A 250,138-nucleotide genomic window follows, 5' to 3' on the forward strand; every position below is an offset into this window, starting at 1 on the left:
GCATTGATTTCTGCTCTAATCTTTATTATTTCCTGTGTTCTGCTGGTTTTGGGTTTTATTTGCTGTTCTTTTTCCAGCTCCTTAAGGGGTAAGGTTAGGTTGTGTATCTGAGATCTTTCTTCCTTCTTTAGGAAGGCCTGGATTGCTATATCTTTCCTCTTATGACTGCCTTTGCTGCATCTCAGAGGTTTGGGGCTGTGATGTTATCATTTGCATTCGCTTCCGTGTACTTTTTAATTACCTTTCTAATTTCTTGGTTACCCATTCATTTTTTAGTAGGATATTCTTTAGTTTCCAAGTATTTGTTATGTTTCTAAATTTTTTCTTGTGGTTGATTTTGAGTTTCATAGCATTGTGGTCTGAAAATATGCACGGTATGATCTCAATTTTTTTGTACCTGTTGAGGGCTGATTTGTGTCCCAGAACGTGGTCTATTCTGGAGAATGTTCCATGTGCACTGGAAAAGAATGTATATTCCACTGCTTTAGGATAAAATGTTCTGAATATATCTGTTAAGTCCATCTGGTCCAGTGGACCAGTCCATTCAAAGCCATTGTTTCCTTGTTGATTTTCTGTTTAGATGATCTGTCCATTGTTGTAAGTTGGGTGTTGAAGTCCCTACTGTTATGGTATTGTTGTCAATGAGTTTCTTTATGTTTGTGATTAACTGATTTATGTATTTGGATGCTCTCACTTTTGAAACATAAATGTTTACAATTGTTAAGTCTTCTTGGTGGATAGACCCCTTAATTATGATATAATGCCCTTCTTCATCTCTTGTTACAGTCTTTATTTTAAAGTCTAGATTGTCTGATATAAGTATGGCTACTCCAGCTTTCTTTTGTTGACCATTAGCATGATAGATTGTTCTCCCTCCCCTTACTTTCAGTCTGAAGGTGTCTTTAGGTCTAAAGTGGGTCTCTTGTAAACAGCATATAGATGGACCTTGTTTTCTTATCCATTCTGTTACCCTATGTGTTTTTATTAGAGTGTTTAGTCCATTGACGTTTAGAGTGAATACTGAAAGATATGAATTTATTGCCATTATGTTTCTTGTAGAGTTGGAGTTTCTGGTGGTGTTCTCTTGTCCTTTCTAATATTTGTTGCTTTTGGTCTTTTTTTTTCCTTCATCTTTCCTCCCCTCAGAGAGTCCCCCTTAAAATTTCTTGCAGGGCTGGTTTAGTGGTCATGAACTCCTTTAACTTTTGTTTGTATGGGAAACTTTTAATCTCTCCTTCCATTTTGAATAATAGCCTTGCTGGATAAAGAATTCTTGGCTTCATATTTTTCCAATTCAGCACATTGAATATATCCTGCCACTCCTTTCTGGCCTGTCAAGTTTCTGTGGATAGGTCTGCTGCAAACCTGATCTGTGTTCCCTTGTAGGTTAAGGACTTTTTTTCCCTTGGTGCTCTCATGATTGTTTCCTTGCCTGAGTATTTTGTGAATTTGACTATGATATGCCTTGTTGATGGTTGGTTTTTGTTGCATATTATGGGAGTCCTCTGTGCTTCCAGGATTTTGATTTATGTGTCTTTCCCCAGGTTAGGAAAGTTATCCACTATGGTTTTCTCACATAACCCTTCTACCCCCTTTTCTCTCTCTTCATCTGTGACCCCTATGATTCTGATATTGTTCCTTTTTAATGAGTCACTGATTTCTCTAATTCTTAAATCATGCTCTTTTGCCTTAGTCTCTCCCTCTTTTTTTCTGCTTCATTATTCTCCATAAGTTTGTCCTCTATGTCATTGACTTACTGCTCTGCCTCATCGTCCTTGCTGCCGAGGCATCCATTCGAGATTGCAGTTCAGTTATAACATTTTTTATTTCATCCTGACTATCTTTTACTTCTTTTATCTCTGCAGAGAGGGATTCTAATTTATTTTTGACTCCAGCTAGTATTCTTATTATCGTGATTCTAAATTCTGGTTCAGACATCTTGCTTGTATCTGTGTTGATTAAGTCCCTGGCTGTCATTTCTTCCAGCTCTTTCTTTTGGGGTGAATTCCTTTGTTTTTTTCATTTTGAAGGAAGAAAAGGAATTGATAATGTAAAAAAAAATAAAATTAAAAAATTAAAAACAACACACACACAAATCAAATAAATGATTTTAGATTCTAGGTGTGTTTTGGTCTGGTTATTGAAAGGAGCTTGATAGATTAGAGAAAAAAGGGAAAAAGAAAAAAAGGAAAACATTTGAAATTTTGAGAAAATGAATATAATGAAATAGGATAAAATGAAATGATGAAAGTAAAATAGAATTTGAAAAATTTACAGAAGTAAAAAAATAGTAGAAAAAATATTTTTAACAAAAATTGAAAATAAAAATAAATTTTTTCTCTTTCTGTATTTAAGAAAAAGAAAAGAAACTAAAAAGAAAAAAAAGAAAATTGAATAGATGGGCCAGTGAACAGATTGAAATATGATTGAGATTACTTCGTTTTCCCCTAGAAGGCAAACTTTATAGTCCATAAAGCACTTTATAGTCCGTAAACTAAACAGAGAGATTTGTGGTGTTCCTGAAGAGCGAGGCTGTTCCAGTTGGGCGGGGCTTAGTGTAACGGCTCCGTTATTCACAGGTGGTGCTGCTTAACTTACTGGGGTGGATTGTTGTGGCACTTGTAGGTGTGTATGCTCATGCGTGGGAGGGGTGCAAATGGTGTCACCCAGCTACCCAGTCTCTAGTATTGGAACTCTGTTCTTCCCAATCAGCAATCGTGCACCTGTCCTTTGTCTTCCATCCACTTCCCCATCCACTCCCCACTTTTACACTGTTTGTGACCAAGCTGTCAGGTTGCCAGGTGGCACCTCTCTCCTGAGTTTTATCTCAGATGTAGCTGTGTTTCCCTATCCCTTACTTCAGAGGGACTGTGGCTTTGACCCGTTCAGATCCTCTGCAGGAGAGTCTCACTGAGCAATGGCCAGGTGCCGGCCATGCTCAGGAATATTCGCAGGACTGTGCTGCTGCCGATGCCCAGAGACTGTGGCTGGGTGCCAGCCCCCCCAGAAAAAGTTCACACGATTGTGTAGCAGCAGCATTTCAGGGATTATGGAAAATCACAACACATATTTGGTGCCAGGCTTCACCCTCAACAACCCTGCTCCAGCACCAGAGAACGTGGTTGTTCTTCAGGGTCTGCTGGGACTGGGTGGCCTTACAGCCTCTACTGAATGTCCTTCCAGCGGGGAACTACCTCTGGCATGTGGCCTGAAGATACTCGGACCCAACTCTGCTCCTGGGGGTTCACCCTTCTCACCAGAGCACCGCCAGGTATTGAGCTGTGACATTTCAGACTCTGTGCTCCCCCTGTTTATAGAGTCTTAATGGAATTAAAACCGTCTTCTTTCTCCTTTCTCCCTTTTTAGTTCAGTGCCTGCAGGTGTTTCCACTTTTCCACTTTCTTTCCAGCTGTCTTTGGGAGAGTGCTTTTCCTGAACTCCCCCACCCCCCGGCCCTGGTCTCTGTCCTCTCTTTGCAAGTTAAAACAGCTTCCTGCCCTCTGCAGCTTCTCTCTCCCCCAGTTCATCTCTCCACACCACGTACCTGCTGAGTTCTGTGTTCAGGTTGTGCAGATTGTTGTATTAATCCTCAAATCAGTTTTCTAGGTGTGCAGGATGATTTAGTGTTGATCTGGCTGTATTTCATGGATGTGAGACAAAAAAAACTTCCATGTTGTTCTGCCATCTTGGCTCCTCCTCCTGATTTGCAAATACTTCTTCCCCCATTCTATATGTGCTTTTTTTTTTCATTTGTTAATTGTTTCTTTTGCTAAACAAAAGTGTTTTAGTTTGATGTAGTTCCATTTATTAATATTTGCTTTTGTTGCTTGTGCTTATGGTGTCCTATCCAAAAAACCATTGCTAAGCCCCATGTCAGCGAAATTTACTACTATATTTCTTCTAGGAGTTTTATGGTTTCAGGTCTTAAATCTTAAACCTTTCATTGATTTCGAGTTAATTTTTGTAAATGTTATAAGATATGGATCTAATTTTATTGTTATGCATGTGTTTATCCAGTTTCCCTAACACCATGTATTAAAGAGACTATACTTTCCTCATTGTACATTCTTGGCCTCTTGGTTGTAAATTAATTGATTGTATATCTATGGGTTTATTTCTGAGCTCTCTACTCTGTTCTATTGGTCTATATGTTTGTGTTTATTCCAGCACTGTACTGTTTTGATTACTATAGCTTTGTAGTATAGTTTGAAATCATAAGTGTGATGCTTGCAGCTTTGTTCTACTTTCTCATGATTGCCTTGGCTCTTAGGGGTCTTCTGTGGTACTGCATAAATTTTAGAATTGTTTTTCTTATTTTAGTTAAAAAATGTCATTTGAAGTGGATAGGGATTACATTGAATCTGTAGATCTCCTTGGGTAGTGTGGGCATTTTACAATATTATTCTAATCCATGAGCATGGAATATCTTTCCATTTATTTATATCTTCTTCAATTTCTTTCATTAATGTCTCATGGTTTTTAGTGAATGGATCTTTTCTTTCCTGGTTAAATTTATTCATAGGTCTTTTATTCTTTTGATGCAGTTGTAAAGGGGATTGTTTCTTAATTTCTCTTTCTGATACTTCTTTGCTGGTAGGTGGATTTTTTTTTTCCCGGTTTACTCTTCCGCTGATGGAGGAATGGTCAAATCTTTGGTTTCCTGCTTTATATCTATTTTTGGCCCTGAGACTTTCCCTTCCTTTTCTGTGATTTCTGTTTGTATTTAAGCAAGTAAACTTAAGCAAACATTTGCAAGAAGCATTTCTAATGTGTGTATGCATGTTTAAATTAAGACTTTATTTCAGGATATATGGTCTTTCATGTTGCACAAAATAGCTCTATTACATTTTTTCCATGGATATAGTGTACATAGGAAACCAATGATGTATGTAATTTGATCTTAAATATAGGAACCTAGTTTAGATCTTTTGTTATTTTCAATGATCTTTCAGTGACTTTCTATGTATTATTTAGTGTATAGCATCTCAATATCTGAGAATAATGATTTTTTTCCTCTCTGGCTTTCCAAAATTTATATACTTTCTAATTTTTCTTGTTTTTTTAATTTATTTTTAATTTTTTTTATTAATTTTTTTAATGTTTATTTTTGAGACAGAGAGAGACAGAGCATGAATGGGGGAGGGGCAGAGGGAGAGGGGGACACAGAATCGGAAGCAGGCTCCAGGCTCTGAGCCATCAGCCCAGAGCCTGACGTGGGGCTTGAACTCACGAAACGTGAGATCGTGACCTGAGCCGAAGTCAGACGCTCAACCGACTGAGCCACCCAGGCGCCCCTCTTGTTTTTAAATAGTAAGTGAATTCAAGTTTAATATCTAATATTTGTGGTGAGAGTGGGTATAATTGTCTAGTTATGTATGGTAATGGAAATTATTTTAATGTTTAATCATTAGGTGTAATGTTTGCTCTATGGTTCTAATAGATATTTTTTATCAAGATAATTCACTTTTTTTCATTTTTTAGAGAAAAAGAGAGAGAGTGCGTGAATGAGGGGAGGAGGCAGAGAGAGAGAGAGAGAGAGAGAGAGAGAGAGAATTTACAGCAGACTCCATGCTCAGAGCAGAGCCTGTCATGGGGTACCATCCCATGATCCTGGGATCATGATCTGAGCCGAAATCAAGAGTCAGATGCTCAACCAGCTGAGCAATACAGGCGCCCCAAGATCATACATTTTTGGTTCAGTTCCTGACTTAATAGGTGTTTTGTTCTCCAAGGATGTGGGTTGAATCATATGGAATATTTTCTGCATCACTGAGGTAATCACATTGTTTCTTTTTTATTCTGTTATTACTGTGAATTGCATTAATAGTTGCCTTTGAATTTTTGGAATAAACCTTACTTGATGATAATCTGTCATTGTTTTAATTCATTGGTATGTAATTTGCTAATGTGTTATAAGAACTTAAAATTTTTGTTCCAAGATGTGATTGGTGTGTACACATAGATACATGATAATATTAAATTTATCAGGTGCTATTATCTAGTTTATAGATAGGGTTGTGCTGTCCTTACAGAGTGAGTTAAGATTATTACTGTAATTATTATTTTTATAATATATTATTACATTTATATAATTATTTCTATAATTCATTAAGAAATTGGAATTACTAGCTTTTTGAATACTTATTGAAAATCACTCACAGGGTTCCTGGGCGGCTCAGTCGGTTAAGTGTCTGATTCTTGGTTTCCACTCAGGTCATGATCTCATGGTTTGTGGGGATCTCATGGTTGTGGAGCCTTACACCGGGCTCCATACTGATAGCTTGGAACCTGCTTGGGATTCTCTCTCTCTTCCTGTCTCTCTGCCCTTCTCCTGCTTGTGCTCTCTCAAAATAAATAAACTTTTGAAAAATTTTTAAAAAAATCACTCTCGAAACAATTTGGGCATGGAGCCTTTTCAAAAGGTCTATCTTTAACAACATTTAATTTTTTAAATGTTTATTTTTGAGAGAGAGAGAGAGAGAGCATAAGTGAAGGAGGGACAGAGAGAGAGAGAGAATCCAAAGCAGGCTCTGTGCTGACAGCAGTGAACCTGATGTGGGGCTCGAACTCATGAACCACATGATCATGACCTGAGCCAAAGTCGGATGCTCATCTGACTGAGCCACCCAGGTGCCCTGACAACCTTTTCAATTCATCTATAATTATTGATCTATTAAGATTTTTCCCCCCATTCAGTCAATTTTGGCAACCTATATATTTCCCATGGAAATTATATTCTGTCTTTCATCTTATAAAATTTTAAAACTACATTTCAGTGCACTAAGTCTTTACTTCTTTCCCTTAATAGGACGCAAGTTCATAGATAGCATTTGTTTATATACTCAACCAGAGAATTGTAACTCTCAGATGTGTCTGGGTATTTGGGGAGAAAAAGGGGGGTTCCTATAAGATAAATATCTTTATGGTTTCCAAAATGAGGAATTGTAACAGTAGTATCTTTGGTCCCCTGAAATAAGGAAAATAGCAGTTTCAAATTTTCTTTTTATACCAGAAAATTGATGAACTGTATATAAATAATGTAATGTGTGTTATAGCTGATCAGAATTTAGTCGTTAAAAAATCTATTTTGGGGGTGCCTGGGTGGCTCAGTTGGTTGAGCGTATGACTTTGGCTCAGGTCATGATCTCACAGTTTGTGGGTTCAAGCCCCATGTCGGGCTCTGTGCTGACAGCTCAGAGCCTGAAGCCTGCTTCCCATTCTGTGTCTCCCTCTCTCTCTGCCCTTCTCCCGCTCGTGCTCTGTCTCTCTCTGTCTCTTGAAAATAAATCATGTTAAAAAAATTAAAAAGAAATCTATTTTGTACTAGTGAGTTGATGGCAGTGTTATGTATTCCTAAAACACAGGATTGACCAAATAAAGTATGTTTGCTTTTTATCTGTCTCTCTTTGGAAAAGTGTGTGTGTGTGTGGGTGTGTGTGTGTGTGCCCACGCATGGGCACACACATCAGGAACTGATTACTTACCTCTTTAAATATTGAATTTCTTAAGTTCTAAGGTGAACCTTTCTTTTTAATATTTCTTTATTGCACATTTTAAAAATCAATAATAGAATTCTATTGCATCTAGGTACGATTTCAATGAAAGAATGTGTTCAAGATATTGTGCTACACTTCATACACTCCGTAAAGGAACATATATAATAGATATTTCTCTAAGCGCCAGAACTACTGTGTTATTTCATTTAAAGAATGTACTATACACACCATAGTGAAAGGGACACACTATGTAACGTCACAGGTATAAAAGATGCTTTGAAGAATGACAGAATTACATTGTGGATAGTGTTTTTTCAAGGAACAAATGTTCTCAACTCATGGACAGAATTTAAAATACTCTGTAGTGGCATTAGTGAAAAAAAGATGTTTCTAAGACCACCACTTGTGTATATAAATAAAATCATGTTACTTCATTCAAAGATTGTGCTCATCACACTCTATGGCACTTAAAACAGTCTGTACTCATTTGTTTTTTTTCTTAAATACCATATATGAGTGAAATCACTTGGTATTTGTCTTTCTCTGACTGACTTATTTCACTTTGCATAATACTCTGTAGCTCCACCCATGTTAATGCAAATGGTCTTTCATGGTTTAATGTCCCTGAAATTAAGATGTGTCTTACCATCGATGAGTACATGTAATATGGTAGTGCTTCATTTTTACTGCATAGTTGTTGTTAAAGTGGCATTTTTATAGTGGATGACCTTTTCAATTCAAATACAAAATACTTGGAACTTCATCTCTGTGTCTCTTTTCATAAAGTGTAGAAGCAGTTTGCTGGGTGTCAAATGGTCTCACTGTTAATCAATTACATGGGGAAATTCAGAGGGTGTCAAGTGAGGTCTTGACTTCAGATTCAAATGTTTTATTCCATCTTATACAGAGTCCATAAAGTAGTGACAGCTTGGGATTGGCTCCTCTAGCCCAGTGCACTTTTTGTGTGTGTGTGTGTGTGTGTGTGTGTTTTAGTTTATTTATTTATTTTTGAGAGAGAAAGAGAGAGAGAGGAAGGAAGGGGCGGAGAGAGAGGGAGACACAGAATGAGAAGCAGGCTACAGGCTTTGAGCTGTCAGCACAGAGCCCGACACAGGGCTCGAACCCACGAACCATGAGATCATGACCTGAGCTGAAGTTGGACAGTTAACCAACTGAGCCACCCAGGAGCCCCAAGCCCAGTGCACTTGTACTTGAGATTTGTGCATGGGTGTGGTGCTCATTCCTGGACTCCTTGGAGAAGCACATGACCAGCCTCCCTTGGTTGGTCCCCCTCCCACCCTTGACCCCTTTCCCTTGCATTCATCTTTCTTTAGCTCCTACAGCCTCTTCATCTCCAACAGAAGTATTATCCTTGTATTGGTTTCCTTTTGCTGCTATAACAAAATCACCACACATTTTGTGGCTTAAAACAACATGCATTTATTGTCTTACAATTCTGTAGGTCAGAAATCTGACATGAGTATCAACTGGTCTAAAATCAAGGTGTTGGCAGACTGCATTCCTTTCTGGAGGTTCTAAGGCAGAATCCATTCTCTTGCTTTTTCCAGCTTCTAGAGCCCAGCTACGTTCCTTGGCTTGTGGATCTTTCTACCATTAAAGCTAGCCATGTTAAGTCAAATACTCCTCACATTACATTACTCTGACCTCCTCTTCTGTCTACGTCTTCCACCGTTAAGGACACTTGTGATTACATTGGGCCCTCCCAGATAATCAGGATAATCTTGATTTAGTATATGTGCTGCCGAAGCGAGCACAGGATAATCTTGATTTAAAGGTCAGCTCAGTAGCAACCTTATTGCCATCTGCACTCTTAGTCTGCTTTGCCATAGAAGTAGCACACTCACAGATCCTGGGGTTTGGGACTTGCACACCTTGAGTGGGGGGATTATTCTGCTTATTACGATCCCCTCTTGTTCAGTTTCTGTATTTCATTCTGAAATCTCTGAACTCTGAATGCTGGAAGGTTTTTAGAAAATCATTTGGTAGTAAAATCTCATCTGACCTGAACTAATTTTGTGGCAAAACTTGATCTGAATTAGTGTGAGGCCATGCATAGTTTTTTATTGATTACACTCAGTGAAACTATTTATACATCTTATCACAGAAATATTAAAGTGTTTGGGTATCAGGTGCTCCCCAAGGAGGAAATGATGTAACATACAATACATGCACTGTATTATCTTTCTAAAATCTAAGAAATGCTAAAGTCTAAAACCCATTTCATCCTAATAAATTAAAATAAGGGAATGTGGTCCTATATTATTACTATTACTATTCTTCTTCTTCTTATTATTATTAACCTGTAGTTACATTTCAACGAAACTTCTTAGGCAGTTTTACTAGGTCCCATGCTACAGAGGAGGAGAGAGGAGAGAAGGGGAAATACATCCCGTCCTTCTGTATACAGTTACCAGGCATCCCGAGGGGTTGTCTGGATATCCTCAGAGCACAGGCTTATTGGAACTCTAAATCAATGAATTTGTACTTTCATTTGCCTTGATTGTTGCAAAACATTCATTTGCCCTGAGGTGTTTCTTTGTTGTTTGTTTAAATTTTATTTATTTATTTTGAGAGAGAGAAAGAGGCAGAGAGAGAGAGGGAGAGAAAATCCCAAGCAAACTCTGCAGCATCAGCACAGAGCTTGATGTGGGGCTTGAACCCACAAACTTTGACATCATGACCTGAGCCTAAGTCGGTCACTTAACTGACTGAGCCACCCAGGCACCCCTGCCCTGAGGTGTTTCTCTTCAATTGTGTACACAGTTTTCAATAGACATTTTGGGATCTAACACTTGATTTGGTGATTTTATTATTTTTTTTTAATTTTTTTTTAACGTTTTATTTATTTTTGAGACAGGGAGAGACAGAGCATGAACAGGGGAGGGTCAGAGAAAGGGAGACACAGAATCTGAAACAGGCTCTAGGCTCCAAGCTGTCAGCACAGAGCCTGATGCGGGGCTCAAACTCACGGACTGCAAGATCATGACCTGAGCCGAAGTCGGCCGCTTAACCGACTGAGCCACCCAGGCACCCCTGATTTGGTGATTTTATGAAGACATACCTAGATGCTAAGACCTTGAGTATTAGATCACCGTACACTCTGATTTAGCCATTTCAATTTCCTTTGGCTTCCATGAAGAAGTATATGTTCAGAAAATAAAGTCAGTTTTCAATGTTAAAAACCAAGATTAAGTAGAAATTGGCATCTTACATTCATTCCATTCCATTCCACAGATTCAACCAACACTTACAGCTTTTTACAGGTCAGGCACTATTCCTGACACTGGGAATATAAAGGAGAACCAGCTCTACTAATGTGAAGTTTTGTGGGGTATTTTAACACACTATGGTAAGGGAAATGATAAATGAGGGCACATAGGAAAAATAAAAGTATTTATTGGGTTGGATATAGCTTTTTCTTTTTTCAACCATCAAATTGACTTATGCCTGAGGCTGTGGTATAAACGTTACTGACAAAGCAGAGGTAGAGAAAAATGTTTACAAGTAGTGCTTGGTACACAGTATATGCTTATGAAATAGTTTTAAGGTAACCATGGCTGCACTGGGACCTAGTTACTAGAGCTTGGCTATGTTGAGGTAGGTGTCTCTTGCCTACTGCATGTCTGGACATCACAGTGCTACCCTTCATCCTGTTGCTGGGACACCCAAGACCTTCTATTATATTTCACATTTGTACCTTCCTTGCTGTCAGTTGCTCTTCAAGGACTATGTTCTTCCTGTTTAACTTGGTGTTCCTTCTCAACACCAGTGTTTCAAGTCGCTGATCCTTTGTGTCTGTGCCATCCTGCTATAGTTAATTGTCTACGCATTGCTGAGCCCCAATATGTAACATCTAATATTTTAAGAATATATTTCAATTATATGCTTGTATCTTGATCAACAATCTATAATGAGGTTATCCCCTTTCAGAAAACATAAGTCTTCCCTTCAATCTCTTCATGGCTGACTTCATCTCCTGGTTCCTGAGGGTGTAGATCATGGGGTTCAGGACTGGGATGATGACCGTGAAGGTGATGGAGACAGCTCTGTCCATGGGAAGGGCGGTGAAGGGCCGGGCGTAGACGTAGATGCAGGGCACAAAGTGCAGGGTCACCACAGTGATGTGGGCGGTGCAGGTGGAGATGGCTTTCCTCCTTCCCTCCCCAGCGTGAGACCTCAGCATCATCAAGATGACTGTGTAGGACACAAGGAGAAGAGCAAACCACAAAGTAGTGACTAGACCATTGTTGGAAATCATTAAGACCTCAAGAGCAAAGGTGTTGGTGCAGGCGAGTTTGAGGACCTGGGGGACGTCGCAGTAGAAGCCATCAACAACATTAGGTCCACAGAAGGGGAGGGGCAGCAACAGGGAAATCTGCACGATGGAGTGGACAAAGCCCCCCACCCAGGAGGCCACGATGAGGGCAGTGCATCGCCCCCTGCTCATGATGGTCACGTAGTGCAGGGGCTTGGAGATGGCCATGTAGCGATCGAAGGCCATGACAGAGAGAGAAAAAATGTCTGCCCCCCCGAGGAGGTGGAAGAAGAAGATCTGAGTGATGCAACCATTGAAGGAGATGGTCTTCGTCCTTGACAGAAGGTCTACGAGAACCTTGGGAGCGGTGATGGAGGAGAAGCAGATGTCCAAGACGGAGAGATTGCGGAGCAGGAAGTACATGGGCGTGTGAAGGCGGGACTCGCAGGTCACAGTGACCATGATGGCAACATTTGCTAACACAGTTGTTACATAAACTACAGATAAAAAGAAAAATAAGAGCAAGCTCAGCTCTTGAGACTGGGTAAGTCCACAAAAAATAAATTCAGACACCTTGGTATAATTTCTCAGGGCCATTGGATATTTCTTCCTCCCTGTACAGCTTCGAAAGAGAGAATAATATTACTGAGGCATTGAAATCAAGCAAAGTTTGGGGCGCCTGGGTGGCTTAGTTGGTTAAGCATAGGATTCTGTGTCTCCCTCTCTCTCTGCCCCTCCCCCTCTTGTTCTCTTTCTCTCTCTCTCTCTGTCTCTCAAAAATAAATAAACATTGAAAAAAAAATAAAAAAGGGGCATCTGGATGTTTCAGTTGGTTAAGCATAGGATTCTGTCTCCCTTTCTCTCTGCCCCTCCCCCTCTTGTGCTCTCTCTCGCTCTCTCTCTCTCTCTCTCTCAAAAGTAAATAAATATTTAAAAAAAAAAAAAAAAAGAAAGAGGGCACCTGGATGGCTCAGTCAGTTAAGCATGCGACATCGGCTCAGGTCAGGATCTCACAGTTCCTGGGTTCGAGCACCACATTGGTCTCTGTGCTGACAGCTCAGAGCCTGGATCCGGTTTCAGATTCTGGGTCTCCCTCCCTCTCTGCCCCACCCCCCCCTCACGCTCTGTCTCTGGCTCTTAAAAATAAATTAACATAAGAAAAAAAATCAAGCAAAGGTTTATCTCATCTGTGGAAACTTTGTAATACAGCTTGAAGTCTGGGATTGTGAGGCCTCCTGCTTTGGTTTTCTTTTTCAAGATTGCTCATGCTCTTATTTTTAATCATATTATCTTATTCTTCATGAACTTGTTGTGTCACCTGGGGAAGTCACTCACTTCTCCTTGCTTCAGCTCCCTCATTAGTCTAAAATGTGGTGTGGGCTGGGTCATTCGTTTCCCTACTGTACTCGTTGGGGCCTTTGACATCCGTTAAAATCCACCCCTAGAGGTTGCTGAGGAAGAGAACTGAGGAAGGCTTCGTGGAAGGTGCTCCATGAACCGGAGCATCTCTGATTTTATTCTCATTGCACTTTGTTTCCTTAAGAGCCATTGGAATAAACCAACACTCGTAGGCCTTTCAGTGACAACATAATAGGGATCGATTTGAACAGCATGTTATAATTTTATAAGCTACTGCACGCCTAATAACAATCAATTTTTTTCAAAGTTTATTTTTTACTTATTTTTTAAAAATTTTTAAATGTTTTATTTATTTTTGAGACAGAGAGACACAGAGAATGAGCAGGGGAGGCAGAGAGAGAGCGAGACATGGAATCTGAAGCAGGCTCCAGGCTCTGAGCTGTCGGCACAGAGCCCGACGCGGGGCTTGAACTCATAAACCTCGAGATCATGATCTGAGCTGAAGTCGGACGCTTAACCGACTGAGCTGCCCAGGCGTCCCTCAAAGTTTATTTTTGAGAGAGAGAGAGAGAGAGAGAGAGAGACAGAGTGCGAGAGGGGGAGGGGCAGAGAGAGAGGGAGATGCAGAATCTGAAGCAGGCTCCAGGCTCTGTGCTATCAGCACAGAGGCCGACAGGGCCTTGAACTCATGAACTGCAAGATCATGACCTGAGCCAAAGTAGGACGCTTAACCGACTCAGCCACCCAGGCACCCCTACAATCAATATTTCTAATATCGCTCTGAAGTTAGGGGGAAAAGTGTTAGCATTCCCATGTCAATTAATACTGAAACTGAACTCAATAAACATTAAGCCAATTTTTCACGGTCATATAGAAAATCAGTGGCACAGGAAAAGTAGTAACACAAGTCTCTTCTGTCTCTTGGTTCTAGGATCTTTCTACTCTTCCGTGCTGCCTGCCAGCTTCAGGCTATATAAATCCAAGAATAATTTGCATAAGGGACTCTTTACACAATTTTCTGGTCCTTTCAATGGTGGGTCTCATCAGCCCCTCCATTTCCTCTTTCCGTGTCCAAAGAATTGTAGACCATTGCCCTTCTATTATATTTCAGAAGTGACAAGTCTTCTTTTCATTTATTTATTTTTTAAAAAATTTCATTTCATAGATATGCAGACATTAGGGTTTAACACGAAGAAGAGGACCAGGATAATACTCTAGATGGTTCTGCTCACAAAGACGACAGCACGGTCCGGGCATGCATACATAGAGGGCATGAAGCGCAAGGTTACCACGGGGTTGTAGGCACTACAGGTGAGCCCTTCCTGTACAACCCAGAGCAGTTTCTGATAAGCTTAGGCTTTCCATTGCTGGATGGAGTACGGATCGACAGCCAAGGGGACAATGGTAGTGCCCCCTCTGGGGAGGCCATATGTTCTCTTACTAAAGCATCCTGTTTGGGAAGGGAGTGGCAAATCCAATTTAGAGGATTTTCAATTCATTCTATTTTGCCCTTGGGATTCAGGAGCAAGCAACCTTTTATTGCTTGAGTGTCAATTCTGAAAAAAAAAAAAAGTTCCAGGGAGGCTTAAGAGACACACAGAAGGATGTAGAGAAAGCTAGCAGTGAAGCCAGACTTTGGCTCTCAGCAAAATACATATTCCACCCATGCCATTTTGATAATTTCTGAGAAGTTTCATGATGGTGGCAGTGGTGACAAAATTAACTCAGAGTTAGAGGAAAAAAGCCCTCCTCAGCCTACACATCTGTCTGAGCCATCTGGCACGAACATCTAGGTGGTCCCCAGATCATGCCCACCTGGGAAGCATTGCTCTTAGTCTGCGTAGAAACAAGTTCTGAGAGCCTTAAGAAATCATGTGGCTGAATAAACCCCAAACACACATTGCATCTTATTTGCTCTGGAGAATATCACTACTTGCCTTGTTTCCTGTTTATTCTGTCTCTGTGGGCACAGTCATCTCTGCAGCAGGTACTGGTGGGTAGCACGTTTTATCCAGAAGGCTTATACTGAGCCACTCACATTGCAAGGAACCTGGGCACTGTGTAAAAGTTCTGAGGATTTTACTTTCCTCACCTGTCTCAATTTGCCCCCTTTTCTTGGTCTTCAGTTAACCCCTTGTCATTTCTCCTTAGATGGTTGCAAGTTTCCTAACTGGTGTCCTTTCCTTCAGTGTAGTTTTGTCTAATTCATCCTGTCTTTTCCAGAAATGTAATTATAAGTCACAAATGGCACCATACAGTCCTTTGTTTGAAAATCTTCAATGGTTCCCTATTGCCTACACAATAAAGACTAAACTCCTCTTGATATCTGGTGTCCTGTTTCCTTTGATTCTCTGTTTCGGGTGTTTAAATTGTTTAAAATTTATTCTGTTTATTTTGAGAGAGGTGAAGGGAGAGAGAGAGAATCCCAGGCAGGCTCCACAGTCAGTGTGGAGCCCACCATGGGGCTCGAAATCATGAACCGGGAGGCCTGAGCCAAAGTCAAGAGTCAAACACTTAACCGGGACTGAGCCACCGAGGTGCCCCTCAGGGTGTTTAAATGTTATGCAAATTACTGCTGGCTAACGCCTTTGGATCTGTGTTGGATCTGTGCTCCCATTGTTCCCTCTATCCATCATGCCCTCCCCAACCCCCACTTCCAGAATCTCCTATTTTTCCACTTTCACAAACACTGATCTTTCAATACTCAGGTTCAGAGTCTCGTTTTCTGTGAAAACTTTCCTGACACCCCTTTGTGACTCATCATTCCCTGCATTGACTTCTCTTCTGGCGCTTGTAACAGATTATTCCATCTAATTTCTTACAAATCTGTCTCTCCTTTGTTCACTATAATTTCCCCATTACCCCTCAAGTTCATCCTGCCTGCTCAGGGTTCCATTCATCCTGAGATCATCAAAGCTTTACCTAGTCTGGAGCATATATTAGGTGCCACTAAATGCTTTTTAGATTAATGAACAAATGTAGTTGATAAGTGCACATCATGCCTTATAAGCATTGGCACTGGAGTGTTGGGTGAGTGAGAAAGATCTTGACAAACACAGGCTAAGAAATTCTTTTGTTAATGTCCTTGACTTGACCTCAGGGATGCCAGAGAGAGATGCATTTTCCAGGCTATAAAATAGCTTTGTGACCTTGAAAAAGTCACTCCTCTCTGTGCCTCATATCCTCAGTTGTAAAACAGTCTTATTGGTGTGGAACAATATTAAGGGTTTTGGAGTAGGGCATACCTGGGCTGGAATTCTGCCTCTTGTTTCTTTGTTACTTGGAGCAAGTCCTCTACTTTCCTCCTCTGTAAACTTGGAAGCATAATACTTACTTCATTGGGTAGCATAAGGAGCAACTACGTTCATGTCTGTAAAGTACCCGGCACATAGTAGGCACTCAATTAACTTGATTCCTTTCCTTTCCCCCTGAAAACAGGATCATCCCTGTTTTCCCTGAAGAGTTATTTAAGAAGACTTTTGCAGAATATAAAATGTTATTCAACAGAACAACAGTTTGTCTTTGAAATCACTTGCTTGTTTGTGTTTCGGTGAACTTGTGTGGGTTACCCAAGTGGACTGGAGCGTTCATGTGCTAGGTCATCAGGTTTGGGAATAAAGCTGCCTCTGGATCAAAGGCCAAAGAGACCCAGTGAGTCATGGGCCATGTGTGGATATGGAACTGCCTTTGAAACCTCTACAGCTTTTAAGGGAATTTGAGGCATTTTAAAGTCTTTTTTTGTTTGTTTGTTTTTTGTTTGTTTGTTTTTTTAAGGAAGTACCCATCTTGTGTAAAAACACTCTGCGATCCCCATGGACAGACCCTAAGCTGCAACAAAATCTCTCCAAATGCATCTCAGTTGTTTCACCAAATACAAGCTGCTGACCCCGTGTCGGGGGCCCTTTCTCCCTAGAAAGATATCCCTCCTTTCCCAGCATTTAACATCCACTTCCATTTTCTCTCACTAAACTTTTGATCCTTTTTTACAGTGTCTGGTACACCGGGCACATTTTTCATGCTCATCTTGTTCATGCATAACCCACAGTGTCTCACACTGACTCTTCCATGTCCTTACCTAAACCTTTGGTATCCAACCAGGAATTCACGCCACCTGAGACCCAGTGGGGTGCCAGTGTGTATGATGCCAGGGAACCTTCGTGTTAGAACGTCAAGTCCTTCTCACGATTGGTTACATTAGACTTCAAGGTCTTGTCTTCCACCTTCACATTGGAAAGGGCAGACTCAGGGATCATGTCATCTTGGCTCTTCTGCCTGTCCCAAAGTGTCCCTGCTGTGTATACTGGTCCCTCAGGCCCAAGCCTAACATGAGAATTAGCGAAGGGAATTTATTGGATGTGAGTGTGGAAAGAGAACGGACCCTCTTCGATCATTTTGGAGTTCCAGCGGGAATTATTAAAGTTTCCAAGTCATTATTGCATACAAGTCCACACACACACACACACACACACATGCACGCACATATACAGATGCCCATGTTTCTTTGCTTTCTACATTCTTGTAAGACCCCAGAAGACATAAATCTATCTGTTCTGATTCTCTGGGTTTTAGGGAAACATATTAATAGAAACATCTAATCCCATATGATCATTCATTCTCAATGTGAGCAGCATGCTGAAGGGGACAAAAATTGGTTTTTAAGGACGACAAAAATCTTAGATATTACAATGATGTGTGGCCTTCAAAGAGCCTCAGTACATTAAAGGATACACAGTGTATCTTTGGTATTAAATTTTCTCATGGGAGAACAATTAGGAAAAATATCTGGGACACCTGTGTGGCTTAGGTGGTTAATTGTCTGACTCGACTCTTGATTTCTGTTCAGGTCATGATTTCACGGTCATGAGATTGAGTCCTGCACTGGGCTCTGCGCTGACAGCATGCAGCCTGCTTGGGTTTCTCTCTCTCCCTCTCTCCCTGCCCCTCCCCTGCTTTTACTCTCTCTCTCAAAATAAATAAATAAACTTAAAAAAAGGAAAATATCTAATAAACTTCCTTGGGACATAATGATTTGGAAAAATTTGAGAAGTGCTGCCATATGATTAAAAGTCTTGGCCTACTATCTCTGTTTTGTAGGACTCAGAGAAGATCACAGGTATATACCACCTACCAGGACCTTTTTAGCCAAATAGTAATGCATTATAACAATTTGCAAAAAATTGTCCTGGAGGTTGTCATTTCCTGAGTTTCTTTACTAATTGTCCAATTTTTGAATGACTCCTGTAGGCTGAAGGGTGGCATTTGAGGTGAGCATAGGGGATGAAGGGACATTTATTGTCTTTCTACATATTTATTTCCTGGGAATCCTTTTCTTAGGTCAGAGGTGGAGCACAACACCGACCCAATGGCTGTTCCTAAGTGACCCTGCATGCGATATATTTCCTTCCTCTCCTGGAACACAAAACGGGTCCTGAATGTGTGAAAAGGTATTTCTTAGGTATTTTTGTTGTTGCTGTTCTAAGTGACTTGTCTTGCTTGCCGTGCATACGTAGACAAAACCCGTAGTGTTGCTCCAGCTATAAAATCTCTGAAGGTGAGATGGGGAGAGGAGAGGGAAAAAGAAAGTTTAGGTTAACATAAATTAAATTACCGGGACACCTGGGCGGCTCAATAGGTTGAGTGTCCGACTTTGGTTCAGGTCATGATCTTGCCGTTCATGAGTTTAAACCTCACCTCAGGCTCTCTGCTCATCGCACAGAGTCTGCTTTGGATCCTCTGTCCCCTCTCTCTCTGCCCCAGCCCTGCCTGTGCATTCTCTCTCTCTCTTTCTCTCAAAAACAAACATTATAAATAAATAAATAAATAAATAACCATTGTGGCTTTTGTGCAGATATATTCCCAAACCATACAAGCACTTTTAAGGTTAGTTTCAGTGGGCAAATTAGTAGAATGGACCTGAGAACAGGAGATTCTTGGTCCAAGCGTAGATTTGTCCATGTATATATCTGACTAAACATGACTTAAAATATTTCTTCTCTTTTCACTAGTAGGTAAAATATATTGAAGATTCTGTACTCAAAATATTAAATCAAGGAATGATTTTAGTAATTAACTGGAAATACAGAGCCACCAGAGAGAGCATGCATGAAATAAACACATCCATAATTTCCATATATGCATATTTAAGATTAGAGGGCTAGACAATAGGGAACCTGGATTCTGTGCCTGATTAACGCCATGAGCAGTGCTAATGACCACCCTCTTAGCATTTATTATTCTTCATTCTCATGGTAACCCTGTGAACAGACAGTGTCATTTCCATATTTTAGGTGGTAAAAGTAAGGAAAATATGTTAGCATCGAGAATCACAGGTTATACCAAAATAGCATCAGGTTATTGATTTTCACCTTATATCCCCTAGTTCTCCCAAGGTCACAAGCCCAATAGCTCATGTTCAGCCTCATCTCATCCTTCCTGGAAGAGAGTTGAATGGCTATGAGGATATTCAGAAATGACTGGCAAACGAGCTAGCAGTCTGTTGCCCCAGGACAGCAGTTTGAGGAAAGCAGAGCATAGATTTCCGGTCTCAGTGTGAGTGCTCACCCCAGCTTACTGCTCTCAGAAGGTCCAAGCCTTCTGTGTAGTCTTTTCATGGCAGACTTCATCTCCTGGTTCCTCAGGGTATAAATCATGGGGTTCAGCATGGGTGTAATGACCGTGTTATTGATGGACACAGCTGTGTCCATGGGCAGTGTAGTGAAGGGCCGGCAGTAGATGTAGACACAAGGCACAAAGTGCAGAGTCACCACGAGGATATGGGAGGTGCAGGTGGACAGGGCCTTGTTCCGTCCTGCCCCAGAGTGAGATCTCAGCATCACCAGAATAACAGTGTAGGATCCCAGGAGCAAGAGGAACCATAGCAGGGTCACCAACCCATTGTTAGAGATCATGAGAAGTTCCAGAGCAAAGGTATCGGTGCAAGCCAGCTTAACTACTTGGGGCACATCACAGTAGAAGGCATCCAGGATGTTGGGGCCACAGAAAGAGAGTGGAAGCATCAGAATTATCTGGACAATTGAGTGCAAACCACCGCCCACCCAGGAAGCCACCACCAAGCCCACCCACACCTCTCTCTTCATAATGGTCACATAATGCAGGGGTTTGGCGATTGCAAGGTATCTGTCATAGGCCATCACGGAGAGGAAGAAAATATCTGCCCCACCAGCAAAATGGAAGAAGAAGATCTGTGCCATGCAGCCATTGTAGGAGATGGTTTTCCTCTCTGATAACAGATCCACCAGGAACTTGGGAACAGTGACAGATGAAAAAACAATGTCCAGGACCGATTTGTTCCGCAGCAGAAAGTACATGGGAGTGTGAAGGTGGGACTCACAGGTGATGGTCAGCACAATGACGGCATTGCCCAGCATGGTGGTTACATATACAGCAAGGAAGGCCACAAACAAGAAACATTCCAGCTCCTGGAAGTGAGTGAGTTCTAGGAAGACAAATTCCTTCACATTGGTGTGGTTGCTCTGGCCCATGGTTGGGACCACCCTCCTCCATGTCTATCTTGGGAGAAGGTACATTAGGGTTAGGAGTATGGTGTCATGAAGGGACAGCATCATTTATCCTATATTGTCTTAAGGCTCTCTTGAGCATCCAGATCATGACTACTCAGAAAAACTGGGCTAGGGTCTCCCCTCTTGTGGCCTGGAAATTCTTTATCCTGATGATTCTTCTTTCCTATTGGAAATACCCTGAGCAGACAGCAAGAGCCATCACACTCTGATGCCTTCCCTCTGAAAGAGGGAGATGGCAGGACTATGGTCATTTGACTATGTCTTACCTTCTGTCCTGCAAGAGTATGTATGCAGAACTTTACTCTTTACCAAAGTCTTTCACCTGAAATATCTTGATTTTTATTCTTATGATGTTTGTGTGGGGTCTAGAGAGTGGTGATGATCATCTCCGTGTTATATAAGGGAAGCTGAAGTTTAGAGCAGTTAATGACTTGCCCACATTTGCACAATTATAAAGTTAGTGAGTGGCAAGTCAAGGATTCAGATGCAAGTAGTTTTTCTGACTTGACAAAGACCAATGTTAATTGGGCACCTTGACCTTGGCCTTCTATTCTTTCCTTGCTGAGAATCCTGCTAAATCAGTTTAGCAAGAAGACCCTACCTTTGGTATCTGATCAAATGTCTCATCCCTGATCTTTGATATATAACTCCTTGTAACTAAGTCTTTGGCTTGTCTTTGCAAGAGTCCTGTTAAGCCAGTTTAGTAAGAATCCCTTTGTCTTTGATGTGTCCTTTTAGTAATTTTCCACCTACTGAACCACTTACTCTGCTCCTGGGCTATAAATCCCCACTGTCCTTGTATTTGGAGTTGAACTTAATTTCTCTCCTTTATTGTAATAGTTTTGACCCCTGTTGCAATAGTTTTGAATAAAATCTGTCTTGCCATTTTAAATAGTGTCCAGGGAATAATTTTTGTTTAATAGACTGCAGAGTTTCCCCCTGAAACATTTCTGCCAGATCAGAGATCCTGGAACTTACTTTGGCTTATCAGAATTATAGTGGGGAGATAAGGCTTAAGCAGTTAATTAAATAGCCTGACTACTTAATCCTCACCTCCTCCTTAATTTTTTTTAATTAAAATTTTTTAGCGTTTATTTATTTTTGAGACAGAGACAGAGCATGAACGGGGGAGGGTCAGAGAGAGAGGGAGACACAGAATCCGAAACAGGCTCCAGGCTCTGAGTTGTCAGCACAGAGCACGACACGGAGCTCGAACTCACGGACAGCGAGATCATGACCTGAGCCAAAGTCAGACACTTACCCGACTGAGTCACCCAGGCGCTCCCCTCACCTCCTCCTTTAAAGGAAAAGAAGAATCAGGCCCTCTTAAGTACTATCCCCCTGCACTCGGAGACACTTGGACCTCACCAGGTCCAGGGGCTCTTGATAGCGTGAAGAACTGCAATCATTGTTCAGAGCACATGCAGGTATCACCAACAAACTGATCATTAAAGCTGCAGAGGTGACTTAACCCAAAACTCCTCACTTCAGGGGTGAGCAGAGAAGATTGTTTATTTTTTGAGAATCAGTCTGACTTGGTAAAAGATGGAGACTTTTTTTTTTACATATTCTTTTTTCTTGTTTTTTTGTTGTCATGAAAACACATAAGATCTACCCCTGTTAACACATTTCAAGTATACAATAAAGTATTTTTAAGTCCCATCTTCCCTACCTCCTCCTCCCCCTCCCCCATTACCATCTTTCTATTCTGTTTCTGTGAGTAGAGCATGTTATGCTAAGTGAAATAAGCCAGACACAAAAAGACAAATACTGCATGATCTCACTTACATGTGGATTCTAAAATAGTCAAACTCATAGAAAGATAGAGACTTTTAACCAGGGTTGATGACTCCAATTTCAGGGATTTTCTACTATTTCTGTATGACAGCAAAATAGGTTTATTTGATTTTTTTGTCAAATCAGATATTTGGCCATCTGAGGACAAAATTCTTTTCAATAAGAATATCTGTATGTCCAAGGACTTTCATATCCCACATAAAATTTAAAAATTCAAGTAGTTGGGATGACTGAAATATGGTTCAACAATAGAAAATAGTCTAGGTATTTGCTGCAATGAAATTATATCTGAAGGAAATAGGCTAAGAAAGAAGAGAATACACTAGATGAAAAAAGAACCAAGCACTTTCCTTGAAATAAAAGTATAATAAACATCAAACAACATATTTCTGCAAACAACATATTTCTTGATGTTTCTTTTTCCAATTCTGTTATACTTGGGTGATTTTTATGTTTTAACCTGAATGTTTGGGGCCTATAGAAATCCTCTTAAATAAACTTCTCTGTTGATTTTCCTAGATTCCTTGTATTCCTACTATTAGAACCATTTAATTCCTGTTGAAAAGTGAATTTTTTCTTTAAAGTTTCTTTTAGTATGATCCAATAGGAATACTAAGTATGACAGCATCCAGGAACAACACATTGCCTAGAACTGGCACTCTGTGTTTTTTACTGCCACCTAACAAACAGCAGAATGCTTTTTGAACGGTATTCTGCGTTTGGGATTATGTTATCGCCTGTAACAAGAAATACAAAGTGGGCTACAAAGAAGAGTCCACTTTAGGATTATATTAAGGCCAGGATCTGCTCAGTGTCCCGGATTTGAGACCGCAGGGGAAACCAGGGAAACATTTGTCCTTGATCCAAGGGTAAGGGAGAGCTCCCTGGGAAAGCAGTGAGATTCTTCCTCTTAGATGATGAAGACTAAGTATTGGGCCATTTCCCCCTCCTTTGACTCTCATATACTCAAAAACACATATGTGGTTTGGGGCACCTGGGTGGCTCAGTCGGTTGGGTGTCTGGCTTTGGCTCAGGTCATGAGCTCACAGTTCACAAGTTCAAGCCCCGCATTGGGCTCTGTGCTGTCAGCTCAGAGACTGGAGCCTGCTTTGGATTCTGTGTCTGTCTCTCCCCTACTTGTTCTCTCTCTCTCTCTCTTTTTCTCTCTCTCTTTAAGAAATAAGTAAACATTATTTAAAAAAAACATATGTGGCTTAATTTCCTACTCCATCCTTCTTTCTTTCTTTCTTTCTTTCTTTCTTTCTTTCTCTCGAGAGCATGAGCAGGGGAGGGGCAGACAGAGAGGGAGAGAGAATCCCAAGCAAGGTCTGCACTGTCAGTGCGAGACTCGAACTCACCCATTGCAAGATTATGACCCCTGTCAAAACCAAGATTTTGACACTTAACCAAGATTGAGACACCCAGTCGCCCCTACTCCATACTTTTTCAAGTGTAGTCTCTTAACAGTTACTTACATTTTATTTTATTATGTGTGTTTTGTTGTTGTGTCTGTAAGATCTCCTTAATCCTTTGTAGAATGCAATGGGAAAATACATTGGCTACTAAGGTAGAGAATGGTTTTCATAGGAATATGACAATTGGACAGATCAAGAATAAGCATTGGTCACGTGGGCTAGACTGGAATGGGGGTATGCTAGCCAGGTGAGCATAGCAGTCTGACGAGGCAGGGGTCAGAGAAGGAATATGGAAATTAGGGGTGGGTAGGTAGCACTGGGAGTCAGGCTTGTAGAATATACAGGAGGTGCAGGGTCACAGAAGTCATACATTAACCTCTTCAGTTTGCCTAGTTGGGCCTAATTACTATTTTCAAATAATGCTGCTCTCAACATTTTTTAATTACATTTTCATGTGCATCTGTAAGTCCAGAAGCAAGCTCACTAGATCAAGTGATATGTTAGTTTTCTAGTTTTAACTGATGATTAAGGTTTTGTAAAGAAGCAGCTTAATATTGTGTTCGAATGTTTGATTTGTTTTTAGAAGTAGATGCTATGAACTGAAATAAATGATAATACTTTATGACTTCTCATGGGAAAAGAAGACTGAAGACTTTGTCCTCTTAGTAATATAAATGTCAAAAAATAATTAAAATATTAGAATGAAATTTAACTAAATATTTTTATAATTTTGGGGATAGAGAACTTTGTAAGCATTTTGCCAAGTATGATTAGATTTGATGAAAAATACGAAACTTTTATGTTTTAAAAGCATGAAAAAGAAGTTAACTAAAAATAAATTAAAAACCTGGGGAAATATACATAAAAACATGATATAAAATCGGCTTAATATCTTTGATGTATAAAGAGCGTTTGTCAATCAATAAGAAACATACTTTAAAACAAAAATGGGTCAAATTCACAGAGAAATATAATTGATCAGTCCACATTTTAAAAGATGGTCAACTCCACGTATGGTTGGTAGGAGTGTATATAAGGACAAACTTTCTGGGGTCATTCTGGAAATATGTGTCAAAACCTAAAATATGCAAATCCTTTCATACAGAAATCCTACTTTAGGAATTTGTGCTAAAGAGTTAATAAACCAAGTGCTTAATATCGTAAGTACAAAAAAAGTTGCTAGCAAAAGAAATTAGAAGAAATTAGAATTTTATCTGATAAATAAAATTCTTTTCTTCTTTTTCTTTTTTTAAATATTTATTTATTTTTGAGAGAGAGAGAGACACAGCGTGAGTGGAGAAGGCCAGAAAGAGAGGGAGACACAGAATCCAAAGTAGGCTCCAGGCTCTGAGCCATCCGCATAGAGCCTGATGTGGGGCTCAAACTCACGAACCATGAGATCATGACCTGAGCCAAAGTCGAATGTTCAACCAACTGAGCCACCCAGGTGCCCCATATAAAATTGTTTCAATAAGTTATGATACAATAGGATAATCTAGTATTACAGTCATTCAAATTGATAATGTAGAATTTAATTTATGGACAAGGTAATATTTCTTTTTAGTGACAGATCAAAACAATGAATGTATCATATAATGTTATTTTGGGGGAAAAATCTACATATCTAGAAGAAATCTGGAAAGATATAATAGTAGCAACCATTACCTGAGAGTAATTGGATTTTGGTAATTTTACTTTAAAAATATATTCTATTGTATCCAATTTAAAAAACGACTTTAAATGGCTTCTGATATTAAAAAAAAAACTCACACATATTTACAACTTGAAGTGGAAGGTTTTCCTCATTGATTTGAGCTCTGATATTATGTTTCTTGTATTTTCCTTTTCCTTTTCTGTAAAATTGTCTTAAGAAAGGTGAGTTCTTAAGAAAAGAGAAGTGTAGGGAAGACAGTTCTAATTAGTCTTGGTATTTAATGGTTCCATGAGGCATTGGCTGAAAATGTCTAGCAGAGAGCCTGGGACCAGCCAAGTCAAGTCTCTGGACACTGATGTTGAAGCTACTTACTATTGGCTTTTCTGTTGAATTAATACAATTCCACTGGTTCTTCTGGCTAATCATCTTAGAAGATTCCAAACTATACTTGCAATGTCAGGACAGGATAGAATGGTGACCTTTTTTTTTTTTTTTTTTTTTAAATATATGAAATTTATTGTCAAATTGGTTTCCATTCAACACCCAGTGCTCATCCCAAAAGGTGCCCTTTTCAATACCCATCACCCACCCCCCCCTCCCTCCCACCCCCCATCAGCCCTCAGTTTGTTCTCAGTTTTTAAGAGTCTCTTATGCTTTGGCTCTCTGCCACTCTAACCTTTTTCTTTTTTTTTTTTTCCTTCCCCTCCCCCATGGTCTTATGTTAAGTTTCTCAGGATCCACATAAGAGTGAAAACATATGGTATCTGTGTTTCTCTGTATGGCTTATTTCACTTAGCATCACACTCTCCAGTTCTATCCACGTTGCTACAAAGGGCCATATTTCATTCTTTCTCATTGCCACGTAGTACTCCATTGTGTATATAAACCACAATTTCTTTATCCATTCATCAGTTGATGGACATTTAGCGTCTTTCCACAATTTGGCTATTGTTGAGAGTGCTGCTATAAACATTGGGGTACAAGTGCCCCTACGTGTCAGTACTCCTGTATTCCTTGGGTAAATTCCTAGCAGTGCTACTGCTGGGTCATAGGGTAGGTCTATTTTTAATTTTTTGAGGAAACTCCACACTGTTTTCCAGAGTGGCTGCATCAGTTTGCATTCCCACCACCAGTGCAAGAGGGTTCCTGTCTCTCCACATCCTCTCCAGCATCTATAGTCTCCTGATTTGGGAAGAGATATTTGCAAATGACATATCGGACAAAGGGCTAGTATCCAAAATCTATAAAGAGCTCACCAAACTTCACACCTGAAAAACAAATAATCCAGTGAAGAAATGGGCAGAAAACATGAATAGACACTTCTCTAAAGAATGGTGACCTTTCTATCTTGTAACCTCAGGGCTGCATTATGGAACCCAGAGGCAGTTTGTTCAAAAAAGCACAGCCTTTGAATTCAGGTTCGAGCATTTTAAATGTTGACCGTGTGACTCTGAGAAACTTAACCTTTGTGCACGTCCAAATCCTCAGCTATGGAAGGGGAAGGAAGCATAAGGCTTACTCTGCAGTGGAGTTTACTTGTGAGAACCTAGCACTTTTTATGACCTATCATTATGCATCTATTTGCTTCTGCCTCTTCCTCCAAATATAAATTCCTTGAGGGCAGAGAATTTGTTTCCTTACCTCCTTTGTATCCCTGCTCCTACCTGGCATATATCAGTTATTCAGTGATTCTTTTTGAATAGATGAATGGACAGATAGATGGCCAGTGCCGATAAATAGTAGTTACTCAACAAGTACTTGTTCTTTTTCACTTCATCTCCAGACTCATCCTAAAGGAATGCCCTCCCCATTCACTTTTCTTTCTGCATAAATCCATTAAATGACAATTCATATGAGAGCACATTGTAAACTTCAAAACATTATACAAGCATAAGGTATTAATACCACCATAATGTTAATGGCACTATACAATTGCGTTTCTCTCCCTGTGTCCAGCTAGCTTTTAATCTCTTTTTTTTTTTTTTTTTTATGTTTATTTATTTTTGAGACACAGAGAGACAGAGCATGAACGGGGGAGGGTCAGAGAGAAGGAGACACAGAATCGGAAGCAGGCACCAGGCTCCGAGCTGTCAGCACAGAGCCGGACGCGGGGCTCGAACTCACGGACCGTGAGATCGTGACCTGAGCTGAAGTCGGCCGCCCAACCGACTGAGCCACCCAGGCGCCCCTCAATCTCTTTTTTAGAGAAAGTCTGTGCCAGTTATTTTTCTACATGTTGTAGGTGCTCGCTCGGTGAATATTCAGGGAAGGAGTTTTAGTAAAAAAAAAAAAAAAAAAAAAAAATCAAATTCTAATTTGAATGTGTCTTGAGAAGTCTAGTATTTTACATAAGAGACCGGAGATCTTAATCAGCCTAAGGCTTTTAGCTGAAATGGACAAATACTACAAGAATCGCACGTGGATATTGGTACCTTTCAGGAATCGGAGGCTGAATGGTACTGAAATCCTAAAATCGCCTGTGGGCTATGCTAAATTGCCTGAAATTGTGTCTTCAGGCAGCCTCACCTACCTTTGCATTAGAAAGGGGAGTCTGCCAGTTCCCCATCTTCACTGCTCTCCTCCTCTTTTCCCAGACGCATGCACAGTCCACACTGCTCCCTTAGACACTGTATTGGAAGTCTCATATAATAATCAGCAAAGGGAATAGTGTCAGATATTTGCAGGAAATATAATTTTCAATGGGGAAGCTGGCAGTTGCAGATGCATTGGGAGTTATTAAATTAAAAGTTACCAAGCAACATGTGGATATATTGGAATTCTTCCATCTATCTTTTTGTTCTTGCTTTCCAGTTTAATACCACTGTGGTCTGAGAGTGTACCTTGTATGATCTTTGCAGGTGTGTTTTACAGCCCAGAATGTGGTCTGAGTGAATGTTCCATGTGAGCTGGGAAAATATGTGTATTCTGCTGTTGTTGGATGAAGTATTTTATAAATACCAATTAGATCCAATTGATTAATGGTGCTACTTAAATCAACTGTATCCTGACTGATTTTCTGCCTATTGGACCATAAATTGCTGATAGAGGGGTATTAAAGTTGCAACTACAATGTTGGATTTATCTATTTCTCCTTGTATTTCTATCAGCTTTTGCCTCATCTATTTTGACACTCTGCTGTTAAGGGCATACACATTAATGATCGTTACATACTGGGAGAATTGACCCCTTTATCGTCATCATTATAAAGATCCTCTTTTAATCTCTGATAATTTCCTTTGTTCTGAAGTCTACTTTATCTCAAATTATGTATCTACCCCAGTTTTCTTTTGGTATATTTTTCTCCATTGTATACTACTTTTAATCTGTGTCTTTATATTTAAAGTAGGTTTCTTGTATAAAACATATAGTTGGGTCTTTAAAAAAAATCCACTCTGCAGTCTCTTTTAACTGTGTATTTAGACTGTCTGCATGATCAAGTGGTTTAAAAAAACCTTTTATTGTAAACTATAGCATACTTTCTATAAGGCATAATTATAGAACCAACTCTTTGTAACCATCATCCAGATCAAGAAATGGAACATTGCTAAGCACTTCAGAAGCCCTAGTGTGTTACACCCTGACCACTGCCCCCATCTAACACTGATCACAATCCTGACTTTTATGGTAATCACTTGCATGTGTTTTTTTAAAACTACTTATGCATCCACTAAAAATATAGTTAATTTGGGGGCACCTGGGTGGCTCAGTAGGTTAAGTGTCCAACTTGGGCTCGGGTCATGATTTTGCATTCCGTGAGTTCAAGCCCCACGTTGGGCTCTGTGCTGACAGCTCAGAGCCTGGAGTCTGCTTCAGATTCTGTCTCTCTTTCTCTCTCTGCCCTTCCCCACTCGTGCTCTCTCTCTCTCTCTCTCCCAAAGATAAATAGACATTAAAAAATATATAGTTAATTTTGTCTGTTTTCGAACTTTATGTGCATTAGATCATATTGTAAGTCTTATTTTGTATTTGGCATTTTTGTTTAACAGTATGCCTGTGAGATCAATCCATGTTGTTGCATGTAGCTATAATTTGTTTACACTTATCACGATATGATATTCCAGTGCATTACGTATCCCCTTATTTGTCCACATCTTTATGGATGCTTAGACGGTTTACTATTTGGAGCTTTTATGAACAATGAAGTTCTGTTAATCCAGGCCTTCCAAGAAGCAGACTCCAAGCCAGGACTGAACATGCAAGGGCTTTAGTAAAGGACACTCCTTTACTACAGGAAATGTGAGAGGAAATATAGAGGGAGCCAGGGAAGATTGGGATTGATGTCAGGCCATGATGCAAACCTGATCTTAAGGGACACGGAAAGGGAAGGAAGGCTTGGGTGGAAGCTGAGTGTTGTTTCAGCCCTCTGGGTTGGCAGAAAAGAAGAGTAAGAGAGTAGGGGTTTCCTGTTGGGTGGGTTTTGGAGACTACTATGCTCCCTGTTTCTACTTCTAACTGCCCTTTACCAGTTGTGTAACTTTGGGCTACAAATATGGCAACAGATGTTTTTCCAGTTTTTATTCTTTATTGGAAGTATAGTTGACGCACAATGTTACATTAGTTTCAGGTGTACAACATAGTGATTGGACAAGTCTATGCGATATGCTATGCTCACAAGTGTAGCTACCATCCGATACTACACAATGCCATTACAACACCATTGACTATATTCCCTATGCTGTACCTTTTATGCCCGTGACCTACTCATGCCATAACCGGAAGCCTGTACCTCCACTCCCCTTAACCCATTTTGCCCATCCCCCATCTCCCCTCTCCTCTGGCAACTATCAGACTTTTCCCCGATTTGAGTCTGCTTTTGCTTTTTGTTTGTTCATTTGTTTGTTTGTTTGTATTTTTTTAATGTTTATTTTTGAGAAAGAGAGACAGAACATGAGTTGGGGAGGAGCAGAGAGAGGGGGAGACACAGAATCCGAAGCAGGCTCTGGGCTCTGAGCTGTCAGCACAGAGCTCGACACTGGGCTTGAATTCACGAACTGTGAGATTGTGACCCAAGCTGAAGTCAGATGCTTAACCAACTGAGCCACCCAGGCGCCCCCATTTGTTTTGTTTTTTACACTCCCCATATAAGTGAAATCATATGGTATTTGTCTTAGTCTGACTTATTTCATTTAGCATAATAAGTCTACCCATGTTGTTGCAAATGCCAAGATCTCATCCTTTTTATGGCTGTGTAGTATTTCTGTGTGTGTGTGTATCATATCTTCCTTATCCATTCATCTATTGATGGGCCCTTGGGATGCACCCGTATCTTGGCTATTGTAAATAGTGCTGTGATAAACATAGGGTACATATTTTTGAGCTAGTGTTTTCATTTTCTTTGGGTAAATATCCAGTAGTGAAATTATTGGATCATATGGTATTTCTATTTTTAATTTTTTGAGGAACCTCCATACTGCTTTCCACAGTGATCGCACCAATTTACATTTCTACCAACAGTGCACAAGGCTTCCTTTTCTCCACATCCTTGTCAGCACTTGTTGTTTCTTGTGTTTTTTATTCTAGCCATTCTAACATGTGTGAAGTGATATCTCATTGTGGCTGTCATTTGCATTTCCTACAACAGGTTCTTTTTTGAGACTCAGTTTCTATTGTCCAGTGGGAATGATATTGCTTGTCTCATGGGGCTATTGAGACTCCTGTTTCAGAGGATGTATGTAAAGCTTATAATAAAGTTACAGTCAATGAGCAAGTGCTTCTTTAAAGGTGCATATTCCCAATGGTGGCTCTTGGACATGGAGATGGAATATGTCATGTGACTCCATGTTGACAAGTGCTAAATACTTGAGCTAAACACTTTCAAGTGCTAAACACTTGAAAAAATGAGTCCCTTATGGGAGATATGCAAGTTCAGAGGAAGGTGTTTTAGAGGTGATGTTGGGGATTTAGTCTTCTTGACACTGAAGCATCAAGCAAGGGGCTCTTTTTGATCATTCTTTTATCTTAAAAATTCGGTCTAGAGAGGGGCCCCTGGGTGGCTCAGTCGGTTGAGCGTCCGACTTCGGCTCAGGTCATGATCTCACAGCTCGTGAGTTGGAGCCCTGCATCAGGCTCTGTGCTGACAGCTCGGAGCCTGGAGCCTGCTTCCGATTCTGTGTCTCCCTCTATCTCTGCCCCTAACCCACTCGCATTCTGTCTCTGTCTCTCTCAAAAATAAATAAAAATTTTTAAAAATTTGAAAAAAAATTCGGTCTAGTGAGTACCCTTGAGAAAGAACATTCACAATTTAAGGGTAAGATTTTTGCCACCATAAATTCTATTTTTTATTCAATAAATTGACACCAGAAGGAGAGGAATAGGGATATATTACCCTGAGTATTACTTTACAAACAAATTAGAATGATTTATCATCAGGGATTTTTGATATAATGGGAATTGCTGAACTTTTATTGTAAAGGTATAGAGACTCTCCAAACTTAGAAGAGGACTCTTCTTTCCTTGAGTCAGGAGAGAAGGTCCTTGCCCTCACGATAAAACAGAGAATTCAGTCTGCACTCAGAACCACAGAGAGATGGGGACCAAACACAAATTACACAAATTATGTATAGATATATAATGAATTCCCACACCTATTGTGCCAAGTGGATGTGAAATTAAATATTCGTGAATTTAAAATTAATAGCATTCCCTCGGTAGATTTAGAGAAAGGGGATGTGACAGCACAATGACATCCATAAATTGTCAGTTGGCAACTCGAGGCTCTGGGACTGGAACCTTGATCATCTGAGAAATACCCACCTGACAGGTTATGGCGCTAATTACATAAAACAGTGAGTGTGGTGTCTAACACAATGCTCCCTGAGTCATAGGGAGACATTGATTCCTTTATGTATACTGTGGGGTAATGGTGAGAGGCATCTGGGGAATGATTCTTTTCCAATTAGACAACACCAGAACTAATAAAACAGATACAATTTTATTGGTATGCAAGACCCAGAATGTTTTACACATCTTACCTCGCTGAATTAGCTCTGGCCAGTTTCAAATGTCTTAAAACTTGGCGGCTCGACCATTTGGGTCGACAGTTTTGGTCTGACGGGTGTCTTGACCCGGAAAGTGAAATGGCAAAAGTCGTTATCAATGTAAGTAACCAGACCTGCGTCAGGCTGGGGATCATGCTTTCTGTCTGCGAGTGCGCCCTCTTCTGGTCCGGAATTTGTCCTCTTCCTAACTTCCCAGGTGCTTAGAGCCTTCCCCTTTCTCTCTCAGAGCCTTACTGCACACATGTCTATGAAACTCACAGAGTAAAGTAACCTCTGTTAAAAGGGGAAAGTTTAAAGAGGGGGCGTTGTAAGAGGGGACAAGCCTTCAACTAACAGATGAGTTTCAGATGGTAGAATACCAGGCATCAACATTGCAAATAAGGGGGGAGTTTGGAGTTTGGGGACTTCCCTTGTGCATAGGATATATGTCACTCTTAATTGTTTTTAGGTAGGGATTGAAAGCAAACAACCTCTTTGGGAATTTTTTTTTTAATTTCTTTTCCTTGGAGCAAAGATTCAGACGTGGCTCAGGATGCCCATCAGAGGATGTCATCAGAGGAGCAGAAGAGGAAAAGGAAAGATCTGGGTTGAGTTTATAGAAAAGCATAAAGTCTAGAGTAATGCATGGAGAAGAGATGCTAAAGAAGTTTCTGTTCTCTGGCTGAATCTTATGGTTCGCAGGAGGCTCATAAATAAGACTGCCTGGTACATGCACACACAGCAAATGCCAACTGGCTGTGGGTACCCACTCTCTCCTTCGCCCTCCCACCAATCTGTTCCCTAAGTATTTTATGCTTGGATTGACTCTGCTTTGCATACAGTCTAATCAGGCACATGTAGCTCCTTCCAGTCCTCAGTTCGTCTCTAATGAGGCTACTAGAACTTGAAGCTGCCTTATTCATCCATCCTCCTGGGCCCAGTAAGGTGTGTTTGTGGGCAGACACTAGAAGTGGTAAGACAGAAGGAGATTGGGGAGAAATTGTAAACTTTTAAAGAAACTCTTTTCTAGTGCCTGTTAACACCTGCAACTTTGGACAGTAGAGAAGGGGTTTTCAAAGTCCAAGGTTAGGGGTGTGTTTGGGGAAATGGATCTCTATATTCTTGTAGGTGAATCACTGCATTTACCACTTGGGTGTCTCTGTGAAAGAGGGCTTTGCAGAATTCAAAATCCATGGCTTCATGAATTCATCACTCCCTGAAGTATAGAGGACACATTTCACTTACATTTTCTAAAAGCAGAGTAAATTAATCTCCATCCCATTGGTCAGACTCTCAGATTCCCCAGAGATTATCAATCGTGGGATTCTCCTTTGTGGTCCATGAGGAAAATACACAGGAGGATCTGAAAGACCCAGCACAGGATAAACACCTGATCATAGAAAACCCTGCCCTCCTCACCTCCAAATAACCTGTCAGCACAGAGATTCTCATAAGCATTGAGTTTCTATTGTTTGCCAAGTGCTGGGCATTTTGCATATGTTAACATATTAAATCTTGCAAACCATCCACTCACAGATGATTTGATGGACAGTAACACTCACAAATTAGAAGGACACTTTGCACTAGAGTCCTTACATCATGAGCCCATATTCTCTTCATGGCACACACTGTGACCTTTCCCTCCAGTGACGGAGCACAAAATACACAGACTTTCCATAGAATTTTTTTTTTAATTTTTTTTTTTAGAATATTTTTTTCCCTAGAATATTTTCTGGGTTTTATTAAAAATGTGCAGTATTTAAGGCAGGAGTGAAGAATATCTTTTCTATGGAGGAAGCATATGCCTATAAAAAGCAATAGAAGATGATAGACTCATAAGAAAAGCAACTTACTAGTTAAATATACATTAAAATTTTAATTTAGCAAACCACTTAATTATATTAAATAAATATTTAATTTTAATTTGATACAGATTTTAATTTAACAGAATATGAACATTTTAATTCACTTGCTTCACAAACAGAATATGGAATTGGACATTTTTTAAATAGCTAAAATAAATCGTAAAAAAGGTAGAGAGAAGTTTGTTCTTAATTCATGTTATGGCCAGTTACAGGGAAGAAAGACACCTAGATTAGAAAACAAGGTTTGATTTTCAAGGCCCACAAGGTCATTTCAACTTTTGCCATCATGCAAAACATTGCGATGAAACATCCTTGGATGTGTGTGAGTATCTTAGAATCCATTCCTAGAAGGACAATACTTAGGGCAAAAGCATGTACATTTTAATGATTTTTTTAACACACATTGCCAAACTAATCTTTAGAAAGAAAGTACAATTTATATTTTCACCAACTGTATAGGAGAGGGCCCATTTTCCTGTACCTTTGTTAGCATTTAGTATTATGGTTACTTTTAACCCGTCTTTCTAACAAAAAATTTTCTCATGGTTACATTTTCATTTCCTTTTTTTTTTTTTTAAAGATTATATTTTTAAGTTACTTATGCACCCAACATGGAACTAGGGCTCGAATTCACAACCTCAAGATCCACAGTCCCATGCTCCACAGACTGAGTCAAACAGGCGCACCCACATTTACATTCCTTTGAATATTACTACAGTCGAGTATTTTCTCACCAACTTATTAGCCATTTGTTTCTCCTTTTGTGAATTGCTTGCTCATAACTGTGCCCATTTTTTTCTATTGGTTTATCTTTTTCTAATTTTGTTTGTAAGAGACATTTACCTAAACTATTTTTTAAATGTTTATTTTTGAGAGAAAGATAGAGCACACAAGAGTCGGGGGGCAGAGAGACAGAGGGACAGAGGATCCTAAGCGGGCTCTGCACCGACAGCAGTGAGCCCCACGTGGGGCTCAAAAATCACAAACTGTGAGACCATGACTTGAGTTGAAGTCAGATGCTTAACCGACTGAGCCACCCAGGAGCCCCTATAAAACTATTGTCTACTATAGGTGGCATGCATATTTTCCTTGGCTAAACATACGGTCCTTTAATTTTCTTTATGTTTTGTTTGTCATACAGATTTTATTTTATTTTTTAATTTTTTAATGCTTGTTTATTTTTGAGAGAGAGAGAGTGAGGGAGGGGCAGATAGAGAGAGGGAGACAGAGGATCTGAGGTAGGCTCTGTGCTGAGAGTGGAGAGCCAGATGCAGGGGTTGAATTCAAACCACGAGATCATGACTTGAGCTGAAGTTAGATGCTTAACCAACTGAGCCACCCAGGCACCCCTGTCATACAGAGTTTAACACTATCGTAGTCAAACCCATCCTTTTTTTTTTATTCATGGTTTGCTTTGAGCATTAAGTTTAGAGAGATTTTTCTACTCCAAGCCTTCATAAATATTTATGAAGTTAAATATTTTTAACTTTTAATATTTAAGTATTTAAAAGATAGATACTTTTCTAATTGCCATGTAGCATTTTAACTTTTAAAAAGCATATAACTTCACTTTTTTGCAACTTGCTTTATTATGTGCAGTGAATGCATATTTGAGACTACAAAGAGTTAAAATGTTTTGAATTTTGAAACTAGGATAAAATATTTTGAAACTAGAAAGAGTAAAAATTAAAAAGTGGAGATTTTTATCTCTGCCTCAAAACTTAAAAAAAAATAGGTTATTTAATGTTTAAATATGTTCCACAAAGTGTTTCTGGCAAAATTGGATTTGTAAATATTTTATAAAATCCCTTTGTCCTCTCACCGAGTTAAGTCAGCTTTTCATTTCTAAGGGGAAGGAGCCACATTTCAGAGAGGGAAGATTTCTGCATGAGACGGAGAAAAATGTCCTCCAGAGTGTTTTGTTCTGGAAACAGTAGATTCACCTTGTGATCCAGTCGTCTCTTTTCCCTGTTGTCTATGGTTAGAGAGAAAGGGGGCAGGGGAGGCTGAAGAAGCTTCAGGGTGGGCTCACACTTGCTTTTGGGCACAAACTGGGTTAGATTTCTCAGATTAGGGAAATAGGTGCTTTGATACCTGATTGAAGATGCAAGCCCATTCAAGCCAGGAACATGGTAGCACACCTCTCACTGCAATTAAGCAATCCTGTATGCGCTTAAATAAATGATGCTTAGAGACAGCAAAGATGGAAAGTGATTGAGGATTGATGTATATATAGCGTGTTTTATTTGTGCTGATGCTCTGGTTTTTGCTTTCCTCTTTAACTGTCTCTAGTTGTGTTATACTTACAAAAATTAGTGCTACCAAGTTTTGAATTGTTATGAGTAGCAGTTTAATTAAAAGCTCCCTTGGGGCACCTGGGTGGCTCAGTCAGTTGAGCATCTGACTCTTGATTTCAGTTCAGGTCATGATCTCACAGTATCCTGAGTTCTAGCCCCATGTCCAGCTCTGTGCTGACAACTCGGAGCCTGCTTGAGATTCTCTCTCTCTCTCTGCCTCTCCCCCACTCTCACTCTCTGTCTCTCTCAAAATAAATAAATAAGCTTTTTTTTTTTTTTAAAAAAAAAGCTTTCTTAAAACATTTTTAAAAAGAGTAATAGATGGGAAGAGGGGTCTAATTTTGTTCGATCTCTCTTTCATTGAAATAAATCCATAAGAAACCTTGTTAGCCATACCACAAGGCAATAATATAAGCACTATACTCAGCAAAAGCCAAAATTACTATGAACAGTGAATCGTTCATTTATTAAACAAATATTTATTCCATGCCTACTATATGCCACTGTGTTAGGTTCTGGGAGAACAACAGTGAACAAGGGTCATCCTCTGTCCTCAAGGAAATTATAGTCTAGTGTATAGGACAAGTTACAGATCAAGCAATTGCAAACAGTCATGTTAGTGCAACGACTGAGTAAATGATTATGTTTTGGATTTGGGAAAAGGGTGGGCAAATCTTCATGGAGGAAGTGCTTCCTGAGCAGAGACCTGAAAGATGAGAAGCCATTAGTTAACTGAAAAGGGTATGGAGGAAAGAGAAAATTCATTGTGTAAAGAGCTCAAGGCAGAAGAAGAAGAACCAGCAGAAGAAGATGAATAGGAAGAAGAAGAAGAAGAAGAAGAAGAAGAAGAAGAAGAAGGGAGGAAGGGGAAGAGGAAGAAGAAGGAGAAGAAGTAGTTGAGGAAGAATAGGAGGAAGAGGAGGAAGAGGAAGAAGAGGAAGAGGAGGAGGAAGAAGAAGAAGAAAAGAAGAAGAAGAAGAGGGGGAGGAAGACAAGGAGTTGTTGTCATGTGACAGTGCTGTCCAGATCCCAAAGTGCTAGGGCAGGGGTGAAAAGCTATAGAGGTAAGCAGGACTATATTGAAAAGCAAAAGGGACTTAATAATGCATGTTAAAGACTAACTTTGAGGGCCATGGGGAACTCATGAATGTTTTTGAGAGCTGGCCTCATAAGCTCAAATCAAGTGATAGGTATTAATAGAACTAAATAAGCAGAAGTGTGGCTCCTCAAAGATGCCTACATCTGAATACCAGGAGCCCATAAGTAGATTATCCTTCAGGCAAAAGGGACTTTTCAGATGTGATTGAATTATGGGCCTTGAAACAAGGAGGTTTTCCTGGATTATCCAGGTGGGCAAAATATAATCACAAAAGTCTTTAAAGGCAGAGAACCTCTCATCTATCAATGGACACTTGGGCTGTTTCCATAACTTGGATATTGTAAATAATGCTACAATAAACATAGAGGTGCTTGTATCCCTTTGAATTAGTGTTTTTGTATTTGTTTTTTGTTTTTTGTTTTTTTGGTAAGGACCCAGTAGTACGATTACTGAATCATACAGTAGTTTCATTTTTAACTGTTTGAGGGTAGATTAATAGATAGGGTGTGTGTGTGTGTGTGTGTGTGTGTGTGTGTGTGTGTGTACATACATAATGGGATATTACTCATCAATAAGGAAAGAATGAAATCTTGTTATTTGCAACAGTTTGGATTGAGCTAGAGAGTATAATGCTAAACGAAATAAGCCAGACAGAGAAAGACAAATACCATATTATTTCACTCCTATGAGGAATTTAAGAAACAAAACAAAGGAGCAAAGGGAAAAAGAGGGAGGCAGGGAGATTGATAGAGAGAGAGAGAGAGAGAGAGTACAAGAAACAGACTTTGAACTATAGAGAACAAACATATGGTTATTAGAGGGAAGGTGGGTGGGTGAGGGAATGGGGGAATAGGTGAAGGGGATTAAGAGTACACTTATCATGATGAGCACTGAATAATGTATGCAATTGTTGAATCACTGTATTGTACGCCTGAAACTAATATAACACTGTATGTTAACTGCACTGGAATTAAAATTAAACACATAGTTAAAAAAAAAACAGAGAACCTTTCCCAGCTCAGCATAGATGTGACATCACTGGTTTTGAAGATGGAGGAAGGGAACCACCAGTTAAAGAATGCAGGCGGCCTCTCGAAGCTGGGGAAGGCAAGGAAATGGAGTCTATCCTAGAGCTTCCAGAAAGGAACACAACCTTGCCGATGCCTTGATTTCAACCCAGTGAGACCTTTGTCAAAATTCTAACCTACAGAATGTTGAGATAATTAATGTATGTGGTTTGAAGCCACTTAGTTTGTGGCAATTAGTTTACAGTAGTGATAATAAACTAATACACTCAGATTCCTCAGATCAAACTATGTAGAGGCCACATTTTACATGTACTTATGTGTAAAGCTTACATGTAAAGCTCCTTCATGAGGTCACGTGGAGGTCTATGGTATATGAACTAAGATTGGTTGCAAAATAAGACATAAGGAAAAACAAAGGGGATGTGTGTATGTTTGAACTTAAAGAAGAAGGTAAGATGATCTGATATTGAATAAAGATTTTCTTTAAGTAAACCTTTTCCCATAATTTTCATAAATTGAATCACTTCTTTTAGGAAGAAAGAATAATTATCCTTAATCAAGTTGTATTCATTTGGATTAAAAAAAACCCCAGAATTCAAGCATATCAATGCTAAGCTTCAAAGGAATAATCTATTTTTTGGTCCTGAGGTCTGCTCTTCTTGGCCCCTCCATTGGATCTTACATTTTAAATAATCACAAAGACCTCCTCACATTATCCTCAGCCAGCTGGGGAAGCACAAAACTAGAGCTGTCCAGGGTGTAGCAACCATCAGTAGAAATGATCCCCAGACTTTCCAATACAATGATGTCATATGGGTTCTAATATTCATAAAGGTAACTGATAAAGGAACTTCAGGAAAAGTTACCCATTGGGTAATACCATTGGGTGTTATTTCTATGGGTCATTTTAAGTTTGCTTGACCTTGGGTGGGAATGAATTTAGGAGACTGGAGAAACCAGGAGACCTAACACAGATATCTTTCTTCCCCATGCATTCTTTACACTCTTCCAGATACAAAGGAAATAATTAATCCACTTACATGAACAACAAAATCAAATTAAATCTTTCTGCATATCCACTAGACCTGCACGAATGGAAAGTCAGTGTGTTGGGAAGGGAACAGAGCCACAGACCAATGAGAGAGGGATTTGCCAGGAGAAATGGTTGTGCTGATCAATGCCACTGTAAGTACCTTCCATAAAGGAGGAATGACCTGGAGGTGAGAGCCTGGGGTATACCTTCCTGAGATGATAGCAAATAATACTCACTGTGGGTCTGCAAGGGCTAATCTATACAGGGAAAGAAGCAAGGATCTTATAGGACCAATGGGTTCAAATAGAAGAGAGCAAGAAGAACTCAGAATATGGTGAGAAAAGGAGACCATACTATGAAATGGAGTCAGGTGCTGAACAGGATGACTTGGTAGAAATCTAGAAGATACTGACCAACTAGGTGGTTTCGGTGATTGAGACTGGGAAGAAGAGCACTGATGTGATTCCGTTGAGTTCAGAATTTCTAGGCCCCAATGTAGTGGAGATAGAGAAAAATGGCGGCAAAGGGTATTGTCCTTCAGTGTTAGCAAATTATTGAGTAGCTGTAATGGGAATCCAACAGGGAGGTCTTGGAAGAGTGTTTAATGGAGTAGGTATCTTATTCCTCTCATTCACCTCAACCATACATAGTGTATCTTTTTGGGTTCTGCCATATGCCAGTAACAAGAGTCATACACTTGTACAACTTCAAGGTTGTTTGTTGTTGAATGTGGAAGGTAGCATTTGGGCAGAGCACTGGCTCTGGAGTTCAGAAAACCTGGGTCTGAATGGGTTCAACCTTTTCCTGTATGGTCCTGGGCAAGTCAGTCTTCCTTGCTGGGACTCTGTCTCCTCATTTATAACATGGGGATGGTGCTATGTGTGTCATAATTTAATTAAATAACGTTTGTGCCTGGTACTCATTAAGCACCCAATAAAAGGTGGTTGTTGTAATACCAATTGGGTATCCTGGGGTGATGTTTTTGCTGAAGTAATCTCTTCCTCCTTTTGACTATCCATGGTGGGTCAGTAGGCAGATGGCCATGAGGAATGGTGAGAGAAATCTGGTGGGAGGAGCCTCCATTTTCAAATATGCACACAAGATGTCTCCCTTGTCAATGTCAGAGATGGAGGTAGATGCCAGAGATCATTTGTCTCTGGAGAAATATATTTTCAGTCGTGAACTAGGAAAACAGTTTCTTCTTCTCCAACACCTTCCATAGGGCATCTTTGATCTCTCTGTTCCTCAAACTGTAAATGAGAGGGTTCAGCATGGGGATCACCAGTGAATAGAACACAGACACTACCTTGTCCCTGCCAAGCGAGTAGCTGGAGCTGGGTCTCAGGTACATGAAAAGGGCCGTCCCAAACAACAGAGTCACCACCATCAAGTGTGAGGCACATGTGCTGAAGGCTTTCTTTCGGCCTTCCACTGAACGGATTTTCAAGACAGCAGTTCCTATGTAACTGTAGGAGATGATGAGGATGAGGAACGATGTCCCCCCAATAGTGACTACCACGAGAAAATTCACCACTTGACTAGGAAAGGTGTCAGAGCAAGAAAGTGCCAGTACTGGAGGGAGGTCACAGAAGAAATGATAGATAATGTTGGGTCCGCAGAAGTGAAGCTGAAATATGGAGCTGGCCTGGATCAGGGAGCTCAGGAAGCCACCAACATATGCCCCAAGCACCATGCGTGTGCAGAGGCCCTGGGACATGATGGCTGTGTAGAGCAGGGGATTGGAGATGGCTGCGTATCTGTCGTATGCCATGGCAGTCAGGAGGAAGCACTCAGTGAGACCCATACTGACAAAGAAAAAAAACTGAGCAGCACAGCCCAAGAATGATATGGTCTTTTGCTCCCGGAAGAAATCAGTGAGCATCTTGGGGGCCACTGTAGAAGAGTAACAGATGTCGATGAAAGACAAGTTGCTGAGGAAGAAGTACATGGGTGTGTGCAGACGGGGGTCACCTCTGATCAAAAAGATGAGGGCCAGGTTCCAGGCCAGTGTCACAAGATAGATACCCAGGAAGGTCACAAAGAGAAGGGTCTGGAGTTCTGGATGGTCTGCAAATCCCAGGAAGATGAACATGGTTACTGAAGAGCTATTCCAGGCCTTAGCTGTGGACATGCTTCTCATGGACCACAAGGAGAAGAGTAGACCTGGCACAATAATGATAATCCAAGGGCAACTGTTGGACTTCATCAAGACAAAAAGCTTCTGCACAGTGAAGGAAACAATCAACAAAACTAAAAGGCAGCCTGCGGGATGGGAGAAGATATTTGCAAATGACATATCTGATAAAGGGTTAGTACCAAAATCTAGAAAGAGCTTACCAAACTTAACACCCCAAAACCAAGTAATCTAGTTAAGAAATGGGCAGAAGACATGAATAGACATTTTTCCAAAGAAGACAACCAGATGTCTAGTAGACACACGAAAAGATGCTCAACATCACTCATCCTCAGGAAAATACAAATCAAAACCACAATGAGATACCACCCACACCTGTCAGAATGGCTAAACTTAACAACACAGGAAACAACAGATGTTGGGGAGGATTTGGCAAATTGTTTTTTTGTTGTTGGTGGGAATGCAAACCAGTGTAGCCACTCTGGAACACAGTATGGAGGTTCCTCAAAAAATTAAAAATAGAACTACCCTACCACCCAGCAATTGCACTACTAGGTATTTACCCACAGGATATAAAAATATAGGTTTGAAGGGATATATGCACATCAATGTTTATAGTAGCATTATCAACAATAGCCAAACTATAGAGAGAGCCACATCTTCTTTATCCATTCATCAGTTGCTGGACATTTGGGCTCTCTCTGTAGTTTAGCTATTGTTGATAATGCCACTATAAATATAGTATGTATATATAAATATATACTTACAATATATGTGTATATATAATGTGTATATAAAATGTATAATATGTATGTGTATATATAATGTATATATATGAGTGTATACATAGTATGTATAAATATGGTATGTATATATAAATATATATGTATATATATGATGGAATATTAGTCATCAAAAAGAATGAAATCTTGCCATTTGCAACAATGTGGATGGAGCTAGAGTGTTTTATACTAAGTGAAATAAGTCAGTCAGAGAAAGACAAATACCATATGATTTCATTCATATGTGGAGTTTAGGAGACAAAGCAGATGAACATAGGGGAAGGGAGAAAAAAAGAGAGAGGGGAGCAAACCATCAGTGAGTAACACCAAACAGCTCTGCTGGAGCACTCACCCATTCACATGAGCTCTGCCCTTAGGTAGACACCTGAGGTCTGCAATGTGATTCAAGGTCTTTTGGGGGGCACCTCTTCAGGTTATCAGGAAAAGGAGGGGAGTAAGGTGGTGGTTATAATTCTGGGCAGGCTTCGGGACAAGCCTGGCTCTCATCCTGACTCTGCCACTTGCCAGCTGTGGGATGTTGCGCAACTCATTTAGGCTTTCTGAGTTTCAGTTTCTCCGTTTGTACAATGGGGATAACAGTGACTTCTTCACAGAGTTGTTGAAGGGTTGCTTAAGATAATGTGTACAAGGCTCATGGGTCTTGAGATAAGACTTTGCTTAATTGGGACTGTGATTGCTATCAGCAGTGAATATTCCTTAAAGAATTCTTTAAGGAACTGGGTCTTATTTGGAAACTCTTCCCCTTATGTGGGGGAAATGTGCTTACCTTACTGAATTGAGGAGTTCACTGATGGGACATGTAGGTTTGTAACAAGTGTTTAGGAGAGGGGTTGAAGAATTTAATGATCTAGGGGTTGATAGGTCAACTGCAAGTCTGTTTGAATGTTGCCATCAGTGGGGAGAACTTCCACATTTAAGAATGAAATTTACCATTCCCAGAAATAGAAAGTGAATCTGGACAAATTGAACAAGAGAAAAAGCATACCCAGAGTTTCACTCTTGCCCATGGATGCCCTGAATCTTACTCTAGAACATTAAACAGAAGGTATTTAAGGGCTCTTGGGAGCACTTTATGCCACTGAACTCTGCTCATGAGGACTTTCTTCTTTTTTTTCACAGAGAAAGAAAATCTTCACTCACAGCAGACTTGCAGGGCTCATTTTGGTCTGAGTCTAGACTCCCTACTATCCTATAAGTATAAACAATAGCAGCTGGAAAAGGAGAGTTTGGGAGGCTCAGTGACCTCACTGCGCTCACAGATGCTGAACTGCATCTTTGTGAATAACACCAGTCTTTGAGGCCATTGTGAAGATATGATAAGCCAGCAAAATCAGGCACCTAGAATAGTACCTTGCACACAGAAGACACTCAGGAATTGATGGGAACTGATAAAGTTGATTTACAACTCAGCTCATCTTTTATCAAATATCTGCAAGACAGTACTAAGTCTGCTTAGTCCGAGCTTAACAGAATAGTTGGTGATGGAATTAAAAAATGGTGTAATGACAAGAGTTTCAGCCAAACTGGGGAGTAGGTGTGGATCATCTGATCTGCCCATTATTCCTGCCCTGGGCTCTGTCCTCCACTTCATGATGCCTCCTCCTCTCACTGCTGCAGGAGCCCAATCCCTCAAGATCTTCTTCCAGGTCTGTCCTACAGATGTACAAATTGTCTTACAATGTACAAATAGTTGATGGAAATGAAAGAGTCCCTCTTGACATAAGGTGAGCATTCAAAAAGCACCAAAGCTTGACTCCAAGAATTAAGATTCAGATGGTAAAATTCAGGCCACCAGTTAGAAAAGAGAGAGAGGGTTTTAGAGGTGAGAGGTCTCTGTGGTGTTTGGAAAATCTGCTATGTAAAGTCTGCCCCAATCACAGCCCTTCCAAATTGATTTTCAAACCACTTATTAATAACTGGATCTCTGTTCGAGGGCATAACAATTCCTTCAAAATTTCATTTCCTCTTAATTTCTCTTTCTAGTTGCAAGGGCTCAAACATAGTCCAGGAAGCCCACCAAAGCAGGGGTAAGGTAAGATTGTGGCTGAATTGGGGAAAAGACAGAATTGAGAGTACATGGAGAAAAACTAAAATCCAAGGAACTTAGTCATCTGTATAGTCTTGTAGATCTAAAGTGCTCTATAAAGCAAGAAGACAAAAAAATAAAAGATGAATGACTGAACTCACCCTCTTCCTCTCGTCTGTCTGTCCTTTAGCTGATACCTGTCTTGAGTTTTGTGTTGAAAGGAGTCTAATCATGCTTCAGTAACTGCTTTCAATCCCCAAAGTGCTAATGAGCTGGGAGAGCAAGCTTGGAGCTGATTTGTTCAGGGGAGATAAAAATATCCACTTGATGCATAGAATGTGTGTTAGTGAGCAGAAAAGTAGGAGAGAAAAATATACAGAGAGAAGAGAGAGATATAATCTTTAAGAAGTTCCTCTGGTATCTGCTAATATCTGCAGTTGGGGTCATGTTGAAAATGTTTCAAAGCTGGGATTGGAAATGAACTTGAGAGAGATTTTTTTCCTCTCTCCTTGGAGATATTTCATTACATTTGCCCTTGAGGGTCTTTTTTGAAAGAGAAAGAAATGTATCACCCAAACCTCAAAGATCTGTAGTTAATTGATCTCTGGGGTGGTATGGAGAACACATACTCAAATAAATGCTCCGAATGCAATGTTATTAAACTCCATCCCAGTGGCCATCTCTTCTGATCCCCCAAGGCTAGTCAAAATCTCTTCTGGTGGTACATGATGAACAAACTCAGGATAGCAGAAGAACACACAGGACAAGATAAACGCCTACTCTGCAGAAGAAAGCAAAGCTGTATATATATGCAGAAAAGCTAAATGAGTTGCTCAAAATTTTATGGCTAGTAAGAGATTGATCCAATATTTGAACCCATGATTATATGACACCAATGAATGGTACATTCATTTACTTTGGAATGCAATTGCACATAAATGTGTTGAAAGGTCAATTGTAATCTTCCCTTCATAAATCCATTCTCTTTCCACAGAAACCTATGTTTCTGTGAGAGAGACATTAGATACACGGCTTTTTCCTCTAAAAATTTTAAAATTTACTCTTATATAGCATGATGTAGTATAAGAATGTAAAAATGTTGATTCTATGGAGGGTCATGTACAAATAAAAAATAATTTAAGGCCAGACACTCCACACAAAGGAAATCACTAATTTTTGTGTTTGGAGAGAGGAAGGGAGAAAAGAAAAAGGTTTGATTCACTTGTTTCTTAAACTGAGAATACTGAATTTTGATGAGAATTGAAAGAGGGACATTTGAGTAAGCTCAACTGAAACTGATAATCTTGTACCTCCAAGTGACCCTGAACCTTTCTAGCCATGAGAATAGTCTCTTACTCTGTCTGAAGAGACTAGCCCCTTTGGGCTTGGACAGAAGGATGATTTTTTTAAATTTTTATTTTTTTAAATTTATATCCAAGTTAGTTAGCATATAGTGCAGCAATGATTTCAGGAGTAGATTCCTTAGTGCCCCTAACCCATTTAGCCCATTCCCCCTCCCACAACCCCTCCAGTAACCCTCAGTTTGCTCTCCATATTTATGAGTCTCTTCTGTTTTGTCCCCCTGTGTTTATATTATTTTTGTTTCCCTTCCCTTATGTTCATCTGTTTTGTCTCTTAAAGTCCTCATATGAGTGAAGTCATATGATTTTTGTCTTTCTCTGACTGACTTATCTCACTTAGCATAATACCCTCCAGTTCTATACACATAGTTGCAAATGTCAAGATTTCATTCTTTTTGATTGCTGAGTAATACTCCATTGTGTGTGTGTGTGTGTGTGTGTGTGTGTGTGTGTGTGTATATATATATACCACATCTTCTTTATCCATTCATCCACCGATGGACATTTGGGCTCTTTCCATACTTTGGCTATTGTTGATAGTGCTCCTATAAACATGGGGGTACATGTGTCCCTTTGAAACAGCACACCTGTATCTCATGGATAAATGCCTAGTAGTGCAATTGCTGGGTTGTAGGGTAGTTCTATTTTTAGTTTTTTGAGGAACCACCTGTCAGAATGGCTAACATTAACAACTCAGGTAACAACAGATGTTGGCGAGGAGAAGGATGATTTAAGTGATAGAAAATGTTTTTTTCCAGATCACCTCTCCTCTCAGGCTGTACCTCTGTCCTGAAACCAGATGAGTACACTTTTATTCTCTTCCTTTGGGATCTTCCCTTTGAGAATTTCTGAGGGAAATGTAGATCTACGGACATTTAGTCAAAACGTGGAAAACTCATGCTTAATAAGATGTTGATTCATAGGTGTCTTCAAATGCCTTGATAAGTAGAAAACACTTAATGGTTTATTTCCATGAAAATTATTTAAAGTTTAAAAATCAGTGTACAGAAATCAGTTGCATTCTTATACACTAATAATGAAGCAACAGAAAGACAAATAAAGAAACTGATCCCATTCACAATTGCACCAAGAAGCATAAAATACCTAGGAATAAATATAACCAAAGATGTAAAAGATCTGTAAGCTGAAAACTATAGAAAGCTTATGAAGAAAATTGAAGAAGATATAAAGAAATGGAAAGACATTCCATGCTCATGGATTGGAAGAATAAGTATTGTTAAAATGTCAATACTACCCAAAGCTATCTACACATTCAATGTAATCCCAATCAAAACCAGCATTCTTCTCAAAGCTAGAACAAGCAATCCTAAAATTTGTATGGAACCACAAAAGGCCCTGACTAGCCAAAGTAATTTTGAAGAAGAAGACCAAAGCAGGAGGCATCACAATTCCAGACTTTAGCTTCTACCACAAAGTTGTAATCATCAAGACAGCATGGTATTGGCACAAAAACAGACACATAGACCAATGGAATAGAATAGAAACCCCAGAACTAGACCCACAAACGTATGGCCAACTAATCTTTGACAAAGCAGGAAAGAATATCCGATGGAAAAAAGACAGTCTCTTTAACAAATGGTGCTGGGAGAACTGGACAGCAACATGCAGAAAGATGAAACTAAACCACTTTCTTACACCATTCACAAAAACAAACTCAAAATGGATAAAGGACCTGAATGTGAGACAGGAAACCATGAAAACCCTAGAGGAGAAAGCAGGAAAAGACCTCTCTGACCTCAGCCGCAGCAATTTCTTACTTGACACATCCCCAAAGGCAAGGGAATTAAAAGCAAAAATGAACTATTGGGACCTCATGAAGATAAAAGGCTTCTGCACAGCAAAGGAAACAACCAACAAAACTAAAAGGCAACCAACAGAATGGGAAAAAATATTTGCAAATGACATATCAGACAAAAGGCTAGTATCCAAAATCTATAAAGAGCTCACCAAACTCCACACCCAAGAAACAAATAATCCAGTGAAGAAATGGGCAGAAGACATGAATAGACACTTCTCTAAAGAAGACATCCAGATGGCCAACAGGCACATGAAAAGATGCTCAACATCACTCCTCATCAGGGAAATACAAATCAAAACCACACTGAGATATCACCTCACGCCAGTCAGTGGCTAAAATGAACACATCAGGAGACTACAGATGCTGGAGAGGATGTGGAGAAATGGGAACCCTCTTGCCCTGTTGGTGGGAATGCAAATTGGTGCAGCCATTCTGGAAAACAGTGTAGAGGTTCCTCAAAAAATTAAAAATAGACCTACTCGATGATCAGCAATAGAACTGCTAGGAATTTACCCAAGGGATACAGGAGTGTTGATGCACAGGGGCACTTGTACCCCAATGTTTATAGCAGCACTTTCAACAATAGCCAAATGATGGAAAGAGCCTAAATGTCCATCAACTGATGAATGGATAAAGAAATTGTGGTTGGGGCGCCTGGGTGGCTCAGTCGGTTAAGCGGCCAACTTGGGCTCAGGTCACGATCTCACAGTCCGTGAGTTCGAGCCCCGCATTGGGCTCTGTGCTGACCGCTCAGGGCCTGGAGCCTGTTTCAGATTCTGTGTCTCCCTCTCTCTCTGACCCTCCCCTGTTCATGCTCTGTCTCTCTCTGTCTCAAAAATAAATAAATGTTAAAAAAAAAATTAAAAAAAAAAAGAAATTGTGGTTTATATACACAATGGAATACTATGTGGCAATGTGAAAGCATGAAATATGGCCTTTTGTAGCAATGTGGATGGAACTGGAGAGTGCTATGCTAAGTGAAGTAAGTCATACAGAAAAAGACAGATACCATATGTTTTCACTCTTATGTGGATCCTGAGAAACTTAACATAAGACCATGGGGGAGGGGAAGGAAAAAAAAAAAAGCGGTTAGAGAGGGAGAGAGCCAAAGCATAAGAGACTCTTAAAAACTGAGAACAACCTGAGGGTTGATAGGGGGTGGGTGATGGGTATTGAGGAGGCCACTTTTGGGATGAGCACTGGGTGTTGTATGGGAACCAATTTGACAATAAATTTCATATTAAAAATAGAAATGAAAATGAAAATAAAAATTAAAATTAAAAAAACTATTTAAAGTTTAAATTTTTTGTTGCAATTTTTACTGTATCAATGGTTAAGGATATTTTTATCTTATTTAGGATTCAACACTTATAATTTCCTAATGATTCATTTTGGGTTTAAGTCTTACTTAGCAATTCCAAGAGGGTCTAATATGTTCATGTATTTTCCAGAAGTATAATGTCACACCACTCACAAATAGTGTTCATAGTAATACTCAGCTCAAAATAATAAAAAATGACAATGATAGTAATAATAGTTTATTAAAAAATTATTGTGCCAAGAATAATTGCTTAACATGAAAGTCTTCTAAAAACTATGTCCAAGATGAGGCTCCCAGGTGGCTTAGTTGGTTAAGCATTGGATTCTTTATTTCAGCTTGGGTCATGATCCCGGGGTCATGGGATTGGGCCCGGTGTCGGGTTCCATGCTGAGCGTGGAGCCTGCTTGGGATTCTCTCCCACCCTCTCTCTCTCTCTCTCTGCCCCTCCTCCCTCTAAAAAAACTATGTCCAACTTAGCTGGCATCTTAATGAAAACATGTACAGCAGTTAGTTGGTATTTAATAAAAACATAGTTAGCTGGGAACAATAGTAATCTAGATTACCATGAATTTCTAATAAACTGGTATCAGAATTCTACAGCTGGAGATGTTTCTTCTGAGCCAAATTGATAATTTAAAAATCATTCCATTTGAATAGTTTTTATATAGTGGTTTTTATATAGGGTGCATTTATGATCCCGACACAATCATACAATGTTGATACACCTGGTTGAATCTCACAGATGAAGAGGTGATGTGAAATCAGGGAGGTGCACAAGACCACTCAGATGAAAACAGGCAGGATTAAGACTCATGCCATGTGTTAACACTACCATTTTTAATTAAAAATTTTTAAAATATTTATTCATTTTTTAGAGAGAGAGTGAGTGAGAGAGAGAGAGAGAGAGAGAGAGAGAGAGAAAGTATGAGCAGGGAAGGGGCTGAGACAGGGAGACACAGAATCTAAAGCAGGCTCCAGGCTGTGAGCTGTCAGCACAGAGCCTGACGCGGGGCTCTAACTCAGGAACCATGAGATCATGACCTGAGCCGAAGTCTGATGCTTAACAGACTGAGCCACCCAGGCGCCCCCCCTTTTTAATATTTTTTAACTCGGGATGGCCATTTTTCTAGACTGTTCTTTCATTATGTTATGATGCTTCTTTTAAAGCACTTAAAAATCTGATTGGTTTAAAATGGTACCTTGAATGTGAACTTGTGACTTGCCTATTCTCAATTACATCACTCTTGTCTAAATATATTTGTCGATTAGTGTTATTTACCATTTTCAATTTGCTTAGCGACTTGCTCCATCTCCTGGTCTGGTTCCTTTCCCAGAATTGAACTGCATGATGGTATTGAGTTAAGGAACTTGAGGGGTATATATAGTACAATGCTTAGAGCATAGTGGGTATATACTGTGTTTGAGGATAATCAATTACTATTGCAATGCTAGGTTCTCATGTGGATTTTAGTCCCCAAAGGTCACCTCTTAAAACTGACCCTACATGGGGCGCCTGGGTGACTCAGTTGGTTAAGTGTCAACTTCGGCTCAGGTCATGCATGATCTTGCCGTTTGTGAGTCTGAGCCCCACCTTGGGCTCTGTGCTGACAGCTCAGATCCTGGAGACTCCCTCTCTCTTTGCCCCTCCTTCAGCTCGCGCTCTGTCTCTCTCTCTCTCTCTCTCTCTCAAAAATTAACATAAAAAAGGTCCCGCCCTCGGCCCCACCGCTGCTCTCCGTTCCTTGTTCCTCATTCCTCGCCGAGCCCGCCGCCCGCCCCCCCCCCCCCCCCCAGCAGAAGATGGCTGTGCCTTCCATGTATGCTGATCTTGGCAAATGTGCCAGGGATGTCTTCACCAAGGGTTATGGATTTGGCTTAATCAAACTCGATTTGGAGACAAAATCTGAGAATGGAATGGAATTTACGAGCTCAGGTTCCGCCAACACTGAGACCACCAAAGTGACGGGCAGTCTGGAAACCAAGTACAGATGGACTGAATATAGTCTGACGTTTACAGAGAAATGAACACTGACGACACACTAGGCACAGAGATTACTGTGGAGGATCAGCTTGCACGTGGACTGAAGCTGACCTTTGATTCATCCTTCTCATCAAACACAGGGGGAAAAAATGCTAAAATCGAGACAGGGTGTAAGCGGGAGCACATCAACCTGGGCTGTGACGTGGATTTCGACATCGCCGGCCCTTCGATCCGGGGCGCTCTGGTGCTGGGCTATGAGGGCTGGCTGGCTGGCTACCAGATGAATTTTGAGACTGCAAAGTCTCGAGTGACCCAGAGCAACTTTGCAGTTGGCTACAAGACTGACGAATTCCAGCTCCACACGAACGTAAACGATGGGACAGAGTTTGGTGGCTCCATTTATCAGAAGGTGAACAAGAAGTTAGAGACCGCCGTTAATCTGGCCCGGACAGCAGGAAATAGTAACACTCGCTTTGGAATAGCGGCCAAGTATCAGATCGATCCTGACGCCTGCTTCTCGGCTAAAGTGAACAACTCCAGCCTGATAGGTTTAGGATACACTCAGACCCTAAAGCCAGGTATCAAACTGACGCTCTCAGCTTTGCTGGATGGCAAGAATGTCAATGCTGGTGGCCACAAGCTTGGTCTAGGACTGGAATTTCAGGCATAAACAAATACTGTACAATCGTTTAATTTTAAACTATTTTGAGCATAGCTACCTTAAGAATTTAGTGTACCTTTTAATGTCGTATGTCTGGGATGTGAGTATTGCTAAATATCACGTTAGACCTCCAGGTTAAAGATGATTCAGCTTTAAGGTGTTACCCTTTCAGAGGTACAGAAGAAACCCAATTCCAAGAAGAGTCCTTTCAGCTGTAGACTTTGGGGGACCTTGGTGGCCCTCTAGAATTGTCAGGTTTCTTTTTTATCTAGAAATGGCTGCAAGTGGAAGCTGAGACTTCGTAGGCACTTTGTAAACTGGTATTGAGTAAATGGATGAAATTATGACTTCCTGAGAATTAACTTTGGTTTCCTACCCTAATGAAGGAGAGACTCACTGGTGGTGTGTACAAAATCATCTGAAAGAGACATTTTTTAGACAGATTTTCATGACCTGTTTCCACCCCAGTGCATCACCTCTTTTACACCAAAAGTAGTCTGCAGGGCGTGGTAGCTGTTTCTTTTGTGCCATTTAGGGTGGAGAAGGTGGATGTGATGAAGCCAATAATTCAGGACTTAATTCCCTCTCATGTTGTGTTTTTTTTGCCCTTGCACCAGAGTATGAAATAGCTTCTAAGAGTCCCAGCTGCAAGCTGGGAAGAGTCTCTGTGACTGTAATCACATGGTGACAACATTCGGAATATAATTGGACTTCTGTTATATTCTCGCCACTCAGTTTATTTTTTAGCAGTTTAATGGGTACATTTTAGAGTCTTCCATTTTGTGTGGAATTAGATCCTCCCCTTCAAATGCTGTAATTAACATCACTTAAAGTAAAACTTGAATAAAATATTGAAACCTCAAAAAAAAAAAAAAAAACCCCCATAAAAAAACCACCGAAAAACCCCACCAAAAAACCTGATCATACAGTTTAGACATACTTCCACTAGGTGGCAGCAACATTCCACAGGAGAGCCTAAACTAGTGGTCCTCCGTGCAGATGATTTGTTAATATAGTTGAAACCGTGTTAATATAGTTAATGTAGTTGTTAATGTCAGTTGTAATCATACTGTTTGGGTTCTTAGAGGTCTTCCACTTTAGTATTTTGTTTTAGAGCAAAAAACTGAGGTCCAGAGAGGTTAAGAACCTAATCTCCCACATCAGAATAGGAATTGGAACTCTGGTTCTGTAACTTACGGTTTAGCACTTTCCTCTTATATATACATTTAAGACCTCTAAAACCTCTAAATTTACTCTTATCTTGTACCTTATCTTTGTTTGAAATATCTTGTGAAAAGATTTTGGATCTATAAAAGGTTGACAGTTTTACTCCTCACCAGTAGTGGAAATACAAACTGAGATAACTTTTCAAACTCCAATTTGAGAACTGAGATTGTGTTTTACTGTCAAAAATACCTCCAGATTTTTCTCTGGGCTTCCTTTGAAACAATTAGAATAACGTCATTAAAGTAGCTGTGCTAAAATGTTAAATAAACATGAAAGCAAATCATATTTTAGGAGAAGCTGTCAGTAAACAAAATCTAAGATGTGTAGAATCCTAGTGAGATAAATTTTGAGTTGACTCTCAAAGAATTGCCTCCTAAAATTTGTAATTCTAAATGAAGTTTATTTTCTTGTATGTGCTATTTGCTTTCATACTTTTTGATGTTCACTTAACCTTCTGCTTTACATTCTTAAATTTAATCATACATGAAGTCCAATATTTTAAAGTAAGGGTAATGAGAGTTTATGGTTATAGCCAAGTGAATTTAATAAAACAAATTTCTTCTTTGTTCTTAAATTGCTTATAGAATAGGTTGGCAAATATGTCGAATGTCCCCACTCTACATTTTCCTATCAAATGCAGACATTGCTAATTTAGAATTTGCTCTTATTGAGTTTCTCAGTCTTACTTTGCCAATAATCATTGTCACTATAATCAGAGTTATCATGACAGATGACATCTATAACTATCTTCTATTATTAACTTTTCTAATCCCAAGAAAATGTATTGATCATAATTAGGGATTTATCCTCTAAATTATCCGGGATCTTAATTCAGTACCAAAACACTTTCATAGTTGAGCTTGACTCTCTTAGCCTCAGGCTCTCTTGGGCCAGTATATCCCCAATCCTAGCCTAAAATGCTTCTCTTAATAAAGGATTTCCTTGGGGCACCTAGGTGGCTCTGTCAGTTGAGTGTCTGACTCTTGGTTTTGGCTCAGGTCATGCTCTCATGGTTCGTGAGTTTAAGTCCTGCATCTAGCTCTGAGCTGACAGTGCAGAACCTGCTTGGGATTCTCTCTCTCTCCCCGTCTCTCTGCCCCCCGCCCCTTGCTCGTTTTCTCTCTTTCTCTCTCTCTCTTAAAATAAATAAGTAAACTTAAAAATTTTTAAATAAAGAACTTCCTTACCTTCTTTCCTTCACTATTTTTGGAGTCGCTTACTTTTTTCTTTCAGTGATCTCAGTTGCTAAATTTGTGCCCCTAAATTCAGCCTATTATCTTGTGTCAAGAATCTCAGTAATTATATTCTTTCACATAGAAGATATTTTTGTCACTTAATTAATTTTTATTCTCAGGCTAAGGTTTGCTGACTTGATATCCATGGAACAGATTAACTCCTTCTTATAAACTTTATTTCTGTACAAAAGTTTCAAAAACCAGGAAATGAGTGTCTCAAAATTTTAGATTTTCAGAGTTTGAGGGGTCCTTGGAAAATGAGCCCAATTTACTCAGGCCCTGAGAGGTGGGGGGAGGGGTTAACTGACCTGCCCACAGCCACATATCTAGGTCATGGCAGTGCTGGGAGTAGCACCCAAAATATTAAAGGGTAAAGAAACTGTTTTCATCACACAAAAAAGTCAAATAAGTAGGAAAGAGCTCTTGGCCACGACCCTGGAGACAGAGTTAATGATGTCGTCACTCAATATTCCTGGAGTGATTTCTATTCATCAGGCACTGTGCTAAGACCTACCTGTTTGCATCTCATTTCATTACCAAACAACCCTTTGAGATTGGTATAATGATTATTACACCAGTGTTACAAGGAAGGAAATGGATATTTCAGAGATTTAAAAAATGTGTACATGTTTATACAGATAAAATGGCAGAGCCAGAATTTGAGCCTAACTCTCCTGTGTGTGGTTTACTTCCAATGAAGGGTCTCAAAGTGGAAGGTTGCCCACCAATGCAAAAGGATGTCTTCCTGCACCCAGATCAGGGAAAGCTCAGAGAAGAATAAGACAGGAGGCTGCAAATAAGACTCTGGCAATGGGTGGTTTTCCCTGTCCCCATCACCCAGGGAACAATTAGTGCTCAGAAATGTTTGGTTCTAATGATTGCTGGGCTTTTACTTTGGACCCAGGAGTGAATGACAGGGCAGCCATGTGGAGGAAAAGTGTGGCTATCCCTGCCCATTAAAATAATGAACTCCCTAAGGCCATTTTGAAGACTTGGTAATAAAGGAGCAGGGATTCCAGAAGCAGATATTACTATTTGCATGAGGCCAAACCACAAAAAATTGACTGAACCAGAAACCAGGCATAGAGCAGTGGGAAATGCAGATGAAGTGAAGTTTAGAAAAAATGTTAGTAGAGCAAAGCAACCAACAATTCTTCTTCCATAGGAAGAGATCTCAGGACACTTCTGCTTGAAGTAATTCAGTAAGTTAAGCTCCTTCCTTCCCAACCTCATTCATCCAAAAAATGACAATTATATTTTACAGCCTATTCCACATTTTATCTGTAAAAGGGGCAGAGTAAGTCCACACTTCCAGGTAGGATTAAATGAGTTAATATAAATCAAGTCCTTTGAACAGTGCCTGGTACTCAATAAGCCTTAATAATGTTTGTGATTAGATTATATATTGCATATTATATTAATTGAGCACTAATTATAAGCTAAACATTCTGTGAAAGCTCTATAGATAAGCAGTGAAGAAAATTCATTCATTCAACAAATATTTACCATGCCAATGTCCCAAACACTGTTCTAGATCTATGATAGGATAAATCAATAAGGAGATTGATAAACAGAGGAGGGCACCTGTTGGGATGAGCACTGGATGTTGTATGGAAACAAATCTGACAATAAATTTCATATTAAAAAAAAATTAGATCAATAAACAGAACTCCTGGCCTGCCTTTAAGTGGCTTACATTCTTTCAGGGAAGATTTTATTAAGATAAGAAACACAGGGACACCTGGGTGACTCAGTCAGTTGAGCATCTTACTCTTGATTTCGGCTCAGGTCATGCTCTTAGGGTTGTGGGATCAAGCCCCGTGTCAGACTCTGTGCTGAGCATGGAGCCTGTTTAAGATTCTTTCTCTCTCTCCCTCTGCCTGCCCCTCTCCTCTGCTTGAGCTCTCTCTCTCTCTCTCTCTAAAATAATAAGATGAGAAACACAAAACTCATGTTATTTTCTCCTTGGGAGGTTCATAGATTAATGTCATGGTGAAGAACAGTCTTGGCTCTTCTTGGTTTTGGCTCCTCAATCAGTTACTGATTGTGGGGAGATTTTAAATTTTAGAAAACACAAAGCTAGTAGTATGTATTTATTTTAACTTAATTGGCACATCTGTTTTTATATATATGTATGTATATGTGAAAAGATCACCACAATCACGCTAAAAAACTTATCTGTCACCTCTACATAGTCACCCTTTGTGTGTGTGTGTGTTTTGAGATTTAAGATCTATCTTCTTAGAAAACTTCAGATATACAATAGAGTAATGTCAACTATTGTCACCAAGCTGTTCATTAAATCTCCAGAACTTATCCTGAATAACTGAAACTTTGCACCTTTGACCAATATTTTCTCATTCCCCCCTCAACCACCCCAGCCTGCAACCATTATTCTGCCCTCTACTTTTAGGAGTTTGACTTTTTAGATTCCACAAATGATATGCAGAATTTATCTTTATGTGTCTGGCTTTTTTCACTTAGCAAAAAGTCCTCCAGTTTCACCTATGTTGCTGCAAATGACAAGATTTCCAACTTTCTTATGGCTGAATAATATTCCACTCTCTCTCTCTCATCTATATATTTATCTACCATCATCATCATCATCATCATCATCATCATCGTCACTACCACCACTACCACCATCATAATCATCTACCTCAAGTTTCTTTACCCATTTACCTATTAATGGACATTTAGGTTCTTTCCATATGTTGACTATTGTGAATAATGCTGCAATAAACACGTAAGTGAACTATCTCTTCAAGATACTGGCTTCATTTTCTTTGGATGTATATCCAGAAGAAGGATTTTTGAATCATACGGTAGTTTTCTTTTTAAAATTTTGAGGAACCTCCATAGTGTTTGTCATTATGACTACATCAATTTACATTCCCACCAACAGTGCACAAGACTTTTCTCTGTATCCTCACCAACACTTATCTTTCATCTTTTTAATAACAGACATCCTGACAGATGTGAGGTGATAACTCATTGTGGTTTGATGTGCATTCCCCTGATGATTAGTGATGTTGACTACCTCTTCATGTAGAACAATTTTTAATATGATGAATGATAAAGAAACACCATCAGATAGTTGCAATTGGCTGCAAACATGCATGGGCGGTCAAATTTCATACAATGATAAAATATCAGTAACTTTAATTTTAGCCTTGAGTCTTCCCCAGGGTACTTCTGCCTTTTTTACACCCATTTATATTTCCTCATTTTGATCTTAGATCAGTGCCGGTTTGTCTTTCTTAATGCAAAACGCAGACGAGCATCCCTCATGCCTTAAAAATGATAATCTGGTCTGGCCTGATGACATCAAAGCTGTTCCATGCTTATCCTTAAATATTGTCCTTGAATATCTAATGAACTCTTTCCAGTTTTTCTTGCTCAGAAAATACTGGTTTCTGCTTGCTCTTGACCACAATGGCTCATCCAATTTCAGTTAGCTTTGATGTTCCATGGAGGCATTGTTCATGGCCCTTCTATCCCATAATGGTGTTGATTGTGTTCATCCAAATTTTGATCATTTTATGCAGTGACCTGTATAAAAACTTATTAGGTAATTAGAAAAAATTTTCTAGTTCTAAGCATGTGTATGTATACTTTTTCTCTTGGTTTTATTACTTAGAAGAATGGATTATTTTTTATTATGGGTTAGATTTGCTGCCTCAAAATGGAGTATGTCAAATATAATAGCCTGTAGTGCTTAGCTGCTTTTCCAGATTCTTACATTAAAGATATACAAAATATAAGAAATTCCTAACTTTATTATTAATCTGAGTTTATATTTTCTAGGTAGAAAGTCTAAAAGGCCATAAAAAACTGAAGTCCAAAGGAACCTTGAGACTCATCTGACTCAACCCTCCCATTTTTCAGTTGAGAAAATGCGGATCTGGAGTGGTGAAGTCACTTTTCCACAGTCCTCAGGGAGTCAGGGATGGCCCAGGAGATCCTGAGGATACAAGAGTCAAGCCCAACTAACTATGAAAGTGTTTTGATACTGAATTAAGATCTGGGATAATTTAGAAGGTAAACCCCTAATTTTTTATCAATACATTTTCTTGGGATTAGAAAAGCTGATAATGTAGGATAGTGATAGATTTAATCTGTGATGACAACTCTGATTATAGTGATAAAAATGTTTAGTCTCCATTAGATGGATTCTCTTCTAATCAGCAAAATATATAGCATACAGATTTTAAATAGTGCCAAGAGATTATCATGGGCAGACTTCCTCCAAGAAGGTTGCTTAGCAGGTGGCTGTGATGTTAAGTTGGTGTTAATGGTTTATATGATCTTCCAAGAAATATCCACTTACATAATAACAAACACAATCTTACTGATCACAGGATTGTTTCTTTCCTTTATTCAGGAAGCAGGTCTATGGTTGTAGGAAGGAATAACACGATTGTGACAAAATTCATCCTCCTGGGATTTTCAGACCATCCTCAAACGAAGATTTTCCTTTTTGTGTTATTTCTGGGGATTTACCTCCTGACCCTAGCCTGGAACCTGAGCCTCATTGCCCTCATCAGGATGGACTCCCACTTGCACACGCCCATGTACTTCTTCCTCAGTAACCTATCCTTCCTAGATATCTGCTATGTGTCCTCCACGACTCCGAAGATGCTCTCTGACATCATCACAGGGCAGAAAACCATTTCTTTTGTTGGCTGTGCCACGCAGTACTTTGTGTTCTGTGGAATGGGGCTGACTGAATGCTTTCTTTTGGCAGCCATGGCATATGACCGCTATGCTGCAATCTGCAACCCATTGCTCTACACAGTCCTCATATCCCATACACTTTGTTTAAAGATGGTGGCTGGAGCCTATGTGGGTGGATTCCTCAGTTCTTTGATTGAAACATACTCTGTCTTTCAGCATGATTTCTGTGGGCCCAACAGGATCGACCACTTCTTCTGTGACCTTCCTCCAGTTCTGGTTCTGTCCTGCTCTGATACCTTTGCCAGCCAGGTGGTGAACTTCATTGTGGGTGTTGTTGTTGGAATGGTTTCTGTCCTTGTGATCCTCATTTCTTATGGTTACATTGTTGTTGCTGCCCTGAAGATCAGCTCAGCTAAAGGTAGGACCAAAACCTTCAGCACCTGTGCCTCTCACCTGACTGCCGTGACTCTCTTCTATGGTTCTGGTCTCTTCATGTACATGCGACCTCGTTCTAGCTACTCCCTAAACCGGGACAAGGTGGTGTCCATATTCTATGCTCTGGTGATCCCTATGGTGAATCCTATCATCTATAGTCTTAGGAATAAGGAGATTAAAAATGCCATGAGGAAAGCTGTGCAAAAGGATCACATGCATTCTCATGGGCCTTTGTTTTTCTCACCCTGAGCTAATGTTTTCAAAGAAGCCATGAGCTGAATTAACTATGCAGATTTTCATGTGGTTTTGGACTAGTTGATTTACACAATGATTTGTGTTGACCAGATTTTTTCCCCTTTCCAATATTCCCCCAACTAGTTTACCTATTGGTTATTGGAAAACAGTTTGGCCATTATTGGTTCCTAGAATGAATAGCATTGCATAAACCAATATTATAAATGCTCAGTTTAGCAGAAAACTTCGCCATGACAAAGACAAAGACATTGTGTCTATAGCAGGAAAGTACTGAACAAAATGTTAGTCCTGCATTCAGGATGGTGATTCTTAAAGTAAGATAGGAATATATAGCATAGTAACCTGAGGAAAGAGATACTATTTCTAAAAACAGTTGCCTTTCTCTCTTACGAGGTTCTAACATGCTTCCTTTATGGCACATGAGCACCACAAGGCAGACACCCTCTCTTCTTTGAGAATCACAGCTATTGTGATCCCCTGTGACTGATGGTGGTATAGTACTGACCCTTTAGATGTGTTAAGGCAGGAAAGAGATCTCTAATCACGGCTTTAATGACTGAACATTTCTTAGGAACCTACAGAAGAGGAGCATACCTTCATTTGGCATGAAAAGTTCTATGTTTTCACCAATTTTGTGATAAGTTCTAGAAGAGAATTTAGCCAAGGAATTGAAGAGAGTGATTTTTCTCCTCCATGTTGTCTCAGAACTTGTTATGTGTCCTTGAACCAGCAGTAAACAACTGGCATACATTTATTCAGCTGTGGCTGCTCTTGGTTGGCCATAAATAAGTAAAGTACCTACCTGTGTGTACTTGGGCTCTGTGTACCTTAGTTCCTTCTGTGTGTAAAATAGGAATAGTAATAGTAAATATATCATAGGTTTATTGTGAAGAATTACATGACTCAGTATATACAAGCACTAGAATAGTACTGGTGGGCAGCAAATACTCAAGGGGTGATTATTATTATTATTATTATTCTATAATAATATTTATTTATCACCATTTGAGCCAAAGAAATAGACGACATTTCCTTAGTTTGGTAGAAAATGTGATATTTGTGATGGCTTTAATGCACTGGAAAGTGGGTCTGCAGATACCGGAGTGAAAGTGGTTAAGAGTATTTGTTAGGCATTCTTAAATCAGTAGACCTGCAATTATTTATCTCATGTTTGCCACTTTGTAGGTAGGTGGCCTTATGCAAGTTATTTACAAGCTCCATTTTTCTCATCTGTAAAATGAGGATAACAATGGTATCTACCTCATGCAATTGATTCAACAATTAAGTGAAGCATATGCATGAAAAGAGCTTAGCTTAGTGCCTGGTTTTATGGTAATACTTAATAAATGTTAGCTCATATTACTAGTCAATTTTGTATAAATCAAGAGAAATTCAGGTTAATGTGCTAAAAAGAAGCAAATTAGGTACTTTGGGGATAGGAACTCAAATTGAGACATAATAGTCTCAGTAAAAAGGCATGCCTGTGCCTCCCATCTCTGCCACTTACTTTGCATAGAGGAAGCAGTCATTAGAAAAATAGAAAGAATTTAAGTTCATAGAAGTGGCTATACATGGAAATGCTACTATTAAGCCAACTCTATCAGTTACCTGGACACCTCGCCTTTCCTTATAGCCATTTTTCCCTCCTCCTTTCCTTATCTGTACCCCACTTCACTGAGCTCTTACCTTTCAATTTACCTTTGGTAGCTAACCTTAAATTCTCCTAATGCCAAAAGTCATTGGAACAAAACAAACAAACAAACAAACAAACAAATAAAGGAAAATATGCCTCACGCTTTGGATTTACATGGAGCTGTCACTGGTCTAATTATCATACATAAATTTTTTTGATGAACACAGATTCTGAATGTAAGATCTTTAGAAAAATAACTCTTGTTTAGCTACACACGTTTGCTGCCAATTGAAATTTTCTCCTTGCATTGATAAGACATAATGTACTTTTGCAGTTTTCCCAACTACCAAACAGAAAGTAATGCTCATTAATAATTGTTAAATACAGTGCATAACATGGGGTTTGGTCATGAGACTTGAATGAAGCAAAAATAACCTGGGGTTTATAGTAAGCCATATGTTAAATGAAACTTCCTAAATCAATGCATTTATTATGGGGCAGATAAATAGACATACATTAAATAATATTTCTGGCAGTGAAAGAATCAGGCATTCCATAGCTCTTCGAAGCAAGACAAGGTAGAGCTGTCCTGGGGAGGCGGGCAGCTAGCTGGCCGGAGGTGAATTCACTTTAGTAAAATTACCAGAATTCAGGGGGTGCTGCTAATCTTCACAACCTCTGAAGACCTCTTCCAGATGGACTGAAGTTACCAAGCTCAGAATAGCTAACTGCATAAGCCAGATGCCATTTTTAGTTTTGGAAGAACCAAATTGCCAAGCTTGTACTTGTGCGAGCAGCACAATCCTGTCCTGCTGAGGAAACCACATGGAAAAACAAGTTATAAGCGAAAGTCTTTTTGGAGAGAAAGTGGGCAATGTGTGTCAGCACTTGGCGTGTCCAACAACAGGGTCCAGACAGGCTGAAGTGCTGGGCCAGGGCACTGACACTTTCTCTCCCCAAGAATTCATCTTCCTCTCTTCTAGGTGACCATTTTCCCTTCTAATCAACATGTCCATAGATTGATTAATAGACAGATCTTCCTTCCTTTGGTGTAAGAAAAATTGTGTCTCTAAATACCTCGGTTATTTATTTATTTAATGCTTATTTGTTCATTTATTTTTAAAAGAATTTTATTATTATTTTTAAATGTTTGTTTATTTTTGAGAGAGAGAGAGAGAGAGAGAGAGAGAGACACCCAAGTAGGTTCCATGCTGGCAGTCCAGAGCCTGATTTGGGTCTCCATCCCACAAACCATGAGATCATGACCTGAGCCAAAATCAAGAGTTGGACACTTAACTGATTGAGTCACCCAGGTGCCCCCATTTTATTTACTATGATCTGATTTTGTGGTTTAATTTTTAGAGTTTTCAGAAACCTGATTATTGTCCACATGTACCACCTATATTCCCCTAATTTTTTGGTAGGTATATATGATTACAGTCCCTCTCTGCCTCCCTCCCTCACATACTCAGGGATTAGTGACTGGTGCATTAAATGGGTTCTGGTGAGATTTTTAACTTTTTCCTAAAGATTAATAGTCTTATGTTTCTAGTCATAAACCTAGAGAAACCTAGAGCTTGCCTATTCTGTGATCACGCACACAAATAAGGAAACACTTGCAATTCACTTCCCTGCGTCCAGATAACTGACTTGGATCCTCCTGACCTACCGTTGATCAGGGAGAACCTACATGTCTTGCATATATGAAGATACACCATGTGTTTCAGCATTCCCCCCATCACCTTGATCTATGACTACCTTCCTTGAATTCTTGATAGGTCTCCTTGTCTGTAACATCTCCTAAATAACAGAAAGAGAAACCAACGGTTTGTATGTGACCTTTGCTGCTTCTATTCCATTCTCACTCTTCCCATGCTTTCCTTTCCCCTTCTAATGCTGGCTAAGACTTCCTATGCTCAATAGTGTTTATGGATCTGGCCAGGGATGAGATTCCCCACCTTCCTACAAGTAAAGAAATAGCCAGCAGGCTCTTGCAATCATGACTTGGAACTTCTATCAAATGGATATAGCGGCGTCTCCCTTCAGTGTTGCCAGACTAGATGGAAGACAGACAAACCACGCATTTTGGTGAAACCACACTCTATAAATGGGAAAACAGCCTTCATTTCGCTTTCAAAACTTTTCTAAAGTAACTCATAATGGACTTAAATGTTGACATAAGTAGAAAAACTGACATGTGTAAAGTATCACATTGATACTGATGGAATATTCTTGTTCTAGTAAAATCTCTTTCTTATGCCAAGGAAGGCTGGGTGGTTTTCATCTTAAGAAATGCTTAAGAAACAAAATTATTGATGCACATGGGCCAGAGGGAGGAAGTCCCTATATGAGACATTCACTGAAACTCACAGTTCATTTTCTAACAAATAACAAAGCTAAGGAAGTAGTCTTGCAGGGATCCTCTCACCCTTCAACTTGACCCTCAGTCTAGGATACAATTGGAAATAAGATCTGGGGCTGAGCAGCAGCAGGGAGTTGTCCATGAGACTTATCAAAAAGAGGTGGGTTCTGAGAAATCCTGCACCTCAGGGCACCTACCTGTCCAATTTTTCCTTTACTCATTCCATGTATCCTGTTACAGATACTCTTTACAATTTGCTGTATTATCTACACTGTCAGATCTAAATGCCACTTTTTTCTTGCAGTCCCTTTTTACCAGAGGCAAACCAGAAGGTTTAACACTTTTGCTCTCTGTGGTTTTCAGATCTCTGAAAGTTCTGGAATTGTTTTTCATACACTTGCCATCTCTGGCAGTTTTTCAACAGAAGACCATGCATGAGATTTTCCTGCGTTAGCCAGTTGAGCACCTTTGATGAAGATGCTAGCTTTCTTTATTCATTTGATTTACTTTTATTTTACAATTACAATTAAGTGTAACTCAGTATTACTTTTTTATCCTTTTGGCACTCAGCTCGTGTCCTTTTAAAAAAATTTTTTTAACGTTTATTCATTTTTTGATAGAGATAGAGTGTGAGTGGAGGAGGGGCAGAGAGAGAGGGAGACACAGAATCCGAAGTAGGCTCCAGGTTCTGAACTGACAGCACAGAGCCTGATGCGAAGCTAGAACTCATGAAGTGTGAGATCATGACCTGAGCTGAAGTCGACGCTTAACCCACTGAGCCACCCAGGTGCCCCAGCACGTGTCCTTTTTAAAATTTAGTTTTAAATTTTTAATTGAAATATACTTGACCTATAACATTAAGGTATACAATATATTGATTTGATGCATTTACATATTGTGATATGGTTGCCATTGTAGCAGAGTTAGCACCTCTATCATATCACATAATTACCATTTCTTATTTTTGGTTGGCATTTAAAAATGTTTATTTATATTTGAGACAGAAAGAGAGACACAGCGCAAGCGGAGGAGGGGCAGAGAGACAGGGAGACACAGAATCTGAAGCAGGCTCCAGGCTCTGAGCTGTCAGCACAGAGCCTGATGCGGGGCTCAAACTCACGAGAGTCTGAATCATGAGATTATGACCTGAGCCAAAGGTGCACGCTCAACCAACTGAGCCATCTAGATGCTTCTGATTGGGATAATTTAAGATCCAGTCTCTTATTAAGTTTGATGAATATAATGCATTATTGTTGCTTACAATCACTATACTTTGCATTAGCTCTCTAAGATTTATTTACTATTAGTTGCAAGTTTGTACCCTTAAAAAACATCTTATTCCCCCCAGCAACCATCTTTTTACTCTCTGTTTATTAGTTTGGCTTTTTTTAGATTCCACCTGTAAAGTGCCATCACATAGTATTTGTCTTTCTGTCTGACTAACGTCACTTAGTATAATGTCCTCAGGGGCCATCCATTTTGTCTCACATGGCAGTTTCCTTCTTACTCATGGCTAAATAATATTCTAGTGTGTGTGTGAGTGTGTGTGTATCACATATATCACATTTTATCTATTCATCCATCGATGGGTATTCAGGTTATTACCGTATCTTGGCTACTGTGAATAATGCCACAATAAACATGAGAGTGCAGGTATCTCTTTGATATCCTGTTTTCATTTCCTTTGGGTGTATACCCAGTAGTGGGATCACTGGATTGTATGGTATTTCTATTTTTAATTTTCTGAGGAACCTCCACACTGTTTTCCACAGTGGCTACACCAATTTATATTCCTACCAAAGGTATAGAAAGGTTCCCTTTTTTCCACATCCTCACCTACACTGGTTATCTCTTGCCTTCTTTTTCAAAAATTTTTTATTAAAATTTTTTTTTAACATTTATTCACTTTTGAGAGTGAGAGAGACAGAGCATGAGTCGGGGGGGATGGGGGGCGGGCAGAGAGAGTGGAAGACACAGAATCCGAAGCAGGCTCCAGGCTCTGAGCTGCCAGCACAGAGGCCGATGAAGGACTCAAATTCACGGACTGTGAGATCATGGCCTGAGCAGAAGTCAGATGCTTAACCGACTAAGCCACCACGCACCCCTCTCTTGCCTTCTTGATTATGGCCATTCTAATAGGTGGGAGATGGTATCTCATTGTGGTATTAATCTGCATTTCCCTGATGATTAGTGATGTTGAGCATCCTTTCATGTAGCTCTTAGCCATTTACATATTTTCAGTATGTGCCCTTAAAAATGAGTTTGACATTTCTCCACCCTCATAGGGTAAACTTTCACTTGTAGGAGTTGTTAGAGGGGTTCATTGTACAGGGAGGGATCTCAATTCAGTCAATCTTTCTGTGACCTTATCTACCTGTTTGGGTTTCAAAGAGGCAGGGGAAGATTGCCCTCCTTCCACACCCTGCGATCTTGGCATCTATCATTTATCTTAAAAGGACCCTCAGTATTCCGGTATGTGAACAATGCCTAGCACATTGTATGCACTTAATATTTGCCTAAAGAATTAACCTTAGTATTTTGTACAAATCTTAATATTTTGGTTCTTTCTTTCCCAGCCCCACTGCATTTCATTGCCTTTGGGAGTCTTATCACATTTTAATTTGGGAGAGGCATTCCTAGACTTCTCAGGGACTTCAAATTTGCCTTACCTCAAAAGGATGGGAGGGGATTTCTACTTAGCTCCTTAAAGTGGCGCCCTCCTATGGTCACAGCTCAGGCTTTGGCTTCTGGCCACTCTTACCCAGTTTTAACTGTGCATTTGCGTTCAGTGCAGACTTTATTCTTAAGGTTAAGCCACATTAATTATTTGCAGCCCACACCTCTGAACTCAAGCTATTGTAGAAGGTGTACCCGGGGAGTGGCCGGCCTCCTCACCTGCCACAGTCCCGGGCTCCAGCGCAGCCAATGATGTGGGGCGCCACGAGGCCAGTCGCGTGCCAGTGCTGATGAGCTCTCCCGCGAGCCGGGCGGGCATGATGGACCTCGACTTCTTGGCCTCCGCCATCACTCCGGAGCCCGCCAAGTCCATGCCGCTCCGCTGCACCACCATGACGTCGCTTCTCCCAGTTCACAAGTCCACCCTGTCCTTCCGAGTCAGCTTCTGCAGGCTCTCGAGGGTGACCCTGGCCCCAGAGGACCTGAACACTGCACGAGGCGTGCGGACGCTCCGGCTGTCGCGGGTCCCAGGGCACCCTCAGCGCTCACTGCGCTGCGTGATGAACCCCACGCAGTCCACAGGGCGTCGAACGGCGTGAAGCGCATGCGCGTCAGGTCTGACATGCGCACTGGCTTCCCGGACATGGGGCAGGAGCGAGGCGCGCGTGTAGGCGTCTCCGGGTCGGTGGCCTTAGCCTCTGGGATTTGCCACGGAATCCAGGCAGCGCTTTGTCCTTGTCTGCGAGGCCGGCACTGGGCTCTTGTCAGGCATCCTCTGGGCCATTCCCCGGGGCAGCCTTGGGCGTGAAGGGTTCCTTCTAGAGGAAGGCCGCACCTGATTCTGGTCTGTGGCTGCGCAGCTCCTCCTGGTCCTCACGTCGAGCCCCCAGCTGCTTCTCGAACGCCTTCCTCGGCCGGGGGGGATCTCCTCCTCTGGAGTGAAGGGTCACCCGGGATTGCCTCACGCTCGTACACGAAGCCGTCAGGGGTGACCATGGGCCATGTGGGCTGCGGAGAGTTGCGGCTGCAGCTGCAGACCTGGAAGGCATCCCGGCTCCTTTCGTACGTTCTGGTCCTATCTATCGCCTGAGGCCGCTGTGCCCTTCTCCTGGCGGGTGTAGACAGCTCAGCCAGTGTAGACCGCCCAGCCGTGCGGTGCGGTTCGTGCCTGGAAGTGTCATCCTCACAGACTGCGCCCTGTTCCTTTGCTGCTTCTTCAGTTGTGCCGGTATTTTGGTTAAGTCCAAGTTACTATTCAGCACTGTAAGTATTTAACAAAAAATAAGAGTTCTTGGTAGAGTGCTTTTGAGGGAAATATGGTTATCACGACTGTTTAATTTTTAGGCTCTCTTACGTTGTAACAACATATATTTACTTTTTTGTTTTAAAGGGAATTGGTCTTTTGTGGTGAAATTAGTAAAAATTGTGGTTCAGTAGGTCTTGTTTTACAGATCAGTTAAAATGTAGTGACATTGTTTATTTTAGATTCTACGTATGGGATTCTACATATGAATTTCTCATTTTTTCAGTCAACTCTGATACGTTGAAATTTAATTTTTTAAGAATTTATTTATTTTGAGAGCTAGCATCAGTGGGGGAGGGCAGGGAGAGAGGGAGAGAGAGAATCCCAAGCAGAGTTAACCAACTGAGCCACCTGAGTGCCCCTTGAAATTTAATTTTTAAAATTATGCCCTAATTATAGTTTTGGAATGAAAGAAAAATGTGATTTTTATCAGATCTTTACACACATATATATGTATATATATTTGTTACTCAGATATAAGTCCTTAGTATTAAAAAGTGTGGTTGTAACAGTAGGCTATAGACATTAATAAAATAATAGTATAAGCTAATTACATTTTTACAAGTAGAGGTGCTGAAGACAAATTAGGATGAAAAGGAATATGGTTAAAATATATAAAAATACAAAGACAAAATTTCATTTCAAAGATAATAAAGGGAAATTAAAACAATTTTTTTTTACCTAATGAAATATCAGTTAAAAAAAATTAAAATAATTTTTTATTTACATTAACTGAATGCTGGCGAAATACAGTAAACAATGGCATATAGTCACTTATTTCTACTGAAGATATAAAATGGCTTAAGCAATTTGAAAATACAGTTGTGATATGTGGCTAAACATAATGAGCTGAATCCATGCGTTTGCCTTTACTCCTTCCTAGAGCCTGCGTAAATGACAATAGGAGGGTTTTTTTTTCCCCCATAAAATCACTAAGATATGGATACCAGGAGAAATGACCACGGAAGTTGGAAGCTGGAAAGCAGATCTATGAGGAGTAACCAACTTAGATTCAAGAAATCAGGAAGCTATGGGTCCTGGGTAGGTGGGGTGGAAAAGCCAAGAAGCAGCAAGTTGATTCCCATTGCACAACCCTCAAAAGGATCAGGAATTGTAGGCACCAAGTACCTGCACAGTGGGTGGGACTTAAAACTGGAGATTTTATTGAAAATCTTTTAAGAGTGTCTAGACTCCTAGACCAACCCATCCTGTTCTCTAGCCCATAGGAAACTGCACCTTCCCCCATCATTCCTCCCTCCCTCTAGTAGAATATTGGAGATTACTTCTCTGGGATATTGAACCAAGAAGTGTGGGCTCACTTATATCTATGGGGGAATGATAAAAATAGAGGGATGAATATAATATGTACATAGCGAAAAGGGAGATTCTTTCTCCACTGCACACCTACTCCATTCACTTGTTCAACTCTCAGAATACTCCTAGCTAGGTTGATATCTCCTGGGCAGGAAACTGGAGAATTCCTGTGTAGAGAAAAACCTGCCCATGATTACAGCAGAGTTTATCAGAGCAATTGAGAAGTGCTCCCCAGAATGCCTTGCAGGAAGCCCAACAAAGGACAGTCTCTGGCCATAAACACCAGACCTCAACTCTTGCTTTTTTAGTGCCTTTCTCTGCAATGTGGAAGGACAGAAAAAAACACCTCAGATGGTAAAAAGGCAATGAATGGAGTGTAAGACTGTGTAAAAAATAAAACTCCAAAATGAGTCCACTCAGATTAAAGTAGTTTCATGTGTTTTAAAGATACTGCATCCTTATACTGCCATATAAGGAGTGAGAATGGGATGGAACCAAAAAATTTTCCATTACAAGTCTATTAAAACTACTTGACTTTAAAAACTGTATATACTTAGTATTTTTTTTTTACATTGAGAATTAAAATTACAAAAATTCGTGATTTATTTATTTACCAACTTATTGCTGTCTAGCATTCATAATCATTCATTCTCTTGGGAGTATCTTTAATGTACAAGAGGAATATATGTAATAACATACATTATATACACATATAATAGTATATTAATATATTTTTATTGGTATATTAATTATGTATAATTAATTATATTAATTATATATTTATATGTAGGTTTAAGCCAATCAGAAAATAATCAATAGCCATTGCAAATAGCTTGGGGTAGAAGTGAGAGATAAAACCTGATCAAAGCTATCTCTGATGCTTTGAAAGATGCAAAGAGATGCTTGTTGGGGCTTTTGGGAGAGAAAACATTTTTATCTTTTGTGGAAGCTGCTAGAAGACACACTGTCTTCTTTTGGATGATATGAAGCGAGACTGGGAGATCTAGAGCTTACACAACTTTTCTATAAAACGGAAATTATCCATAGGATGGAACAATTACAACATTAGACATATTAAACAGAAGAGAAGAAACTGGCCATTTGTAATATTGTTAGAGCCACTGGGTCATCTAATTTTCTCTGACTACTTCAGTTTTATGAGTTAACAGATTCACTTTATTGTTATGCCCAGTTTCAGTTCTTTTTTTCTGTTGCTAAAAATGAAAGATTCCTGGGGTGCCTGGGTGCTTCAGTCGGTTAAATGTCCAACTCTTGATTTCAGCTGAGGTCATGATCTGGGGACTTGTGAGTTTGAGCTCTACATCAGGCTTCATGCTGTTGAGTGGAGCCTGTTTGGGATTCTCTCTCTCCCTCTGCCTCTGCCCCTTCCTTGCTCTCTCTCTCTCTGTCTCTCAAAAGAAATACACTTGAAAAAAATGAAAGATCTTGATTCTGAAATAATTTTATAATGTATATCAAAATCACAAAAATGTGACTTCTTTTCAGTATGAATGGCCTTCATTTATAGGTAATTACTCTTCTTGCACAAGAAATTACTATAAAACCTTGAGACTTCAAACATAAGTAGATATTTATTAGAAAGTTTCCTTGGATCAGGAATTCAGGGGTGATTTGGCTGTGTGTTCTGGCTCAGGGTCTCTCATACGGTTGTACTCCAGTAATTAGTGGGTCAGGGCTGTGGTCGTCTGAAGGTAGATTGAGGCTGGAGGACCCACTTCCCAAATAGGCTGGCAGGTTTGTGCTGGCTGATGGCAGGAGGCTAATATATTCTTGGTTACATGAATTAGCCCTATTAAATATAGGAGTGGTCCTCACAAATCCATGAATAACAGAAGGCTAGGGTCACTGGGGACCATCTTGGAGGCTTCCTATTACAGTCAGATGTTAGAAATGCTTCAGAGTCAATATATTAAAAAATATTCATTGAAAGTTTAGAAGCAGCTTATCCCTGGGACCTTCATGTGAAGTGAATTGTGAAAGAGATGGGAGAAAGAAATGGAAGAAAGAAGGTGCACACTTAAAATCAAGGTGGGGATTTTTCTTTCTTCTTGAGGTAGTCCTGCATTCATATAATATTCCCTCTTAGAATAGCTTTTCCTGCACCCCAAAGATTTTAGACCATTGTGTTTTCATTTTCATTTGTCCCCTGTCTCTTTTGATTTCCTCTTTGATTTCTGGCTGGACCATTCATTATATTGTACACTGGAAACTAATATAACACAGTATGTTAATTATACTTAAAATATAGAATCGAGGGGGACGCCTGGGTGGCTCAGTCGGTTAAGTGTCCGACTCCAGCTCAGGTCATGATCTTGCGGTTCACGAGTTCAAGCCCCGTTTCAGGCTCTGTACTAACAGCTCAGAGCCTGGAGCCTGATTCAGATTCTGTCTCCCTCTCTCTCTGCCCTTCCCCTGCCTGTGTTCTGTCTCTGTCTCTCTCTCACTCAAAAATAAAAAATAAAAAAAAATAGAATCAAGGTTGGGGAGATTTGCACAGGCTATAAAGAAGTCAAAGTCATCAATTTCTGGGTAAAGGCAAGCCTGAAGCATGCTCCATGGTAGCTTCGCAGAGACAGTGCAAGACCTCAGAAATAATGGCTATTGTGGTGTGCCTAAGTCCAAGACATCTGAGCCCCTCAGGGATTCCAGGACAATAAGTTGACCAAGGGGCAGAAAAGCCACCAGACTGGAGTACCATGGAGACTCAGAGTCCAACCAAGAGAATTTAAAGAGAATTTTTTAAAGACATTTTTTCCACACAATTTATGGACTCATTTCATACATATATTACATTAGTATTTATACAGTACTTTACATTTTGCATAGTTACATCACATAGGTTTGACTTGTTTTTCTGTTAACCATATGAAAATGGCAGGTGAGAAATTATATTGCCGATATTACAGATAGAACGCTTGGGCACATAGAGGTCTGCCACATTCGTCCCAGTGTAGCAACAATTTATTAGAATCTCACAAAGTGTGATTTGTGGAACATTTTTGTTCTTACCAGAAACATGGCCTCCATTGCTTGGCCATGATGCCCACATTCTATACTTTTTGGTGTTCTGTCTTTAAAAGGGTTAAGATATTACAGTTCTTATCAGGGGGAATATATAACTACTAAACTATCAGTGAGAGTTAAATAATTAACTCATTGCCCACCCACCCGTTTCTCCCTGCAGGTAAGAATAGCTGAAGTAGATCAAATTAAGGATGGGATCTTGTCTCGAACATCTCTGCATCCCTAGTAACTGGCAGGGTAGATGAATTTCATTTCTAAAAACCCAGAAACAGGGTTAGCTGGATGGTTCAGTTGGTTAAGCGTCCAACTTCGGCTCAGGTCATGGTCTCACAGTTTGTGAGTGTCGGGTTCTGTGCTGACAGCTTAGAGCCTGGAGCCTGCTTTGGATTCTGTGTCTCCCTTTCACTCTCTGCCCCTCCCCCACTCACATTCTGTCTCTCTCTCTCTCTCTCTCTCTCTCTCTGTGTGTCTCAAATAAACATTGAAAAAAAAGTTTTTTTTTAAACCTAGAAACAAACAAGAAAAATGTTTATGGGAATGATCTTAAGTAGATATTTTTAGTGAAGGATTAGTAATGCAGCAGAACACGTTGGAAAGAACTCCAAATCAGAACACACAAATCACACCTACTGTTAATAGAAGTTATGTTTGTACTACACCCCCTGGTAAGTGCTTTGTATGCATTATCTAACTTGATTCTCTCAATGTAGACGTACTCTATGAAGTAGCTACTACTATCAGCCCCATTTTATGATAATCCTGGGGCTTGGAGAGGTTAATTTGTTCAAGATCACACAGTCATCAAGTCATCAAATTGGTTGATACCCATGTCCCAGGTTGTAACCATGATAAGTCGTGACTCTGTCATGAATTAGTTTTGTTGTTTTCCTTATTTTCTCAGTTTCCTCTTTATGCGTAGGGAATAATGGCATGTCTGCCTCACAGGACTGCTGTGAGAGTCTGGTCATTTGAGAAAATGTATGTTTGTAAATATCTAAAATGAAAGTGCTTTGTACAGAGGGAAATGTTCATGTATCTAATTTATTTTAATTAAGATATTTTACCAGTTAGCTTGGTCATCTTGAGCAAATCTTTTAGCTCCTTGGCCTCAGGTTCCTCACCTGGTAATTGAGGTATTGTAGTAGATGGTCCCTAGGTTCTTTCCAACTCAAATGACTCCAAGTTCGTTAAAAGAAAAGCTACAATCATGAGAACATGATTGGACTATGGGGATGCGGGGAATGGATCCAGAAGGGACATGGCAAAGAGAAACATGAAATTAGCAGGGACAAAAACTCCATGACAATCATGACTCCAGAGAGCAGGTTATCTGGGGGTTTTCTCCGTCTAATTGCCTTCTCCTGTTACCTTTGCTCTTAATAACACATTTTATAGGATCTCCAGTTGTGGGCATCTCTCTTGCTCTGAGTGGACAGCCAATTTCATAGCCTAAGGCTCCCATCTTGGAGAGTGATAGGGCCCAGCTGGAAAATTCCTTTGGAAAAGAAATAAGCAGTTTTAACCTTTGGCAAGAGCTCTGTCTTCTTGGGAAATCTGGGTCAAGGTGAGAGGGCAAGATTTAGTGAGAACGGTGGATTTTTTTCTGTCTTAATAGCCATGTGATTCTTCCAGTAGGACCTGCGTGGAGCAAGGTTTATGGTCCTCAGTCTCTCCCATTCTTCACCTCTTCCCTCTCCCTCCCTCACTCCCACACTCTCCACGGTGGGCTCTTCCTTGGGTTCTCTTTCACCTATAGAATGTCTCTGACCTTCCTTGAAAAGATTAATCTCTACTCTAAAATATCAGGGATTATTCTGGGGTGAGGGATGAATGTTGAGTTCCAGTTCTGCAATTTCTTAACGATATGGTCTTAAGCTCTGTTACCTTCTTTTTTTTCACCTGTAAAGTGGGGGATAATGGGATTACTTAGAGCCTAATAAGACAATGTTTATGAAGCCTAGCAAATTTTAGAAGTCAATAATTTCACACTGAGCTAAAATTAACAGTTTATTGACTCTCAGGCAAATACTGGTATGACAGAGTATTCAAGTAGTATTCCATTGGCCTTTTGAAATACTTCATATACCTCTCCATGGTCATCTTTGGAGACCCTGGGGGTCTGGAGGCACTAGTGTTAGGGTAACACAGATATCAGAGATGCTTCACTCCCAAGCATAGGTAGTTGTTTTTGTTCGTTTGTTTGAGAGAGAGCATGTGTGTGTGTGAGAGCTTGGGAGGGACAGAGAGAGAGGGGGAGAGAGAATCCCAAGCAGGCTCCACATTCATCATGGATCCCAATGTGGGGCTCTATCTCACAAACCATGAGATCATTACCTGAACCGATATCAAGAGTTGGATGCTTAACCCACTGAGCCGCCCATGTACCATGGTTATTGTTGGTCTTACTGTCTCTTTTAATTTTTTTTAATTAAAATTTTTCTCAATGTTTATTTATTTTTGAGAGAAAGACAGAGCATGAGTGGGGGAGGGGCAGAGAGAGAGGGAGACAGAATCTGAAGCAGGCTCCAGGCTCCGAGCTGTCAGCAGAGAGCCCAGTGAGGCACCTGAACCCCAAAACTGTGAGATCATGACCTGAGCTGAAGTCGGGCGCTTAATTAGGTGACTGAGCCACCCAGGCGCCCCGACCTTTTTTTTTTAACTTATATTTTTCTTCTTCATTCAGCAACATCTTGGTTTTTACCTGACTTTGTACCCTGAACAGCCTTACAGAGTGGCCATGTCCTTAGTAGATCATATTGGAAAATGTGTTGATTAGCTATAACCCTATCTCCAACCAATATTTATGTCAGTCACCTTTTCTTCAAAGTGTCTGGGATATTCTGAACACATGCAAAAAACTAATTAAAGAGAGTGAATATATTCAGAATTTTTCCCTCTTCCTCTATCTTACCAAATTTTAGCAAGATAAGTTTTCAGGATCAATTTTAACATGAATTAGTAAACAATCCACAGTTCTTCACCTTTATTTGGAGAATGATGAGTTAAATAAAATACTTTTAGCTCTGCCTGCCTCTTGTTACCAGAATGTAATAAGAAAATAAAATTATTGCAAGTGATTAATTAGAAGCTTGACTTAATTTTCACAGAATTGATAGATTGTGTTGGTGTATTGGGGTATGTTTTACACAGGAGTTCATACTTGCAAAATATATTCATTGACTCTGACTCATCTTGGATAAAATAATGGAGAACGTATATTGGCAACACTTTAAGAGTAAACAGAAAGATTTCCAAGTTCCTAAAAACATATTTGAAATGTAATAAGACAATTTTAGATTTACATCCAGAAGTGGGGGAAAGAACCATTTGTTCAACATATATTTATTCAGTTATGCAAACATTAGTATACAAGATGCTTATCACTAAATAGTGGAACATCTCCATTGGACTATGCACTGTGCATAGTGTTGTCAGCTCAAGAGTAGTTGGTGGTGGTAGAACACAAAAAGTGGCATCAGGAGCTTACAGCTGACTGGCAGATAACAGAACAATATGAGATAGAAATAACTATAGTCATTGATTAACAGTATTCTTGAGTCTAGGCACAGAGGCCATCTAATTTAGAAAATAATTATGTGAAGAGCTCCTTGACCTTTCAGTATTCATTCTGCCTTATTTTTCTTTCACAGAGAGGAGTGATAATGGGGATGATACTTGCTAACATTTATTGAGCCTCTACTGTTTGAAGCCCTTTATGTCATTCAGTCCTTGCAGCAATCCTATGAGGTAGTATCATTAGCCCCCTTTATAGATGAGGCAACTGAGGAGGAGGGGCCAAGATGGTAGAATAGCATGGAAGTTTTTTTTGCGTCTCTTGCCCCTGAATTGTGGCCAGAGCAACACGAAAGTATCTTGCACACCTAGAAAACTGATTTGAGGATTAGCACAACAATCTGCACAACCTGAACCACAGAACTCGGCAGGTATGCAGCGCGAAGAGGTGAACTGGGGAAGAGAGAAGCCGCAGAGGGCAGGGAGTGGTTTTTGCTTGCAGAGAGATGATGGGGTGGGGGGGGGGCGTGAGTACGGGAAAAGCACTCCCCCCCCCCCCCCCCCCCCCCCGCAAAGCAGCTGGAGGGAAAAAAGGAAAAAGGAAAAGTGGAAACAGCCTCAAGGGTCTGAACAAAAAAAGAAGGGAGAAAGGAGAAAGGAGAGTGTTTAAATTCCATTAAGACTCTGTAAACAGGGAGAGTGCAGTCTGAGACTCTGTACGATTAAGGATGTATGTATCTTAATAAGTTGTTTCTTATAGGGGTTGTTGAAAATTTATCAAATACAAGGATGTTTAAAAGAGGAATCAAAATCATACCAGTCATTACTTTTGGTATTTGTAATTGGCTCACATGTTGTGTGTGTGTGTGTGTGTGTGTGTGTGTGTGTGTGTGTGTGAGAGAGAGAGAGAGAGACAGAGACAGAGACAGAGAGAGGGAGACAGAGAGACAGAGATGTTATATAAAGCAAAAACGTTTTTCCTCCAGAGAGATAAAATCATTTTGTACCCTTATCAGAGTAAATGTGAATGCCCCATCCCTTGATTTATACCTTTTATGTTAAAGGGATTACTACATTTGTCTTTTTTATGTTTGTGACCATTTTTCCTTCATCAATTGTATTTCTTTTTTTTTAAATTTTTTTTTTAACGTTTATTTATTTTTGAGACAGAGAGAGACAGAGCATGAACGGGGGAGGGTCAGAGAGAGAGGGAGACACAGAATCTGAAACAGGCTCCAGGCTCTGAGCTGTCAGCACAGAGCCCGACGCGGGGCTTGAACTCACGGACCGCGAGATCATGACCTGAGCCGAAGTCGGCCACTTAACCGACTGAGCCACTCAGGCGCCCCTCAACAGTTACTTTGTACAGCATTGTATGCTGGGCCTCCCCATGAATTTTCCTGTAACTCTCCTAGTAATCTTATAGTCCAGGGGCTCTTGATGTTCTCATTTTATTGGGAGCAAATCAGTCTTAGTGTGTAAGCTATGGGGGCGAGTTCATAAAATGAGAAGGTATCAGATAAAACTCCAAAGTCTGAACCTTTAACCACAGTACCATGCTGTTTTCAAGTAGTAAAATACCCTAAGATTGAAAAAATTGTTGGGGTCAGTAATGAGCTATGCTGGCTTCCCTTTGGTGTACTTAGTATGAAGACTTCCCAAGAGACTTCTTCCATAACTTTATTGGGCATTTAAGCTATGCCTTGAGAAAATATTATCAAAGTCAAGTTATGATATAGTTTTCTGGGCCAGTTAGAAGATGATATATCAAAAAATTTACATAAAAGTTTGTAAAATTGTTATAAACATCAAAAATAACTTTTCTTAAGGGTAAAAGAAGAAATTTAAAAAATTTATCTAGATGGCTATCTGGGACTGAAGGGCTATTTCAGTTTTAATCTGCAGTGATGACCCTTATGCTCTTATAAAGCTGCACTTATATAATGAATTTTCAAAGGCTTAAAAAAAACTTTCAATGACTGATCTCTGTAGTAACCACAGAATTTCTGTTAAGTTTTCAGTCAAATTTGAAAATATCTCTTTAATTTGAATGAGATTTCAGCAGTGCATTCTCTTCTCTGTTTTCTGATTCTAGAAGCACCAAGCCAATGACTGGGGGAGGAAATATTACAGAGATCACTTATTTCATCCTTTTGGGATTCTCTGATTTCCCCAGAATCCTAGTAGTGCTCTTTGTTGTATTCCTGCTCATCTACATTATGACTCTGACTTGGAACTTGTGCCTCATCATCTTAATAAGGATGGACTCTCACCTCCACACACCCATGTACTTCTTCCTCAGTAATCTGTCCTTCATGGATATCTGCTATGTGACCTCCACAGCCCCCAAGATGCTCTCCAGCTTTTTCCAAGAGCAGCAAACTATCACGTTTGTGGGTTGCACCGTTCAATACTTTGTTTTTTCAATCATGGGACTGAGTGAGTCTTGTCTCATGACAGCCATGGCTTATGATCGATATGCCGCCATTTGTAATCCTCTTCTCTATTCATCAGTCATGTCACCCACCCTCTGTATTCGGATGGTGCTGGGGTCCTATCTGGCTGGACTCTCTGGTTCTGTATCCCAATTGTGTGCCATACTTCAGCTTCACTTCTGTGGGCCTAATGTCATCAACCACTTCTTCTGTGACATGCCCCAGTTGTTAGTCCTGTCCTGCACTGACACTTTCTTTGTACAGCTATTGCTTGCTATAGTAACAATGATCTTTGGGGTAGTTAATGCTCTCATTATCATGGTATCCTACTGTTATATTGTCATCTCCGTCATGAAGATCACTTCAGCTAAAGGCAGGTCCAAGGCTGTCAACACCTGTGCTTCTCATCTAACAGCAGTTTCCCTCTTTTATATCTCGAGTGTCTTTGTCTATTTGAGTTCCAGCTCTGGCGGTTCCTCCAGCTTTGACAGATTTGCATCAGTATTCTACACTGTGGTTATCCCCATGTTGAATCCTTTGATTTACAGTCTGAGGAACAAGGAAATCAAAGATGCCTTGAGGAGTTTACAGAAGAAGAGATGGTACTGCTGAGGTTCTGTCCAGATTTGTCCTATCAGAAAGCTTAACTCCTAAGAATATGCAAATAAATGGACTATAATATCGCCTTTGTATGAAGAAAGCTTAGTTGGACACAGATTAATATGCCAAATGGACTGACGGTGGCTTGATTCCACACAAACACAATGTCTTTAAGTCCTGAGGAGGTTCATACTTTCATACATGGGGAATGTCATCATCATTTATAAATAATCTGCAAGTATTTGTAAAATGTTAAGGTTTAGAAACTCGTTAGTTCCTTTTGCTTTGGAGATTGAGTCCTGCTCAGTCTCAGACCTCTGATTGTAAAGGACTGATATCTGACAGAGGCCCCAAGAATGTGGAGAACTTGTGTCCCAAATATTTTGATGTGGCGTAATGCAGACATGATGGTGGTTGATGTTTGTTGTGTGTTTCTGCCATAGTGGGAATAAACGGAGAGAGAGGATGTGCCTTTGAACAGAAATAAAGCTATACGATTAGCCTGGTTGTGTCTCCTGGGAAGAGTCTGATATAGCTCTGTTTGTCTAAGGCCTCTTTCAGAGCTAATCATCCCATAAATTTGGTCACATCCCAGTCTCTACCAGCTATAATCTTCTGAAGGAAAAGGTGATTTGAATCCTAAAGAGGATTGGAATGAAGGATGTGGTCCCTTCCTTACCATTTCTTAGGAGTCTGATGGTTTAGTTTCTTGCTTCTAGTTTCAGTGGGGATTTCTGATGGGAGATGATGTTCAAAATCCATGTCATAGCCAATATCAGTTTTTTATATTGTGGGACTCAAGCCTCTTTCTCCTATTAAATGTGGAAAATTTGCCGTTGTGTGACATAGCCAGTGTTTTGCACTCTCAAATCATTTCTGATATTTCAAGCATCTGTTTATGTTTGGTGTGAGGAGACTTGTGTGAAAATTCATTGTAGGAGTAGAGTTACTGAATTATAAATATTGCAGACTAAGAACAAATATGGAAAGCTGATATATATTCTTTTTATTTTCTATGTTGAACATTTTATGTCCTAGAGATTTATGGTGTTGTATGGGGTGATATAATGCGTGGAGTAGATGGTTAGAGTTACTCTAATGCTGATATTTTCTAGGAAGCCTCAAGAGCCAGAGAAGAAATAATAGTGGGAGAGGCAGGGTTTTTAACTTTGGCCAGTTTTCTTTGTGTAAAGTTGAACATAAAGCTTTTGGTTCTTGTGATCTGTTTGAAAAGGGAACAAGATGTGTAACAATACTGGCTGCTGATTTGCCAGATTGCTCAGACTTGAACCAACTGATATAAAGCATATGTCATTACAATGACATATTAACCTTGGAGATTCATTGGGTTCTCATTGCTGTTTGGGGGGTGTCTTAATTCTGATGAGTCACATAATTGTTCTCTTTAATTAAAGATTATAAATGAAGAGGCATTTGAAGCCTTTGCCAAATTTTTCACAAGTTTGCAAATGGATGGGATTGAGAGAAGGGGAAGCATTGAATCTCTGGGAGAGAATGTGAGGTCTTACCCCATACCAAGGAAGTAGGGCAGTGTGAATAAAAGATGTGTGCTCCCCTTCCCCACCGTGCAAGCTTAGGCATGTTCTTTGAAGTATTGTTCTTTAAAAGTGTGTAATGATGTATGAGAAGGCTTCCTAAGGAACCATGAGGGCTTCAGTAGGAGGCGCACCTCATAATCATTATGCTGTGCATGAGATTTCCATATTTATTTATCTTTTAGTTGCAAGGTTGTACCCTTTCAAAAAACATCTCTCCTATTTCTTTGCTCTCCAGGTCCTGGTAACCACCATTGGTTTCTCTCTGTTTCAATGGGTTTGGCTTTTTGATCCTGCATAGTAGTGCTATCATACAGTTTATGTCCTTGTCTGATTTATGTCACTTGGCATAATGCCATCAGGGTCCATTCGTGTTGTCTCAAATGGCAAGGTTTCCTTCACTGTTGTTGTTGAGTAATATTCCACTGTGCTGTGTGTCAACACCATGTCTTCTTTATAATTCTTTATCATTCCATATATTGCCTATTATGAATAATGCTGCAATAAACACGGGAGTGGAGATTATCTTTTTGGTATCCTGTTTTTATTTCTGTTGAGTGTATACCCAGAAGTGGTGTTGCTTGATCCTATGGTAGTTCTTTAATCTTTTGAGGAACATCCATACTGGTTTTTTTTTTTTTTTAATTTTTTTTTTAACGTTTATTTATTTTTGAGACAGAGAGAGACAAAGCATGAATGGGGGAGGGTCAGAGAGAGAGGGAGACACAAAATCTGAAACAGGCTCCAGGCTCTGAGCTGTCAGCACAGAGCCCGACGCGGGGCTCGAACTCACGGACTGCGAGATCATGACCTGAGCCGAAGTCGGACACTTAACCGACTGAGCCACCCAGGCGCCCCCATACTGTTTTTAATAGTGGCTAAACCAAGTTACCTTTCCACAAATAGTGTACAGGTGTTCCCTTTTCTCTAAATCCTCACCACCACTTATGATCTCTTGTTATGATAATAGTCATTTTAACAGGTGTGAGTTGATATTTCATTGTGGTTTGGATATGCATTTCCTTGATGATTAGTGATGTTGGGTATTTTTTAATGTACCTGTTGGCCAATTGGGTGTCTTCTAGGAAAAATATCTATTTGGTTCCTCTACACATTTTTTAATCATATTGTTTTGTTTTTGAGTTATATGAGTTCTTTTTATATATTGGATATTAACCCCTATCTGAGATACGTGGTTGGTAAATACTTTTAAGTATATGGTTTACAGATAAGTTGCCTTTTGATTTTGTTAATTGTTCTCTTGCTGTGCAGAGGCTTTTTAATTTGTGTAGCTGCACTTGTTGACTTTTGCTTTTGTTGATTGTGCTTTTGGTGTGAGATCTAAAAAATCGTTTTCAAGACCAGTGTCAAGGACCTTGTTCCCTATCTTTTCTTCTAGGAGTTTTATGGTTTCAGGTCTTATATTCCTATCTTTAATCCATTTAGGGTTAATTTTTGTGAGTGGTAGAAGGAATTGGTCCAGTTTTATTATTATGCATTTGATAATCCAGGTTTTACAAAACCATTTGTTAAAGAGACTGTTCTTTCCTGACTGAGTATTCTTGGCTCCCTTGTTAAACAGTAGTTGACATGTAGGTGGGAGTTGATTTCTCAATTCTATTTTATTCTACTGACCTATGTGTCTATCTTTTTTAATATTTAAAATGTTTATTTATTATTGAGAGACAGAGCATGAGCATGGGAGGGGCAGAGAGAGGGAGAGACACAGAATCCGAAGCAGGCTGCAGGCTCTGAGCTGTCAGCACAGAGCCAAATATGGGGCTTGAAGTCACAAACTACAAGATCATGACCTGAGCTGAAGGCCAATGCTTAACCGACCGACCCACCCAGGCTCCCCGCTATGTGTCTATTTTAATGACAGACCCATACTTGTGTTTAGTATAGCTTTGTAGTATAGTTTGGAATCAGGAGTGTGATGCCTCCACTTTTGTTCTTTCTCAAGATTCCTTTGGCTTAGGTCTTCTGAAGTGTCACACAAATTTTAGTATTGTTTTTTCTATTTTGGTAAAAAATGTCATTGTAATTTTGATGGAGATTTTCTTCAATCTATTGATGACTTTGGGTAGTATGGACATTTGAAGAATATTAATTTCGGTTCATGAACATGGGATATGTTTCCATTTTTTTGGTGTGTTCTCTAATTTCATCAATGTATTTTAGTTTTAATAGTACAGATCTTTTACTTCCTTGGTTAAATTTATTCTTAAGCATTTTATTGTTTTTAATGTTACTGTGAATGGTATAATATTTTTTACTTCTTTTTCAGGTGTTTCATTGTTAGTGTATAGAAATGCAACTGCTTTCTGTATGTTGATTCTAAGTACTGCAACTTTACTGAATTTCTTGATTACTTCCAATAGATTTTTGGTTGAGTCTTTAGGACTTTCTAGATATAAGAATATATCATCTGCAATAATGACAGTTTTCTTCCTTCCTTTCTGATTTAGATGCCTTTTACCTCTTTATCTTGCCTAATTATTCTAACTAGGGCTTCCAGTACTATGTTGCATAAGCATGGTGAGAATGGACACTCTTGTCTTGCTCTTGATCTTGGAAATGATTTTAACCTTCCATTGTTGAGTGATGTTAAGTGTGGATGTCTCATTTCTGGCTTTATTATGTTTAGGTCAGTTCCTTCTATACCCAAAGTGTTGACTATTTAAAAAAGGATGTTGTATTTTTTCAAACGCTTTTTCTGCATCTTTGAGATGATATGCTTTTTATCTTATATTAATGTGGTGCATCATATTTGTGGCTTTGTGTATGTTGAACTATCCTTGTAGGGACAATATTCATTTAGTCATGGTAGATGATCCCTTAATGATTTTGACTTGCTGATATTTTATTATGATTTTTTGCATCTGTATTCATCAGGGACATTGGTATATAATTTTCATGTAGTGTTCTTATCACTCTTTGGTATCAGCATAATGTTGGGATCATAAAATGAGGTTTAGAGTTAAGTTTATAGGATTATTCCTCTCTTTTTTTCTTTTTTTAAAAAATAATTTCATAGAATTTCTGTAATTTTTTTATGTTTATTTTTTATTTTTGACAGAGAGAGAGAGAGAGACATAGCATGTACGGGGGAGGGGCAGAGAGAGAGGGAGACACCGAATCTGAAACAGGCTCCAGCTCTTAGCTGTCAGCACAGAGCCCTACACGGGGCTTGAACTCAGACCGCGAGATCATGACCTGAGCCGAAGTCACTCAACTGACTTAGCCACCCAGGCACCCCTCCTCTCTCTTTTTTTTTTAGTCTAGGTAAAGATTTGTCACTTTGTTTATTCTTAAAAAACCCCAGCCTTAGTTTCATTGATATTTTTCTATTGCTTTTCTGATCTTTATCCCATTTATTTCTACTCTTTGTTATTTCCTTTATTCTGCTAACACTGGCTATATTTGTACTTCTTTTTCTACTTCCATGAGGTCAAAAGTTAGGTTATTTATTTGAAATCTTTTTAATTCCTTGATATATGCAATTTCACTGTAAACTTCCCTCTTGGAACTGCTTTTGTAGCATCACTTAGGTTTTCCTGTGTTGTGTTGACATTTTCATTTGTTTTTGAGGTATTTTTTGATTGCTATTTTGATTTCCTCTTTGACCCATTAGTTGTTCAGGAATGTGTTTAGTGTTCACACGCTTGTCATTTTTCCAGCTTTCCTCTTGTTGATTTCTAGTTTCATAACAATGCATGTGGGAAAGATACATGGCATGATTACAGTCTTCTTGAATTTGTGAAGACTTGGTTTGTGTCCTATCATATGATTTATTCTGAAGAATTTTCAGTGTGTGGTTAAGAAGAGTGTGTATTCTGGTGCTGTTGGATAGAATGTTCTATAAATGTTTGTTCAAGACATCTGGCTTACTGTTTGGTTTTGTCCAACATTTCCATGTTGATTTTCTGCTTGCATGATCTATCTATTGCTGATAGTGGGGTATTGAAGTCTTTTACTCTTATTGTATTGCTGTCTATGTCTCCCTTCAGATCTGTTCATTTTTGCTTATATATATTGGAACTCTGATATTGGGTGCATATATTCATGTTCTTAATGAATTGACCCCTTTATCATTATATAGGGACCTTCTTTGTCTCTTATTTCCATTTTTGGCGTGTAGTCTACTTTGCCTGATATGAGTATAGCTGCCCTGCTTTCCTTCTTTCTTTCTTTGTTTCTTTGTTTGTTTCTTTATTTTAATATATGAAATTTATTGTCAAATTGGTTTCCATGCAACACCCAGTGCTCATCCCAAAAGATGCCCTCTTCAGTACCCATCACCTGCCCTCCCCCCTCCCCCCTCCCACCCCCCATCAACCCTCAGTTGTTCTCAGTTTTTTTTTAACATTTATTTATTTTTGAGACAGAGAGAGACAGAGCATGAACGGGGGAGGGTCAGAGAGAGAGGGAGACACAGAATCTGAAACAGGCTCCAGGTTCCGAGCTGTCAGCACAGAGCCCGACGCGGGGCTCAAACTCACGGACCACGAGATCATGACCTGAGCCGAGGTTGGCCGCTTAACCGACTGAGCCACCCAGGTGCCCCTGTTCTCAGTTTTTAAGAGTCTCTTATGCTTTGGCTCTCTCCCACTCTAACCTCTTTTTTTTTTTTTTTCCTTTTCTTCCCCCATGGGTTTCTGTTAAGTTTCTCAGGATCCACATAAGAGTGAAACATATGGTATCTGTCCTTCTCTGTATGGCTTATTTCACTTAGCATAACACTCTCCAGTTCCATCCACGTTGCTACAGGGCCATATTTCATTCTTTTTTTTTTAAATTTTTTTTTTTTCCAACGTTTTTTTTTATTTATTTTTGGGACAGAGAGAGACAGAGCATGAACGGGGGAGGGGCAGAGAGAGAGAGGGAGACACAGAATCGGAAACAGGCTCCAGGCTCGGAGCCATCAGCCCAGCGCCTGACGCGGGGCTCAGAGCCTGACGCGGGGCTCGAACTCACGGACCGTGAGATCGTGACCTGGCTGAAGTCGGACGCTTAACCGACTGCGCCACCCAGGCGCCCCTATATTTCATTCTTTCTCATTGCCACATAGTACTGCATTGTGTATATAAACCACAATTTTTTTTATCCATTCATCAGTTGATGGACATTTAGGGTCTTTCCACAATTTGGCTATTGTTGAGAGTGCTGCTGTAAACATTGGGGTACAAGTGCCCTATGCATCAGTACTCCTGTATCCCTTGGGTAAATTCCTAGCAGCGCTACTCATGGGTCATAGGGTTGGTCTATTTTTAATTTTTTGAGGAACCCCCACACTGTTTTCCAGAGTGGCTGCACCAGTTTGCATTCCCACCAACAGTGCAAGAAGGTTCCCATTTCTCCACATCCTCTCCAGCATCTATAGTCTCCTGATTTGTTCATTTTGGCCACTCTGACTGTCGTGAGGTGATATCTGAGTGTGGTTTTGATTTGTATTTCCCTGATAAGGAGCGACTTTGAGCATCTTTTCATGTGCCTGTTGGCCATCTGGATGTCTTCTTTAGAGAAGTGTCTATTCATGTCTTCTGCCCATTTCTTCACTGGGTTATTTGTTTTTCGGGTGTGGAGTTTGGTGAGCTCTTTATAGATTTTGGATACTAGCCTTTTGTCTGATATGTCATTTGCAAATATCTTTTCCCATTCCGTTGGTTGCCTTTTAGTTTTTTTGGTTGTTTCCTTTGCTGTGCAGAAGCTTTTTATCTTCATGAGGTCCCAATAGTTCATTTTTGCTTTTAATTCCCTTGCCTTTGGGGATGTGTCAAGTAAGAAATTGCTGCGGCTGAGGTCAGAGAGGTCTTTTCCGGCTTTCTCCTCTAGGGTTTTGATGGTTTCCTATCTCACATTCAGGTCCTTTATCCATTTTGAGTTTATTTTTGTGAATGGTGTAAGAAAGTGGTCTAGTTTCATTCTTCTGCATGTTGCTGTCTAGTTCTCCCAGCACCATTTGTTAAAGAGACTGTCTTTTTTCATTGGATATTCTTTCCTGCTTTGTCAAAGATGAATTGGCCATACTTTTGTGGGTCTAGTTGTGGGGTTTCTATTCTATTCCATTGGTCTATGTGTCTGTTTTTGTGCCAATACCATGCTGTCTTGATGATGACAGCTTTGTAGTAGAGGCTAAAGTCTGGGATTGTGATGCCTCCTGCTTTTGTCTTCTTCTTCAAAATTACTTTGGCTATTGGGGCCTTTTGTGGTTCCATATGAATTTTAGGATTGGTTGTTCTAGCTTTGAGAAGAATGCTGGTGCAGTTTTGTTTGGGATTGCATTGAATGTGTAGATAGCTTTGGGTAGTATTGACATTTTAACAATATTTATTCTTCCAACCCATGAACACAGAATGTTTTTCCATTTCATTATATCTTCTTCAATTTCCTTCATAAGCTTTCTATAGTTTTCAGCATACAGATCTTTTACATCTTTGGTTAGATTTATTCCTAGGTATTTTATGCTTCTTGGTGCAGTTGTGAATGGGATCAGTTTCTTTGTCTTTCTGTTGCTTCATTATTAGTGTATAAGAATGCAACTGATTTATGTACATTGATTTTGTATCCTGCAACTTTGCTGAATTCATGTATCAGTTCTAGCAGAGTTTTGGTGGAGTCTGTTGGATTTTCCATGTATAAGATCATGTCATCTGCAAAAAGTGAAAGCTTAACTTCATCTTTGCCAATTTTGATACCTTTGATTTCCTTTTGTTATCTGATTGCTGATGCTAGCACTTCTTTTTTTTTTTTTTTTTTTTTAATTTTTTTTTTCAACGTTTTTTATTTATTTTTGGGACAGAGAGAGACAGAGCATGAACGGGGGAGGGGCAGAGAGAGAGGGAGACACAGAATCGGAAACAGGCTCCAGGCTCCAAGCCATCAGCCCAGAGCCCGACGCGGGGCTCGAACTCACGGACCGCGAGATTGTGACCTGGCTGAAGTCGGACGCTTAACCGACTGCGCCACCCAGGCGCCCCAATGCTAGCACTTCTAACACTATGTGAAACAACAGCGGTGAGAGTGGACATCCCTGTTGTGTTCCTGATCTCAGGGGGAAAGCTCTCAGTTTTTCCCCATTGAGGATGATATTAGCTGTGGGCTTTTCATATGTGGCTTTTATGATGTTTAAGTATGTTCCTTCTATCCCGACTTTCTCGAGGGTTTTTATTAAGAAAGGATGCTGAATTTTGTCAAATGCTTTTTCTGCATCAATTGACAGGATCATATGGTTCTTATCTTTTCTTTTATTAATGTGATGTATCACATTGATTGATTTGCGAATGTTGAACCAGCCCTGCATGCCAGGAATGAATCCCCCTTGATCATGGTGAATAATTCTTTTTATAAGCTGTTGAATTCGATTTGCTAGTATCTTATTGAGAATTTTTGCATCCATATTCATCAGGGATATTGGCCTGTAGTTCTCTTTTTTTACTGGGTCTCCATCTGGTTTAGGAATCAAAGTAATACTGGCTTCATAGAATGAGTCTAGAAGTTTTCCCTCCCTTTCTATTTTTTGGAATAGCTTGAGACGGATAGGTATTATCTCTGCTTTAAATGTCTGGTAGAATTCCCCAGGGAAGGCATCTGGTCCTGGACTCTTTTTTGTTGGGAGATTTTTGATAACTGATTCAATTTCTTCGCTGGTTATGAGTGTGTTCAAGCTTTCTATTTCCTCCAGTTTGAGTTTTGGAAGTGTGTGGGTGTTTAGGAATTTGTCCATTTCTTCCAGGTTGTCCAGTTTGTTGGCATATTTTTTCATAGTATTCCCTGATAATTGCTTGTATGTCTGAGGGATTGGTTGTAATAATTCCATTTTCATTCATGATTTTATCTATTTGGGTCATCTCCCTTTTCTTTTTGAGAAGCCTGGCTAGAAGTTTATAAATTTTATTTTTTCAAAAAACCAACTCTTGGTTTCATTGATCTGCTCTACAGTTTTTTTTAGATTCTATATTGGTTATTTCTGCTCTGATCTTTATTATTTCTCTTATTCTGCTGGTTTTGGGGTGTCTTTGCTGCTCTGCTTCTATTTCCTTTAGGTGTGCTGCTAGATTTTGTATTTGGGATTTTTCTCGTTTCTTGAGATAGGCCTGGATTGCAGTGTATTTTCCTCTCAGCACTGCCTTGCTGCATCCCAAAGCGTTTGGATTGTTGTATTTTCATTTTAGTTTCTTTCCATATATTTTTTTCTTCTCTAATTCCCTGGTTGACCCATTCATTCTTTAGTAGGGTGTTCTTTAGCCTCCATGCTTTTGGAGGTTTTCCTGTGGTTGATTTCAAGCTTCATAGTATTGTGGTCCAAAAGTATGCATGGTATGATCTCAATTCTTGTATACTTATGAAGGGCTGTTTTGTGACCCAGTATATGATCTATCTTGGAGAAGGTTCCATGTACACTTGAGAAGAAAATATATTCTTTTGCTTTGGGATGCAGAGTTCTAAATATATTTGTCAAGTCCATCTGATCTAATGTATCATTCAGGGCCCTTGTTTCTTTATTGACCATGTGTCTAGATGATCTATCTATTGTTGTAAGTGGGGTATTAAAGTCCCCTGCAATTACCACATTCTTGTCAATAAGGTTGCTTATGTTTGTAATTGTTTTATATATTTGGGGGCTCCCATATTCGGTGGATAGATACTTATAATTATTAGTTCTTCTTGATGGATAGACCTTGTAATTATTATATAATGCCCTTCTTCATCTCTTGTTACAGCCTTTAATTTAAAGTCTAGTTTGTCTAATATAAGTATGGCTACTCCAGCTTCCTTTTGACTTCCAGTAGCATGATAAATAGTTCTCCATCCCCTCACTTTCAATCTGAAAGTGTCCTCAGGTCTAAAATGAGTCTCTTTTGACAGCAAATAGATGGGTCTTGTTTTTTTTTTTATCCATTATGATACCCTATGTCTTTTGGTTGGAGCATTTAGTCCATTTACATTCAGTGTTATTATGGAAAGATACGGGTTTAGAGTCATCGTGATGTCTGTAGGTTTCATGTTTGTACCAATGTCTCTGGTACTTTGTCTCACAGGATCCCCCTTAGGATCTCTTGTAGGGCTGGTTTTGTGGTGACAAATTCCTTCAGTTTTTGTTTGTTTGGGAAGACCTTTATCTGTCCTTCTTTCTAAATGACAGATTTGCTGGATAGAGGATTCTCGGCTGCATATTTTTTCTGTTCATCACATTGAAGGTTTCCTGCTATTCCTTTCTGGCCTGCCAAGTTTCAGTAGAGAGATCCATCACAGGTCTCCCTTTATATGTTAGAGCACGTTTATCCCTAGCTGCTTTCAGAATTGTCTCTTTATCCTTGTATTTTGCCAGTTTCACTATGATATGTCATGCAGAAGATCGATTCAAGTTATGTCTGCAGGGAGTTCTCTGTGCCTCTTGGATTTCAATGCCTTTTTCCTTCCCCAGATCAGGGAAGTTCTCAGCTATTATTTCTTCAAGTACACCTTCAGCACCTTTCCCTCTCTCTTCCTCCTCTGGAATACCAATTATGCATAGATTATTTCTCTTTAGTGCATCACTTAGTTCTCTAATTTTCCCCTCATACTCCTGGATTTTTTTATCTCTCTTTTTCTCAGCTTCTTTTTCCATAATTTTATCTTCTAGTTCGCCTATTCTCTCCTCTGCCTCTTCAATCTGAGCTGTGGTCATCTCCATTTTATTTTGCAGCTCATTAATAGCATTTAATGGGTGTTGAACAGCCATTGAATGGCTGTTCCTTAGTCCCTTGATCTCTGTCGCAATAGATTCTCTGCTGTCCTTTATACTGTTTTCAAGCCCAGAGATTAATTTTATGACTGTTATTCTAAATTCAGTTTCTGTTATATTGTTTAAATCGTTTTTGATCAGTTCGTTAGCTGTCGTTATTTCCTGGAGGTTTTTTTTGAGGGGAATTCTTCTGTTTGGTCATTTTGGATAGTCCCTGGAGTAGTGCGGAACTGCAGGGGACTTCCCCTGTGCTGTCTTGAATAACTTGCGTTGGTGGGTGGGGCCGCAGTCAGACCTGATGTCTGCCTCAGCCCACCATTGGGGCCACAGTCAGACTGGTGTGTACCTTCTCTTCCCCTGTCCTAGGGGCGGGATTCACTGTGGGGTGGCGTGGCCCGTCTGGGCTACTTGCACATTGCCAGGCTTGTGGTGCTGGTGATCTGGCGTATTAGCTGGGGTGGATCGGCAAGGTGCACGGGGGAGGGAGGGGCAGGCTCAGCTCGCTTTTCCTTTGGTGATCTGCTTCTGGAGGGGCCCTGCAGCACCAGGAGGGAGTCAGACCTGCCACTGGAGGGATGGATCCACAGAAGCACAGCGTTGGGTGCAAGCAAGTTCCCTGACAGGAACTGGTTCCCTTTGGGATTTTGGCTGGGAGATGGTCGAGGGAGATGGCGCTGGCGAGCGCCTTTGGTCCCCGCCAAGCTGCGCTGTGTTGTCTGGGGCTCAACAACTCTCCCTCCTGTTGTTCTCCAGCCATCCCGCTCTCCGGGCAGAGCTGTTAACTTATAACCTTCCAGATGTTAAGTCACTCTTGCTGTCAGAACACACTCCATCCAGCCCCTCCGCTTTTGCAATCCTGACTCGGGGGTTCTGCTTTGCTGGCAGGCTGCCCCTCCGCCCCTGTCTCCCTCCCACCAGTCCGTGTAGTGCGCACTGCCTCTCTGCCCTTCCTACCCTCTTCCGTTGGCCTCTCATGTATGCTTGGCTCTGGAGAATCCATTCTGCTAGTCTTCTGGTGGTTTTCTGGGTTATTTAGGCAGGTGTGGGTGGAATCTAAGTGATCCGCAGGATGCGGTGAGCCCAGCATCCTCCTAAGCCGCCATCTTCCCTTTCTTTCTTTATTTAAAAGGAAATGCATCAACCCTATTTTTTTCCTTTTTTTTTTTTTTTTTTTTTTGAGAGAGAGAGAGAGAGCAAGAACGAGAGAGCAAGCAGGGGAGGGTCAGAGGGAGAGGGAGATAGAGAATACCAAGCTGGCTCCCAGCTCAGTGCAGAGCCTGATGCAAGGCTCTATCTCACTACTGTGAGATCATGACCTGAGCCAAAAATCAAGAGTTGGACGTTGAAACGCCTGAGCCACCCAGATCCAGGAGCCCCTACCCCTGCTTTCTTTTGGTTTCTACTTTTTCCATCTTCTCACTTTTAGCCTCTGTGTCCTTTCAGTTGAAGTAAGTCTCTTGTAGGCAGCGTATAGTTGGGTCTTATTTTGTTGTTGTTGTTTTAATCCATCCTGCCACTCTGTGCCTTTGGTTGGTGAAATCAATGTATTTATGTATAGGGTAATTATTAATATGTTATCTTACTAATAACTGCTAATAACTGCTAATAACAACTAATAACAGCTGTTTTGTTGTTCCGTTTCTTGTTTTTCTTATTTCTTCCTAACTTGTGAGTTGGTTAATTTCCCTGATGGTATGCTTTGATGCCTCTTTCTTTATCTTTTGTGAATCAGATACAGGTTTTTGCTTTGTGGTTACCACATGACTTATATAAAACATAGATTAAAAATCCATTTCAAACTGTTAGCAGCTTAATTTGGTCTCATAGTAGTGTATCCTTTTTCTTCCTCTCCTATGTTTTTGATCTCACAAATTACTTCTTTTTATGGTATGTATTTAACAAACCACAGTAGTTATGCTATAGTTACATGATTAAAACTCTATCCTATTGTAGAAATAGCCTTCTAAATCTGACTTTGTATTTACTTCTACCAGTGTGTAGTCTATTTTCATATGTTTTCATGTTACATCTTTTCAATCAGCTCAAGGATCTCCTTTCATCATTTCTTGCTGGGAAGGTCTAATGGTGATTAATATCCTTAGCTTTTATTTGTTTGGAAAAGTCTTTATTTCTGCTTTCTATCTGAAGGATAACTTTGGCAGATAGAGGTTCTCAGCTGGCATTTTTTCCCCAACACTTTAAATATATCATTTTACTCTCTCCTGGCTTCAAGTTATCTGCTGTAATACTCTTTGATAGCCTAATGGGGGTTCCTTTGTAGTTTACAATCCCTTTTTTCACTTGCTCCCTTTAGGACTCTCTTTGTCTTTAATTTTTGACACTTTCATTATAATATGCGTCAGAGAGGTCGTTTCGCAATGAGATAATGTAGCAGGCTACTAGCTTCTTTAACTTGGATGTCCATGTATCTACTCAGGTTTGGGAAATTCTTAGCTGTTATATCTATAAGTAGACTTTCTGTTTTCTTCTCCTCTCTTTTCTTTTTCTACTCCATTTATTCTAAAATAGTATGTTTCATGGCTCCCATAGGCTTTCTTTGCTCTTTTGTATTCTTTTTTTCTGTTCTTCTCTGATGGCTTATCTCAAAGCTCATGTCCTGTAGCTCACTGATTCTACTTACTGTTTCCATCTACTGTAGATGCTTTCTATTGCATATTTTTCATTATATTCAATGAATTATGCAGCTCCAGATTTTCTGTTTGGTTATTATTATTATTATTTAAGTTTATATTTTTTAGTTAGCATATAGTGCAACAATGATTTCAGGAGTAGATTCCTTAGTGCCCCTTACCCATTTAGCCCATCCCCCCTCCCACAACCCCTCCAGTAACTCTCAGTTTGTTCTCTACTGTTTTGTCCCCCCCCCCCTTTTTATATTCTTTTTGTTGCCCTTCCCTTATGTTCATCTGTTTTGTCTCTTAAAGTCCTCATATGAGTGTAGTCATATGGTTTTTGTCTTTCTCTGACTGACTAATTTCACTTAGCATAATACCCTCCAGTTCCATCCACATAGTTGCAAATGGCAAGATTTCATTCTTTTTGGTTGCCGAGTAATACTCCATTGTATATATATATATACACACATACACACACACCACATCTTCATTATCCATTCATCCACTGATGGACATTTGGGCTCTTTCCATACTTTGGCTATTGTTGATAGTGTTTGGTTGTTTTTAATGATTTCTTTGTCTGTTAAATTTCTCATTTTGTTCATGTATTGTTTTTTATTTCATTGAATTGTTTGTGTTTTTCTATATCTCATTTAGTTTCCTCAGAACATTTAGTCTCCTCAGAATAGCTATTTTGAATTCTTTATTAACTGGATTGCAAAATTCTGTAGCTTTGAACTGATTGATCGAGGATTATTTTCATCTTTTAGGGATGACGTGATTCCTTGAATCTCATGTTCATTTGAGTTTTGTGTTTCTGTTTTTGTGTTTCCTTACCTAGGAAAAGAAACAGACATCCAGATTCTGGAAGTCCAGAGAATTCTAAGTAACATGAATCCAAGAGAACCACACTGAGACTTATTGAAAATAAAATGTCAAAAATTAAAGAGATAATCTTAAAAGCAGCAAGAGAAAAACAGCTTGTTCTGTATGAAAATCTCCATAAAACATTAGTAGATTTCTCAGCAGAAATTTTGTAGGCCTAATGGTGTGGCACAACATATTCAAATTGCTGAAAGAAAAAAATGTGCCAAGTAAGAATAATCTACCTGGATAAGTTGTCTTTCAGAATTGAAAGAGAGGTAAAGAGTTTCCAGTCAAGCACACTTGAAGAGTTCATCACCACTAGGTTGCCTTTAAATAAGTTGTGCTTTATGTATACAATGGAATACTATTTGGTGATGTAAAAAATTGAAATCTTGCTATTTGCAACAATGTGGTTGGAACTAGAGCGTATTAGGCTGAGTGAAATAAGTCAATCAGAGAAAGACGTATCATATGGTTCACTCATATGTGAAATTTGAGAAAACAACAGATGAACATAGGTAAGGGAATGAAAAATAAGATAAAAACAGGGAAGCAAACCATAAGAAATTGTTAAGTACAGAGAACAAATTGAGGGTTGCTGGAGGAGAGATGGGTGGGGCGATGGGTTAAATGGGTGATGAGTGTTAAGGAGGGCACTTTTTGGGATGAGCATGGGATGTCATATGTAAGAGCTGAATCACTAGGTTCCTAAAGCCAAGACTACACTGTATGTTAACTAACTTAAATTAAAAAAGAAAGAAGAGAAAAGAAACAAGAAAAGAAAGAAAAGAAGAGAAAGAAGGAAAGAAATGTAAGGGGACTTCTTTAAGCAGAAATAAATGGTCACTAATTAGTAACAGGAAAACATATGAAAACACAATCTAATTGGAAAGGTAAGTTCAGAACACTGTAATGTGGTGATCATGGTGGTGTATCACTTACAAATCTAGTATGAAGGTTAAAAGGCAAAAGCGAAAATAACTACAATAATTTGTTAGTGGTATACGAGGTAAAAAGTTGTAAATTGTTGCATCAAAAACATAAAATGTAGTAATGTGATTTTAATAAGGATTTGAACTTAAGGTGTTTTATGTAAGCTTAATGATAACCACAGAGCAAATACTTATAGTACATCCACAAAAGATAGAGAGAAAGAATCTAAACATACTACTTGAGAAAATCATCAAATACAAAGGTAGAGAATAAGAGATGAAGAAACAAAGGAATTACAAAACATCCAAAACAATGAACAAAATGGCAACATTAAATCCACACTTAATAATACTTTAAATATGAAAGGGCTAAATTCTCCAACACTTTGAGTGGTTGAATGGATAAAAAACAAAATCCAACTGTATGCTGCCTACCAGAGGCATATTAAAGACACAAGCAGACTAAAAATTAAGGATGGAAAAAGAAATTCTATGTAAATGGAAATCAGAAGAAAGTATGATTAGTTGTATCAGAAAAAAATAGATGTTAAGACAAAGACTTTAGTAAGAGACAAAAGTCATTATGTAACAATAAAGGGATCAACTCAACAAAAGGATATAATATTTGCAAATATTTATGCACTCAACATTGGAACACCTAAATTTATAAGGGAAATATTAACAGACTCAAAGGGAGAAATAGCAATACAATAGCAGTAGGGAGCTTCCACTACCCCATTTTAAACAATGGACAAATCGTCCAGAAAGAATCTTAATATTGAAACATTGGACTAAGACTACATGTTAGAATAGATGGGCTTAACAACGTTTACAGAGTATTCTATCCAAAGGGGCAGAATATACTGTTCTAGAGTGTGAATGAAACATGCTCCAAGAGAGCTCATATGTTAAGCCACAAAGTAAGCCTTATTTAAGGAGATTAAAATCATATTAAGAATCTTTTCCAGGGGTGCCTGGGTGGCTCAGTCGGTTAAGTGTCCGACTTCGGCTCAGGTCATGATCTCATGGTCTGTGAGTTTGAGCCCCGCGTCGGGCTCTGTGCTGACAGCTCAGGGCCTGGAGCCTGTTTCAGATTCTGTGTCTCCCTCTTTCTCTCTCCTCCCCTGCTCATGCTCTCTCTCTCTTCTCAAAAATAAATAAACGTTAAAAAAAATTAAAAAAAAAAATCTTTTCCAGGAGGTGCCTGTGTGGCTCATTTAGTTAAGCATCAGACTCTTGATTTCAGTTCAAGTCATGATCTCAGTTTGTGAGTTTGAGCCCCGCATTTGGCTTTGCAGACAGTGAAGAGTCTGCTTGGAATCCTCTTTCTCAACCCCTCCCCTGCTTGCTTGCTCTCACTCTTTCAAAATAAATAAAATAAGTATTAAAAAAATAAAAAAAGAATCTTTTCCAATGGTATGAAGCTAGAAATCAAGTACAAGGAGGATAGTAGAAAATTCACAAATATGTAGAGAATTAAGCAACATGCTACCAAATACCAATGGATTTATGATGAAATCAGGGCACCTGAGTGGTTCAATTGGTTAAGCATCCAGTTTCAGCTCAGGAAGGTGTAATCTCATGGTTTGTGAGATGAAGCCCTGTGTCAGGCTGTGCACTGACAGTGTGGAGAGTTCTTGTGATTCTCTCTCTCTCTGCCCCTCCCCTGTTCATGCTCCCTCTCTCTCAAAATAAACAAGTAACTATTAAAAAAAGAAAACAAATTTAAAAAGTTTTTGAGACAAATGAAATGGAAATACATTAACGATGGGGCAAAGGCAGTTCTAAGAAGGGAAGTACATAGCAATGAATACTTGCATTAAGAAAAAATAAATGTGAACAATTTTTTAAGTTAAAAATATTTGTAATGTTCATTTTTTTTTTTGAGAGCAAGAGAGAGAGAGCACGAGTTGGGGAGGGGCAGAATGAGGAAGACACAGAATCTGAAGCAGGTTCTAGGCTCTGAGCTGTCAGCATAGAACCTGACATTGGGCTTGAACTAACAAACTGTGAGATCATGTCCTGAGCTGAAGTCAGGCACTTAACTGACTGAACCACCCAGGTGCCCTGAAATGTAATTTAAATAACCTAACTTTACAATTCAAGGAACTAGAAAAAGAAGAATAAACTAAGCCCAAACTTAGTAGAAGGAAGGAAAAACAAAGACCAGAGTGGAAATAAATGAAAAAGAGACTGAAAAGACAATAGAAAAGATGAATGAAACAAAGGGCCATTTTCTAACTCTTAACAAACAAAACAGAAAAATGTTTCAGATAGACTTACCAAGGAAAAAGATAAGAATGAGATAAGTAAAATCGGAAATGAAAGAGGAGCTCTTACAACTGATATCACAGAAATACAATAGATGATAAGAGACTGCTATGAACAATTACAACTTGTACAACCTAGAAGAAATGGACAAATTCCGGTAAACATACAAACTACCAAGACTGAATGATGAAGAAATAGAAAATATGAATAGACCAATTACTAGCAAGGAGATTGAATCAGTAATCAAAAATCCCCCAACAGGTGCACTAAAGGCAGTCCTAAGAGGGAAGTATATAGTAACACAGGCCTACCTCAAGAAGCAAGAAAAAAATCTCAAATATACAACCTAACCTTACACCTAAAGGAGCTAAAAAAGGAAGAGCAGGGACACCTGGGTGGCTCAGTCAGTTGGGCGTCCAACTTCAGCTCAGGTCATGATCTCATGGTTTGTGGGTTTGAGCCCTGCATTGGGCTCTGTGCTGACACAACTCAGAGCCTGGAGCCTGCTTCAGGTTCTGTCTCCCTCTTTCTCTGTCCCTCCCTCACTCGCACTCTCTCTTTCTCTCTCAAAAATAACCATTAAAAAAATAAAAGCAAACGCAAATAAAGCCTAAAGCCAGCAGAAGGGAAATAATAAAGAGTAGAGCAGAAATAAATGACATAAACACACACACACATGCACACACACACACAGAATAGGAGAGATCAATGAAACTAAGAGCTGGTTCTTGAAAGAATTAATGAAACTGATAACCCCCCAGATTTATCAAAAAGAAAAGAGAAAGGACCCCAAATAAATAAAATCATGAATGAAAGAGGAGTGATTACAAGCAACACCACAGAAATAACAATTATAAGAGAATATTATGAAAAAGTATATGCTAAAAAAACTAGGCAATGTAGAAGTAATGGGTAAATTCCTAGAAACAGGCAAACTACCAAAACTGAAACAGGAAGAAATAGAAAATTTAAACAGACCCATAACAAGCAAAGAAATTGAATCAGTAATCAAAAATCTCCCAACAAACAAAAATCCAGGGCCAGATGGCTTCCCAGGGGAATTCTATGAGACATTTAAAGAAGAGTTAATACGTATTCATTTTAAAAATTCCAAATAATAGAAATGGAATGAAAACTTCCAGACTCCTTCTCTGAGGCCAGCATTACCTTGATTCCAAAACCAAAGACCCCACTAAAAAAGAGAATTACAAGCCAACATCTCTGATGAACACCAATGCAAAAATTCTCAACAAGATACTAGCAAATCAAATCCAAAGTACATTAAAGAATTACCCAGTACAATCAAGTAGGATTTGTTCCTGGGCTGCGGGGGTTGTTCAATATTTGCAAATCAATTAACGTGATACACCATATTAATAAAAGACAATGTAAGAACTATATGACCCCATCAATAGATGCAGACAAAGCATTTGACAAAATATAGCACCATTCTTGATAAAAATCCTTATTAAAGTAGGAGTGGAGAGAACATACCTCAATATCATAAAGGTTATAAATGAAAGACACACAGCCAATATCATTCTCAATGGGGAAAAAGTGACAGCTTTTCCTCTACAGTCAGGAACACGACAGGGATGTCCACTCCCATCACTGTTATTTAACAGAGTACTGGAAGTCTAGTCTCTGCAATCAGACAACAAAAAGAATTAAAAGACATCCACATCAGCAAGGAAGAAGTCAGACTTTCATGATTTGCAAATGACATGGTACTCTGTATAGAAAATCTGAAAGACTCCACTAAAAACTTACTAGAACTGATATATGGATTCAGCAAAGTTACAGAATATAAAATCAGTGTACAGAAATCGGTTGTATTTCTATACACCAGTAACGAAGCAGCAGAAAAAGAAATCAAGAATTGATCCTATTTTACAATTGCACCAAAAACCATAAGATACCTAGGAATAAACCTAACCAAAGAGGTAAAAGATCTGAAAACTATAGAACCTTTATGAAAGAAATTAAAGAGGACACACATAAATTGAAAAACATTCCATGCTCATGGATTTGAAGAACAAATGTTAAAATGTCTACACTAACCAAAGCAACCTATATATTTAGTGAAATCTCTATCAAAATACCACCAGCATTTTTCATAGAGCTAGAACAAACAATTCTAAAATTTGTATGGAACCACAAAAGACCCCGAGTAGCCAAAGCAATCTTGAAAAAAGAAAAGCAAAGCTGGAGGCATCACAATTCTTGACTTCAAGCTATATTACAAAGCTGTAATAATCAGGACAATATGGCATGGGCACAAAAACAGACAGAGAGATAAGGGGAACAGATTAGAGAACCCAGAAATGGACACACAACTATATGGCCAACTCATCTTCAACAAAGCAGGAAAGAATATTGAAGAGAAAAAGACAATCTCTTCAACAAATGGTGCTGGGAAACTGGACATCAACATGCAGATGAATGAAATTGGACCACTTTCTTACACCATACAGAAAAATAAATTCAAAATGGATGAAAGACCTAAATGTGAGACAGGAAACTATCAAAATCCTGCAGTAGAACACAAGCAGCAACCTCTTTGACCTTGGCCATAGCAATTTCCTACTAGACATGTTGCCAGAGGCAAGGGAAGCAAAAGCAAAAAGGAACTATTGAGACTTCATCAAGATAAAAAGCTTCTGCACAGTGAAGGAAACAAACTAAAAGACAACCTATGGAATTGGAGAAGATATTTGAAAATAACATATCTGGTAAAGGGTTAGTATCCAGAACCTAGAATGAATTTATCAAACTCAACATCCCCCAAATAAATAATCCAGTTAAGAAATGGGCAGGTGATAGGGGTGCCTGGGTGGCTCCGTCAGCTGAGCATCTGACTTCAGCTCAGGTCATGATCTTGTGGTCTGTGGGTTTGAACCCTGTGTCAGGCTCTGTGCTGATGGCTCAGAGCCTGGAGCCTGCTTCAGATTCTGTGTCTCCCTCTCCCTCTCTGCACCTCCCTGTCCACACTCTGTCTCTCTCAGAAATAAATAAATACTAAAAAAAGGGGGGGGGGTAGGTGACATGAATAGACACTTTTCCAAAGAAGACATACAGATGGCTAACAGACACATGAGCAAAGATGCTCAACATCACTCATCATCAGGGAAATACAAATCAAAACCACAATGAGATACCAACCTTACACCTGTTGGAATGGCTAAAATTAACAACACAGGAAATAACAGATGTTGGGGAGGATGCAGTGAAAGGGAACCCTCTTACACTGTTGGTGGGAATACAAAATGGTGCAGCCACTCTGGAAAACAGTATGGAGTTTCCTCAAAAAGTTAAAACTAGAACTACCCTCCACTATTAGGTATTTACCCAAGGAAGGCAACAATGCCGATTCAAAGGGACACATGCACCCTGATGTTTATAGTAGCATTATAAGTAATAGCCAAACTATGGAGAGAGCCCAAATGTCCATTGACTGATGAATGGATAAAGAAGATGTGGTGTATACGTATTGTATATATACAATGCATTACTCAGCTATCAAAAAGAATGAAATTATTCCCTTTGCAATGACGTGGATGTAATGACGCTAGAGTGTATTATACTAAGTGAAAAGAGTAAGTAAAAGACAAATTCCATATTATTTCACTCAAGTGTAAGTTAAGAAACAAAACTTGTACACAGGGGAAGTGGGAAAAGAGAGGGAAGCAAACCATAAAAGACTCTTAACTGGGGAGAACAAACTGAAGGTTGATAAAGGGAGATGAGTGGGGGATGGGTTAAACGGCTGATATAATGGTATTAAGGAAGGCAGTTGTTTTGTTGTGCACTGGGTGGTATATGTAAGTGATGAATCACTAAATTCTACACCTGAGACCAATTTAATTATATATGTGACCTAACTAGAAATAAAAACTTGAAATCAAATGAAAAAAAAAAATCCAACAAATAAAAGTCCAGAACCAGATGTCTTCACTGGTGAATTTTACCAATTTGTTTGTTTAAATTTTTAAAACGTTTATTTTTGAGAGAGACAGAGCACCAGAGAGGCAAGGACAGAGAGAGAGAGAGTGGGGGAGACACAGAATTCGAAGCAGCCTCCAGATTCTGAGCTGTCAGCACAGAACCCCATGTGGGGTTTGAACCTACGAACCGTGAGATAATGACCTGAGCTGAAGTCAGACGCTTAACCGACTGAGACACTCAGATGACCCTGAATTTTTATCAAATATGTAAAGAAGAATTAACACCAATCATCCTCAAACTCTTCCAAAAAGTAGAAGATGAAGGAACCCTTTTTCCCCCCAAGGGAGGAACTGTCTCTTTACTTTGAAATAATAGGTGGGCCTCGTAGTGGCAGGAATGTGCTTCCACCTGCCAGGGAATGAGGGGGGAGCAGTGTCTGTAGAGCTCAGATGCTTAGGATGTGCTTCAGGAAAGCTTTGTAGTTGATGCAGCCATTGCTGCCCTCATGTCCTGCCAGAACAGTCTCCACCTCCTCTTCAGTCATCATCTCTCTCAAGAGTGGTGAGGACATGTCGAGGTCTGCTCCCATGACTTTGCTGTTCCCCTCTTTGTCTAACACCTGAAGCCCCTCCAGGTAGTCCTTATTTGTGCCCTGGTCCCAGTTTTTGGTTACTGCCTAGAGCATGGGCAGGAAAGTCTAAACTCCTTTTATAAGGGCAGCATTACCCTAGTACCAAAAACAGACAAGGACACCAAAAGAAAAGAAAATTACAGGCCAATATGCCTGATGAACATAGGTGCAAAAATCCTCAAGAAAATATTGCACATTGAATTCAAGAATACATTAAAATAATATGCCATAATCAAATGGGATTTATTTCAGCTATGCAAGGATATTTCAACATCCACGAATCAATGTGATATAACACATTAATAAAATGAAGGGCAAAAGTATCATGCCAATAGATTTAGAAAAAGCTTTTGAGAAAATTCAACATCCAGATATGATTTAAAAAACTGTCAACAAATGGGTATAGATGGAATGTACCTCAACATAATAAGGCCATGTAAGATAATCCCACAGCTAACATACTCTGGTGAAAAGCTCAAACAAAGCTTTTCCTCTAAATCAAGAACAGGTCCTGGATGCCCCCTCTCACCACTTTTATTCTACATAGCCCTGGAAGTTCTAATCAGATTGATTAGACAAGAAAAAGAAATAACATGCATTCAATTAGGAAAAGATGATGTAAAACTGCCTCTCTTTGTAGATAACACGATTATTTACATAGAAGACCCAAAAGACTTTAACAAAACACTGTTAGAACTAAGAACAAATTTAGCAAAGTTACAGGATAAGAATCAATACATAAAAACCTGTGACATTTTAACGTATTTTTTTTTTCATTTTTTTAAACATTTATTTTTGAGAGACCAAGACAGAGCACAAGTAGGGGAGGGGAGAGAGACAGAGGGAGACACAGAATCTGAAGCAGGCTCCAGACTCTGAGCTATCGACACAGAGCCTGATACGCGGCTTGAACTCAAGCTGTGAGATCACGACCTGAGCTGAAGTCGGATGCTTAACTGACTGGGCTGCCCAGGCACCCTTAAAGTATTTTTTTAATGTTTATTTACTTATTTTGAGAGAGAGAGAGAGAGAGAGGAAGAGAGAGAATCCCAAACAGGCTCCACACTGTCAGCACAGAGCCTGGCATGGGGCTTGATACCATGAACCGTGAGATCATGACCTGAGCCAAAATCAAGAGTCAGACAGTTAACTGATGGAGCCACCCAGGTGCCCCCAAGCCTGTGACATTTATATACACAAATAATGAACTAGCAGGAGGAGAAGTTAAGAAAGCAATCTCATTTCCAATTGTATAAAAAATAATAAAATCATAGGAAAGAATTTAACCAAGGAAGTGAAGGAGCTGATAAAACAATGATAAAAGAAATTGAGGAAAACACAAATGAATAGAATGTTATATAATGCTCATGGATTGGAAGAATTAATATTGTTAGAATGACCTTACTTTCCAAAACAATCTACAGATTAAGTGCAGTCCCAGGGTTCCTGGGTGGCTCAGGTGGTTGAGCACCCAACTGTTGATTTTGGCTCTGGTCATGATTCCAGCATCATGGGATCAAGTCCTGCATCAGGCTGAGCATGGATCCTGCTTGATATTCTGTCTCTTTCTTGTCTCTCTCCCTCTCCCCACTCCCATTCTCTCTCTCAAAAATAAAAAACTAAATAATTTTAAAAAACAATTCCTATCAAAATCCCAATATCATTCTTCACAGAAGTAGAACAAACAATCCCAAAACTTGTATGAAAGATCCTGAATGCCCAAAGCAACCTTGAGAAGAAAGAACAGAGCTGGAGGCATTATGTTCCCTGATTTTAAACCATGCTAACAAGCTATAGTAATCAAAACAGTATGATATTGGCACAAAAAAGATGTAAATATCAATGAAATTGGGAATGCAGGAAAAAACTCACACATGTATGGACAACTAATTTACAGTAAAGGAGCCAACAGCATACAATGGAGAAAAAAACAGTCTCTTTAATAAATGGTGCTGGTAAAACTGGACAACCCCTGCAAAAAATTGAAACTAGACCATCTTCTACCATACAAAAAATTAAGTCAAAATGGATTAAAGACTTGAATGTAAGACCTGAAATTATAAAATTCCTAGAAGGAAACATAGGCAGCAAGCTCTGTGACATCAGTCTTAGCTGATGCGTTTGTAGATGTAATGCCAAGGGCAAGGGAAACAAAAGCAAAAACAAATGAATGAGACTACCTCAAACTAAAAGGTTCTACACGGTGAAGGAAACCATCATCAAAATGAGAAAGGCAATGCACTGCATGGCAGAAAATATTTGCAAATTATGTACCTGATAAGGGGTTAATATCCAAAATACATAAAAAGTACTTAATACAACTCAACAACAAAAAACCCAAACAATCCAATACCATACTCTCTTGATGATTACAGCTTTGTAGTACAGGCTAAAGTCCAGGATTGTGATGCCTCCTGCTTTGGTTTCTTTTTCAACATTACTTTGGCTGTTCAGGGTCTTTTGTGGCGCCATACAGGTTTTAGGATTGTTTGTTCTAGCTCCGGGAAGAATGCTAGTGCAATTTTGATTGGAATTGCATTGAATGTGTAGATTGCCTTGGGTAGAATCAACATTTTAACAATATTTTTTCTTCCAATCCATGAGCATGGAATGCTTTTCTATTTCTTTGTGTCTTTTTCAATTACTTTTATAAGTTTTCTATAGTTTTTAAGCATACAAATCTTTTACATCTTTGGTTACGTTTATTCCTAGGTATTTTATGGTTCTTGGTGCGATTGTAAATGGGATCGCTTTCTTGATTTCTCTTTCTGTTGCTTCATTATTGGTGTATAGAAATGCAACCGATTTCTGTGCATTGATTTTATATCCTGCAACTTAACTGATTTTGTATGTCAGTTCTAGCAGCTTCATGGTGGAGTCTTTCAGGTTTTCCATGTAGATCATCATGTCATGTGCAAAAAGTGAGTTTGACGTCTTCTTTGCCAATTCTAATGCCTTTTATTTCATTTTGTTGTCTAATTGCTGAGGCTAGGACTTCCAACACTATGTTAAACAACAGTGGTGAGAGTGGATATCCCTGTTGTGTTCCTGATCTCATGCGAAAAGCTCCCAGTTTTTCCCCATTGAGGATGATATTAGCTGTGGGCCTTTAATATATGGCTTTTATGATGTTAGAATAGAGAGCCCAGGATTGGACCCACAAATGTATGGCCAACTAATCTTTGATAAAGCAGGAGAGAATATCCAATGGTAAAAAGACAGTCTCTTTAGCAAATAGTGCTGGGAGAACTGGACAGCAACAAGCAGAAGAATGAAACTGAACCACTCTCTTATACCATACAGAAAAATAAACTCAAAATGGTTGAAAGACCTAAATGTGACACAGGAAATCATCAGAACCCTAGAGGATAAAACAGGCAACAACCTCTTTGACTTCAGTTGCAGCAACTTCTTACTTGACACATCTCTGAAGCAAGGGAAATAAAAGAAAAAATGAACTATTGGGACCTCATCAAGAGAAAAAGCTTCTGCACAGCAAAGGAAACAACAAAACTAAAAGGCAACTGACAGAATGGGAGAAGATACTTGTAAATGACATATCAGATAAAGGGTTAGTATCCAAAGTCTATAAAGAATTTACCAAACTCAACACCTGAAAAACAAATAATCCAGTGAAGAAATGGGCAGAAGACATGAATAGACACTTTTCTAAAGAAGACATCCAGATGGTCAACAGACATATGAAAAGATGCTCACCATCGCTCATCATGAGGAAATACAAATCAAAACCACATTGAGATACCACCTCACTCCTGTCAGAGTGGCTAAAATTAACAACTCAGGAAACAACAGATGCTAAAGGATGCTAAAGGTAAGGATGTAGAGAAATGGGAACCCTCTTGCACTGTTGGTGGGAATGCAAACTGGTGCAGCCCTTCTGGAAAACAGTGTGGCGGTTCCTCAAAAAATTAAAAATATAATTACTCTATGACCCAGCAATAGCACTACTAGGAATTTATCCAAAGGATACAGGAGTGCTGATTCATAGGGGCACATGCACCCTAAGGTTTATAGCAGCACTATCAACAATAGCCAAATTATGGAAAGAGCCCAAAAGTCCATCAACTGATGAATGGATAAAGAAGATGTGGTTTATACATACAATGGAATACTACTTAGCAATGAGAAAGGATGAAAGCTTGCCATTTGCAACAACGTGGATGGAACTGGAGGGTATTATGCTTAGTGAAATAAGTCAGTCAGAAAAGGACAGATATCATATGTTTTCACTGATATGTGGAATTTGAGAAACTTAATAGAAGACCATGGGGGAAGGGAAGGGGAAAAATAGTTTCAAACAGAGAGGGAGGCAAACCATAGAGACTCTTAAATACAGAGAACAGGATTGATGGGGAGGTGGATGGGAGGGGGAAATGGGTGATGGACATTGAGGAGAGCACTTGTTGGGATGAGCATTGGGTGTTGTTTATAAGTAATGAATCATGGGAATCTACTCCCAAAGCCAAGAGCACATTGTATACACTGTATGTTAGCTAACTTGACAATGATTTATATTTTAAACATTAAGAAAACCCAAACAATCTGATTAAAATGGACAGAGGACCTGAATAGACTCTTTTCCAAAGAAGACATACAGATAGTCATAGACACATGAAAATATGCTTAACATCACTAATCATCAGGGAAATGCAAATCAAAAGCACAAGATACCACCTTACACAAGTGAGAATGGCTAGAATCAAAAAGACAAATAACAACTGTTGGAGAGAATGTGGAGAAAAGGGAACCCTGTGCACTGTTGGTGGGAATGTAATTTGCTTCAGCCACTGTGGAAAACAGTATGGATGTTCCTCAAAAAATTAAGAGTAGATCTACCACATGACCCAGCCATTCTACTTCTGTATATTTATTCAAAGTAGACCAAAAAAAACTAATTCAAAAAGATATATGCACATCTATGTTTATTGCAGCATTATATACAATAGCCAGCCAACCCAAGTGTCCATCAATACATGAATGGATAAAAAGTATGTGATATATCTCTCTATCTCATGTCTATGTCTATGTCTATGTCTATCTCTATATCTGCCTCTATCTCTGTCTCTCTCACATTATATATAGTGGATATGCATCATATATATCTGTGAATACAACTCAGCCATAAAGAAGAATGAAAATTTGCCATCTGTGACAATATGGATAGACCTTGAAGGTATTACGATACATGAAATAAGTCAGATGAAGAGTTATAACGATTTCACTCATATTTGGAATCCAAAGACATAAGATAGACAACATAACAATACAAAAAAACAAACTCATATACAGAACATAGCTGTGGTTACCAGAGAGGAAGGAGGTTGGGAACTGGGTAAGATTGTGAAGAGGGTCAACTGTATGGTGATGACTGATAACCAGACTTGGTGATGATCACTTTGTAGTGTATATACAGACGTTGATTACAATGTACACCTGAAACTGCTATGCTGTCATCAGTTTCCTGGCATAGGCAGTCCTGGAGCATGCTGCTTGGTATCTTCCAGAAACTGTGCAAGACTTCAGAAATGATGGCTATTATGGTGTGTTTAGGGTGCAGGAATTGAGTCTCTGATCTGAGCCCTCTAGGGATTCCAGGACCTTAAGTTGATCAGGAGCAGAAGAGTCCCCAGACTTGGGAGTTCTATGAGTACTCAGAGTCCAAACAAGAGGACTTCAAAAAAGTTTAAAAAGAGATTTTTTTTCCATACAAGAGTTCATGGACTAATTTCATACATACTGCATTTGTATTTATACAATACTTCACATTTCACGTATTTACATCACACAGATTTGATTTGTTTTTCCGTTACCATATGAAATTGAGAGGTGAGAAATTATATTACATATATTACAGATAGAACCTTTGGGCACACAGAGATTTGACACATTCTTTCCAGCACAGCAATAATGTTGAATCTCACAAAGTGTGATTTGTGGAACATATATGGTTCTTACTGACCAGAATCATGGCTTCCATTGCTTCGCCCTGGAGACCACAGCCTATACTTTGGTTTTCTATCTTTAAAGCTATCTTAAGAACCTGTCTAGATTCAAGGGTAAAGTTATTACAGTTCTTATCAGGGGGAATATATAACTATTAACCTATCAGTGAGAGTTAAATAATTAACTCTTTGCCCACCCACCCTTTTCTCCCTGGAGGTAAGAATAGCTGAAGTAGATCAAACCAAGGATGAGACTTTTCTAGAGCATCTCTGCATCCCTAGTAACTGGCAGGATAGAGGAGTTTCACTTGTAAAAACCTAGAAACAAACAAGCAAAAGTGTTTGTGGGAATGATCTTAAGTAGGTATTTTTAGTGAAGGATTAGTAATGCAGCAGAACACGTTGTAAAGAACTCCAGATCAGAACACACAAATTACACCTACTGTTAATAGAAGTTATACTTGTACTACACCCCCTGGTAAGTACTTTACATGCATTATCTAACTTGATTCTATGTAGACGTACTGTATGAAGTAGCTACTACTATCAACCCCATTTTATGATAATCCTGAGGCTTGGAGAGGTTAATTTGTTCAAGGTCACACAGTCATCAAGTCATCAGATTGGTTGATACCCATGTCCCAGGTTGTAACCATGATAAGTCGTGACTCTGCCATGATTTAGTTTGTTGTTTTCCTTACTGTCTCAGTTTCTTCATTATGCATAGGAAATAATGGCACGTGTGACTCACAGTGCTCTGTGATGGTTGAGTCTGGTCAGGTATTTGAGAAAATTTATGTATGTCTATATCTAAAATGAAAGTGTTTCGTACAGAGGGAAATGCTCATGTATTTAATTTATTTTAATTAAGGTATTTGACCAGCTAGCCGTGTCATCTTGAGCAAATCTTTTAGCTCCCTGGCTTCAGGTTCCTCACCTGGTAATTGATGGTATTGGACTAGATGATCTCTAGGTTCTTTCCAGCTCTAATGACTCTTAAGTTTCCAATAGAAAGACTACAATCATGAGAACATTATTGGACTGTGGGGATGTCAGGGATGGATCCAGAAGGGACATGGCAAAGTGGGGCATGAAATTAGCAGGGACAAAAACTCCATGACAACCATGACTCCAGAGAGCGTACCTGAGGGTTTTCTCCTTCTAATTGTCTTTTCTCGTGTTACCTCTGCTCTTAATAACATATTTAAGAGGATCGCAGTTGTGGGCATCTCTCTTGCCCTGAGCGGACAGCCAGTTTCAAAGCCAAAGACTCCCATCTTGGAGCACAATAGGGCCCAACTGGAAAATTCCTTTGGAAAAAAAATAAGCAGTTTTAACCTTTGATAAGAGCTCTGTCTTCTTGGGGAATCTGGGTCAAGGTGAGAGGGCAAGATTTAGTGAGAACAGTGGATTTTGTGCTATCTTAATAGCCATGTGATTCTTCCAGTAGGACCTGTGTGGAGCAAGGTTTTATGGTCCTCAGTCTCTCCCATTCTTTCACCTCTTCCCTCTCCCATCCTCACTCCCACACTCTCCCCGGTGGGCTCTTCCTTGGGTTCTTTTTTACCTATAGAATGTCTCTGACCTTCCTTGAAAAGATTAATCTCTACTCTAAAATATCAGGGATCATTCTGGGGTGAGGGATGAATGTTGAGTTCCAGTTCTGGCAATTTCTTATGGATGTGATCTTAAGCTCTGTTACCTTCTGTTCTTTCACCTGTAAAGAGGGAGATAATGAGATCATTTAGCATCTAATGAGACAATGTTTATAAAGCCTAACAAATTTTAGAAGTCAATAATTGAGCACTGAATTCAAAATAGCAATTTACTGGCTTTCAGGGGAATTTCCTAAGATCACACATTCTTGTCTAGGTTTTCCAACTTTGACCATCCCAAGGACCCTTTTAATTTAATTTTTTTCCTTGAGGATTATGTTTTTGAAAAGATACTAATTTATTTGCTGTTTACATAAATAATTCGGTTCATAATTTCTGAGTAGCAAAAGGCAAGCTGTTCACTAAGTAATGACATGAGAAAGTACTCAAGTACAATTCGATTGGCTTTTTGAAATACATCAAATAGCTCTCCATGGCCTTCTTTGGAGACCCTGGGAGTCAGGAGGCACCAGTGTTGGTAACACAGATATCAGAGATGCCCCACTCCAGGCATAGGTAGTTGTTAGTCTAACTATCTCTTTTAACCTTTTTGTAAAACTTGTTCTTCATTCAGCAACATCTTGGCTTTCCTAACCTTATTTTGTGCCCTGCACAATCTTATAAACTGGCCATGTCTTTAGTTATCAGAATTTGAAAGGTTTTGATTAGATGCACATAGTAAAATGTCTAATTAATATCTACATCAGTCACGTTTTCTTTTAATTGTCTTGGAGATGGTGAACACACGCAAAAACTTAACCAAAGAGAGTTAATATATTCAGAATTTTTCCCTTTTCCTATGACTTACCGAAGTTTCACCAGGTGTATTTTATCATGAGTTAATAAACAGTCTACAATTCCTTATCTTTTTTTGGAGTTATGAGTTACATAAAATACTTTTAGTTCTGGTTACCTCTGTTAACAAAATGTATTAAGAAAGTGAAGAGTTTTACTGCAAAGGATTGAACAGGAGATTGACTTATTTTCACAGAATCAATCAATTATGTTAGTGTATTGGGGGATGTTGTTCACAGAAGTTCATATTTGGAAAATATTTTCATTGACTCTAACTCATCTTGGATAAAATAGTGGAGAACTAATATTGGCAACACTTATTTTAAGAGTAAACAGAAAGATTTCCAAGTTCCTAAAACCATAATTGAAATGAAATAAGATAATTTTAGTTTTATATCCAAAAGTGGGTGAAAGAACCATTTGTTTATCATGTATTTATTCAGTTATGCCAACATTAGCATACAAGATGCTTATCACTCAATAGTGAAACATCTCCACTGTACCATGTACTGTACCTAGTATTGTCACCTCAAGAGTACTTGGTGGTGGTAAAACACAAAAAGTGGCATCAGACGTTCACAGCCAACTGGAGGATAACAAAACACTATGAGATAGAAATAACTATAGTCATTGATTGACAATATTCTTGAGTCTAGCACAGAGACCATCTAATTTAGAAAAGAATTGTGTGAAGTGCTCCTTGACTTTTCAGTATTCATTTTGCCTTATTTTTCTTTCACAGAGAGGAATGATAATGGGGATGATAATTGCTAACATTTATTGAGCCCTTACTGTTTGAAGCCCTTTATGTCATTCAGTCCTTGCAGCAGTCATATGAGGTAGTGTTATTAGCCCTGTTTATAGATGAGGCAACTGAGGCACAGAGAGGTTAATTAATAACTTGTGAAGGTTGACATGGACAGTAGGTAAAATTCAGGAAATTCTGAAAGTCTGTTTTATTTGTCATTCTCACTTTCTCCATCATTTGCCCTTCCATTCTCCCTTTCTTTCCCAATCTGTGCTTACTATTAAGGATTTATATATCTTAATACCTTATTTCTTATTTATAGAAGTTGTGGAAAATTGATCAAAGACAGAAACTTCTAAGGAAGGCAATCAAAATCATACCAGTCATTACTTTTGACGTTTGTAATTGGCTCACATGTTGTGTGGTTTGTGTGTGTGTGTGTGTGTGTGTGTGTGTGTGTGTGTGTGTGTGTGTGTATGTGTGTGTGTGTGTGTGTGTGTGTGTGAGAGAGAGACAGAGAGACAGAGAGAGAGACAGAGAGAAAGAGAAAGAGACAGAGATAGAGATATTGTATAAAACAAATTTTTTTTCCTCCAGGAAGGTGGAAACATCTTCTACCCTCAGTAGTAAATGTGAATTCCCCATCCCTATTTATATTAAGGACATTACTATATTGTCTTTTTTATCTTTTGTAACTATTTTTCCCTCATCAATTGTATTTCAAAAGTATTTTACATAAGTGAATTTTTCTGATGTGACCAAGTTTTTAAGTGTTAGTTCATATTTTTCTCTTGTAGTTTCTGTTTTGGTGTTGTATTTCAGGATTTTTTCTGCATACCGAAATTATATAAATGCATTACAAGAGTTTAACCTTTATCAGTTTAAATACTTACCATTTGTTAACTCTTACCAAATTTAAATTTTTCTAAAATTTCTATATATTTTTTGACCCATCTATTTTTATAAGAATAGTGAGTTATCAGTGTTTATAATACTTTTTATTATTTGAAAGTTCATGTCTTTTTAATTATTTACCTTTTTTCAAAAATTTCTTAACTGTTCTCATTGATTTATTCTTTCATCTCAAGGAAGGACAGATTGTTTATGGAGCATAGGCCATAGCTGCAATCTATTATGAATCTTCAGTAAGCCATAATATGATGACTATATCAATAAAAAATATGAACTATAGCTATATAGTACTTGGTAATTGAAATTATTTACTTTTTCTCTGTATCAAGGCCCATATAACTTGATACTAGTTGCCAATGGACCAAGTATACTCAAACTCAAGCATCCTAAATAGAAAATTAATTATGTGGTTTGTGTCTTCATAGCCCCAGGTGGTTTGATTTGCTTCCACATGAGGTCCAAATCTACATTTGTCTAGAGGTAATAATTCCTGATAGTCTACAAGGCCAGTGATATCTCAGGAAATATCTCAAATTAACCCATACAACTCTAGCACTGTTGACATTTCTATCCATGGAAATAGCTGTCATTCATGGTTATCTGTAAGCAATCCAGGATAATAATAGCCAACACATATAGAACAATTACTGTGTTCACATGTGTGCTCAGCATCCTCATGAGTTTTCTCATAAACCTCCTAGTAACCCTATAGTCCAGGGGCTCTTAATGTTCTCACTTTATTTTGAGCAAGTCAATCTTAGTGTGTTTGAGCTACTTGGACAAGTTCATAAAGTGGGAGGGTATCAGAAAAAACTCTTAAAGTCTGAACCTTTAACCACAGTACCATGCTATTTCTCATGTAGAAAAATACCTTAAAATTGAAAAAAAAATGTTGGGGTCAATAGTGAGCTATCCTAGCCTCCTTTTGGAATACTAAGTATGAAGACTTCCCTAAGAAGATGTGTTCCATAACTTTATTGGGCACATATGCTGTGCCTCAAGAAAATATTATCAGAGTAAAGTTATGATACAGTTTTCCAGGCCAGTTGGGAGATGATATGTCAAATACATTTGCATAAAAATTTGTGAAATTATTACAAATGGGTTAAGTTACTTTTCTTAAGGGTAAAAGAATAAATTTTAAAAATTTATCTAGATCACTATCTGGAACTGAACGGCTATTTCAGTTTTAATCTGGAGGTGATGCCACTTATGCTCTTATAAAGCAGAAGTTCTATAATAAATTACCAAAGGCTTTTTAAAAAACTTTCAATGAATGATGTCTGTAAGAATCACAGCATTTGTTTTTTTAAGTTCTCAAAGTTGAAAATATCTCTGATTTTCATGAGATTTCATGAAATAATTGAGAAACTAAAACACTAAAGTCATTTCTTGATAATTTGAGATGAAAAGCTGGGGTCTTCTCATCAGGACAGTGAGGCATTGTTTGCTTCTTTCCCAGTACTCACTGGAGGAAAGAATGGCACAAGAGAGCAGTGTAATGCTGTCATTTCACCTGAGTCAGCAGAACATTCTCTGTTCTCTGATTTTAGAAGCACCAAGCAAATGGTTGGGGGAGGAAATATTACAGAGGTCACTTATTTCATCCTTTTGGGATTCTCTGATTTCCCCAGAATCCTAGCAGTGCTCTTTGTTGTATTCCTGCTCATCTACATTATGACTCTGACTTGGAACTTGTGCCTCATCATCTTAATAAGGATGGACTCTCACCTCCACACACCCATGTACTTCTTCCTCAGTAATCTGTCCTTCATGGATATCTGCTATGTGACCTCCACAGCCCCCAAGATGCTCTCCAGCTTTTTCCAAGAGCAGCAAACTATCACCTTTGTGGGTTGCGCCATTCAATACTTTGTTTTTTCAATCATGGGACTGAGTGAGTCTTGTCTCATGACAGCCATGGCTTATGACCGATATGCCGCCATTTGTAATCCTCTTCTCTATTCATCAGTCATGTCACCCACCCTTTGTATTCGGATGGTGCTGGGGTCCTATCTGGCTGGACTCTCTGGTTCTGTATCCCAATTGTGTGCCATACTTCAGCTTCACTTCTGTGGGCCTAATGTCATCAACCACTTCTTCTGTGACATGCCCCAGTTGTTAGTCCTGTCTTGCACTGACACTTTCTTTGTGCAACTCTTGACTGCTATATTAACAGTGATCTTTGGGATAACAAATGCCTTCATCATCATGATATCCTATGGCTATATTGTCATCTCTATCATGAAGATCACTTCAGCTAAAGGCAGGTCCAAGGCTTTCAACACCTGTGCTTCTCATCTGACAGCAGTGTCCCTCTTCTATACCTCAGGTATGTTTGTCTATTTGAGTTCCAGCTCTGGTGGCTCCTCCAGTTTTGACAGATTTGCATCGGTTTTTTACACTGTGGTTATCCCCATGTTGAATCCCTTGATTTACAGTCTGAGGAACAAGGAAATCAAAGATGCCTTGAAGAGGATACAAAAGAAGAGATGTTACTGCTGAGGTTCTGTCCAGATTTGTCCTACCAGAAACCTTAACCGTCGATAATATGCACATGAATGGACTACAACAAAATTCATACTACCTTTGGATAAAGAAAGCTTAATTTGACACAGATAATATGCCAAATGGACTGACAAGTGACTTGATTCCACACAAACACAATACGTTTAAGTCCTGGAGATTCATACTTTCACCCTACATGAGGGGTGGCCTCATCATTTATCAGTAACTTTCAAGTATTTGTAAAATGTCAAGGTGTAGAAACTCATTACTTATTTTTGCTTTGGAGATTGAGTCCTGCTGTCTCAGCCCTCTGATCATAAAGGAGCAGTACGTGACAGAGATCCCCAGGAGTGTAGAGATTTTGTCTTCAAATATTTTGATGCAGCGTAATCCAGACATGATGGTGATTGATGTTTGTTCTGTATTGCTGCCTTAGTGGGAATAAACACACACACAGAATGTGCCTTTGAAAACAGATAAAGCTATACAATTAGCTGGTTGAGTTTCCTGGGAAGAGCAGTCTGAGATAGCTACTGTTTGTCTAAGGCCTCTTTCAAGGCTAATCATCCAATAAGTTTGTTCACATCCAGTCTCTACCAGCTGTAATCTTATGAAGGAAAAGTGATTTGAATCATAAGAGGATTGGAATGAAGGATGTAGTCCCTTCAGTACCATTTACTTAGGAGTTTGATGGTTTACTTTCTTGCTTCTAGTGTCGAGTGGGTGTTTCTCATGGAAGATGATGTTCAAAATCCATGTCAGAGCCGATATCAGTTTTTTATATTGTGGGACTCAAGCCTCTTTCTCCCATTAAATGTGGAAAAATTTACCCTTGTCTGACATAGCCAGTGTTTCACACTGTTAAATCATTTCTGTTATTTCAAGCATCTGTTTATGTTTGGTATGAGGAGACTTGCATGAAAATTCATTGTAAGAATAGAGTTACTGCATATTAAATATTGCAGACTAAGAACAAATATGGGAAGTTGGTATATATTCTGTTTATTGTCTGTGTTGAATATTGTATGTCCTAGAGATTTATGGTGTTGTGTGGGGTGATATAATGTGTGGAGTAGATGGTTAGAGTTACTCTAATGCTGATACTTTCTAGGAAGCCTCAAGAGCCAGAGGGGAAATAATAGTGGGAGAGGCAGAGTTTTTAACTTTGGCCAGTTTTCTTTGTGTAAAGTAGAACATAAAGCTTTTGGTTCTTGTGATCTGTTTGAAAAGGGAACAAGTTGTGTAACAGCTGACTGCTGATTTGCCAGATTGCTCAGACTTGAACCAATTGGTATAAAACAGTTGTCATTACAATGACATATTATCCTTGGAGATTCATTGGGTTCTCAAAGCTGTTTTAAGGGGGGGCTTCTAATTCTGATGAATCATGTAATTGTTCTCTTTAATTAAAGATTATAAATGAAGAGGCATTTGAAGCCTTTGCCAGGTTTTTCACAAGTTTACAAATGGATGGAATTGAGAGAAGGGGAATCACTCAATCTCTGGGAGAGAATGTGAGGTCTTAGCCCATACCAAGGAAGTAGTGCGGTGTGAATAAAAGATGTGTGCTCCCCTTCCCCACCGTGTAAGCTTAGGTATGCTCTTTGAAGTATTGTTCTTTAAAAGTGTGTAATGATGTATGAGAAGGCTTCCTAAGGAACCATGAGGGCTTCAGTAGGAGGAGCACCTCATAATCATTATGCTGTGCATGAGATTTCCATATTTATTTATCTTTTAGTTGCAAGGTTATACCCTTTCAAAAAATATCTCTCTAATTTCCTTGCTCTCCAGGTCCTGGTAACCACCATTGGACTCTCTGTTTCTATGGGTTTGGCTTTTTGACTCTGTATGATATTAGTGCTATCATACAGTTTATGTCTTTGTCTGACTTATGTCACTTGGCATAATGCCATCAGGGTCCATTCATGTTGTCTCAAATGGCAAGATTTCCTCCATGTCGTAGTTGGGTAATATTCCACTGTACTATGTGTCAACACCATGTCTTCTTTATAATTCTTTGTCATTCCATATATTGCCTATTATGAATAATGCTGCAATAAACACGGGAGTGGAGATTATCTTTTTGGTATCCTGTTTTTATTTCTGTTGAGTGTATACCCAGAAGTGGGTTGCTGGATCCTATGGTAGTTCTTTAATCTTTTGAGGAACATCCATACTGTTTTTAATAGTGGCTAAACCAAGTTCCCTTTCCACCAGTAGTGTACAGGTGTTCCCTTTTCTCCAAATCCTCACCACCACTTATGACCTCTTGCTGTGATGGTAGTCATTCTAACAGGTGTCAGTTGATATTTCATTGTGCTTTTGTTTTGCATTTCCCTGATGATGAGTGATGTTGGGTATCTTTTTGTGTACCTATTGGCCATTTGGGTGTCTTCTAGGAAAAGTATCCATTCAGTTCCTCTACCCAATTTTAAATCAGATTGCTTTCTTTTTGAGTTTTATGAATTCTTTTTACATGTTGGATAGTAACCCCTTATCTGAGGTGCATGGTTGGCAAATATTTTTCAGTATATGGTTTGCAGAGATTTTCTCCTATTCTGTAGGTTGCCTTTTGATTATGTTAATTGTTCTTTGGCTGTGCAGAGGCTTCTTAATTTGATGTAGCTGCACTTGTTGACTTTTGCTTTTTTTGCTTGTGCTTTTGGTATGAGATCCAAAAAATAATTTTCAAGACCAGTGTCAAGGACCTTGTTCCCTATCTTTTCTTCTAGGAGTTTTATGGTTTCAGGTCTTATATTCCTATCTTTCATCTATTTAGGGTTAATTTTTGTGAGTGATGAAAGGTGTTGACCCAATTTCATTCTTATGCATTTGATGATCCAGTTTTTCCAAAACCATTTATTGAAGACACTGTTCTTTCCTCACTGAGGATTCTTGGCTCCCTTGTTAAATAGCAGTTGACATATAGGTGGGAGTTTATTTCTGGATTCTATTTTATTCTACTGACCTATATGTCTGTTTTTATGCCAGACCCATACTGTTTTGTTTAGTATAGCTTTGTAGTATAGTTTGGAATCAGGAGAGTGATTCCTCCACTTTTGCTCTTTCTCAAGATTCCTTTGGCTTAGGTCTTTTGAAGTTTCACACAAATTTTAGTATTTTTTTTTATATTTTGGTGAAAAATATCATTGAAATTTGATGGAGATTTTCTTCAATCTATAGATGACTTTGGGTAGTATGGAAATTTGGAGAATATTAATTTTGGTTCATGAACATGGGATATCTTCCCATTTTTTGTGTGTGTGTTCTTTAATTTTATCAATTTATTTTAGTTTTAATAGTACAGATCTTTTACTTCCTTGGTTAAATTTATTTTTAAGTATTTTATTGTGTTTAATGTTACTGTGAATGGTATAATATTTTTTTACTTCTTTTTCAGGTGTTTCATTGTTAGTGTATAGAAATGCAACTGGTTTCTGTATGCTGATTCTGTGTACTGCAACTTTACTGAACTTGTTGATTAGTTCCAACAGTTTTTTGGTTGAGTCTTAGGACTTTCTAGATATAAGTGAGTGTGATGTTAGTTGTGGATTCTTATTTCTGGCCTTTATTGTGTTGCAGTCATTTCCTTCTATACCCAATGTGTTGACAGTTTTATTTAAGAAAGGATGTGGTATTTTTTCAAATGCTTTTTCTGCATCTTTTGAGATGATATGCTTTTTATCTTACATTAACGTGGTGCATCACAGTTATGTTTTTGTGTATGTTGAACCATCCTTGTAGGGACAATGTTCATCTAATCATGGTGTATGATCCTTTAATGTGCTGTTGCATTAGGCTTGCCTGTATTTTATTGTGAATTTTTGCATGTATATTCATCAGGGATATGTCTATAATTTTTATGCAGTGTTCTCTGTCCTATTACAGATATAGCCTTCTAAATCTGACTATATACTTACCTCTACCAGTGTGTGGTCTATTTTCATATATTTCCATATTAAATATTTTTAAAATTTTTTTTAAATGTTTATTTATTTTTGAGAGAGAGAGAGAGAGCAGGAAGGGGCAGAGAGAGGGAGGCACAGAATTAGAAGCAGGTTCCAGGCTCTGAGCTGTCAGCATGGAGATCATGATCTGAGTTGAAGTCGGACACTTAACCAACTGAGCCACCCAGGTGCCCCTTTTCTTTTCTTTCTTTTACTTTTAAAAAAAGTTTATTTATTTCAGAGAGAACATGAGTGAGCACAAGCAGTGGAGGGGCAGAGAGAGAGTGAGAGAGAGAGAGAATCCCAATCAGGCTCAGCGCTGCTAGCACAGAGCCCGAAGTGGGTCTCAGACTCAAACTCATGAGATCATGACCTGAGCTGATATCCAGAGTTGGACACTTAATAGACTAGGTCACCCTGATGGCTACACATGTTACATCTTATCTTACCTTATCTTTTCTTTTTTCTTTTCCTTTCCTTCTTTCTTTCTTTCTTTCTTTCTTTCTTTCTTTCTTTCTTTCTATATAATTTATTGTCAAGTTGGCTAATATACAGTGTTTACATTGTGCTCTTGGTTTCAGGTGTAGATTCTCATGAGTCATTGCTTGTGTACAACACCCAGTGTTCATCTCAACAAGTGCCCTCCTCAATGCCCATCATTCATTTCCCCGTCTCCCCCACCCTCCCCTGCATCAACCCTCAGTTTGTTCTCTGTATTTAAGAGTCTCTTATGGTTTGCCTCCCTCTCATCTCCTTTCATCATTTCTTGTTGGAAAGGTCTAATGGTGATTAGTACTCTCAACTTTTATTTGTCTGGAAAAGTCTTTATTTCTCCTTTCTGTCTGGAGGATAACTTTGGCAGATAGAGGTTCTCAGCTGGCATTTTTCTCCAACACTTTGAATATGTCTTTCTACTGTCTCCTGCTTAAGGGTGTCTTTGATATCCATTGATAGCCTAACGGTGTTCCTTTGGAGTTTACAGTCTTTTTTTTACTGGCTGCTTTTAGGATTTTCTCTTTGTCTTTAATTTTTGACACTTTCATTATACTATGCCTCAATGAATAATTTTGCAATGAGATAATGTAGCAGTCTATTAGCTTCATTAACTTGGATGTCCATGTGTGTCACCAGGTTTGAGAAGTTCTTAGCCATTATATCTTTAACTGGACTTTCTGCTTCCTTCTCCAGTTTTCTCTTTTGCAATTCCAATAATTCTAAAATTGTATGTTTCATAGTTCCCATAGGTTTTCTTTGCTCTTTTTTTATTCTTTTTTTTTCTTTCTTCTCTGACTAGATTATCTCAAAGTTCCTGTCCTCCAAGCCACTGATTCTACTTTCTGTTTCCATCTACTGTAGATACTTCTATTACATATTTTTAATTTTATTCATTGAGTTCTGCAGCTCTAGATTTTCTCTCTGGCAATTTTTTAAAGTTTATTTATTGAGAGAGAGAGACAGAGAGAGAGAGAAAGAGAAAGAGAGCGAGCGAGCAGGAACGAGTTGGGTGGTAGGGGGGGAACCAGAGAAAAGAGAATCCCAGGAAGGCTCCACACTGCCAGCATGCCCATGAGATCATGCTCTGGGCTGAAATCAGACGCTTAACCAACTGAGCCACCCAGATGCACCTGTTTGGTTATTTTTAATGATTTCTGTGTCTATTACATTTCTCATTTTGTTAATGTATTGTTTCTTTTATTTCATTCAATTGTCTTTGTGTGTTTTTCTATATCTCATTTAGTTTCTTCAGAATAGCTATTTTGAATTCTTTATTAACTAGATTGTAAAATTCTGTGGCTTTAAATTGATGGATTGAAGATTATTTTCATTTTTTAGGGATGACGTGTCCTTAGGTCTCATGTTCATTTGAGTTTTGTGTTTCTACTTTTTTTAATTCAATTTTTTAAAATTTACATCCAAATTAGTTAGCATATAGTGCAACAATGATTTCAGGAGCAGATTCCTTAATACCCCTTACCCATATAGCCCATCCCCCTCCCACACCCCCTCCAATAACCCTTTGTTTGTTCTACATATATATGAGTCTCTTTTGCTTTGTCCCCCTCCCTGTTTTTGTATTATTTTTGTTCCCTTCCCTTATGTTCATCTGTTTTGTCTCTTAAAATCCTCATATGAGTGAATTCATATATTTGTCTTTCTCTGACTAATGTCACTTAGCATAATACCCTCCAGTTCCATCCACATAGTTGCAAATGACAAGATTTCATTCTTTTTGATTGCTGACTAATACTCCATTGTATATATATACCACATCTTCTTTATCCATTCATCCATCAATGCACATTTGGGCTCTTTCCATACTTTGGCTATTGTTGATAGTGCTGCTATAAACATTGGGGTGCATATGTCCCTTCAAAACAGCACACCTGTATCCCTTGGATAAGTACCTAGTAATGCAATTGCTGGGTTGTAGGGTAGTTCTATTTTTAATTTTTTGAGGAACCGCCATACTGTTTTCCAGAGTGACTGCACCAGCTTGCATTCCCACCAACAATGCAAAAGAGATCCTCTTTCTCCTCATCCTCGCCAACATCTGTTGTTACCTGAGTTGTTAATGTTACCCATTCTGACAGGTGTGAGGTGGTATCTCAAGTGGTTTTGATTTGTATTTCCCTGATGATGAGCAATGTGGGGCATTTTTTCATGTGTTGGTTGGCTATCTGGATGTCTTCCTTGGAGAAGTGTCTATTCATGTCTTTTGCCCATTTCTTCACTGGATGATTTGTTTTTTGGGTGTTGAGTTTGATAAGTTCTTTGTAGATTTTGGATACTAACCCTTTATCTGATGTGTCGTTTGCAAATATCTTCTCCCATTCTGTCGGTTGCCTTTTAGTTTTGCTGATTGTTTCCTTCTCTGTGCAGATGCTTTTTATTTTGATGAGGTCCCAGTAGTTCATGTTTGCTTTTGTTTCCCTTGCCTCCCAAGACGTGTTGAGTAAGAAGTTGCCGTGGCAAAGATCGAAGAGGTTTTTGCCTGCTTTCTCCTTGAGGATTTTGATGGCTTCCTGTCTTACATTGAGGTCTTTCATCCATTTTGAGTTTATTTTTGTGTATGGTGTAAGAAAGTGGTCCAGGTTCATTCTTCTGCATGTCACTGTCCAATTTCCCCAGCACCACTTGCTGAAGAGACTGTCTTTATTCCATTGGCTATTCTTTCCTGCTTTGTCAAAGATTGGTTGCCCATAGGTTTGTGGCTCCATTTCTGGGTTCTCTATTCTGTTCCATTGATCTGAATGTCTGTTCTTGTGCCAGTACCATACTGTTTTGATGATTACAGCTTTGTAGTATAGCTAGAAGTCTGGGATTGTGATGCCTCGCTTTGGTTTTCTTGTTCCAGATTGCTTTGGCTATTTGGGTCTTTTATGGTTCCATACAAAGTTTAGGATTGTCTGTTCTAGCTCTGTGAAGAATGCTGGTGTTATTTAGATAGGGATTGCATTGAATATGTAGATTGCTTTGGGTACAACATTTTAACAATATTTGTTCTTCCTATCCAGGAGGATGGAATCTTTTTCAATTTTTGGGGTCTTCTTCAATTTCTCTCATAAGCTTTCCATAGTTTTCAGTGTATAGATTTTTCAACTCTTTGGCTAGATTTATTCCTAGGTGTCTCATGGCTTTTGGTGCAATTGTAAATGGGATCAATTCCTTGTTTTCTCTTTCTGTTGCTTGGTTGTTGGTGTATAGGAATGTAACTGATTTCTGTGCATTGATTTTTATATCCTGCAACTTTGCTGAATTCATGAATCAATTCTAGCAGTTTTTTGTGGGAATCTTCTGGGTTTTCCATAAAGAGTATCATATCATCTGTGAAAAGTGAAAGTGTGACTTCCTCCTGGCTGACTTAGATGCCTTTTATTTCTTTGTGTTGTGTGACTGCAGAAGGTAGGACTTCCAATACTATGTTGAATAACAGTGGCGAGAGTGGACATCCCTGTCTTGTTCCTGACCTTAGGGGGAAAGCTCTCAGTTTCTCCCCATTGAGGATGATATTAGCATTGGGTCGTTCATATATGGCTTTTATGATCTCGAGGTATGCTCCTTCTACCCCTACTTTCTTGAGGGCTTTTATCAAGAAAGGATGCTGTATTATGTCAAATGCTTTCTCTGCATCTATTGAGAGGATCATGTGGTTCTTGTCCTTTCTTTTATTGATGTGATGAATCACGTTAATAGTTTTGTGGGTATTGAACCAGACCTGCATCCCAGGTATAAATTCCACTAGGTCATGGTGAATAATTTTTTAAATATTGTTCGATCCAGTTGGCTAATATCTTGTTGAGGATTTTTGCATCCATGTTAATCAGGGAAATTGGTCTATAGTTCTCTTTTCTCATGGGGTCTCTTTCTGGTTTTGGAATCAAGGTAATGCTGGCTTCATAGAAAGAGTTTGGAAGTTTTCCTTCCATTTCTATTTTTATGGAACAGCTTCAAGAGAATAAGTGCTAACTCTTCCTTAAATGTTTGGTAGGATTCCCCTGGAAAGCCATCTGGCCCTGGACTCTTGTTTTTTGGCAGATTTTTGATTACTAATTCGATGTCCTTACTGGTTATGTGTCTGTTCAAATTTTCTATTTCTTCCTGTTTCAGTTTTGGTAGTGTATATGTTTCTAGGAATTTGCCCATTTCTTCCAGCTTGCTCATTTTATTGGCATATAATTGCTCATAATATTCTCTCATTATTGTTTTTATTTCTGCTGTGTTGGTTGTGATCTCTCCTCTTTCATTCTTGATTTTATTTATTTGGGTCCACTCCTTTTTCTTTTTGATCAAACTGGCTAGTGGTTTACCAATTTTGTTAATTCTTTCAAAGAACCAGCTTCTGGTTTCATTGATCTGTTCTACTGTTTTTTTGGTTTCGATAACATTAATTTCTGCTCTAATCTTTGTTTTTTCCTGTGTTCTGCTGGTTTTGGGTTTTATTTGCTGGTCTTTTTCCAGCTCCTTAAGGGGTAAGTTTAGGTTGAGTATCTGAGATCTTTCTTCCTTCTTTAGGAAGGCCTGGATTACTATATACTTTCCTCCATGACCACCTTTGCTGCGTCCGAGAGGTTTTGGGTTGTGGTGTTATCATTTGCATGGACTTCCATGTACTTTTTAATTTCCCCTTTAACATCTTGTTTAGCGGATTCATTCTTTAGTAGGATGTTCTTCAGTCTCTAAGTATTTGTTACCTTTCCAATTTTTTCCTTGTGGTTGATTTCGAGTTTCATAGCATTGTGGTCTGAAAATATGCACAGTATGATCTTGATCTTTTTGTACTTGCTGAAGGCTGATTTGTGTCCCAGTGTGTGGTCTATTGTGGAGAACTTTCCATGTGCCCTGGATCAGAATATATATTCCATTGCTTTAGGATGAGATGTTCTGAATATATCTGTTAGGTCCCTCTGGTCCAGTGTGTCATTCAAAGCCATTGTTTCCTTGTTGATTTTTTGATTAGATGATCTGTCCATTGCTGTGAGTGGGGTGTTGAAGTCTCCTACTATTAAGGTATTACTATTGATGAGTTTCTTTATGTTTGTGATTAATGGATTTATATATTTGGGTGCTCTCACATTTGGCGCATAAATGTTTATAACTGTTAGGTCTTGGTGGATAGACCCCTTGATTATGATATAATGCCCTTCTGAACCTCTTGACACAGTCTTTATTTTAAGGTCTAGATTGTCTGATGTAAGTATGGCTACTCCGTCTTTCTTTTGCTGACCATTAGCATGATAGATGGTTCTCCCTCCCCCTACTTTCAATCTGAAGGTGTCTTTAGGTTTAAAGTGGGTCTCTTGTAAACTGCATATAGATGGATGTTGTTTTCTTATCCATTCTGTTACCCTATGTCTTTTGATTGGAGCATTGAGTCCATTGGCGTTTAGGGTGAGTACTGAAAGATATGAATTTATTGCCTTATGTTTCTTGTAGAGTTGGAGTTTCAGGTGGTGTTCTCTGGCCCCTTCTAATATTTGTTGCATTTGGTATTTATATAAATATATATATATTTATATTTTTTCCACCTTTCCCCCCTCAGAGAGTCCCCCTTAAAATTTCTTGCAGGGCTGGTTTAGTGGTCACAAACTCCTTTAATTTTTGTTTGTCTGGGAAACTTTTACTCTCTCCTTCTATTTTGAATGACAGCCTTGCTGGATAAAAAATTCTTGGCCGCATATTTTTCTGATTCAGCACACTGAATATATCCTGCCACTCCTTTCTGGCCTGTCAAGTTACTGTGGATAGGTCTGCTGCAAACCTGATCTGTCTTCCCATGTAGGATAGGGATTTGTTTCCCTTGCTGTTTTTATGATTCTCTCCTTGCCTGAGTATTTTGTGAATTTGACTATCATATGCCTTGTTGATGGTTGGTTTTTGTTGAATCTAATGGGGGTCCTCTGTGCTTCCTGGATTTTGGTGTCTGTGTCCTTCCCCAGGTTAGGAAAGTTTTCTGCTATGATTTGCTCACATAACCCTTCTACCGCTATTTCTCTCTCTTCCTCTGTTGGGACCCCTATGATTCTGATGTTGTTCCTTTTTAATGAGTCACTGATTTCTCTAATTCTTAAATCGTGCTCTTTTGCCTTAATCTCCCTCTTTTTTTCTTCTTCATTAGTCTCCATAAGTTTGTCCTCTATATCATTGATTCTCTCTTCTGCCTCATTCATTCATCCTTGCCACTGTGGCATCCATTCGTGATTGAAGCTCAGTTATAGCATTTTTTATTTCATCCTGACTAGTTTTTACTTCTTTTATCTCTGCAGAAAGGGTTTCTAATCTATTTTTGACTCCAGCTAGTATTCTTCTTATCATGATTCTAAATTCTTGTTCAGACATCTTGCTTATATCTGTGTTGTTTAAGTCCCTGGCTGTAGTTTCTTCCTGCACTTTCTTTTGGGGTGAATTCCTTAGTTTGATAATTTTGAAGGGAGAAAAGGAATTAATGAGGTAGAAAAAATGAAAATTAAAAAAAATTAAAATTAAAAAATTAAAAACACTCACACACACAAAATCGAGTAAATGATGCTAGATCCTAGGTGTGTTTTGGTGTGGGTGTTGAAGATGGTTTGATAGTTTAGAGGAAAAAGGGGAAAGAAGGGAAAAAAAGGAAATTGTTTGAAAATTTGAAAAAATGAATACGCTGAAGTAGACTAAAATGAAATGATGGAAGTAAACTAGAATTTGAAAACAAATTTACAGAAAAGTAAAAAATATAGTAAAAAAATTAAAGAGAAATATTTTTTAATAAAATTGAAAATAAAAATGAATTTTTTCCCTTTTGTATTCAAGAAAAAGAAAAGAAAAATGAAAAAGAGAAACAAGAAAGAAAGAAAATTGAACAGATGGACCTGCTAACAGACTGAATTACAACTGAAATTACTTCGTTTTCCCTAGAAGTCAGACTATGAAGCACTTTATAGTCCATAGATTAAGCAGGTGGTGAGAGTTGTGTTCTTGAAGAGCGAGGTTGGCCCCGTTGGGCGGGGCTTAGTGTAATGACTCAGTTCTCCACTAGATGGCGCTGCTAGCCTACTGGGGTGGAGTGCTGTGGTGCTTGTAGGTGTGAATGCACATGTGCAGGAGTGGTGAAAATGCAATCACTCAGCTACCCAGTCTGTAGTATCAGAACTCTGTTCTCCCCGAACAGCAATTGTGCACCTGTCCTTTGTCTTCAGCTTTTGTCCACTCCCTGCTGTTTCACTGTTCATGACCAAGGCCCAGGTAGTACCTGTCTCCCTTGTTTTGTCTCAGATATGGCTGTTTTCCCTGGCCCCTTGTTTCTGAGGGACTGTGGCTTAGACCCGTTCCACCCCTCTGCAGAGAGTCTCACTGAGCAATGGCCGAATGCTGGCTGCACCCAGGAAAGTTCATGGGACAGTGCTGCTGCCAAAGCCCAGAGACTGCGGCCAGGTGCCAGCCCGCCTCAGACAAAGTTTGCGAGATAGTACAGTAGCAGCATATCAGGGATTATGGAAAATCACAACACAAGTCTGGCACCAGGCTTCACTCTTAACAACCTTGTTCCAGCACCAGCACATGTGGCTGTTTTCTGGGGTCTGCTGGGCACAGGTTTCCTCACAGCCTCTACCAAATGTCCTTTCAGCAATGGAACCACTTCTCCCCGTGTGGCCCAAGAACCTCCCAGACCCCACTCTGCTCCTGGGGATTCGCCCTTCCCACCAGAGCACTGCCAGGTATTGAGCTGTGGAGTTGCAAACTCTCTGCGCTCCCCCTATTTACAGCCTTAATGGAATTTAAACCCTCTCTTTTCTCCTTTCTCCTTTCTCCTTTTTCCTTTCTCCTTTCTCCTTTCTCCTTTCTCCTTTCTCCTTTCTCCTTTCTCTCTTTTTAGTTCAGTCTCTGCAGCTGTTTCCAATTTTCCACTTTCTCTCCAGCTGCTTTTGGGGAGGGGTGCTTTTCCTGTATTCTCCCCACCTTCCCCATCCTCTATCCACATGCAAAAACACCTCCCTGCCCTCCGTGGCTTCTCTCTCCCCATGTTCACCTCTCCGTGTCATGTACCTTCTGAATTCTGTGGTTCAGGTTGTGCAGATTGTTGTGTTAATCCTCAGATCAGTTTTCTAGGTGTGCAAGATGGTTTAATTTCATGGATGGGAGACACAGAGAAAACATCCATGCTGTTCTGCCATCTTGGCTCCCACCTCGCTGAGTTTTGTGTTTCCTCTTTTGCATTTGAAATAGCAGATGCTTCTCAAATCTTTACTAGCTGTCTTCTGGTGGGGGATATTTTTCATAGGTTTCACTTATAGCTGGTATTTTATTCAACTTTGTCTGGATTCACCTGTTCTAGACTTCTTGCTGTGGTTGAATTCTTCATGTTGTATGTATGCACTGCTTCTTAGAACTCACCAGGCTGGCTCCTGGAAAGCTCTGCTTTGTTTCTCAGAAGGTAGTGCTACAGCTCAAGTTTGTGGTTTCTCCCTTGAACAGAAATCATGGCCTGATTTTCTTAGCATATTCACTGTTTACCGGAGTTTGCTCTTGCCCCTGACTTGAGATAGTGCAAAATGAGTGCACAATAAGGGAGAGTGGCAGATTTAGCTCTCACAGTGTTGAGGTGACTGCAGGCCAGGTGGAGGGGGGATCTACTGCATCCCTTTAATGCCCTTTGATATTCTTACCTGCCTCATTCACAAACTCTGTGCCCGTGCCCCCAAACAGCTTCCCAGTAAGTAAGATCCCACCTAAGTACTCAGTACTGCTGGAGAGAAATGGGTTCTGGGTCTCTCCATTACCTACCACACAGCTGTGGTACTCAGGCACTCACTAACCAATTTTTCTTTTCCCCATAGGATAGGTTGCCACTGGTTAGTTCATTCCTCTGCAGTGTATTGCCTTGGGAGAAGGGCGATACTGGTTATGTTCTTCCTTTACCTTTTCCAGTGCATACAAACTTGTATTCATTTTTTGCTCCGGGGGAGAGCTTAAGTCTTTCCTCAGGAAAGTTGGACTTGGATCAAATATCATTTGTCCATGGCTAGCACTCCAGGTTTTCCCTGACTGTGACTGAGAGGTGTTGGGGATGGTTTGCTAGCTTCTATTAGCCCCACAGCACACACTGAGATCTGTTGCCTGTTCCCTACTGCACAAGTGGGCAAAACTCCTCCTTGGCCCTGTCCACGTGGTGCTGGATCTCACAATTCCCACATATGTACTTTTGTTCATGGCTATGTGCTGATTTTCAGTTTTTAAAGCAGGGGCAAAAAAGGGGTTCTAGTTCAAGATGGCAACACAAGAGGCTCTTGAACTTACTTTCTCAGGTGGACACAGCAAATCTACAGCTCCACACAGAGCAGTTGGCTGTGAGAGAAATTCATAAACTAACCAAATGACTTCTACACATTGTACAAACAAGAAAAATTCCACATCGAAACAAATGGGAGAGGTAGAGACACAATCTTGCCAATAATCCCTCCCCTGGCACAGTCACATATATTGGAAGGGAACTCAACAACTTTCAGTTTTTCCCTGAATGGTGTGGGGCTTAGACCCAATATGTAGCACCTTAACTTTTAAGACTTCCTCTTGGGGAGTGGGCCCCCCAAGCCCCCATCTCTGAAAGCCAACTGGGTTTACATCCATGAGACCTACAAGATGATAGTAAACAAAGAAACAGTTCTGAAATATCACCTGGGATTTAGTGCAGAAGCAGCAGTCAGAAACACTGAACTCCCAGTCTTTTCCTGAAACAGGTCCATATGTATATTATAAAAGCTCTATCCTGAGGGTCAGCCTTCTAATTTCACACACACCTATGGGTGGACTGCAGTCTCCCCTGCATCAGGGGAGGCCTGCTGGCACTATCTTTGCACTCTCCCTCTGCCCCACTGCAGGTCACCAGGGTCTCCTAGGAAGGAGATTGTGCACATGTCTGATACCCTGGATTGTGTGGTTTCTGTGTGTATGGGGACACATCCCTTGACAGCCTGGCTCTGTTGGCCAATAGGACTTGCACTCATGGATCCCATAGGACTGTAGCAAACAAAGAAACGGTTCTTAATAGGTTGTCCCCCTCTTCTTGCCCCTGGGTAGGCTTAGTGCAGAGGTCATAGACAGAAACACCTATATCCCTGAAAGAGGCCTACATGCATACTTTAAAAATGCTTTCTGAGTATCTGACTTCCAATCACCCTGCATTTAGGTGTTGACTGAGATCCTCTGTTTTGAGACACTGACAGGTTGTGGCACACCCTCAACTACAGGGAAGCACTAAATATAAGGAAGGCTGTTTGGACAATCACAAAGGTTTGAGAAACAATCATGAGCAGGGTGCATCTAAATAATAAGTTTCATCTCGTACATGAGACTACTGCTTCAAGACCGGGAGAAATGACTATTTATCTAATGCACAAAAACCAACAGAGAGAATCAAGGAAAATGAAGAAGCAAATAAATAGGTTTCAAACAAAAGATTGAGGTAAGACCCCTGAAATAGATCTTAATGAAACAGAGGTGAGTGATTTATCTGATAAAGGGTTCAAATTATGGTCATAAAGATGCTCACCAAGGTCAGAACAATGCATGAACAAAGTGAGAATTTCCACAAAAAGATAGAAAATATAAGAAATTTCCAAGCAGAAATCTCAGAGCTGAAGAGTACATAAAGTGAACTGAAAAACTCAATAGAAGGTGTCAGCAGCACATGAGGTGAAATGGAAGAAAAAAGGATCAGTGAAATCAAAGATAGGACAGTGGAATTCTTCAAATCAGAAGAGCATTAGGATAAATAATGAGAAAGAGTGAAGATGCTTAAGAGAGAATACCATCAGGCAGACCAATATTTGCATTATAAAGGTCCCAGAAAGTGAAGAGAGAAAGAGGCAAAAGCTTATTCAAGAAATAATGGCTGAAAATTCCCTTACCTAGGAAAAGAAATAGACATCTAGATCCAGGAAGTCCAGATTATTCTTAGTAACATGAATCCAAAAAGAACCACACTGATACATATTATAAATAAAATGTCAAATTTAAAGACAAAAGAAGTAAAAAAAATACCACTAGTTATGTACTAGGAAACCTCCATAAAATTATCAGCAGATTTTTCAGCAGAAACTTTGCAGGCCTACGGGTGTGGCACAGTATATTCAAAGTGCTGAAAGAAAGAAACCTGTCAACCAAGAACAGTCTACCCGGACAAATTATCTTTCAGAATTGAAGGAGAGATAAAGAGTTTTCAGACAGATAAATCTGAAGAATTCATCACCACTAGATTGTCTTTACAGAAATTGTACAGGGGACTTCTTCAGGAGAAACAAAAGGTCACTAATTAGTAACAGGAAAACATATGAAAATACAAAAGCAGTTCTAAGAAGGGAAGTACATGGCAATGAATACTTTCATTTAGAAAGAAGAAATGCAATTTAAACAACCTAACTTCACAATTCAAGGACTAGAAAAAGAAGAATAGACTAAGCCCCAAGTTAGTAGAAGGAAGGAAATAACAAAAATCAGAGTGGAAATAAATGAAGAAGAGACTACAAAGGCAATAGAAAAGATTAATGAAATTAAGGGCTGTTTTTAAAAAACTTAATAAACAAAACAGGCAAATCTTTTAGCTAGACTCACTAAGAAAAAAGAGAATGACATAAATAAAATTAGAAATGAAAGAGATGTTACAGTTGCTACCACAGAAATACAATAGGTTATAAGAGACTACCATGAATAATTGCAAGCCAAAAACTTGGGCAACCTAAAAGAAATGGACACATTCCTATAAACATAAAAACTACCAAGACTGAACCATGAAGAAATAGAAAATATGAGTAGACCAATTACTAGTAAGGAGATTGAGTCAGTAATAAAAAATCCCAACTGATGCAGCAAAGGCAGTCATGTGAGGGAAATATATAGCAATACAAGTCTACATCAAAAAGCAAGAAATGTCTCAGGGATGCCTGGGTGGCTCAGTTGGTTATGTTTGACATTGGCTCAGGTCATAATCTCGTGGTGAGTTTGAACCCCACCTGGGGCTCTGTGCTGACAGCTTGGAGCCTGGAGCCTGTTTCAGATTCTGTGTCTCCCTCTCTCTCTGCCCCTCCCCTGCTCATGCTCTCTCTCTGAAAAATAAATAAACATTAAAAAAAATTTTTAAAGAAGAGTCTAAAATACACAATCTAACTTATACTTAAAGGAACTAAAAAAGGAACAGCAAATGAAACCTAAAGCCAGCAGAAGGGAAATAATAAAGAGTAGAGCAGAAATAAATGACATAAACACACACAAACAGAAGAGATCAATGAAACTAAGAGCTCGTTCTTTGAAAGAATTAATAAATTGATACCCCCCAGCCATACTTATCAAAAAGAGAAAGGACCCAAATAAAGAAAATCATGAATGAAAGAGGAGAGATTACAACCAAGATCATAGAAATATAAACAATTGTAAGAGAATATTATGAAAAATTATATGCCAACAAACTATGCAATGTGGAAGAAATGGATAAATTTCTAGAAACATACACTACAAAAGCTGAAACAGGAAGAAATAGAAAATTTTAACAGACCCATAACCAGCAACGAAATCAAATCAGTAAACAAAAATCTCCCAACAATCACAAGTCCAGGACCAGAGGCTTCCCAGGGGAATTCTACAAGACATTTAAAGGAGAGTTAATACCTATTCCCTTTAAGCTGTTCCAAAAAAAAAGAAAAAGAAAAAGAAAAAAGAAAAGGAAACGGAAGAAAGAAACAACGGAAGAAAGAAATAAAGAAAGAAAAGAAATGGAGGGAAAACTTCCAAGCTCTGTCTACCAGGCCACCATTACCTTGATTCCAAAACCAAAGACCACACTAAAAAGGAAAATTACACGTAAGTATCCCTGATAAACATGGATGCCAAAATTTTCAACAAGTTCATAGCAAATTGAATCCAACAATACATTAAAGAATTATTCAGCACGATCAAGTGAGATTTATCCCTGGGCTGTGCAGGGCTTGTACAATACTCTCAAATCAATCAATGTGATACACTACATTAATAAAAGAAAGGATAAGAACCATATGATTCTGTCAATAGATATAGGAAAAGCATTTTACGAAATACAACATCCATTCTTGGTAAAAATCCTCAACAAAGTAGGGATAGAGAGAGAATATATCTCAACATAATAAAGGCTGTAGATGCAAGACCCACAACTAATATCATCTTCAAGGGGGAAAAACTGAGAGGTTTACCTCTACAGTCTAGAACGTGACAGGGATGTCCACTCTCATCATTGTTATTTAACATAGTACTGGAAGTCCTAGCCTCAGCAATCAGACAATAAAAATAATTAAAAGACGTCCACATCAGCAAGGAAGAAGTCAGACCTTCACTATTTGCAGAGGACGTGATAACTTTAGGTAGAAAATGTGAAAGTCTGCAATAAAAAAATTACTAGAACTGATACACAAAGTCAACAAATTCACAGGATATAAAATCAATGTACAGAAATCGGTTGCATTTCTATACACCAGGAATGAAGCAGCAGTAAAAGAAATCAAGGAATTGATCCTATTTTACAATTGCACCAAACCCATAAGATACCTAGGAATAAACCTGACCAACAAGGTAAAAGATCTGTACTCTGAAAACTATAGAAACCTTATGAAAGAAATTGAAGAGGACAGAAATAAATTGAAATACATTCCATGCTCATGGATTTGAAGAACAGATATTGTTAAAATGTCTACACTAACCAAAGCAACCTATGCATTCAGTGAAATTGCTATCAAAATACCACCAGCATTAAAAAAATTTTTTTAAGTTTTTTATTTTGGTTGATAGACCACAAGTGGGGGAGGGTCAGAGAGAAGGAGAGACAATCTCAAGCAGGCTCTGCACTGATGTGGGGATTGAGCTCATGAATCGTGAGATCATGAACTGAGCTGAGATCCAAGAGTTGCACACTTAACCAACTGTGCCACCCAGGTGCCCCAACCACTAGCATTTTCCATAGAGCTAGAACAAACAACTCTAAAATTTGTATGGAACCACAAAAGCCCCTGAATAGCCAAAGCAATCTTGAAAAATAAAAGCAAAGCTGGAGGCATCACAATTCTGGACTTCAAGCTATATTACAAAGCTGTAGTTTTCAGGAAAATATGGCACTGGCACAAAAACGGACACATAGATCAGTGTGACAGAATAGAGAACCCAGAAATAGACCCACAACTATATGGTCAAGTCATCTTCAATGAAACAGGAAAGACTATTGAAGGAAAAAAGACAGTCTCTTCAGCAAATGGTGTTGGGAAAACTGGACAACAACATGCAGAAGAATTAAACTGGGCCACTTTCTTACACCATACAGAGAAATAAATTCAAAATGCATGGAAGACCTAAATGTGAGACAGAAACCATCAAAATCCTAGAGTAGAACACAGGAAGAAATCTCTTTGACCTTGGCCATAGCAATTTCTTACTAGACACATTGCCAGAGGCAAGGGAAACAAAAGCAAAAATGAACTGTTGCGACTTCATGAAGGTAAAAAGCTCCTGCATAGTGGAGAAAACAATCAACAAGACTAAAAGACCACCTATGCAATGGGAGAAGATATTTGCAAATGACGTATCAGATAAAGAGTTAGCATCCAAAATCTATAAAGCACTTATCAGACTCAACACCCCAAACCAATTAATCCAGTTGAGAAATGGACAGGAGACATAAATAGACATTTTTCCAAAGACGACATCCAGATGCCTAACAGACACATGAAAAGATGCTCAACACCACTCATCATCAGGGAAATACAACTCAAAACCATAATGAGATACCATCTCACACCTGTCATAATGGCTAAAATTAACAACACAGGAGACAACAGATGTTGGTAAGTATGCAGAGAAGGGCGAACCCTCTTGCATAGTTAGTGGGAATTCAACCAGTGCAGTCATTCTGGAGAACAGTATGGAGGTTCCTTAAAAAAACTAAAAATACAACTACCCTACGATCCAGCAATTGCACTACTAGGTATTTACCCAAAGTATACAAAAGCACAGATTTGAAGGGGTATATGCATATCAATGTTTTATAGTAGCATTATCAACAGTAGCCAAACTATGGAGAGAGCCCAAATGTCCATTGACTGATGAATGGATAAAGAAGATGTGGTATGTATACAATAGAATATTGTATACAGTAATAGTGCATATATATATAAAATATTGTATATAGTAATAGTATATAGAATATCGTATATATTAATAGAATATTACTCAGTGGTCAAAAACAATGAAATCTTGCCATTTGCAATGATGTGGATGGAGCTAGAGTGTATTATGCTAAGCGAATAAGTCAGTCAAAGACAAATACCATATGATTTCGGTCACATGTGGAATTTAAAAAATAAAACAGATGAACATAGGGGAGAGTTTTGGAAGGGGCATTGGGTGGGGGGGATGGGCTATATGGGTGATGGGCATTAAGAAGTGCAGTGCAGTTGTTGTGGTGAGCACTGGGTGTTATATGTAAGTGCTGAATCACTAAATTCTACACCCAAAACCAATTTTATCATATATGTTACCTAATTGGAATTCAAATAAAAACTTGAAGTCAAATGAAAGAAAAAAAGCAACAACCTCCCAACAAATAAAAGTCCGAGACCAGATGGCTTTCACTGGTGAATTTTACCAAATATTTCAAGAAGAATTAAGTTCCAATATTCTCAAACTCCTCCAAAATGTACAAATTGAAAGAACACTCCTAAACTCATTTTATAAGAGCAGCATTACCCTAATACAAAAACCAGACAAGGACACCAAAAGAAAAGAAAATTATAGCCCAGTTTGCCTGATGAACATAGATGAAAAATCCTCAAGAAAATATTGCACACTGAATTCAAGACTACATTAAAGATCATATGCCATAATCAAATGGGATTTATTTATTTCAGTTATGCAAGGATAGTTCAACATCCACAAATCAATGTCATATAGCATATTAATAAAATGAAGAGTAAAAATATGATCATGCCAATAGATGAAGAAAAAGCATCTGAGAAAGTTCAACACCCAGACATGATTAAAAAAAAACCTGTCAACAAACTGGGTATAGATGTAAGATAATTCCACAGCTAACATTATACTCAGTGGTAAAAATCTCAAAGCTTTTCCTCTAAATCAAGAACATGACAAGGATGCCCCCTCTCACCACTTGTATTCTACATAGTACTAGAGATTCTAGCCAGAGTGATTAGGCAAGAAAAAGAAGTAAAATGCATTCAAGTATGAAAAGATGATGTAAAACTGTCTCTCTTTGTAGATAACATGATTATGTACATAGAAAACCCTGATGACTTTACTAAAACATTGTTAGAACTAATAACAAATTTAGTAGTTATATGAAAAAATCAGTATACTGTGACATTTATTTTTTTAGTATTTATTAGTATTTTTAAATGTTTATCTTTTAAAAAAATTAAAAAATGTTTTATTGAGAGACAGAGACAGAGCATGAACATGGGAGGGGCAGAGAGACGGGGAGACACAGAATCTGAATCAGGCTCCAGGCTCTGAGCTGTCAGCACAGAGCCCGATGTGGGGCTCAAATTGTGAGATCATGACCTGAGCTGAAGTCAGACACTTAACTGACTGAGCCACCCCGGCTCCCTAAATGTTTATTTATCTTTTTTATTTATTTTTGGGACAGAGAGAGACAGAGCATGAACGGGGGAGGGGCAGAGAGAGAGGGGGACACAGAATCGGAAACAGGCTCCAGGCTCTGAGCCATCAGCCCAGAGCCTGACGCGGGGCTCGAACTCACGGACCGCGAGATCGTGACCTGGCTGAAGTCGGACGCTTAACCGACTGCGCCACCCAGGCGCCCCGCTAAATGTTTATTTATCTTGAGAGAGAGAGAGAGAGAGAGAGAGAGAGAGAGAGAGAGAGAGAGGGAGCACATGCATATCGAGAGAGAGAGAGAGAGAGAGAGAGAGAGGGAGCACATGCATATGAGCAGGGGAAGGGGAGAGAGAGAGAGAGGAAGAGATAGAATCCCAAGCAGGTGCCACATTGTCAGTGCAGAACCTGAGGTGGGGTGCGATCCCACAAACCATGAGTTCATGACCTGAGCCAAAATCAAGAGTCAGACACTCAACCAATTGAGTCACCCAGGTGCCCCAAAGCCTGTGAGACTTCTTTTTAAAAAAATTTTTTTAATGTTTGTTTATTTTTGAGAGAGAGAGGGGGTGGGGGAGGGGCAGAGACACAGGGAGACACAGAATCTGAAGCAGGTTCCAGGCCCTGAGCTGTCAGCATACAGCCCAATGTGGGGCTTGAACTCATGAACCATGAGATCATGACCTGAGCTGAAGTCCGATGCTTAATTGACTGTGACCCAGGTGCCTCAAACCTGTGATATTTCTATATACAAATAATCAACTAGCAAGAGGAGAAATTAAGAAAGTAATCTCATTTACAGTGTTTCAAAAACAATAAAATCCTAAGAATGAATTTACCAAGGAATTGAAAGACCTATAGAAGACAGTGATAAGAGAAATGAAGAAGACGCATATAAATGGAAAGTTATATAATTGATACATGTGCTTGTGTGTGTAAAATGGAATACTACTCAGCCACAAAGAAGAGTGAAAATTTGCCATTTGTGGCAATATGGATAGACCTTGAAGGTATTATTAAACTTTTAAATTTAAATTCAAGTTAATTAACATACAGTGTAGTCTTGACTTCAGACATAGAACCCAGTGATTCATCTCTTACATATGACACCAGGTGTCATCCCCAAAAGTGCCCTTCTTAATGCCTATCACACATGTAGCCCACCCAACACCCCTCCAGCAACCCTCAGTTTGTTCTCTGTATTTATTTATTTATTAAAAATTTTAATGATTATTTATTTTTGAGAGAGAGACAGAGGCAGGGACAGAGAGACAGAGTGTGAGTAGGGGAAGGGCAGAGAGAGAGGGAGACACAGAATGTGAAGCAGGCTCCAGGCTCTGAGCTGTCAGCACAGAGCCTGACGTGGGGCTCGAACCATGAGATTATGACCTGAGCCGAAGTCCGAAAGTTAACCAACTGAGCTACCCAGGCACCCCTGTTCTCTGTATTTAAAAGTCTCTTATACATGCCTTACTCTCTGTTTTTATCTTATTTTCCCTCCCTTCCCCTAGATCCATCTGTTGAGTTTCTCAAAGTCCATATAGGATTGAAATTGTATGTTATCTTTCTCTGACCAATTTATTTCACTTAGCATAATGCCCTCTAGTTTCATCCATGCTGTTGCAAATGGCAAGATTTCATTCTTTTTCATTGCCGAGTATATATACCACATCTTTATCCATTCATCAGTTGATGGACGTTTGGGCTGTCTCCATAATTTGGTTATTGTTGACAGTACTGCTATAAGCATTGGGGCACATGTGCCCCTTCAATCCTGTGGATAAATTCCTAGTAGTGCAATTGCTGGGTCAGAGGGTTTATTTTTAATTTTTGAAGAAACTCCATACTGTTTTCCAGAGTGATTGCACCATTTTGCTATCCCACCAACAGTGTAAGACGGTTTCCCTACTCTGCATTTCCGCCAGCATCTGTTGTTGCCCAAGTTGTTCATTTTAGTCATAATGACAGGTGGGAAGTAATATCTCACTGTGGTTTTGATTTGTATTTCCCTGATGATAAGTGATGTTGAGCATCTTTTCATGTGTCTGGATGTCTCCTTTGGAAAAGTATCTATTTGTGTCTTCTGCCCATTTGTTCACTGTATTGTTTTTAGGGTGTTGAGTTTGGTAAGTTCTTTATCTGATATGTCATTTGCAAGTATCTTCTCACATTCTATTAGTTGCATTTTGGTTTCGTTGATTGTTTCCTTCACCACTCAGGAGCTTTTTATCTTGATGAGGCCTCCATAGTTCATTTTTGCTTTTATTTTAACCTTGAAGATATTAAGTTATGTGAAGGAAGTCACATGGAGAAGACAGTTATCATAGGATTTCACTCATTTGGAATCTAAAGACAAAAGAGAAACAAACTTAACCATACAAAAACAAACTCATAGATGCAGAGAACAACTGATGGTTACCAGAGAGGAAGGTGGTTGGGAAGTGGGTAAAATGGTGAAGTGGGTCAACTGTATAGAGATGACTGGTAACCAGTCTTTTGGTGATGATTATTATCTACTGTATAGAGATGTTGATTATAATATACACCTGAAACTTCTATAATGTCATCAATTTCTCGGCATAGTCAGACCTGGAGCATGCAGCTTGGTATTTTCACAGAGACTGTGTAAGACCTCAGAAATGATGGCTATTGTGTGTTTAGGGTGTGGGAACTGAATTCCTGATCTGAGCCCCTTGGGATTCCAGGACCTTAAGTTGATCAGGAGCAGAAGAGCCTCCAGACTTGAGAGTTCCATGAACACTCAGAGTCCAAATAAGAGGACTTCAAAAAAGTTTAAAAAGAGAATTTGTTTTCTATATAAGAGTTTATGGACTAATTTCATACATATTACATTCATATTTATACAATACTTTATATATCGCATTGTTACATCACATAGATTTGACTTGTTTTCTGTTAACCATATGAAGATGGCAGGTGGGAAGTTAGATGATAGATATTACAGATACAACTTCTGGGTACAGAGAGGTCTGCCACATTCTTCCCAGTATAGCAACACTTCATTTGAATCTCACAAAGTGTGATTTGTGGAACATACTTGGTTCTTACTGACCAATAGCATGGTCTTCGTTGTTTGGCCATGGAGCCCACATACTATACTTTTGGTATTATATCTTTAAAAACTGTACTAAAAATCCATTCAGTTTCAAGGTTAAAGTTATTACAGTTCCTATCAGGGGAAATATATAACTGCTAACCTATCAGCAAAGTTGAATAATTAACTCATTGCCCACCCACCCCTTTCTCCCTGGAAGTAAGAATGGCTGAAGTAGATCAAACCAAGGATGGGACCTTGTCTACAACATCTCTGCATCCCTGGTAACTGGCAGGGTAGATGAGTTTCATTTATGAAAACCTAGAAACAAACAAGCAAAAATGTTTGTGGGAATGGTCTTAAGTAGACACTTTTATTGAAGGGTTAGTAATTCAGCATAACATGTTGGAAAGAACTTCAAATCAGAATATATAAATTATACCTTCTATTGTTTTAATATAATTTATTGTCAAGTTAGCTAACATATAGTGTATACAGTGTGCTCTTGGTTTCAGGAATAGATTCCCATGATTCATCGCTTACATACAACACCTAGTGCTCATCCTGAAAGTGCCTTCCTCAGTGCCCATCACGAATCTTCCCCTCCTCAGTTTGTTCTCTGCATTTAAGAGTCTCCTATGGTTTGCCTCCCCCACTGTTTGAAACTGTTTCTTCCCCTTCCCTTCCCCCGTGTCTTCTAAGTTTCTCAAATTCCACATATGAGTGAAAACATATGATATCTGTCTTTCTCTGACTGACTTATTTCACTTATCATAATACCCTCCAGTTCCATCCACGTTGCTGCAATGGCAAGATTTCATTCTTTCTCATTGTCGTGTAGTATTCCATTGTATATATAAACCACATCTTCTTTATCCATCCAAAATTACACCTACTATTAATAGAAGGCATGCTTGTGGTACACCCCTTTGGTAAGTGCTTTAGAAGCATTATCTAATTTTATTCTATGAAGACTTACTCTATGAAGTAGCTACTACTACCAGCCCCATTTTATGATAATCCTGAGGCTTGGAGAGGTTAATTTGCTCTAAGTTACACAGTCATCAAGTGGAAGGGTTGAAATTCAACCCAGATTCATTGATACCCATGTTCCAGTTTGTAACCACAATAAGCCGTGACTCTGTCATGAATTAGTTTTGTTGTTTTCCTTATTGTCTCAGTTTCTTCATTATGCATAGGAAATAATGGCACGTGTGACTCACAGCGCTGCTGTGATGGTTGAGTCTGGTCAGGTATTTGAGAAAATTTATGTATGTCTATATCTAAAATGAAAGTGTTTTGTACAGAGGGAAATGCTCATGTATTTAATTTATTTTAATTAAGGTATTTGACCAGCTAGCCGTGTCATCTTGAGCAAATCTTTTAGCTCCCTGGCTTCAGGTTCCTCACCTGGTAATGGACGGTGTTGGACTAGATGATCTCTAGGTTCTTTCCAGCTCTAGTGACTCTTAAGTTTCCAACAGAAAGACTACAATCATGAGAACATTATTGGACTATGGGGATGGCAGGGATGGATCCAGAAGGGACATGGCAAAGTGGGGCATGAAATTAGCAGGGACAAAAACTCCATGACAACCGTGACTCCAGAGAGCGTCCCTGAGGGTTTTCTCCCTCTAATTGTCTTTTCTCGTGTTACCTCTGCGCTTAATAGCATATTTAAGAGGATCACCAGTTGTGGGCATCTCTCTTGCCCTGAGCGGACAGCCAGTTTCAAAGCCAAAGACTCCCATCTTGGAGAACAATAGGGCCCAGCTGGCAACTTCTTTTGGAAAAGAAATAAGCATTTTTAACCTTTGGCAAGAGCTCTGTCTTCTTGGGGAATCTGGGTCAAGGTGAGAGGGCAAGATTTAGTGAGAACGGTGGATTTTGTGCTGTCTCAATAGCCATGTGATTCTGGAGCAAGGTTTTATGGTCCTCAGTTTCTCCCATTCTTCACCTCCTCTCTCTGCCTCAGTCCCACACCTTCCACTGTGGGCTCTGTTTTGGGTTCTCTTTCTCCTAGCCAATGTCTCTGAACTTCATTAAAAAGATTAATCTCTACTCTTAAATATCAGGGATTATTCTGGGGTGAGGCATGAATGTTGAGTTCCTGTTCTGCAATTTCTTAAGGATGTGATCTTTTTTTTTAAAGTTTTTTAAATGTTTATTTATTTTAGAGACAGAGAGAGAGCACACGTGGAGCAATTGGGGGAGGACAGAAAGAATCTGAAGGACGCTCTGTGCTGACAGCAGAGAGCCAGATGTGGGGCTCAAATTCACAAACCGTGATTTCATGACCTGAGCTGAAGTTGGACCCTAATCTTGAGCTCTGTTACCTTCTGTTTTTTTCACCTGTAAAATAGGGGATAATGAGATCATTTAGAATCTAATGAGGTAATGTTTTTTTTTTAAACTAACAAAATTTAGAAGTCAATAATTGAGCACTGAATTAAAAATAACAATTTACTGGCTTTCAGGGGAATTTCCTCAGATCACACATTCTTGTGTAGGTTTTCCAATTAGGGGGATGTTGCGCACAGAGGTTCATATTTGCAAAATATTTTCATTGAATCTAATTAATGGATTTTCACTGAATCTCTAAAATAATGGAGAACTTTTATTGGCAACACTTTATTTTGAGAGTAAACAGAAAGATTTCCAGGTTCCTAAAACCATAATTGAAATGAAATAAGACAATTTTAGTTTTACATCCAAAAGTGGGTGAAAGAACCATTTGTTCATCATGTATTTATGCAGTTATGCAAACATTAGTATACAAGATGCTTATCACTAAATAATGGAACATCTCCACTGGACCATGCACTGTGCATAGTATCGTCAGCTCAAGAGTATTTGGTGGTGGTAGAACATGAAAAGTGGCATCAGGAGTTTACAGCTGACTGGAAGATAACAGAACACCACAAGATTGAAATAATTATATTTATTGGTTAACAATATTCTTGAGTGTAGGCTCAGAGACCATCTAATGTAGAAAATAATTATGTGAAGAGCTCCTTGACCTTTCAGTATTCGTTTTGCTTTATTTTTCTTTCACAGAGAGGAATGAGAATGGGGATGATAATTGCTAACATTTATTGAGCCTCTACTGTTTGAGACCATTTATGTCATTCAGTCCTTGCAGCAATCCTATGAGATAGTAAGTGTTATTAGCCCTGTTTATAGATGAGGCAACTGAGGCACAGAGAGGTTAATAACTTGCGAAGGGTGACATGGGCAGTAGGTAAAATTCAGGAAATTCTGAAAGTCTGTTTTCTCTGTCATTCTCTCTCTCCATCATTTTCCCTTCCCCTCTCCCTTTCTTTCTCAATCTGTGCATACAATTAAGGCTGTATATATTGTAATAAATTGTTTCTTATAAATACAGGAGTTGTCGAACATTGACCAAGCACAGAGACATTTAAAGAAGGAAATCAAAATCATACCAGTTATTACTTTTGGCATTTGTAATTGATTCGTGTATGTGTTGTGAGACAGAGAGAGAGATTATATAAAGCATTTTTTCCCTCCAAAAAAGGTAGAACTATTTGTGTATACTCATCAGCAGCATATGTGAGTGTCCATCCCTAATTGATTAATATCTTTTATATTACAGACATATCCACATTGTCTTTTTTATATTTTCTGGCTGTTTTTCTAACTTCATCAATTGTGTTTGAAAAGTACCTCATATAATGGGTTTTTCAGTTATAAGAAAGTTTTGAATAATTATATTTTTTCTCAGAGTTTCTGTTTTAGTGTTATATTTTGGAAATTTCTTTCCTATCTCAAGATTATATAAATGCATATCTATTTATTCCTCTAATGCCCTAATGGTCTAACAGACCATTAATGGGAGAGTTTATCATTTCTGTATCAATTAAAATACTAATTTTATCAGCTGTTAAATTCTCACCAATTTTTAAATTTATTCTTTTTTTTATTTACAAAAATTTTTTTTAATGTTTATTTATATTTGAGAGAGAGAGACACACAGACAGAGCACAAGTGGGAAGGGGCATAGAGAGAGGGAGACACAGAATCCAAAGCAGACTCCAGGCTCTGAGCTGTCAGCACAAAGCCCAATGTGGGGCTCGAACCCACAAACCGTGAGATCATGACCTGAGCTGAAGTCAGACGCTCAACCAACTGAGCCACTCAGGCGCCCCTAAATTTATTCTTAAATATGTATTTGTTCTCTGATACATGTCTATGTTTACAAGAATAATGAGTTATCCATGTTTATAATACTTAATATCAGAAAGTTCAAGTCCAGTTATTTTTTATCTAAATTTTTGGCTGTAATTAATATACTGTTTCATCTCAAGGAAGGACAGTTTGGGTATGTAGTACAGCCAATAGGTGGCATCTGTTACAAATGTGTTAGTGAGTCTATCATGTTGACTATATCAACCAAACATATTAAATATAACTTTGTAGTATTTGGTAACTGAAATATATACTTTGACATGTTTTTGACATCAAGGCCCGTCATAGATTGATTCTGGTTGTCAATTGACCCAAGTCTATTTGAAATGGAAAAACATTCTATGTTCAGGGATTGGAGGAACAAATATTGTTAAAACATTTATACTAACCAAAGCAATCTACACGTTCTTGCAATTCCTATCAAAATAACACCAGCATTTTTCATAAAAAATTTTCTAAAATTTGTATGGAACCAGAAAAGTCCCCAAATAGCCAAAATAATGTTGAAAAAGAAAAGCAAAGTGGGAAGCATCACAATTCTGGACTTCAAGCTGTATTACAAAGCTGTAATCATCAAAATATGATGGTACTGGTACAAAAACAGACACATAGATCAATGGAACAGAATAGAGAACCCAGAAATGGACCCACAAATGTATGGTCAACTCATCTTTGACAAAGCAGGAAAAAATATTTAATGGAAAAAAGACAGTCTCTTCAACAAATGGTGTTGAGAAAACTGGACAGCAACATGCAGGAGAATGAAACTGGACTACACTCTTAGACCATTCACAAAAATTCAAAATGGGTGAAAGAACTAAATGTGAGACAGGAAACCATCAAAATCCTGGAGGAGAAAGTAGACAGACACCTCTTTGACCTTGCCCACAGCAACTTCTTACTGAACTCAAGAAAACTAAATAGACAATAATTTACATGGTTTAACTCCAGAAATCTAAATAGTTTACCATGGCCCCAGGTGCTTTGACTGACTTCCACAGAAGGTCTGAATCTGTATTGCCTAGAGGCAAGGAAGCCTGCTGATCTACAGGGCTGATAATGCCTCAGAAACTTCCCCAGATTAACCCATAAAAGGCTAGTATGCCTGGCCTGCTTATCCACAAGCACAGCTGTCCTGCGTGGTTATCTTGAGCAATCAGTGATAGTAATAGCCAACACCTATTGGACAATTAATGTGTACTGGATTGCGTGCTGAGCGTGTGCATGAATTTCCTCAGATAACTCTCCCATTAACCTTACAGTTCAGGGGTTCTTGTCCTCACTTTGTTGGGAGTGAGTCATATCTAGTGTGTTTAAACCGCTGGGACAAGTACATAGAATGAGATGGTATCAGAATGAGAACTCTTTTTTTCATTTTATTGAGATATAATTGACATACAACACTGTATAAATTTGAGGGGTACAACACAATGATTTGATATATGTATACATTACAAAATGATTACCACAGAAGACTAGTTAGCATTCATCACTTTTCATAGTTACAGTTACATCTTCCTTGTGATGTGAACTTTTGAGATCTAATCTCTTAGCAACTTTCAAATACACAGTATAGTATTGTTAACTATAGTCATGATGTTGCACATTGCATTCCCCAAATTTATTTACCTTGTAACTGGAAGTGTGTACCTTTTGACCGCCTTCCCCAATTCCCCCATCTCCTACCCACTGCCTCTGGCAACCGCAAATCAGATATCTCTTTCAGTGAGTTCAGTTTTTTTAAATTTCGCATATAGTGAGATCATATTATATTTGTCTTTTTTGGTCTAACTTATCTCACTTAGCATAGTGTTCTCAAGGACCATGCAGCTTGTCACAAATGCCAGGATTTCCTTCTTTTTCATGCCTGAATAATATTTATATATAATATTGAATGTTAGCATATATTATGTATATAATAGTGTAACATTTTATATATCAATTATGATTTCTTTATCCATTCATTTTTTTAAAGATATTTTTTGTTTGTTTGTTATATATAGAGAGAAAAAGAATTCATGCATACAAGCAGGAAAGAGGCAGAGAGAGAGAGAGAGAGAGGGAGAGAGAGAATCTTAAGCAGGCTCCACACTGGGCACAGAGCCTGTCATGGGGCTTGATCTCACAACCCTTAAATCATGACCTGAGGCCAAAATCAAGAGTTGGACACTTGACTGAGCCACCCAGGCGTCCCTATCCATTTATCTTTTAATGGACATTTAGGTTATTTCAATGTCTTGGTTATGGTAAATAATGCTGCAATGAACATGGGGGGGGGTGCAAATATATCTTCAGAACACTAATTTTATTTCCTGTGAATATATACCCAGAAGTGGAATTGCTGGATCGTATGTAGTTGTATTTTTAATTTTTTTAGGATCTCCATACTGTTTTCGATAATGTCTATACCAATTTACATTTCCACAGCAGTGCACACCCCTATTCTCCACACCTTCACCAGCATTTGTTCTCTCTAACCTATTCTGACAGATGTGAGTTGATATCTCATTACATTCCCCTGGTGATTAGTGATGTAGAAAACACCTTTTCATGTACCTTTTGGTCATTGGGTGTCATCATGGAAGAATATCTATTCAGGTCCTGGGCCCAATTTTTAATTGGACCATTTATTTTCTTGCTATTAAGTTATATGAGTTTGTTTTATATTTTGTATATTAACATCTTATCAGATATGTGGTTTGAAAATATTTTCTCCTGTTCCATAGGTTACCTTGTCATTTTGCTTATCATTTTTTTTTGCTTGTACTTTAGGTGTGATATCCAAAAAATCACGGCCAAGTGATGTCAAGAAGTCTTTCCCCTATGTTTTCTTCTAGGAGTTTTATGGCTACAGATCTTACATTTTGGTCCTTAGTTCATTTTGAGTTAATTTTTTGAGTGTGTAAGATTTGAGTCTAGTTTTCTTCCTTTGCATATGAGATAAGTTTTATTTGTTTGCTTTTTTGGGAGAGAGAGAGTGTGTGTGAGCAGGGGAAGTGGGGGAGAGAGAGACAGAGGGAAATAGAGAGAGAGAGAGAGAGAGAGAGAGAATCTTAAGCAGGCTCTACACACTCATCATGGAGCCCAATGTGGGGTTGTATCCCATGACCCTGAGATCATGACCTGAGCCGAACTCAAGAGTTGGAAGCTCAGCTGACTGAGCCACCCAGGGGTCCCTCTTTTGCATATGAATATCCATTTTTGCCAACAACAGTTATTGAAGAGACTGTCTTTTCTCTATTGAGTATTTTAGGCTTTCTTATCAAATATTAGTTGAGCACATGTGACTGGTTCTGTTTCTGGGCCACACCTAAATGTATAAAGCCACTCCCTGGACTCTCTGCTAGAGTGCTTCTGGGTTTGGCAGCTTCCCAGGAGCCCTGGTCAGCTTCCTGGTTGGATGGTACTAGGAGATATACTCAGCAGTAGGTGGGGCTATGAATTGGCTTTTCTCCCTGGACATGGTGGAGACAGGCTCTAAAGCCAACAAGGCTCATTGTTTGAGGTTCTGAATCAGGCAGAACTGTGTGCTGATTTCCCTGGACAAATGAGGCCACTGTCCTAGCTCTGCAGGTGGGCAGCACTGCTGACTGCTGAACGATGCTCCTTTTTACGTGGTCTGGGCAGGTTTCCTGGTTGGGCTGGGCCTGATGGGTCAGTGGATGAGTTTATGAATTGGTTTCCAGCCTGTACAGAGTGGCAGAACAGGCTCCAATGCCAGAAAGCTTGCCATTTCAGATCCTAGATTAGACAGAACTGCCCACCAAATTACCCGGTGGTCAGATGGGACCACCATCTGGTCTCTGCAATGGGTAAAACCTCTGGTGGGGATTTCTACCTGAGTGTCAATGCAAATAGGAACTCAGTCTGCCAGGATCTGAGCACTGATTGCTGAAAGTCCTGCCTCCTTCTCCCTCACAATCGGATTCCCAGTAATCATACCCCACAGATTCCCCTGCCATCCCCTAGAGGTGAGACCAGATTGGACATCCCACGAAATGACCCACAATTCTGGGGGAGCTGGATAACCACTCACCTTGGGATCTCTCCCTCCCCCTCCTGCCCCAACTGGGGAAACCATAGGTAAAAGGAATCCTGTTGGTGTGGCACTGTGCCAGCATGGGAGAGTGGCAGTACAGTCAAAGTGTGGCTGACCTCTACCCACCTATGCGGTCTCTGTAGTCCAAGGTAGGTGTTTCTGCCTCATTTCCATGTTCTAGGATTTTCAAAATGTTGTCTTGCCTATGAATAGTTATTCTATTGCTAGTTGTCCTGGGGAGGGGGCTGATGTCAGGAATGACCTATAGTGCAATCTTGATGATGTTTTTCAGAACTAAAACAGCAAAGTCTAAACTCTTAACCACAGTACTATGCTGTTTCCTAAGAAACAAAATATTTTAAAATTGAGACGGTAGTTGAGAGCAATAGTGAGTTGTGCTAGCCTCTGTATGGAATAGTTTGTGTGAAGGCTTCCCTAAGAAGACGTATTCCATAACCTAATTGAGCACATCTGCTGTGACCCAAGAGAATGTTTTTAGAATTACATATTATGATGTAACTTACCAGGCCATTTTGGAGATGTTTTATTAGATAAAATTGTTTAAAGTTTGAGAAGTTATTATAAAAAGGATAATTTTTTTAATGGTTGAGATAAGAAATTTAAGAAACCTATCTAGATGATCATCTGGGGGGAAGAGCTATTTCAAATGTATTCTTCAATGATGCCACTTATGCAGCAGTTACATATTTATCAGAGGTCTTTTAAAAACCTATTATTTTAATCAATGATTCTTAGCATTATATATAAGAACCATAGGGTTTCTATTGCTTTTTTTAAAGTGGTCAATTTTTAAATATCTCTTTTAGTTTTCATGAGACGTCATGGAATAACTGAGAACCTGAAGCACTTTTTAAAAGGTAATTCCTGACAATTCAAGGTGAAAAGGTAGCATCTTTTCTTCAGGAAAGTGAAGCATTGCTTCTTTCCCAGTTCTCAGTGGAGGAGAGAATGACATATATGAGCAATGTAATTCTGTCATTTCACCTGAGTCAGCAGTGCATTCTCTTCTCTGTTTTCTGATTCTAGAAGCACCAAGCAAATGGTTGGGGGAGGAAATATTACAGAGGTCACTTATTTCATCCTTTTGGGATTCTCTGATTTCCCCAGAATCCTAGTAGTGCTCTTTGTTGTATTTCTGCTCATCTACATTATGACTCTGACTTGGAACTTGTGCCTCATCATCTTAATAAGGATGGACTCTCACCTCCACACACCCATGTACTTCTTCCTCAGTAATCTGTCCTTCATGGATATCTGCTATGTGACCTCCACAGCCCCCAAGATGCTCTCCAGCTTTTTCCAAGAGCAGCAGACTATCACCTTTGTGGGTTGCGCCATTCAATACTTTGTTTTTTCAATCATGGGACTGAGTGAGTCTTGTCTCATGACAGCCATGGCTTACGATCGATATGCCGCCATTTGTAATCCTCTTCTCTATTCATCAGTCATGTCACCCACCCTCTGTATTCGGATGGTGCTGGGGTCCTATCTGGCTGGACTCTCTGGTTCTGTATCCCAATTGTGTGCCATACTTCAGCTTCACTTCTGTGGGCCTAATGTCATCAACCACTTCTTCTGTGACATGCCCCAGTTGTTAGTCCTGTCCTGCACTGACACTTTCTTTGTGCAACTCTTGACTGCTATATTAACAGTGATCTTTGGGATAACAAATGCCTTCATCATCATGATATCCTATGGCTATATTGTCATCTCCATCATGAAGATCACTTCAGCTAAAGGCAGGTCCAAGGCTTTCAACACCTGTGCTTCTCATCTGACAGCAGTGTTCCTCTTCTATACCTCGAGTATGTTTGTCTATTTGAGTTCCAGCTCTGGTGGCTCCTCCAGTTTTGACAGATTTGCATCAGTATTCTATACTGTGGTTATCCCCATGTTGAATCCCTTGATTTACAGTCTGAGGAACAAGGAAGTCAAAGATGCCTTGAAGAGGTTACAAAAGAAGAGATGTTACTGCTGAGGTCCTGTCCAGATTTGTCCTATCAGAAACCTTAAAATAATATGCACATGAATGAACTATAACAAAATTCATACTGTCTTTGTATAAAGAAAGCTTAATTTGACACAGATAATATGCCAAATGGACTTACAGTGACTGATTTCACACAAACACAGTATATTGAAGTCCTGGAGATTCATACTTTCACCCTACATGAGGGGTGGCCTCATCATTTATCAGTAACTTTCAAGTATTTGTAAAATGTCAAGGTGTAGAAACTCATTACTTATTTTTGCTTTGGAGATTGAGTCCTGCTCTCTCAGACCTCTGATCATGAAGGAGCAGTAGGTGACAGAGACCCCCAGGAGTGTAGAGATTTTGTCTTCAAATATTTTGATGCAGCGTAATCCAGACATGATGGTGATTGATGTTTGTTCTGTATTGCTGCCATAGTGGGAATAAACGCACACACAGAATATGCCTTTGAAAACAAGATAAAGCTATACAATTAGCTGGTTGAGTTTCCTGGGAAGAGCAGTCTGAGATAGCTACTGTTTGTCTAAGGCCTCTTTCAGGGCTAGTCATCCAATAAGTTTGTTCACATCCAGTCTCTACCAGCTGTAATCTTATGAAGGAAAAGTGATTTGAATCATAAGAGGATTGGAATGAAGGATGTAGTCCCTTCAGTACCATTTACTTAGGAGTTTGATGGTTTACTTTCTTGCTTCTAGTGTCGAGTGGGTGTTTCTCATGGAAGATGATGTTCAAAATCCATGTCAGAGCCGATATCAGTTTTTTATATTGTGGGACTCAAGCCTCTTTCTCCCATTAAATGTGGAAAAATTTACCCTTGTCTGACATAGCCAGTGTTTCACACTGTTAAATCATTTCTGTTATTTCAAGCATCTGTTTATGTTTGGTATGAGGAGACTTGCATGAAAATTCATTGTAAGAATAGAGTTACTGCATATTAAATATTGCAGACTAAGAACAAATATGGGAAGTTGGTATATATTCTGTTTATTGTCTGTGTTGAATATTGTATGTCCTAGAGATTTATGGTGTTGTGTGGGGTGATATAATGTGTGGAGTAGATGGTTAGAGTTACTCTAATGCTGATACTTTCTAGGAAGCCTCAAGAGCCAGAGGGGAAATATTAGTGGGAGAGGCAGGGTTTTTAACTTTGGCCAGTTTTCTTTGTGTAAAGTAGAACATAAAGTTTTTGGTTCTTGTGATCTGTTTGAAAAGGGAACAAGTTGTGTAACAGTACTGACTGCTGATTTGCCAGATTGCTCAGACTTGAACCAATTGGTATAAAACAGATGTCATTACAATGACATATTATCCTTGGAGATTCATTGGGTTCTCAATGCTGTTTGGAGGGGGGGGCTCCTAATTCTGATGAATCATGTAATTGTTCTCTTTAATTAAAGATTATAAATGAAGAGGCATTTGAAGCCTTTGCCAAGTTTTTCACAAGTTTACAAATGGATGGAATTGAGAGAAGGGGAATCACTCAATCTCTGGGAGAGAATGTGAGGTCTTACCCCATACCAAGGAAGTAGTGCGGTGTGAATAAAAGATGTGTGCTCCCCTTCCCCACCGTGTAAGCTTAGGTATGCTCTTTGAAGTATTGTTCTTTAAAAATGTGTAGGAATGTATGTGAAGTCTTCCTAAGGAACCATGAGGGCTTCAGTAGGAGGAGCACCTCATAATCATTATGCTGTGCATGAGATTTCCATATTTATTTATCTTTTAGTTGCAAGGTTATACCCTTTCAAAAAATATCTCTCTAATTTCCTTGCTCTCCAGGTCCTGGTAACCACCATTGGACTCTCTGTTTCTATGGGTTTGGCTTTTTGACTCTGTATGATATTAGTGCTATCATACAGTTTATGTCTTTGTCTGACTTATGTCACTTGGCATAATGCCATCAGGGTCCATTCATGTTGTCTCAAATGGCAAGATTTCCTCCATGTCGTAGTTGGGTAATATTCCACTGTACTATGTGTCAACACCATGTCTTCTTTATAACTCTTTGTCATTCCATATATTGCCTATTATGAATAATGCTGCAATAAACACGGGAGTGGAGATTATCTTTTTGGTATCCTGTTTTTATTTCTGTTGAGTGTATACCCAGAAGTGGGGTTGCTGGATCCTATGGTAGTTCTTTAATCTTTTGAGGAACATCCATACTGTTTTTAATAGTGGCTAAACCAAGTTCCCTTTCCACCAGTAGTGTACAGGTGTTCCCTTTTCTCCAAATCCTCACCACCACTTATGACCTCTTGCTGTGATGGTAGTCATTCTAACAGGTGTCAGTTGATATTTCATTGTGCTTTTGTTTTGCATTTCCCTGATGATGAGTGATGTTGGGTATCTTTTTGTGTACCTATTGGCCATTTGGGTGTCTTCTAGGAAAAGTATCCATTCAGTTCCTCTACCCAGTTTGAAATCAGATTGTTTTCTTTTTGAGTTTTATGAATTCTTTTTACATGTTGGATATTAACCCCTTATCTGAGGTACATGGTTGGCAAATATTTTTCAGTATATGGTTTGCAGAGATTTTCTCCTATTCTGTAGGTTGCCTTTTGATTATGTTAAATTGTTCTTTGGCTGTGCAGAGGCTTCTTAATTTGATGTAGGTGCACTTGTTGACTTTTGCTTTTTTTGCTTGTGCTTTTGGTATGAGATCCAAAAAATAATTTTCAAGACCAGTGTCAAGGACCTTGTTCCCTATCTTTTCTTCTAGGAGTTTTATGGTTTCAGGTCTTATATTCCTATCTTTCATCTATTTAGGGTTAATTTTTGTGAGTGATGAAAGGTGTTGACCCAATTTCATTCTTATGCATTTGATGATCCAGTTTTTCCAAAACCATTTATTGAAGACACTGTTCTTTCCTCACTGAGGATTCTTGGCTCCCTTGTTAAATAGCAGTTGACATATAGGTGGGAGTTTATTTCTGGATTCTATTTTATTCTACTGACCTATATGTCTGTTTTTATGCCAGACCCATACTGTTTTGTTTAGTATAGCTTTGTAGTATAGTTTGGAATCAGGAGAGTGATTCCTCCACTCTTGCTCTTTCTCAAGATTCCTTTGGCTTAGGTCTTTTGAAGTTTCACACAAATTTTAGTATTTTTTTTTATTTTGGTGAAAAATATCATTGAAATTTGATGGAGATTTTCTTCAATGTATAGATGACTTTGGGTAGTATGGAAATTTGGAGAATATTAATTTTGGTTCATGAACATGGGATATCTTTCCATTTTTTGTGTGTGTGTTCTTTAATTTTATCAATTTATTTTAGTTTTAATAGTACAGATCTTTTACTTCCTTGGTTAAATTTATTTTTAAGTATTTTATTGTGTTTAATGTTACTGTGAATGGTATAATATTTTTTTACTTCTTTTTCAGGTGTTTCATTGTTAGTGTATAGAAATGCAACTGGTTTCTGTATGCTGATTCTGTGTACTGCAACTTTACTGAACTTGTTGATTAGTTCCAACAGTTTTTTGGTTGAGTCTTAGGACTTTCTAGATATAAGTGAGTGTGATGTTAGTTGTGGATTCTTATTTCTGGCCTTTATTGTGCTGCAGTCACTTCCTTCTATACCCAATCTGTTGACAGTTTTATTTAAGAAAGGATGTGGTATTTTTTCAAATGCTTTTTCTGCATCTTTTGAGATGATATGCTTTTTATCTTACATTAACGTGGTGCATCACAGTTATGTTTTTGTGTATGTTGAACCATCCTTGTAGGGACAATGTTCATCTAATCATGGTGTATGATCCTTTAATGTGCTGTTGCATTAGGCTTGCCTGTATTTTATTGTGAATTTTTGCATGTATATTCATCAGGGATATGTCTATAATTTTTATGCAGTGTTCTCTGTCCTATTACAGATATAGCCTTCTAAATCTGACTATATACTTACCTCTACCAGTGTGTGGTCTATTTTCATATATTTCCATATTAAATATTTAAAAAATTTTTTTAAATGTTTATTTATTTTTGAGAGAGAGAGAGAGAGCAGGAAGGGGCAGAGAGAGGGAGGCACAGAATTAGAAGCAGGTTCCAGGCTCTGAGCTGTCAGCATGGAGATCATGATCTGAGTTGAAGTCGGACACTTAACCAACTGAGCCACCTAGGTGCCCCTTTTCTTTTCTTTCTTTTACTTTTAAAAAAAGTTTATTTATTTCAGAGAGAACATGAGTGAGCACAAGCAGTGGAGGGGCAGAGAGAGAGTGAGAGAGAGAGAGAATCCCAAACAGGCTCAGCGCTGCTAGCACAGAGCCCGAAGTGGGTCTCAGACTCAAACTCATGAGGTCATGACCTGAGCTGATATCCAGAGCTGGACACTTAATAAACTAGGTCACCCTGATGGCTACTCATGTTGCATCTTATCTTACCTTATCTTTTCATTTCCTTTTCTTTTTTCTTTTCTTTTCTTTTTTCTTTTCTTTCTTTCTTTCTTTCTTTCTTTCTTTCTTTCTTTCTATATAATTTATTGTCAAGTTGGCTAATATACAGTGTTTACATTGTGCTCTTGGTTTCAGGTGTAGATTCTCATGAGTCATTGCTTGTGTACAACACCCAGTGTTCATCTCAACAAGTGCCCTCCTCAATGCCCATCATCCATTTCCCCGTCTCCCCCACCCTCCCCTGCATCAACCCTCAGTTTGTTCTCTGTATTTAAGAGTCTCTTATGGTTTGCCTCCCTCTCATCTCCTTTCATCATTTCTTGTTGGAAAGGTCTAATGGTGATTAATACTCTCAACTTTTATTTGTCTGGAAAAGTCTTTATTTCTCCTTTCTGTCTGGAGGATAACTTTGGCAGATAGAGGTTCTCAGCTGGCATTTTTCTCCAACACTTTGAATATGTCTTTCTACTGTCTCATGCTTAAGGGTGTCTTCTGTGATATCCATTGATAGCCTAATGGTGTTCCTTTGGAGTTTACAATCTTTTTTTTACTGGCTGCTTTTAGGATTTTCTCTTTGTCTTTAATTTTTGACACTTTCATTATACTATGCCTCGATGAATAATTTTGCAATGAGATAATGTAGCAGTCTATTAGCTTCATTAACTTGGATGTCCATGTGTGTCACCAGGTTTGAGAAGTTCTTAGCCATTATATCTATAACTAGACTTTCTGCTTCCTTCTCCAGTTTTCTCTTTTCTAATTCCAATTATTCTAAAATTGTATGTTTCATGGTTCCCATAGGTTTTCTTTGCTCTTTTTTTATTCTTTTTTTTTTCTTTCTTCTCTGACTAGGTTATCTCAAAGTTCCTGTCCTCCAAGCCACTGATTCTACTTTCTGTTTCCATCTACTTTAGATACTTCTATTGCATATTTTTAATTTTATTCATTGAGTTCTGCACCTCTAGATTTTGTGTCTGGCAATTTTTTAAAGTTTATTTGTTGAGAGAGAGAGACAGAGAGCGAGAGAAAGAGAAAGAGAAAGCGAGTGAGCAGGAATGAGTTGGGTGGTAGAGGGGGAACCAGAGAAAAGAGAATCCCAGGAAGGCTCCACACTGCCAGCATGCCCATGAGATCATGCTCTGGGCTGAAATCAGACGCTTAACCAACTGAGCCACCCAGATGCACCTGTTTGGTTATTTTTAATGATTTCTGTGTCTATTACATTTCTCATTTTGTTAATGTATTGTTTCTTTTATTTCATTCAATTGTCTTTGTGTGTTTTTCTATATCTCATTTAGTTTCTTCAGAATAGCTATTTTGAATTCTTTATTAACTAGATTGTAAAATTCTGTGGCTTTAAATTGATGGATTGAAGATTATTTTCATTTTTTAGGGATGACGTGTCCTTAGATCTCATGTTCATTTGAGTTTTGTGTTTCTACTTTTTGAATTCAATTTTTTAAAATTTACATCCAAATTAGTTAGCATATAGTGCAACAATGATTTCAGGAGCAGATTCCTTAATACCCCTTACCCATATAGCCCATCCCCCTCCCACACCCTCTCCAATAACCCTTTGTTTGTTCTACATGTATATGAGTCTCTTTTGCTTTGTCCCCCTCCCTGTTTTTGTATTATTTTTGTTCCCTTCCCTTATGTTCATCTGTTTTGTCTCTTAAAATCCTCATATGAGTGAATTCATATATTTGTCTTTCTCTGACTAATGTCACTTAGCATAATACCCTCCAGTTCCATCCACGTAGTTGCAAATGACAAGATTTCATTCTTTTTGATTGCTGACTAATACTCCATTGTATATATATACCACTTCTTCTTTATCCATTCATCCATCAATGCACATTTGGGCTCTTTCCATACTTTGGCTATTGTTGATAGTGTTGCTATAAACATTGGGGTGCATATGTCCCTTCAAAACAGCACACATGTATCCCTTGGATAAGTACCTAGTAATGCAATTGCTGGGTTGTAGAGTAGTTCTATTTTTAATTTTTTGAGGAACCGCCATACTGTTTTCCAGAGTGACTGCACCAGCTTGCATTCCCACCAACAATGCAAAAGAGATCCTCTTTCTCCTCATCCTCGCCAACATCTGTTGTTACCTGAGTTGTTAATGTTACCCATTCTGACAGGTGTGAGGTGGTATCTCATGGTGGTTTTGATTTGTATTTCCCTGATGATGAGTAATATGGAGCATTCTTTCATGTGTCGGTTGGCTATCTGGATGTCTTCCTTGGAGAAGTGTCTATTCATGTCCTTTGCCCATTTCTTCACTGGATGATTTGTTTTTTGGGTGTTGAGTTTGATAAGTTCTTTGTAGATTTTGGATACTAACCCTTTATCTGATATGTCGTTTGCAAATATGTTCTCCCATTCTGTCGGTTGCCTTTTAGTTTTGCTGATTGTTTCCTTCTCTGTGCAGATGCTTTTTATTTTGATGAGGTCCCAGTAGTTCATGTTTGCTTTTGTTTCCCTTGCCTCCCAAGGCGTGTTGAGTAAGAAGTTGCTGTGGCAAAGATCGAAGAGGTTTTTGCCTGCTTTCTCCTTGAGGATTTTGATGGCTTCCTGTCTTACATTGAGGTCTTTCATCCATTTTGAGTTTATTTTTGTGTATGGTGTAAGAAAGTGGTCCAGGTTCATTCTTCTGCATGTCACTGTCCAATTTCCCCAGCACCACTTGCTGAAGAGACTGTCTTTATTCCATTGGCTATTCTTTCCTGCTTTGTCAAAGATTGGTTGCCCATAGGTTTGTGGCTCCATTTCTGGGTTCTCTATTCTGTTCCATTGATCTGAATGTCTGTTCTTGTGCCAGTACCATACTGTTTTGATGATTACAGCTTTGTAGTATAGCTAGAAGTCTGGGATTGTGATGCCTCGCTTTGGTTTTCTTGTTCCAGATTGCTTTGGCTATTTGGGTCTTTTATGGTTCCATACAAAGTTTAGGATTGTCTGTTCTAGCTCTGTGAAGAATGCTGGTGTTATTTAGATAGGGATTGCATTGAATATGTAGATTGCTTTGGGTACAACATTTTAACAATATTTGTTCTTCCTATCCAGGAGGATGGAATCTTTTTCAATTTTTTGGGTCTTCTTCAATTTCTCTCATAAGTTTTCCATAGTTTTCAGTGTATAGATTTTTCAACTCTTTGGCTAGATTTATTCCTAGGTATCTCATGGCTTTTGGTGCAATTGTAAATGGGATCAATTCCTTGTTTTCTCTTTCTGTTGCTTGGTTGTTGGTGTATAGGAATGTAACTGATTTCTGTGCATTGATTTTTATATCCTGCAACTTTGCTGAATTCATGAATCAATTCTAGCAGTTTTTTGGTGGAATCTTTTGGGTTTTCCATATAGAGTATCATATCATCTGTGAAAAGTGAAAGTGTGACTTCCTCCTGGCTGATTTAGATGCCTTTTATTTCTTTGTGTTGTGTGACTGCAGAAGCTAGGACTTCCAATACTATGTTGAATAACAGTGGCGAGAGTGGACATCCCTGTCTTGTTCCTGACCTTAGGGGGAAAGCTCTCAGTTTCTCCCCATTGAGGATGATATTAGCATTGGGTCGTTCATATATGGCTTTTATGATCTCGAGGTATGCTCCTTCTACCCCTACTTTCTTGAGGGCTTTTATCAAGAAAGGATGCTGTATTTTGTCAAATGCTTTCTCTGCATCTATTGAGAGGATCATGTGGTTCTTGGCCTTTCTTTCATTGATGTGATGAATCACGTTAGTTTTGTGGGTATTGAACCAGCCCTGCATCCCAGGTATAAATTCCACTAGGTCATGGTGAATAATTTTTTAAATATTGTTGGATCCGGTTGGCTGATATCTTGTTGAGGATTTTTGAATCCATGTTAATCAGGGAAATTGGTCTATAGTTCTCTTTTCTCATGGGGTCTCTGTCTGGTTTTGGAATCAAGGTAATGCTGGCTTCATAGAAAGAGTTTGGAAGTTTTCCTTCCATTTCTATTTTTATGGAACAGCTTCAAGAGAATAAGTGCTAACTCTTCCTTAAATGTTTGGTAGAATTCCCCTGGAAAGCCATCTGGCCCTGGACTCTTGTTTTTTGGCAGATTTTTGATTACTAATTCGATGTCCTTACTGGTTATGTGTCTGTTCAAATTTTCTATTTCTTCCTGTTTCAGTTTTGGTAGTGTATATGTTTCTAGGAATTTGCCCATTTCTTCCAGCTTGCTCATTTTATTGGCATATAATTGCTCATAATATTCTCTTATTATTGTTTTTATTTCTGCTGTGTTGGTTGTGATCTCTCCTCTTTCATTCTTGATTTTATTTATTTGGGTCCACTCCTTTTTCTTTTTGATCAAACTGGCTAGTGGTTTACCAATTTTGTTAATTCTTTCAAAGAACCAGCTTCTGGGGGCGCCTGGGTGGCGCAGTCGGTTAAGCGTCCGACTTCAGCCAGGTCACGATCTTGCGGTCTGTGAGTTCGAGCCCCGCGTCAGGCTCTGGGCTGATGGCTCGGAGCCTGGAGCCTGTTTCCGATTCTGTGTCTCCCTCTCTCTCTGCCCCTCCCCCGTTCATGCTCTGTCTCTCTCTGTCCCAAAAATAAATAAAAAAATGTTGAAAAAAAAAGAACCAGCTTCTGGTTTCATTGATCTGTTCTACTGTTTTTTTGGTTTCGATACCATTAATTTCCGCTCTAATCTTTGTTTTTTCCTGTGTTCTGCTGGTTTTGGGTTTTATTTGCTGGTCTTTTTCCAGCTCCTTAAGGGGTAAGTTTAGGTTGTGTATCTGAGATCTTTCTTCCTTCTTTAGGAAGGCCTGGATTACTATATACTTTCCTCCTATGACCACCTTTGCTGCGTCCGAGAGGTTTTGGGTTGTGGTGTTATCATTTGCATGGACTTCCATGTACTTTTTAATTTCCCCTTTAACATCTTGTTTAGCGGATTCATTCTTTAGTAGGATGTTCTTCAGTCTCCAAGTATTTGTTACCTTTCCAATTTTTTCCTTGTGGTTGATTTCGAGTTTCATAGCATTGTGGTCTGAAAATATGCACAATATGATCTTGATCTTTTTGTACTTGCTGAGGGCTGATTTGTGTCCCAGTGTGTGGTCTATTGTGGAGAACTTTCCATGTGCCCTGGATAAGAATATATATTCAATTGCTTTAGGATGAGATGTTCTGAATATATCTGTTAAGTCCCTCTGGTCCAGTGTGTCATTCAAAGCCATTGTTTCCTTGTTGATTTTTTGTTTAGATGATCTGTCCGTTGCTGTGAGTGGGGTGTTGAAATCTCCTACTATTAAGGTATTACTATTGATGAGTTTCTTTATGTTTGTGATTAATGGATTTATATATTTGGGTGCTCTCACATTTGGCACATAAATGTTAACAACTGTTAGGTCTTGGTGGATAGACCCCTTGATTATGATATAATGCCCTTCTGAACCTCTTGACACGGTCTTTATTTTAAGGTCTAGATTGTCTGATATAAGTATGGCTACTCCGTCTTTCTTTTGCTGACCATTAGCATGGTAGATGGTTCTCCCTCCCCCTACTTTCAATCTGAAGGTGTCTTTAGGTTTAAAGTGGGTCTCTTGTAAACTGCATATAGATGGATGTTGTTTTCTTATCCATTCTGTTACCCTATGTCTTTTGATTGGAGCATTGTGTCCATTGGCGTTTAGAGTGAGTACTGAAAGATATGAATTTATTGCCTTATGTTTCTTGTAGAGTTGGAGTTTCTGGTGGTGTTCTCTGGCCCCTTCTAAAATTTTTGCATTTGGTATTTATATAAATATATATATATATATTTATATACATATTTTATATAAATATATATATATATTTATATACATATTTTATATAAATATATATATTTATATACATATTTTATATAAATATATATATACATATTTCATATAAATATATATATTTATATGCATATAAATATATATTTTTTTTTTCCACCTTTCTCCCCTCAGAGAGTGCCCCTTAAAATTTCTTGCAGGGCTGGTTTAGTGGTCACAAACTCCTTTAATTTTGGTTTGTCTGGGAAACTTTTACTCTCTCCTTCTATTTTGAATGACAGCCTTGCTGGATAAAAAAATTCTTGGCCGCATATTTTTCTGATTCAGCACACTGAATATATCCTGCCACTCCTTTCTGACCTGTCAAGTTACTGTGGATAGGTCTTCTGCAAACATGGTCTGTCTTCCCTTGTAGGATAGGGATTTTTTTCCCTTGCTGTTTTTATGATTCTGTCCTTGCCTGAGTATTTTGTGAATTTGACTATCATATGCCTTGTTGATGGTTGGTTTTTGTTGAATCTAATGGGGGTCCTCTGTGCTTCCTGGATTTTGGTGTCTGTGTCCTTCCCCAGGTTAGGAAGGTTTTCTGCTATGATTTGCTCACATAACCCTTCTACCCCTATTTCTCTCTCTTCCTCTTTTGGGACCCCTATGATTCTGATGTTGTTTTTTTTAATGAGTCACTGATTTCTCTAATTCTTAAATCGTGCTCTTTTGCCTTAATCTCCCTCTTTTTTTCTTTTCATTATTCTCCATAGGTTTCTCCTCTATATCATTGATTCTCTCTTCTGCCTCATTCATTCATCCTTGCCACTGTGGCATCCATTCGTGATTGAAGCTCAGTTATAGCATTTTTTATTTCATCCTGACTAGTTTTTACTTCTTTTATCTCTGCAGAAAGGGTTTCTAATCTATTTTTGACTCCAGCTAGTATTCTTCTTATCATGATTCTAAATTCTTGTTCAGACATCTTGCTTATATCTGTGTTGTTTAAGTCCCTGGCTGTAGTTTCTTCCTGTACTTTCTTTTGGGGTGAATTCCTTAGTTTGATAATTTTGAAGGGAGAAAAGGAATTAATGAGGTAGAAAAAATTAAAATTAAAAAAAATTAAAATTAAAAAATTAAAAACACTCACACACACAAAATCGAATAAATGATGCTAGATCCTAGGTGTGTTTTGGTGTGGGTGTTGAAAAATGGTTTGATAGTTTAGAGGAAAAAGGGGAAAGAAGAAAAAAAAAGGAAATTGTTTGAAAATTTGAAAAAATGAATACGCTGAAGCAGACTAAAATGAAATGATGAAAGTAAACTAGAATTTGAAAACAAATTTACAGAAAAGTAAAAAATATAGTAAAAAAATTAAAGAGAAATATTTTTTAATAAAATTGAAAATAAAAATGAATTTTTTCCCTTTTGTATTCAAGAAAAAGAAAAGAAAAATGAAAAAGAGAAACAAGAAAGAAAGAAAATTGAACAGATGGACCTGCTAACAGACTGAATTACAACTGAAATTACTTCGTTTTCCCTAGAAGTCAGACTATGAAGCACTTTATAGTCCATAGATTAAGCAGGTGGTGAGAGTTGTGTTCTTGAAGAGCGAGGTTGGCCCCGTTGGGCGGGGCTTAGTGTAATGACTCAGTTCTCCACTAGATGGCGCTGCTAGCCTACTGGGGTGGAGTGCTGTGGTGCTTGTAGGTGTGAATGCGCATGTGCAGGAGTGGTGAAAATGCAATCACTCAGCTACCCAGTCTGTAGTATCAGAACTCTGTTCTCCCCGAACAGCAATTGTGCACCTGTCCTTTGTCTTCAGCTTTTGTGCACTCCCTGCTCTTTCACTGTTCATGACCAAGCCCCAGGTAGTACCTGTCTCCCTTGTTTTGTCTCAGATATGGCTGTTTTCCCTGGCCCCTTGTTTCTGAGGGACTGTGGCTTTGACCCATTCCACCCCTCTGCAGAGAGTCTCACTGAGCAATGGCCGAATGCTGGCTGCACCCAGGAAAGTTCGTGGGACGGTGCTGCTGCCGAAGCCCAGAGACTGTGGCCAGGTGCCAGCCCGCCTCAGAAAAAGTTCGCGAGATAGTACAGTAGCAGCATATCAGGGATTATGGAAAATCACAACACAAGTCTGGCACCAGGCTTCACTCTTAACAGCCTTGTTCCAGCACCAGCAAATGTGGCTGTTTTCTGGGGTCTGCTGGGCACAGGTTTCCTCACAGCCTCTACCAAATGTCCTTTCAGCAATGGAACCACTTCTCCCCGTGTGGCCCAAGAACCTCCCAGACCCCACTCTGCTCCTGGGGATTCACCCTTCCCACCAGAGCACTGCCAGGTATTGAGCTGTGGAGTTGCAAACTCTCTGCGCTCCCCCTATTTACAGCCTTAATGCAATTTAAACCCTCTCCTTTCTCCTTTCTCCTTTCTCCTTTCTCTCTTTTTAGTTCAGTCTCTGCAGCTGTTTCCAATTTTCCACTTTCTCTCCAGCTGCTTTTGGGGAGGGGTGCTTTTCCTGTATTCTCCCCACCTTCTCCATCCTCTATCCACATGCAAAAACACCTCCCTGCCCTCCGTGGCTTCTCTCTCCCCATGTTCACCTCTCCGTGTCATGTACCTTCTGAATTCTGTGGTTCAGGTTGTGCAGATTGTTGTGTTAATCCTCAGATCAGTTTTCTAGGTGTACAAGATGGTTTAATTTCATGGATGGGAGACACAGAGAAAACATCCATGCTGTTCTGCCATCTTGGCTCCCACCTCTCTGAGTTTTGTGTTTCTGCTTTTGCAGTTGAAATAGCAGATGCTTCCTCAAATCTTTACTAGCTGTCTTCTGGTGGGGGATATTTTTCATAGGTTTCACTTATAGCTGGTATTTTATTCAACTTTGTAGGGATTCACCTGTTCTAGATTTCTTCCTGTGGTTGAATTCTTCATGTTATATGTATGCACTGCTTCTTAGAACTCACCAGGCTGGCTCCTGGAAAGCTCTGCTTTGTTTCTCAGAAGGTAGTGCTACAGCTCAAGTTTGTGGTTTCTCCCTTGAACAGAAATCATGGCCTGATTTTCTTAGCATATTCACTGTTTACCAGAGTTCGCTCTTGCCCCTGACTTGAGATAGTGCAAAATGAGTGCAGCATAAGGGAGAGTGGCAGATTTAGCTCTCACAGTGTTGAGGTGACTGCAGGCCAGGTGGAGGGGGGATCTACTGCATCCGTTTAATGCCCTTTGATATTCTTACCTGCCTCATTCACAAACTCTGTGCCCGTGCCCCCAAACAGCTTCCCAGTAAGTAAGATCCCACCTAAGTACTCAGTACTGCTGGAGAGAAATGGGTTCTGGGTCTCTCCATTACGTACCACACAGCTGTGGTACTCAGGCACTCACTAACCAATTTTTCTTTTCCCCATAGGATAGGTTGCCACTGGTTAGTTCATTCCTCTGCAGTGTATTGCCTTGGGAGAAGGGCGATACTGGTTATGTTCTTCCTTTACCTTTTCCAGTGCATACAAACTTGTATTCATTTTTTGCTCCGGGGGAGAGCTGAAGTCTTTCCTCAGGAAAGTTGGACTTGGACAAAATATCATTTGTCCATGGCTAGCACTCCAGGTTTTCCCTGACTGTGACTGAGAGGTGTTGGGGATGGTTTGCTAGCTTCTATTAGCCCCATAGCACACATTGAGATCTGTTGCCTGTTCCCTACTGCACAAGTGGGCAAAACTCCTCCTTGGCCCTGTCCACGTGGTGCTGGATCTCACAATTCCCACATACGTACTTTTGTTCATGGCTATGTGCTGATTTTCAGTTTTTAAAGGAGGGGCAAAAAAGGGGTTCTAGTTCAAGATGGCAACATAGGAGGCTCTTGAACTTACTTTCTCAGATGGACACAGCAAATCTACAGCTCCACACAGAGCAATTGGCTGTGAGAGAAATTCATAAACTAACCAAATGACTTCTACACATTGTGCAAACAAGAAAAATTCCACATCGAAACAAATGGGAGAGGTAGAGACACAATCTTGCCAATAATCCCTCCCCTGGCACAGTCACATATATTGGAAGGGAACTCAACAACTTTCAGCTTTTCCCTTAATGGTGTGGGGCCTAGACCCAATATGTAGCACCTTAACTTTTAAGACTTCCTCTTGGGGAGTGGGCCCCCCAAGCCCCCATCTCTGAAAGCCAACTGGTAGCAGCAGTCAGAAACACTTAACTCCCAGTCTTTTCCTGAAACAGGTCCATATGTATATTATAAAAGCTCTATCCTGAGGGTCAGCCTTCTAATTTCACACACACCTATGGGTGGACTGTAGTCTCCCCTGCAGCAGGGGAAGCCTGCTGGCACTATCTTTGCACTCTCCCTCTGCCCCACTGCAGGTCACCAGGGTCTCCTAGGAAGGAGATTGTGCACATGTCTGATACCCTGGATTGTGTGGTTTCTGTGTGTATGGGGACACATCCCTTGATAGCCTGGCTCTGTTGGCCAATAGGACTTGCACTCATGGATCCCATAGGACTGTAGCAAACAAAGAAACGGTTCTTAATAGGTTGTCCCCCTCTTCTTGCCCCTGGGTAGGCTTAGTGCAGAGGTCATAGACAGAAACACCTATATCCCTGAAAGAGGCCTACATGCATACTTTAAAAATGCTTTCTGAGTATCTGACTTCCAATCACCCTGCATTTAGGTGTTGACTGAGATCCTCTGTTTTGAGACACTGACAGGTTGTGGCACACCCTCAACTACAGGGAAGCACTAAATATAAGGAAGGCTGTTTGGACAATCACAAAGGTTTGAGAAACAATCATGAGCAGGGTGCATCTGAATAATAAGTTTTATCTCATACATGAGACTACTGCTTCAAGACCGGGAGAAATGACTATTTATCTAATGTACAAAAACCAACAGGGAGAATCAAGGAAAATGAAGAAGCAAATAAATAGGTTTCATACAAAAGATTGAGGTAAGACCCCTGAAATAGATCTTAATGAAACAGAGGTGAGTGATTTATCTGATAAAGGGTTCAAATTATGGTCATAAAGATGCTCACCAAGGTCAGAACAATGCATGAACAAAGTGAGAATTTCCACAAAAAGATAGAAAATATAAGAAATTTCCAAGCAGAAATCTCAGAGCTGAAGAGTACATAAAGTGAACTGAAAAACTCAATAGAAGGTGTCAGCAGCACATGAGGTGAAATGGAAGAAAAAAGGATCAGTGAAATCAAAGATAGGACAGTGGAATTCTTCAAATCAGAAGAGCATTAGGATAAATAATGAGAAAGAGTGAAGATGCTTAAGAGAGAATACCATCAGGCAGACCAATATTTGCATTATAAAGGTCCCAGAAAGTGAAGAGAGAAAGAGGCAAAAGCTTATTCAAGAAATAATGGCTGAAAATTCCCTTACCTAGGAAAAGAAATAGACATCTAGATCCAGGAAGTCCAGATTATTCTCAGTAACATGAATCCAAAAAGAACCACACTGATACATATTATAAATAAAATGTCAAATTTAAAGACAAAAGAAGTAAAAAAAATACCACTAGTTATGTACTAGGAAACCTCAATAAAATTATCAGCAGATTTTTCAGCAGAAACTTTGCAGGCCTACGGGTGTGGCACAATATATTCAAAGTGCTGAAAAAGAAACCTGTCAACCAAGAACAGTCTACCTGGACAAATTATCTTTCAGAATTGAAGGAGAGATAATGAGTTTTCAGACAGACAAATCTGAAGAGTTCATCACCACTAGATTGCCTTTACAGGAAATGTACAGGGGACTTCTTCAGGAGAAACAAAAGGTCACTAATTAGTAACAGGAAAACATATGAAAATACAAAAGCAGTTCTAAGAAGGGAAGTACATGGCAATGAATACTTTCATTTAGAAAGAAGAAATGCAATTTAAACAACCTACCTTCACAATTCAAGGAACTAGAAAAAGAAGAATAAACTAAGCCCCAAGTTAGTAGAAGGAAGGAAATAACAAAAATCAGAGTGGAAATAAATGAAGAAGAGACTACAAAGACAATAGAAAAGATTAATGAAATTAAGGGCTGTTTTTAAAAAACTTAATAAACAAAACAGACAAATGTTTTAGCTAGACTCACTAAGAAAAAAGAGAATGACATAAATAAAATTAGAAATGAAAGAGGAGATGTTACAGTTGCTACCACAGAAATACAATAGGTTATAAGAGACTACCATGAATAATTGCAAGCCAAAAACTTGGGCAACCTAAAAGAAATGGACACATTCCTATAAACATAAAAACTACCAAGATTGAACCATGAAGAAATAGAAAATATGAGTAGACCAATCACTAGTAAGGAGATTGAGTCAGTAATAAAAAATCCCAACTGATGCAGCAAAGGCAGTCATGTGAGGGAAATACATAGCAATACAAGTCTACCTCAAAAAGCAAGAAATGTCTCAGGGATGCCTGGGTGGCTCACTCGGTTATGTCTGACTTTGGCTCAGGTCATAATCTCGTGGTGAGTTTGAGCCCCACCTGGGGCTCTGTGCTGACAGGTTGGAGCCTGGAGCCTGTTTCAGATTCTGTGTCTCCCTCTCTCTCTGCCCCTCCCCTGCTCCTGCTCTCTCTCTCAAAAATAAATAAACATTAAAAAAAATTTTTTTAAAGAAAAGTTAAAATACACAATCTAACTTATACTTAAAGGAACTAAAAAAGGAACAGCAAATGAAACCTAAAGCCATCAGAAGGGAAATAATAAAGAGTAGAGCAGAAATAAATGACATAAACACACACAAACAGAAGAGATAAATGAAACTAAGACCTCGTTCTTTGAAAGAATTAATAAAATTGATACCCCCCAGCCATACTTATCAAAAAGAGAAAGGACCCAACTAAATAAAATCATGAATGAAAGAGGAGAGATTACAACCAAGATCATAGAAATATAAACAATTGTAAGAGAATATTATGAAAAATTATATGCCAACAAACTATGCAATGTGGAAGAAATGGATAAATTTCTAGAAACATACACTACAAAAGCTGAAACAGGAAGAAATAGAAAATTTTAACAGACCCATAACCAGCAAAGAAATCAAATCAGTAAACAAAAATCTCCCAACAAACACAAGTCCAGGACTGGAGGCTTCCCAGGGGAATTCTACAAGTCATTTAAAAGAGAGTTAATACCTATTCCCTTTAAACTGTCCCCCCCAAAAAAAAGAAAAAGAAAAAGAAAGAAAGAAAAAGAAACGGAAGAAAGAAATAAAGAAAGAAAAGAAATGGAGGGAAAACTTCCAAGCTCTATGTACCAGGCCACCATTACCTTGATTCCAAAACCAAAGACCACACTAAAAAGGAAAATTACACATAAGTATCCCTGATAAACATGGATGCCAAAATTTTCAAGAAGTTCATAGCAAATTGAATCCAACAATACATTAAAGAATTATTCAGCAGAATCAAGTGAGATTTATTCCTGGGCTGTGCAGGGCTTGTACAATATTCTCAAATCAATCAATGTGATATACTACATTAATGAAAGAAAGGATAAGAACCATATGATTCTGCCAATAGATATAGGAAAAGCATTTTACGAAAATACAACATCCATTCTTGGTAAAAATCCTCAACAAAGTAGGGATAGAGAGAATATATCTCAACATAATAAAGGCTGTAGATGCAAGACCCACAACTAATATCATCTTCAAGGGGGAAAAACCGAGAGGTTTTCCTCTGCAGTCTAGAACGTGACAGGGATGTCCACTCTCATCATTGTTATTTAACATAGTACTGGAAGTCCTAGCCTCAGCAATCAGACAATAAAAATAATTAAAAGACATCCACATCAGCAAGGAAGAAGTCAGACCTTCACTATTTGCAGAGGACATGATAACTTTAGGTAGAAAACCTGAAAGACTGTAATAAAAATTTACTAGAACTGATACACAAAGTCAACAAATTCACAGGATATAAAATCAATGTACAGAAATCGGTTGCATTTCTATACACCAGGAATGAAGCAGCAGTAAAAGAAATCAAGGAATTGATCCTATTTTACAATTGCACCAAACCCATAAGATACCTAGGAATAAACCTGACCAACGAGGTAAAAGATCTGCACTCTGAAAACTATAGTACCTCATGAAAGAAATTGAAGAGGACACAAATAAATTGAAATACATTCCATGCTCATGGATTTGAAGAACAGATATTGTTAAAATGTCTACACTAACCAAAGCAACCTATGCATTCAGTGAAATCCCTATCAAAATACCACCAGCATTAAAAAAATTTTTTTAAGATTTTTATTTCGGTTGATAGACCACAAATGGGGGAGGGTCAGAGAGAAGGAGAGACAATCTCAAGCAGGCTCTGCACTGATGTGGGGATTGAGCTCATGAATCGTGAGATCATGAACTGAGCTGAGATCCAAGATTTGCAGACTTAACCAACTGTGCCACCCAGGTGCCCCAACCACAAGCATTTTCCATAGAGCTAGAACAAACAACTCTAAAATTTGTATGGAACCACAAAAGCCCCTGAATAGCCAAAGCAATCTTGAAAAATAAAAGCAAAGCTGGAGGCATCACAATTCTGGACTTCAAGCTATATTACAAAGCTGTAGTTTTCAGGACAATATGGCACTGGCACAAAAATGGACACATAGATCAGTGTGACAGAATAGAGAACCCAGAAATGGACCCACAACTATATGGTCAAGTCATCTTCAATGAAACAAGAAAGACTATTGAAGGAAAAAAGACAGTCTCTTCAGCAAATGGTGTTGGGAAAACTGGACAACAACATGCAGAAGAATTAAACTGGACCCCTTTCTTACACCATACAGAGAAATAAATTCAAAATGCATGGAAGACCTAAATGTGAGACAGAAACCATCAAAATCCTAGAGTAGAACACAGGAAGAAATCTCTTTGACCTTGGCCATAGCAATTTCTTACTAGACACATTGCTAGAGGCAAGGGAAACAAAAGCAAAAATGAACTGTTGCGACTTCATGAAGGTAAAAAGCTCCTGCATAGTGGAGAAAACAATCAACAAGACTAAAAGACCACCTATGCAATGGGAGAAGATATTTGCAAATGACGTATCAGATAAAGAGTTAGCATCCAAAATCTATAAAGCACTTATCAGACTCAACACCCCAAACCAATTAATCCAGTTGAGAAATGGACAGGAGACATAAATAGACATTTTTCCAAAGACGACATCCAGATGCCTAACAGACACATGAAAAGATGCTCAACACCACTCATCATCAGGGAAATACAACTCAAAACCATAATGAGATACCATCTCACACCTGTCATAATGGCTAAAATTAACACCACAGGAGACAACAGATGTTGGCAAGTATGCAGAGAAGGGGGAACCCTCTTGCATAGTTAGTGGGAATTCAACCAGTGCAGTCATTCTGGAGAACAGTATGGAGGTTCCTTAAAAAAACTAAAAATACAACTACCCTACGATCCAGCAATTGCACTACTAGGTATTTACCCAAAGTATACAAAAGCACAGATTTGAAGGGGTATATGCATATCAATGTTTTATAGTAGCATTATCAATAATAGCCAAACTATGGAGAGAGCCCAAATGTCCATTGACTGAAGAATGGAAAAAGAAGATGTGGTATGTATACAATAGAATATTGTATACAGTAATAGTGCATATATATATAAAATATTGTATATAGTAATAGTGTATAAAATATTGTATATATTAATAGAATATTACTCAGTGGTCAAAAACAATGAAATCTTGCCATTTGCAATGATGTGGATGGAGCTAGAGTGTATTATGCTAAGCGAATAAGTCAGCCAAAACAAATACCATATGATTTCAGTCACATGTGGAATTTAAAAAATAAAACAGATGAACATAGGGGAGAGTTTTGGAAGGGGCATTGGGTGGGGGGGATGGGCTATATGGGTGATGGGCATTAAGAAGTGCAGTGCAGTTGTTGTGGTGAGCACTGGGTGTTATATGTAAGTGCTGAATCACTAAATTCTACACCCAAAACCAATTTTATCATATATGTTACCTAATTGGAATTCAAATAAAAACTTGAAGTCAAATGAAAGAAAAAAGCAACAACCTCCCAACAAATAAAAGTCCGAGACCAGATGGCTTTCACTGGTGAATTTTACCAAATATTTCAAGAAGAATTAAGTTCCAATATTCTCAAACTCCTCCAAAATGTACAAATTGAAAGAACACTCCTAAACTCATTTTATAAGAGCAGCATTACCCTAATACAAAAACCAGACAAGGACACCAAAAGAAAAGAAAATTATAGCCCAGTATGCCCGATGAACATAGATGAAAAATCCTCAAGAAAATATTGCACACTGAATTCCAGACTACATTAAAGATCATATGCCATAACCAAATGGGATTTATTTATTTCAGTTATGCAAGGATAGTTCAACATCCACAAATCAATGTCATATAGCATATTAATAAAATGAAGAGTAAAAATATGATCATGCCAATAGATGAAGAAAAAGCATCTGAGAAAGTTCAACACCCAGACATGATTAAAAAAAAACCTGTCAACAAACTGGGTATAGATGTAAGATAATTCCACAGCTAACATTATACTCAGTGGTAAAAATCTCAAAGCTTTTCCTCTAAATCAAGAACATGACAAGGATGCCCCCTCTCACCACTTGTATTCTACATAGTACTAGAGATTCTAGCCAGAGTGATTAGGCAAGAAAAAGAAGTAAAATGCATTCAAGTATGAAAAGATGATGTAAAACTGTCTCTGTTTGTAGATAACATGATTATGTACATAGAAAACCCTGATGACTTTACAAAAACATTGTTAGAACTAATAACAAATTTAGTAGTTATATGAAAAAATCAGTATACTGTGACATTTATTTTTTTAGTATTTATTAGTATTTTTAAATGTTTATCTTTTAAAAAAATTAAATTAAAAAATGTTTTATTGAGAGACAGAGACAGAGCATGAACATGGGAGGGGCAGAGAGACGGGGAGACACAGAATCTGAATCAGGCTCCAGGCTCTGAGCTGTCAGCACAGAGCCCGATGTGGGGCTCAAATTGTGAGATCATGACCTGAGCTGAAGTCAGACACTTAACTGACTGAGCCACCCCGGCTCCCTAAATGTTTATTTATCTTGAGAGAGAGAGAGAGAGAGAGAGAGAGAGAGAGAGAGAGCGCACATGCATATGAGCAGGGGAAGGGGAGAGAGAGAGAGAGGAAGAGATAGAATCCCAAGCAGGTGCCACATTGTCAGTGCAGAACCTGAGGTGGGGTGCGATCCCACAAACCATGAGATCATGACCTGAGCCAAAATCAAGAGTCAGACACTCAACCAATTGAGTCACCCAGGTGCCCCAAAACCTGTGAGACTTCTTTTTAAAAAAATTTTTTAATGTTTGTTTATTTTTGAGAGAGAGAGGGGGTGGGGGAGGGGCAGAGACACAGGGAGACACAGAATCTGAAGCAGGTTCCAGGCCCTGAGCTGTCAGCATACAGCCCCAATGTGGGGCTTGAACTCATGAACCATGAGATCATGACCTGAGCTGAAGTCCGATGCTTAATTGACTGTGACCCAGGTGCCTCAAACCTGTGATATTTCTATATACAAATAATCAACTAGCAAGAGGAGAAATTAAGAAAGTAATCTCATTTACAGTGTTTCAAAAACAATAAAATCCTAAGAATGAATTTACCAAGGAATTGAAAGACCTATAGAAGACAGTGATAAGAGAAATGAAGAAGACGCATATAAATGGAAAGTTATATAATTGATACATGTGCTTGTGTGTGTAAAATGCAATACTACTCAGCCACAAAGAAGAGTGAAAATTTGCCATTTGTGGCAATATGGATAGACCTTGAAGGTATTATTAAACTTTTAAATTTAAATTCAAGTTAATTAACATACAGTGTAGTCTTGACTTCAGACATAGAACCCAGTGATTCATCTCTTACATATGACACCAGGTGTCATCCCCAAAAGTGCCCTTCTTAATGCCTATCACACATGTAGCCCACCCAACACCCCTCCAGCAACCCTCAGTTTGTTCTCTGTATTTATTTATTTATTAAAAATTTTAATGATTATTTATTTTTGAGAGAGAGACAGAGACAGAGCCAGAGAGACAGAGTGTGAGTAGGGGAAGGGCAGAGAGAGAGGGAGACACAGAATGTGAAGCAGGCTCCAGGCTCTGAGCTGTCAGCACAGAGCCTGATGTGGGGCTCGAACCGTGAGATTATGACCTGAGCCGAAGTCTGAAAGTTAACCAACTGAGCCACCCAGGCACCCCTGTTCTCTGTATTTAAAAGTCTCTTATACATGCCTTACTCTCTGTTTTTATCTTATTTTCCTTCCCTTCCCCTAGATCCATCTGTTGAGTTTCTCAAAGTCCACATAGGATTGAAATTGTATGTTATCTTTCTCTGACCAATTTATTTCACTTAGCATAATGCCCTCTAGTTTCATCCATGCTGTTGCAAATGGCAAGATTTCATTCTTTTTCATTGCCGAGTATATATACCACATCTTTATCCATTCATCAGTTGATGGACATTTGGGCTGTCTCCATAATTTGGTTATTGTTGACAGTACTGCTATAAGCATTGGGGCACATGTGCCCCTTCAAATTAGCATTTTTATATCCTGTGGATAAATTCCTAGTAGTGCAATTGCTGGGTCAGAGGGTTTATTTTTAATTTTTGAAGAAACTCCATACTGTTTTCCAGAGTGATTGCACCATTTTGCTATCCCACCAACAGTGTAAGACGGTTTCCCTACTCTGCATTTCCGCCAGCATCTGTTGTTGCCCAAGTTGTTCATTTTAGTCATAATGACAGGTGGGAAGTAATATCTCACTGTGGTTTTGATTTGTATTTCCCTGATGATAAGTGATGTTGAGCATCTTTTCATGTGTCTGGATGTCTCCTTTGGAAAAGTATCTATTTGTGTCTTCTGCCCATTTGTTCACTGTATTGTTTTTAGGGTGTTGAGTTTGGTAAGTTCTTTATCTGATATGTCATTTGCAAGTATCTTCTCACATTCTATTAGTTGCATTTTGGTTTCGTTGATTGTTTCCTTCACCACTCAGGAGCTTTTTATCTTGATGAGGCCTCCATAGTTCATTTTTGCTTTTATTTTAACCTTGAAGATATTAAGTTATGTGAAGGAAGTCACATGGAGAAGACAGTTATCATAGGATTTCACTCATTTGGAATCTAAAGACAAAAGAGAAACAAACTTAACCATACAAAAACAAACTCATAGATGCAGAGAACAACTGATGGTTACCAGAGAGGAAGGTGGTTGGGAAGTGGGTAAAATGGTGAAGTGGGTCAACTGTATAGAGATGACTGGTAACCAGTCTTTTGGTGATGATTATTATCTACTGTATAGAGATGTTGATTATAATATACACCTGAAACTTCTATAATGTCATCAATTTCTCGGCATAGTCAGACCTGGAGCATGCAGCTTGGTATTTTCACAGAGACTGTGTAAGACCTCAGAAATGATGGCTATTGTGTGTTTAGGGTGTGGGAACTGAATTCCTGATCTGAGCCCCTTGGGATTCCAGGACCTTAAGTTGATCAGGAGCAGAAGAGCCTCCAGACTTGAGAGTTCCATGAACACTCAGAGTCCAAATAAGAGGACTTCAAAAAAGTTTAAAAAGAGAATTTGTTTTCTATATAAGAGTTTATGGACTAATTTCATACATATTACATTCATATTTATACAATACTTTATATATCGCATTGTTACATCACATAGATTTGACTTGTTTTCTGTTAACCATATGAAGATGGCAGGTGGGAAGTTAGATGATAGATATTACAGATACAACTTCTGGGTACAGAGAGGTCTGCCACATTCTTCCCAGTATAGCAACACTTCATTTGAATCTCACAAAGTGTGATTTGTGGAACATACTTGGTTCTTACTGACCAATAGCATGGTCTTCGTTGTTTGGCCATGGAGCCCACATACTATACTTTTGGTATTATATCTTTAAAAACTGTACTAAAAATCCATTCAGTTTCAAGGTTAAAGTTATTACAGTTCCTATCAGGGGAAATATATAACTGCTAACCTATCAGCAAAGTTGAATAATTAACTCATTGCCCACCCACCCCTTTCTCCCTGGAGGTAAGAATGGCTGAAGTAGATCAAACCAAGGATGGGACCTTGTCTACAACATCTCTGCATCCCTGGTAACTGGCAGGGTAGATGAGTTTCATTTATGAAAACCTAGAAACAAACAAGCAAAAATGTTTGTGGGAATGGTCTTAAGTAGACACTTTTATTGAAGGATTAGTAATGCAGCATAACATGTTGGAAAGAACTTTAAATCAGAATATATAAATTATACCTTCTATTGTTTTAATATAATTTATTGTCAAGTTAGCTAACATATAGTGTATACAGTGTGCTCTTGGTTTCAGGAATAGATTCCCATGATTCATCGCTTACATACAACACCAAGTGCTCATCCTGAAAGTGCCTTCCTCAGTGCCCATCACGAATCTTCCCCTCCTCAGTTTGTTCTCTGCATTTAAGAGTCTCCTATGGTTTGCCTCCCCCACTGTTTGAAACTGTTTCTTCCCCTTCCCTTCCCCCGTGTCTTCTAAGTTTCTCAAATTCCACATATGAGTGAAAACATATGATATCTGACTTTCTCTGACTGACTTATTTCACTTATCATAATCCCCTCCAGTTTCATCCACGTTGCTGCAATGGCAAGATTTCATTGTTTCTCATTGTCGTGTAGTATTCCATTGTATATATAAACCACATCTTCTTTATCCATCCAAAATTACACCTACTATTAATAGAAGGCATGCTTGTGGTACACCCCTTTGGTAAGTGCTTTAGAAGCATTATCTAATTTTATTCTATGAAGACTTACTCTATGAAGTAGCTACTACTACCAGCCCCATTTTATGATAATCCTGAGGCTTGGAGAGGTTAATTTGCTCTAAGTTACACAGTCATCAAGTGGAAGGGTTGAAATTCAACCCAGATTCATTGATACCCATGTTCCAGTTTGTAACCACAATAAGCCGTGACTCTGTCATGAATTAGTTTTGTTGTTTTCCTTATTGTCTCAGTTTCTTCATTATGCATAGGAAATAATGGCACGTGTGACTCACAGCGCTGCTGTGATGGTTGAGTCTGGTCAGGTATTTGAGAAAATTTATGTATGTCTATATCTAAAATGAAAGTGTTTTGTACAGAGGGAAATGCTCATGTATTTAATTTATTTTAATTAAGGTATTTGACCAGCTAGCCGTGTCATCTTGAGCAAATCTTTTAGCTCCCTGGCTTCAGGTTCCTCACCTGGTAATGGACGGTGTTGGACTAGATGATCTCTAGGTTCTTTCCAGCTCTAGTGACTCTTAAGTTTCCAACAGAAAGACTACAATCATGAGAACATTATTGGACTATGGGGATGGCAGGGATGGATCCAGAAGGGACATGGCAAAGTGGGGCATGAAATTAGCAGGGACAAAAACTCCATGACAACCGTGACTCCAGAGAGCGTCCCTGAGGGTTTTCTCCCTCTAATTGTCTTTTCTCGTGTTACCTCTGCGCTTAATAGCATATTTAAGAGGATCACCAGTTGTGGGCATCTCTCTTGCCCTGAGCGGACAGCCAGTTTCAAAGCCAAAGACTCCCATCTTGGAGAACAATAGGGCCCAGCTGGCAACTTCTTTTGGAAAAGAAATAAGCATTTTTAACCTTTGGCAAGAGCTCTGTCTTCTTGGGGAATCTGGGTCAAGGTGAGAGGGCAAGATTTAGTGAGAACGGTGGATTTTGTGCTATCTTAATAGCCATGTGATTCTGGAGCAAGGTTTTATGGTCCTCAGTTTCTGCCATTCTTCACCTCCTCTCCCTCAGTCCCACACCTTCCACTGTGGGCTCTGTTTTGGGTTCTCTTTCTCCTAGCCAATGTCTCTGAACTTCAATAAAAAGATTAATCTCTACTCTTAAATATCAGGGATTATTCTGGGGTGAGGCATGAATGTTGAGTTCCTGTTCTGCAATTTCTTAAGGATGTGATCTTTTTTTTTAAGTTTTTTATTTGTTTTTTTTTTTTTCAACGTTTTTTATTTATTTTTTTGGGACAGAGAGAGACATAGCATGAACGGGGGAGGGGCAGAGAGAGAGGGAGACACAGAATCGGAAACAGGCTCCAGGTTCCGAGCCATCAGCCCAGAGCCCGACGCGGGGCTCGAACTCACGGACCGCGAGATCGTGACCTGGCTGAAGTCGGACGCTTAACCGACTGCGCCACCCAGGCGCCCCTTAAGTTTTTTAAATGTTTATTTATTTTAGAGACAGAGAGAGAGCACACGTGGAGCAATTGGGGGAGGACAGAAAGAATCTGAAGGACGCTCTGTGCTGACAGCAGAGAGCCAGATGTGGGGCTCAAATTCACAAACCGTGATTTCATGACCTGAGCTGAAGTTGGACCCTAATCTTGGGCTCTGTTACCTTCTGTTTTTTTCACCTGTAAAATAGGGGATAATGAGATCATTTAGAATCTAATGAGGTAATGTTTTTTTTTTAAACTAACAAAATTTAGAAGTCAATAATTGAGCACTGAATTAAAAATAACAATTTACTGGCTTTCAGGGGAATTTCCTCAGATCACACATTCTTGTGTAGGTTTTCCAATTAGGGGGATGTTGCGCACAGAGGTTCATATTTGCAAAATATTTTCATTGAATCTAATTAATGGATTTTCACTGAATCTCTAAAATAATGGAGAACTTTTATTGGCAACACTTTATTTTGAGAGTAAACAGAAAGATTTCCAGGTTCCTAAAACCATAATTGAAATGAAATAAGACAATTTTAGTTTTACATCCAAAAGTGGGTGAAAGAACCATTTGTTCATCATGTATTTATGCAGTTATGCAAACATTAGTATACAAGATGCTTATCACTAAATAGTGGAACACCTCCACTGGACCATGCACTGTGCATAGTATTGTCAACTCAAGAGTATTTGGTGGTGGTAGAACATGAAAAGTGGCATCAGGAGTTTACAGCTGACTGGAAGATAACAGAACACCACAAGATTGAAATAATTATATTTATTGGTTAACAATATTCTTGAGTGTAGGCTCAGAGACCATCTAATGTAGAAAATAATTATGTGAAGAGCTCCTTGACCTTTCAGTATTCGTTTTGCTTTATTTTTCTTTCACAGAGAGGAATGAGAATGGGGATGATAATTGCTAACATTTATTGAGCCTCTACTGTTTGAGGCCATTTATGTCATTCAGTCCTTGCAGCAATCCTATGAGATAGTAAGTGTTATTAGCCCTGTTTATAGATGAGGCAACTGAGGCACAGAGAGGTTAATAACTTGCGAAGGGTGACATGGGCAGTAGGTAAAATTCAGGAAATTCTGAAAGTCTGTTTTCTCTGTCATTCTCTCTCTCCATCATTTTCCCTTCCCCTCTCCCTTTCTTTCTCAATCTGTGCATACAATTAAGGCTGTATATATTGTAATAAATTGTTTCTTATAAATACAGGAGTTGTCGAACATTGACCAAGCACAGAGACATTTAAAGAAGGAAATCAAAATCATACCAGTTATTACTTTTGGCATTTGTAATTGGCTCGTGTATGTGTTGTGACACAGAGAGAGAGAGATTATAGAAAGCACTTTTTTCCCTCCAAAAAGGGTAGAACTATTTGTACATACTCATCAGCAGCATATGTGAGTGTCCATCCCTAATTGATTAATATCTTTTATATTACAGACATATCCACATTGTCTTTTTTATATTTTCTGGCTGTTTTTCTAACTTCATCAATTGTGTTTGAAAAGTACCTCATATAATGGGTTTTTCAGTTATAAGAAAGTTTTGAATAAGTATATTTTTTTCTCAGGGTTTCTGTTTTAGTGTTATATTTTGGAAATTTCTTTCCTATCTCAAGATTATATAAATGCATATCTATTTATTCCTCTAATGCTCTAATGGTCTAACAGACCATTAATGGGAGAGTTTATCATTTCTGTATCAATTTAAAATACTAATTTTATCAGCTGTTAAATTCTCACCAATTTTTAAATTTTATTCTTTTTTTTTTATTTTTAAAATTTTTTTTAATGTTTATTTATATTTGAGAGGGAGAGACACACAGACAGAACACAAGTGGGAAGGGGCATAGAGAGAGGGAGACACAGAATCCAAAGCAGACTCCAGGCTCTGAGCTGTCAGCACAGAGCCCAATGTGGGGCTCGAACCCACAAACCGTGAGATCATGACCTGAGCTGAAGTCAGACGCTCAACCAACTGAGCCGCTCAGGCGCCCCTAAATTTATTCTTAAATATGTATTTGTTCTCTGATACATGTCTATGTTTACAAGAATAATGAGTTATCCATGTTTATAATACTTAATATCAGAAAGTTCAAGTCCAGTTATTTTTTATCTAAATTTTTGGCTGTAATTAATATACTGTTTCATCTCAAGGAAGGACAGTTTGGGTATGTAGTACAGCCAATAGGTGGCATCTGTTACAAATGTGTTAGTGAGTCTATCATGTTGACTATATCAACCAAACATATTAAATATAACTTTGTAGTATTTGGTAACTGAAATATATACTTTGACATGTTTTTGACATCAAGGCCCGTCATAGATTGATTCTGGTTGTCAATTGACCCAAGTCTATTTGAAATGGAAAAACATTCTATGTTCAGGGATTGGAGGAACAAATATTGTTAAAACATTTATACTAACCAAAGCAATCTACACGTTCTTGCAATTCCTATCAAAATAACACCAGCATTTTTCATAAAAATTTTTTCTAAAATTTGTATGGAACCAGAAAAGTCCCCAAATAGCCAAAATAATGTTGAAAAAGAAAAGCAAAGTGGGAAGCATCACAATTCTGGACTTCAAGCTGTATTACAAAGCTGTAATCATCAAAATATGATGTTACTGGTACAAAAACAGACACATAGATCAATGGAACAGAATAGAGAACCCAGAAATGGACCCACAAATGTATGGTCAACTCATCTTTGACAAAGCAGGAGAAAATATTTAATGGAAAAAAGACAGTCTCTTCAACAAATGGTGTTGAGAAAACTGGACAGCAACTTGCAGGAGAATGAAACTGGACTACACTCTTAGACCATTCACAAAAATTCAAAATGGGTGAAAGAACTAAATGTGAGACAGGAAACCATCAAAATCCTGGAGGAGAAAGTAGACAGACACCTCTTTGACCTTGCCCACAGCAACTTCTTACTGAACTCAAGAAAACTAAATAGACAATAATTTACATGGTTTAACTCCAGAAATCTAAATAGTTTACCATGGCCCCAGGTGCTTTGACTGACTTCCACAGAAGGTCTGAATCTGTATTGCCTAGAGGCAAGGAAGCCTGCTGATCTACAGGGCTGATAATGCCTCAGAAACTTCCCCAAATTAACCCATAAAAGGCTAGTATGCCTGGCCTGCTTATCCACAAGCACAGCTGTCCTGCGTGGTTATCTTGAGCAATCAGTGATAGTAATAGCCAACACCTATTGGACAATTAATGTGTACTGGATTGCGTGCTGAGCGTGTGCATGAATTTCCTCAGATAACTCTCCCATTAACCTTACAGTTCAGGGGTTCTTGTCCTCACTTTGTTGGGAGTGAGTCATATCTAGTGTGTTTAAACCGCTGGGACAAGTGCATAGCATGAGATGGTATCAGAATGAGAACTCTTTTTTCATTTTATTGAGATATAGTTGACATACAACACTGTATAAATTTGAGGGGTACAACACAGTGATTTGATATATGTATACATTACAAAATGATTACCACAGAAGACTAGTTAGCATTCATCACTTTTCATAGTTAAGTTACATCTTTCTTGTGATGTGAATTTTTGAGATCTAATCTCTTAGCAACTTTCAAATGCGCAGTATAGTATTGTTAACTATAGTCATGATGCTGCACTTTACATTCCCCAAATTTATTTACCTTATAACTGGAAGTGTGTACCTTTTGACCACCTTCCCCGATTCCCCCATCTCCTACCCACTGCCTCTGGCAACCGCAAATCAGATATCTCTTTCAGTGAGTTCAGTTTTTTTAGATTTCGCATATAGTGAGATCATATTATATTTGTCTTTTTTGGTCTAACTTATCTCACTTAGCATAGTGTTCTCAAGGACCATGCAGCTTGTCACAAATGCCAGGATTTCCTTCTTTTTCATGCCTGAATAATATTTATATATAATATTGAATGTTAGCATATATTATGTATATAATAGTGTAACATTTTATATATCAATTATGATTTCTTTATCCATTCATTTTTTTAAAGATTTTTTTTTGTTTGTTTTAGAGAGAGAGAAAAAGAATTCATGCATACAAGCAGGAAAGAGGCAGAGAGAGAGAGGGAGAGAGAGAATCTTAAGCAGGCTCCACACTGGCCACAGAGCCTGTCACGGGGCTTGATCTCACAACCCTTAAATCATGACCTGAGGCCGAAATCAAGAGTTGGACACTTGACTGAACCACCCAGGCGTCCCTATCCATTTATCTTTTAATGGACATTTAGGTTATTTCAATGTCTTGGTTATGGTAAATAATGCTGCAATGAACATGGCCGGGGAGTGGTGCAAATATCTCTTCAGAACACTAATTTTATTTCCTGTGAATATATACCCAGAAGTGGAATTGCTGGATCGTATGTAGTTGTATTTTTAATTTTTTTAGGATCTCCATACTGTTTTCCATAGTGTCTATACCAATTTACATTTCCACAGCAGTGCACACCCCTATTCTCCACACCTTCACCAGCATTTGTTCTCTCTAACCTATTCTGACAGATGTGAGTTGATATCTCATTGCATTCCCCTAGTGATTAGTGATGTAGAAAACACCTTTTCATGTACCTTTTGGTCATTGGGTGTCATCATGGAAGAATATCTATTCAGGTCCTGGGCCTAATTTTTAATTGGACCATTTATTTTCTTGCTATTAAGTTATATGAGTTTGTTTTATATTTTGTATATTAACTTCTTATCAGATATGTGGTTTGAAAATATTTTCTCATGTTCCATAGGTTACCTTTTCATTTTGCTTATCATTTCTTTTGTTGTGCAGAAGCTTTTTAGTTTGATATAATCCCACTTGTTTAATTTTTAATTTTTTTTTTGCTTGTACTTTAGGTGTGATATCCAAAAAATCACTGCCAAGTGGTGTCAAGAAGTTTCTCCCCTATGTTTTCTTCTAGGAGTTTTAAGGTTACAGGTCTTACATTTTGGTCCTTAGTTCATTTTGAGTTAATTTTTTGAGTGGTGTAAGATTTGGGTCTAGTTTTCTTCTTTTGCATATGAGACAAGTTTTATTTGTTTGTTTGTTTTGAGAGAGAGAGAGTGTGTGAGCAGGGGAAGTGGGGGGGGGGAGAGAGAGAGAGAGAGAGAGAGAGAGAGAGAGAGAGAGAGAGAGAGAATCTTAACCAGGCTGTACACACTCAGCATGGAGCCCAATGTGGGGTTGTATCCCATGACCCTGAGATCATGACCTGAGCTGAACTCAAGAGTTGGAAGCTCAGCTGACTGAACCACCCAGGGGCCCCTCTTTTGCATATGAATATCCATTTTTGCCAACAACAGTTATTGAAGAGATTATCTTTTCTCTATTGAGTATTTTATGCTCTCTTATCAAATATTAGTTGACCACATTTGCATGGTTCTGTTTCTGGGCCACACCTAAATGTATAAAGCCACTCACTGGACTCTCTGCTAGAGTGCTTCTGGGTTTGGCAGCTTCCCAGGAGCCCTGGTCAGCTTCCTGGTTGGATGGTACTAGGAGATATACTCAGCAGTAGGTGGGGCTATGAATTGGCTTTTCTGCCTGGACATGGTGGAGACAGGCTCTAAAGCCAACAAGGCTCATTGTTTGAGGTTCTGAATCAGGCAGAACTGTGTGCTGATTTCCCTGGACAAATGAGGCCACTGTCCTAGCTCTGCAGGTGGGCAGCACTGCTGACTGCTGAACGATGCTCCTTTTTAGGTGGTCTGGGCAGGTTTCCTGGTTGGGCTGGGCCTGATGGGTCAGTGGATGAGTTTATGAATTGGTTTCCAGCCTGTACAGAGTGGCAGAACAGGCTCCAATGCCAGAAAGCTTGCCATTTCAGATCCTAGATCAGACAGAACTGCCTATCAAATTACCCGGTGGTCAGATGGGACCACCATCTGGTCTCTGCAATGGGTAAAACCTCTGGTGGGGATTTCTACCTGAGTGTCAATGCAAATAGGAACTCAGTCTGCCAGGATCTGAGCACTGATTGCTGAAAGTCCTGCCTCCTTCTCCCTCACAATCGGATTCCCAGTAATCATACCCCACAGATTCCCCTGCCATCCCCTAGAGGTGAGACCAGATTGGACATCCCACGAAATGACCCACAATTCTGGGGGAGCTGGATAACCACTCACCTTGGGATCTCTCCCTCCCCCTCCTGCCCCAACTGGGGAAACCATAGGTAAAAGGAATCCTGTTGGTGTGGCACTGTGCCAGCATGGGAGAGTGGCAGTACAGTCAAAGTGTGGCTGACCTCTACCCACCTATGCGGTCTCTGTAGTCCAAGGTAGGTGTTTCTGCCTCATTTCCATGTTCTAGGATTTTCAAAATGTTGTCTTGCCTATGAATAGTTATTCTATTGCTATTGTCCTGGGGAGGGGGCTGATGTCAGGAATGACCTATAGTGCAATCTTGATGATGTTTTTCAGAACTAAAACAGCAAAGTCTAAACTCTTAACCACAGTACTATGCTGTTTCCTAAGAAACAAAATATTCTAAAATTGAGACGATAGTTGAGGGCAATAGTGAGTTGTGCTAGCCTCTGTATGGAATAGTTTGTGTGAAGGCTTCCCTAAGAAGACGTATTCCATAACCTAATTGAGCACATCTGCTGTGCCCCCAAGAGAATGTTTTCAGAATTACATATTATGATGTAACTTACCAGGCCATTTTGGAGATGTTTTATTAGATAAATTTGTTTAAAAGTTTGAGACGTTATTATAAAAAGGGTAATTTTTCTTATGGTTGAGATAAGAAATTTAAGAAACCTATCTAGATGATCGTTTGGGGGAGAAGAGCTATTTCAAATGTATTCTTCAATGATGCCACTTATGCAGCAGTTACATATTTATCAGAGGTCTTTTAAAAACCTATTATTTTAATCAATGATTCTTAGCATTATATATAAGAACCATAGGGTTTCTATTGCTTTTTTTAAAGTGGTCAATTTTTAAATATCTCTTTTAATTTTCATGAGACGTCATGGAATAACTGAGAACCTGAAGCACTTTTTAAAAGGTAATTCCTGACACTTTAAGATGAAAAGGTGGGGTCTTTTCTTCAGGAAAGTGAAGCATTGCTTCTTTCCCAGTTCTCAGTAGAGGAGAGAATGACATATATGAGCAATGTAATTCTGTCATTTCACCTGAGTCAGCAGTGCATTCTCTTCTCTCTTTTCTGATTCTAGAAGCACCAAGCAAATGGTTGGGGGAGGAAATATTACAGAGATCACTTATTTCATCCTTTTGGGATTCTCTGATTTCCCCAGAATCCTAGTAGTGCTCTTTGTTGTATTCCTGCTCATCTACATTATGACTCTGACTTGGAACTTGTGCCTCATCATCTTAATAAGGATGGACTCTCACCTCCACACACCCATGTACTTCTTCCTCAGTAATCTGTCCTTCATGGATATCTGCTATGTGACCTCCACAGCCCCCAAGATGCTCTCCAGCTTTTTCCAAGAGCAGCAGACTATCACCTTTGTGGGTTGCGCCATTCAATACTTTGTTTTTTCAATCATGGGACTGAGTGAGTCTTGTCTCATGACAGCCATGGCTTATGACCGATATGCCGCCATTTGTAATCCTCTTCTCTATTCATCAGTCATGTCACCCACCCTCTGTATTCGGATGGTGCTGGGGTCCTATCTGGCTGGACTCTCTGGTTCTGTATCCCTGTTGTGTGCCATACTTCAGCTTCACTTCTGTGGGCCTAATGTCATCAACCACTTCTTCTGTGACATGCCCCAGTTGTTAGTCCTGTCCTGCACTGACACTTTCTTTGTGCAACTCTTGACTGCTATATTAACAGTGATCTTTGGGATAACAAATGCCTTCATCATCATGATATCCTATGGCTATATTGTCATCTCCATCGTGAAGATCACTTCAGCTAAAGGCAGGTCCAAGGCTTTCAACACCTGTGCTTCTCATCTGACAGCAGTGTCCCTCTTCTATACCTCGAGTATGTTTGTCTATTTGAGTTCCAGCTCTGGTGGCTCCTCCAGTTTTGACAGATTTGCATCGGTTTTTTACACTGTGGTTATCCCCATGTTGAATCCCTTGATTTACAGTCTGAGGAACAAGGAAATCAAAGATGCCTTGAAGAGGATACAAAAGAAGAGATGTTACTGCTGAGGTCCTGTCCAGATTTGTCCCATCAGAAACCTTAAAACAATATGCACATGAACGAAATATAACAAAATTTATACTATCTTTGTATAAAGAAAGCTTAATTTGACACAGATAATATGCCAAATGGACTGACAAGTGACTTGATTCCATACAAACACAGTACATTTAAGTCCTGGAATTTCATACTTTTGCCCTACATGAATAGTGGCCTCATTTATAAGTAATCTGCAAGTATTTGTAAAATTTTAAGGTTTAGAAACCTGTCACTTTTTGCTTCGGAGATTGAGCCCTGTTCAGTCTCAAACCTCTGATTGTAAAAGAGTGATACCTGACAGATGCCCCCAGGAATGTAGAAACCTGTCTCCCAAATATTTTGATGCAGTGTAATCAAGACATGATGGTGATTGATGTTTATTCTGTGTTTCTGACCATAATGGGAGAGAATAGAGAAAGGGGATGTGCCTTTGAAAAGAAACGAAACTATACAATTAGCCAGTTGTGTCTTCTGGGAAGAGCAGTCTGAGATAGCTAATGTTTGTCTAAGGCCTTTTTCAGGGCTAATCATCTATTAAGATTTGGTCACATTACCAGGTGTAATCTAATGAAGCGGGGGGTGATTTGAATCATAAAGAGTAATGGAATGAAGGATGTGGTCCCTTCAGTAGCATTTATTTATGAGTTTGATGTTTTAATTCTTGAATCTTATGTCCAATGTGGATTTCTGGGGGGAGATGCTGTGCAAAATTCATGTCAACTAATAGCAATTTCTGATACTGTAGGACTCAAACCTCTTTCCCCCATTAAATCTGGAAAATTTGCCCTGTTGACATAGGCAATGGGATCACACTACCAAATTGTTCTGGTATTTTAAGCATCTGTTCAAATTTGGTGTGAGGAGATTTGTGTGAGAATTCATTGTAATAATATAGTTACTGAATGTTCAATGTTTGCAGAGACTAAGAACAAATATAGAAGGTGGTATACACTCTTTGCTATTGTGTGTGTTCAATATTTTATGTCCTAGATTTTTGGTTGTATGGGTGATACAGTGGATGGAGTAGGTGGTCAGAGTTACTCTAATACTTATATTTTCCAGGAGTACTCAAGGGTCAGGAGAGGAAATAGATAGCAATAGGCAGGGTTCTCAACCCTGGCTAGTTTGTGTTGTCTGAAGGAGGAAATAAAACATTTGGTCCTAGAAGCCTGGTTAAAAAGAGGAACAAGATGGGTCCCAACACTGACTGTTGATTTGCCAGATTGCTTAGACATTAACCAAATGATAAAAACTAAATGCCATTACATTTATATATTATTCTTAGAGATTTAATGGGTTCTTTATGAATGCTTTTTCTCAATTTTAATTAGTCACATGAATTATTCTTTTTAACTAAAAACTTTAAGTGAAGAAGTATTTAAAGCTTTTGCCAAATCTTCCATGAGTTTACATTTGGGGAGGATTGAGAGAAGGGGAATCTCTAGGAGAGAGTGTGGGGGCTTATCCCATGCTAAGGAAACTGTAATATGAACAAAGGATGTTTGGCCCCCCAATCCAGGTAGAGGTATATTCTTGAAGCACTGCTCTTTATATATGTGTAAGAATGTATGGGAGGTCTGTTGCTAAGGTTCTGTGAAGCCTTCCTTAAGAGACAAAACTCTGCTAGATGTTAAAGGAAGATATTTCCATAATACTGCACAGATCTCCCTCTTGACCGGTTCAGATGAGCTCAGGGAGGTGATGAATAAGAGCTGCTGATGGTAACTGGAAGTTAACCTTCTGGGAGCTGCTGTGGATGGGTGAGGTTCCCAGGAGCTTCTGTCTTCCAAGAAATGCCTTAATCAGCTATTGTTGAGAAACATTAGCTATGGGTACTGATGGGAAATTCCTTTAAGTATTATTTTAAAGAAAAAACCTGGGGAAAATAAAACATAGTTATCCAGACTTGTCCCTGAAGAACAGTTAGACCAATGGTATATACCCAGATTCTACTCTTAGTAATTAGTAATTGCATAGACATTTAGCCATGTAATATCTCATGGGAACAGTCAATCTGCAAGCCCTCACTAAGCATTTGCTAGATACATACATCAAGGTGGGTGGTAAGGATGAAAAGAGAATTAGAAAAGCTTCCTGTCCTCATATCTAGTTAGGAAACAGACCCATACATAAAATAATAAATTCTACATATTTAGGCATAGTTCAATGCAAGGTGATTAAAATAGACCCACAGACTAAGGGATATGAAAAGAATAAGAATTCATATGGGTTATTAGGGAGTCAGTGGAAAGTTGGGTCAAAAGGAAGAGCTTGACCTCATTTTGCAGGATTTATTTCACAAAAGAGAAGAGAATTCCCTTTAGTCAGAGTAAGTTGCAAAGTAGAGTGTTGAATGTGCAGAAGGGTATCATTGGGAGCCATGGACCATAAAGATGAAAAGCTGAGCATGAATTTTAGCATAAAGACTCAGAATTTCACTTTGTATTTAGTCAAGAGTCAAAGAGCCTAAATAATTGAGATTCTAGGGGTTGATAGTTTCTACTAATTATTATAATTGACCTCTTGGCCCAAATAAAATTCCTTAAATGATCCTAATAATCTTTCTAAGGTACTGAATGTGTTTTTTTCCAAATAATTTCAGTGATGTTCTATTATTAATACTGTATAAAGATCAAACCCATTATTCATTAGAGTTGTTTTAGAAAGACTATTTAGACCAAGAGATCAGTTAATGAGTAGAAGTTTGAGCCCCAAGAAATTATGGTAAGCTGATTTTGAATCTCACATGCTCACATACACTGATAAGATTTAAAGAATAGAGGAGAATCAGAGCCTTGGCAGTGGACAGGACTCATTTGAGACATGCATATGGTTCACTTAATAGATCTCCAGTCTCCAGACTTTTAGATTACTCTGAGGTACATAGCTGAGTCTGTGCACATCAAGATGAAAATTTAGTTTTTAACCCTCTGGGGGATGAATGATTAAAATTGTGCTTCTGGATGCACAATCTAGGAGAACACATTTGGTATTTGAATGACACTAGGTAGGATTAGAGTTAAGAAAATAAAAGTTACATAATATCATTTTATAATTTATTATTGCCAAGACCAATGTCAAAGGGTTTCTTCCTCATGTTTTCTTCTAAGTGTTTTATGACTTCTTCTAAGTCATATGTTTAAGATTCTAATCCCTCTAATTAAAATTCTAATTAATTTTTGTGGGTGGTGTAAGTTAGGAGTCCACTTTTTTTCTGTATGTGGTTATCCAGTTTTCTAGCACCATTTGTCAAACAGACTATCCTTTCTACATTAAGTATTCTTTCCTCCTATGTCAAATATTAGTACGTGGGGGCTCATTTCTTGATATTCTGTTCTGTTCCATTAGTCTATGTATCTATTTTTATGTCCATACTGATTATTATAGCTTTGTAGTATAGTTTGAAATTAGGAAGTGGGATGCCTCAAAGAACAAACTGGCTTTGTTCTTTGTCAGGATTGCTTTGGCTAGTGTGTGTGTGTGTGTGTGTGTGTGTGGTTCCATAAAAATGTTAGGATCTTTTTCTGTTTCTTTGAAAAATGCCATTGGAATTATGATAGGGATTGCACTGAATCTATTGATGGCTTTGGTTAGTGTGGTTATTTTAACAATTTTAATTCTTCTGATTCATGAACATGGGATATTATTCCATTCATTTGTGTTCTTTTCAATTTCTTTCATCAATGTCTTGTAGTTTTCATTGTATAGATCTTTCACTTCCTTGGCTAAATTTATTCCTAAATATTTTATTGATTTTTGATGCAACTGTGAATGGGATAGTTTCCTTTACCTCTTTTCCAGATGTTTTGTTGTCAGTGTATGGAAAAACAAATGATTTCTGTATGTTGATTTTCTATCTGCAACTTTACTGAATTCATTGGTTACTTCTAATAGCGTTTTGGTTGACTCTATGATTTTCTATATATAAGTTCAAATCATTTGCAAATAGAAACAGTTCTACTTCTTCCTTTCCTATTTGTATGCTTTAGACTTCTTTATCTTGCCTGATTGCTCTAGCTAGGGCTCCAGTGCTATGTTGAATAAGAGTGGTGAGAGTGGGCAGTCTTTTCTTGTTCCTGGTCTTAGTGAAAAAGCTCCCAGTCTTTCACCATTGAGTATGATGTCAGTTGTAGGTTTGTCATATATGGCCATTATTATGTTGAGGTATGTTCCTTCTATACCCAATTTGTTGAGTTTTTATCACAAAAGGATGTTGTGTTTTGTCAAACGCACTTTCTTCATCTATTGAGAGGAGCATATGATTTTGTCTTTTGTTTTATTAATGATGTGTCACATTTATTTGTGTTTGTTGAACCATCCTTGCACCCCAGGGATAAAATCCAGTGCTGATCACAGCACATGATTTTTAAAAATATATTGTTGAATTTGGTTTGCTACTATTTTATTGAGAATTTTTGCATCTACATTCATGAGGGTTATTGACCTACATTTTTTTTCTTTTCTTGTAGTGTCTTTATCTGGCATTGGTATCAGGGTAATGCTGGTTTAACAAAAATAGTTTGTAAGTGTTCCCTTCTCTTCGATTTTAGGGAAGATTTTGAGAAAAATTTTTATTCACTTTCTTGAAATATTTGGCAAAATTTACCAGAGAATCGAATTTTCTGTATTGGGAGGTTTTTGATTACTTTCCTTACCCAAGCATAGAGGTCCTGCCTCACTATTCTGGTACTGCAGGAGAGAAATAGGTTAACACAACTAAGCTAGACAGGTACTCACTCACCATTCTTCCTTTGACCCTTTGGAGAAATTATTGCTGGTTAGTTCAATCCCGTGTTATGTTGCCTTTTTGGGGGGATTAACACTGGCCTAGTTCCTCTTACTGTCTCCAGTGGATTCAAATTCAGCTTTTTCCCTCCAATGAGTGCTGAAATATTTCTTTGTGAATGTTGGACTTCCATAAATCCTCTCATCTGTGGGTGTCTGCCCAAGCCAACCAACCACTCATGGTTTTCCCCAACCATGGCCCAGAGGGGTTGGGGCTGGCTTTTTTTTTTTTTTTTTTTTTTTGGTTCTGCAGCCCACACTAAGGTTTGTCTGCCTATTACCTGATGAACAGGTGGGAAAGATTCCTCCCAGGATCCTTGGCAGATGGTGCTGGATCCCACAACTCCCCAAAAAAGTACTTTTGTTCATAGATAGATGCTGATTTTAATTGTTAAAAAAGAGGGAAAAAAGAAACTGTCTTACGTCACAATGAAACTGACATTACTCCCTTAAGTAATTTTGTAATTTTTTTAAAATGGAAAATGGGGGCGCCTGGGTGGCGCAGTCGGTTGAGCGTCCGACTTCAGCCAGGTCACGATCTCGCGGTCCATGAGTTCGAGCCCCGCGTCAGGCTCTGGGCTGATGGCTCGGAGCCTGGAGCCTGTTTCCGATTCTGTGTCTCCCTCTCTCTCTGCCCCTCCCCCGTTCATGCTCTGTCTCTCTCTGTCCCAAAAATAAATAAAAAACGTTGAAAAAAAAATTAAAAAAAAAAAAATGGAAAATGTATTGTATTTTAAAAAATGCAACTATTGGAGGGTTCTAGATAAGAGGGTAGGTTTTACACTGATATCTTGGTCATTCCCAATACATTCCCAACAAAATGACTTGCAAAAGTTGCAAATAATGAATCATCTTTATTACTACTGGAAATTAGAGATAATAAGAGTCCACATGCCAGGAGATTTGAGAAATTTCTAATGTCACTGTACTGATTAAACTAAAGGTGTTGTTTGGAAGTAAGTGAGGGAGAAGCTTTGATAATTCACTGACCTCTTCTACTTGGAATAGTACTAAATGAATTTGAGCTGAGTAATCAGGAGAACTTCAACAACAAAAACAAGCAAAAAGCAAAACAATTGACTAATGACACCCAAACAGAAAAAGACATTTACAAAGATGGGGTGTGTGTGTGTGTGTGTGTGTGTGTGTGTGTGTGAGTTAAACTCACTTCTTAAAGAGGAAAAGACCCCAAAACACTACCTATTAGACAAATAAAAGTTCAGTTGTCTCACTGGGTTAAAAGAATATCCAGCCACCATGATATTCTGTTTATTTAAAGATGCTCCTAAAGGCAAATGACTCAGAATAATTAAATACAAGATGGTGGGGGAACATATAGATAGCATACAGAAACAACAACTAAATGAGTAGCAATATTAGTTTAAGCAAAGTAGAATTTAAGAGAAAGAGTGAACTAATTCAAGTATTGACCAGAAAACCCAATTCATAATGATGTAATAAAACAACTGCATTGACTAACAGACACAAAACATGCAAAGTTAAATGTGAAAAATGCAAAAATAAAGTTATGGTACCACAATTAAAATTCCATGAATTTTATGTCCAATCAATTTTAAGATCTAGAGTTGACAAAAATTGAATTTAAACATATGGTATTTAAAAGCATTAGTGATAGATTTAAAATGACTATTGTAAATACATGTCTTCTTTTCCAGGTTTGTAAAACTTTAAAAAAGGAATCTAGAACTAGGTAACAGAATAAAATCTCAATAAATTTCTGACAGTAGAAATCAGGTAGATAACCTTATCTGATCACAAGGGTATTAAGAAAAAGTAAAGCAAAATCCATTCACTTTGTGTGATAGATTGAATTGTTAACCCCAAATTTCAAGGCTCCCTGCATCTACAGTCTTGTCATGGGTAGAGTGCATTTTCTTGTCTTCACCTTGGGCTTGCCATGTGGTTTGCTTTAGCTGACAGAAGTGACAGAGTGCTGTTCTCATCATTGGCCTTAGGGCCTTGTGTGTTTTCACTTGCTTCTTTGTGCTTCTGTCATTGCTATGAGAAAAACATGTTCTGGGTGTCTGTTGGTCCTAGGGAAAGGAACACATGGGTCAGAGCTATCTCAGCCAAGCTCATCCTAGACCAGCCAACTTCAGAGGAGTCACCCATTTAATAAGCCTCCCCTAGACTGGCTGAATCTCAGCCAACCTGCAGCTGACCTGAAGTGGCAATAAATGAATGTTGCCGTAAACACTGAGTTTTAGAGTGATTTGTTATGCAGCAAGAGTGAAACAGTATATTTTGTAATTGGAAATTAAATTTCTCCTGAGCCAAACACTTGGATTCAAACCGAGGCTCTGTCACTCACCAGCTGTGTAATGTGGGGCAAGTAACATAATCTTTCTGTGCCTCAGTTTTCTCATCTGTAAAACAGGGATATTCTATATATCTTGTTAGATTGTTTGGAAGGAGTAAGTGAGTTGATATTTGTCAAGAACTCAGAAGAGTACCCTGGCACATGATAAACACTATATATGTGTCAGGTATTGTTATTTATGAATGCTATGTTCAAGAAATTTAAGTTTAAATTAGCTAAATTCTGTTAGACCAACTTTACAGATGAGGAAACCGAGGCCAGAGGAATTAAGAACCAAAGCTAGTAAGTGAAGGGGTAAGAACTCAAACTCAGGATTGCAGATATCAAAGCCTTTTCTCTGTACAAGGTGTCAAATAATACACAAGGAAAATATGAGTAAAATATAATAGTACTTAATTGATGCAGCCAATGAAAAAATCAGAGGTAATCTTTTGAAAAGAAATAAAAGTAACAAAGGTTGTAATTGAAAGAATTGGAAAAAGAATATCAATACAAACAGCAAGGAAAACAGGAGGAAAAATAAAAACAGAAATATGTTGGGAAAAGAAAACAATAAATTTATAACTAAGTTTGGCAGATAGGTCTTCAAATAGATAGATAAAATATACAGGTTTATAGGAGAGGAGAATGGTGGTAGAGTAGGGGGACCCTAGACTCACCAAACACAACTAGATAACTATCAAATCATCCTAAATACCTCAGAAATAGATCTGAAGACTGACAGATCAAGCTCCACAACTAAAGGGAGAGAAGAGGCTACATTGAAAAAGGTTTAATTAAGTTAAACCATATTCTGTCAGCTCTTCCAGTTTTCAGAAGAATCTTGTATTTCTGTTCATCATAACAAAAAATCATTCTTAAATCCAAAAACAAACAAAACAAAACAAATGAACAAAGGGAAAAAGAGAGAGAGAGGCAAACCAAGAAACAGACTCTTAATTATAGAGAACAAACTGATGGTTACCAGAGGGGAGGTCGGTGGTGGGATGGGTGAAATAGGTGGGGGGCGGGGGGGGTGGTTTAAGGAGAGCACTTGTTGTGATGAGCACCGGGTGATGTATGGAAGTGTTGAATCATTACATTGTACTGAAACTAATATTATGTTGTATGTTAACTAACTGGACTTTAGTAAAAATTTTAAAAAATGTATACAGGCTTACAGCATATTTTGGAAGAAAACAGGCATCCAAATTTAGAGAAAGAACTAAGTAAGAAAGAAAATTTAAAAGCAACTTAAACTAATCACCTCTATTTTGTGAACATTGGACTTGGTTGGGTGGCCTGCCTGATTCTCTGTAGCAGAGAAACCCACTGGAGGTGAAACACCGGTTCCTTCAAGCTCTCAGTTAGTCATGATCATCACAGTAGCTGAAGTGTATACGTTTATCTGGTTTTGACCTTCTCACCATACAAAGAATACAAACCATTGATTCCACTTAACACAGGATGAAAATGAAGCTCAACTGACAAATTTAGCAAAAAACACACCCTGGACAGGTAATGGTTTAATCTCTCTCTCAATGAATTTCTTCATTTTTATTAAAGACAATCAAGTCTTGCTCTTAGTGTGAAATAAAGAAATCACAGTAAATTGTGACTATTCTCCTACAAAGCAAAGGAATTTGGTAGTTTAAAAATCTCTGTGTGGTAAACATAAGAGACTCATAAATATGGAGAACAAACTGAGGGTTGCTGGAGGGGTTGTGGGAGGGGGGATGGGCTAAAGGGGTAAGGGGCATTAAGGAATCTACTCCTGAAATCACTGCTGCACTATATACTAACTAACTTGGATGTAAATTTTAAAAAAAAATTTTAAATAAATAAATAATGAAATAAAAGAAAAATAAATAAGTAAAATCTCCGTGTGGTATAATGGAAATGTACACATTTTCATTAGCTTTTGAAATATTGATAATGGCTTTCTATTGCCATTTTTGTAGGCACTGGAAATTGATAAACTTGTATGACTTTATGACTCTTCTAGCTAATTCACTTTATCTGAACCAGTTAAAACATGAGTTATATGGATTGTATCTTTTTAAAGAAAAATATCTTAAATTTCCTCCTAATAGTCAACACAAAATATTCCCACTAAAAATTTATAAATATGTCAGCTAATGCATTATGAAGAAAATGATATCACCTATGCTACTGCCATCCAGAGATAACCACTGCTATTATCTTCATGTAAATACTTTGGAAATTTTTCTTACATGTGCCTGTATATAGAGTTGTGTAAGTTTTATTTTTCAATATGCATTGTTCTGTAACCTGATTTTTCCACTTATTTTATCTTGGATATTTTTATTATCAATAAATACATGTTTACATTGTCATTTCAAATGACTGAAATATGATGCATTCGTGTATCCTGTAACCATAATTGCCATGGTTGTTTTAACTGAATGAAATGCTATCACTAGTATGTTATTTTTTAAAAAAACCTTTGCTGTTTCATATTCATATTCTGGTAGATTTTTTTCTTCATTAAGGGCTAATGGATACTGTGTTCTCTGAGATTTTTTATGGTGGAAAATATTTTCGTGTGGCCTTAATATTAGAATGACAGTTTGGTTATAAAAGGAGATGAGTTTTGTAAATACTGCTCCACAGCCTTTTGATGTTCAGTGTTATTGTGGAGAAGTCCAGGGCCAATCTGATGTTTTCCCCTACAGGTAACTTGGTATTTTTCTTTTCCCTCGATGTCCAAAGGATTCCTTTTTTATCACTGAAGTCCTGTTACTTCACCAGGAGATGAGTTGGTGTTGATCATTATGTATTAACTTTTCCCCAGATAAGATATGTACATTCAATCTCTAAGTCTAACCTCATTAAATTTTAGGCTAATATTACCGAATTATTTTTGAGCGCTTTTCCTATTTCATTATTTTTCTACTGTTAATGACATATAAGTGACGCATAACATTGTGTAAGTTTAAGGTGTACAGTGTGAAGATTTGATACATGCATATATTGTGAAATGACCACAGTGTTAAACACGTCTATCCGCTCATGTAATGACCTTTGTTTTTATGGTGAAAACATTTAAGATCTACCCTCTTAGCAACTTTCAAGTATATAATAGAGTATTATTAACTATAATCACCATACTATATAGTCTTCTATACCCAATTTGTTGAGGATTTTTATCATAACAGTAATGAATTTTGTCAAATGCTTTTCCTGCATCTATTGAGATGATCATGTGATTGTTATCTCTTTAATTAGTGTGATGTGTCACATTTATTGATTGATATATATGTTGAATCATCCTTGCACCAGGATGAATCCCACTTGGTCATGGTGTATGATCCTTTTAATATGCTGTTGGGTTTGGCTTGCCGATATTTTGTTGAGAACTTTTGCATCTATTCATCAGAGATATTGCTATGGTTTTCTTTTCTTGTAATGTCCCCATCTGGCTTTGGTTTTGGGGATATGCTGGTCTCATATAATGAGTTTGGGAGTGTTTCTTCCTCTTGTGCTTTGTGAGTTTGAGAAGAATTGGTATTAATTCCTCTTGAAATGTTTGGTAAAATTCACCCATAAAGTAATTTGGTCCTGGTCTTTTATTTGTGGAGGTGCTTTTGATCACTGCTTTAATCTCCTTAGTCATTATTCATCTTTAAGGTTCTCTGTTTCTTCATGATTCACTCTTGGTAGTGAGTGTGTTTATGGGAATTGATCCATTTATTCTAGATTTCCTAATTTTCTGTCATATAATTGTTTATAGTAGTCTCTTATGGTCCTTTGTATTTCTGTATTATCAATTGTAATGTCTCCTTTTTCATTTGATTTTATTTGAGTCTTCTTTCTTTTTTCTTACTTAATCCAACTAAAGATTTGTCAATTTTGTTTATCTTTTTATAAAACCAGCTCTTAGGGGCGCCTGGGTGGCTCAGTCGGTTACACGTCCGACTTCAGCTCAGGTCATGATCTCACAGTCTGTGAGTTCGAGCCCCGCCATCACGCTCTGTGCTGACAGCTCAGAGCCTGGAGCCTGTTTCAGATTCTGTGTCTCCCTCTCTCTCTGCCCCTCCCCTGTTCATGCTCTGTCTCTCTCTGTCTCAAAAATAAATAAACGTTAAAAAAATTAAAAAAAAAAAAAAAGATAAAACCAGCTCTTAATTTTGTTGATCTTTTTTGTTGTTTTTCTAGTGTCCATTTTATTTATTTTTGCTCTGATCTTTGTTATTTCCTTCCTTTGGCTAACTTTAGGTTTAGTATGCACCTTTTTTTTTTCCTGGTTCCTTGAGGTGTAAATTTAGATTATTTATTTCAGAAATTTTTTCTTAATGTAGGCATTTATTTCTATAAACTTCCTCTTAGAACTACTTTTGCTTTATCCCATAGTTTGGTATGCTGTGTTTCCATTTCCATTTAATGTATTTTTCATTTCTCTTGATTTCTTCTTTGACCATTGATTGTTTAATTGTGCTGTTTAATTTCCACATATTTTTTATTTTTCCAGCTTTCTTCCTATTTTTGATTTTTAGTTTCATATCATTGTTGTTGGAAAATATATTTGATATGATTTCAGTCATATTATATTTGTTATGACTTGTTTTGTGGCCTAAGGACATCCTAGGGAATGTTTCACGTGTGCTTGAGAAGAATGTGTGTTCTTTTGCTGTTGGATATTCTGTATATGGCAGTTCGGTCCATTTGGTCTAAAGTATATTTCAAGTCCATTGTTTCCTTGTTGAGTTTTAGTATGGAATGACCTGTCTTTTGTTTAAAGTGGAGTACTGTTTTTTGTCTGTTATTCCTTTCAGTTCTGATAGTATTGGCTTAATACATACTTAGGTGCTCTGATGGTGGGTGCATATGTATTTATTATTGTTATATCCTCTTGATAAATTAAACCATTATCATTATATAATGACCTTCATTGTTTCTTGTAACAGTTTTTGCCCTAAAGTCTATTTTGTTTGATATAAGTATAGCTACCCCTGGTCTATTTTCATTTTCATTGAACAAAATAACCTTCCAATGGAATGAAAGATATTCTATTGCATGAAATATCTTTTTCCAGCCCTTTTCTTTGAGGCTTTGTGTGTCCTTAAACCTGAAGTGAATCTCATTAGGCAGTATATGGTTGGGTCTTTTTATTTATTTTTTTTTAAATCCATTCAGCCACTCTGTGCCTTTTGATTGGAGCATTTAGTCCATTTACATTTAAAGTAATTATTGGTAGGTAAGAACTTGCTAATGACATTTTATTGATTGTTTTATGGCTGTTTCAAAGTTCCCTTGCTCCTTTCTTCTTCTTCTCTTTCTGTCTTTCTTTGTGAACTGATAATTTTCCATAGTGGCATGCTTTTGCTTCTCTTTATCTTTTATGCATATACTGTAGGATTTTGCTTTATGGCTATAATGTGGCTTTACATAAAACATCTTATGGCTATAATAGTCTATTTTATGCAGATAACAACTTTGATTATACAAAATCTACCCTTATATTTCTCCCCTTTCACCTGTTATGGTTTTGATGTCCCAAGTTACCTCTTTTTATACTATGTATCCATTACCAAATTACTGCAGCAATAGTTATTTTTTTTAATACTTTTGTCCTTTGACCTTTATACTGGCATTAAGTTAAGGTGAAGATCTACACTTACATGGATTTTTTTCAATGGTTTATAATGGTTTAATGCACCATTATATTACAGTATTAGAGTGCTGTGAATTTGGCTATATACTTACCATTGTCAGTGTGTTGTCTATTTTCATGTAACTTGTTAGTACCCTTTCCTTTCAGCTTGAAGAATTTTCCATACTTCTTGTAAGGCAGGTCTAGTGGTGATGTACCACTTCAGCTTTTGTTTGCTTTGGAAAGTTTTTATTTCTTCTTCATTTATGAAGGACGACTCTGCTGGGTAAAGTATTCTTGGTTGGCATATTTTTTTCTTTTATCACCTTGAATATAGTATACCAGTCTTCCCTGGCCTGCAAAGTTCTGTTGAGAAATCTGCTGATAGTTCACTTGTATGTGAGGATTTTTTCTCAGTTATTGCTTTTAAATTTCTTTTTGTGTGTGTTTGATTTGAGACAGTTTAAATATAATGTATCAGAGAAGATAACTTTAGGTTAAAATTTGGGGGGACTACATGAGCTTCTTGAAGTTGATTGTCCAAACCTCTTCCTAGAGTTGGGAAATTCTTAGCCATTATTTATGTAAATGAGCTCTCATCCCCTTTCTCCCTCTCTTCTCTTAGAGTCTGATAATTCACAGAATGTTTCTCTTAATGGTATCCCATAATCCATATAGGTATTTTTTCACTTCTTTTCATACTTTTCTCTTCATTTTCCTCTGACTGGATGATTTCAAAGGACTGTCTTCTACTTAACAGATTCTTTCTTCTGCTTGAGCCAATCTTATAATGATACTCTCCATAGCATTTTTCATTTCATTCATTGTATTCTTCAACTCCAAAATTTCTCTTAGGTTCTTTTTTTAAATGATTTTTCTTTTTCCATTAAATTTCTCATTTTGTTTGTGTATTGTTTGCCTGATCTCTTTTTGTGTTTTCTCATATAGCTCAACTGAGCTTCCTTAAAGCAACTATTTTGAATTCTTATTATGCATATTACAGATCTATATTTCTTTAGGGGCAGTTACTAGAAAATTATTGTGTTCCTTTGGTGGTGTTATGTTTCCTTGCTTTTTCATGTTCCTTGAAGATTTGCATTGATGTCATTGCATTTAAAGGAGTTGTCTCCTTCAGGCTTTACCAACTGGCTTTAGGAGACAAATATCTTTTGTCAGCCCTGGTAGGGATTCTGAAGTTTTCTCAGACTTCTTCTATGCATATTCTTGCTCCACATTTCTTGTTTCCTCTTGAGACAGAACTCTTAAGATTGTATGTTTTCTCTTTATCCTTCAAAGCGAGGATGGATGCCCACAGCTGCCCTTTTGCTTTCCTCAGAGCACTCCTAAACACTCAGATTTGTGAGGCTTCTCCCAGACCCACAGCCAGGTGGTTTTCTACGTGTTCTCACTAGCCATATATGAGTCTGCTTGCTCTTTACTCATATTTACAGATGTTCATATTTCTTAAAATTTGTGCAACTTATTTCTATTCTGATAAGTCCAATTGATCTAAAGCCGTTTTTGGTGTGCTTCTGCTAATATTTTGTTAACTCTCATATACTTACATACTTAGTGATTTTTTACTTTGAGCTATTAATTTTCTTGGAATTACATCTATGAAAATACTTTGAACTCTGAAATGAAGGTGGGTTTCTCCAGAGAGCACTTTCATCTGCTTCTGTCAGGTATCTAGGACAGAGCTATTCAAATTGAGGTACATGGACTGGTGCCAGTTTGCAAATGACAGCAAGATAAGATTTCCCCAGAATGTAAATCAACTACAGCATTATGCATATTGTTTCCTTCATCTATCATTTATTTCATAGCAATACTTTCAGTGAAACTGTGAATTGATTTATAATGTACCCACAAGCTCCTTATCTCATATCTGACTGTGACAAGTGATTTATGGACTAACTATATTGAATTGCATTAGCCTATTGAATTGACTGTATTGAGTATCTCTTTAAACTCAGTTCCCATTTGAGATTTTTCAGGTATTTCAAGTAGTGTGAAATTGGACTGCACTAGGCATTCCAGTGTTAACTACCTTATAGTTATGAATTTCTTTGAGGAGATTAAAATAACTCCATCCTTTCTATTCAATGCCAAGTTTTAGACATACAACTTTCTTTGCATTATTGTGGGATAATGGTTGTTTGAATTTTTACTTTTGTATTAATGGTATATTCCTTTGGGTGCACCCACCTTATATGGGAATCTCTTGATTGGGTCCTTATTCCCGATCCCTGAGTCCCATGAAGCTAAAAAATATCTATGCTCATTTGTCTCAGTTTGACAAATGACTGCAGTCCCAAACCAGGTTAACTGTTGTGCTACCTTGCTGTGTTCTTTTTCATTTAGTGTTTGTTTTGAATAGTATTTGCCTTTAAAGAAAACCAACTAGTTGATGCATTTGAGCAAATTTATAAAATATTTTACCCAGCATTTTTAGTTGCTAGTTTGGGCAGTTAGTCCTCCATGTATGATCTCAAGATAATGTTTAGTTTCTTTTTTGAATTCTTTCATAAGTTTCATTTGCTCCACTTCCCCCTAATTCATCCATCGTCAATGGGGTATGTGTCTCTAGATACATTGTTTTTTAATTGTAGGTTAAGATCTACACTTATATGGATTTTTTTTCAATATAGGTTAATAAAAATATTCCTAAAAAATAAAGAAATAAAAATATGTATGGGGAGTTTCTTTTTCTTTTTTTCTTGTTATATTGTTTACAAGGCAATTACTTAAAGTGCAGGGCTGAATAGCTAAGTAACACCATGTATTTACTTTTAATAGCCTGAAGATACTGGAATAATAAGAAATTCCTTTTGTTATTTCCCTTCAGTTCTCAGAAACACCATGGCAGTGGGTGAAGGAAGAAACAGCACTACAATTACCAGGTTTATCCTATTGGGATACTCTGAATCTCCAAAACTTGAAGTCATCCTTTTTCCTAGGCATCTCCCTCGTGATAGTGTTCTGCAATGTCAACCTCATCACTCTGATCAAGATGGACTCCTACCTGCACACACCCATGTATTTCTTTATCAATAAACTTGCCTTCTTAGATATTTGTTATGTTTCCCCCACAGCTTCCAAGACGCTCTCAGATTTCTTCAAGAAGCAGAAATACATCTCCTTTGTAGGGGGCACCATGCAGTACTTCTTCTTTACCCTGAGTCTGACTGAGTGCTTTTTCTTAGTAGCTATGGCTTGTGACCGATATGCTGCCATTTGTAAGCCTCTGTTCTACACCGCCATCATATCTCCCACCCTCTGTGTGCAGATGGTTGTGAGATCTCGTGTAACTGGATTCTTTGGCTCATTTATCCAACTGTGTGCCTTATTTCAGCCTCATTTCTGTGGGCCAAATGTCATCAGCCATTTCTTTTGTGATCTTCCCCAGCTGCTGATCATATTCTGCTCTGACACCTTTTCCTTCCAAATCGGGACCTCTGTGCTCACAGTGATCTTTGGATTCACATCTGTCTTGGTTATCATGATATTCTATGGTTATATTGCTGCCACCATTCTGAGATCACTTCATCTGAAGGCAGGTCTAAGGCCTTCAACTTCTGTGCTTCTCACCTGATAGCTGTGACTCTCTTTTATGGCTCACACACCTTAGTCTATTTGTGCCCTACTTCTGATGATTTTCTGAGCCAAAACAAGCTGACCTCCGTTGTATACACTGTGGTGATTTAAATCTATTGATCTGCAACCTAAGGAACACGGAAATCAAAGATGCCTTAAACAGATGGGAAAAGAGAATATTTTCATGGAATTATTGGTGCCTTTTAGGGCTTAGGACACAAAATACGCAGAATAGTGTATGAAAAACAGCTATAATAGTACTTACAAGCCTTGTAATATATTGTGTAACTTTTCACAAATATCTGCTTTCCCTCTATTCCCTGAGAGAGGATTGTATTTCATCCCTTTGAAGTCAGGTTTGGGCATGTGACTTGTTATGGCAAATGAAAATGTGAACAGATGTGACATATCCCACTTCTAGGTAGAGATTATATATGTGTGATTTTTTACCTTTTTTATTCCCAGTGGTCTAGTCAGTGGCTGACTTGTAAGGAATAAGATGGTGGTGCAAGAGAAGAGCCCCCAGCTGACATAAGAGAAACTTGTATTGTTAGCAAAAAATAAGTCTGTTTTGGATTATTTGCTACTGTAACATACTCAGTCCATCATAACTGTTACAGAAATCTGTACAGGTGGTAGTATGCTATTAAAAAAATCAGTGTTAACATTTGTAAGTTTCTTTAGGGCCAGGAAATAGGTGTTAAGCAATATATTATTGACAACTGGGAGGATAGTAATTTATGTTTGGCACAATAAAACATTTGGTACGACGGCACTTGTGATAACTTTGAAGGGAGATTATGTGGGAAAATGGAATGCTTGTAGCATGAATTGGTTGCTGTTAGATGAATTTAACAAGGTTCTACCAGAATGAGAAAAGCTCACAAGACAACTGGCCAGTTTGCAAGGAAGAAATGAAAGAGAATATAGAGAGTCAAGAAATTTGGAGACTTGAGAGGAGCTAAGATGGCAGTCTAAGTAGGAGGACCCTAGGCTTGTCTCATCCCTCAAACACAGCTAGATAACTATCAAATTATTCTGAATACCCAAGAAATCAATCTGAGGACTGACAGAACAAACTGCAGAAGAGGCTACATAGAGGGAGGGAGGAAGTGCAGAGACATGGTTTGGGGGAGAAACAGATCATGGGTGCTGCAGAGAGGAGGGAGCCCAGGTCACAGAGAAGGGTGAGAGAGAGAGAGAGGAGCACATAGGGGGATGCACAAAGAGAATGCTTCCCCAAAGCCATTGGCTGGGAAAATGAGAGGGGCTGATTTTCATGAGTTTTTGCAAAAACTCAAACACTGGAGTTTTAGAGGTGGAGTTCATGGCTGGGTTAGAGCCCTGAAGGTACTGCCTTACTCCTGGGGAGAAGGCATTCAAGCAGCCTGGGGTAGACTGTGCAATCTGAGGATGACCTGTGGTGCATGGGGAGAGACAGTTTGCTCTTCCTGGAGTGCATCTGTGAGAGGTGGCATTCACAGAGATGCCACTCCAGGGACCAAAGAGCTAGGGAGCACCATAGGGAAGCATAGCCACAGAGACACCTGCTGGTGGTGTCAAACTCAAAAAAGTCCCACAACCCAGACGCTGGTTCTTTAGAGTACTTTGCTCCAAATCCCATGCCTCTGTGCTCTGGCACGACTGCCCTTCTGGGTCAAATCTACATCAGTCCCAGCATGGCAAGACACTCCCCCAGAAGACCTGCCACACCAGGTCCCTAAAATTTGGAGTTTTAAAAGTCAGGAGGCTTGTCTGGGATAGAGCCCAAAGTGCACTGCACTGCTCCAGGCAGGCAAGCAACATGAATACAGCATGAAAACAGCCATCTAAAAACTGCCCAGGATGCACGAGGGGAAATTATTCGCTTTTCTGGCAGTGCCTCCCCGAGAGCAGCAAGCATAGAGATCCCTCTCCAGGGACAAAGGAGCTGGCTGGCACCATTTCCTTCCCCCATCATCATAAACCAGCTTGCATAAACAGCACAGTGCCAACACTGGCTGCCTAACCTGCTTACACCAATTCCCACTCCCCTGTGCTCTTTTGGTGCTGCTTTTCTTGGGCAAGTGTGCCTAAGTCCAAGTGCAGTGGAACCTTTCCTCAGAAAACCAGCACAAATCCCCACCTGCACCATGTCTACCAACCAGAGAGTTCTGCAAGGCTTCAGCTCTAGTGGAAGTAGCATCAGGTCTCATTTAACAAGCAGACTAGAGCACACCTGGTTAAAACTCACCACACTGTGGCCAAGGTCTAAACACTGCCCACTGCAGGCAAGGAGAGTCTCTTCAGACAACTGGCCTGAAGGATAGGGCAGCCAAAACTCAGCCAAAAACGCAGCACATACTAGAGACATTTCTTGAAGTGCCAGTCCCTGAACACTATACGACTTCTTCATAAAGCCATTACTATTAGGAACAGGAAGCATAACAGGCTTTTCCAAGACTTAGAAAAAATGCCAAGATAGAGGAATTCATCCCAAAAGAAAGACCAAGAAAAGGTTGTGGTCAGAGATCTGATTGAAACAGGTATAAATAATTAATATGCCTGATGGAGAATTTAAAGCAATAATCATAAGGATACTCACTGGGCTTGAGAAAAGCATGGAATACATCAGAGAAATCCTTACAGCAGAGATAAAAGAGTGAAAAAAATCAAATGAAAATGTAGTAACAGATTTGAAACAGACCAGATGTAATGACCACAAGAATGGAAGACAGAGAAACAATTAAATGTTATAGAAGATAGAGTAATTGAAAATAATGAAGCTGAGTAAAAGAGAGAAAGAATTATGGATCACAGGTATAGACCTAGGGACTCCATGAAATGTAATAACATTTGTATCATAGGAGTCCTAGAAGGAGAAGAGAGAGAAAAGGAGGCAGAAGGTTTATTTGAGGAAATAATAGCTGAAATCTTCCCTAATCTTGGGAAGGAAACAGACTTCCAAATCCAGGAGGCATAGAGAACTTACATCAAAATCAACAAAAGCAGGCCAACACTAAGACATATTGTAATTACACTTGCAAAATAAAGCCACAAAGAAAAAATTCTTAAAAGCAGCAATACAAAAAAAGTCCCTAACTTACAAGGGGAGACACAACTATATGGATAACTCCTTTTGGCAAAGCAGGAAAGAATATCCAATGGAAAAAGAGTCTCCTCAACAAATGGTGTTGGAAAGCTGGACAACAACATGCAGAATAATGAAACTGGACCACTTTCTTACACCATGCACAAAAATAAATTCAAAACGGATGAAAGACCTAAATGTGAGACAGGAAACCATCAAAATCCTCGAGGAGAATACAGGCAGCAACCTCTTGAACATCAGTTGTAGCAACTTCTTACTAGATATGTCTCCTGAGGAAAGGGAAACAAAGGCAAAAATAAACTATTGTGACTTTATCAGAATAAAAAGCTTCTGCACAGTGAAGGAATCAACAAAACTAAAAGGCAACCTTTGGAATAGGAGAAGATATTTTCAAATGACACATGTGATAAAGGGTTAGTATCCCATTATCAGATGTTAGTATCCAAAATTTATAAAGAACTTATCAAACTCAACACCCAAAAAAAACAAATAATCCAGTTAAAAAATGGACAGAAGACATGAACAGATATTTTTCCAAAGAAGACATCCAAATGACTAACAGACACATGAAAAGATGCTCAACCTTACTCATCATCAGGGAAATACAAATCAAAACTACACTGGGATATCACCTCACATCAGTCAGAATGCCTAAAATTAATAACACAGGAAACAACAGGTGTTGGTAAGGACGTGGAGAAAGAGGAACCCTGTTGCACTGTTGGGAATGCAAACTGATGCAGCCACTCTGGAGAACAGTATGGAATTTCCTCAAAAAATTAAAAATAGAACTACCCTACAACCCAGCAATTACACTATTAGGTATTTACCCAAAGGATACAAAAATACTAATTTGAATGGATACATGCATCCTGGTGCATTATCAACAATAGCCAAATTATGGAAAGAGCCCAAAGGTCTATGGAATAATGAATGGATAAAGAAGATATGGTTTGTATATGCAATGGGATATTACCCAGGCATCAAAAAGAATGAAATCTTGCCATTTGCAATGACATGGATGGAGCTAGAGTGTATCATGCTAAGTGAAATAACTCAGTCAGAGAAAGACAAATACCATATGATGTCACTAAGATATGGAATTTTGGAAGCACAACAGATGAACATACGGAAAGGGGGGAAAAAAGAGAGGCAAACCAAGAAACAGACTCTTAACTATAGAGAACAAACCGAGGGTTGATGGAGGGAGGTGGATGGGGAATGGGTTGAAAAGGTGATGGGTGTTATGGAGGTCACTTGTGATGACCTCCATACATACAACTGTGTGTTGTATGTAAAGGATGTATGGCCTCCATACGTACATACATACAAAAAATGTATGACCTCCATACATACAACACTGGGTGTTGTATGTAAAGGATAAATCGCTAAATTCTGCATATCTGAAACTAATATTACTAGTATGTTAACTAACTGGAATTTAAATTAAAACTTGGAGAAAAGAAAAAAATACGTTTTGGAGACTTACACAACTAGAGGAGAAAACTGATTTCTATCTCTAAAAAATTAGAAGGACCCAGAAAAAAAGAGGGGGCAATAAAGCCCAGCCTTGCATTAAGGACCATATCAAGGATGTGGTTATCACCCCCCATTGTCTTAAAGTCTAAGTGGTTGAAGGTTATGCTCAGTAAATCTTTTTAATTTGACAAAATGGTCCATGTAAAAGAAATTTAGGGACTTAGAGTGTGATTCTCACACAGAAGCCTGATACGACTAAGATATTTTATATTTATGATATATATGAAATAGAGAGAGAGATAAAGACAGAGATATCTGGAAAAGAATTGTGAATATGGCTATTGATCTGGGGAGCTGACCTAAGTAAGAAAATAAGTCAAATATTAGTCTGGACTAGCATAAAGTTGGCTCTTTGAGACTTAAAAGAATTTTTGGGCCATCAATTTTCAGTGTCCAGGAAGCAATCTGAGATAGCTGATCAGACACTCCCAAGGAAGAGACATTCTTCAATTTACTGTTCAAATGTGGCCAAAGAGGAGAAATATCAAAGTAAGGACTTTACAGAAAGTGAAATTAAGTGTCATGGAAAATAATGGACTAGGAAGAATGAATGTAGTATCCCTAGTCATGGAATAGTGCACTCCCACTCTGAGGGTTCTTCATAAGATCGGCTTAGTAGAATAGGGATTGCTATAGTCTGGTGAGTGTTATATGTCTCTTCCTCCTTAACTTTCAAAAGAAGTGTGTGTATTGCCATTTCTTGATCCACATTTCACCATTGCATATCTGGTATTCAGATTAACAGATTAAGTTTACAGATTAACTTGTTTAGTTCACATGTTTCTAAACCAAGAACCATACAGACATTATTAAGAGACTTCTAGGAATCCCTCAAAGATCCATTCCTGACCAGAGAAGATACTAAGACAAATACAACTGATTAGCATCTAGAGTATATAACAGACTCCTATAAATAAAAAAGACAAATGTCTGAGTTAATATGGACTAAGTAAGTCAATAGAAATTTCATAAGGAAGTACAAATGGTCTTGAAACATGTTAAAGGATTTAAATCTCATTAATTATAGAGCAATATAATTTCACACCTACCATTTAACTAAAAACTAACAAGTAGGACAAAGTCAAGTGTTGACAAGAATGTGTAGTAATAGAGTGGAAAGCAGACTGTTACTGCCCAAGAAAGTGTCCCTAAAGGACAATGGTGAAGGGAAATCCTCCTAGTGGTCACAGTCCCAAGAAGCACACCTGGTTGTCCAATTTACATTGAGGGAAAAAGCTCCTGGGTTAAAGATACACATGGGCTCTTCAGCAGTGTCAGATAGCTTGGACTGGTTGGTCAGGAGCCTGGAAAGAGCAATATTGGAAGACCAGGGACAAGAACGTCCAGGGAAGAAGTATATGGATGAAGCTATGGGCATGAAACACACAGATCTTTTTGTCACGTTAATACTCACCAGAAAGCATCCATTCCAGTGGGAGTTTTCATATTTAGATGGACAGATTGACAAAGACCAGATGTCACCCAGCCTCTCTCTTTGTATATTACAGTTCATGGCCATCATGAACAGCGAGTGGCCATGGTGGAATGGTTGAAGGCACTGCTCAAGTTCTTTCTCATAAAGGCCAAATTACTGACACAACTGAATGTCCAATGTGCTAGAAAATAAGTGAAGCCAGAGCCATCAATAGTACTCAAGAACACCAGCCAACCACTTGGTGGTAGGTATATAATAGTGAACTCTACCACCTTGGAAGGAAGAGGGATTTATGCCTACTTAAATTGACACATTCTATAGCTAAAGGCCTGCCTTCCATGCATGCACTATCTCTGCCAGTACCACCATCTAAGGCTTGCTGAACACCCAGTCTATCCCATATGACATTACCTCAGTTAAAACGATACACTTTATGGCAAAGAAGGTGAACTAATGGGAGTATGATCATGAGATTTATTGATATTTTATTGTATGTCTTTATGCAGAAATATATGGTTTAATAGCTGAATTAAGGTGTCAGCTAGAAAATTCCTGATAGGTAAGGCACTATCTTCTAGGAAGCTGTATGTGAACTAAGTAAACAAGTAATATATAGTGCTTTTCCCAAGTACCTTAAGTATATGGCTCCAGGAACCAAAGAATGGAATAAGATTTTCACCCCTTCGCTGTGATTCCAAGTGACCCACTTTTACAATTTGTGCTTTTGTTTCCCCATAAACTTAAGTTCTACCAAGTTAGAGGCTCTAGATCCCAGGTAGAATCACTCTGTCAGGGGACACAGAAGGACTCCAATGAATTTGAGACTTTCACCTGATGCTAATAGACCATCAGGCAAAGAAAGGACTTACTGTATGGTGGGGATAATTGATCTGATTATCTTGAGGAGTTAGGGTTGCTGCTACACAGTCAGCTAGAAGGAGTGTGTCTGGAGCCCAGAGAATTCACCGGGGCATCTTTTGATGCCCAGGAGAACAGTTAATGGGCAATTGCAGCAACCAAGAACTATTAAGAGCAAAGAAACTAAGCACTCGGATTCTTCAGGGATGTAGTTGTGGGTTAATTCTCTGAACAGGAAGCCTAGACCATCTGAAATAATGGCTGAGAGTGAGGGAAGTCCGAAATTAGTAGTGGAGAGATAAGATTAATCTGCTGGGACCTCAGAACTAGCTACTTGTCAAGGAAGAAACTTGCTTCACTAGCCCTATTGACTGTACCTCTCCTCTTGGGAGGAACTGATGGCATTTTGTTCTCACAAAATTGGAGCCTCTATATTGTAGTATTGAGGTACAATGGGAGGGCATGAACAAATCTGAGTGGTGCAAAGAGTTATGTATATCAGATACATCTTATCCAACCGTTAGGATCCTCTTAACCTCACCTGTTTCTGGGCTTTTTGTTCTTGTTGTTATAGCCTGTTGTTGACATTACTAGCAGTCTGGAAGACCTCACACCCATTTCACTTGGGTGTAAACCGACAGTCTCTTGCCTCATGTTCACTCCCTATTCCACACAAAATATTAACTGTATCTTTGATTTAGGTGAGAAAAAAAACCCTGATTTTTTCTTTTTCTGTTTTCTTCTGAAATATTTGAACAGGTATGTACACATTCTTTAACAAGAGCTATCTCATCACATTGCAGTGGACAATGTTAGAGTAAGAAGAGAGAACAATCATTTACATGAAAGATGCACAAGTTTAAAACTAGAAGTTAATTTAAATAATCATCAGATTATTTAACAAAGTTCTGTGAAATTTACTTGCGGGAGAGGGAAATAGAGGGAGGGAAAGGCTTTTAAAAATCCACTAAGGTGGCATGTAACAACGAGGATGCATCTGTGGGCCATGTAACCATTTCTCATGGCTTCCCATAGGTGCTCAGAGTGGGAGCCAGGCAAAGCCCTGCACTTATGACATGACACAGGATGAAGATATGTGCTTTCTAAATGTGGATATTGAAAACAAGTGTCCAGTATTACCTATGGGATGGTCTTGCTAAAACTATCATAACTGAACCATAACTGTCAGCACAGAGCCTGATGCAGGTTTCAAACTCATGAAACCGTGAGATCATGACCTGAGCCGAGATTAAGAGTTGGCTGCTTAACCGACTGAGCCACCCAGGTGCCCCTCTCATTTTTAAAAATGGATGTAAGTTTGCTTGCACTCTTGAATGACACGTTGGTTTGGCACCAGATTTGGGGCATCCCACTTTCTCTGCCCCCAAACTTTAATTGTTTTAAACATTTAAAAACATGACTTTTAATGTTTTAACATTTAAAACATTAAACATTTAAATATTTAAATGTTTAAACATTTAAAACCATGACTTTCTCTCTTCTGCTGTTGAATATTATATGAAGAAATGTAAAGATGGGTTGGTATTTTCCCCTGAGGTAACTTGTTATTTTTCTGATTGCTCAGAAGATATTTTTTTTAACTTTTGAAGCTTTTATTTTATTTTTTTTTTAAGTGAGCTCTACTTAATGTGGGGCTCAAACTCACAACCCCAAGATTGAGAGTCACATGCTCCACCCACTGAGTCAGCCAGGTGCCTCTGATTTTTTTTTAAATCAGTGTGTGACCTTTGTTTTGACAAGTTGCATTCATTAGATTTGTGGCATTAACTCTTCATTACAGAATATACTACCGAATTTTTTTTTCAGTAACATTCCTTTCCTTTATTTTGGTTTGCTTTCTTTAGGGACAAGAGCACTCTGTCTTCTACCGGTGTTACAGTCTCATTAATCCTTTCAACTCTTTCAATCTTTTACTTCCCTTTTAAAAAGCCTATTCCTTCTGTCTTTGACTTTGTTTTCAGCAGTATATTGTCTCCTTTTTTTTTTTTTTTGCTGCCTCCAACTTGAACTTAATCTCTGTGATAGTGATTTTTTTCATTAAATTGATTTTCAACATTATTTTTATATGTTGATTTTGCTAAACTCTCATTACTTCCAATGAGTTACCTGTACAGTCTTTTTTATTTTCTACATAGACATTCAGATCATGTGGGAATAATGCTTAATTCTCATATTTCTATTTAGTTTCTTTTGGATTTTCTACAAAAGTAACCAGATCCCATGGAGGTAAGAAAAATATAATTTCTTTCTTATCCTCAAAAGGTGAAATTGTCATAGCTGTTGCTAGCAATGTAAAATGGTACAATCAAGTGAACTATATGGTATGTGAATTATATCTCAATAAACTTTTAAAAATTATGCACTGGGAAAGCAATTTGACAATTTCTTTTGAAGTTAAATGCACAGTTACCATATAATCCACCAACTCAACTGCAAAGTACTTACCCCCCCACCAAATGAAAGCATATGTCTACACCATGATTTGCTCACAAAAATTCATAAAAGATTTCTTTATAATAGCTACAAATTAGAAACAATTCAAATATCCATCAACAGGTGAATGAATACATTGTGGTATATATGTATAATGAAATATTACTCAGCCATTAAAAGAAACAAATTATTGATGAGGAGCACAATTACATGGGTGAATTTCAGAAAGATTTTGTTGAACAAATGAAACCCAACATAAAAGAGTACATACAATTTGATTTCATTTTGAAAATCTAGTGAAGTTCCCCTAATATAGAGTGACAGAAAGCAGAGTGGTGGTTACCTAAGACAAGGGGTTAGGAGAGAGCAATTATATTTTAAAAAGGCAGAAAAGAATATTTTGGAAGGAAGAAAATGTCCTATGTCTTGATTGTGGTGGTGGCAAATGGGTGAGCAAATTTGTCGACCTTATAAAATTGATATATTTTATTGTTTGTAAATTATACTTCTCTAAAGTTGACCTTTTATTTTTATTTATTTTTGAGAGAGAGAGAGAGCAAGGGAGGAGCAGAGAGACAGGGAGAGAGAGAATCCCAAGCAGGCTGTATGCTGTCAGCACAGAGCCTGATGCAGGGCTCGATCTCATGAATTGTGAGATCATGACCTGAGCCAAAATCAAGAGTCAGATACTTAACCAGCTGAGCCACCCAGGGGCCCAAAGTTGACTTTTGAAATTGATTGTTTTTGTGCCCTTGTTACACTAGCTAGAATCTTTAAGGCAAAGATTAATATGTGACGGTGAGCTTTATTTCCTTGCTTTGACCCTTATGATAATTCTTTCATTATTTTACCATTAAAAATTTAATTTACTGAGTTTGGTTGTAAGATATCCTTGACAAGTTTAAATTACTTTCCTTATTTGCTGATTTTTTAAAATCATGAATGAATTTTTTTAGTTATATGCATTTAGATGATTATATTGCTTTCTTCTTTAATCTCTTACTGTGGTAAATTACTCTAAATGATTTTCTAATATTAAGGCAACGTGCTTTTCTGAAATAACTGTCTGAAATAACTTTTCTGAAATAACATAACTTGTTCATGCTGTATTATTTTTATGTATCTTTGGATTCAGTTTGTCAAAATTCTGTTCAAGATGTTTCTAATCTATGTACATAGTTAATATGGCTATAATATTCCATTATTGTCAGCTTTTGGTATAAAGTTATGATAGTCCCACAAAATGACTTGGAAACTGATCTAAGTATCTATACATTAGATTTTGTGTATAGTTGGAATTACTATTTTCCTTTGTTTTTGGTAAAACTTGCTGATTAAACCATTTGGGCCTGGAGTTTTCTTCATGGGAAGACCCTTACTATTGACACTATTTTTTAAAACACTATTTTTTAGTGTTTATTAAATATTCATATTTCCTATTCCTTTTTGAGTCACTTTTGGCAAGTTACACTTTCCTAAAAATTTGTATATTCTAAGTTTTAAAAATTTATTGACATGGAAGTTTTTAGAGTGTCCTTTGTGACAACTGCAGGAGCTAGAGTTATATCCCCCTTTTCATTCCTTAAAAATAAAAAAAAATTTTTTTTGCTTGATATCACCAGATATGTCACAAATCAACTCTTGATTTTCTTGTAGTACTTTAAAATTCTTTATTTAATATTTTTAAAATTTTGTTCCTTCCTAACTAAGAATTGTGGTCAGGTCATTTGTTTTCAGTCTTTTCTATCTAAGTCCATCTTTAAATACACAAGATTTAACTTACTGCAAAAAGGAAATGATATTATGTGACATGATAGAAGTGTCAGTTAAAGCTATGACAATAATCATATTGTAATATATAAATGTATCAAATCAACACACTGTACACCTTAAACTCACACAATATTATATGCCAATTATATTTCAATTAAAACATCCACAAGATTTGGTAAATAGTATTTTTCATTATATTTAAGTTACAGATGCTTTCTAATTTCTATTATAATTTATTATTTTACTTTTAAATAGTTTAAAAATATGTGATTAGTTTCAAATTATGATGTTTCTTTAATTACCAGTTTGTTACTGATTTCTAACTTAATTCCACTGTAGGCAGAGAATGTTATATGTATTGCCAACCTTTTAAACTTTAAAAGTTTTTCACAAACCAAAGGATTGCTTCAAAACTACATTACAAAGATAATAGCTAATGACACAACTTCATTCAATACTTACTATATGCATGATAGGCACTGTACATAACTGAACTAATTTAATTTCAACTGAACCTTATGAGATAGGTTCTATTATCTCTGTCTTACAGATTAAGTAACTCAGGTAGAAAGATAACAGACAACCTATTCAGAGTCATAAAACCCACAGACAGCAGAGCCACATTCCAAAGACACCTATGTGACATCTAAGGCCATGCTTTTAGTCACTAAACTATACCTAGGAGTTATAGCCCCTTCAATAATATCCTAAAATTTCTAAAGCATCTTTTAAGAATGTTATTACACTTTCCTTTGTCCTTGTAAGAGCCTGGTTGGCTAACAGTGAAAAGTGTAATTGTCCTCTTTTACATGTGGGAAAATTGATACACAGGACCATTGTAGCTATTTAGGGGCAAAGTTAACCAGGGTTATTTTTTCTAAAATGGCTCCATATTTCTCTTGGCTTTGTGTTTAGTGTGAGTAGAAGGTGTTAATAGAAATTGGGATAACAACTGAATTAAAGACTTATTCTCTTCTTTGCCTACTTATCCTAGGAATACTAATGTAATGGCTGGGGGAAGGAACAGTACAATAGTTACAAAGTTCATTCTCTTGGGATTCTCTGAATTTCCAAAGCTCGCCAGTGTTCTTTTTTCAATATTCCTAGCGATCTACCTCATGACTGTGTCCTGGAACCTAGGCCTCATCACTCTCATCAGGGTGGACTCACATCTGCACACACCTATGTACTTTTTCCTCAGTAACCTGTCCTTGCTGGACATCTGCTATGTTTCCACTATAGCGCCCAAGATGCTCTCAGATTTCTTCAAGAAGCAGAAATACATCTCCTTTGCGGGGTGCACTATACAGTACTTCTTCTTCTCTAGCCTGGGTCTGACTGAGTGCTGTCTCCTGGCCGCCATGGCTTATGACCGATATGCTGCCATTTGTAATCCTCTGCTCTACACCGCCATCATGTTGCCCACCCTCTGTGTGCAGATGGTGGGGGGATCTTGTGTAATTGGATTCTGTGGCTCATTTGTCCAACTGTGTGCCTTACTTCAGCTTCATTTCTGTGGGCCAAATGTCATCAACCATTTCTTTTGTGATCTTCCCCAGTTGCTGATCCTATCCTGCTCTGACACCTTTTTCTTTCAAATCATGACCTCTGTGCTCACAGTGATCTTTGGGCTTACATCTGTCTTGGTTATCATGATATCCTACGGTTATATTGTTGCCACCATTCTGAAGATCACCTCAGCTGAAGGCAGGTCCAAGGCCTTCAACACCTGTGCTTCTCACCTGACAGCTGTGGCTCTCTTCTTTGGCTCAGGTATCTTTGTTTATATGTATCCTAACTCTGGTGATTCCCTGAGCCAAAACAAGTTGGCATCAGTTTTATACACTGTTCTAATCCCCATGCTAAATCCATTGATCTATAGCTTGAGGAACAAGGAAATCAAAGATGCCCTAAACAGAAGGAAGAAGAGAATCTTTTTCTGTTGTTACTAATTATGGAATTTATTTCAAATGTACAGTATAGGAAAAACTGGTGACTAAAACATTGAACCACAACTGTCCTAACTGTGGGATGAATTACAGTTGCTTCACTCTCCCAGTATAAATCCGTGACTGGCACAAGGACTAGAAAATGCATGAAAAGTAACTGGAAGCTCAACATCTCCATCCTTCATCAGTTATGAACCAATACATCGAAAGGCCGAACAATTCACAACTGTTTTTGTAGCTAGTTGTGGTGGTATGACCCTTCACCTTCAATATTCCATCTCTACCTAGTGTTCTACCTCAAGAACCAGAGATGCCAGTACTGATCAAGGCTGCCAGGAGACCAGCATGTGTCTTTATGGCAACTGATTTTAGGTAAGGCAGAGATTACTATTAGTGTTGAGAGATCTCTTTAAAATGAATTTCCTAAGTAATCAGGTTGGTTCTCAGATTTAACCTATTTTTTCATTTCTGGAAATAATGGATGAATTTCTTCATTTATGGATTTGTCCAACGCAAGAGTAACTATACCAGATCAGATTTGTTAACTTCAAACAAAAAGGAAATTTATTGTAATACGAATGATGAACATGTCTGCCCTAGTTAAGGTTTGGTCGACTAGTTGGCTCATTAGCAATCCCTAGGAAATTCCTTGTCTGTTATTGCTATAGAGTCATCCATCTTCACTGTGAAACCAGAAAACAGAATGAGAAACTGGCACTCTGCTGAGAAAGTGATCTAGTGCCTGGTTTTGGCATCAACAACAATGTCCTCATGTTACTTTTTTTTTTTTTTTTTTTTTTTTTTTTTGTATTTTAAGTAGAACAAGTCTCCATTAGGAAGTTGTTTTTCCAATAATTAACAGGTGGGAAGTGGTTGGTGAAATTAGATATAAGAAGCTGAACTTCTGGTACATAAGAAAGTCTAGATTTAGCTGTTTCCCTTGTACCCTTGGTTGGATTGCTACAAGGCGTAGTGCAGTCCTGGAGAACTGAGGCTGGGAGAGAAAGCACACTCCTGTTTTTTATCCTTAGATTCTGCTTTCCACAATCTTAGGCCATAGCCAGGAGAAATGCCTCAATATATAAAATTAAAAATCTCAATTATGAAGAACATAGTCCTCAGAAAAGAGTGATATGGGTCTTAATGCAAAAGAGCCTATTTCCAAGAAGACCAGCCTCCTTTTTATTCTGATCCTTAAATCACCTGTAACATCTAGATGTATATGACACATACCCTTGTGCAGGTGTGTCTCATGAGCAACAGAGGACCAGAGATTAATTAATCATACAGAGGCTCTGTGATTAGACAGACTTCTGGATCGTACTGTGTGTTTCTCTTTCTGTAACTACATGTGATTAACATTTTTGTGTTGATATTTTAAAGAAACAAGTGTACTTTATGTGCTGTTGTGTGAGGGAAGACATCTGCATCCATTAATTCTATCATGACATATCTCCTGGGTTTCTGGGTTGCCACGGGAATTTAGCTCCATGACTAAGAATGGACATACTCCCAGATAGGCAGTAGAAAATCCTGCGTTCTAAGAAGTGACATTTTCCTTGCTATGTTAGCAGAAGAGGAGGGGGTTTGATAGCTGCTAGGACTCTGGGCATAGGCTAAAAGCTAATTCAGCACAGATTGATGACTGGTTGTTTTGTTGATCACTGTGTATCTCAATTATTTCATAATTTAAAATTGCAAATAATATTTATTTTATACTAACATGCCTGTGTCTCATTTTTCCTAAGTGCTCTACTGCTTTATTTTTGGTGAATGAAGGTAGTTTTCTGAAAGGGAAGTTAAAAGTGGGATTTGAAAATGGTTCCTAAGCTTTCCAAGTTGAGACATATCCAGGGATGTGGCTCAGTGAGTAGCTACACTATTGCAAGCGCATCTTCAGGAAGGCTGACATTCATCTGACTTCAGAAGTCAGCAACCCTGTTTTCATTTAAGGGGGAGACCACAATGAGCTCTGTAAGTCCAAGAATTTAAAAAATGGTTGAGGCAGTGAACAGCAAAGTGGATGTTTCAAAAAACTAAGCATCGAATTGAAGAACTTCCCTGAGATCTTTCCTAAGAATTCAGATAAAAAGGGGGCACCTGGGTGGTTCAGTTGGTTAAGTCTCTGACTTTGGCTCAGGTCTTGATCTCATGGTTCATGAGTGTGACCCTACGTCAGGCCCTGTGTGCTGACAGTTCACAGCCTTGAGGCTGCTTCAGATTCTGTGTCTCCCTCTCTTTCTGCCCCTCCCCCCCAAAAATTAATAAAAAATTTTAAAATGTTTTTAAAAATGAAAAAAAAAAAACCAGTTTGCAAGAATTCAGAGACAAAGTACAGAGATAAATATGAGAACAAGATGATGAGGCACGAAGGAGTGCTTTAGGAGACCAGTGTAATATAACAGGAGATTCAAAAGATAATCATTAAACAGGTGGAGACAAGATTGTTGAATTTTTAAGAAAAGAGAAATCCCTTGATCTGAAGAAAAAATACTGAAAACTTGCCTGTTTTAACCAAGGAATGTGTTTGTTAAAATTAATTCTGATCCAAATCCCAACAGGATTTGGTGGTGGGTGGGAAGTAGTGGAAAGAACTTTGTAAAATGGTACTAATGTTCAATTTGGAGAATAAAGGTTGACAATAATAAGAATATTTTGGAAAAAATACTTATAACTACTGGCTTGTCTCTAGGTTTTCAATTCATACAATAATTTAAACCATGTGAAAATGGTGCAAAGATTGAAAAACAGAAAAATGGGACAAAAATTTATTTTAGAGAAAGATCTAGTAACATGAAAATTAACATTTTTAATAAAAGTGTCTATAAATTATTGATAAAAGTATTCAATTTATAATCTTATATTTAGTTAAATATTTTGGAATATAAAAATAAGTTTTTATTTGTTTCATGATACATAAACTATAGCTGCCATGTGGACGGAAGAATATGAATAAAACACATTTAAGCCACAAGTAAATAATAAAAAAAAAATGTGAACAAAATTGAGAAATATAGCTAAGAAAATATAAATAAATGTGATTTGTAAATAATAAAGAGTTTAACAAGCTTAAAATTAGTAGAGGAAACCACAAAGGAAAATAAGTTGGTACTCTAAAGACTTTATATTTCTTTTCAATCAATGACACAAAAAAATTCAAAGACAAGTAGCCATTTAAGGGAAAATAAAGCAACAAATGATGATCTACAAATGATTCACATTTTGATGGAAGCTACATCCATTGTCTGAAAAGTAGTGAGATTATTACAAATCCTGTGTGAGGATGAATTACAAAAGAGAAAGTGAGTCTAAACAAATGTATGAAAAATAGCTCAAACTCCAAGTAATTGGATAAATGCAGATTATAACAATGCAGTGTGTGACTTTTCACCTGTCAAATTCACAAGAGTGATTTAAAATATTTTCAAATAGTCAATGGGGTTTAATTATTCTAAAAGACCCACAGTCAAATATTCCATTTCTTAGGATGGGAGATCCCTACCAGTCAACATAAAGTGAATTATTCTTCCTTTCTTTGGGGACAAAGATGGGACACTGACAATGGTGATTATTAAATGAATTTTGCTGACACAATTGCACTCATTTTTCAGATGATCTAGGTCATATCTTGTAAGAAAATGACTGTGCAATGTTTAAGAAATCTCTGTCAAAAAAAAATCCAGGATGGTAGAAATAGAGACACCTCCTTCCAACCTTTGAGAATATTTGCTTACCATCCAGGATAATAATGATAGTGTCTCTGTCTGGAGGAAAGAATGGGTTGGCTGCCAGCAGCCCTTTATAAGATTGGGGGCATCTTAGCATCAGTGTCCCCCAGCTGTTACACAGACCCATACCTTGTGCACATGATCTTCCTACATCTGCCTCCATGTTGCCCCCATGGGACTTGAGACAGTAGGGGAGTGTAATCATAATACTCATGCTGCCTCCTCTCTGAATCCTTTCACTGCTCACTCTCTTCTCACCAGCTAAAGCTGATGAAGTGTGAAGAGCCAACCTAGCAGCTGTCTCTACACTGCTGATTAAAAACTGTTTAACAGTTTGACACAGGATAAACACCAACCTATCAGAATGAAAAAATCACTAAACTACCAGTATGGCTATGTCAGTGTATACTAATGAAATACTAGCCCCTATGTAGTCTTTTAATACTTACAATCCCATGACAGATGCATTATTTTTATATATTCATTTTCAACATGAAAAAAAAAACTGGAGCAAAATGTTTAACTGTCCTAATGTTTAATATTTCATGAGTGGTACAGATAAGGTTAAAACTTGGAGAGTCTGACAAGAATTAACCATTTACTACAGTGGGAGTTTCATGTTTGAACTTTATTTTTAAGTAGGCTTCATGCCCAGCACAGAGCCCAGTGTGGGGCTTGAATTCACGACCCTGAGATTAAGACCTGAGCTGAGATCAAGAGTCAGACACTTAACCAACTGAGCCACCCACGTGCTCTGTGTTTGTGCTTTTCTACATGGTGGCAGGATGATATTTCTTTGCTTAAATCTTGAAAGTCTTTCCCCAAGCTGGAAAATCAGACATTAGTCACTCATGTTAGGGAGAAAGTTGCCATAGAACAAGGAATAAATGTTGAAAATTCTTATTTTTTTTTAATTCAAAGCTTTGGTTCAAGTGTTAGACCAAAAAGGTTTAGAAGGTGACAAACTTAATAATACCAAGTAAAGATCTTCCTCACTAATAAACAGAGGAAGCCAAGAGTTGGGTGTGAATCCAGAAAGTTTGGATGTGTTAGTTTGGAGTCTTGTGCCCTGCTCCCTGACCATTTTGGGTTAAGCTGAGGGTCCAGAAAGATAAAGAAGCTTTTTGAAGAATCCAAAGTAGATGACATTCACGGGTGCTCCTTGACTGGAACATGAGCAAACAACACAGGTCCTAGAGTTTGCCTATTTACCACATAAATACAAGGTGGTAGCCTAGAGTATGGAGAGCAGAAAAAAAAAAAAAGAAGAAGAAGAAGAAGCAGCCCAGGATGAGAAAGATCTTGAGAAAGTCATCCTGAGTTTTCCACAGCTTCAGGGAAACATGGAGGAGGGTCATGAAGTTTCCCATACACCTAAAGAGGGGATGGGAGGGGTTGCTGGACCAAAAGAATCAGATGTTTAGAGGCAGGAAACTGCAGAATATGTGGATTAATGACCAGAAATCATTAAGACCACAAACATCTCCATCGGTGGCTGTGGATGGGGCCGTAACAGGCTAAATGCCAAGGGTGAAAGATATTGCCCAAGAACAATGTGGAGAAACTGCTTGTTGTGGGAATGCCAGACAATGCTTATCTGAAAGCTGAAAGTCCTCTCTACCATAGCTTACAAAACTTCACAAGCTTTGGAGCTTAGAAATAATCCCAGGGAGCAAAGGAAAGCGAACATCTTAACTGATAGATTTATAGATATTCAGTAACTGGGGAGAAAATCCGGAGGTGAGTGACTTTACTTGAAAGTGTTTGCAAATAAAAGTGAAGGCATTAAGTTTCTGTCTTCAGATGGAATAGAGGCTCAAAATAGAAATTATATTAAAAGGCAATAAAGAAGATGCATTTTTGCACACTTCAGTTTGTGGCATGAAAATATCTTATTCTACGTTAATTTCTTCTAATTCTACGAAAATATCTTATTCTACGTTGTGACAGAGATGGGTCACAATCTAGTGGTCTGCTATTTCTCCTAAGACCAAATTCTGAGTTCAGAGCATACCCATAGACCATGATCACAAGAGACAAAAAGGGAAAAAAGAAAAAATCGACTACTCTTCTCACAACTATGTCTTAAATTACTTAGACTGTGTGGCTCCCCTTGGAGTGGTTGCCATGCAGAAGGAAGAGAAATGAGAGAGGGAAGGAGACAGGGTAGGGGTAAGAGAAAGAGAATATGGCAGAGGTGGGGGAGGGAGAGAGAGAGAGACAGAGAGAGACAGAGAGAGACAGAGAGACAGAGAGAGAAAGAAACATGGTGGGGGAGGGGTGGGAGAAGAGTGAGAGACAAACTATTTTCCAGTAGAGAAAAGGCCCCAGACATACTAACTTGGAAGCAAGGAACAGAAGAGCCAAACTTATGTACTAAACTTTTGGTGAGAGCTCTATCCACCATATCCTAGGATTTCATTGAGAGGCCCTCCAAAACTAGGTGTCCACATCTTTTTTATTATTACAGACACAACTCAACTGCTTCAGCCACCAGTATTTTCCAGTGACTCATCTTCTTTAAGCTGACAAGAGATTCAACGAAAGCATGACATGGCCCCCAACATCCCAGAAAGGGGTAAGAGAAAGAGAATATGGCAGAGGTGGGGGAGGGAGAGAGAGAGAGACAGAGAGAGACAGAGAGAGACAGAGAGACAGAGAGAGAAAGAAACATGGTGGGGGAGGGGTGGGAGAAGAGTGAGAGACAAACTATTTTCCAGTAGAGAAAAGGCCCCAGACATACTAACTTGGAAGCAAGGAGCAGAAGAGCCAAACTTATGTACTAAACTTTTGGTGAGAGCTCTATCCACCATATCCTAGGATTTCATTGAGAGGCCCTCCAAAACTAGGTGTCCACATCTTTTTTATTATTACAGACACAACTCAACTGCTTCAGCCACCAGTATTTTCCAGTGACTCATCTTCTTTAAGCTGACAAGAGATTCAACGAAAGCATGACATGGCCCCCAACATCCCAGAAAGGAGTCAAAGATGCCCTCCAACTTGTGGCCAGTCCTTGATTGCCTCATTAGACTTTTCAGCGGCCATAGTGGTGGGAGGTTAACCAAGCCATGCTGACTCAATTTCTCAGTCCAGATTAGAAATCTGGATTTAGTACTCTTTTTGAGCTTGTCTGTGTGTCTAATTCATTGCTATTTACTCAGCCTTTGCAAGTAGGAGACAGCCTGGCAAGAAATCCCTCTGGACATGGTTTCATGGTGTTTCCCCTTCTCTTTTAGTCAGATTTCTGTCTTATCAGTGCAGAAAATCTGGAAGTTTAAGAGAATAAGATGCACAGTCATCTCAGATTCAGGTGAAGCTGACCAAAGAAGGATTTAAAAATTATTAAATAAATAAATATATAAATAAATAGGGCGCCTAGGTGGCTCAGTTGGTAAAGCGTCTGACTCTTGATTTTGGCTCAGGTCATGATCTCACGGTTCGTGAGATGGAGCCCCCGGGGCTCTGTGCTGACAGTGAGGAGCCTGGGCATTCTCTCCCTCCCTCTCTCTCTGCCCCTCCTCTGCTCGCCTCTCTCTCTCAAAATAAATAAATGAAATAAAATTATAAAAAATAAAAATAAATAAATAAAATTGATAAGATGTAGGCCTTTGAAAATAAAGGCAAACCTCACTAAAATGGAATCAGGAGGCCAGACATGGGTGCAGTTATCACTCAAATGTTAATTATGGAAAGAATTATCAGTTACAGATCCTAACAGAAGTGTCAATTACAAACCCCAATAGCAGTATCTACTGGAAAGAATCATCAGTTATAGGCCCCAACAGGGCAGATTGTATCTCCTACAAGAAACTGACTGCCTCTGCAACTCAGCCAGTGAGAAACAGGGTCATCACCCTGAACTCTTGCTTCTCTTCAATGGACTTTTGTTCAAACTTACTCCTCCCAGCTTCCTCCTTCTTTTCAAAAAATAAATAATAACATTCCTGTCTGTTTTTGGACTTTGCTTATGGTTTTGCCATAGCTTGCATGTCCCAAATTGCAATTCTGTTACTAGAAGAAACCCATTTTTGCTGGTAAAATAACTGACAGTTTTATTTTTAAGGTTAACAGACCCTAATAATCTCTGTTTAGCCCAGTTCCTTAGGTATGCACCCCCGAAAGAAAGCCTTCATACCACTTCGTCCAGCCCAGAAACACTGAATTGCACTGCCCCTTGGTGAGTAAGATGCAAAGTTCCCACGGAGCCTTAGGTGATGAATACAGGAGGGATAAAATGTTGAGCTCCCCTAGAGAATCAACAATATTAGTAGTTGTTTCTGGGTGGCAGGATTATGGGTAACTTTTTTTATTGTACTGTATTCTTCAGGCTTCCTGTTTGTTTTAAATTAAATTAAAAAAAATCAAGAGCAGAGAAGAGCCCGAGGGGGGCTAGAGTGAAGACAGTAAAACACATACCTGATGTCCCATCTGCCATCCAACTGTGGTCTGTTCCAGCTTCCTTAGACAAGATGTTCAGATCCTTTTGGCCTTTCAGAAGTTACCAAAGACATTTATATTTGGAATTGATGATAACAGCCACTGACATACAGCTGGGTGAAGAAATGCCTGCAAACCATGTGATGCTGGGAATACAAAGGTTCATTCCATGAGTGGACATGCCTTGTGGCTGCGGTGATGGAGGCACTCTCTTGCTTAGATCATTTTCTCTGCTCTTAGCACTGTGGAAGAGGGTTATTCCCACTCAGAATGAATTGGTGGTGTAAAAAGGGAGTCAGTGACCTGGGTATATTCACAGGCAGATGAAAGCAGGACTTGACAGCTAGCCTTGGAAGATGAATGGCAGAAAGTGATTCACTATGGAGCCAAACTCCAGTTGCCTGCAGGTGAATAGTTTTACCCTTGGCGGGGAGGACAGCAATTCTTTATTTGAAATAGCATGAGTAATGTAAGGATGAACACTGGTGCTGAGAACCTTAGGACTTGAGCCAGAATAAGCCTGAGAGGATCTGTTATCATAGAAAAACAAAGGCAAAGGCACGTATTATAAAGGAATAGGGATGCCGGGGTGGCTCAGTCGGGTAATTACTTTGGCTCACGTCATGATCTCGTGGTTTATGGGTTCGAGCCCTGCATTGGGCTCTGTGCCGACAGCTCAGAGCCTGGTGCCTGCTTCAGATTCTGTGCCTCCCCCCGTTCCCCCCCCCCCCCGCCTCTCCCCTACTTGCTTGCAGTCTCTCTCTCTCTGTCATAAATAAATAAACATTTTAAAAAAGGAATAATATCCTGCACTCTCTAAAACTACAGAATTAAAAACTCCACACATAATTTCCAGCACCACCTGATTTTTCAGTTGTCCTTAATGCTATCTCTGTCACTACAGGTATTCAAGGTATTCTGCCACTATACATCTGTATACACTCCATAAGCACACACCACTCTCCTTTACTTTTCATGACTGGGACACTCATATCTTTCTTTTGGGGCCAAAGACTCCTACCATCTCAGTCATCTGAGATGATAGACGGACAGAAGTTCAGAGACAGCAGTGCCCTGTTCAAAATTACAGTTGACATGCCAGAAAACCACAATGGGCACAAGGGATCTTTTTCTGGGTGATGGAAATATTCTAAAAATGGATTCTAGTGATCATTGCACAACTCTATAAATCTATAAATCTACTAAAGTTTAGTAGATTTTAGTGTACCCATTGTACACTTAGAATGGGTAGAGTTTATGATATGTAAGTTATACTTCCATAAAACTCTTGAAAACAAAAATAATATGAAAAGAAGAAAAAAAGAAATGTCTTCAAACAGGACCTAGCTAAAAGAACATGAGAATGTCCTCTAATAACTTAAACCACAGAAATGAGCTTAGTATAAAGTTCTTCAATCATTCAACCTAACTGATATTCACTCATCTTTTCATTTATGTCAACATTTAATGGGTAGCTACTAGTGCCAAGTGCTGAGAGAGATAAATACTACAGATCCTTCCCTAGGAAACTCACAGTTTAGTAGGGGGCATGATGTAAAAATAAATAATTTTAATGCAACATAATAAAATGCAAAATTGAAAGTATATAAAATAGGTGACAGTTTTGAATCCTGCCTGTAATGTTCAAGGTAGAGACAGAATTGTAACAAAATGTGTTCATAATCCTTAAATATAATATATGATAAAGGATTTACCACACATCATTGAAAAATCCAATTGTTTTTTCAATTTAATGGAAAGGTTCTTAAGAAAAAAATTAAGTCCCCAGACATGATTAGACACTTCTCCAAGGAAGACATCCAGATGGCCAACTGACACATGAAAAAATGCTCCACATCACTCATCATCAGGGAAATACAAATCAAAACCACCATGAGATACCACCTTACACCTGTCAGAATGGCTAACATCAACAACTCAGGCAACAACAGATGTTGATAAGGATGAGGTGAAGGAGGATCTCTTTTGCATTGTTGGTGGCAATGCAAGCTGGTGCAGCCACTCTGGAAAACAGTATGGAGGTTCCTCAAAAAATTAAAAATAGAACTACCCTACGACCCAGCAATTGCACTACTAGGCATTTATCCATGGGATACAGGTGTGCTGTTTCGAAGGGACACATGCACCCCAATGTTTATAGCAGCACTATCAACAATAGCCAAAGTATGGAAAGAGCCCAAACGTCCATCAATGGATGAATGGATAAAGAAGATGTGGTATATATACAATGGAGTATTACTCGGCAATCAAAAAGAATGAAGTCTTGCCATTTGCAACTATGTGGATGGAACTGGAGGGTATTGTGCTAAGTGAAATTAGTCAGAGAAAGACAAAAGTCATATGACTTCACTCATATGAGGACTTTAAGAGACAAAACAGATGAACATAAGGGAAGGGAAACAAAAATAATATAAAAACAGGGAGGGGGACAAAACATAAGAGACTTATAAATATGGAGAACAAACTGAGGGTTGCTGGAGGGATTGTGGGAGGGGGGATGGGCTAAATGGGTAAGGGGGTAAGGGGCATTAAGGAATCTACTCCTGAAATCATTGTTTCACTATATGCTAACTAATTTGGATGTAAATTTTAAAAAAGAAAAAAGAAAAAAAGAAAAAAATTAAGTCCTCAACCATAAGTTAAATTCTGGATCATTTAAGTAGTTAAAAAAGTGTTAAACCAAAAAAAAAAGTCAGTTAAAAATAGGTAAATACTTATCTGGACTCTGAATAGGGAAGAACTTTGCTTCAAATGAATGGATGAAATTAGACCCATAAGATTCACTATGAAAAAAAATGAGATTTTTCTAAATGTTAGGAGATCATAAATAAAGTGAAATGAAAATGGAAAGCTAGGAAAATGCATTTGTAGCAATGGAGTAATTCTCCTTTCTAGAAATTTATTTTACAGAAATTATCTGGAGTGTAGATGCTTTGGACATTGACTCAAGATAATTTTTCATAGCAAAAACTTAGATTTCATTTAAAATCCACCAGAGGGAAAAAAATCCACCAGAGGTGTATTTTTTAAAGTGGAATATTATATAACCACTAATACCTTATAATGATGTTTATGAGTCATTTAAATATGCATTGTAACATGTTGAGTGAAACACAGCCATTATACCATCCCGTGTGTAACAGAAAAGACTGAGAAATATCCACCTGTAATGAAAGGTTTTAGATTAAGATGGTGTATTAAATGTATTCCTGTTCTATTGATTCCTTAGTCTAAAGAAGTTTTCTAAACGTGAAGGATCTGTAAAGTGAAAATGGAATCAGCAGGGGAAATCTCTCATGTTTTTCTACTAGAGAACAATTACCCTGGACACATTAATTAGTTATCCTGTCTCCGCCTTGGGTCCTAGGGAGGCATTTAAATGAACCCCACTTGGAAGCACCTCTCTTATCACCGCTGCACAGGAGAGGAAGTTTCCTTTAGAAGATAATTGAAAGATGGTGTTCAGTGATTTTCCCAGGAATCTGGGACAAGAGTCTGGGCCTGCAGGGGGCCACAGGTACTGCCACACTCCCCAGGCCATAAACACCCAGCAGTGCCCCACCTTCTGCAGAAATATCTAGGTGAGGCTTTGGTTGGGCAGCATGGGGGCAGCGTGCTAGTGTTGATACTCAAGGACCCCGAGTCTGGATTTGGGAACTTCCCTCCTCCACACGGCCACGTGTTCCCACCATCTTCCTGTTTGTAGGCTGTCTTCTCTCGGTGCCTCAGACTTGCTCAGAGCTCAGGTCCTTTCTACTGGGAAATAAAATGTTTCTCCTCAATGGAAAAAAATATTTTATTTTTTTTAATGTTTATTTCTGAGAGAGAGAGAGACAGAGCATGAGCAGGGGAGGGGCAGAGAGAGAGGGAGACACAGCTCTGAGCTGTCAGCACAGAGCCCATTGCTCAAATTCATGAACCCATTAACGGAGAGATCATGACCTGAGCCAAAGTCAGTTGCTTAACTGACTGAACCGCCCAGGTGCCCCTCAATGGAAAATTTTGACAGAAACAAAAAGATGAGGTGAAGGAATATCTTGCATGTAGGAACTCACTGTTGCATGGAGAGTTTGGTGTGATTTCTTTGACTACTTCATATCCCCCCTACCGGTATCATGCTTTGAAAAGGTTGTGTTGATCAAAAGCTGAATTTATAAAGTCATAATTAATTTATTTACTATAATTAAAACAATGTTTTACTTTCATTAACTTAGCAGCATGCTCAGGAGCAAGAGATTTGGGAGTTTAGCAGACCTGGTCCAAAATCTCAGCACTGCCACTCACCAGCTGCTTGACCTTGGACAATTTATTTAGTCTCCTTGTGCCTCAGTTTCCCCATATGTATAGTAAGGAAAACAATGCCCACAGAGTTGTGTAAGAATAAATGAAGTGTATGTGAATCATTGAGAACTGGGCCTGGCCCAAACTAAGCAATCCCTATGCAGCAATGATTTAACTTAAAATGGGTAAACTAATAGCACACTGAATTAGTAGAATTCTAACCCAAAGAAAGAATTGACATTTTAATGAACCTATATTGTTCTTATCCTGTATAAAGTCCATCCTTATTTACTATTAGGAACATTGGGGAATAGCTGTGCATTCCTATTTTCCAAGATCCCATAGCATTTCTGGAATATGTGGAAATAACTGATGTGAGAAGTGGCTTCCTACCTTCTTAACCATCCTTTTAATTCTTGCCACTTCAGAACCCCTGCTTGGTATTCTGGTTGGAAAATTACATCACATTTCTAATTTGACAATGTTAGCCACTCCTCTCCATGCACTTAACACACTAAGGACACTGATCACTTTGTGATCAATCACCGTTTCTGAAGACCCCTGCTTAGCAAGATCAACTTTCTTGTGTCTTAAGCAACCATTTGTTATCTCTAATTTCTTCTAATGGTTTGGAACAGGAAAAAGAATCAAAGAAAGTGATGGTATTTTGATCACATTTATTTCTACTCTGAGATAAAATCTTTAAGAGAAATTTTTAAAAAGTAGTTTTAATTATGATGGACAGTAATAACAAGAACCCATAACCTCAATTATAAATGATAGTAACATATAATAACTCTTCCCATGGTTCTTTAAATCACACTACAAGGCCTAATTGGAAAATGAAATGGCTTAGTCAATTAAAATTTAGTCTACAAAGATACCAAGTACTTAGTTTGCTTGATTTGTTTTTCCTGAGTAGACCAGTTGTCTTGTTAGAAAAATGGCTTTACAGTTATAAAATGTTTTTGCCAACTCTATGTTGGCATAGGGTCCAAATGTTTTCTGCCTTTGGAAAATGCTGATAAATTTTTATTGGAAATATTTGATTCTGGGTAGGTGCCTAGAGAGACAAGGCTTCTAAACTCATTCAATGATAATAGAAGCAAGTGTACAAATGAAATATTTTAGGGGTGCCTGAGTGGCTCAGTTGGTTAAGCATCTGACTTTGGCTCAGGTCCTGATCTCAAGGTTCATGAGTTCGAGCCCCAAGTTAGGTTCTGTGCTGACAGCTGTGAGTTCAAGCCCCACGTTGGGCTCTGTGCTGACAGCTCAGAGCCTGGAGCCTGCTTCAGATTCTGTGTCTCCCTCTCTCTCTCTGCCCCTCCCCCACTCATGCTGTGTCTTTCACTCTTAAAAATAAAACAAACACTGAAGGGGCGCCTGGGTGGCAGTGTTGGTTAAACGTCCAATTTCTGCACAGGTCATAACATCATGGTTCATAAGTTGGAGCTCCACATCGGGTTCTGTGCTGACAGCTGTGAGTTTGAGCCCTGTGTCAGGCTGTGTGCTGATGGCTCATAGCCTGGAGCTACTTCAGATTCTGTCTCCCTCTCTCTCTGCCCCTCCCACGTTCACACTCTGTCTCTCTGTCTGTCTCTTTCTCAAAAATAAACATTAAAAATTTTTTTAATTTAAAAAATAAAAATAAACACGAAAAAATTTTTAAAAAGAAATGAAACATTAATTATTTTCTAATTTTAGAGAGAGTGAGAGTGCATGTGCAAGTGCAAGTGGGGAGAGAGACTGAGGGAGAGAGAGAGAGACTGAGAGAGAGAACCCTAAACATGATCCAGGCTCAGCATGGAACCTGATTTGGGACTCAATCCCATGATCCTGGGATCATGACCTGACCCTAAATCAAGAGTCGGACGTTCAACCAACTAAGCCACCTGGGAACTCCATGAAATATTTGTTTTTATACTCAAAAAAGATAATGTCCAATTCAAAATATGCTTATTATTAAGCATATTTTGTGAGTTGAAAATGTATATTAATCATTATATAATAAATAGAAAAATTCAGCCACATCTATTTCTATGTGTTCAGTTTCATTGTCTAGGGATCAATATTCATGGCTAGAGAGCAGAGAGCTTGGCCAAGGGTATTCAAAAATGTCTCTGGCTTTCAGGAAATTAAAACCTAGCTGGGGAAATCACTGTCTATTATTTTCATGTCATAAGAACAACATAAGATAAAATTCTCTGGGTTTTAATATAAATTGAGTCACAGACATGAGGTAAATAATGGAACATGTACTGAAAGCCTTTATGTCCCAGGTAATTTCATAATAATATTAATATCCATCAGAGAGCAACTTTCCACTCTGTGCCAGGAATTGTGTAAGGTGCCTTATGTGCATAATGCCATGCTACCCCTCACTGTGACCCTACAGACAGCTGTTATATCCCCAATTTATGACTGAAGAAGTTGAGGTTCAGAAAGATTAAAGCAACTTGGTCAAGGTCACACAATAAGTGCTGTTGACCCAAGACTAACATTCATGTTCTTCCTCCTCTTCCAAGTCTATTTTGAGATTCATATTCATTGCAGATCATACTTAGAACCCCTTTTTGAGAAGGTCTTTCTCAGTTTACTAAGAGTTCTTGATAACGGGTGACATCTCTCAATGAGCATGTACATTCTTGATGTTAGCTTGTGACTGAGAATAAAACTGAAAGTGTAATTAACATCTTTTAATAACTAAGACAACCACATGGAATATTGAAGTTATGTTTTTAAGTGAATTATTGTGAAATAACTATAGGAAACACCTTTTTCAAATTTACAATACGGCACAGTGAAAAACAAAATGAGAAAATTACTAGCATTGTGATGTAGGAAACTGAGACTTGGAGTTAAGTAGCTATCAATTTGGTAAGAATTCACATCTTTACCATATTGAATCTGCAGATCTGTGGACATGATGGATCTCTCCATTTATTTAGACTTTTTTGATTTTTAAAAAGTCATTTGGGGGCACCTGGGTGGCTCAGTCAGTTGAACATCTGACTTCGGCTCAGGTCATGACCTTGCAGTTCGTGGGTTTGAGCCCTGCGTCGGGCTCTGTGCTAACAGCTTAGAGCCTGGAGCCTGCTTAGGATTCTCTGTCTCCCCTCCCCACCTCACTCTCTGCCCCTCCTCTTCTCATTCTCTGTCTCTCTCATTCTCAAAAATAAATAAACATTTGAATTTTTAAGAATTATATTTATGATATTCAGCATAAATCAAAAATTTGTTTGATTTACACCTAAGTATTTAATTATTTTTGGAGCTACTGTAAATACTGTTTATTTGTAACTTAGATTTCCTCATGTCTGCTAGTATATAGAAATAGAATTTGTATTTGTATTTTGATCTTATAGCCTGTAAACCTAATGCATGCACATTTTAGGAGCTTTTTTAAAATAGACTCTTTAGGATTTTCTACATACAATCATGTCACACTAAAATAAGGACAGTTTTATTTTGATCTGTATGCCTTTTGCTTCCTTGCTTTACCTTACTACATTTGCTAGAACTTCAAGAGTCATGTTGAGCACAAGTGGTGAGAGCAGTATAATTGTCTCTTTCCTGATCTCAAGGGAAAACATTCAGTTTTTCATCATTAAGTAAATGGTAGTTGTAGCTTTTTGATAGATACTTTTTATTAACTTGGATAAACTCCTCCCATTCCTATTACTCTGAGGTTTTTTTTAATCATGAGTGGATATTGACTTTTGTTAAATGCTTTTTATGTATCAGTTGGTATAGTCATTTGATATTCCTTCTTTAACCTGTTAATGTGGTGGATTGCATTGATGGAATTTTGAATATTGAACCAGTCTCACATCCGTAGAATAACCCCACTTAATCATGGTATATAATTCTTTTTTATATATTGCTGAATTATACTTGCTAATATTTTGTGAGAGATTATTGGGTCTGTCTTAATAAAGGATGATGTCAGCTTCCTCTCTCTTCCTCTCTTCTTTTGTACTGTCTTTGTGTGCTTTTGGTATCAGGATAATATTAGTTTTATAAAATGAATTAGGAAGTGTTCTATCCTCTCCTGTTTTCCGGAAGAGATTGTACAGAATTGGTGTTCTTTTTTAAACATTTGGTAGAATTCTCCAGCGAAACCATCTTGGGTTTAGAGAGTTTATTTTGGGGTATTTTAAAATTACAAATTCAATTTTCTTAATTATTACAGGGATGGGCAGATTATCTATTTCTTGTTGGGTGTATTGTGGTAGTGTGTGTTTTTTGAGGTGGTTCATTTAGCATGTAAATATACATGTGTTGACTTTTTCATAATGTTCTTGAACATCCTTTTGATGTCTGCTGCTCTTATTATTTATTTCCTTCTGCTTGCTTGAGTTTATTTTGCTTTTTTTTTTCTGTATATCTTGACTTGGAGCTGAATTTGTTGATTTGAGATTTTTCCACTTTTCTAATGTAAGCATTTCGTGCTCTCCATATGGTTTCCACTGACACCATGGTGGTGTGACCTTTGTTACTGGCCAGTATGTATGGAAGTACTGGTTCCCTACTTTGACTTCTCAGACATCATCTCAGCAAGGATGTTGGGTGCTATGTTATAACCGTATGTGTGTGGAAGTCTGCACCCCCATTGGCCTTTGCTGCCTTGAGTACAGATGAGGCCACACAGTGATGCCTATGGCTAGAGTTGAGTGTTTATTATGTAAATGTTTTATGACTGCTAGACTTTCCCTTTCCTGGCCTTTTGGCTAGAAAACTTGCTATTTTGTCTGTGCCTGTTGGTATTTCCATGTTGCTGGCTTCTCCAACTCTAGGCCTGGAATATATGAGTAAAAAAGAAAACCAGGGAATTCATTACTGTGTCATTCCCTGAGCCTCAGGGTCCCTTGCTGGTCTGCCTTCTTCTCTCCATCTTACAGAGTCATTTTATGTTCCTATACATATCCTGACTAGGTTTCCAGTTACACACAGTGGGAGGAAAAGAGATAAGTATGTTTAGTTCATCGTCCTTTTTTTTTTGTTTGTTTGTTTTTGGGGGGGGGGGTTATGGGTTTTTTTAATTTTAATTTTATTTTTTATTTTTTAAAATTTACATCCAAATTAGTTAAAATATAGTGCAACAATGATTTCATGAGTACATTCCTTAATGCCCCTTACCCATTTAGCCCATCCCCCCTCCCACAACCACTCCAGAAACCCTCAGTTTGTTCTCCATATTTATGAGTCTTCTGTTTTGTCCCCCTCCCTGTTTTTTATTTTTGTTTCCCTTCCCTTATGTTCATCTGTTTTGTCTCTTAAAGTCCTCATATGAGTGAAGTCATATGACTTGTGTCTTTCTCTGACTGACTAATTTCACTTAGCATAATACCCTCCAGTTCCATCCACATAGTTGCAAATGGCAAGATTTCATTCTTTTTGATTGCCAAGTAATACTCCATTATATATATATATATATATATATATATATATATATATATATATATACATACACACCACGTTTTCTGTGGTATATATATATACCACATCTTCTTTATCCATTCATCCATCAATGGACATTTGGGCTCTTTCCATACTTTGGCTATTGTTGATAGTGCTGCTATAAACATGGGGGTGTATGTGTCCCTTCGAAACAGCACACCTGTATCCCATGGATAAATGCCTAGTAGTGCAATTGCTGGGTCATAGGGTAGTTCTATTTTTAGTTTTTTGAGGAACCTCCATACTGTTTTCCAGAGTGGCTGCACCAGCCTGCATTGCCACCAACAATGCAAAAGAGATCCTCCTTCACTGCATCCTCGCCAACATCTGTTGTTGCCTGAGTTGTTGATGTTAGCCATTGTGACAGGTATAAGGTGGTATCTCATGGTGGTTTTGATTTGTATTTCCCTGATGATGAGTGATGTGGAGCATTTTTTCATCTGTCAGTTGGCCATCTGGCTGTCTTCTTTGGAGAAGTGTCTATTCATGTCTTTTGCCCATTTCTTCACTGGATTCTTTGTTTTTTGGGTGTTGAGTTTGATAAATTATTTATAGATTTTGGATACTAACCCTTTATCTGATATGTCATTTGCAAATATCTTCTCCCATTCTGTCAGTTGCCTTTTAGTTTTGCTGATTGTTTCCTTCGCTGTGCAGAAGCTTTTTATTTTGATGAGGTCCCAGTAGTTCATTTCTGCTTTTGTTTCCCTTGCCTCTGGAGACGTGTTGAGTAAGAAGTGGCTGGGGCCAAGATCAAAGAGGTTTTTGCCTGCTTTCTCCTAGAGGATTTTGATGGCTTCCTGTCTTACATTGAGGTCTTTCACCCATTTTGAGTTTATTTTTGTGTATGGTGTAAGAAAGTGGTCCAGGTTCATTCTTCTGCATGTCTCTGTCCAGTTTTCCCAGCACCACTTGCTGAAGAGACTATCTTTATTCCATTGGATATTGTTTCCTGCTTTGTCAAAAATTAGTTGGCCATACGTTTGTGGGGCCATTTCTGGGTTTTTTATTCTGTTACATTGATCTGAGTGTCTGTTCTTGTGCCAGTACCATACTGCCTTGATGGTTACAGCTTTGTAGTATAGCTTGAAGTCTGGGATTGTGATGCCTCCTGCTTTGGTTTCCTTTTTCAAGATTGCTTTGGCTATTTGGGGTCTTATCTGGTTCCTTACAAATTTTAGGATTATTTCTTCTAGCTATGTGAAGAATGCTGGTGTTATTTTGATAAGGATTGCATTGAATACGTAGATTGCTTTGGGTAGTATCAACATTTTAACAATATTTGTTCTTCCTATCTAGGGGCATAGAATCTTTTTCCATTTTTTTGTGTCTTCTTCAATTTCTTTCATAAGCTTTCTATAGTTTTCAGTGTATAGATTTTTCACCTTTTTGGCTAGATTTATTTCTAGGTATTTCATGTTTATTTTTTGTGCAACTATAAATGGGATCGATTCCTTGATTTCTCTTTCTGTTGCTTCATTGTTGGTGTATAAGAATGCAACCGATTTCTGTGCATTGATTTTATATCCTGTAACTTTGCTGAATTCATGAATCAATTCTAGCAGTTTTTTGGTGGAGTCTTTAGGGTTTTCCATATAGAGTGCCATGTCATCGGCTAAGAGTGAAAGTGTGACCTCCCCTGGTTGATTTGGATGCCTTTTATTTCTTTGTGTTGTCTGATTGCAGAGGCTAGGACTTCCAATACTATGTTGAATAAGTGTGGTGAGAGTGGACATCCCTGTCTTGTTCCTGACCTTAGGGGGATATCTCTCAGTTTTTCCCCATTGAGGATGATATTAGCATTGGGTCGTTCACATATGGCTTTTATGATCTCAAGGTATGTTCCTTCTATCCCTACTTTCTTGAGGGTTTTTGTAAAGAAAGGATGCTGCATTTTGTCAAATGCTTTCTCTGCATCTATTGAGAGGATCATGTGGTTCTTGTCCTTTCTTTTATTGATGTGATGAATCACGTTAATTGTTTTGTGGGTATTGAACCAGACCTGCATCCCAGGTATAAATCCCACTTGGTCATGGTGAATAATTTTTTGAATATTGTTAGATCTGGTTGGCTAATATCTTGTTGAGGATTTTTGCATCCATGTTTATCAGGGAAACTGGTCTATAGTTCTCCTTTTTCATGGGGTCTCTGTCTGGTTTTAGAATCAGGGTAATGCTGGCTTCATAGAAAGAGTTTGAAAGTTTTCCTTCCATTTCTATTTTTTGGAACAGCTTCAAGAGAATAAGTGCTAACTCTTCCTTAAATGTTTGGTAGAATTCCCCTAGAAATCTATCTGGCCCTGGACTCTTGTTTTTTGGCAGATTTTTATTACTAATTCGATTTCCTTACTGGTTATGTGTCTGTTCAAATTTTCTATTTCTTCCTGTTTCAGTTCTGGTAGTGTATATGTTTCTAGGAATTTGTCCATTTCTTCCAGCTTTCTCATTTTATTGGCATATAATTGCTCATAATATTCTCTTATTATTGTTTTTATTTCTGCTGTGTTGGTTGTGATCTCTCCTCTTTCATTCTTGATTTTATTTATTTGGGTCCACTCCTTTTTCTTTTTGATCAAACTGGCTAGTGGTTTACCAATTTTGTTAATTCTTTCAAAGAACCAGCTTCTGGTTTCATTGATCTGTTCTACTGTTATTTTTTTGGTTTCGATAACATTAATTTCTGCTCTAATCTTTGTTTTTTCCTGTGTTCTGCTGGTTTTGGGTTTTATTTGCTGTTCTTTTTCCAGCTCCTTATGGGGTAAGGTTAGGTTGTGTATCTGGGATCTTTCTTCCTTCTTTAGGAAGGCCTGGATTGCTATATACTTTCCTCTTATGACCACCTTTGCTGCATCCCAGAGGTTTTGGGTTATGGTGTTATCATTTGAATTGACTTCCATATACTTTTTAATTTCCTCTTTAACATCTTGTTTAGCCCATTCATCCTTTAGTAGGATATTCTTTAGTCTCCAAGTATTTGTTACCTTTCCAATTTTTTTCTTCTGGTTGATTTCAAGTTTCATAGCATTGTGGTCTGAAAATATGCACAGTATGATCTTGATCTTTTTGTACTTGCTGAGGGCTGATTTGTGTCCTGGTATGTGGTCTATTGTGGAGAACTTTCCATGTGCCCTGGATAAGAATATATATTCCACTGCTTTAGGATGAGATGTTCTGAATATATCTGTTAATTCCATCTGGTCCAGTGTGTCATTCAAAGCCATTGTTTCCTTGTTGATTTTTTGATTAGATGATCTGTCCATTGCTGTGAGTGGGGTGTTGAAGTCTCCTACTATTAAGGTATTACTATCGATGAGTTTCTTAATGTTTGTGATTAATGGATTTATATATTTGGGTGCTCTCACATTTGGCGCATAAATGTTTACAACTGTTAGGTCTTGGTGGATAGACCCCTTGATTATGATATCATGCCCTTCTGCACCTCTTGACACGGTCTTTATTTTAAAGTCTAGATTGTCTGATATAAGTATGGCTACTCCGTCTTTCTTTTGCTGACCATTAGCTTGATAGATGGTTCTCCATGCCCCTACATTCAATCTGCAGGTGTCTTTAGGTTTAAAGTGGGTCTCTGGTAAACAGCATATAGATGGATGTTGTTTTCTTATCCATTCTGTTACCCTATGTCTTTTGATTGGAGCATTGAGTCCACTGACGTTTAGAGTGAGTACTGAAAGATATGAATTTATTGCCTTATGTTTCTTGTAGAGTTGGAGTTTCTGGTGGTGTTCTCTGGTCCTTTCTAATCTTTGTTGCATTTGGTATAAATATAAATATAAATATAAATATAAATATAAATATAAATATAAATATAAAAAATTATTTTCATCTTTTCTCCCCTCAGAGAGTTCCCCTTAAAATTTCTTGCAGGGCTGGTTTAGTGGCCACAAGCTCCTTTAATTTTTGTTTGTCTGGGAAACTTTTACTCTCTCCTTCTGTTTTGAATGACAGCCTTGCTGGATAAAGAATTCTTGGCTGCATATTTTTCTGATTCAGCACACTGAATATATCCTGCCACTCCTTTCTGGCCTGTCAAGTTACTGTGGATAGGTCTGCTGCAAACCTGATCTGTCTTCCCTTGTAGGTTAGGGATTTTTTTCCCTTGCTGTTTTTATGATTCACTCCTTGCCTGAGTATTTTGTTAACTTGACTATCATATGCCTTGTTGATGGTTGGTTTTTGTTGAATCTAATGGGGGTCCTCTGTGTTTCCTGGATTTTGATGTCTGTGTCCTTCCCCAGGTTAGGAAAGTTTTCTGCTATGATTTGCTCACATAACCCTTCTACCCCTATTTCTCTTCCTCTTTTGGGACCCCTATGATTCTGATGTTGTTCCTTTTTAATGAGTCACTGATTTCTCTAATTCTTAAATCGTGTTCTTTTGCCTTAATCTCCCTCTTTTGTTCTGCTTTGTTGTTCTCTATAAGTTTGTCCTCTATATCGCTGATTCTCTGTTCTGCCTCATCTATCCTTGCTGCCGCTGTATCCATCCATGATTGCAGCTCAGTTGTAGCATTTTTTATTTCATTCTGGCTATTTTTTACTTCTTTTATGTCTGCAGAAAGGGATTCTAATCTATTTTCGACTCCAGCTAGTATTCTTATTATCGTGATTCTAAATTCTTGTTCAGACATCTTGCTTGTATCTGTGTTGGTTAAATCCCTGGCTGTTGTTTCTTCGTGCTCTTTCTTTTGGGGTGAATTCATTCATTTCATCATTTTGAAGGGAGAAAAGGAATTAATGAGGTAGAAAAATTAAAATTTAAAAAATTAAAATAAAAAAATATTAAGGTTAAAAAATTAAAAACACACACAAAAATCAAATAAATGATGCTAGATCCTAGGTGTATTTTGTCTGGGTGTTGAAAGTGGCTTGAGAGATTAGAGGGGAAAAAAGAGGGGGAGAAAAAATTTTTTAATTTAAAAAAATTTTTAAAAGAGGGAAATCATTTGAGAATTTGAAAAATGAATACAGTAAAGTAGACTAAAATGAGATGATGGGAGTAAAATGGAATTTGAAAACTATGCCCAAAAGTAATGAATAAAGTAGAAAAAAATTAAATAAAATTAATAAATATTAAGAATAAATATGAATCTTTTCTTTTTCTGTATTCACGAAAAAGAAAAAAACGAAAAAGAGAAAAAAGATTTTAAAAAGGAAATCATTTGAAAATTTGAAAAAGTGAATACACTGTAGTAGACTAAAATAAAATAATGGAAGTAAATAGAATTTGAAAAAATTTACATAAAAGAAAAAATATAGTAAAAAAAATTAAAGAAAAAAAAATTAATCAAAATTGAAAGTAAAAATGAAGTTTTTCTCTTCCTGCATTCAAGAAAAAGAAACGAAAAAAAAAGAAAGAAAAAAAGAAAGGAAAAGGAAATCGTTTGAAAATTTGAAAAGGTGAATACACTGAAGTAGACTAAAACGATGGAAGTAAAATAGAATTTGAAAAAATCTACACAAAAGTAAAAAATATAGTAATAAAAATTAAAGAAAAATATTTTTAATACAAATTGAAAATAAAAATGAGGTTCTTTTCTTTCTGTATTCAAGAAAAAGAAGTGTATAAGAGAAAAAGAAAGAAAGAAAGAAAATTGAATAGATGGAATTGCTAACAGATTGAAGTAGGACTGAAATTATTTCATTTTCCCCTAGTAGTCAGTCCATGTAGTGCTTTACAGTCCATAAACTAAGCCGCCGGTGAGACTTGTGTTCTTCAGAGCCAAGTTGGCCCAGTTGGGCAGGGCTCAGTGTAATGGCTCCGCTCTCCACTAGATGGCACTTCTAGCCTCCTGGGGTGGATTGTTGCGGCGCTCATAGGTGTGTATGTGCATGTGCGGGAGTGGTGAAAATGGTGCCACCCAGCTACCCAATCTGTTCTCCCAGATCAGTAATCGCACACCCGTCCTCTGTCTTCAGCTCTCATCCACTCTCCACTTTTTCACTCTCCATGACCAGGCCCCAGGCAGTACCTCCCTCCCAAATTTTGTCTCAGATACAGATGTTTTCCCCAGCCCCTTACTTCCAAAGGACTGCGGCTTTGACCCGTTCCACCCCTCTGCGGGAGGGTGCCATGGCCGAATGTCGGCTGCACCCAGGAACGCCCTCTGGACCATGCTATTGCTGGTGCCCCAAGACTGCAGCCAGGTGCCAGCCCACCCCCAAAAAAGCGCGACAGTGTAGCATCCGTGTTTCAGGGATTATGGAAAATTGCAACACACATCTGGCACCAGGCGTCACCCTTAATGACCTTGTTCCAGCACCAACAAATGTGGCCATTTTCTGGGGTCTGCTGGGACCAGGTGGCTTCAACAGTCTCTACCGAATCCTTCCAGCAGTGGAACCGCTTTTCCCCGTGTGCCCCAAGAACCTCCCGGACCCCACTCTGCTCCTGGGGATTTGCCCTTCCCACCAGAGCACCACCAGGTATCAAGCTGTGGAATAGCAGGCTGTGCTCCCCCTGTTTACAGTCTTAATGGAATTTAAGTGCTCTCCTTTCTCCTCTCTCCCTTTTTAGTTTAGTCACTGCAGCTGTTTCCAGTTTTCCACTTTCTCTCCAGCTGCTTTTGGGGAGGGGTGCTTTTCCTGTATTCTCCCCCTCCCCCCAGTCTCTGTCCTCTCTCCACTCACAAAAGCTCCTCCCTTCCTGCACCTTCTCACTCCCCAAGTTCACTTCTCCACACCACATACCTGCTGAATTCTGTGGTTCAGTTTGTGCAGATTGTTGTGTTAATCCTCCAGTCAGTTTTCTAGGTGTGTAGGATGGTTTAGTGTTGGTCTGGCTGTATCTCATGGACGCGAGACACACAAAAAACTTCCATGCCATTCTGCCATCTTGGATCCTCCTAGTTCATCTTCTTGAAGCCAAAGCCCTTCCTTAAATTTTAACTGACTGGTTTTCATTTTGTCTTTCTAGAGGTGTTTGAAGGGATGTTCAATACGATGAAAAATAAGAGACATAAAATGATTTAGCTTTCTCATGCATTTAAGTAAAACCTCATATGTTTTATGCATAAAAGTCTAATTCAGCGATAACAGAATAAAATTATTCAGTCCTTTCAATAATCTTAAGAAACAACTTCTCTTGATTCAGCTGCTCTGTCTGCCACGGCCTCATGTCTCAGCTCCCTTTCTAGTAACAGTTCTTTAGAAGAGCATCTATACTACTACCAACTCTCTCCTGTCTCGCTTGAAACGCTCTTCATCAGGCTGTTAGCCCATGACTTCATGAAAACTGCATCTGTTTGTCAAGATGCCCAGTTATGTCCCTACTGCAAAGTCTAGTAATCAACTCTTGTTTCATGGGTCACCAGCCCCATGTGGTCCAACTGACCACTCCCTCTTGGACACACTTTCCTCACTTGGCTTCCAACCCACACAGCCTGTACTGCTGACTCTTTCTGTTGCTACTGACTGCTTATCTTTGGAGCACCCTGGGTCTAGGCTCAATACTTGGTCCTTTTCCTTCTCTTTCCGCATTCATTTCCTCAGTGATCTCATTCAGCTTTCATATCACCTGGATGCTGACAACTCTCAGTGTTTAGCAGAAACCCCTCTCCTACATGCCATATTTCTGTATCAAACCACCTAGTCAGTATTTGTGTTTCGATGTCTATAGAACTTTCTTACACATGTCTGAAACTGAACTGTTGATTCTCTTCCACCACCATCTCAATCTGCCCCCCACTCCCCCTTTTCCCATTTTAGTTCATGACAACTCTATTCTTCCAGTTGCTCAGGCCAAAACTCTTGAGACCATTCTCAAATCCCTTTGTTTTTCCATCATCTGAGTCTTATCTATTAAGAAATTATTTGGGGTCAATCATTAAAATATCTATAGGATCTGACCAGGATGAAGCAATAGCCTTTAATTTAATCTCTGTCTCCTACTTACTTTGTCCCAACCACACTTACCATCTTTGAACACCTCAGCTATTCCGAACCTTACAGCCTCTGTATAGGCTGTTCCTTCTGCTGAGAATGCTTTTCCCCAGTTATATACACCTCTCTCAGCAACTTCAAAGCTTTTACTCCACTGTGAGTTCTCACTGACACCTACCCTGACCCCTTATTTAAACTGCAACCTGTTATCCCTCTCCCCAATGCCCTGACTCTCCTCATCCTGCTCAACTTGTTGCCGCTGCACTCATTTTCAGACTATAGAACTTATTTATATTTATTGTTTATCATCTGCTTCCCTATTTTGCTGTGAAAATTGACTTAATTTATACATGAAGTCCTTTAATAATACTTTAATGTAATTTCATTTTAATGACACATAGTTTGTGCTAAGTACACGTTATTAACATCTGATGTTATACTGCAGAGTACTTGAAAGATCTCAAACTAAAGTTTCTTCTCTTCTCTGTTTACTCACTGGAAAAAAGAAAGTTAACCTGGGTTAGATTAGTACCTGAAATTTACCCAGGTCTATATACTGATTTCTATATTGATCATGATGACAGTGATTATTATCTAAGCAGATAGGACAAGCACTCATGGGATGAGAAAACTCAGACACCAGGAAGTTTGCAGGAAGATGAAATGCAATTACTGTGTAGAATGGAGCTAATTAATAGAAAATTAATAAACTATTAGTAAAATGTAATGAATTACATTACAATGCATATGTTTGTGCTTGAAATTATTTTTAAATAATATATATTTTTCAATATTTTGGCCCTAAAAAGAGCTTTCTATAGAAGGAACAGCATCAAAGGATATGAATGGTTTTATGACTTGGCTTATTGCCAAAAACAGATATTTATAAATCTGAAGAAAATGGTATGTTTTAAAATATTTTAAATATTGGATAAACATATCAGTTTTTTACTGATGAACATCCAGGATTAGGCATAATTTTGATGTTTATAGCCTACTATGAGTTTTTGGATAATTACTCTTATGAAGTTTATTAGGGTAAGAGCATTAATATATCAAAATTTACTTGTTAACTCTTTAGCTTTGTGTTGTTTGTATATTTGATTTTGAAACAAAAAAAATGTATTTAGGTAAAATGGAGATTGCAGTGTTTGCTAAATGATGGCTTAGATTTATTACACACAAAAGTGAGTATAAAATACTTACTGCAATGTCATAAGCAGTTGCTCGTACATTATCAACTAACTCTACCACTTCTTGATCTACTCAGTCTCTTCACAGACTTCTAAGTGGTAAAATATATTGGATTCTTCCATTTCAGGATCCAAGAGCAATCAATTAATTGGGTTCTGTCTATTCTAGAGACATTGCCTCATTTCTCTTCGGATTGAAGACACATTCTAGTTTGTTGCTTGAAGAGAGAACAAGTACTTTCTCTACACTGTTCCAGAAGAGGTAGTTGAATAAATTACAATTCCACAAATATTTAATGCCTACATACATTGTTTGGTTCAGCCAATGACCTCAACCTAGGTGTGGTATGTTATTACATTAATGGACACCAATGAAACACAACTCCTTACATTCACGTCCTTGTATTGTCCCCTTCCACATTGATTCTTTGCTTGGCCATGTGACTTGCTTTCACCAATGAAACATCAGACATATGATGCAAGCAGAAGCCTGATGAGCACTTGTCACTGGCGCTGGCTCTCTTGGAACTCTGTGATTACACTTAGAAGAATCTAGGATGAAAGCCCACGTAGAGAGAGAATCTCAGCCCCTCCCAGTTATTTAAGCCATCACAGGTGAGGCCCAAAACAAGTGACTGAGATCATCTTAGACCATCCAGCCCCATCCAAGCCACCAGAAGAATGTAGTCACACATGGGATCCAAGTGAGGTCAGTAAGACAAACTAGTCAACCAAGAGAAACATGAGAAATGATAAATCATTGGAGTTTTAAGCCAACAAGTTTGGTTTGTTACAGAGCCATATAGAACTGATATATTAGGTGTTAAGTACTAAAAATATTTATTCTTGGCCAAAAGCACAAACCGAGGTCTAAGTGGGAAAACTCATAAAAGTAAAATAAAAACATTGAAATTCTTACTCTACTAGAAAAATATAGGTGCAGTGGGAGTTTAGAAGAAGGAATTCACATTCATAATAGGGAAAGCCTTCCAGAGTAGGCAAGAAAATATGCTTTTCTTTATACATTGTGTATTTCTCTCTTCCTACTAAATCACCTATTTTCTTTGCCTGCCTTTCTGAAAATGTAAAAAGAGCTGTAATGAATTGTCCCAGGAGCCATATGAAATACTTATTTAATCCTTCTTTTACTGCTTCCCAAATGATAGTCTTGGTGCCTTACAGATGTTAGATATTCAACGAACATCAAATTATTTTCTGAGCTGCAGAGAAACATTCTCTGTGGCTCATGAATAGTGATTTAATTTGAGCTTTATTATTAAAGAGAAATAAATGTAAAACATTTAGTCCATGGGATATAAAATTTTATTTGGGAAATATAATATTGTATTAAAGGAGAAAGATAGAAAGCAAGAACAGAAAAATGACTGTTTCTTTTATTTCTTTTCTTTTATTTTTTTTAAGTAAGGCTTCACACCCAGCATGGAGCCCAACACAAGGCTTGAACTCAAACCATGACCCTGAGATCAAGACCTGCGCTGAGACAGAGAGGGAGAGTTGGACACTTAGCTGACTGAGCCACCCAGGTACCTCAAAATGATTGTGTTTCTTAACTGAGTGTTAAACAGCTCTTGGTACATTGTACTGTTCCCTCGTGTTGTAAACATATGAATAATTTATTACTGCTGTTTGTTGGTTCTCCAGAAGTTTATGAACAACCGCTCACCTGCCTTTATTTTCAAACTTCTAACTCTATTTTTACCTAAGTTTTATTTTTTCATGGGTTTCTTAAAATGTGTTTGCAGTTAATTTCCATAGTAAAATATTCTAGAAGAATTCAGTATGTTTACTGTTCTTGATGCCATCCCTTTGAAATCAGAGATTATAAGATCACCAGGGCTGCTTGGCCACCTTAAGCGTTTCATATGCTTGAAGGAAAGTAAGGGAGCAGCAGTACTGAGACTACTATTTTGGGCTCTTTTTTTCTAATCACAGCCAATGATTTTGATTGTTGTATGTTGGTCTTGAACAAACAATGGGAAGTGAAAACCAACAATAAAAGGAAAAGAACTAAAACTAACTTTAGGAATCAATATGAAATATCCTATTTTCCAGTTATATACCCTTTCTCTCCTACTGGGTGTTTTAATCATCATCTTTATCTAAATACCTTATTTCATTTTCTCTCATCAGTAAATTAGAAAAAGTGTATTGTAATGTATATTTTACTGCTTCTATCTTGTCATTAAAAACACTTTTTATTTAAAATATGTCAGTGATACAAAAGGGTAAACTTAAATCAACTTCACCGAAAGCATTTCCTATAATTTCAAAAATAACTTTACAGTTTCAGGATTGCTAGGTCACTGTACCTTCAAAACAGACATGACAAAATATACCATAGAAATACCACAACAGGGGTGCTTGGGTGGCTCAGTCAGTTAAGCATCTGCCTTCAGCTCAGGTCATGATCTCATGGTTCATGAGTTCAAGTCCCACACTGAGCTCTCTGCTGTCTGCACAGAGCCCACTTCAGATCCTCTATCCCCACCCTGCCCTTCCCCCGCTCATGATCGCTCTTACTCTCACTCTAAATAAATAAATAAATAAATAAATAAATAAATAAATAAATAAATAAATCCTTTTTTTAAAAAAAAAGAAAAAGAAATACCACAACAACTAGTGTTTCCAAAGAAACCTTTTCTAAGTTTCTTGAAATATAAATTCATTATGAACTTAGTTGATGGAATCTTTCTATTGAAGGTGTTCTAAGCATATAAACCTATGATTCAGATCATAGGTTTGTGGCAACATAGTCTGGATCTTGTGGCGTCATCAGGGACACTGATAGATAATATGTAGTCCGGACAGTTTTCCCTTCCAGGTAGTTAAATATTCCTCTTCTTTGGGTATTTAAAATCAGATTAATAGTGTTCTAGAATAATGGATCACTTTTCTTTGTGTTTTTCTGCCATTATTACTGCTTCCTCAAGCATTATAGAGTCCCTGTGATACAAAGAGAATGTCAATAATGATCTAATTGTACAGATAAGGAAACTGACAACACAGAGAAAGTATAGTAATAAAGGGACAGAGCTTGGAATCCAACATGTCTGTTACTAGATCCAGGTGCTTCTGTCAAGTTCGATAGTCTTAACATTATACTATTTATAAGAATGTTTAGTGTTATCTCTTATATAACTTAATTCAGCAAATAGACAACTTTTATTTTTCTCCAAATTAATGTAATAATGAAATGCAATAAAAATACTATTTTTTTTATATGATGAATTCATTATAAAGATCTTCTGAAGGCATAAATATGAGAACCATAAAAACAATCTCAGAGTGAAAAAAATGAGAGAACTTTTTCTTACTCGTTATCAATGTATTATATAATTATTATTTACTCTACAATTATATAACTTGTTAATAAAATATGATTTATGATTATAGGTAATTAGAAAGTGTACAGGACTGGACAGATGGCACACAGACTGACAGGTTAAAAATTGAGCAGTGGGCACCTGGGTGGCTGGCTCAGTTGGTTAAATGTCTGACTCCTGATTTTGGCTCGGGTCATGATCTCACGGTTCATGAGTAGGAGCCCCAAGTTGGGCTCTGCACTGACAGCATGAAGCCTGCTAGGGATTCTCTCTCTTCCTCTCTCTCTGCCCCTCCCCACTCTCAAAATAAATAAATAAACTTTAAAAAATTGAGCAGAATAGGGAATCTATAAAAAAATGTCATCATGGACGCAACTTTAATCTGTGGAGAAATCATTTAATTATGTTGAGACAAGTGGCAATCAGTTTGGGAAGACAAAACTAAAATAATCTCAGATTTGTACCTCACATATGCACTAAAATCATCTAGAAAATTTAAATGTAAATATAAATACAAAAGAACAAAAAGAGAATATAAGAAAAAATTTTTGGATTTTGCAAAGAAATCTTTTTCAGTATAAGACCAAAGGCAGGAACCCTGTATATCACAGAAAATTGACTACCTAGAAATAAAAGAAATATGTATAGCAAAATACAACGTAAACAGTGTTCATAATAATAAACTTGGAAAATAATTAACAACAAAAATGAGGGCAAAAGTGTTATTATCCTTGGTATATAAAGAGCTCCTACAAATCAATAATGAACAACGAACTAGACAAATAAGCAAAAAATGTATATGAGCAAATCAGTAAAGTTTATGCAAAATTAAACACAATGAAATAATTTTTTCATCTAAGATTATTGAGGACTAAAGTTAAAAAAAAACATTATGGGTAATGTTGACAATAGAATGGCCAGGGATATTGTCATAAAATCTTGATACTTGTGTAAATTGGTACCAATTTTAGATAACAATTTGGCAACAATTTGTGTGTGTGTGTGTGTGTGTGTGTGTGTGTGTGTGTGTGTGTCTGTGTGTCTGTGTCTCTGTGTGTTAAAATATTTGCAAGAATGTATTGCAAACTATCAAAAGTAGTTGGGAGATGGAATCTCCAATGGTTTTTAAAATAATTTTTTATGTTAGAAAATGTTTACTATGGATAACTTTTTGTTTAAATCATGAAAACATATTTAAAACAAGCATATTGCATAATATTAAGATAGTCTATCATTAACCCAGGGATCCTTCTGCAGATTGAAGAAACTTCAAGACAATGGCTGGAGGAAGGAACAGTACAATAGTCATCAGATTCATCCTTTTGGGATTCTCAGATTATCCCAAGATCAAGATCGCTCTCTTTGTAGTATTCTTGGGTTCTTACCTCTTGACAGTGGCTTGGAACCTGGGCCTCATCATCCTGATTAGGATGGACTCTCACCTACATACACCCATGTACTTCTTCCTCAGTAACTTATCTTTCTTGGATTTCTGCTATGTTACCTCCACAACCCCGAAAATGCTCTCAGACTTCTTCCAGGAGCCTAAATCCATCTCCTTTCTGGGATGCACCATGCAGTACTTCTTCTTCTCTAGCCTGGGTCTGACTGAGTGCTGTCTCCTGGCCGCCATGGCTTATGACCGATATGCTGCCATTTGTAATCCTCTACTCTACACCACCATCATGTCACCCACCCTCTGTGTGCAGATGATGGTTGGAGCCTGTATAACTGCTCTCTTTGGTTCACTGATCCAATTGTGTGCTTTACTTCAGCTCAATTTTTGTGGGCCCAATGTTATCAACCACTTCTTCTGTGACCTGCCTCAATTATTAGTCCTATCCTGCTCTGAAACCTCTTTCCTAAAAGTCATGAAGTTTGTGATAGCAGTGATTTTTGGTGTAATATCTGTCTCAGTCATCATGATATCTTATGGTTATATCATTGCTACCATCCTGAAGACAAGCTCTGCTGAAGGCAGGTCCAAGGCCTTCAATACCTGTACTTCTCACCTGACAGCAGTGATCTGTTTTTTTGGATCAGGACTCTTTGTCTATATGCACCCCAGCACTGATAATTCTCTGGACCATGACAAGATGGCATCAGTCTTCTATACAGTGGTGATCCCCATGTTGAATCCTTTGATTTACAGTCTGAGGAACAAGGAAATCAAAGACGCCTTTAAGAGGTGTAAGAAGAGAGCTTTTTCCCATTGTCATAGTTAAAGGTCTGGCAGGCTAGTGGTCCTGGTGACTGGAAGTTTCTAGACTATGCAGAGAAATGCATTTAACTTTATTCAATCCTACTGATGCTCTGGCAGGATTGCAAGTGAGTCAACCCATCTAAATACAGGACTGGTTCACTGGGATGCAAATCCTGTGGCTTCTTTGCATCTTGACAGTTGGCTCTTCTCTTGTATAGCGATAATAACATCACAAGTTAACTATATTAACTGTTATATTAATATAAGCCTTCAGTTCCTTGGTGTTTAGCCCTTACATATTCTTTCAGAACTTCTGCCTGCAGGCTGGAGTGATTAGGGCTAACCACAAGACTGGTGGTCTTTCTCATACACAACATCACAAGCAGCATCATGACCACTTCATCCCAGACTCCAAACCCTCTAGGTGTCTGAGAAAATTCCAGTTAAATAAGGTGGAGCTATGGAAAGAAACATTACTTTAGACTGTGACCTAATTCCGTGCAGGGAGATCTGCTATAGAGAGTTTGGTCTAGAGTTTGTTTTCTGGGTTTTTATTTCTAGAACTCAGCATCAGTAGTTTGCAAGTGAATGAACAGATTTCCATGGTACTGCCCTGATCTGGGAAAGCTAAACTACAAAGGAAAGACATGGTCATTTGGACTGTCACTGCAAAGCTGTAACAAGACCATTTTTTTTTAAGAAACTGTTTTTAAAAATATATTTCTGAGCAGCCAAGAAAAGATGAAACCTTCAGAACCAAATATAAAGTAAAATCAGGAATCATGAGAGTAAAGACAGCTCAGAAGGTGGGTTTCATGCTGGGGGAATCTGCTGAACTCTGACAGGATCTGTATTTTGACAGGCATGTGAAGCTTGGGGAAAGAGAGACCAAGCCTGGGGTTGCCTGGGAGTTAGATAGGAGACCCAGACATACACATGAGGGTCCAATCACTGTACTTCAGTATGAGAGGAAATTAAGAGAAAAAAACCGTGTCTCACAGAAAGGAAATCTTGACTCTTTCAGGTTTCATGCTCGGTATGGGGAAAAGTAAACTAAGAATTTGTAACCACCTGCTGTAATAGAGGTTTGTGGTCTGAATTCCCCCTACCTGGGCGGTTCAAGAAATCTTTAGCTGAGAATTTATTTTAAAGTAATCCCAGGTTGGTAGTACCCTCAAGTACCCTCAATCAGAAGCAAATGCAAATCCTCATTTAAGATTCTTAAGAGAGATTCTTAAACCCAGGCTCAAATAATTTTCCTAAAGAACTGTTTAAAGAAAATTGGGTAACACAAATCTCAAAGTCCAAAGGAACAAGACCTTGTGGGTGAAAGCCAAGATGACATGGCCACATCACACCAATAAAAGATGTCAGGAATGGCCACTGTCTCAATACAAATATAAAATAGATGGACTGATATGTTCAGGAATAAGGAAAACTTAAAATATCTTTTGAAGACCAGCAAAATGAAGTTTACTGAGGATTTATTCATCTGGCAATGTGGTGAATTATACCCAAATGATTCTCCTAACTGAAACTGTTACAGAAACTGGTCTGGATCACCCGGCAGAAGAACCAAGTGGCACTTGGAGATCGTGGAAGTCAGGAGATTTATTTTATACCGATGGGTTCAGAGATCATTCTCCACAGGTCTGAGTCCAGAACATCAACAGAGGGGACAACTTATAGTCTGTTACTTACGCATTCCTCATTATTAGTAATTTGGTGCCTGAGGCAAGCAGGGTGGGAAGAAGAACCCGGAAGGGAAGTCTTCAGGCAGGGACTGAAATTCCCTTATCAGTCCTGTCGGCCATCATATAATAGGTTTTTCCCTATCAAAACAACTAAAATGTTGGATTTGAAATAAAATAACCTTTTAAGTGAATTTCCTCTTAGCTTAATGAAAAGGAGGAAGAACAAGCTAAGCCCCCAAATGAAGTGAAACCAGGAACCCAGGGAAATAAAAAAGTGCCAAAAATGGCTTTCTTCTTGGAGAGTCTTACTGAACACTGGAGACCCTGAGCTTCTGCTACATAGACTGTGTGGGTGGTGAGGCTAGAAGACCAAACTCAGAGCATCCTCCAGGTGATTCAGACAGAAACCTGTACATAAAGCCCAGAGGAGTCTCCCCTCAGTGTGAATTAGTGAGAATTTCCACAGGTTATGTTCAAAAACACCAAAAAACAGTTATAGCAAACAAAAGCACAACCCTATATACAGAGTCAAGACCCCATAACTGAGAACCAGTAGGGGGGAAATTGTCCATATAAGCAGACCTAAAAATCTTCAGACATTGGAATTATGAGTAAAGAGGATAAGACAATTAAGAACAGCCATGGTGAAACAGATTAAATCTCCCCCGGAAAGAAGATACTCACTCCTCAAAGGAACTATACTGAGAACAGGTCTCAAACCTGGCCACTCAGAGCACTGATAACAAGAGAATCAAATGGAGGAGGACTTACCATTTGCCACAACATGGATGGACCTTGAAGGCATTATGCTAAGTGAAATAAGTCAGAGAAAGACAAACATTATATGATCTCACTTGTATGTCAAATCTAAAACAAACAAACAAACAAACAAAACCCAAACTTATAGATACAGAGAACAGATTGCTGGTTTCCAGAGGGAGTAGGGTGTAATATGGGCAAAATGGGTGAAGCTTACCAAAATGAACTTCCATTTATCAAATAAATCATGCAGGTGTAATGAACAGCATGGTGACTCTAGTTAATGATACTGTATTGTATATTTGAAAGTTGCTAACAGAGTAGATCTTAAAAATTCTCATCTCAAGAAAAAAATTAAGATGGATGTGAACTAGACTTAATTATGGTGATCATTTCACAATGATATATGAACATCAAACCATGGTATTATACATCTGAAATTAATACGATGTTACATATCAATTATAATCTCCAAAAAAAAAGCAAAGGGAAGAGGTTTGGTAGATCCATGTGGTGGAATAATAGCTATAACGTTACGGAACCAGGCTGGAATGCTGGTGGAAAAACCAAGCGGCACTCAGAGATCTTAGTGGATCGGAGATTTATTTAACATCAGTGGGCTCAAAGGAGACCGTTTCTCCAAAGATCTGAGCGCTGAATGCAAGTGGGAAGGGGAATTTATAGTTGTCAGCTTCCATATCTGTGGCGGGTTTTCGTGTGCGCGGCAAACGGAGCAAGAAGAACCCAGAAGAGGGGTCTCTAAGCTAGAGATCAGAGCTTGTTTTAGTCCCATTGGCCATCTTGGGTGTACTTTATTCATTTCTCCAACATTCCCCCCTTTGATTCCTTTAAAAAAAAAACTTTCAGTAGGCATCACCTTTTAGTTTTACAGGTTGGTACTCTCAGAAGGGTAAGATACATGCAGTAGTTTGACGAGCAACAGTGTTTTCAATAAAACATACCATGGCACTCAGGGGCCGATGGATACAAGTAAAATTATGGAGAGGAGGGGCCCCACCAGGGCAGGAAGCCAGGATGCCCAATCCATGAGATCCCATCCATTCCATTGACTGATACTTTCCTGTTGTCTACATTGCATTCTTTCCTTGAGTTCTTTAACCTTAGTTGTAACTATTCCTGACTGGTTTACAAAACAGCAACATTTCTCTCCCCAGAAAGATGCAAGTCCCTCCTTTTTCTGAAGTGAGGAGGTCGAGGGCTTGCCTATTTTGGAGGGTCACTGCCGCCAGATAGTTTATTTGGCTTTGTAAGGTTACCAGAGAATCTGCCACTCGTTCCATGTCTTCATGTAGCTCTTGAGATAGTCTATTGTTTAGTCCTATGGATGAACCTATGCCCCCTAATCCGGTTCCTATTCCTGTCGCAATTCCTGCTCCTATCAGAACAGGCAGCAGGATTGCCTGTTTAGCCTGGGATTTGGGGCTAAAGGCTGTTAGGAACTGATCTTCAGTGTATACGGATATCTCTGGGGTTAGGAAAATGGAATAACATATCTGAATCCAGTTGGCCTCTAAGCATCGGTAGGCCGAATTAGAACACAGATAGAACACCCCAGGGGTTGAACACAGGGTTTCATTCCTCTTTAAGGTTCTATTTCTTCTGCATAGAGAGGTACCGTTCATACCTTCAGGGACTGTACAGATTAGATTGTTGGCATTTGTGAGACAGACCCCAGTGGCCAAGGGTCCAATTAAGACAGAAGTGTTGGTTTTGAGATTTTCAGGAGCTTCTCAGGTCAAAGGGAGGATGGGAGTGGCTAAGTAAGCCCTCCAACTGAAGGGCAAGCACATCCAGCAGGTTTGGGTGTGATTATCTGTTTTATGGAAGACTTGTAGAGTAGTTTTGGCCCAATGCTGGAGTGGGGAATTGGTAAGCATCTGATTAAGGGCTGAAAGTTTCAAACCCTGGTAGGCTGCCAGGGGAGTGGTTGCCTTTATGGCTTATATTACCCTATCCTGGGTATCCTTTATAACTTTTTGAAGAGTGCTATCTTGCATTCCTTCCCCGTCCAAGATCCCCCATTGAGGAAGGTAAGTGTAGCAAGCTCACTTCCTTTTCTGGAGGCCTTGTTGTGACATGGGTTCCTGACATTTTGGGTTATCTCTATGGTCCAATACTTAGTCCTTGGGGCACCAGGTGACTGACAGACAGTGGGTATTTTTCCCTTGTAGCAATCTTTGTGGAGGGAGGTGAAGGTGCTGAATGCCCTTGACCCCCTTTTTGTAATATAACAATCCTGGGAGAAAAGCAGGTAAGCAGCAGTTGTGAGGGTGAGAGAGGTTATCATAATATGCAGGCAATACTTAATAATCCTCTCATCTAGAAGAGGCATGTGAGACCCAGCATGCATCTTTTGTCCCATGTCCAGCTCGTTGGTGCAGTCTCTATCAGCCCAACAGTAAGACGTAAGATCAGGGCTATGACATCAGTAAGGGGCAAGGGCTGGCAGAGTTGCATCCAAACCCCTGGGCTTGGTTCACGCATTAATTCCTTAAGCATCTGCCATGCGCAGGCCAGCCAGCTTCTGGGGTGTGGCTGGAGCAAGGCTGGAGGTCTCAGGGGCCAGTGTCCCTTTTGAGGGTCAGTTTAAGTGGGTTGGCTGGATCTGGATCACTTCGCCAGGTTGTAGGTTCTTCTGATTTGGCCTTCTTAACTCTGGAATGATGGACCCATGGGGTGATACTGGAAACTTTAAGGGCTGTAAGAGTTGTTAGAATAACAGTATGAAGCCCAGTTCACTGTGGTTTAAGAGGTTCCCTCTTCCAATCTTTGATCCACACAGAGTCTCCTGGCAGAAAGGGGTGAATGGGTGTCCCTAAAGTA

At 38.6% G+C, this 250,138-nt stretch overlaps 10 protein-coding genes and 3 pseudogenes across 11 annotated transcripts; 9 read left to right on the forward strand and 4 right to left on the reverse strand.

Annotated features, from left to right (window-relative positions):
* Positions 1-11,020: 11,020 nt before the first annotated feature.
* Positions 11,021-12,432, reverse strand: LOC132677476 (olfactory receptor 4D11-like). The gene has a single exon (XM_060629301.3). It carries the CDS (start codon positions 12,367-12,369, stop codon positions 11,434-11,436), a length of 936 nt encoding a protein of 311 aa, XP_060485284.3. The 5' UTR covers positions 12,370-12,432; the 3' UTR covers positions 11,021-11,433.
* Positions 12,433-19,688: 7,256 nt separating this feature from the next.
* Positions 19,689-20,633, reverse strand: OR4D6 (olfactory receptor family 4 subfamily D member 6). The gene has a single exon (XM_060627030.1). It carries the CDS (start codon positions 20,631-20,633, stop codon positions 19,689-19,691), a length of 945 nt encoding a protein of 314 aa, XP_060483013.1.
* Positions 20,634-41,020: 20,387 nt separating this feature from the next.
* LOC132662565 (olfactory receptor 5A1) lies at positions 41,021-41,983 on the reverse strand. Its single transcript, XM_060608024.3, has one exon. The coding sequence runs from the start codon at positions 41,975-41,977 to the stop codon at positions 41,021-41,023; it is 957 nt and encodes a 318-aa protein (XP_060464007.2). The 5' UTR covers positions 41,978-41,983.
* Positions 41,984-51,101: 9,118 nt separating this feature from the next.
* Positions 51,102-52,042, forward strand: LOC132661805 (non-selective voltage-gated ion channel VDAC1 pseudogene; annotated as a pseudogene).
* A 6,758-nt stretch (positions 52,043-58,800) lies between these two features.
* On the forward strand, positions 58,801-59,766 carry LOC144612881 (olfactory receptor 5A2). Its single transcript, XM_078432641.1, has one exon. It carries the CDS (start codon positions 58,801-58,803, stop codon positions 59,764-59,766), a length of 966 nt encoding a protein of 321 aa, XP_078288767.1.
* Positions 59,767-66,458: 6,692 nt separating this feature from the next.
* LOC144612880 (nitric oxide synthase-interacting protein pseudogene) lies at positions 66,459-67,439 on the reverse strand (annotated as a pseudogene).
* Positions 67,360-200,210, forward strand: LOC132661803 (olfactory receptor 5AN6-like; annotated as a pseudogene). The gene is made up of 2 exons (XR_013550405.2): positions 67,360-67,706; positions 198,427-200,210. The product of XR_013550405.2 is annotated as an olfactory receptor 5AN6-like (transcript).
* LOC144613124 (olfactory receptor 5AN1-like) lies at positions 77,727-78,665 on the forward strand. Its single transcript, XM_078434074.2, has one exon. It carries the CDS (start codon positions 77,727-77,729, stop codon positions 78,663-78,665), a length of 939 nt encoding a protein of 312 aa, XP_078290200.2.
* LOC144613123 (olfactory receptor 5AN1) lies at positions 112,853-113,796 on the forward strand. Its single transcript, XM_078434073.2, has one exon. It carries the CDS (start codon positions 112,858-112,860, stop codon positions 113,794-113,796), a length of 939 nt encoding a protein of 312 aa, XP_078290199.2. The 5' UTR covers positions 112,853-112,857.
* On the forward strand, positions 147,225-148,163 carry LOC144613122 (olfactory receptor 5AN1-like). The gene has a single exon (XM_078434072.2). It carries the CDS (start codon positions 147,225-147,227, stop codon positions 148,161-148,163), a length of 939 nt encoding a protein of 312 aa, XP_078290198.2.
* On the forward strand, positions 181,890-182,828 carry LOC132661804 (olfactory receptor 5AN1-like). Its single transcript, XM_060606751.3, has one exon. The coding sequence runs from the start codon at positions 181,890-181,892 to the stop codon at positions 182,826-182,828; it is 939 nt and encodes a 312-aa protein (XP_060462734.3).
* Positions 200,211-211,332: 11,122 nt separating the features above from the next.
* LOC132662564 (olfactory receptor 5AN6-like) lies at positions 211,333-212,277 on the forward strand. Its single transcript, XM_060608023.1, has one exon. The coding sequence runs from the start codon at positions 211,333-211,335 to the stop codon at positions 212,275-212,277; it is 945 nt and encodes a 314-aa protein (XP_060464006.1).
* Positions 212,278-243,915: 31,638 nt separating this feature from the next.
* On the forward strand, positions 243,916-244,863 carry LOC132661801 (olfactory receptor 5AN6-like). Its single transcript, XM_060606750.2, has one exon. It carries the CDS (start codon positions 243,916-243,918, stop codon positions 244,861-244,863), a length of 948 nt encoding a protein of 315 aa, XP_060462733.1.
* The last annotated feature ends 5,275 nt before the right edge of the window (positions 244,864-250,138 follow it).

This window comes from Panthera onca, chromosome D1, assembly GCF_046562875.1.
Source record: "Panthera onca isolate mPanOnc1 chromosome D1, mPanOnc1 haplotype 2, whole genome shotgun sequence".
NCBI lineage: Eukaryota > Metazoa > Chordata > Mammalia > Carnivora > Felidae > Panthera > Panthera onca.

Coding starts and splice junctions, on each gene's coding strand:
- LOC132677476 (XM_060629301.3), bottom strand. CDS start 12,369: ATGGCCCTGAGAAATTATACCAAGGTGTCTGAATTTATTTTTTGTGGA.
- LOC132661801 (XM_060606750.2), top strand. CDS start 243,916: ATGGCTGGAGGAAGGAACAGTACAATAGTCATCAGATTCATCCTTTTG.
- LOC132662564 (XM_060608023.1), top strand. CDS start 211,333: ATGGCTGGGGGAAGGAACAGTACAATAGTTACAAAGTTCATTCTCTTG.
- LOC132662565 (XM_060608024.3), bottom strand. CDS start 41,977: ATGAGAAGCATGTCCACAGCTAAGGCCTGGAATAGCTCTTCAGTAACC.
- OR4D6 (XM_060627030.1), bottom strand. CDS start 20,633: ATGGGCCAGAGCAACCACACCAATGTGAAGGAATTTGTCTTCCTAGAA.
- LOC144612881 (XM_078432641.1), top strand. CDS start 58,801: ATGGTTGTAGGAAGGAATAACACGATTGTGACAAAATTCATCCTCCTG.
- LOC144613124 (XM_078434074.2), top strand. CDS start 77,727: ATGACTGGGGGAGGAAATATTACAGAGATCACTTATTTCATCCTTTTG.
- LOC144613123 (XM_078434073.2), top strand. CDS start 112,858: ATGGTTGGGGGAGGAAATATTACAGAGGTCACTTATTTCATCCTTTTG.
- LOC132661804 (XM_060606751.3), top strand. CDS start 181,890: ATGGTTGGGGGAGGAAATATTACAGAGATCACTTATTTCATCCTTTTG.
- LOC144613122 (XM_078434072.2), top strand. CDS start 147,225: ATGGTTGGGGGAGGAAATATTACAGAGGTCACTTATTTCATCCTTTTG.